Here is a 288,358-nt window from a genome sequence, read left to right as displayed (position 1 = left end):
AGCTAAAATTGCTAAATCTTTTCTCTATGCCAAGCAAAAATATTTTGAGTTTGGTGACAAACCACACAAATTACTCGCCAGACAACTTCGAAAAATGTGAGTGACCGAATGATTCACAGGGTTAAATCTGCATCTGGGGAATTACTCTCTTCCCCCAAAGACATCAATGACAGATTCCGGCAGTTTTATGAGACTCTATATACATCTAAAGCGGATCCTAACCCCTTAATTATGCAAACATTTTTGGAGGACTGTAATCTTCCTGCCCTGAACCAGGAAGATTCTAACTTCCTGAATAAGGAAATATCTCTTGATGAAATCCGAGAAACAATTAAATCTCTAAAGAGTGGCAAGACCCCGGGCCCAGATGGATACCCTGGTGAATTCTATAAAACATTCAGCAACATGCTCTCCCCCTATCTGCACAAAATGTTGATTCAGGCCAATGAGGATGGAGCTCTCCCTTCTACTTTGGACGAAGCGTTCATTACAGTTATACATAAGAAGGGTAAAGATCCAGAAGAGGTAGGGTCATACAGACCAATATCTCTCCTTAATACAGACCAAAATATTTTAGCAAAAACTCTGGCTAACAGGCTTAGCACTTTAATTGGCAAATTGGTCCATTCGGATCAGACCGGCTTTATCCCTAACAGAAACTCATTCTTCAATCTCAGGCGCCTCTTCAATATTATGTATTCTCAGAGGCTACCCAACGTGGACCTTGCCGTCATATCTCTTGACGCCGAAAAGGCCTTTGACCAAGTTGAGTGGCCCTATCTATTCAAGGTCCTACAGAAATGTAATATTGGAGATAGGTTCATAAATTGGATCCAGCTTTTATATAGGAACCCCTGTGCCAGAATACTCACTAACCGGGATCATCATCCCGATTTAACCTCAACAGGGGGACAAGGCAGGGTTGTGCGCTGTCGCCTATGCTATTCGCCCTAATTATCGAACCGCTCACTCAGACGATTAGATCTCATGCAGCAATACACGGCTATAATACTAAAGATACTCTAAATAAGATCTCCCTATACGCAGATGACATCCTCCTCTATGTAACAGAACCCCAGGCTAGTATCCCAGCTATTCTTGATGTGATCAATTTGTTTGGTACCTTCTCGGGATACAGAATAAATTGGTACAAGAGTGAATTAATGCCCATACGGTCGCAAAATACCTCCTGGCTAGAACATCTCCCATTTAAGTTATCTTCAGAAAAATTTACCTACCTAGGAATTGTAGCTACCAAACAATACTCCTTACTATTTAAAGAGAATTTCCCCTCTCTGATACAAAAACTCAAAGCAAACATACTATTTTGGAGAACTCTCCCAATTTCTCTGCTCGGAAGAATTAATGCCATTAAAATGGTCTTCCTCCCACAACTGCTCTACCTATATCAGAACATCCCAGTATTCATACCTAAATCCTTTCATAAACAACTGGACTCAATTATCAATCCTTTCATCTGGGATTATAAAACACACAGGATAAGTAAAAAACACCTCTGTAAATCCAAGATGGAAGGAGGATTGTCTCTCCCAAATTTTATATTTTATTACTGGGCCGCTAACCTCCGCATTGTTACGTTTCTGTTGGATGACGTACTCCCGGCACTCAGCTGGCTTAGTATGAAGCGTGAGGAGTGTCACCCCTTCTCTATTGGCGCTGTGATTTTGTCGCCTGTCAATCTGGAGATGTCACTTTATTGTAACAATCCTATAATACATAGCACAGTCCGAATCTGGAAGCAAATTAAAGTCCACTTTGAGCTCAGACCAATGTCATTCATGCTCCCTGTCGCCAGGAATCCCTCCTTTGCCCCTTCTAACCTTGATAACACCTTTGAGCGATGGGGAGAGTTGGGGATAAGTACCATAGGGGATTTATACATAGAAGGGACCTTTGCTTCCTTTGAGCTGCTGAGGGAAACTTATAATCTTCCCAGAAGTATTTTTTTCAGATACCTACAAATTAGAGACTACGTTAGAAAACACCTCCCAACATTTGGGAATGCTAAACCTTCCTTGTTTGACGGATGCATAAAAATATGCCCCACCTCAGATAAACTGATATCGCGTCTATATGATGCTTTTCAATCTGTTAGCACACCTTCTACTGATGCCATCAAGGCAAAATGGGAGGAAGAACTAGGGACTGACATCTCAGTGGCAGACTGGGAAGAGAGCTTGGAGTATATCCACACATGCTCCATTAATTCCAGACATCGTCTCATACAATTCAAGGTATTACACAGATTACACTATTCCAAAACTAAACTGCATAGGATATTTCCTGACACATCCCCTACATGTGATAAATGTCATCTTCCCTCTTTCTTTCTATGTGTCCTTGTTTTGTATGTCGTGTTTTGTATTATTTGTTCTGCACCCAGAACTCTGGGTCTTGTTGTTCCTGTATGCTCTTTTATGTTTAGATAAGAATCGTATACCTGTCATGTATACCTACACACCATTCTTGTGTGTGTTTAATAAAAATATTTGAAACAAAAAGCCTTAGAGAGATCAATAAAAAGTGAGACAGACACAGTGCTGTTTTTTGTCAAGGGCTTCAGTGATATCATTTACAACCTTCATGGCTGCTGTAATTGTGCTATGCTTCTTCCTGAAGCCCGATTGGTACATTAATAAAATAGAGTGAGTAAATAAAAACTAATTTAGCTGTTCAGTCACAAGGGTTTCAAGTATTTTCACCAGGGGTGACAGCTTTGAGATTGGCCTATAATTATTTAAAAGAGTTGGATCTCCCCCTTTTAAAAGTGGTAGGACAAATGCTGATTTCCAGATCTTTGGAATTTCATTACATTCCAGGGTTAGATTGAACAGATATGTAAGTGGTTCAGCTATGAAATCAGCTGCCAGATTTAAAAAGCAGGGATCCAAAAGATCAGGACCTGCAGGCTTTCTCTGATCTAAGGATTTCAGGGCGTTATGTACCACCTGCACTGAGAATGGCAAAAAGCTAAAAGCTTGACCAGCTCTCACTGGTTCATCCACACAGGGTTGTACAGAGACAGAGGACACTGAATCAAACAGCCTACCAGATGATACAAAGTGCTCATTGAAACAATTCAGTTGTCATATACAGCAACAGAGTCCTTCAAAACACATGACGGTAATTCATTAACATTACTGTTACCAGACATAGACTTAATAGCCTTCCAAAACATTCTAGGGTCTGTAACGATTGTCATCGGGAGAAGGAGAAGAGGACCAAGGTGCAGCGTGGTAAGTATTCATAATACTTTTAATAAATACGAATACTTGAACAAAAAACAACAACACGACAAACGAACAGTTCTGCAAGGTGCAATACACACAAAACAGAAAGCAACTACCCACAACCCATAGTGGGAAAACAGGCTGCATAAGTATGGTTCTCAATCAGAGACAACGATTGACAGCTGCCTCTGATTGGGAACCATACCAGGCCAAACACATAGAAATCTAACACACAGAACAAAACATAGAATGCCCACCCCAACTCACGCCCTGACCAAACTAAAATAGAGACATAAAAAAGGAACTAAGGTCAGGACATGACAGGGTCATTCAGGTTATCAGTGGTAACAGACATAAAATCTTCAGACTTGGCCTTGGTCTAAAAATAAGCCAATCAGCATCAGAACATGATTTCCTTGCTTTAGCCCAGGCTAGATTACGGTTGTGAATAATACAAGACAGCTCAGAAGAAAACCATGGACTATTTGGAAAAACCATCATGAAAGAATTTCCAGGCAGTTTCCACATCAGGGATAAACTCAATCTGCTCCAGACAAAATAAAACAAATCATGAAAGAAAGCCTGCTCATTAAAACACTTCAAATTCCTCTTACAAATAAAACGTGGGTTTGTTTTAGGAACCTTAGTATTTCTAACAGCAAAAACAGCACAATGGTCACTTAAATTATTACAAAAAACACCAACCGCAGAATATTTATGTGGAACATTTGTCAATATCAAATAAATCATGGTAGAATGATCTGGGCATTTAAGATTTGGGCGAGTGTGTGAGTTAATCAACTGGGTAAGATTACAAAACATTTTATAGAATTACAAAACATTTTTAAATCATCAGACACCGGCTTTAATACAATAACATGAAATGTTCCCCTCATTCATTTGTTATTAAGTACAGCTGTTCCCTATGTACTTGTGGAGATCTGAGAGGATGTGATTGGTACAAGAAACACGACTAAACTTCCACCTCCGGAGGGGTCAAAAAATGTATTTTTCATCGTCGGCAGGATTCGAACCTGCGCAGAAAGATTCACTCGGCCACAACAACGTCGACAGAAAAAAACAGGCTTGTTAGGAGTGAATGGGCCGTCAGGCATAGCCTACAGAAAGTGATAATTTAACAACTGAAAGCTAATGCAGTAACTCATTATAATGCAATAACATGAAATGTTCCCCTCATTCATGTTATTAAGTACAGCTGTTTCCTTTTCCCCTTGATCTTTGATCAGCTCCAGAAGGTTTGCATTTGAGAGTGTTTATTATAAATGGTTATTTCACTGTGTGAAGTTGTTATTTCATAATCTTTTTATTACTGCTAAGCAGCATGACTCCTGAGAGGCACAAAATAACTGTCAGAAGTGGGATTTGAACCCACGCCTCCATTGGCAACTGCGACCTGAACGCAGCGGCTTAGACCGCTCAGCCATCCTGACTACAGCACAGTACCTGGGTATCGGGTTAAAGAGTATGGGGTAAAAGTAGAAATAGGCACAGACTTCTAAAATCACCACAGAGACCAGTAAATTTATGCACTTTCAATAGTAATTTGTTTTTATCAATTAAAAACTCCAGTCATTGATTTAACCTCAATATGGCCTTCAATTGGAAAAGAGTAGTACATCTTCATTGAATGAGCGCTAAACTGGCCTCAGAAAATGGCCATTCTGATATAAATGATAAAATTCCTCAGATAAGACCGAAAAAGTGTCTGGAAATATCAGCAACCATCAGGGTAAGAGTGACAACAGGTCCACATGGGGGAAATCTTAACAAATGGCTTAATGGGTATTTTCAACACAATCGTGTTTTTATTTATTTTTAGGGTTTAACAAGGCAGCTCACCTGTGACCTGTGGCTTGACATTAGATGCGGCGACTTCAATTACCCTGCAGACGATATTTTTGTTCTTCCCGCCAATACAATCCACTGACAACGACCGACGAGTTGTGCGTTCCGAGATGCTTTTTGTTATTTGCCTGTTTGTGGCCCGCCTGTGAAATTGCGCGATTCTTGTAATTCTCTTTCAGCCTCTCATCAACTAGATGTTTTTGCAGAATATTAAAAATACAATAGTTATTCACTACTCATATTAACTAGGTGTCATTTACATGACCTTAAGTCATTTATTTTTCAACTGGATTTTACAAAAGTGCATGACATGCAGGCGCTAAAAAGTTGTCAGGAGTGGGTTTCAAACCATGCCTATAGGGGAGTCTGCGACCTGAATGACTTAATGGTTATTTTCAATGCAATCGTGTTTTTTCTTTTTCTTTTAGGGTTTGACAAGGTTTCTCACCTATGACCTGTGGCTTGACTTAGATGTGGCCAGTTCGATGACCCTGCAGACTTTAAGAGTGTCTTCAGAATATGGCCATTTTGACATGAATTTAAAAATGCCTCAGATAGGACCAAAAACAGGTTTCCACATGTCAAAATGGGGGAAATCTTAGCAAATGGCTTAATGGTTATTCATGAGAATCATGTTGTTGTATTGTTGAGTGTATCATGGGATCTCACCTGAAATCTGTGGCTTGACTACAAACCTGTAACCTATGCTACTGTGGCCTATAGAGTTAGAAGGATGGATAACCAGGTGTGTAAAGGTGTGAGGTGGGATAGATGGCCTGCAGTCCTATCCCAAATGGACAACTAATCCCAATGTACTTGTGGAGATCTGAGAGGATGTGATTGGTATAAGAAACACGACTAAACTTCCACCTTCAGAGGGGTCAAAAAATAAATAATTCTTTGTTGGCAGGATTCAAACCTGCACAGGAAGATCCTAATGGATTTCTGGTCCATCGCCTTAACCACTCGGCCACAACAACTTTGGCAGAAGAAAACAGTTTTGTTAGGAGTGAATGGGCCACCAGGCATAGCCTACAGAAAGTGATAATTTTACAACTGAAAGATAATGCAGTAACTCATTATAATGCAGTAACTCATTATAATGCAATAACACAAAATGTTCCCCTCATTCAGTTGTTATTAAGTACAGCTGTTTTCTTATTTTCCTTGATCTCTGCTCAGTTCCAGAAGGTTTGCATTTGAGAGTGTTTATTATAAATTGTTATTTCACTGTGTGAAGTTGTTATTTCATCATCTTATTATTACTGCTAATGCGAGCCATACAAGCTAGAACCGCCACTGGGGAAATCAATGATAAAAAATATATATTTATATATATTTTTATTTTCATGAAATAAACACACACAGTGATTTATTAGCCATATGGTGATGATTTAAAAATGTTATTAAAAAGACTGAATGGGTTTTTTAACTAGTTCATGTCTGATTCATGTCAATCAAAATATGATAACTTTCTTTACTTTACCTGCGTTTGGCAATCCTCTATCATCCTGATGAACTCCACCCTGGCCAGGAAGCAGAGATTAAACATTAATGACATAGTAACCAGGCTAACAGAGTAATATGCAAATGTTTAAGCGGACTTCAGTATAATAAAGGTTCTGCAAAGTCTATTTTTTTGTTCAATAAATGCATGAAATTTATAACACAATTTCAACAGTGTTGAATCCTTTCAGTCATCTTCAGGACAGTGGGGTGACAAGATAAATCAGAGAAATCTACACTAGTTGTTTGGTCTTGAATAGGCAAATGATACATCATGATCATGAACAGTTTCAATGTGCATGCCGACCCCGAGTCTCAAGCCAAATTAGTAACACTGTCACACTTCAAAATGTTGGTTTGAAACTTAAATTGCAACTCATTAACTTATTGGGCAAAGTTCCTTCCACAGTACAAACACAGTGCAAATGTACAGGTTGTTCATAAAACTTAGGGACACATAATATATGTTAAAAATAAGGTGCTTTAATAGCTTATTGATCTATATAATATATAACTTCCCCTTTATATACTGTTTACTTTTGCTCCATATCTTCCCAATAATCAAGTTAATGGCATAGTCATATAGCCTCGGCACCTACATAAAGCTGAGTGACTCACTCATTCATGGCTTTAGATCTAAATAAATAAGTAACAACATTCTTTCTGATAGTCTTTAATAAAGTTTTAGTTATCCTGACCTGGACACTATGTACAGTATTATAATAGCCACTTATGGGCTATTAGCAGAACAATATACGCTTACCAACACCTCTCTGTATTTTGACACTTTGTGCAAGGCAATTGATCAGCATTCAAAACTTTCTGGATGGGGCCTCCCGAGTGGTGCAGTGGTCTAAGACACGGCATTGCAGTGAAAACTGCATTGCTACAGACGCTGGTTCGATACCCATCTCACCCCATGTTCAAAAAAGGCATTTTTCTCTCTCACTCTAGGCTCATAGCATAGTTTCCAGGCTGCGTCACATCCGGTCATGATTGGGAGTCCCATAGGGCGGCGCACAATTGGCCCAGCGTCATCCGGGGTAGGCTGTCATTGTAAATAAGAATTTGTTCTTAAATGACTTGCCTAGTTAAATAAAATAAAAAGACACCGAGTCGCAGGGCAAACTGGATCCCAACTTGCAAGCCATCGCAGCCCAAGTGATAGCGATGGATGCACAGCTACTTCCGGGGGTGAGAGACTGGCGATACCTCCATTTCCCTGATGGTACGTGGGAACTGTTTGTCAGCTGACCCACACCGACCTGTTGGGGGCGCACCTGGGAATGGAGAAGACCCGGGAACGGATCGCCACCTGGTTCCACTGGCCCGGGATGAGGAGGGCCGTGGAAGACTACTGTCGCAGCTGCCCGGAGTGTCAAATGACTGCCCCAAAGGCCCAATTCCAAAACCCACTGGTCCCCCTACCGATCATCAGGGTGCATTTTGAACGCATCGCCATGGACATAGTGGGACCCATGGTAAAAACAGCATGAGGACACCAGTACATCCTAGTAATAGTAGACTATGCCACCCAGTATTCCGAGGCCATTCCTCTATGGACGGCAGTATCCAAGGGAATCTGTTCCACCTCTTTAGCTGGGTGGGCATCCCGAACTAAATCCTGACAGGCCAAGGTACTGAGTTTATGTCCCGCCTAATGAAAGAGTTGTGTGCTCTCCTGCAGATCAAGCAGATCCGGACCTCTGTCTTTCACTAGCAGACAGATGGGCTCGTCGAGCGCTTCAATAAAACGCTCAAACAAATGCTGCGAAAGGTCATCGAGCAGGACGGGAAGAACTGGGACCAGCTACTACCCCACCTAATGTTCTCAATCTGAGAAGTACCCCAGTCCTCCACTGGGTTTTCCCCTTTTGAACTCCTCTACGGGAGGAGCCCACCCGGCCTACTGGACCTCGCCAAGGAGGTGTGGGAAGCCCAACCGGCCCCCTTATGCAGTGTGGTAGAGCACGTAGTGACGATGAGGGAGCATATGACAGCCATATGGCCAGTCATGAGGGAACATATGGAGAAGGCCCAACGCGCCCAAGCCCAGGTCTACATTCGGGGAGAATTCCTGAGAATTCCAGAATTCCTTGCAGATAACCATGGTTGACAGAGGAAGAACAATGATTCCAAGCACCACCCTCCTTTTGAAGCTTCCAGTCTGTTATTCGAACTCAATCAGCATGACAGAGTGATCTCCAGCCTTGTCCTCATCAAGACTCACACCTGTGTTAACGAGAGAATCACTGACATAATGTCAGCTGGTCCTTTTGTGGCAGGGCTGAAATGCAGTGTAAATGTTTTTGGGGGATTCAGTTCATTTGCATGGCAAAGAGGGACTTTGCAATTAATTGCAATTCATCTGATCACTCTTCATAACATTCTGGAGTATATGCAAATTGCCATCATACAAACTGAGGTAGCAGACTCAAATTAATATTTGTGTCATTCTCAAAACTTTTGGCCACGACTGTACAGTGTTTGTCAAGTATTGTATTGTCACTAAGCAACTATGAAACATTGGTTAGACTCTGTTGTGCATTTATGTTGCCTTTTAGTCTGAGCCGCTCCAATAAGAAACATTTTCTGTAGTGTTAGTTTTACACCGTTTCAACTATAAAACTGGAGGTTTATGAAAAGCCTATCCCTGACTCTGGTTCAGTTCTTGATTGGAGTTTGGCTGGCTGTCAAATTATGATTGCATACACCTTAAGGAGAACAGTACAAATGCATGTAATTTATTGTGTAATTTCAACAGCGTTGAACCCTTTCAGTCATCTTGAGGACACAGGATAAGTCAGAGAAATCTACATTTCAGGAAACTGAAATGTTTTGGGGATTTAACCCAAACCCTCTGAATCAGAGAGGTGCGGAGGGGTGCCATAACTGCCATCAGCGCCTGGGGAACAGTGGGTTAACTGCCTTGCTCATGGGCAGAACAACTGATTTTTACCTTGTCAGCTCGGGGATTTGATCCAGCAACCTTGCGATTACTGGCCCAACGCTCCTACCCGCCATGGTCTTGTTATGGTCTTGAGCAAGCAAAAGATACATGATGTCAATTGGCATGCCAACCCTCGGTGTCAACCCAAATTGGTAACACTGTCACACTTTAATATTTTGTTTTGAAACATGAACTGCAAATCACTCACTTATTGGGGGGCAAAGTTCCTTCCACAGTGCGAACACAGTGCAAATTCACACGTTGTTCATTGCTGTTGGCACCAACAGCAGGTTATTGTGGTCTGATACATAGGCTACACTTGTTGCTGACCATTGTATTTGGCTGGCTGGTATAAAGAGATTGTTTGCGTGACGATAGCTAGCCAATCTAGCGTTTGTAGTACCAAGTGTTGACTTGGTGTGTAAATCAAGTAACTTGAGGTAAAAACTCACAGCTACGCTTATTTTTTACAGGGGAATGTAAAAAGGATGGTACTTCAATGGTTGGGCAACCCACTTTAACACTAGAAAAGCCTGGCCTCGAGCCATCCCGTTCTGAACCAATTACATTTTAGAAGTTTAATAAATACATTTTTATGCTGTCGCAAAAATAATACTTTGGTTGTGTTTATGAAAGTCTTAGATAACATTAGGTTACAAAGCATATATATTTCAAAGAATACAATAGCATTTTCATTAGTTTATGTTACTCAGACTATATGTTAAAAACAAAAAACACCACCCTTCAAATGTTAAATCAATCACAAAGAAACCCATTATTGTTTTATTTTTGCAGTTCTTAAGAAACATTATGATAGATATTCACCAATACACATCAGTCCCCGTTCAGATTTTTAAAATACGAGTGCATCGGTCTGTGGGACCTCAAACCGATTCAAATGTAGTATGCATTGCTCAGGAAATCGATTCTAACGTAACGAATCGCCAATTCACTAAAATGTTTTGCTTAAATGACTTGTGTACTCTCCTACATTATCTAACTAATCATGTAACCTGTTGACAGTCATCGATCTCAATTCCGAACAACCCCAGCAATATCAGCAGCCTGGACAAACTGCACGCGGTGCACAGCTTGGCGCACAGATCTGGCACATCAGCGCGTTACCTCCAGCATTCAAATGTTTGTAAAATGGCTTGCGCAATATTAGGCTTTATTAGTTGAGTGACAAGCAACTTAATTTCCTAGGTTATTTTTAAAATCAAATGTGCTGTTGAAAATGGCGTTTTACTGGAATAAATGTTACCTAAGCTACCTCCAGGAGAAACAACTCTCATCTGGCTATAGTCTACATGCTGATTGGGATTTACATTACATTTTGGTTGTTTAGGTTCACCATCAGCAATAGTTTTAGTAGTTTTGATTGAAACAATCAGTTAGTCATTTTTAATTATAAACTTGGTGGTTAGAGCCCTAAATGCTGATTGGCTGACAGCCGTGGTAAATCAGACCGTATACCACGGATATGTCAAAATATTTATTTTTCCTGCTTTAATTACATTGATAACCAGTTTATAATAGCAATAAGGCACCTCGGGGGTTTGTGCTATATGCCCTATATACCACGGCTAAGGGCTGTGTCCAGGCACTCTCTGCGATGCGTCTTGCATAAGAACAGCCCTTAGCTGTGGTATATTGGCCATATACATAGGTGGCCATATATACAGTGGGGCAAAAAAGTATTTAGTCAGCCACCAATTGTGCAAGTTCTCCCACTTAAAAAGATGAGAGAGGCCTGTAATTTTCATCATAGGTACACTTCAACTATGACAGACAAAATCCAGAAAATCACATTGTAGGATTTTTAATGAATTTATTTGCAAATTATGGTGGAAAATAAGTATTTGGTCAATAACAAAAGTTTATCTCAATACTTTGTTATATACCCTTTGTTGGCAATGACAGAGGTCAAACGTTTTCTGTAAGTCTTCACAAGGTTTTCACACACTGTTGCTGGTATTTTGGCCCATTCCTCCATGCAGATCTCCTCTAGAGCAGTGATGTTTTGGGGCTGTTGCTGGGCAACACGGACTTTCAACTCCCTCCGCACAATGCAGCTGTTGCAAGAACACATTTTTCACTAGCTGTCCACTGGTTTCAAAAACAATGATTGATAGGCAGTTTGAACTTCTTGAATTCAACCATATTATTGGGTTCAAATACAGATTTAGATTTGTGAACAGCCATCTACAACAACCACAAATCCGTAAGGTGCAAATATCTAAATGAGAGCAGCAGTGTGATTCACATCAATGCAATGTAGATATCAATAATAAGTGATAGCCGTATCGCCACAGACTACACCACTGCTGTCATCCTTACCTCCAAGCGTTTATTAAAATTGGATCATCTTTGGAATTTCCGACAGCAGTCGTACCATTGGAAGACATACCTTGGATTGTAGCCTACAAAAGCTTATTCCTGCTCTTTTCCGGCGATCCATCAAATCCATTTGCTCTGTCATAAAAGTTGTCTCTGACTTGTGACCAGACTCACTCGGGTGAACCAAACTTAAATTTGCGCCTTTTTTCAATGCTGCTTTGAATGTATCACTGAGAAAACAGGTGTCAAAATATTTTTTCCCGCAAACATCCTTTCTGAATTTCAAAGTAATCCTTGAAGTAATCATCTACTTTTTCAAAAGTATCTGTAATCTAATTACAATATTTTTGCTGGTAATGTAACGGATTACAGATACAGTTGTTTTGTAATACCTTACATGTTATCCGTTACTTCCCAACCCTGTATACAAGTTAAAGTTCATAATTACATAACGAGGACAGCAATCACTTTTTCTACCTGCACTGCATGGTCGAAGCAGGAGAAGAAGAGAAGCTCACTCCAAGGATGTCAAAACTTCCAAATGGTTGGTTATGAGATGGGGTGATATACAAAGTTGTGCTATATTTTTATTGGCTATGTCATGGCACATTTTTCAAGATAACTAATAATACATTACTATCTCTAACACTTTTAATCTGCAAAAACGGCAAATGAACTAGTCGGTAGTGGTGACATCAGATCAAAAGTGTAGGCGGTGGGGCTCAACTCAGATGCCTACACAGGCCTACACCATATACATAATTTACACACACACGCACATACACACACACGTCAGCACAGACAGATCCAGCTCAGATAGGCCCAGCTCATGAGCTCGACCAGCAGCAGGTTTTCATTTGGAATGGAAAATGAATGTGTTTATTCAATAGATGTCTCTTCATTCACAGTTGAACCATTTTAAATATTGCCACCCATCAGACTATTGTCAATTTAATATTGTTTTTAGGCTACATCTATTATTACATGTGTGAAATTTGTTTCGATATTCACTGTGTACTAAACATTAGTAGCACCTTCCTGATATTGAGTTGCACCCCCTTTTGTCCTCAGAACAGCCTCAATTCAACAGGGAATAGACTCTACAAAGTGTTAAAAGTGTTTCACAGGGATGCTTGGCCAATGTTGACTCCAATGCTTTCCATAGTTTGGGTGGTGCACCATTCTTGATACACACAGGAAACTGTTGAGCATGAAAAACCCAGCATCGTTGCAGTTTTTGACACACTCAAACCGGTGCCCCAGGTACCTACTACCATACCCTGTTCAAATATTTTCTTGCCAATTCGCCCTTTGAATGCACACAATCCATGTCTCTAATGTCTTAAGGCTTAACAATCTTTCTTTAACCTATCTCCTCCCGTTCATCTACACTGATTGTAGTGGATTTAACAGGTGACATCAATTAGGGATCATATCTTTCACCTGGTCAGTCTATGTCATGGAAAGAGCAGGTGTTCCTAATGTTTTGTATACTCAGTGTAGTTATATGTAGTTTCAATTGGCCATTATCAGATGGGCAGCCAGCTGTCGGGTGAAGGAAGGGCAGGGGGGGTGACATGTCCTGTTTATCAAACAAAAAATGTTAACATCAGTGTGTTAAATATACTTTAGGAAAAGTCAGGGACATGACACTTAAAGTGGCAAAGATATTACAATTTTAAATTAATATATTCTATCTGCAGTGTTAAAGAAACAGCACCTCTCGTGTTAGCCAAACATACCGAATGGGGGGGTTAGACCAAAGGTTGCTATCTATAACCATGTGTGGTGACGTTAGCTAACTAGGACACTCAACAGTTCAGCTAGCCAACTCTGAAAGGTGGGAACCGACAGAGCTAGAGCCCACTAGTAGAAGTTGCTAAAACTAGTGGAAAACTGTTATTAGCGGGATATTAAAGCAGTGGAACTAGCAAGCTAGCAGCACTAATTGCGTGAAAGCTAGGCTACAGAGGTACTGTAGCTAGCTGACAACAAACAATACTGCTATCAAGCTATCTTAGGTAACTTCACTCTGTGTAGGTGAAGTGGTAACCCATACCAAATGGAACAGTTAAGCTTGAGAGCTAGGTTTTCTTTAAAAAGCTCTTAAACAGGTTCAGATTCAACAGAGGCGAAAAATGAGGGGAACCAGGGCAATGCATGGTGTTATATAGACTGGTGGGGCTTAACTCACAATGCCCTAATTGGCCTGTTAGAGGCGTGATTGAATAAGACTTCAGCGAATGACCTGCACGAGGGTATGTCCCATAGTGAGATGTTGAACCCAGGCCACTGGAAGAGAACCCAGAAGTAGCATATCCTCCTCACTTACTACAGATCCAGTGGTAGGGTGGTGACACAACGAGAGTTCCAGTATATTCTGAATAGCGAACACCAAGTTAGAGATCAGTGGATACTACAGGACAAAAAAAGAGAATGAATGTGGAGACTCAGGAAGGGAAGAGGGAACAGTGGAGCTCTAAAACAGAGTTCCTCCTCACAGTTTGTGGTAACGTGGTCGGCCTGGGAAATGTATGGAGGTTCCCCTATCTCTGCTATAAGAACGGTGGAGGTGAGTTATATTTGGGGAATCCCCCATATGGGTCGTTCTATAAATTAGGGTGGAGGTGAGGATTTATTGTAGTGGACATCTTTTTAGGGCTGTTACAAAGTAATTGATCAAAATCTGTAACTTGTTTAATGTTACAACATTAAGATTTAAAGAGGGAACATAGTTTAACCAAAACCTATGTTTACACCCTTTCTCACGGTTGGAGTTTTCACAGATTTGGCAAAAATCATGTGACATAAAACACTACCTTTCTTTCCTTACATTTTTGACAGTGTTATTTGTCGTTTTATACATTAAGTTGCTCCAGCATCTGTGTTAGAGATGTCGACAATGACTATGGTGTTTCTCCTCTCTAATGGCTAGGAAGCTCAGATTCAAACTCCCATTAGACAGCTCTGCAAGCGTTATAATGTCAAAATACGTTCCTTACTCACCAAATATGGAGCTTCACTGAGCAATTTAGGAATATTTTCAGGCTTTTATTAAGACCTTTTTTGGAGGTACATACCAGCCATAACTGGAGTAAATGAAGATAGTGAGTAACAGTAATATTTGGTGAGGAACAAACGTATTTTGACATTATAACGCTTGCAGAGCTGTCTAATGGAAGTTTGAATTGGAGCTTTGTGGGCATTAGAAAGGAAACACGTCACACTCATCGTCGACAAATCTCTAACACACAGATACTAGGGCAATGTTGAGCATTTAACAATTGACTTAGACATTTAACTTCAACCCTGAATGAACCATGGACCTTGCTGTCTGACAGTTTTTTAAATTCAAATTCAAATTTATTTATAAAGCCCTTCTACAATCAGCTGATGTCACAAGGTGCTGTACAGAAACCCAGCCTAAAACCCCAAACAGCAAGCAATGCAGGTGTAGAAGCACGGTGGCTAGGAAAAACTCCCTAGAAAGGCCAGAACCTAGGAAGAAACCTAGAGAGGAACCAAGCTATGAGGAGTGGCCAGTCCTCTTCTGGATGTGCCGGGTGGAGATTATAACGGAACATGGCCAAGATGTTCAAATGTTCATAGATGACCAGCAGGGTCAAATAATAATAATCACAGTGGTTGTCGAGGGTGCAACAGGTCAGCACCTCAGGAGTAAATGTCAGTGGGCATTTCATAGTCGATCATTCAGAGTATCTCTACCGCTCCTGCTGTCTCTAGAGAGTTGAAAACAGCAGGTCTGGGACAGGTAGCACGTCTGGTGAACAGGTCACGGTCCCATAGCCGCAGGCAGAACAGTTGAAACTGGAGCAGCAGCACAGCCAGGTGGACTGGGGACAGCAAGGAGTCATTAGGCCAGGTAGTCCTGAAGCATGGTCCTAGGGCTCAGGTCCTCCGAGAGAGAGAAAGAGAGAGAGAGAATTAGAGAGAGTATACTTGAATTCACAAAGGACACCAGATAAGACAGGAGAAATACTCCAGATATAACAGACTGATCCTAGCCCCCCGACACATAAACTACTGCAGCATAAATACTGGAGGCTGAGACAGGAGGGGTCGGGAGACACTGTGACCCCATCCGACGATACCCCCGGACAGGGCCAAACAGGCAGGATATAACCCCACCCACTTTGCCAAAGCACAGTCCCCCACACCACTAGAGGGATATCTTCAACCACCAACTTACCATCCTGAGAGAAGGCAGAGAATAGCCCACAAAGCTCTCCGCCACGGCAATCCCAAGGGGGGGGGCGCCAACCCGGACAGGAAGATCATGTCGGTGACTCAACCCACTCAAGTGGGGCAGCATGGAAGAGCACCAGTAAGCCAGTGACTCAGCCCCTGTAATAGGGTTAGAGGCAGAGAATCCCAGTGGAGAGCGGGGAACCGACCAAGCAGAGACAGCAAGGGCGGTTCGTTGCTCCAGTGCCTTTCCGTTCACCTTCACACTCTTGGGCCAGACGACACTCAATCATAGGACCTACTGAAGACATGAGTCTTCAATAAAGACTTAAAGGTTGAGACCGAGTCTGCGTCTCTCACATGGGTAGGCAGACCATTCCATAAAAATGGAGATATATAGGAGAAAGCCCTGCCTCCAGCTGTTTGCTTAGAAATTCTAGGGACATAAAGGAGGCCTACGTCTTGTGACCATAGCGTACGTGTAGGTATGTACGGCAGGAGCAAATCGGAAAGATAGGTAGGAGCAAGCCTATGTAATGCTTTGTAGGTTAGCAGTAAAACCTTGAGCATTGCAGTAGTCTAACCTAGAAGTGACAAAAGCATGGATTAATTTTTCTGCATCATTTTTGGACAGAAAGTTTCTGATTTTGTTGGATCAGATCAATGTTGGAAAAAAGCTGTCCTTGAAACAGTCTTGATATGTTCGTCAAAAGAGAGATCAGCGTCCAGAGTAACGCCGAGGTCCTTCACAGTTTTATTTAAGACGACTGTACAACCATCAAAATTAATTGTCAGATTCAACAGAAGATCTCTTTGTTTCTTGGGACCTAGAACAAGCATCTCCGTTTTGTCCGAGTTTAAAGGTAGAACATTTGCAGCCATCCACTTCCTTATGTCTGAAACACAGACTTCCAGGGAAGGCAATTTGGGGGCTTCACCATGTTTCATCGAAATGTATAGCTGTGTGTCATCCACATAGCAGTGAAGGTTAACATTATGTTTCCGAATGACATCACCAAGACGTAGAATATATAGTGAAAACAATAGTGGTCCTAAAACGGAACCTTGAGGAACACCTGAAATTTACAGTTGATTTGTCAGTTGACAAACCATCCACAGAGAAAAACTGATATCTTTCATCGCAACTCCTCCTCCATGCTTCACGGTGGGAATCTCATGTGGGGATCATCTATTCACCTACTCTGCGTCTCACAAAGACACGGTGGTTGGAAACAAAAATCTAAAATTTGGACTCATCAGACCAAAGGACAGATTTACATTGGTCTAATGTTCATAGCTCATGTTTCTTGGCCCAAGCAAGTCTCTTCTTATTATTGGTGTCCTTTAGTAGTGCTTTTTTTTGCAGCAATTCGACCATGAAAGTCTGATTCATGCAGTTGATGTTCAGATGTGTCTGTTACTTGAACAATGTGAAACATATATTTGGGCTGCAATTTCTGAGGCTGGTAACTCTAATGAACTTATCCTCTGTAGCAGAGGTAACTCTGGGTCTTCCTTTCCAGTGGCAGTCCTCATGAGTGCCAGATTGATCATAGCGCTTGAAAAGTTTTTGCAACTGCACTTGAAGAAACATTCAAAGTTCTTGACATTTTCTGGATTGACTGACCTTCATGTCTTAAAGTAATGATGGACTGTCCATTTCTCTTTGATTATTTGAGCTGTTCTTGCCATAATATGAACTTGGTATTTTACCAAATAGGGCTATCTTCTGTATACCACCCCTACCTTGTCACAACACAACTGATTGGCTCAAACGCATTAAGAAGGAAATAAATTCTACAAATGAACTTTTAACAAGGCACACCTGTTTAATTGAAATGCCTTCAAGGTGACTACCTCATGAAGCTGGTTGAGAGAATGACAAGAGTGTGCAAAGCTGTCATCAATGCAAAGGGTGGCTACTTTGAAGAATCTCAAATATAAAATATTTGTTGATTTGTGTAACACTTTTGGGTTACTACATGAGTCCATAGTTTAGATGTCTTCACTATTATTCTACAATGTAGAAAATAGTAAAAATAAAGAAAAACCCTTGAATGAGTAGGTGTCTCCAAACTTTTGACTGGTACTGTACTTTTCAACTTTCGTTTACAACCGAAAATGAATGCGAGTTTAACCTCCGTAAAATACGTATGTTCAACGTAATTTTGTTCATTGAAGTTGATCATTTGCTATTGTCTGGGGGGTCTAGAAAGATTTTTTACAGAGAAAGCATAAAGGTAATGAGGTAATGTTTTCATGTTTCTATGAGTCGGCTTGGACACAGAGTCTAGCTGTGTGCAATTGTGTAGGACGCAGGTTAACGTTTATTGTCATGAGTCTTGTCCGGGAGGCAGAACTGAGCGGCGAGCTGCAAAGTCAAAATGGTCTATATCGTAAAAATGTCTGAAAACCAAAATGAGCTTATTGGTCTTAATTTAAGGTTTGGCATTGGAGTTAGCAGTGTGTTTAAGGTTAAGGTAACTGTTAGGTTTAAAATCAGTTTTTATGACTGGCTGTGCCAGCTAGTTACCAAGCTTCCTCAAGATCAAAGATTCATGATGAGAAACGCTAACCTGTGTGCAAACATACCCAACGCCTTTTGCTTCCATTATTCAGGATATTTAGAATGACAACCCAGGACACAGTAGCTTAGTACGCTTATTCACAAATTATCTTGTGATCAGGCAATGAAATGACAGGACAAATACATTTGTGTCCATGTTACACCTGGAATGTTAAAGGACACAATGCCTTCAGAAAGTATTCATACAACTTGACTTATTCCATATTTTATTTGGATTGTACAGTCTTTGCACATTATTCTTGAAAAAATTATTCAAGCTCTGTCATGTTGGTTGTTGATGTTTGCAAGACAGCCATGTTCAAGTCTTGCCATAGATTTTCAAGCCGATTTATGTCAAAACTGTAACTAGGCCACTCAGGAACAGTCAATGCTGTCTTGGTAAGAAACTCCAGTATATATTTCACCATATGTTTTAGGTTATTGGCCTGCTGAAAGGTGAATTTGTCTGCCAGTGTCTGTTGGAAAGCAGACTGAACCAGGTTTTCCTCTGGGAATTTGCCTGTACTTAGCACAATTCTGTTTCTTTTTATCCCCCAAAAAATCCCTAGTCCTTGCTTATCACAAGCATACCCATTACATGATGCCACCACCACCATGCTTGAAAATATGAAGTGGTACTCAGTGATGTGTTGTGCTGGATTTGCCCCAAACATAACGCTTCGTATTCTGGACATAAAGTTCATTAAAAAAAAAATGTGTTGCAGTTTTACTTTAGTGCCTTATTGCAAACAGAATGCATGTTATGGAATATTTTTATTCTGTACATGCTTCCTTCTTTTCACTCTGTCATTTGAATCAATGTTGTTGATTCATCCTCAGTTTTCTCCTGTCACAGCAATTGAACACTGTAACTGTTTTAAAGTCACCATTGGCCTCATGGTGAAATCCCAGATAATTGTTTTACCCAACTACCAATAGGTTTCCTTCATTGCGAGGCATTGGAAAACCTCCCTGGTCTTTGTGTTTGAAATTCACTACTCGACTAAGGGACCTGACAGATATCTGTATGTGTGGCGCACAGAGATGAGGCAGTCATTCACAAAGCATGTTAAACACTATTATTGCACACAGAGGCCATGCAACTTATGTGACTTGTTAAGCAAATGTCTACTCCTGAACATATTTAGGCTTGCCGTAACAAAGGGGTTGAATACTTATTGACTCAAGACATTTTAGCCTTTCTGTTTTAATTACTTTGTAAAAATGTATAGAAACATGATTCCACTTTGACATTATGGCGCATTGTGTGTAGGCCAGTGACACAAAATCTAAATTTAATACATTTCTAATTCATGCTGTATCACAACAAAATGTGGAAAAGGTCAAGGGGTGTGAATATTTTTTGAAGGCACTGTATAGTTCTAGGCCTTTGTCGTTGTTAGGAGTTATTGACCAATTTGCCATATTTTTCATTTTATTCCTGTAAGCACACTCTTGAAACTACATAAAAAGTTTTTTATTTTCGTTTAAACCATTTTGAAATGTTTATCCCATATCACACATTGGCCCTTTAATTAATAGAAAGATCTATATTGCTTTAAAAAGTGGGTTAAGTAAAGATACCAGTTACCAGTATGAATATAAGTTAAAAAGGGAGCTTGATTAGGGTCTGTAGGGCACAAAATCACTAGTAGCCTGCCTATATTGCGAGTTCACAACATACATATTTATATATGTCTGTTCTTAGGTGCCTTCCTTGTGCCCTACCTGCTGTACGTTGGGCTATGTGGTCTTCCTCTGTTCCTTCTCGAGACATCAATTGGTCAGTACACCCAACAGGGCATTGTCACATGCTGGAGGAGCTTATGTCCGCTTGCTGAAGGTGAGATGTTGCTATACTCCTTCATTCTACTACAGGCAAAAAGGTTAAAGGGATAATTCACCCAAATTACCAAATTACACATTGTTATCAATACCCTGTAAGCAATCCATACTTTTTCCTGGTCCAAAGACTTATGCAGAGAAAATAAACCAATATTTAATTTTGTAATTTGAGTGAACAATCCCTTTAATGTCCCACCTCATATTACCTGTTAATTCTCCACAGGTGTTGGCAGGGCAGAGCTTCTCATCCTGACCTATGACTCTATCATTTACCTCGTGATCCTGGCCTGGACTCTCTTCTACCTGGTGTTCTCTTTCAGTTCTCAGCTACCCTGGGCCAGCTGTGGTAACACCTGGAACACAGGTTGGTAGGCCTACATTCTCTGCATGGGGGTAAAACAGGTTATATTTTACCAGAAAACAATGATACATACACAAAGTTACTGTATATATGTTTTTGGGAGAGAATTCCATTTGACTTTAATTACTTTTTGATTAGATCAATGTGTGGATTTCACTTCACTAAACCATACTGCCAACTGTACCTCCAACATCACCACTACTTCTGCTGCCACTGAGTTCTGGGAGTAAGTAGCCTGCCCCACACAACACAAAGCAGCATAAGATAAATACTGTATATGAAAACTCTGCAAGACCTCCCTTTAATAATTATCTTACACTAAAATGATGTACAGTATCTGAAATGGCACCTATTCCCTAGAATAAAAAATAGTGCACAACTTTTGTCCAGTGCCCGTATGTCAAATGTATTGCATGATATAGAGAATAGGGTAACATTTCAGATGCAACTTAAATGTAGCTTGAACTGAAAGTCTCCCTCTATCCCTGTTTATACCTGGTGCTAACATGTGTCCTTTGTCCTCATCTTGTCCATAGGCTGATTGTGCCCACATTTTTAGACAGATTAAGATGATTAAAAGACGCATTGATCTTTCTGACCACCTCCGGAGGAAGTCAGGCATTGTGTCTGGATTTCTTACAAGATGGATATGGACAGTGAAACCATTTAAATCATCATTATCCCGACCTCTAAAATCATTGTCAGGTGACACCATTTATGAAATCAATATAGGCCTATGTCCTAAAATAAAATAAACAATTTCAAGTAATATCTGGCAAATAATTTGCATACAGGGAGAGACCAGGAAATCTGTTCACAATTTGGACACAGTGGACAGCATACCATGTATAGACCCATGTCTAAAAATGTGGGCACAATCAGAATGTGGATAAGATCAGAACAAAGGACGCATGTTCGCCGGTAACCAGAATCCCGATATTTCCCAATTCCCAAGAAAAAATAATAATATGAGAACTCGGACAAGTAATAACAATTTATATGCTGCAGTAATGGAAAAACACAAAATAAGCAGGTGAAAATAGCTGTATAAAACAAACATTAACTCTCTGGCTTCATTCATACATTAGACCAGGCATCACAATGCTAGCAGTCTACCATATTGACTCAACATAAAGTCCCCAATAGAAAACATCTCTTACTTGCATGGCTTCTATGAATTGTATTGCTGACTATCATGTGTAGGCGACCTCTCGACGCAGTTACGAATCTCCAACCTAACTGTGTGGCACTGGCAAAGGCTTCAAAATAAAAACTGTGGCTAGGCTACTCACTGTTTCCAAAATGGCTGATAGATTGTGTCCACAAAAGTATCTAGGAAACAAACATTTGCAACATTGTTCCATGTAACACTAACAAAAGTGAGAGCACGGGCTTGACTAGTCACCAGGTATAAACGGGGCTTCTGTTGCCCTCCCCCAGGCGTCGTGTGTTGGCTATCTCTGGAGGCATTGAAGAGGTAGGCAGTGTAAGATGGGAGCTGATGCTCTGTCTCCTCGCCTGTTGGGCTGTCTGCTACTTCTGTGTCTGGAAAGGAATCAGGTACTCAGGAAAGGTCTGTATAAGAGTTTATGTATATCTTACTACTACACATGATTACACCAGTAAATGTTAAATTACTTCACACATCCATGGAACTACCATAAATCTGATTGTTTAGGTACAGGTGGTAATTGTGCTATGGTGGTAAGTTTTGTTTTTGTCCATACTGGTCCATTTCATTAGGTGGTGTATTTCACTGCCACATTTCCCTATCTGATGCTCTTCGTGTTGCTGGTGAGAGGGTTGACTTTACCTGGAGCTTGGGAGGGGATTCAGTTTTACCTGTATCCAGACCCAGTCCGCCTTGCAGACCCCCAAGTAAACATTTGCACCTTTTCATTTGCACATTCATTGAAGGACAAGTTCCAAGCTAAATATGATCAAGTCTTTGCATTCCACTTCTCAATTTCGTGCTGTCGAATTTCTACATGCACTAATGAATCTCTCGCCAACCAGGTCTGGATGGAAGCAGGAACGCAGGTGTTCTTCTCCTACTGTATTGGACGGGGAAGTCAAACTGTTTTGGGAAGCTTCAACAAATACAACAATAACTGCTACATGTAAGACTGTTCAGTTTTAACAATACATTTTGTTTCTTAAAACATCTATACTTCAATGGATATGTAGAATTTAATAAAGAACAACTTATTCCAATTTTATTAGTTTGAGCACAGTTATAATTAGCATATTTTATTTTATGTCCATTCAGGGACAGCTTTTGGCTGTGTCTGCTGAATGGTTGTACCAGTTTTGTGGCTGGATTTGCAGTCTTCTCGGTGCTGGGATTCATGGCACAGAAACAGGGTGTTTCTGTCGCGATGGTGGCAGAGTCAGGTATGGTGTGGCCGTCACAGTGGCCTTCTGTTACAGCTTTGTGCTTGTTAAAAACGTGTCAATTTTCTTTACGGATGCAGTCAGTTCAGCATGTCACAGCATTATTTAGGGTTATAATTAGTGTCTTAAATGCAATGCTTAAATGCTCAATATGAATGTGAAAATGATAAATGCATTTACCATTTTCACATTCCAATTGAGCATTTAAAACATTTACATTTATCATTTTCACATTCCAATTGAGGATACATGCACTGCATTTCTACTTTTTACATTCCAATTCTTCATTGCATTTTAGAATTGGCACTGATAACAATCCATAATGTTGTAGCATACTGTGCCATGACATGCACACAAAAAACTGCATCTGTATCATATGCTAAGAGCATAGTTATTAAGTTATTTTCCTCCAATTCTTGTTTACTGTTGCTCCTAGGTCCTGGTTTGGCATTCATCGCCTTCCCCCAGGCAGCAGCCATGATGCCCTTGCCACAGCTCTGGACGGTCTGCTTCTTCATTATGCTTCTTCTGCTGGGAATTGACACACAGGTTATTTACCATACCTAAAGACCATGCCCAGCCAACACAGAATGTTCTTGTAACATTCCCTTAAGGTTCTCTTTTGGTTATTTGACAAATAACTTTCCCACAACGTCCTGGGAACCAAACTTTGTTAGCTGGATGTGGTCTACATGCAAGGGTTGATAAAAAAAAATGGGTTGTGTTGATCCCACAATGTATTGTATCTTGATGTCACTTTTATCTTCCTTTTCTATTTTAGTTTGTCATAATGGAGGGAGTGATAACATCTTTCACAGACTTATTTCCTGTTACACTGCGAAGGCCCCGATATCGAGAGGGCTTTGTGCTCCTCTTCTGTCTCTCCTGCTTCCTTATACAGCTGACTCTGATCACAGAGGTGAGACATTGAATTAGCTCCTAATCAACTGTTTTAGACAATGTCCAGAATGATAATGAGTTTATTTTAACTGTACATAATAGAGTGTAAGGAAAAGGTCAAAGAAAAAAATAGAACTTCTGTGCAGGTGAGGTAAATGATAAAGTCCTGCCCTCCGCACACAGGCGTGCACACTAGGCCCAGACCAAGGTAAAGAATGTTTCATAACAGCAGGTCGTCATTGTAAATAAGAATTTGTTCTTAACTGACTTGCCTAGTTAAATAAAGGTTAAATAAAAAAATAAAAAATCTGGAAGTGTTGCAATGACCACAGTGTTGATTTACTGACTTCATTAATCTAGCTATCTTCAGTGATATTGTGTATGATTGCTTCCATGTGCTCGATCTCTGATTCTACACTTCACATATGAATATCAATAGGATCAGCTTTAATATTGCAGACAGATTGTGGCTTCCATAAATGTAATTGTCTGCAACATTTCCAATCCCTCATATATTTTTGGGGTATATATACACTTCCGTTCAAAAGTTTGGGGTCACTGAGAAATGTCCTTGTTTTTTAAAGAAAAGCACATTTTTTGTCCATTAAAATAACATCAAATTGATCAGAAATACAGTGTAGACATTGTTAATGTTGTAAATGACTATTGTAGCTGGAAACGGCAGATGTTTTATGGAATATCTACATAGGTGTACAAAGGCCCATTATCAGCAACCATCACTCATGTGTTCCAATGGCATGTTGTGTTAGCTAATCCAAGTTTATCATTTTTAAAGGCTAATTGATCATTGGAAAACCCTTTTGAAATTATGTTAGCACAGCTGAAAACTGTTGTTCTTATTAAAGAAGCAATAAAACTGGCCTTCTTTAGACTAGTTGAGTATCTGGAGCGTTAGCATTTGTGGGTTCGATTACAAGCTCAAAATGGCCAGAAACAAAGTACTTTCTTTTATAACTCGTCTATTCTTGGTCTGAGAAATGAAGACTATTCCATGCGAGAACTTTCCAAGACACTTAGGACACTAAAGAGGCCTTTCTACTGACTCTGAAAAACAACGAAAGAAAGATGCCCAGGGTACCTGCTCATCTGCATGAACGTGCCTTAATCATGCTGCAAGGAGGCATGAGGACTGCAGATGTGGCCAGGGAAATAAATTGCAATATTCGTACTGTCAGACTCCTAAGAAAGCACGACAGGGAGACAAGACGGACAGCTGATTGTCCTCGCAGTGGCAGACCACGTGTAACAACACCTGCACAGGATCGGTACATCCTAACATCACACCTGCGGGACAGGTACAGGATGGCAACAACAACTGCCCGAGTTACACCAAGAACACACAATCCCCCCATCAGTGCTCAGACTGTCCGCAATAGGCTGAGAGAGGCTGGACTGAGTGCTTGTAGGCCTGTTGTAAGGCAGGTCCTCACCAGACATCACCGACAAAAACGTCGCCTATGTGCACAAACCCACCGTCACTGGACCAGACAGGACTGGCAAAAAGTGCTCATCACTGACGAGTCTCGGTTTTTTCTCACCAGGGGTGATGGTCGAATTCGCGTTTATCGTCGAAGGAATGCGTGCTCCACCGAGGCCTGTACTCTGGAGCGGGATTGATTTGGAGGTGGTGAGTCCGTCATGGTCTGGGGCTGTGTGTCACAGCATCACCGGAGTTTGTTGTCATTGCAGGCAATCTCAACGCTGTGCGTTACAGGGAAGACATCCTCCTCCGTCATGTGGTACCCTTCCTGCAGGCTTATCCTGACCAGACCCTCCAGCATTACAATGCCACCAGCCATACTGCTCGTTCTGTGTCTGATTTCCTGCAAGACAGGAATGTCAGTGTTCTGCCATGGCCAGAAAAGAGCCCGGATCTCAATCCCGTTGAGCACGTCTGGGACCTGTTGGATTGGAGGGTGAGGGCTAGGGCCATTCCCCGCAGAAATGTCCGGGAACTTGCAGGTGCCTTGTTGAAAGAGTGGGGTAACATCTCACAGCAAAAACTGGCAAATCTGGTGCAGTCCATGAGGAAGAGATGCACTGCAGTACTAAATGCAGCTGGTGGCCACACCAGATACTGACTGTTACTTTTGATTTTGACCTCCCCTTTGTTCAGGGACACATTATTCCATTTCTGTTTGTCACATGTTTGTGGAACTTGTTCAGTTTATGTCTCAGTTGTTGAATCTTATGTTCATACAAATATTTACACATGTTAAATTAGGCGTCTACTTCCAGCTTACACATATATACAATGGGGCAAAAAAGTATTTAGTCAGCCACCAATTGTGCAATTTCTCCCACTTAAAAATATGAGAGGCCTGTAATTGTCATCATAGGTACACTTCAACTATGACAGACAAAGTGAGATAAAAAATCCAGAAAATCACATTGTAGGATTTTTAATGAATTTATTTGCAAATTATGGTGGAAGTATTTGGTCTTTTGTTTGTTTTTAGTCCCATCCTTCAGCTTCCCTCAACTTCTCCCATCTATCTCTGAACACCATCCAGTCTTGATTTCTGAAGGACATTTTTTGTTCTTCTAATCTACAGGGTGGGATCTTTGTGTTCCAGCTCATTGATTACTACGGCTGCAGCGGAGCGTGTGTTCTCTTTGTGGCTGTGTTTGAGTCACTGGCAGTGGGATGGATCTTTGGTAAGTGTAAATCCACTGTGACTGCAGCCTTTTTTTCACCCCGGCCACGATGGTGGAAAAACATGAGTCTTAGCCTTCATCTCAAGCACTAGAGTTGTAGTGGTGAAAAAGCCCCATTATACTATACACAACCACTCAGTTTTTGTAATCATTTGGTTTGTAAACTGCCTTTCTCTCATTGTCTCCTGGACTTGCGTTTATAGCCGTGGGGAAGAAAATCTGAATAAAAAATGTCTCTCTAGCACTGGGCCTTTACTAGTATTAGTGGACCGATATAGATGTCTGTACATAGGCTGGTCATCCAGGTTTGTACCTGTAGTAGATGGTCCATCACCATGAAGAACAGCAATGCACAATACAGCAATTGAGTACATTGAAACATCAAGTGGTTTATGATGTGATGTGGCTCGGTTGGTCGAGCATGGTACTTGCTTTGCTAGGATTGCGTGTTCGATTCCCACAGGGGACCAGAATGAAAATGTATGCATTCACTAAGTTGCTCTGGATATGAGCGGCTACTAAAAAGGACTGCAAGCACCCCCACCCCTAAACTACTTCCCGTGGCTATGCGTGAGTTGTCAATAAATCTGTTTTAAAATCCTCAGGGGCAGATCACATGGAGGATGCCATTAAGGACATGACTGCACAGAGACCGTGTGTCCTCTTCAGACTGTGCTGGCGTTACTTCACCCCACTTGTGTCTCTGGTGAGTTAGATTGGTGCTTGTGGTAAATATTTAAAGCTGTACATCTTATAAAAGTAGACATATGCTAGACATTTAAGGTAATTTCTGATTGAACCAACATTACTGTATACAGCCTCCACCCACGCTGGAACGTTGCCTTTACATGTAAATTGCGTGGATCGTCTGTGCTATGGCTTGAGTCTAGGTCTTACTCATTGGGTGCTTCGCTTTTAATCCATATCATACCAGACTTCCTTTATTTTACACATGGTGGACTATAAACCTCTCAAGTTTAACCGCTGGTACATGTACCCAGACTGGGCCTATGCACTGGGCTGGGCCATGGCCCTCTCCTCCATCCTCCTGGTGCCACTGTGGGGGATTGGCAAGATCTGCGTTGGCACAGGCAGCCTCAGACAGGTTCGTACTTAGTGAAATACACATGCTCTTATCCAGAGTGATTTACAGTAGCAATTAGGGCCAAGTGCCTTGTCCAATAGCACAGATTTACCAAGTCAGCTCTGGGATTCAAACCAGCAACTTTTCAGGCTACCTGCCACATATATAGAATGCTGAGCATTACTCTTAAAGGGACAACAATGGCATTTTAGCCCTTGTTCTACTTCCCCAGTTTTGGGTAACATTGCCCTAATACTAGCGCTGGCTTGTGAAAATTCATGTGTGAATGCAACTACACATTTACTAAATGGTATGATGCAAGTGTGAAACAAGGCTGCATTTGTAAAAGTAAAGTTGTGAACATGTTTGATCTATTCAATCTTTCTTTACTAGCGCTTGGCTGTCCTTTGTCACCCCGATGACGACCTCCCTCTAAGCCGGCAGGGGAAATGCCAAAACTCAGAAATGGAGACATTGCAAGATATTAACAAGCACATATGAGCTTCATTTTGCTTACCAAGGAGACAGCTAAGCGCTGGGCATTAAGCAGTGATATTGTTTGACATCTTGTTTATTAAAACTATATCTCACGCAGTGGCAGTCCTTGTATTTAACTAACCAATTTTATGTTTCCATAGGCCAGGTGACAATGGCCTTATTGGGCCTTTTTGGCTTTGGTTAGGCACACAAAGATAATTTACCAACATGACTTATTAGTCACTTAATGCAAAGCAATTGGTACCACATAAAAAAAAAATTGGCCAGGTATGAATGGGTGCAGGACCTCAAGACATCTTTACACTGGTCTAGCAGCTGGAAGTTTGTGGGAAGCCACAAGCAAGATTGAACTTTGTCACGACAATATTCACCAAAATATGGCCCTTCCTAACATCTTCCCTTATCCAAAGTAGTGTAAAGGACCCAAACATTTAGAAGGTGGAAGGTCACAGTACATTTTATTTTGTCCTAAAGGCATTGTGACAAAGGCAGATGACAACTGAGAAAATACACATGTGAAATTTGACAGCTTAGTTGTGCTAACAGAAAATTACTGTTCCCTGTTGTGTAGCAAACAAAGTTGAAAAATATGTGATCCCTCAACCTTTTTCAAATTTCACTCCTTGACAAGTCATGAGACTCAGACACAAGAGGGTAGAACACATTTCAAACTTTGCTTGTTAGGGGGAGGTAGTTTCAGAAACAATGGAATGTTTAGTCGACTTCCTCAATGGTTGGTCCAGATGATCCACCACCTCCAGGAGCAGCACCACCAGCTCCAGGGAATCCGCCAGCCATGCCCTCAGGCATACCGCCGGGCATCCCACCAGCACCCTGGTATAGCTTGGTGATGATGGGGTTGCACACCTTCTCCAGCTCCTTCTGGTGGTGCTCATACTCTTCCTTCTCAGCAGTCTGAGAAATGCAAAAAATTAGCAAAACATACAACTTTAAAATACCAATATATTTCACTTTAAGTCGCTCAGACATCCAAGGAAGGTATTGGGCCATCTTTGGTCTTTCAACCTCTGGTGGAAACTACGAATGGCAGGAGTAAACTTCATCACAGCAAGTGGTCCAAGAAAGTACAAGTCACCCCAATTAAATTCTTACCTGGTTCTTGTCCAGCCACCCGATGACCTCGTTGCACTTCTCCAGAATCTTAGTCTTGTCCTCGTCACTGATCTTCCCCTGCAGTTTCTCATCTTCCACAGTAGACTTCATGTTGAAAGCGTAGGACTCTAGGGAGTTCTTAGATGAGACCTTGTCACGCTGCACATCATCCTCACACTTGTACTTCTCAGCCTCCTGGACCATGCGCTCAATGTCCTCCTTGCTCAAGCGACCTAATGGAAAATAATCAAATCAACCAATGTTTGACCTAAACTACAATCACCTGTACTATATCTGTCGCTCAGACATCCAAGGAAGGTATTGGGCCATCTTTGGTCTTTCAACCTCTGGTGGAAACTACGAATGGCAGGATCAAACTTCATCACAGCAAAACTATTGGGGCTAGTAACCATTCCCCCTTTCCAGTGTTAAACTACAATGAAATCCAACATTACCCTTGTCATTGGTGATGGTGATCTTGTTCTCCTTCCCAGTGCTCTTGTCTGCAGCAGACACGTTCATGATGCCGTTAGCATCGATGTCAAATGTGACCTCAATCTGAGGAACACCACGAGGTGCAGGGGGGATTCCAGTCAGCTCAAACTTGCCCAACAGGTTGTTATCCTTGGTCATGGCCCTCTCACCCTCATACACCTGGAGGATACAGTCAATATTAGCAAAACATACAGGTCTTCAAATGAGAAGTACATTTCACTAAAAGCCGATCAAGACATCCAAGGAATGTATTGGGCAATTTGTCTTTCAGCCGCTGGTGGAAACTACAAATGGCAGGAGTAAACAGCATCACAGATAGTGCCCAAAGGAATTAGGAAACATTGCTCTGAAATTGACATTTCTTGAAGGCCCCCGCTCACCTGAATGAGCACACCAGGCTGGTTGTCTGAGTAGGTGGTGAAGGTCTGAGTCTGCTTGGTTGGGATGGTGGTGTTACGTTTGATCAGGACGGTCATGACACCTCCAGCGGTCTCAATACCCAGGGACAGGGGTGTGACGTCCAGCAAAAGCAGGTCCTGGACATTCTCAGACTTGTCACCCGAGAGTATGGCTGCCTGGACAGCTGAAAATGAGATTGGGAGGTTAGACACATTGAGAAACATGACTGTAGATGCACTGTGCCATTGTCGCTCAGACATCCAAGGAAGGTATTGGGCCATCTTTGGTCTTTCAACCTCTGGTGGAAACTACGAATGGCAGGAGTAAACTTCATCACAGCGAAACTATTGATTTAAGGCTCATAATTGAAGCCCATTGGCAACAGCGCAAACATGATCAGTGATTTACCTGCGCCATAGGCCACAGCTTCATCGGGATTGATGCTTTTGTTGAGCTCTTTGCCGTTGAAGAAATCTTGGAGCAGTTTCTGGATCTTGGGGATACGAGTGGAGCCTCCGACCAGGACGATGTCGTGGACCTGGGCTTTATCCATCTTGGCGTCGCGGAGGGATTTCTCCACTGGGTCAAGGGTGCCACGGAAAAGGTCTGCATTGAGCTCCTCAAAGCGAGCCCTGGTGATGGAGGTGTAGAAGTCGATTCCCTCGTACAAAGAGTCGATCTCGATGCTGGCCTGGGTGCTGGAGGACAGGGTGCGCTTTGCCCTCTCACATGCGGTGCGGAGACGGCGAACAGCCCTCTTGTTGTCGCTGATGTCTTTCTTGTACTTGCGCTTGAACTCCGCGATGAAGTGGTTGACCATGCGGTTGTCAAAGTCTTCTCCACCCAGATGAGTGTCTCCAGCAGTGGACTTGACCTCAAAGATACCATCCTCGATGGTCAGGATGGACACGTCAAAGGTGCCGCCACCCAGATCAAAGATAAGGACATTCCTTTCAGCACCGACCTGAAACAGAAGAGAAATTCAGTATTTGCAACGAGTACAAGCAAGCCCTGATCTATGACATGGCTAAATATTCGCTCAGACATCCAAGGAAGGTATTGGGCCATCTTTGGTCTTTCAACCTCTGGTGGAAACTACGAATGGCAGGAGTAAACTTCATCACAGCAAATAAGCACTGCATTGCAGTCCTTTTCAACAGAAAAAATATAATGTAATGGAGTTAACCTTCTTGTCCAAGCCGTAGGCAATGGCAGCAGCAGTTGGCTCATTGATGATACGCAGCACATTCAGCCCCGAGATGGTACCAGCATCTTTGGTTGCCTGGCGCTGGGAGTCATTGAAGTAGGCAGGTACAGTAACAACAGCATTGTTGACAGTCTAGGGAGAAAAAAAATGTCCATGCATTTGAATAATCCAATAGACCAGTCATGGTAAACTCACAACACCTCCTGTTACAGAACCAGCCACACAACACTTACTTTCCCAAGGTACGCCTCAGCAATCTCCTTCATCTTGACCAGAACCATAGATGAAATTTCTTCTGGGTAGAAGGACTTAGTCTCTCCTTTGTATTCAACTTGGAGCTTAGGCCGAGTAGAATCATTGATAACTTCAAAGGGCCAATGCTTCATGTCCGATTGAACAACTCCATCATCAAACCTGCGGCCAATCAGTCTCTTAGCATCTGCAACAAGACAACCAGTTAATTTAGCATTTTCTACAGAGATATGGAGTCAAGCGAGTTAAATGGCGTGTCACTCAGACATCCAAGGAAGGTTTTGGGCCATCTCTGGTCTTTCAACCTCTGGTGGAAACTACGAATGGCAGGAGTAAACTTCATCACAGTGAACAAGCGTTTGAACAAGCGTTGCCACAAAGTCAAAAACTATAAATCACCAATCTTATTTTAGGAGACATTACCAGAACGTAAAAACGTACCGAATACTGTGTTGCAGGGGTTCATGGCAACCTGATTCTTGGCAGCATCACCGATGAGCCTCTCAGAGTCAGTGAAGGCAACATAGCTTGGCGTTGTCCTGTTGCCCTGGTCGTTGGCAATGATTTCAACCTTGCCATGCTGGAACACACCCACGCAGGAGTAGGTGGTCCCGAGATCGATGCCGACTGCTGGTCCCTTAGACATGTTACCTGGACAACGAAGAACAGCATGGTGTCAGGTAACAAATGACACTATGCGAGAATACAACAAACGCAGTAAACAAATCAGCAGTCACTAGAAACCAATGTGGTCATCAAAATACATAGGTCATTTGTAAACATTAGTTACCCCTGTAGGCCAGACTCAAGTACCATCCTAGGAATGCTCCAATGTGGGACGGGACAGGTCTTTGAAAACTGCTAATTTCGTGTTCACATTTGCAATGGTATTCCTCAACCTAACCGAGTAAGATTGATGAGACATTGTATTGTCAAGTAGTGTGGCAGAGTCCTGATTGTGACTCATGGTCATCTTCACTGAAAGCGAAACACCTCCACTCCTGTCATTGTTGTGAGAAAGGAAATAATTGTACCAAGTTGCGCCTTGTAGCTACATTGAAGTTGGTTGTCAGGGATAGTTCAAGATTAACATTTTTGGCACCTCAGACACTACCTAGTGCCATTTGCCTCTTAGGGGCAGGCATGAAAGTAGATGCGCAATTAGTCATTGTAGTTAATTACCACATGTTCTCAAATGTGCAGGAAATGGACCCATCTGAAGTTACAAACTATTTCAGGCTGTATCTGATTTAACTCAAGAAACGGCAACGAGCGCACTGAGTTCACAGGGGAAATATTATATAAATAATTCAACCAATTAGTAGTTTGAAACACTAACAATATGACCACCCCAACTTAAGATGGACTAACATGTTAAATTTAAAGCCACTAAGCATAAACCGCAGCCATTTCCTGGTTGCCAAAACTGAGATTTTCCCCAAATAGTTTAGTCAACAACTATAGGGTAGAGAATGATCGCACCATCGAAACTACTAAATTATTTTCCAAAGCCAAAAATACTTTCAGCTGGGGTACAAAAGAAAGTAGAAGCAGAAAGGAAACTTCAGACCTGGAAGCATAGAAATGGCGCACCCATATCAGATCTACCGCTTTTAAGATATCAATTAGAGCTCTATAACTCGCATGTGAATTACGGTCAGGTCGCCCAAAAAGTTAAGTGTATTTGATACCATTGACTAGAGAAACAACAAAATTCATTTATTTTAAGTCCTACGCTCAAAATAGAGATCGATATAAAGAGATCATACGGTATAACACAATAACCAAAGTCATATTTGTCCCCCGAAATGCCTATGAGAGTAAGGTAAGCAAAACTAAAGTATCGACTAACCAATAAAACGTTTAATTCAAGATAATGTGCTCATGTCTACACCAAGTTAAGCAACAGATACCGGTATGTACCGGTATTACACTTCAGTAAGAACTATGGACGTCCATATGTGCGTCACATCACGCGGGGTGCCGAGTCTCTAGAACGTTCTAGAACTAGGCCGACCACGAGGGTGGACGCGCGCCATATCCTGGTATACCGCATACAAACGTTGTTACCTAGTGCAGTGACAACTGTTTGAAACTGTCGATCGAATATCAATCAAATAATTATTAGCTGTGATGTGTTAACCACGACATTAAAGGTTGACCGATTAATTAACAAATAAAGGCCAACTAAAAGCTAACTAGTTACCCAACGTTAACAGTTAAATGATACCAAATGATTGAAAAATGTAAATATATTGCAGTAATTCCGAGTTACAGCTAGATCAGTTAGGTAAGTTTTACAAGGTTTAATTGGTCGACTAGGTGATAATGAAAACTACAAGGCCAAGTAGTTAATTTACGTTAGCCAGCCTTGTCTTCCGGATATAAAATGTACCTGCTTGTGGTCAGCAAAATAAATTACGGTGAACTAAAAAACGCTTTCATTATTACATTACTATTAAATTAAACCATTTCTTACTTACCGAATTAATTATTTGACCGAAGGTGATGCTGATGTTGATCGGAGTTGAACAATGGCGAAGCCTCCCTTTCTTCGCCTTGTGTGTTGTGAGAGAAAGAAGGAAGGATAAGTCTACCATTACTATATAAACGGCAAGGCAACCAATCATAGCTCAGGATTCAACTTGACATTCCAAAATACCAATAAAAACACAGGCTGTTGCTCCCTCCCACTGCCCATGAAGACGTCGGGTTGCGTTCGCACCGGATACACTTTTTAATTTTTATTTTTTTATTTAACCTTTATTTAACCTTTCTTTAACCAGGTAGGTTAGTTGAGAACACGTTCTCATTTGCAACTGCGACCTGGCCAAGGTAAAGCATAGCAGTTCGACATATACAACAACACAGAGTTACACATGGAATAAACAAAATATACAGTCAATAATAAAGTAGAAAAAGAATGCACAGTGAGTGCAAATGAGGTAAGATAAGAGAGTTAAGGCAATAAATACGCCATGGTGGCGAAGTAATTACAATATAGCAATTAAACACTGGAATGTTAGATGTGCAGAAGATGAATGTGCAAGGAGAGATACTGAGGTGCAAAGGAGCAAGATAAATAAATAAATACAGTATGGGGATGAGGTAATGCAATCAGTCGATATACTCGACAACTATCTTCAGAAATCATGCGATTTAAATCAGACAGTGGGCCCCGCCTGATTCACAAGTGAGTCAGAAGGTTCAAATCAACGTTTCATATCGTGGTGTAGATGTACTGTATTGACAATGGCACAATAACGCGAGATCACATTTCCAGCATGGCCGACAACCAGACCTCCCTTGCCCGCCATAGGAAGCAAAATTGTAATTATTAAATTATAAGTGATCATTGCATTTGCAGTTCTTAAATTATTTAAAAAATATTTTTAAACTCTGAAACACTGAACGAGCTTCGGCAACTCGTGGTCCAGGTGACTAGCTTTACTGGCATTGCTAGCCCTTGGTTGCGTTGCTAGCCCTCGGGCGCGTTCCAGGTTGCAAGTTGACAAGGATACGTTCCTTGCCAGGCTGCGGTTGCGTTGCTAGGCCGCAACCGCGTCGCAGGTCTGCATGGGTGCGTCCAGATGGTCTTCATGGCTTCATAATTTCTGGATATATTATAACCGATATTTGACATAACAGATTAACATAATTGGTTCAGATTATTTGATGATTTATTGGCCTCTACTTTTATTTTATTTTTTACAAATCCCAAATAACTATTGCAGGGCTGACCAACTCTGTTCCTGGAGAGCGACCATCCTGTAGGTTTTCGCTCCAAACCCAGCAGTAACTAACGTGATTAAACTTATCAACCAGTTAGTTAGGTGCGCTAGATAAGGGTCTAAACAAAAACCTACACTCCCATTCCAACCCAGAATCCTTACTGGATTTCTATTGACTTCCAAGACAAGATTTGGAAGGATGGCCACACGAGGCTAGCGTTGAACATATCACCTAACCACATATTGGTGGTGTTCCTGCCTGATTATGTTGAAGACTTTGCGTTGCATAAACCAATGTTTGTGCGCCACGTCATCAAGTGTCGTGAAGTACATTCCTATATCATATGATGTTAGTTAGCTGATATGTTAAACACCTATCCAAGCTTTGCGTGATCTGGCAGGCATCTGCAATGTAGTCAGGCAGGAATGCCACCCATATGATATAGCGGAGTAGTATAGCAATCTATTGGTTGATGCAATACATTATCTGCAATTTGCAATTCATAATCCAAGATGGCGTAGCAGTCAGGCGTCTTTGTCCTGTCGTGTACCTTGTATATATCGTTTTACATATTTTTCGTCGCATATCCTTTAAAATATTTTGCTAAACCTCATCATCTAAATGCTTTCCTGCAAACCCGCCTCACCCAATGTGGTGTGGATCTGTTTTTTTTTCCTAAAGTATTTATATTTACTTCGGATCTGGAATCCCTCAACTGAAGCTAGCCAGCTAACCACCAGACTCACATCTCCCTCACTAGCTTTAAGCACCAGCTGTCAGAGCAGTTTACAGATCACTGCACCTGTACTTAGCCTATCTGTAAACAGCTAATCTATCTACCTACCTCATCCCCATACTGGTATTTATTTATTTTGCTCCTTTGCACCCCAGTATCTCTACCTGCACATTCATCTTCTGCCGATCTACCATTCCAGTGTTTAATTGCTATATTGTAATTACTTCGCCACCATGGTCTTATTTATTTCCGTAACTTACCTCATTTGCACTCACTGTATATAGACTTTTTGTTTTCTTTTGTTCTACTGTATTATTAACTGTATGTTTTGTTTATTCCATGTGTAACTCTGTGTTGTTGTATGTGTCGAATTGCTACGCTTTATCTTGGCCAGGTCGCAGTTGCAAATGAGAACTTGTTCTCAACTAGCCTACCTGGTTAAATAAAGGTGAAATAAATCAAATAAAATAAACATTTGGTCAGGGCCTGGAACATGACCCTCAACTAGCTGAATCAGGTATGTTAGGTTAGGGTTGGACTGAATACCCACAGGATGGTAGATCTCCAGGAAGAGAGATAGGTAGATCTGTTGTGACCTATGTAAGTACTAGGTCATATTTATTGGTGCAGACCGTAGCAGAATTCCCTTTTTCAATGGAAAACAAAAAAACAGTTTCTTATAGGACAAGTTCAGGTAGGCAGATTCAGTCCATCTTTGTTCTGTTTGGTGCCTATTGAATACGACCCTGTACTGCCGCCTCCAATCAAGTCCCAGGCTTTTATGGGCACACTGCCCATCATTTGCTCTTCTATAGTTTTGTGTTTGTGTAGAGAGGAGTCTCACGCATTGGTCGTTGACCGATGGCCGACACAGATTCTACTTTATGAATTCAGAAAGACTGCCTCTGCTCATGGGAAAGATAAAAAGGCATTCGGTGAAGGACCGGTCGTGGTCTCATGTTTCATCTGTGTGTAGTGACATTAGATTGGTCTGTTACACTGGTCGCAGCAAAACTCTTTATTGCCACACAATCAGAGTTGGTGGTAATTGCTTTTGGTACAGCATGATAGGCAAAAATTCTCACAAGGTTTTAATTTGAATGTATTAGTCGATAAGTACAACATTTTAAGGCACAGTGTGAATTGCATTGACTCTTAAATGGCAAGAGACAAAATAATATAGACCAGCAAAAAATACATGAAAAAAAATCCCAGACATTATACAGCTGTGCCAGGGGAAAAAAACCTCTCCCCCAACGTCAACAAAACAAAAGAGCTGATCATGGACTTGGAGACAGCAGAGGGAACACGCTCCCATCCACATCGACGGGAGCGCAGTGGAGAAGGTGAAAAGCTTCAAGTTCCTCGCCATACACATCACTGACAATCTGATGATCCACCCTCATAGACAGTGTGGTGAGGCGCAACAGCTCCTCTTCAACCTCAGGAGCCTGAAGAAATTTGTCTTGGCCCTTAAGACCCTCACAATCTTTTACAGATGCACCTCTTGAGAGCATCTTGTTGGACTGTATCACCGCCTGGCACGGCAACTGCACCGCCCGCAACTGCAGGGCTCTCCAGAGGGTGGTGCGGTCTGCCAAATGCATCACAGGGGGCAAACTACCTGCCCTCCAGGACACCTACAGGACCCAAAGTCATAGGAAGGCCAAAAAGATCATTAAGGACACCAACCACCCGAGCCACGGCCTGTTCATCCGCTATCATCCAGAAGGCGAGCTCAGTACAGGTGCATCAAAGCAGGGAACGAGAGACTGGAAAACAGCTTCTATCTCAAGGCCATCAGATTTTTAAATAGCTGTCACTAGCCAGCACCCTGCCCTGAACTTAGTCACTTTCACTAGTCGAGTACCACCCGGTTACTCAACCATGCACCTTAGAGGCTGCTGCCCTATGCACATAGACATGGAATCACTGGTCACTTTCATAATGGAACACTGGTCACTTTAATAATGTTTACACACCGTTTTACTCATTTCATATGCATATACTGTATTCTAGTCAATGTCACTCTGACATTGCTCATCCTAATATTTATATATTTCTTAATTCCATTCTTTTACTTTTAGATTTGTGTGTATTGTTGTGAATTGTTAGATACTACTGCACTGTTTGGAGCTAGGAACACAAGCATTTCGCTACACTTGCAATAACATCTGCTAAATATGTGATTTAAAAAAATATATATATTTCACCTTTATTTAACCAGGTAGGCAAGTTGAGAACATGTTCTCATTTACAATTGCGACCTGGCCAAGATAAAGCAAAGCTGTTCGACACATACAACAACACAGAGTTACACATGGAGTAAAACAAACATACAGTAGAAAAATAAGTCTATATACAACGTGAGCCAATGAGGTGAGATAAGGGAGGTAAAGGCAAAAAAGGCCATGGTGGCGAAGTAAATACAATTTAGCAAGTAAAACACTGGAATGGTAGATTTGCAGTGGAAGAATGTGCAAAGTAGAGATAGAAATTGTGGCTACCAATCTACATTCCGTTAAAGTGTCCATCCATGGCCAAAAACGTGAGGGTAGAGCTGGGGAGCAGGGTGGCAAAATATAGCCATCTGCATTGTACTGGCTCAAGCTCCTTCTCTGGCTCTTTGGTGCAACTGACAAGCTGAACATCACCATACTCCAGCACAACATCCTTGAATACATGAGCCCTTGTAATATTATTATAATATTCGTATAACCCATCTACTGTATATCAGCACCATGTCACCAGGTCAAATTCCTGGCACGTGTAAATGTTCTTGGTGAAGCTTGTTCTGATTTTACGGCCCGTTGTTACAAAGTTATTTACAAACAGAAGCAAAATCACCATGTCAATAGCAACACGGTAACATAACAATAGTGTACCACATCAGCCAACATATCATGGAAACAACCTTACTAGTAAGTCCTAGCAATAGTCAGTAGAGTAGATTTTTAGTGTGTTAATGGCTAAGGGCACAAAGCTTATACTGAAACATGCCTTGTTGCATCGTACAGTACCTATGGCTGGATGTGAATAATATGAAGTCAGTATTATCTGCCATGGGGCTTACCTTGTGTGTAATCTTGTATTATGCCTTAGTGATTTCTTAGCTGATTATGGCCCACTTCTCATATGAAATCTGTGATAAGTATACTGATCCATATATAGCACTGGATTAGGATATGTCTTAACAAGTGTCATTCTATTCTTAGGTCAAAGAAGATCGTACATTTTCCTGATCAAATAGGGGTATTGAAGGCCTTTTTTGACCAGGGAATGACCAGGAGACGGTTGCCTCTGCTAGCTGAGGCATCCACCAGAACTGGCCTGTCAGAGAGTATGGTGAAGGTGAGGGTCATTAATGTTCTGTATTCTGTGAACATAAGAAAAGGTTTTGTCTTTTTGTAATTTCTCCCTGGATTCTGGGCAAAACATTTGGTTTAGGATTACTTAGGAAACTTCCTATGCCCTTACTGATGATTCACCTTTTATTTACGACATTAATTGAAAGCATCTTAACCTTCTGCTTCCTTGGGTGTTATGGTTTGACAGTGTCAAGTCTCAAAGCATCCCATCACTCTACAAATCAAGAACCATCCATAAATCCAGACAATTTTACTTAGACACACCTACTATATGACCAGTACCAACAGCTTCTGTCAGGTCGAAAGTTCAAAACCCCACACTGTAGAACAAACAGGGCACACAAGTCATTCATATCAACCAGCATCAGGTTCCTAAATCCAGGAAGACTAAACCGTAACTCACCACCTACAGTATACCTCTATGTATTTGTTTGTCTGACCTTGTCTTGTGAAGTATGTCCTGTGATATTTTATGTTGTATTTAAGTGAAGAGTTGAATGTTCTGTGATGTGTTATCGTACACGTTTGCCATTATTCCCAAACAAATTCCGCTATGGAACAATGAAGGGTTAAATCCTGGATCTTATCCTTTGCTGTTGTCATAATTTTAATGTTTTTTAAACTTTTTCCAGCACATATGTGTTTTGCCTTTAGTTTCATATTTCCTGGTAAAACCTAGATTCAAAACACCCCTCACTTACCCTCTGGTTGTGACACAACGCAGATAATTCATGTTATATAAGGGCTCTGTAACGCATTCATAGGAAGAAGGTGAGGACCAAGGTACAGCGTGGTACGTGTTCATATTATTTATTCGAAACTGAACACTAAAATGAAAACCAACAAAGAGAACAACCATAACAGTTCTGTCTGGTGCAGACACAAAAACAGAAAGCAACTACCCACAAAAACCCAGTGGGAAAAGGCTACCTAAGTATGGTTCTCAATCAGAGACAACGAAAGAGAGCTGCCTCTGATTGAGAACCACATGGCCAAACAACAAAGAAATATAAAACATAGAAAATGAACATAGAATGCCCACCCTAGTCACACCCTGGCCTAACCAAAATAGAGAATAAAAGCCTCTCTATGGCCAGGGCGTGACAGGCTCCTTTTTCAATCATCTGCAAGATAAAAAGCTGAGTTTCTGGGGCAATATTTTTGTGTTTACTCTTTTAAAAAACTATTATGTACAATTACTCTGATTTGAAAATGTGATGCAATATTATTTACTATTGTGTTGTCTTCCTATTGTTTCCTCTAGAACTGGTTAGGGAATGAAAGAGTAAAGCTGGCCCAGAGTAAAGCTGTCTCTCAACACAAAACTAAGCTCTACAAATGTAATGTGTCAGCTTACAACCTGTTTATGAGGGACCACCTTAAAGCTAAAGGTTTGTGCCTTTTTGGCTTGAATTACCTGTTTGCAATTACAAGAGCAAGGAGAGCATTCAAGTATTGTGGACTGCACGCATTTCTCAATTGGTGTGTCTTTGATGTAGGTTAATTATTATACTATTTTACATGAATGATCAGAGGTGTTTCTCTTCAGAACTTTATGGGTCTAACAACAAATTCTAAAGTCAACTGACTCCATCTGACACATATTTCTACTTTGTTTCAGCAAGTAAATGTTTTGTCGTAGTAATGCCTTGATAGAATAGATTGATAAAACAATGTCACTGACATTGTCATGTTTTCTGTTGTATGTCAGGAGTTATGGCAGGTACACTGGGCAAATGGCAGGCATTTACCACCTGCCACAAAAGCCCATTACAGTGAGGAGGCAGACAAGCTACGGTCAGGAGTTGAAGGGGAACCTGAAGGCATTAAAAGTAAAAGATCATTTAAGATGGCTGAAATCAATTGTGGGAATGTATACAATAAGGTCACAATAGTAAATCATGACATTTTGAAACATTTACTTTAAAAAAGTAATGTGTTTGTATTTGATAGTTAGAGAGAAGGAACGGGCATTTTTCTTACAGAAGGATTTCATTTTTTTCGCCAACTCTTTTTCTATAAGCATTTTTAGGTATTGTCTTTTTTTACATCTAATTTCATAACGGACCTGCTCCGCTTTAAAGCAAGCTTAAAAAATGTAACCACTAAAAGTCCACTAAACCACTAAAAAGGGCTGACGTTTGATTTATAAAAACATATGGGGTAGCTGTGCCTTGTTGCTTTACATTGTTGATATTCAAGTAAGCAGATTTCTGGATCACTGGTAGAAGCTTGGAATAATGTGTGTACTTGATCTTCCTTCACTAAAGCCTTCTTTCGGTTTCTGTTTAGATGAAGCAGATGGACAGGGCAGAGTTCCATGTATGACTGTGGCTGCCAAGCAGGTGGTCATTGAAATAGAGGGCATGCCAGCTGGGATAAAGTTGAAAAAGCCCTCCCACTATGGCATGGACCAACTATCTTCCATTTTGGAGGCAGGCCGTGGCATCAAGTTCGCAATAAGTAAGATTGCAATGAATGCTCTCTACAGTGTTTCAATGCAGAATTGTAATGTCTTGGTCATTGATATGAACAACATTGACATATACAGTACAGGCAGTGACTTGGTCCATTACTTTAGACAATCAGGACATTCCCTTTGAACAGATACCCACTGTGGTCACTGCTCTCACTAAAGGGCAATGGTGGGCTTTACTATATATGGCCATCCACCACTTGTTATTGTTTATTTCTGGGTCAATGTGTCTGCTGATTAAGAAAATATAGAGTAAATGTTTTATTTTAGAATATATTTTTGCAGCTAGGGGTGGTGCTGGGCCTAGAGCTGGAGATGGGAGTGGAGCTGGGCCTTGAGATGGGAGTGGAGATAGATATGGGCCTGGAGCTGGAACAGTGCCTGTAGTTGGTGCTGGGCCTGGGCCTTTAACTGGAGGTTAGGCTGAGGCTGGAGCTGAAGGTTGGACTGCACCAGGACCTGTGTCTAATTCCCTGGAGGTTGGTAATAATATATACATGTACGCAGAGTATTCAAAACATTAAGGACACCTGCTCTTTCCACAACATAGACTGACCAGGGAAAAGCTATGATCCCTTATTGATGTCACTTGTTTAATCCACTTCAATCAGCGTAGATGAAGGGGAGGAGACAGGTTAAAGAAGGATTTTTACACCTTGAGACAGTTGAGACATGGATTGTGTATCTGTGGCATGCAGAGGGTGAATGGACAAGACACATTTTTTAAGTGCCTTTAAATGGGGTATGGTTTTAGGTTCCCGGCTCACTGGTTTGTGTCAGGAACTGCAACGCGCTCAAATGCTTCCCGTGTGTATCAAGAATAGTCAAACACCCAAAGGACATCCAGCCAACTTGACACAACTGTGGGAAGCATTGGAGTTACAATAGGCCAGCATCCCTGTGGAACGCTTTCGACACCTTGTAGAGTCCATGCCGGCGAATTGAGGCTGTTCTGAGGGTAAAGGGAGGGGGGGTGAGCAACTCAATATTAGGAAGTTGTTCTTAATGTTTTGGAAACTAGATGTAATTAGATGTTATGTAGTTACAGTATGTATGTTTTGGATGTATACTGCATGATAAAAGAGTAAATATAAAAGAGTAATTGTAGTCAATGACCAGAATCTTTGCTGGCATAGAAAGAGTCAGTTCAGAATTAGATTTTGGGTACATATGTGGAAACTCATTTACCACACTACGTAATGAATGAGGTGTTTCAGTGCAGACACTATACTAAAAACACATATGTTTGATGGTATTTTTTCAAAATGTACTGTGAATGTAGCCAACAAGTCAACCTGTATTTTGTCTTCGATTATAAAGAACATACCTTACAATTTATCACTTTGTAATTGTGCCTCTGTATTTCTTTTCTCCCAGACATCCTTGCAGTTGCAATGAACTCCATTATTACTTAGCCACAATGAATTGTTTTTTAATAAAAAATGTTATTCCACGTTGTGTTGGGTGTAATTACATTGATATATCTAGTGAAAACTGGATAAGCAACACTGAACTGCACTGTCACGACTTCCACCGAAGTCGGTTCCTCTCCTTGTTCGGGCGACGTTCGATGTTTGGCATCATGGTCTTCTAGCCATCGTCGATCCACTTTTCATTTTCCATTTGTTTCATCTTGTTTTCCTACACACCTGGTTTTCATTTCCCTCATTAATTGTTGTGTATTTAACCCTCTGTTCCCCCCCATGCCTTGTGTTGACTTGTTTGTTGTAAGTGCTTGTGCACATGTTTACTGGTGCACGTCAGGTTTTGTTTCGATGTTGGTTATTTCTTTATGCCGTTGGTTTTGCAATTAAACTGCTCCGGCTATTACCTAGTTCTGCTCTCCTGCGTCTGACTTCCCTGCCACCAGTTACGCACCCCTGACGGAGAGAAGTTGTCACTACAAGCTTTACATCAAAGTTGCCTGGAGCTGAATGGAAAGGCTATGCCCTTTCCAGTTATTCAGAAGAAAATCCTTGTCTAATTTACAGTTGAAGTCGGAAGTTTACATACACTTAGGTTGGAGTCATTAAAACAAGTTTTTCAACCACTCCACAAATTAATTGATAACAAACTATAGTTTTGGCAAGTCTACTTTGAGCATAACACAAGTAATTTTTCCAACAATTGTTTACAGGTTTACATACACTAAGTTGACTGTGCCTTTAAACAGCTTGGAAAATTCCAGAAAATGATGTCATGGCTTTAGAAGCTTCTGATAGGCTAATTGATATAATTTGAATCAAGGGGAGGTGTACCTGTGGATGTATTTCAAGGCCTACCTTCCAACTCAGTGCCTCTTTGCTTGACATCATGGGAAAATCTAAAGAAATCAGCCAAGACCTCAGAAAAAAAATTGTAGACCTCCACAAGTCTGGTTCATCCTTGGGAGCAATTTCCAAACGCCTGAGGGTATCATGTCCGTCTGTACAAACAATAGTACGGAAGTATAAACACCATGGGATCATACCGCTCTGGAAGGAGACACGTTCTGTCTCCTTGAGATTAATGTATTTTGGTGCAAAAAGTGCAAATCAACCCCAGAACAATAGCAAAGGACCTTGTGAAGATGCTGGAGGAAACCGGTACAAAAGTATATATCGACATAACTTGAAGGCTACTCAGCAAGGAAGAAGCCACTACTCCAAAACCGCCATAAAAAAGCCAGACTACAGTTTGCAACTGCACATGGGAACAAAGATCGTACTTTTTGGAGAAATGTCCTCTGGTCTGATGAAAAAAATATAACTGTTTGGCCATAATGACCATCATTATGTTTGGAGGAAAAAGGGGAGGCTTGCAAGCCAAAGAACACCATCCCAACAGTGAAGAACGTGGGTGGCAGCATCATGTTGTGGGAGCTTAAAATGGCTTAAGGGCAACAAATTCAAGGTATTTTAGTGGCCATCACAAAGCCCTGACCTCAATCCCATAGAAAATGTGTGGGCAGAACTGAAAAGGCGTGTGTGAGCAAGGAGGCCTACCAACCTGACTCAGTTACACCAGCTCTGTCAGGAGGAATGGGCCAAAATTCACCCAACTTATTGTGGGAACCTTGTGGGAGGCTGCCTGAAACATTTGACCCAAGTTAAACAATTTAAAGGCAATGCTACCAAATACTAATTGAGTGTATGTAAACTTCTGACCAACTGGGAATGTGATGAAAGAAACAAAAGCTGAAATAAGTAATTCTCTCTACTATTATTCTGACATTTCTGTTAGGGTTTTCTTCCGGTGAAGGAGAGGCGGACCAAAATAATAAAGAAAACACAAAATACTTAGACCAGGGCGTGACAATTTCACATTCTTAAAATAAAGTGGTGATCCTAACTGACCTAAAACAGGAAATTTTACTAGGATTAAATGTCAGGAATTGTGAAAAACTGAGTTTAAATGTATTTGGCTAAGGTGTTTGTAAACTTCCAACTTCAACTGTATATAAGGTTGGTTAACTTACCAGCCTGGACCCAAAACCAACACATTCTACACATTTATATACTACCCTTTTAAAGTTTTATTGCAACCATGGTGTTCATTTTCACTGAAGCATATGCAGTATATCAAATAACATGACAATGATTATCATCATATGGGTCAGACTGTCCTATACTACTTTGCCCAACACGTTATACCCCAGAGGTTGTAAATAAACCTTTAAAGGTTGGTATGACTTGCATTATTGTGATAGGGCTTTGAAACCCATAGCCGAATGCCTTCAGACTGAGCATTTCACACAAAATGGCTGCCGACAGTGAACTCAAGTTAGGGTTAGGGGTTATATTTAATGTCAGACTATCCTATACCACTATGCCCAACATGTTATACCCCAGAGGTTGTAATTAAACCTTTAAATGTTGATATGACTTGTATTATTATGATACGGTAATAAAAGCTATTAACCGAATGGCTTGAAACCATGCTTGAAACGGAACAGGCCATTCGGCTATATGGCAAAAGCCACAGCTATAAGGAACGTGCCACAATTGAAAGTTATGGTGTAGTTTACAATGCACTGCTGGAATGGGTTAATTAAGTGTATATTCGATTCATTAAATTATTTTCATCGATACACTAGTTCACATTTATTTGGATAGTCTGGATTTTCCATCTGTAGATGCTCTGCAGACAGTCATACTATCAAGAAATGATGTGTTGATAAGCAACTGCTTGCTACGGTTAGAGTTATGTTTAGAATAAGGGTTGGGGTTCGAGTTAGTAGATTAGTAGTTGAAATGTTACCATACACTGTAAATGTATTAATTTAGGCAAACAGAGAGAAGTTATACTGTAGTAGGATGTCAATGGGATTGAGTAACATACAAAAGCATGCTCCTGGTCTCCCAGGGTGTTTTATTACATTTTTTTCAATCACTGGTGCAATATTTTACAAGTATGTGGTTCATTTTCACAACTATTAGCACATAAATCAACAGATCATCAAAAAGGGGTATAACACTGACTTGGCTGCAGTACCTGCATTCTTTCTGACCAGGCCACAATAGAAAGAGCGCTCCAGGACAAGTCTATGGATTGTGGCCAGCAGACAGCGAGTCTTCTTAGTCTGCAGACTTTCCAAAATTGCTGCACAGTGTTGAAGAGACCAGCGTACAATCCGGTTTCTCTTCTCCATGCCCTTCAACCTTTTCTCCAGGCTGAAATGTGAATATTTATGTTAAAATGTTTAAAACCTATATTGACTAGCACCAATATAGTGGTACAAATAAACTCAGCAGAAAAAGACACGTCCCTTTTTCAGGACCCTGTCTTAAAAATCCAAATAACTAAACAGATCTTCATTGTAATGGGTTTAAACACTGTTTCCCATGCTTGATCAATGAACCATAAACAATTCATGAACATGCACCTGTGGAACGGTCGTTAAGACACTAACAGCTTACAGACGGTAGGCAACGGGTCACAGTTATGAAAACTTAGGACACTAAAGAGGCCTTTCTACTGACTCTGAAAAACAACAAAAGAAAGATCCCTGCTCATCTGTGTGAACGTGCCTTAGGCATGCTGCAAGGAGGCATGAGAACTGCAGATGTGGCCAGGGCAATCAATTGCAATGTCCGTACTGTGAGACTCCTAAGACAGCACTACAGGCAGACAGGATGGACAGCTGATTGTCCTCGCAGTGGCAGACCACGTCTAACAACACCTGCACATGATCGGTACATCCGAACATCACACCTGCGGGACAGGTACAGGATGGCAACAACAACTGCCCGAGTTACACCAGGAATGCACAATCCCTCCATCAGTGCTCAGACTGTCTGCAATAGGCTGTGAGAGGCTGGACTGAGGGCTTGTAAGCCTGTTGTAAGGCAGGTCGTCACCAGACATCACCGGCAACAACGTTGCCTATGGGCACAAACCCACCGTCGCTGGACCAGACAGGGCTGGCAAAAAGATCTCTTCACTGACGAGTCTCGTTTTTTTTCTCACCAGGGGTGGTGGTCGGATTCGCGTTTATCGTTGAAGGAATGAGCGTTACACCGAGGCCTGTACTCTGGAGCGGGATCGATTTGGAGGTGGAGGGTCCATCATGGTCTGGGCATCATCGGACTGAGCTTGTTGTCATTGCAGGCAATCTCAACACTGTGCATTACAGGGAAGACATCCTCCTTCCTCATGTGGTACCCTTCCTGCAGGCTCATCCTGACCAGACCCTCCAGCATGACAATGCCACCAGCCATACTGCTCGTTCTGTGCGTGATTTCCTGCAAGACAGGAATGTCAGTGTTCTGCCATGGCCAGCAAAGAGCCTAGGACACAGAACACGGGAACGTGGCAGTCATGACTGGTAGGGCTAAGCCAGACAGAAAGGGGTGTTTAGAGATGGAATAAAACCTTAGGTCAGAGATGTAGCAACTACTTATGCGACTCAATGTTGCTCTGCGAGAGTCCACGTATCTCTCCTGCCAGGTAAGGAACAACGTCCTTTTGTCTGTGAGGGTCTCCGTTATCTGACGGGTCCAAACTTCCACGTCTGACTGTGTGCTGCCCTCAACATAATCAAGGGCCTAATTAAATCTATTGCAGAACAAAATAAACCACACTGGCATTCGTGCTGAATTATACATATACAATGCTCACAAGTTATTGAAAAATATCTTATGGACAATGTTTGGAATTTAACTAAAATATCAAATTGTTAGTGAAACCACAGCAAGGATTTCATCATCAAATCAATTAAATGTATTTTATAAAGCCCTTTTTACATCAGCAGTTGTAAAACAGCATCACAAAGTGCTTTACAGATACCCTGCCTAAAACCCCAAAAGAAAAAGCAATACAGAAGCACAATCCAAGCAGTTCATGGTGTGCATGCTTGTCAGACTGATCGATATTCAGAACAGGATAGAGCACACAAAAAAACATAGACCTTCCCATTCACCTTCCCACCCATGGGCCAGACTACACTCAATCATAGGACTGACAGAAGAGAAAAGTCTTGAGTCTAGACTAGAAGGTTGACACTGAGTCTGATTCTACTGAATAGTAGCCCTGCTTCCAATTAATCTGATTGAATTAGCAGAAAAGGATCATTGTAATGCAGCAATGGTATTGCTGCATTACATTACTACTGTTTGGCAAAGCAACGATAGAAGATATATGAGAAAGACAACTGAGGTTGGATATATTTCCCCTCATCAATTATGAACAACACTCAATGCAAATAAGAATCCTAGCTTACTGAGACGTTATAGTTGTTCCTTAATTGTTATCATTGACATACCTGTGGACAGAGAGGACACTTTGTTCCGTCCGAGGTCAGTGGCACCAACTTTCTGACAGTCTCTCATTCAAACTGCCAGTGTTTGAACTGCTCAAATGACTCATTTATGAGCTTCTGGTAGAGCTCAACTGTCTGTACATAGAAAAAAATAAAACTACTCATCATAGTAAAAAATGTATGATTTTATTTCCAATTGAAAATACAATAACTACCTTCCAGCATGCATTGGATTTATGGAAAGCCAAGGTAATCCCCCTCAAAGACACCCCACACTCCAGTTGCAGGGGTGCAAACTGGCGCAGGAGGTCCACTGAAATTGCTGTTTGTGGCAGATGGGGGTTGGCACGCCCGCGATATGCTGTCAGTGGATACTGAGACAATTAATTCAAACTTCTACAGCCACTTATCAGTATCTGCTTCCCAAAGAGAGGAACTGTGTGCATTGTTTGCCTTTGTTGATATTGAGTGGCGTGAAATTCTGCAACATAATTGCACACGATGACTCTCTCTTCATCCAGCTGTCGATCGTCTCCTGCAAAGCTGGCCAACTCTTACTTCATACTTCAGGTCCCTTGGGGAGACCTGTCCTGTGCAGCGTTGCCAACTAATTTTCAGGGTAAGTTGCTAGAGTCAGGTTGAATTGTTGCTAAATTACGCTGTGACGTCTTGCGTGATAACGCAAAACTGCGTCATTAAGTAGAATACACAATAACATTACTCAAATTGACTGGCCATCTCGACAAAAAATATGATTTCACATTTGTTCAGGTACAGACTCCCACTCTTTTCTGTACTTCTGGCTGTACAATTTTGATTGGGACATGTTGATTGATGTTGTAAGATAAAATATTCGTGACCAACTATATTCATTGGGTTTGGCTTGTCGAACCCGTACTACTGCTGCTGCAGTCAGCCAACAATGATTAGCATTTTGCTGAAATTGCTGCTGGCCTGCTACTGCCTCTGCACGAGCTGAGCGCCTGCTGCTGACGTCACCACTCACGTTGCACTATTGCAGCCAGGCACGTGTGTTGTGACTGAGTAAATCGTTTTTGTGTTATTTAGAGGGAAAATGCGTGCATTTTAGCGTTTGAGTCACTGTGTTTTTGACCAACTCGTAAAACAGCTGGAGGAAACAATGCTCTACATCACATGTTTACGAGGAAGTCCAAAAGTTCAAAATTAAGATACTTCAGCAGAAACAGGAGAGCTTTTTGGGATACCAGACCAAGCATCTGATGGACAAACAATTGTCAGCACAACGGTCCAAGCAGCAACAGGACTTTGTGAAGTTCTATGACACTGTCATTACATACATTGACAAGTGGTTTGATTTTTCGCCAGAAAATGAAACCGATCGGCCTCTATGAGGAGCTCTCCTTCACTGACCTGGAGCAGGTGGTGGTTGCCCTCAAAATGACAGTCGGTATGGACCAACTCTAATGAAGAGTTTTGTGCTAGCCTGGAGGAAATACAGAAAGCCAGACAGGATACCACAAAATCCACCAGTGAGAACTAGGTGACAGTTTTCCAAAACCTAGGGAAAGCCAATTTGACCAACATGTTCAGGATTGTCTCATTTGTCCTCAGTCCTCATCAGATCAAAAATGAACTTCAAATATCTGTGAACTGTGACTTGTCGTGTAATGACTTCTCTCTGGTTATTCAAAGGGACAAAGGACTGCTTTGAATCAGTCAAGAGCAGCAAAATATAAGTAGACTTAGTGAGTGACTCATGCCCCTCTTTTCCTCTTTTGCATTTCAAATGTTTTTTTATTTTTATTATTACTGTAAAGGTCCAAATGGTGATTTCTTTTATCTTTTTTTTTTTTTAGGTTTATTCACATACGTTTACATAATGATACCGTTTTAGTAAAGCTATAGACTAAATATACAAATGTTTTGCCTTTCCAATTGAATAAGAATATGAATATACACTGTATATTCATTCACACAACACGCCCACACCGCCGTGGCACCGTGCACTGGCGCGCCACCTTTTGTCCCTTATTTGGCAGTGAGAAAGTTGGCGCAACCCTACCCTCATATTCATTTTAAAATGTAGGTATATCATATGAAATTAGTCTTTCTAAGTACCCACTTTGGATATTGGTTCATGGTTATATGAATGGTGTAAGTTTAAATCCATGCGAGAAAATGTACTATTTCACACTTCGGGAAAAATATGTAGATTTAAGGCATGAGACAAGATACGCAACCAAATAAATTAGACGCAGCCTTGCACCGAAATCAGGAAATGTCACCATGCTATGGTTCCCGGGAAATGTAAGTCGAAAAGACTGCTAATGCAAAATTGCAAATCCTTTTAAAATGTATTATATATTCAGATCGAATTGCACTCAAGAAATGTTCTTCCCTATTATGGGTCATATTAGCGGGCTATCCCGGGATAAAAACGCTTTAAAAAATCTATTTACATTAGCTTTGTAAATCACAGTTTAAAAATAATGTGATTATGTACCTTTGACGAAATGAAAGGACGTCAGAAGATCGTCTTCTAGGTTCATATCAACGTTTCATATCGTAAATTCAGAGTAATCAATAAGCATCAACCACGGCTGTTATTACACCCCGTATACATTGGTGATTACTTTATTGTGCTGTTATTAAAACTTTCTCACCTATCCAAGTTCATGGCAGGGGTGTACGTGCTATCACGCCTCTAGTCATGTCTCTATAAACTAGAGGGGCTCTTTTTCTTCTAAAATATGGCATCTGTAACAAAAAACAAGAACATGACAACTGAGTTTGATGTATTCTATATAAATTACATGTTAGTTTGCCTTGTGATCTGATATACAGTACAGTAGCTACAGCAGCCAACGTTGACATTGATTGTGGGCTAACCAAGTTATTGAGGAGTAGCCTGCTTCAAATTTGCATTAGCTAAATATCGTTATTTTTCACAATCATTTAGCTGGCTAGGTAAACACCATTTGCCTGACAGCAAAGTTATTTGAGACAAATCAGATGAAACTTGGTCACAAATGACGTGGGTGGGGGGGTTCTCTTCAAATGGGTATAGAATAGGCTATCACCTTTTATTGTCAATTAAGGACCTCTTACACTAGCAGATTGCGGTCTTGTCATTATTTTGTTATTGGGACACTGTACCTGTAGTGGTAACCATTGCACTGTCTGTTTAATTTGTCACCAGGGATGTTGGCCTTTGGAGCATGGGGCTGATGACAATGCTCAGGAAAAAAATGAGGCCTCATCTCCCTGCACAACTCAGCCTCATACGGGGTGAGTCATTACAAAGATTACATCAGGCCTTTGAAGACGTTTTACATGCTGTACGGTTTTGACATAGACAATGCATACAAAACATACGCTGTGACATTGTGGCCTATGTAACAGCTTGGCTGTCATCAGACTTTAGAAGACATTGTATGTGTGACCGATGTGAAATGGCTAGCTAGTTAGCGGTGGTGCGCGCTAATAGCGTTTCGATCTGTGACGTCACTCGCTTTGAGACCTTGAAGTAGTGGTTCCCCATGCTCTGCAAGGGCCGCGGCTTTTGTGGAGCGATGGGTAACGATGCTTCGTGAGTGACTGTGGTTGATGTGTGCAGAGGGTCCCTGGTTCGAGCCCAGTTTGGGGCGAGGAGAGGGATGGAAGCTATACTGTTACATATGCATTGTTCAGTTTACAAAACCTTATAGAAAACCATGACATAAAATAACACAAGCATTTCGCTACATCTGCAATGACATCTGCTAAACAGGTGTATGTGACCAATAAAAATGTATTTAATTTGACTTCACCCATACTGTGATGAAAGGGACCTAGTGGAAAGTCTACATATGTATTAGCATAGATGTCATCAGTCTTTGGGCAAGTCATGAGGATGTTAAATCTTGTCCTCTGTGTCTCGCTCCTCTCCTCTCTGTCACTCCTCTCCTGTCTTTTCTGTCCTCTCTTCTCGGTCACTTCTCTCCTCTGTGTCTCCTCTACAGCACATGCATATTGCGGCCTTCCTGATCAAGTTCAATACCCAAGTGAACGAAACAGACAAGTGAGCCTTCAACCCTCTCCACAAGGTAGCTCAGAAGGTTAACATAGTGAATGTGCAACTAGAGAGAACACATGCATACAAGTGTTTAACTTACAATAATGTAGTCTGGTCACAATTCCCATCCAATATACTGTATTTGTGTAGAACAAGAACTTAAACAAGTAGGCGGCCAGTACAAACATAACTTTAGTGAACTATTTACAGATAACATACAGTGCCTTTGGAAATCATTCAGACCCCTTGACTTCTTCCACATTTTGTTATGTTACAGCCTTATTCTAAAATTGATTACCGTAATTTCCGGACTATAAGCCGCTACTTTATTCCCACGCTTTGAACCTCGCGATTTATACAATGACGCGGCTAATTGGATTTTTCCCGCTTTCACAAGATTCATGCCGCCAAAAAACTGAGCACCGTCACATAATGTGACGTAAATCGAGCGTGCTCAAACTTCCCATCATTCTGATTACAGTAGTCATTTTGTCACCCTCATCATGGCAAAGACACGGAGAAATGCATATGATGCAGCTTTCAAGTTGAAGGCGATCGATCTGGCTGTTGGAAAAGGAAATAGAGCTGCTGCACGGGAGCTTGGCCTTAATGAGTCGATGATAAGACGTTGGAAACAGCAGCGCGAGGAACTGACTCAGTGCAAAAAGACAACAAAAGCTTTCAGAGGGAAGAAAAGCAGATGGCCCGACATCAGTGTAAATCGTGCATTTAAGGTGGCGCTCCGTGTTCAGTGGGAGGCTTGGATGACAAGTGGGGAGAAATCCTTCACTAAAATGGCTGCATGCGAAGAGAAACTTATGGTCAAGTCTGCCAGTGTGTCCTGACAGCGTGGAGCGAGAGCGACAATGAAAACGATCCAACATCGGATGAAGCAATTCTGAGGCTATTCAACTCCGACACCGAAGGAGATGACTTCAGTGGTTTCAGTGCACAGGAGGAGGAAGATAGTGACCAATGACTTTCTTGGTAGGCTACTGTTTACTGCTATTTTTAAATTTTTTGTTACAAGCCGTGTTTCGTTAAAGCCTATTTATTTTTGTTACAAGCCGTGTTTCGTTTAAAGGCTGTGTAAAGTTATTTTGTTTCAATGTACCGGTAGGCACCTGCGGCTTATAGACATTATGTACAAAATACATATTTTTTAATAATTCAGTGGGTGCGGCTTATATTCAGGTGCGCTTAATAGTCCAGAAATTACGGTAAATCGTCCCCCCCCCCATCAATCCCAATAGTAACAAAGCAAAAAATATATATATATATCACATTTAACCTCTTGCAGCTCCCCCCTACTTTGTGCAATTTCCGCCTGAAGACATACCCAAATCTAACAGCCTGTAGCTCAGGCACAGAACCAAGGATATGCATATTCTTGGTACCATTTGAAAGAAAACACTCTGAAGTTTGTGTAAATGTGAATTGAATGTAGGAGAATAACACACAATAGATCTGGTTTAGATAAAACAATGAAAAAAAACATACGTTTTTTTCTATCATCATCTTTTGTAACAGTATTTTTATTGGAATTTCACAATTTTCACCCATATTAAGAGATACAACAATAGAGACAAAGCACACAGAAAAAAAACAAGAAAAACAGCACCCACTTACACATATCTACGCGTATATATATATACACATATACATACACATACATACATACACCCATGCTTATATACACATACAGTGCCTTGCGAAAGTATTCGGCCCCCTTGAACTTTGCGACCTTTTGCCACATTTCAGGCTTCAAACATAAAGATATAAAACTGTATTTTTTTGTGAAGAATCAACAACAAGTGGGACACAATCATGAAGTGGAACGACATTTATTGGATATTTCAAACTTTTTTAATAAATCAAAAACTGAAAAATTGGGCGTGCAAAATTATTCAGCCCCTTTTACTTTCAGTGCAGCAAACTCTCTCCAGAAGTTCAGTGAGGATCTCTGAATGATCCAATGTTGACCTAAATGACTAATGATGATAAATACAATCCACCTGTGTGTAATCAAGTCTCCGTATAAATGCACTTGCACTGTGATAGTCTCAGAGGTCATTTGATTCCTCGTGTTACTATTTTAGCATTTCACAGTAAAGTCTTCACCAGTTGTATTTGGCAAATGTGACAAATCATATGTATTATTATACAGGAATCAATGGGATGCAACGTTAGGTAGCTACATTGCTAAGCAGGCCAGGTTGAGTAGTTTATGGAGTAACGTTAGATAAACTATGCCTAATGCATGTATTATACATTAGCAGCGTAGCAGTTTCCCAAAGTTTGGTGTTGACTATGAACTTTACTTAGCTAGCTAGCTAGCTGTGCTTTGTGGAAGAATGTGGGAGATATTGTCAGCTTCTGAAAGTACCATTCAAGTGAGAAAATAAACGCACTAATACACCAGAGTATATATCTGTAATATCTGCATAAAGTTGTCACTAGTTGTTACACAGGGTTTAGCTATTTAAAGTGAAGTGTATAACTTTATAGTTACCTATGAGCAATTTCTATATAATTACCCATTACCAAGCGAAAATAATATACCTACAAACAAAAGATGCAACATGTAAAAATACAGTACATTTCTTGCAAAATAATAAAGATTTCTATTGTTAAGATTAATTAATTTTATTAAACAAAGATATAGACCTACTCAATAACACAAAAATAACTATTCTAGTGGTGACTAATCTGTAGCCTATAGTAGGACTAGCCTAGGTAGCTAATTTAGTAAAATGGGATTATCTATTTCTTCCCCTTTTAACAATACAAGTAACAAGGGAAATTGACAACTCTGACTTTGTTCATATGTTTCCCATCCTGAGACCTTGTGGGAATCTGTAGCTCGTTGTTGTGTTATCCAGCTAGCATTAATAGTACTTGCTAACACTAAGTTAGCAAGTGTTTAGCTACATTGAAAAGGAACTACGTTATTCAGTGTATTGACACACGTAGCTAGCTAGCTCACGTTAACATAATGGGTGCGTTTTACGTAATTACACTTGGGTAACAGATACCCTGAGAACAAGGTTCAGGGAAGATAAGACCATCGAGCCCAGCTAACGTTAGCTAGCGAGTAGCAACCATAGCATATTTGCCACCAAACTTGGTAGCTGAACAGATTGCATAGAAAGTATATTCTGTAGACAGTAACTAGCTAGCTCGCTAGCCTAGATTGTAGCCCAACAATAATGCCAGCTAGCATTTGCTAGCTAACCAGCTACAGTTATCTGTCTAGCCAACACTAGGCTAGCTAGCCCAATATTGGACTAAATCTTACTTTCTCTCATTTGCAGATGTTTTTGACCTACAACACCTTTTTTCTTTCGTGGCAATCATTTGTGGTAGACAAATTATGACAATCTTATTAATTGTTTAGCCCTGGCTATATGATTGTGTCTATTGGTTGCTATAATGCAATACATATTTGCTATATGACATGTTTTATAATTAATTTTATAATTCCATATATAATTACTGTAACTAATGACCCCTTAAAATGAAGTGTTACTAAACTTTCCATAGCAAAATATAGCTAGCTTCCTTTGCTTGTAACTTGCCTCATCTGACTGGTGTTCGCTAGCTACTAGTGCTGTGGCTCTTGTTTTAGAACTCTTAAGATTCAGCTGAAAATATGTCAACATTGTCAAAAATGCTACAACTAGGTAGCACATAATTGGTTCTCAATGGACAGAATGAGTACGTGAGAGCTATAAATGTAATCAAAACTGTTGCCCCTACAAACTTATTCAGCTCGAAAGATAGCAATTCTAATGGTCACTTTATGGACACTGTAGTCTTGTTTTTATCCAACGCCTAGATATTGAGCTTAGGTCGGGGCAAGAAATTGTATTTTCTTCCTAATGCTAACGACCCTGTTAAAATTCTGGTATTTGGTTCTCGGTAATGGCTGGATAGCTCATGACAAGAGAAAGGGGAGTGTTGTGTACCACTGATCAAGTTGATTTGCACATTTTCATCGACATTGGTGTCAAATTGACTTAGTTATGATAGTAGGGAGATTTGAATTTAACATTGAGCTTCAACCAATGCATATACTATTGTGGGGTTGATACAATAAATACAACAATCTTTGATTTTGCATGAAATGGATCAGTTGCAAACAGTTGAAACAGCTTGTGTTGTCATTCTGTGACTATTGTTCCAACAAGTTGACTATTTGTTACACATACCACCACAGTGTAGCGCACCATTTTCCAGTCAATTTATTTGTGAAGTACAAAACGGTTTCCCTCGGTAGCTTACAACAGTATTTCTCTTGAACTCATTTTTAGGGGACCCCCAGGAGGGTGCATGTTTTGTTCTAGCCGAGCATTCAACTGGCAGGAGACAGTTCATGGTATTTGTTATTCAAAGCAATGTGGCCCAATAGAGAAATCACCAAAACAAAGACAGTTTGTGATAAGATAGTGTGTAAATACAATACATTTATACAATATTTCCAGAGAAAAATCCATATCCTTATGTTGTATATTCTTCATTGTTTTTCAGTATAAAAATAAACTTTGATAAAACAATGAAATCATACATAATAATCCACCATATCAAAGTACATGTTTTAAAACAACATTCCTTCCCAAAATATGGTGTAACATCTTTGTGCTTATGATGACTTAGAATTCAATGTGAATTCTCTATATGATAACACTGTAAAATGTTACAGTTCCCTCTCCTTGTTCTGAGGGCTATGGGTTGCTCCATTTTTCTGTGGGATGACTTGAATTTCAGGATCCTCTTCTGTTTTGATGTTTGTTGTTGTCATCGTCTCTGTTGCCATGGGTTCCTCAACGACATACTTTGTGAATCTGATGTTAAACAGTCCTAGAAAAACAGGCATTTTTACCATGTGGAACATATAAAATGTCCTACCATTTGAGCACATATTAGACATAGGCCTTATAATTGGTCTTTTTTGTCATTGTGTTGTTTCATTGGCTGCAGTCTTTATTTTATATGGCATGTCCAAGAAATCACACATTGTACGATGCAAATTATTACCATTGCCCCTTCTTCCTCGAGATTGTTTCTCTTCATTGCTTGATTTTGATCTGTTGCTTTCCACAGATTGATCCGAGTCGTCATTTTCTGTAATGATCAAAACTATGATAATTTCAGAATAATTACTTAGTTTAAGATTAAGAATAATTAAAAGTTTAAGATTTAGTGGCAGGCATACATATAAACCATAAATCAGGGGCGCACAACTCAAGTCCTTGAGGGCAGCAGGTCTATGTGTTTGGTTAATATCAACTGATCCAAGTGCCAGGGAGAAAGGACAACCAACAGGAGCAAAATTCCAGTTGAGGACTAGAGTTATGCACACCTGCCATAAACCAAAGATGATAGGTAAAGATGACCAAACATGATAAGTCATGAGGAGATCCTAAACAGTGAGGTGTCCTGGTCTCTAGTTACCTTTCTTCCAGAGTATGTGAGCCCTCCTCAGCTTGATCACGAAGAGCGAAACAACCACGAGCAGACCAAGGATGAGGCCTGTTACAAGTAAGATGAGCAACAGCGCACTTCCTCCAGTTCCTTTCTGCGTCTCCGTATCATTGAAGAAGCTTCCTGTGAATGTGACCATCAGTGCAACTTTAGCCTCTTCTACTGTAGCCTTACATCCATGTCTGGCTTATACAGCACCTGAACATGACTCACTTAACCGGATCTGTATGCACTTAGAAAAATAGTAAGACTGTCTTACCTTTAGCATTGCTGGAGTTGTGTCCTGTGCCATTATGAGGTGTGTTCTCTGTTGTCTGGGACACTGACAACCAATCTACAGGGAATTGCAGGGGAATGAATGGCAGCTGATCTAGACAGTACAGTCACTTTATTCGGGAGGATATGGAGTGTATTTGTGGATAAAATGTGTGATTGAATTGAATTGGAACTAATAAAATACTATTGGATGCTGGTATGATGCCCATCTGTAGTGATAGAGAGTCACCACTAGGTGGAGAAGCAGCCTACTGAGTAACTATTAAGCCTAGCTGTCAAGGATACTTAAATTAATTCCCATACAATGCTAGCTATGATTTGTCCTGTTCTTAGCAGCAGTGTTGCTGCTGCCGCTGCTGTCATTAGCAAGTGTGTACCCTGTAGCTTCGAACACTGGCTGACCTGAATGAGGAAATATATTTATTGTACATTTTACATGCCGCCCCATTACAGTGTATTTAATTTTCACTCACTGATTGTACCACAGATGAAAATGTTCTAATTCAAGTCAATATGTATAACAACAACCTTAAATTAACTACAAATAAAAGCACAAGCCGAAGTTCTGCCTGAAACTTTTACTGAGATTCACTATTGAGGACCTACAGTGCATTCGGGAAAGTATTCAGACACCTTGACCGTTTCCACATTTTGTTACATTAAAGTTTTGTTCTAAAATTGATTTAAATATTTTCCCCTCATCTATCTGAACACAATACCCCATAATGACAAAGTGAAAACAGGTTTTTATACATTATTGCAAATGTATAAAACCTGTCAAAACAGAATAACCTTATTTACATAAGTAAAAGGTAATATACATAAGACCCTTTGCTATGAGACTTGAAATTGAGCTCAGGTGTATCCTTTTTCCATTGATCATCCTTGAGATGTTTCTTCAACTTGATTGGAGTCCACCTGTGGTAAATTCAATCGATTGGACATTATTTGGAAAGGCACACACCTGCCTATATAAGGTCCCACAGTTGAAGGTCCCACAGTTGACAGCGCACGTCAGAGCAAAAACCAAGCCATGAGGTCGAAGGAATTGTCCGTAGAGCTCTGAGACAGGATTTTGTCGAGGCACAGATCTGGGGAGGTGTACCAAACAATTTTTGCAGAATTGAAGGTCCCCAAGAACACAGTGGCCTCCACCATTCTTAAATGGAAGAAGTTTGGAACCACCAAGAACCCGATGGTCACTCTGACAGAGCTCTAGAGTTCCTCTGTGGAGATGGGAGAACCTTCATCAGGCCAAAGGACAGATTTCCTCCGTCTAATGTCAATTGCTCTTGTTTCTTGGCTCAAGCAAGTCTCTTCTTCATATTGGTGTCCTTTAGTAGTGGTTTCTTTGCAGCAATTTGACCATGAAAGCCTGATTCACAAAGTCTCCTCTGAACAGTTGATGTTCAGATGTGTCTGTTACTTGAACTTTGAAGCATTTATTTGGGCTGCAATCTGAGGCTGGTAACTCGAATGAACTTATCCTCTGCAGCAGAGGTAACTGGGTTTTCCTTGCCAATGCTGCCCCTCATGAAGCTGGTTGATAGAATGCTAAGAGTGTGCAAAGCTGTCATCAAGGCAAAGGGTGGCTACTTTGAAGAATCTAAGATATAAAATATATTTTGATTTGTTTAACACTTTTTTTTGTTACTACATGATTCCATATGTGTTATTTCATAGTTTTGATGTCTTCATCTTCAAATAGTAAAAATAAAGAAAAACCCTGGAATAAGAAGGTATGTCCAAACTTTTGACTGGTACTGCATGTAAATATAATATCAGTTAATTTTGTATAAATTAGCAACAATTTCTTATAACCTGTTTTTGCTTTGTCATTATGGGGTATTGTGTGTACATTGATATGGGAAAAATGCGATTTAATCAATTTTAGAATAAGGATATAACATAACAAAATATGGAAGAAGTCTGAATACTTTCCAAATGGACTGTATATTGTTAATATTGCTATTGACTCCCGTTTCAGGAAACAGACTGCTGTGGTTTTGCACCTAACCAGTGTTCACAAAACATGTGTAGATTCAACCTCAAGGCACCATAGCTGTTCTGTTCTTCCGTATATGCATTGTCTGTCTTGTCATGTCAAAACGATCAGTAAGTCGAATAGTTTGTTTTTAAAAATGACTATTAATATTTTTTACTTACTGTGAGTGCTGAGTTGTAAGTCAGGTGTTGATGCTGGTGATCCTTCTGTATTGGGCCAATTTAAGGCTGTAGCTGTTGGTGTTTCTGTTGACACCTGTGTACTATGCCAACGGGAGACTGTTGTTGTTACCTCTGTTAGACCTGTACTGAGCCAATGAGAGGCTCTCGTAGTGGAGTGTGATTCCTCAGTGGCTATAAGATAAAAGGGAATTTCAGTTGTTGTACAATTCAAACCATGTTCACAAATGACAATTGTATCTTGCTAAGACTTTTGGTCGCTATTATGAAGTGCTTGTGTGTGTGTGTATATATATATATATTAGTTATAGTGCAGTTCAAATAACTTGAAGTGAATAATACGATCTATCTGAATATTTTTGTAGAAATGTGACTTTGGGATGCTAGTGTATTCCTCCCTACAGAGAGAGTAAATCACATGATGTTTGTGTTGTCAAGATACCCTAGTGTGGCGTTCTCATGGCATATTTTAAAGTGAGGAAAGTACCAACAGTGTGACTGCACTGAAACCACAAGTAAACACTTTCCTTTCAATGTTCCTCAAATAGACCATTGCAAGCAGAACTACATTTAAAAATAAGGTAGACTTGCTTTTTATTCTTTGTTGGATATTTCCACCTTACTCTCAAGGAGGTAATCTGAGCTTTATGTATTGTCATTGATTGTACCCTTATAAATTCAATCTCCCATCGTGTGGATGCCATCTCGACAACTAATCAAATAAAGTGGTGTGGGGGCTGTGCTTTGGCAAAGTGGGTGGGGTTATATCCTTCCTGTTTGGCCCTGTCCGGGGGTGTCCTCGGATGGGGCCACAGTGTCTCCTGACCCCTCCTGTCTCAGCCTCCAGTATTTATGCTGCAGTAGTTTGTGTCGGGGGGCTAGGGTCAGTTTGTTATATCTGGAGTACTTCTCCTGTCCTATTCGGTGTCCTGTGTGAATCTAAGTGTGCGTTCTCTAATTCTCTCCTTCTCTCTTTCTTTCTCTCTCTCGGAGGACCTGAGCCCTAGGACCATGCCCCAGGACTACCTGACATGATGACTCCTTGCTGTCCCCAGTCCACCTGGCCATGCTGCTGCTCCAGTTTCAACTGTTCTGCCTTACTATTATTCAACCATGCTGGTCATTTATGAACATTTGAACATCTTGGCCACGTTCTGTTATAATCTCTACCCGGCACAGCCAGAAGAGGACTGGCCACCCCACATATGCTCTCTCTAATTCTCTCTTTCTTTCTCTCTCTCGGAGGACCTGAGCCCTAGGACCGTGCCCCAGGACTACCTGACATGATGACTCCTTGCTGTCCCCAGTCCACCTGACTGTGCTGCTGCTCCAGTTTCAACTGTTCTGCCTTATTATTATTCGACCATGCTGGTCATTTATGAACATTTGAACATCTTGGTCATGTTCTGTTATAATCTCTACCCGGCACAGCCAGAAGAGGACTGGCCACCCCACATAGCCTGGTTCCTCTCTAGGTTTCTTCCTAGGTTTTGGCCTTTCTAGGGAGTTTTTCCTAGCCACCGTGCTTTTACACCTGCATTGTTTGCTGTTTGGGGTTTTAGGCTGGGTTTCTGTACAGCACTTTGAGATATCAGCTGATGTACGAAGGGCTATATAAATAAATTTGATTTGATTTGATAAAAGGTCGAAAGTGGGAACAAAAAAAATGTAGTACTTACGATTCTGTCCAATCTTCACAAAATTCATCAGGGATGAATTGTGTAAGGCTGGATGGCGAACAATGCATTTCAATGTGACTCTCCTCTTGTAGGACTGAACATGCAAGATATCCAGGGAGGAATATGTGTTTTTGTCCAACAGATACTGAGGCTGAGCTAAATAACAGCAGAGAGGTTCAATTAACTTTTGACTGAAAGTGTAAAAATTGAATATGTAAAAGAACATTAACAACCATCATCCTTATAATAGCTGACCTGCACTTTACAGGGAAAATACAGACATTTCACTTCTCTTTATTTTGGAAGAGATAAAGGGGAATGTGTGTGGGATTTGGTTTCACAGGGGAAGTCTAAACCATTTTAAGGCATTTCATTTTTTATATTTTCTATATCTCATCACACAATTCTCAGTCTCCTACTCCAAGTATTTTCCTATTCTATTTTTCACTTGTTTTATATTTATAATTCCCACAAGCCACGACAATGGCTGTTATTATTTGTCAAATACGGTAGTGAATGACAGGGCAGGGAAGCGAACCCAGGTTAGTGGCATGAGAGGCAAACACCCTACACATCGTGCCAATATGGTTAATCCACTTGGTGGGAAATTGTAATGTGGCTCATATAGCAAGGATTGCTACTCTGCCCCCTCTGAACGGAAAGGTACATCTTTGTGTTTCAACCTACCGCTAACCCTTCATACGTCCGGCCGTGTGTTACGATAGCCTCACAGCCGTCATTGCACTTCTGACACCAATGTAGGGAAACGTGACTCATATAGCTAGGATCGCCACAATACTAATATGGGACTACACAATTCAGTTTGACTCTTCACTCTTCCTAATGGTTATGGAATAGGTTAGGTAGTTTAGTTCTTAGGAGCACAATTAGACACCACTACCCCTTCCACACTCCATCCCCAGGTGGCAGTAGCAACTGGGTCAGGGGGTGTGCTCTGATAGGAAGTCTTAAGTGTTGGTTGTGCACAGGTGTGCACAGTAATCGATTCTAAACAATCTGATAGCTGCATAGATTTTTTTATGAACTGGCGATAGTTCGAGTTTAAAGTGGAGGGAGTGCAGGGTTTAGCAGGTCTCTCAAGTAAGCTAAAAAGAGGTTTCGGATTGGAAAAGTTAAATATTTTCAGAAGAAGTCGGTAATTGGTTAAGGCAGGAGGATTTGGAGGGAAAGAGAGGAGGTTGAAAAGACTGAGGGAGGCAGAGGATGGGTTTATATTTGTTGAAGCTAGCAATAACAAGGGAGAGGGTATGTTGAGGAAGATTTGTGTCAAGATCAAACAGTGAGCCAGATGCCAGTTTTGAGTTCTGGAGGAAAAATGGAAGGGGTAGAAGGTGTTGTAAGACATGGTGATGATAAAGACAAGGGATAGGCCAATGAGTGATCTATGTTTCAGTAAGGTTGGCTTCTTAGCGTTCATAGCAATGGTTATCAACTGTACCGCAGAGATGAAACGTAAGTCACAGATGCAGAGAAGTACTTGGGGCTGCGTGATTTGACTTCAGACTGCGTGGCAGGTTGACCAGCTGTTACTCATAATCGGTCGACCTCTAGTCGGTAATGCAACATATTGGATGCCAACTGTCGTTGAACTCCACCAAAGAAGAAGGTGTGGCAGCTGGCAGAGCCATGAGGCTGCTGGAGTTTAGTGCCCATGTGAACCTTTGGTTTGGTTTGAGTCTTTATGTTTTCGGCATGCCATGTTTTTTCATTTTTTGTGTGTATACAATTATTTGTTGGTCATGCACCGTTTTTGTTTACATAAATCACTTGGGCTGGCCGAGCAAGGAGTCAAGACAGAGCTGGCCCTGAACTTTAAGTTTGCCGTCTCCTGGAGCACATGCATTCAACACCTTTTCACATGAATTTTGGCGTCATAAAACCTATGAAATAAATCTAGAATGAAGGACACTTACCATATATTTCTAACCCACTCTCCAACAGCCATGAGATTTTGGGAGGATGGCCATTTCCCACTGCAGAACATTTTATGGCAGTCTTTCCATTGTGTTCTGTTATCTCCAATTTTGGCTTACCTTGACAATGACAAAAAGAGTGATGTTATGATTTTTGGTTTCAACTTAATTTGTTGGAAGTGGGAACAAGCCAAGCACTCTACCTCCTGTGCCAATATGAATATTCTACTAAATTAAGGGGAAGGCTGTGTGCTTTCTTAATCCCTATAAAACAGTGCTATTACAATATGTTACACTTACCCAAAACTGTCACATTAACCCACTTCACTACAGGTACTTTGTGAATGTAATGTAAACATGTGTAGAGGCCTCCATCTTTGAAGGTGACATCAGACACACTGACTGAAAAAACGGAGTCAGACAAGTTTATTATCTTGTAGCGCTTGTCCTTCAGGGCTGTTAGTGAAGATGGGGGAGAGAGGAGGCATGTCACAATATAACTCAACTACTTAAGATCCGAACAAAGATGTTACAATATGAGTAGGAACAAACATATTTACTTGTATCATGTACAACTATTATCATTCTAGACAGCATTTCATGGTAAAGTCTACACCCGTTGTGACAAATACAATTTAATTTGAATTTTAATCAGCTTTCGACATGAATAAAATCAACTCCTGTATGTCTAATTTACTGGGCATCCAGTCTACTTTCAAATTAAGATACTGCTTTGTTTTAGTATATAAAATACATCTTAATAAATATCTATAGGTGGTATTATAAGATCCTCACCCTTCTGGTTATTAAAAAACATAACATGCCCATCAGGATTCTTCCATTCCACGTGGCTCCCTTCGGCATTTCTAATGCGACACTTCATGGTTAGTGTCTCACCCTCCATCACAGTCAAATGTTCCACTGCAATGGATCCTGCAATGGTAAATTCCAAGGATTTAGTATAGGACATACTTTGATTGACATGATGGAAGGTTCCAACATGTGTGAGAGCAAAATTACAAGATTATGTTATAAATACTGTTATTCCATCAAATGGTTGTTTTATGCAACAGGGGGTTCTTAGAACTTAATTGTGTCTGTGTGAACTGAGATTGGGCCTCTGGGGGCTTAATGCTGACAGAAGATGTACAATGCCTTAGGTGATAAAGCAAACAATTCCATAGCATGAGTTGGTGTTTGTGTGCTGGGAGGTACCAGGGTAGAGATGACTCCAGTATGGATAATTATGAGAGGAACCTTGTTTTGGGAGCCAGGCCCTGGTTTCTATACAATGAGAACAGTCTTAACTGCAGGTGCTGTCTGTGAATTATTAGTATCTTTCATAGGAATCCCAACCTTGTGACCCATTCCACACTTCTTTTGTTTGTCATGTAGACTAAGGGGGTGTATCTTTGCTATAAAAAGGTGTTGTATTCTTTGTGTCGGGGCTCTCAATGAATCATCTAAGAGTGATTCGTCGACCAGCCATCGTTATTGTAGAGCACTCACATCATTCACTTGTGGGTGTGGTGTGACATGCTTTCCTTATAAATACGTGAATAAAGATTTAGTTTAAGTATAACTCTGACTTGTGTGATAAGTTTGTCTCTCCTCATTTGATAATAGTAAAATTAACCACCACACATGATTTCAAGTTCACCTTACCTTTCAACAGCCCTTTCCTCCTTCTTACACATGCACAGTATGCCATGAACATAATATGATCATGGATGGACTGTATTGAAAAGCAATCATAAAGAGGAGATTTAGGGGTCGAAGACAGATGAATAAGTGGGCAGTGTAAATGAACTGGTTAAGACCTGAGTCAGACCCTTCATTTCTCATAGCTCTCACTCACAGCACTGTCCTACTTCTCGGTCTTCCCCTGGTCTTCTACCATTGGGGGCTACAGGGGAAACTGAAGGAGGTCGAGCTACCATTGTCAGGCTTGAGGTAATGGGAGGTGTGACAAACAACAACTTGAGGGGGGTGCATTTCCGCTGCACGTACACCTACAGATTATGCAGTCAACCTTCTCTACTGCAACTGACAGGAAATCAAATATAGTGTGGAGAGTCACCGAAAACATGGGGGGTGTAAAAGAGAAAGCAAGGGGTTTGTGGTTTTCTTCACACTGTCTGTGTGAGCGTCATGTGTTCCTTTTTCCTATGCTACTGGTATGATGACTAGTGATAGGCCTACTTTATTTGGAAACATTAACTGTGGGGGCAAATTTACACTGATGTTGTTGGTGGGCTTGTAATGTTTTAAAGGTTAACTGTTTTCATACATTGTGTGGGCTAGCAGAATATCACCTTATGATGGGGTCATGCTGTATATAGCACTGACTGAACAAAATAAATTCCATGTGGGTGGTCTATGGGGGTCCATGGAATTAGTGTATTTTATAATTAACCATAATGATTTTTAGACTTGTCTGCAATGATTGAATTCAAGGTTAATTATTTATTAGGTATTTGAATCCCAATGAGAGCTGATGACCACCTAATGGTTGAAACGTTGTGATAATAAACACTCTTAGAGCATAATCATATAGGATGGTTTTCAAATTGATAGCATTTGTCTAGTCATTCAAAGACAATAATTTCAATGTCAGCCGCCAAACATATTTAAACAAGACCACAACAAAGCAATAAGTACACATTTTCACTGTGATACAATCCTCAGAGCATTTGATTATGTCTATTATTTTTGTGTTGTCATAACTTTCAGTCTGTTTACAAGATGGTTATTTTAGCCATAAGACGTCAGGGGGTGTGGTATATGGTCAATATACCACGGCAAAGGGCTATTCTTATGAACTTTACCCAGTACCAGGACATTTTAGCCAAAAACCTGGTTGCCTTTGCCAGGAAGAGGAAACTTGGCCGAAAGTGGATCTTCCAGCAAGACAATAATCCCCAAGCACTCATCAAAAAACACAAAGAAATGGTTAATTGGCCACAAAATCAACATTTTACATTGGCCATCTCAGTCTCTGGACTTGTAACCCATTGAGCATACGATATAGCTCAGTATAGCAAGGGTGTCAATCATTTCGGACCCCACTGTAAATGCATCACAGCATCCGTCAAGAAAAAAGCAGTTCCATTCTAATTGATCTCACACACAGATGTAAAGAATTAGTAAGGAAACGTATTAAATGTAAAACATATATACAAATATGAATACAGCAAACATTAATTTGTGATATCTTACAACAAAAACATTGAATGTCATTTCAACGTTGTGATCAAAACAGATCAGGCATATAACTCTGTCAAGCTGTATTGTATACATGTACCCTGCCTGGGTACTTCGTACTTCATTGTCACAGAAACAATTACTTTCAGAGAAGTAGCCTACTCACCCCTTACAAACAAGACTAGGAAGCAAAGCTGCAGCATTAGTGCCATCTTGACTCTGTCAGATTCAGATGTGGACTCTCAGAGCCACTTCCTCTCGTGTCTTTATATGCTACATACACTACACTGGCTACAGTAAGGGGCCTTCCGTGACATCACAGCACAATTCATGGGGTTTCCACGCAACACTGAATACATTTAGTTTCAAGGGCATCCCGGGTCATATATCTATAGGTTGTTGATATCATGGGAAGAAAAATAATACAATGTTGATTGGATCATGAATTGACACATTTTTAGGAATGTCTATTTCCTTTTCAATATGACATCTCTCTTGAAAGACATCACCATGCACCAATGTTGTAGCCTGGTGGAACTGTTTATTATTTTATTTTGTATTTACTTTTATTTAACCTTTATTTAATTAGGCAAGCAGTTAAGAACAAATTATTCTGCACTGAGCTAAAGTGTAGAGCTGCCTCTTTCAAGGAGCGGGACTCTAACTCGGAAGCTTATAAGAAATCCCGCTATGCCCTGGACTTCCTGACGGGCCGCCCCCAAGGGGTAAGGGTGGGTAACAACACATCCGCCACGCTGATCCTCAACACGGGGGCCCCTCAGGATTGCGTGCTCAGTCCTCTCCTGTACTCCCTGTTCACTCACGACTGCATGGCCTGGCTTGACTCACCACCTGGGGTCAGTCCGTCAGGAAGTCCAGGATCCAGTTACAGAGGGAGGTGTTCAATCCTGGGGTCCTAAGCTTGGTGATGAGCATGGAGGGGACAATGGTGTTGAAAGCTGAGCTGTAGTCAATAAACAACATTCTCATGTAGGCATTCCTCTTATCTTGGTGGGTGAGGGCAGTATGGAGTGCAATTGAGATTGCGTCGTTTATGGATCTGTTGGGGCAGTATGAAAAGTAGGTCTAGGGGTGTCTGTGATGATGGACTTGTGTGCTATAACCAGCCTCTCAAAGCACTTCATGATTACAGATGTAAGTGCTACAGGGCGTTAGTCATTGTGGCATGAATGCTTAGAGTTCTTGGGAACAGAATTGATGTTGGTTTTCTTAAAACGTGGGGATTACCGACTGGGACAAGGAGAGGTTGAAAATTACAGTGATGTCCAAATTACTTTATGTCCAAATTACTGCCAGCTGTTCTGCGCATGCTCTGAGAACGCTCCATGGAATACCTTCGGGTCCGCAGCCTTACAGGTGTTGACCTGATTAATCTCTCTGGGATATGTGGGACGGTAGCGTCCCACCTCGCCAACAGCCAGTGAAAGTGCAGGGCACCAAATTCAAAACAACAAAAATCTCATGATTAAAATTCCTCAAGCATACAAGTATTTCACACTTTTAAAGATACAATTCTCATTAATCCAGCCACAGTGTGTGATTTCGGAAAATGTTTTACAGCGAAAGCACCACAAACGATTATGTTAGGTCACCACCAACTCACAGAAAAACACAGCCATTTTTCCAGCCAAAGAGAGGAGTCACAAAAAGCACAAATAGAGATAAAATGAATCACTAACCTTTGATGATCTTCATCGGATGACACTCATAGGACTTCATGTTACACAATACATGTATGTTTTGTTCGATAAAATGCATATTTATATCAAAAAAATTGAATTTTACATTGGCCCGTTACGTTCAGTAGTTCTAGAACATGCGGTGATTGTGCAGAGAGCCACATCAATTCACAGAAATACTAATCATAAATGTTGATAAATACAAGTGTTATACATGGAATTAGAGATATACTTCTCCTTAATGCAACCGCTGTGCCAGATTTTAAAAAAACTTTACAGAAAAAGCAAACCATGCAATAATGAGAGTACAGCGTTCAGACAACAAAGCAGCCAAAAATATATCCGTCATATTGTGTAGTCAACATTAGTCATAAATAGCATTATAAATATTCACTTACCTTTGATGATCTTCATCAGAATGCACTCCCACGAATCCCAGTTCCACGATAAATGTTTGATTTGTTCGATAATGTCTGTAGAAAAGCAATGGAACGAGAGCTAACTCTCTCGTGACCGTGCCTCAGAGCCTGTGGCACCCTGCCAGACACCTGGCTCAATCAGCTCTCATTCGCCCCCACTTCACAGTAGAAGCCTCAAACAAAGTTCTAAAGACTGTTGGCATCTAGTGGAAGCCTTAGGAAGTGCAATATGTCCCCATTTACACTGTATATTGGAATGGCAAAGAGTTGAAAAACTACAAACCTCAGATTTCCCACTTCCGGGTTGGATTTCTCTCAGGTTTTCGCCTGCCATATGAGTTCTGTTATACTCAAAGACATCATTCAAACAGTTTTAGAAACATCAGAGTGTTTTCTATCCAATACTACTACTAATATGCATACATTAAAATCTGGGACAGAGTAGCAGGCAGTTTACTCTGGGCACCTTATTCATCCAAGCTACTCAATCACCAAGAAGTTTTAAAGACCTTACTTATTCGGAGAGCAAGATCACCCAATCCTCTGGGTCAGGAGAGTAGTGGGTTATGTAACGCTAGCCAGGGGTACCCTAGTATAAGGAGGTTCTTGGGAGCTGTGATCAAAAGAAAACTAAGTGCCTGAGTGATTCACATCAACCTGCAGTAGAATGGGATTGGTCTGATATTCCACCTGGCCAGAGCATCCATCGAGGGCTTGAATCTGCAGAGGGATGGGACATTTCACGTAGGGGATTTGTAATTCTCTGGCGAAGTCTTGATCAATTAAATGATCTGCGGCCCAGAGTCCACAAAGGCTTGAATCTGGTGCTGATGGTTGTCCCAGTGGAGGGTTGCGGATAGTGACAGACGGTGACAGGGTAGCCGGGGGGTAACTGCACAGCTCGTCAGGATCTCCCCTTGTCCTGGTGAGCCCTGGCGTTTCCCGTCAGCTGTGGGCATGTAGCATGGAGATGACAGAGACCTCTGCAGTAGAGGCAGCAGCCTTTGTGCATGCCCGTGTCACGCTCCTGTGGTCTCAGACGTGTGCATCCCACCTGCATGGGCTCCTCAATGCTGGGTTTGGGGGGCTTGGGGTGCTCAGGAAACCAGGATGGTGTCAGAAAAATCGCTGTCTCACGTTCTCGGAGACAGTTGTCAATCCTGATTACCAGCGTTATCAGGGACTCGAGGTCCTCTCCCAGTTCCCGAGAGGCCAGTTCATCCTTGATGAAGTTAGACAACCCCTGGTGGAAAGCGGTGATCAGTGCCTCTGTATTCCACTCACTCTCGGCCGTGAGGGTGCGGAAGTCAATGGCGAAGCCAGCCACTAGTCTGGCCCATTGGCGGATGTTGAACAGTCGGCTGGCCACTTCCCCTTCCACCGACAGGGTGGTCAAAGTCTCGTTGCAACTCGGTAGTGAAGGCTTATATGGAGCTGCAGGATGGTGGCTGCTGTTCCCACACCGCCGTTGCCCACACCAGGGCCTTGTCCGAGAGTAGAGAAATTATGTAGGCGAGCATGGCCCGATCGGTGTGGAATGAGGAGGACTGTAGCTCGAACACCAGACAGCACTGTGTGAGGAACTCCTTGCCTCCTCCCGGGTGGCCGTCTGATAAGGGGATTATATGCTTAAAGGTAATGATTAAAATATTCCACTCTGAAACCATATAATTGTATGAAATTTTTAAAAAACTATAATCTGATGATGGGTGTAGTTTTAGTCAGAATTAGAACAAGGACCTTTTGCTCCTTGTTCGTATGTAAGCAGGCTGCAAGTGTGAAACAAATGATAAGAGGAGCTATCGACAGACAAGTTGTACTACTGTGTTCCTTATAGGACATTCTGTCTCCACCCGTGGAGGGGAGAGACTGTTAGGCTTGCAGAAGATTATGAAACATTTTGCAGATTAAAGAAACAATGTAACTGTGTAGTGGAAAAACACTGACTGTCTGAGCAAGGCATGGCTTAAGATTTGAACTTGTTTGTTTGTGTGTTATAAAGACTGTGTTTGCATTCTTGACTTTAGAGCGCTCTCGTGAATAAACTGTACTAACCTTTTGCATAAACTGAGTCTTTGCCGAATTATTATTAAACCCAGGGTCTTACAAATCTTGGGGATTGGGCAAAGTTTGATTGTTAGTTATTATCATTGTGATTGAAAATTCTCGTGACTGCTTGGTCCTCCGAAGCCGGATTCCTGTTTTCTGTTTAATGTATTCTGGGTGTTAGACGCTAAAATATCCGGAGGAGTTTATATCTGGTGACCTGTCTTTAGAATTTTGTGTGGAGAAAATTGTTTTAAAGGGAACCAAGTATTCTGTGCATATGGAAGATAGGAATCGGGTATAAATTCAAATAGGAGGAGGGGGGTCCAGAATGATTCCAAGATATCTGTGGCCACTACCAATATAAATTAGCTAAATGTTAAACGTAAAATTGGTTGAAAGGCGAAATATAATAATAGAATTATGAGAGAGGAGGCATAATTATATTAATATAGGTCGCCTGTCTAAATACGCTTAGGAGGGGATGGTCAGATCTTTAGGAGGCGCCCATCTAGGTCTGATTATCCATTGAAGAAGGGAAGCCTAATATAGCGGGGTGAGGTGCGAGATATTAACGTGTCAAAATCACAAGGAACAACAAAAAAATAGGCTGTTAACTAGGACTTTACAAACCCTGGGATATAGCTTATAAGTTGTATACGTCTGAGACCTAATGTCGATCGAAAGAGAGCTGTATAGATAAAGTTTCAAGAAAGGAAAAAGCACACACATAGGAGGGACATACATACAGATCAATTGTGAGACACATAGATTGTGAGAAGAGATCAGAGTTTTAAAAGCACACACATAGAATAAGAAGATAATTATTTGCGTGTGAGATAGATATATTGATCAGTCAAAAGTCACAAGGAACAACAAGGAATAAGTAGAACTGTGAGATGTAAATAATATATCAGGATTCATACAAAAAATGATTCTAAAATTCTAGGAAAGATTAACGGGAGGTATTTATCAACATAGGTTAAGGATAATAACGGTAGAAAGCACACACACATAGAAGGTAAAAAGCACATACACATAGATCGTGAGAAGAAGCAGAATAAGAAGGAAAGGTAATTGAATAACATGGGTGGTAAATCCTCAAAGGAGGTACAAGAATTAACTGGGGATGAGAGGTACATCTAATGCCCAAAATGGAGAAAGAAGTACGACTTTGAGAGACGTCTAGATGTAGAAAAATTTGAATGAATGATAAAGTAGATACATAGGACATGTGTAGATAGTCAAGGGAAACAGCGGGTTTACCTGGCTGTCTGAAGCCCGGAAAAAAGAAGGTAAGAAGGCAAGTGTAGAGAAAGGGTGTATTGAGAATAGGAGACGTATTTAAATAACTGAATCACAGAAGAGACAGTTTACCTATCTGCATTAGATTTAGGTATGGCGATAGAGTTGTGTCCACCGAAATGTTTTTATTCTAAAGGGTTGACTGAAGTATGTTATACATTTGGCGATTTACATGTTACTTTTAAGTCTTGGACATTTCATAAGTGTGAAGCCGAAAGAGAAGAGAAAGTTGAAAAGTTTGGTTTTACTCTTACGATAGAGGTAAGGCAGAACGTTGTTTGAGTAGCGGTTATATTTTCGCCTACTGGTAAGAATAGGTGAGTTAGTTGTGTTTGCTGGGCTATATTTAGCTGTAAGGGATTCAGGTCTGAATAGTTGAATCGTAAAAGTTTTGTGATAGTTTCTGATTATGAGTTAATTTTATTTTACAGGGACAGTGCACATTAATCACAGTTGTGTGTGTCTAATGGCAGGGGATCCCTATCAAGCACTTTGTGAGCCTGTTTGAAGACAGACAATGGGTTTTAATGTTGTAAAGCAAGCTTGGGCCAAATTAGTCAAGTAATATGTAAATGAGGGGAATTTCATAGATTTGAAGTACAGTATTGTATCCAAGGGTAGCGAATGTTCAATTAAGTACATATAACCATTGAGGAAGTTTAAAACTAATGATTGGAGGGAGTACTATGCAATTATTATTATTATTAGGTTTTTTGTTTGTAGTCAATGTTTGGGTTTCTGAATTGATGTAGTATAATGAAATGCTGACCAAGTGGTTGTGGGTTTTTTTCTGGGAAAAGGAGTGCTTCATTGTCTCTCTTTGGAATGCTTTCTGGGGCTGTAATCTTGGAGGGAGCGAGTGAGATAGAGGCATATTTCTACCAAATTGAAGAAACCTGGAAATGTTTGTTGTTTTTAACCTAGGGGTTGCAAATACCCACACGCAACAAATAGTGTATTACTATTAGTTGATATTTAAAAAAACAAATACTGTGTTTGGATTGGTATGTTCTAATTCCTTTGGGTTTGAGGAGTTTTCCATTTTTCCTAGAACCACGATATCTTAAAGGGGTACACACACATGGAATTTTAGAAGTTTTATTTTCTGAGTTTTAATTAAACACGTGAATTCTTTTAATAAAGGAATGTTCTGGGAACCTGGGATACAACATGTAGAACATTTTTGACAGTTTTTCTTTAATTTGTCTAATATAGTAAGAAACATTTCTTTGAAGGGGTGGTATGACTTTTGACCTCTATAATGGCTTTCCTTTGTGGTCTGATCAGCCTCATGGGAGGGCCATTTGGATAATGAATTTAAGGTAATTTGTAATACTGATTTTAAAGTAATTTGTGTAATTGATAATTATGATAGAGTTTATAGTTCTTTGACATATTTGTAATTTGAACCAATGAGAAGAAAGAAAGGGAATAGCCTTTGACTAAGGGTAGACTTCCTTAAGTCTCTCTTCCTATGGGCATAAGGGTAAAATAATTCCTCTTCGTGGAGGGTTTCAGAGTAGTGATTTGGATCTGATTATGTTATTTGAAACTTTGTTTTATCTTTTGACCAGTAGTAGTATTTTTTATACAATACTCTCATGGAGAATTATGGGTTAAAAATGGGGCGAAGGGTTGTTTATAAAAAAAACTATCATAAGGTTATTTTGAAACTCCCACTATTTTGGCTTAAGTAATGTTTAGTAACCTAGAAAAGTTTTATTTTCCCTTAGGTAGTCAGCTGTTGTTGTATGCAGTGTAATACATTTAACACAACAAGGCTGTGAAATTGATATAATAGTATTATTATATTTTGTTGTTGAATAAGGTTATAAAGTTAGTAAGAATAAGTTTTAATAATGGTAGACATATGTTAAGTATTTAGGACATATTCTAAGCCAAGAAGACAGGGAAATATGACATCTGTGGTGATTCTGGATCATTGAGAGTATCGAGATAAACTTGATCAACTAGGTAATAATCTTAGAGATTACTACCATAGACATGTTGATTTTTCTAAAAATCCATCATTGCAGACAGGGAGACAGTGAGACATTTAGTCAATATTTGGAAACAGAACCCATATTTGATACTGACTGTTATAAGAAAGAGTCAAATCAAATTTTATTTGTCACATACACATGGTTAGCAATGTTAATGTGAGTGTAGCGAAATGCTTGTGCTTCTAGTTCCGACAATGCAGTAATAACCAACAAGTAATCTAACTAATAATTCCAAAACTACTGCCTTATACACACAAGTGTAGGGGGATAAAGAATATGTACATAAAGATATATGAATGAGTGATGGTACAGAGCGGCATAGGCAAGATACAGTAGATGGTATCGAGTACAGTATATACATATGAGATGAGTATGTAAACAAAGTGGCATAGTTAAAGTGGCTAGTGATACATGTATTACATAAAGATGCAGTAGATGATATAGAGTACAGTATATACGTATACATATGAGATGAATAATGTAGGGTATGTAAACATTATATTAGGTAGCATTGTTTAAAGTGGCTAGTGATATATTTTACATAATTTCCTATCAATTCCCATTATTAAAGTGGCTAGAGATGAGTCAATGTGTTGGCAGCAGCCACTCAATGTTAGTGGTGGCTGTTTAACAGTCTGATGGCCTTGAGATAGAAGCTGTTTTTCAGTCTCTCGGTCCCAGCTTTGATGCACCTGTACTGACCTCGCCTTCTGGATGATAGCGGGGTGAACAGGCAGTGGCTCGGGTGGTTGTTGTCCTTGATGATCTTTATGGCCTTCCTGTAACATCGGGTGGTGTAGGTGTCCTGGAGGGCAGGTAGTTTGCCCCCGGTGATGCGTTGTGCAGACCTCACTACCCTCTGGAGAGCCTTACGGTTGTGGGCGGAGCAGTTGCCGTACCAGGCGGTGATACAGCCCGCCAGGATGCTCTCGATTGTGCATCTGTAGAAGTTTGTGAGTGCTTTTGGTGACAAGCCGAATTTCTTCAGCCTCCTGACGTTGAAGATGCGCTGCTGCGCCTTCACGATGCTGTCTGTGTGGGTGGACCAATTCAGTTTGTCTGTGATGTGTATGCCAAGGAACTTAAAACTTGCTACCCTCTCCACTACTGTTCCATCGATGTGGATAGGGTGGTGTTCCCTCTGCTGTTTCCTGAAGTCCACAATCATCTCCTTAGTTTTGTTGACGTTGAGTGTGAGGTTATTTTCCTGACACCACACTCCGAGGGCCCTCACCTCCTCCCTGTAGGCCGTCTCGTCGTTGTTGGTAATCAAGCCTACCACTGTTGTGTCGTCCGCAAACTTGATGATTGAGTTGGAGGCGTGCGTGGCCACGCAGTCGTGGGTGAACAGGGAGTACAGGAGAGGGCTCAGAACGCACCCTTGTGGGGCCCCAGTGTTGAGGATCAGCGGGGTGGAGATGTTGTTGCCTACCCTCACCACCTGGGGGCGGCCCGTCAAGAAGTCCAGTACCCAGTTGCACAGGGCGGGGTCGAGACCCAGGGTCTCATTTACATTACATTTACATTTAAGTCATTTAGCAGACGCTCTTATCCAGAGCGACTTACAAATTGGTGCTTTCACCTTATGACATCCAGTGGAACAGCCACGTTACAATAGTGCATCTAGGTCTTTTAAGGGGGGGGGGAGGGGGTGAGAAGGATTACTTTATCCTATCCTAGGTATTCCTTAAAGAGGTGGGGTTTCAGGTGTCTCCGGAAGGTGGTGATTGACTCCGCTGTCCTGGCGTCGTGAGGGAGTTTGTTCCACCATTGGGGGGCCAGAGCAGCGAACAGTTTTGACTGGGCTGAGCGGGAACTGTACTTCCTCAGTGGTAGGGAGGCGAGCAGGCCAGAGGTGGATGAACGCAGTGCCCTTGTTTGGGTGTAGGGCCTGATCAGAGCCTGGAGGTACTGAGGTGCCGTTCCCCTCACAGCTCCGTAGGCAAGCACCATGGTCTTGTAGCGGATGCGAGCTTCAACTGGAAGCCAGTGGAGAGAGCGGAGGAGCGGGGTGACGTGAGAGAACTTGGGAAGGTTGAACACCAGACGGGGTTTAATGGCACAGGCAGGGAGCCCAGCCAACAGCGAGTTGCAGTAATCCAGACGGGAGATGACAAGTGCCTGGATTAGGACCTGCGCCGCTTCCTGTGTGAGGCAGGGTCGTACTCTGCGGATGTTGTAGAGCATGAACCTACAGGAACGGGCCACCGCCTTGATGTTAGTTGAGAACGACAGGGTGTTGTCCAGGATCACGCCAAGGTTCTTAGCGCTCTGGGAGGAGGACATGATGGAGTTGTCAACCGTGATGGCGAGATCATGGAACGGGCAGTCCTTCCCCGGGAGGAAGAGCAGCTCCGTCTTGCCGAGGTTCAGCTTGAGGTGGTGATCCGTCATCCACACTGATATGTCTGCCAGACATGCAGAGATGCGATTCGCCACCTGGTCATCAGAGGGGGGAAAGGAGAAGATTAATTGTGTGTCGTCTGCATAGCAATGATAGGAGAGACCATGTGAGGTTATGACAGAGCCAAGTGACTTGGTGTATAGCGAGAATAGGAGAGGGCCTAGAACAGAGCCCTGGGGGACACCAGTGGTGAGAGCGCGTGGTGAGGAGACAGATTCTCGCCACGCCACCTGGTAGGAGCGACCTGTCAGGTAGGACGCAATCCAAGCATGGGCCGCGCCGGAGATGCCCAACTCGGAGTGGGTGGAGAGGAGGATCTGATGGTTCACAGTATCGAAGGCAGCCGATAGGTCTAGAAGGATGAGAGCAGAGGAGAGAGAGTTAGCTTTAGCAGTGCGGAGTGCCTCCGTGATACAGAGAAGAGCAGTCTCAGTTGAATGACTAGTCTTGAAACCTGACTGATTTGGATCAAGAAGGTCATTCTGAGAGAGATAGCGGGAGAGCTGGCTAAGGACGGCACGTTCAAGAGTTTTGGAGAGAAAAGAAAGAAGGGATACTGGTCTGTAGTTGTTGACATCGGAGGGATCGAGTGTAGGTTTTTTCAGAAGGGGTGCAACTCTCGCTCTCTTGAAGACGGGAGGGACGTAGCCAGCGGTCAGGGATGAGTTGATGAGCGAGGTGAGGTAAGGGAGAAGGTCACCGGAGATGGTCTGGAGAAGAGAGGAGGGGATAGGGTCAAGCGGGCAGGTTGTTGGGCGGCCGGCCGTCACAAGACGCGAGATGTCATCTGGAGAGAGAGGGGAGAAAGAGGTCAGAGCACAGGGTAGAGCAGTGTGAGCAGAACCAGCGGTGTCGTTTGACTTAGCAAACGAGGATCGGATGTCGTCGACCTTCTTTTCAAAATGGTTGACGAAGTCATCTGCAGAGAGGGAGGAGGGGGGGGAGGGGGAGGAGGATTCAAGAGGGAGGAGAAGGTGGCAAAGAGCTTCCTAGGGTTAGAGGCAGATGCTTGGAATTTAGAGTGGTAGAAAGTGGCTTTAGCAGCAGAGACAGAGGAGGAAAATGTAGAGAGGAGGGAGTGAAAGGATGCCAGGTCCGCAGGGAGGCGAGTTTTCCTCCATTTCCGCTCGGCTGCCCGGAGCCCTGTTCTGTGAGCTCGCAATGAGTCGTCGAGCCACGGAGCGGGAGGGGAGGACCGAGCCGGCCTGGAGGATAGGGGACATAGAGAGTCAAAGGATGCAGAAAGGGAGGAGAGGAGGGTTGAGGAGGCAGAATCAGGAGATAGGTTGGAGAAGGTTTGAGCAGAGGGAAGAGATGATAGGATGGAAGAGGAGAGAGTAGCGGGGGAGAGAGAGCGAAGGTTGGGACGGCGCGATACCATCCGAGTAGGGGCAGTGTGGGAAGTGTTGGATGAGAGCGAGAGGGAAAAGGATACAAGGTAGTGGTCGGAGACTTGGAGGGGAGTTGCAATGAGGTTAGTGGAAGAACAACATCTAGTAAAGATGAGGTCGAGCGTATTGCCTGCCTTGTGAGTAGGGGGGAAGGTGAGAGGGTGAGGTCAAAAGAGGAGAGGAGTGGAAAGAAGGAGGCAGAGAGGAATGAGTCAAAGGTAGACGTGGGGAGGTTAAAGTCGCCCAGAACTGTGAGAGGTGAGCCGTCCTCAGGAAAGGAGCTTATCAAGGCATCAAGCTCATTGATGAACTCTCCGAGGAACCTGGAGGGCGATAAATGATAAGGATGTTAAGCTTGAAAGGGCTGGTAACTGTGACAGCATGGAATTCAAAGGAGGCGATAGACAGATGGGTAAGGGGAGAAAGAGAGAATGACCACTTGGGAGAGATGAGGATCCCGGTGCCACCACCCCGCTGACCAGAAGCTCTCGGGGTGTGCGAGAGCACGTGGGCGGACGAAGAGAGAGCAGTAGGAGTAGCGGTGTTGTCTGTGGTGATCCATGTTTCCGTCAGTGCCAAGAAGTCGAGGGACCGGAGGGAGGCATAGGCTGAGATGAACTCTGCCTTGTTGGCCGCAGATCGGCAGTTCCAGAGGCTACCGGAGACCTGGAACTCCACGTGGGTCGTGCGCGCTGGGACCACCAGATTAGGGTGGCCGCGGCCATGCGGTGTGGAGCGTTTGTATGGTCTGTGCAGAGAGGAGAGAACAGGGATAGACAGACACATAGTTGACAGGCTAGAGAAGAGGCTACGCTAATGCAGAGGAGTTTGGAATGACAAGTGGACTACACGTCTCGAATGTTCAGAAAGTTAAGCTTACGTAGCAAGAATCTAATTGACTAAAATGATTAAAATGATACAGTACTGCTGAGGTAGGCTAGCTGCGTTGTTGACACTACCCTAATCAAGTCGTTCCGTTGAGTGTGAAGTTTCTACAATGCTGCTATTCGGGGGCTAGCTGGCTAGCTAGCAGTGTTGGTTACGTTACGTTGCGTTAGGAGAACGACAATAGCTGGCTAGCTAACCTAGAAAATTGCTCTAGACTACACAATTATCTTTGAAACAAAGACGGCTATGTAGCTAGATATGTAGCTAGCTACGATCAAACAAATCACACCGTTGGGACTGTAATGAAATGAAATGAAAATGTGATACTACCTGTGGAGCGAAGCGGAATGCGACCGGAATGCGAAAGTTCTATTCTCGAGCTCGATGATGAGTTTGGAGGGTACTATGGTGTTAAATGCTGAGCTGTAGTCGATGAACAGCATTCTCACATAGGTATTCCTCTTGTCCAGATGGGTTAGGGCAGTGTGCAGTGTGGTTGAGATTGCATCGTCTGTGGACCTATTTGGGCGGTAAGCAAATTGGAGTGGGTCTAGGGTGTCAGGTAGGGTGGAGGTGATATGGTCCTTGACTAGTCTCTCAAAGCACTTCATGATGACGGAAGTCGTTTAGCTCAGTTACCTTAGCTTTCTTGGGTACAGGAACAATGGTGGCCCTCTTGAAGCATGTGGGAACAGCCGACTGGGATAGGGATTGATTGAATATGTCCGTAAACACACCAGCCAGCTGGTCTGCGCATGCTCTGAGGGCGCGGCTCGGGATGCCGTCTGGGCCTGCAGCCTTGCGAGGGTTAACACGTTTAAATGTTTTACTCACCTCGGCTGCAGTGAAGGAGAGGCCGCATGTTTTGGTTGCAGGCCGTGTCAGTGGCACTGTATTGTCCTCAAAGCGGGCAAAAAAGTTATTTAGTCTGTCTGGGAGCAAGACATCCTGGTCCGTGACGGGGCTGGTTTTCTTTTTGTAATCCGTGATTGACTGTAGACCCTGCCACATACCTCTTGTGTCTGAGCTGTTGAATTGAGATTCTACTTTGTCTCTATACTGACGCTTAGCTTGTTTGATTGCCTTGCGGAGGGAATAGCTACACTGTTTGTATTCGGTCATGTTACCGGTCACCTTACCCTGATTAAAAGCAGTGGTTCGCACTTTCAGTTTCACACGAATGCTGCCATCAATCCACGGTTTCTGGTTTGGGAATGTTTTAATCATCGCTATGGGAACGACATCTTCAACGGACGTTCTAATGAACTCGCACACCGAATCAGCGTATTCGTCAATGTTGTTGTCTGACGCAATACGAAACATATCCCAGTCCACGTGATGGAAGCGGTCTTGGAGTGTGGAATCAGATTGGTCGGACCAGCGTTGGACAGACCTCAGCGTGGGAGCTTCTTGTTTTAGTTTCTGTCTGTAGGCAGGGATCAACAAAACGGAGTCCTGGTCAGCTTTTCCGAAAGGAGGGCGGGGCAGGGCCTTATATGCGTCGCGGAAGTTAGAATAGCAATGATCCAAGGTTTTGCTAGCCTTGGTTGCGCAATCGATATGCTGATACAATTTAGGGAGTCTTGTTTTCAGATTAGCCTTGTTAAAATCCCCAGCTACAATGAATGCAGCCTCAGGATGTATGGATTTCAGTTTGCAAAGAGTCAAATAAAGTTCGTTCAGAGCCATCGATGTGTCTGCTTGGGGGGGAATATATACGGCTGTGATTATAATCAAAGAGAATTCCCTTGGTAGATAATGCGGTCGACATTTGATTGTGAGGAATTCTAAATCAGGTGAACAGAAGGACTTAAGTTCCTGTATGTTTTTGTGACTACACCACGTCTCGTTAGCCATAAGAGTGACAGTAGCATGAGGAGAGAAGATAGAAGGGACACAGAATGGGTAGATAACAATTACTGAGTGGAGACCAGCATAGTTCAATTATAAACAGGATTAGATGGCAGGGTGTAAGGCTCTCCCGAGAAATGGGGGACATAAATAATACCGTGACAGACAGAAAAGACAGAATAAGAATAAAAGGGGAAGAGAATTTGGTTCACTTAGCTTTAGGATATTAATTTGTGGAAAGACTTTCTGCTCCATTTGTTTTAAAAATATGACAAGTTAACAGGGCAGGCAGGTATTTTATTTTTTATTTTAAGTGTATGTTTAGTAAATTCGCTAGGAAGAGATATGATGATTTTGTTGAAAGTAGTTGTTACCCTAACTAAAAGAGAAAACTTAGTTGGTTTCAGGAACGAAGGTGTCAAAGGCAATTATAGTCAATGAACTAATCACTGATCATAATCTTGATGTGATTGGCCTGACTGAAACATGGCTTAAGCCTGATGAATTTACTGTGTTAAATGAGGCCTCACCTCCTGGCTACACTAGTGACCATATCCCCCGTGCATCCCGCAAAGGCGGAGGTGTTGCTAACATTTACAATAGCAAATTTAAATTTACACAAAAAAAATGACGTTTTCGTCTTTTGAGTTTCTAGTCATGAAATCTATGCAGCCTACTCAATCACTTTTTATAGCTACTGTTTACAGGCCTCCTGGGCCATATACAGCGTTCCTCACTGAGTTCCCTGAATTCCTATCGGACCTTGTAGTCATAGCAGATAATATTCTAATCTTTGGTAACTTTAATATTCACATGGAAAAGTCCACAGACCCACTCCAAAAGGCTGTCGGAGCCATCATCGACTCAGTGGGTTTTGTCCAACATGTCTCTGAACCCACTCACTGTCACAGTCATACGCTGGACCTAGTTTTGTCCCATGGAATAAATGTTGTGGATCTTAATGTTTTTCCTCATAATCCTGGACTATCAGACCACTATTTTATTACGTTTGCAATTGCAACAAATAATCTGCTCAGACCCCAACCAAGGAACATCAAAAGTCGTATTATAAATTCACAGACAACACAAAGATTCCTTGATGTCCTTCCAGATTCCCTCTGTCTACCCAAGGACAGCAGAGGACAAAAATCAGTTAACCACCTAACTGAGGAACTCAATTTAACCTTGCGCAATACCCTAGATGCAGTTGCACCCCTAAAAACTAAAAACATTTCTCATAAGAAACTAGCTCCCTGGTACACAGAAAATACCCGAGCTCTGAAGCAAGCTTCCAGAAAATTGGAACGGAAATGGCGCCACACCAAACTGGAAGTCTTCCGACTAGCTTGGAAAGACAGTACCGAAGAGCCCTTACTGCTGCTCGATCATCCTATTTTTCTAACTTAATTGAGGAAAATAAGAACAATCCGAAATTCCTTTTTGATACTGTCGCAAAGCTAACTAAAAAGCAGCATTCCCCAAGAGAGGATGACTTTCACTTTAGCAGTGATAAATTCATGAACTTCTTTGAGGAAAAGATTATGATTATTAGAAAGCAAATTACGGACTCCTCTTTAAATCTGTGTATTCCTTCAAAGCTCAGTTGTCCTGAGTCTGCACAACTCTCCCAGGACCTAGGATCAAGAGAGACGCTCAAGTGTTTTAGTACTATATCTCTTGACACAATGATGAAAATAATCATGGCCTCTAAACCTTCAAGCTGCATACTGGACCCTATTCCAACTAAACTACTGAAAGAGCTGCTTCCCGTGCTTGGCCCTCCTATGTTGAACATAATAAATGGCTCTCTATCCACCGGATGTGTACCAAACTCACTAAAAGTGGCAGTAATAAAGCCTCTCTTGAAAAAGCCAAACCTTGACCCAGAAAATATAAAAAACTATCGGCCTATATCGACTCTTCCATTCCTCTCAAAAATGTTAGAAAAGGCTGTTGCGCAGCAACTTACTGCCTTCCTGAAGACAAACAATGTATACGAAATGCTTCAGTCTGGTTTTAGACCCCATCATAGCACTGAGACGGCACTTGTGAAGGTGGTAAATTACATTTTAATGGCATCGGACCGAGGCTCTGCATCTGTCCTCGTGCTCCTAGACCTTAGTGCTGCTTTTGATACCATCGATCACCACATTCTTTTGGAGAGATTGGAAACGCAAATTGGTCTACACGGACAAGTTCTGGCCTGGTTTAGATCTTATCTGTCGGAAAGATATCAGTTTGTCTCTGTGAATGGTTTGTCCTCTGACAAATCAACTGTAAATTTCGGTGTTCCTCAAGGTTCCGTTTTAGGACCACTATTGTTTTCACTATATATTTGACCTCTTGGGGATGTTATTCGAAAACATAATGTTAACTTTCACTGCTATGCGGATGACACACAGCTGTACATTTCAATGAAACATGGTGAAGCCCCAAAATTGCCCTTGCTAGAAGCATGTGTTTCAGACATAAGGAAGTGGATGGCTGCAAACTTTCTACTTTTAAACTCGGACAAAACAGAGATGCTTGTTCTAGGTCCCAAGAAACAAAGAGATCTTCTGTTGAATCTGACAATTAATCTTAATGGTTGTACAGTCGTCTCAAATAAAACTGTGAAGGACCTCGGCGTTACTGTGGACCCTGATCTCTCTTTTGACGAACATATCAAGACTGTTTCAAGGACAACTTTTTTAAATCTACGTAACATTGCAAAAATCAGAAACTTTCTGTCCAAAAACTATGCAGAAAATGTATCAATGCTTTTGTTACTTCTAGGTTAGACTACTGCAATGCTCTACTTTCCGGCTACCCGGATAAAGCACTAAATAAACTTCAGTTAGTGCTAAATACGGCTGCTAGAATCCTGACTAGAACCAAAAAATGTGATCATATTACTCCAGTGCTAGCCTCCCTACACTGGCTTCCTGTTAAGGCAATGGCTGATTTCAATGTTTTACTGCTAACCTACAAAGCATTACATGGGCTTACTCCTACCTATCTCTCTGATTTGGTCCTGCCGTACATACCTACACGTACGCTACGGTCACAAAACGCAGGCCTCCTAATTGTCCTTAGAATTTCTAAGCAAACAGCTGGAGGCAGGGCGTTCTCCTATAGATCTCCATTTTTATGGAACGGTCTGCCTACCCATGTCAGAGACGCAAACTCGGTTTCAACCTTTAAGTCTTTACTGAAGACTCATCTCTTCAGTGGGTCATATGATTGAGTGTAGTCTGGCCCAGGAGTGGGAAGGTGAACGGAAAGGCTCTGGAGCAACGAACCGCCCTTGCTATCTCTGCCTGGCCGGTTCCCCTCTTTCCACTGGGATTCTCTGCCTCTAACCCTATTACAGGGGCTGAGTCACTGGCTTACTGGGGCCCTCTCATGCCGTCCCTGGAAGGGGTGCGTCACCTGAGTGGGTTGATTCACTGATGTGGTCATCTTGTCTGGGTTGGCGCCCCCCCTTGGGTTGTGCCATGGCGGAGATCTTTGTGGGCTATACTCAGCCTTGTCTCGGGATGGTAAGTTGGTGGTTGAAGATATCCCTCTAGTGGTGTGGGGGCTGTGCTTTGGCAAAGTAGGTGGGGTTATATCCTTCCTGTTTGGCCCTGTCCGGGGGTGTCCTCGGATGGGGTCACAGTGTCTCCTGACCCCTCCTGTCTCAGCCTCCAGTATTTATGCTGCAGTAGTTTATGTGTCGGGGGGCTAGGGTCAGTTTGTTATATCTGGAGTACTTCTCCTGTCCTATTCGGTGTCCTGTGTGAATCTAAGTGTGCGTTCTCTAATTCTCTCCTTCTCTCTTTCTTTCTCTCTCTCGGAGGACCTGAGCCCTAGGACCATGCCCCAGGACTACCTGACATGATGACTCCTTGCTGTCCCCAGTCCACCTGGCCGTGCTGCTGCTCCAGTTTAAACTGTTCTGCCTTATTATTATTCGACCATGCTGGTAATTTATGAACATTTTAACATCTTGGCCATGTTCTGTTATAATCTCCACCCGACACAGCCAGAAGAGGAATGGCCACCCCACATATGCTCTCTCTAATTCTCTCTTTCTTTCTCTCTCTCGGAGGACCTGAGCCCTAGGACCATACCCCAGGACTACCTGACTGGATGACTCCTTGCTTTCCCCAGTCCACCTGACTGTGCTGCTGCTCCAGTTTCAACTGTTCTGCCTTATTATTATACGACCATGCTGGTCATTTATGAACATTTGAACATCTTGGCCATGTTCTGTTATAATCTCCACCCGGCACAGCCAGAAGAGGACTGGCCACCCCACATAGCCTGGTTCCTCTCTAGGTTTCTTCCTAGGGTTTGGCCCTTCTAGGGAGTTTTTCCTAGCCACCGTGCTTCTACACCTGCATTGCTTGCTGTTTGGGGTTTTAGGCTGGGTTTCTGTACAGCACTTTGAGATATCAGCTGATGTACGAAGGGCTATATAAATAAATTTGATTTGATTTGAGTTAGACACTGAACCATTGCCTGGAAATTATTCTGCACAACGGGCCGAAATAGTAGCATTGACTAGAGCCTGCGAAATAAGAAAGGAGAGAAAGGTTACTATTTACACAGACAACACATATGCATTTAAAACCATACAAAGCAGCACAGATAAATTGAAAAAGTAGATAAGACACTTGACAGAGAATTGTTACAGGATAGCCAAGAACGAACGCCCCAGGGAGAATTGGACATGTGGAAAATTAAAGGGGCGATCCTACAAGATAATGTCAGACATAAGGATAATTTACTAATCTTACCTAAGTCATTGTTTAGATATGCAGCAATATTGACACATGGGCAGAGTCATGTGCCAACAGGGAGAAAGGATTGTAGAGCAGGTTAGGAAACACCAGGTGGTAGAGCAGGTTAGGAAACACCATGTGGTAGAGCAGGTTAGGAAACACTGCAGGTTAGGAAACACCATGTGGTAGAGCAGGTTAGGAAACACTGCAGGTTAGGAAACACCATGTGGTAGAGCAGGTTAGGAAACACCATGTGGTAGAGCAGGTTAGGAAACACCATGTGGTAGAGCAGGTTAGGAAACACCATGTGGTAGAGCAGGTTAGGAAACACCATGTGGTAGAGCAGGTTAGGAAACACTGCAGGTTAGGAAAGACTTAGTGGCCTAGAAGATAACTACTTAAAAAAAACATGTAGAATATCCATTCCAACATTTGGAAATGGACTTCATTGAACTATTCTCGAAGTGAAGGGAAGAAGGGGTGTTTAACAATAATAGGTAAGTATAGCACATGGGTAGAAGCGTTCCGAACTTACTTGGCGGACACGATTATGGTAGCTAAAATATTAGGTCAAGATATTATCCCTAGAGTTGGTTTACTAGGATCTATTTCTTTAAATAATGGATGACATTTTAGCTAATCAGGTAGAACAAATAGAATGCCAGAGTTAGGGACCAGAACAGGACAGGTAGACATAGAAGTTGAAGATATACTAGCAGAACACATGAGAAGACTGTTTGTTAACCAAACCCGTATGTCCAAGATTTTGTGTCCAACAGGTGAATTACAGGAGAAGGTGATTCACTCAATCCAACCAGGAGACTGGGTGTGGATCCAGTCCCTGAGGAGAAAAGACTGGAAGCAGCCCCGTTGGTAAGGCCCATAGCAGGTTCTGTTAAACCACCAGCTTTGCCATTAGAATAGCTGAGAGAGTCACTTGGGTCCACGTTACCCACTGCAAAAGGGTATGTACACATACAAGCACTGCTGCTCACACACAAGAGTTAGGAGAAGAACCGAGTACCAACAGGGTCCAGGGGTCACCTCCTTAACGTTTTTTATTTATTTTTTTATTTCACCTTTATTTAACCAGGTAGGCTAGTTGAGAACAAGTTCTCATTTGCAACTGCGACCTGGCCAAGATAAAGCATAGCAGTGTGAACAGACAACACAGAGTTACACATGGAGTAAACAATTAACAAGTCAATAACACAGTAGAAAAAATGGGCAGTCTATATACAATGTGTGCAAAAGGCATGAGGAGGTAGGCGAATAATACAATTTTGCAGATTAACACTGGAGTGATAAATGATCAGATGGTCATGTACAGGTAGAGATATTGGTGTGCAAAAGAGCAGAAAAGTAAATAAATAAAAAAAACAGTATAAAAACAGTATGGGAATGAGGTAGGTGAAAATGGGTGGGCTATTTACCAATAGACTATGTACAGCTGCAGCGATCGGTTAGCTGCTCGGATAGCTGATGTTTGAAGTTGGTGAGGGAGATAAAAGTCTCCAACTTCAGCGATTTTTGCAGTTCGTTCCAGTCACAGGCAGCAGAGTACTGGAACGAAAGGCGGCCAAATGAGGTGTTGGCTTTAGGGATGATCAGTGAGATACACCTGCTGGAGCGCGTGCTACGGATGGGTGTTGCCATCGTGACCAGTGAACTGAGATAAGGCGGAGCTTTACCTAGCATGGACTTGTAGATGACCTGGAGCCAGTGGGTCTGGCGACGAATATGTAGCGAGGGCCAGCCGACTAGAGCATACAAGTCGCAGTGGTGGGTGGTATAAGGTGCTTTGGTGACAAAACGGATGGCACTGTGATAGACTGCATCCAGTTTGCTGAGTAGAGTGTTGGAAGCCATTTTGTAGATGACATCGCCGAAGTCGAGGATCGGTAGGATAGTCAGTTTTACTAGGGTAAGCTTGGCGGCGTGAGTGAAGGAGGCTTTGTTGCGGAATAGAAAGCCGACTCTTGATTTGATTTTCGATTGGAGATGTTTGATGTGAGTCTGGAAGGAGAGTTTGCAGTCTAGCCAGACACCTAGGTACTTATAGATGTCCACATATTCAAGGTCGGAACCATCCAGGGTGGTGATGCTAGTCGGGCATGCGGGTGCAGGCAGCGATCGGTTGAAAAGCATGCATTTGGTTTTACTCGCGTTTAAGAGCAGTTGGAGGCCACGGAAGGAGTGCTGTATGGCATTGAAGCTCGTTTGGAGGTTAGATAGCACAGTGTCCAATGACGGGCCGAAAGTATATAGAATGGTGTCGTCTGCGTAGAGGTGGATCAGGGAATCGCCCGCAGCAAGAGCAACATCATTGATATACACAGAGAAAAGAGTCGGCCCGAGAATTGAACCCTGTGGCACCCCCATAGAGACTGCCAGAGGACCGGACAGCATGCCCTCCGATTTGACACACTGAACTGTCTGCAAAGTAATTGGTGAACCAGGCAAGGCAGTCATCCGAGAAACCGAGGCTATTGAGTCTGCCGATAAGAATATGGTGATTGACAGAGTCGAAAGCCTTGGCGAGGTCGATGAAGACGGCTGCACAGTACTGTCTTTTATCGATGGCGGTTATGATATCGTTTAGTACCTTGAGCGTGGCTGAGGTGCACCCGTGACCGGCTCGGAAACCAGATTGCACAGCGGAGAAGGTACGGTGGGATTCGAGATGGTCAGTGACCTGTTTGTTGACTTGGCTTTGGAAGACCTTAGATAGGCAGGGCAGGATGGATATAGGTCTATAGCAGTTTGGGTCCAGGGTGTCTCCCCCTTTGAAGAGGGGGATGACTGCGGCAGCTTTCCAATCCTTGGGGATCTCAGACGATATGAAAGAGAGGTTGAACAGGCTGGTAATAGGGGTTGCGACAATGGCGGCGGATAGTTTCAGAAATAGAGGGTCCAGATTGTCAAGCCCAGCTGATTTGTACGGGTCTAGGTTTTGCAGCTCTTTCAGAACATCTGCTATCTGGATTTGGGTAAAGGAGAACCTGGAGAGGCTTGGGCGAGGAGCTGCGGGGGCGGAGCTGTTGGCCGAGGTTGGAGTAGCCAGGCGGAAGGCATGGCCAGCCGTTGAGAAGTGCTTATTGAAGCTTTCGATAATCGTGGATTTATCGGTGGAGACCGTGTTACCTAGCCTCAGTGCAGTGGGCAGCTGGGAGGAGGTGCTCTTGTTCTCCATGGACTTCACAGTGTCCCAGAACTTTTTGGAGTTGGAGCTACAGGATGCAAACTTCTGCCTGAAGAAGCTGGCCTTAGCTTTCCTGACTGACTGCGTGTATTGGTTCCTGACTTCCCTGAACAGTTGCATATCACGGGGCTATTCGATGCTATTGCAGTCCGCCACAGGATGTTTTTGTGCTGGTCGAGGGCAGTCAGGTCTGGAGTGAACCAAGGGCTGTATCTGTTCTTGGTTCTGCATTTTTGAACGGAGCATGCTTATCTAAAATGGCGAGGAAGTTACTTTTAAAGAATGACCAGGCATCCTCAACTGACGGGATGAGGTCAATGTCCTTCCAGGATACCCGGGCCAGGTCGATTAGAAAGGCCTGCTCACAGAAGTGTTTTAGGGAGCGTTTGACAGTGATGAGGGGTGGTCGTTTGACTGCGGCTCCGTGGCGGATACAGGCAATGAGGCAGTGATCGCTGAGATCCTGGTTGAAGACAGCGGAGGTGTATTTGGAGGGCCAGTTGGTCAGGATGACGTCTATGAGGGTGCCCTTGTTTACAGAGTTAGGGTTGTACCTGGTGGGTTCCTTGATGATTTGAGTGAGATTGAGGGCATCTAGCTTACATTGTAGGACTGCCGGGGTGTTAAGCATATGAAGCTAGATGGGGGGCGATCAATTCACAAATGGTGTCCAGGGCACAGCTGGGAGCTGAGGGTGGTCGGTAGCAGGCGGCAACAGTGAGAGACTTATTTCTGGAGAGGGTAATCTTTGGCGTTGTCGCAGCGGAAAAGCCTGTTGAAACCCCCTCGGACGATTATGTCGGCGGACCAGTCGTGATGGATCGGCGGGGCTCCGTGTCGGCAGTAGAGGGTCCAGGCCAATTGGCAAAATAGGTATTGTTGGACCTCTTCGGCTAGTCGGGAGATGGGCTTAGCTCGAGGCTAGCTCCAGGCTAACTGGTGCTTGCTCTGGGACAGAGACGTTAGCCAGGAGTAGCCACTCGGATTGCAGCTAGCTAGTTGCGATGATCCGGTGTAAAGGTTCAGAGCTTGCGGTAGGAATCCGGAGATGTGGTAGAGAAAAAGCAGTCTGATATGCTTTGGGTAGATGTCGCGCTGGTGTCCTAGTTAGCGTTGAAGACCGCTAGCAGTGGCTAGCTACTAGCTAGTAGCTAGTTAGCTGGCTAGCTTCTGATGAGGGTTCCGATTCTAAAGTATAGAAAAAGCAGATCCGTACCACATTGGGTGATGCGGGTTGCAGGAGAGTATATTCAGCCTGTAGTTGGAAAGTGAGATTAAAATATGTACGAAATATATACAGAAAAAAACGAGGAAAAAACTATATTTACACTATACAGGACAAGACAAAACACACGTCCGACTGCTACGCCATCTTGGAGATGCAACGTAGATTCCCTATCCCGACCTTTCATCACTGTGTGTGCTCCTAGAGGCGTGAGTAAGGGGTGGTACCTAGCAGATCGACTAAGGGCAGGATAGGGTTGGCGGTTTTTGGGAAGACTAGGAACTCTGAGCTGCATCATAGTCTTGGTAACCTTTCTGATACATCCAGATCCACCACCTTCCGGTACTAATTATATGACGCCGTTGTCATTGATAAGAAGTAAAAGATAAACTATATAATACACTGATGAGTGACTTACAGAATAAGGAGTCAAAGAAGATCAAGAAGGTAAACATTAAACAATTCCCTAGGAAAGCAAATAACTTTACAGGGATTGGGTTGGCCAGATTGAAGTACTCGGCCAACCCACCTCGGTTCACTTTAACTCCTGATGAGTACCAGTGTTATAGATACAAGAATGGCACCGAAATTTTAATGGCTGAAAGTTAATCGTTAATGTGACTGACTTAGGTTTGGAAGTACAGGAGAAAATTCTTAACTTCTCTGAACAATTATCCGCCACCTCCCTCATGACCTGGTAAAATAGACTGACTCTCGATATGTTATTGGCAGAAAAGAGCGGGGTATGTAGAATGATTGGGGTTCATTGCTGTACGTTTATTTTTTAATAACACAGCTCCAGACGGATCAGTGATCAAGGCCCTGGCAAGTTTGACCACATTAGCTCATGAGTTAGCAGAGAACTCTGGGGTGGATACTTCCCTGACAGGGTGGTTCGATAGCATGTTTGGGAAATGGAAAAATATCGTAAGTGCTGTATTGTGGGCTGCTATCACCTGTATGAGTGTGTTGGTGTTGTGTGGATGCTGTTTGGTCCCATGTGTGAGAGGTTTAACCCTTTCACACGTACCATCACACGGGTGTGATCGTTCTACAGTGGTCCCTGAAGCGTATGATCACACCCGTGTGTTTAGAACACTCATTTAGAATGCTCGTTTAGAACGGCAGTTTCGAATGACGCAACAATCAGCGTTTGAGCTGGCCACACTTTTTTCAGAAACTATTTACACAAACACAGTCCTTACAAAGTTATGTCCAGAATGTCAGCAGTTTATTTTTGGATGGATTGTTCAGATATTCACAGAAGATATAGCATAACACAATCATCCTAACCGGAAAAATGTAGGCTACATTTGTCCTAGCACTGAGGAAAGATTGACCCAACACAAGCAGTCATATTTTCTAACTCTCGGCTGACGTAAACTACAATATGAATTAGCTAATAGCAATTACTGTATATAATTAATCACATCACGGGTGAGTGAGCTCACCATTGATCGAAATAACTAGGTAAAACACTTTATAGAAATCGAAAGTAATCCGACATTAGTTTCAGCGCGCAGCCATGCATTTTTTCCTCACAGAAACCGAAGATAATAAGAGAAGACGAGATGAGTTTGGTCTGTTTGTAGTATGCATGTTGAAGGGGTGTGTCATCTACCGTCGTTCACATTCCACCATGAATTTCCGGAAGTCCTCAAAAAATTAGTGAACTCTTACTCACCTCATTTTGTTATAACATCTTTGGTCAAACAGACGTGAATCCCAGAATGCATTGTATGTCAACAAACATGGATACACAGCTGGAATTAGCTTAGCTCATCATAATCAGTACAACCTTACATACATACGTACATACATACGTACAGCCCAGTCAAAACTGTTCGCTGCTCTGGCCCCCCAATGGTGGAACAAACTCCCTCACGACGCCAGGACAGCGGAGTCAATCACCACCTTCCGGAGACACCTGAAACCCCACCTCTTTCAGGAATACCTAGGATAGGATAAAGTAATCCTTCTCACCCCCCCCTTAAAAGATTTAGATGCACTATTGTAAAGTAGCTGTTCCACTGGATGTCTTAAGGTGAACGCACCAATTTGTAAGTCGCTCTGGATAAGAGCGTCTGCTAAATGACTTAAATGTAAATGTAAATCTTCAAAAAGGTATTTTACACACATAATATGTGCCCATTACAATCTGTGCAAGAAACGGAATGCATGATTTGTCACCTAGAATTGAAAACATGTGAATAAAATCGTAAATACACAAATAATTACCACACAAAACATTTTCTGATAGTCAACCACGTAACCTCCCACTCTGCGCCATTCAGTGTTGTTGCAGCCATGATACTATGCCTTAGAGATGGGGGTGGAAATGCAGTTGTTGTTCAGTCACTGCATGGATATTAAATATGGGTTATGTATATTCAGTTTTTTGTCCTCTAGTAAAACAAGTTGTTGAACCAACTACCAGTACTGCAATAAAATAGATTAATATTACATATTGGCATATGTGTTTTCTTGCTGTGTTTTCATCCAGTACAACTGTTAAGGAGTGTACGTTAGCATACAAAAGCTGTCCTCATTCTTCAGCTCCAAAGATGTCCAGCTCCAGTTATGATATTGACAAATAATGTTTCTGGTTTCTGAAAGTACAGAATAAAGAGGAATTATTCATTAGAATACAATATAAGTATATAGCAATAAAACAATACTACAAAGAAGTAACATAATAAACACTGCTATAAAAAAAATAGTTTATTGCATTGACAAAATCACAGATTTGAGTTATAACAGTAAGAAATTAACTTTTGAGCTCCACAAGGGGGCAAGGCAGGGCAGAACAGAGCTATGCTGAATAGACCAAATAAACAAACCATGGTCATATCTTTTATTTATTTAACTAGGCAAGTAATTTAAGAACAAATTAGTATTTACAATGATGGCCTACACCGGCCAAACTCGGACAACGCTGGGCCAATTGTGCGCTGCAATATGGGACGCCCAATCACAGCCAGTTGTGATACAGCCTGGATTTGAACCAGGGTGTCTGTAGTGCCATAGACCGCTGCGCCACTTGGAAGTCATAAGGCCAGGGTAGCTTCAAAATACAACACAAGCTAATAGTTTTCTGACGCAACTAGCATCGTTTTACAGAGCTAATAGAATAATGTAGCTAGGTAAGCATGATTGACAATAACACCATAAAGGTTATAACATGTGTAACGTTACCTCACGTGTCCGCAGTTATAAGGAATATATTATGATCTACAGCTACAGCAGAAACGGCATACGGAAACTATTATTATAACTATTATAACGTAATAAGGCACTTACTTTGATGGAAACGCAGCCTGGATTTGAACCAGGGAGTCTGTAGTGACGCCTCTAGTACTGATGTGCTGTGCCTTTGACCGCTGCACCACTTGAGAGTCATAAGGCCATGGTAGCTTCAAAATGCAACACAAGATAATACTTCTCTGACGCATTTAGCATTGTTTTACAGAGCTAATAGAAGAATGTGGCTACGTAAGCACGATTGACTATAACACCATAAAGGTTATAAAATGAGTAACGTTACCTCACGTGTCCGCGGTGATAAAGAATATACACAAATATATTATGCTCCATACATACAGTACGCTACAATAGAAATGTGGAATAGAAAATGTGAACACGTGTGCAGATCCTGTTCTGACGGGAGATGAGCAAATGTCTGCAGACGTGAACTGCACAAACAATTGGGTAGTGCTTGGGGAATTTTGTCCGTGTCAGAAATGTCCCAAAAATGTAATTATCCGCAAAAGTAAAAATGACTATTTTTATGTGAATGAATGAGGAGGCGTAACACACCTAAATTCAAACTGTTTTTAGAAAATAAAAACTTGTTTGAAAATCATTTGAAATTGAAGTTAAAACAACCTATAAATATAAACAGGCTGCGTGCTTTAGTTTGAGGGCAGCGCGGATAAAATGTACTGTTACGTATCAATCACATTCTGGAATGGAGAGAACATTCTAACATCACGTGCATAAAAAAACTCACGCTGGGGCGACCGTTAGAGATATTTGGAACTCACGCATGAAAGGGTTAATCACCAGAACTCTAGAGAGATCGATGACGCAACAGATGGTGAGATATGGACCGATTCCGAGCTCCGACCAGTGGGATGACAAATACAGGCGTCCAGGTCTAGGAGATGGCTCCGTTTCTTTTAACCACGAGGAGCCAATGTTAGATGAGACTATCTTCAATGTTTAGACAGACTGTTCCTTTAATGAAGATTATAATACAAATCCTAAAAAGAAGAGTTATAATTGGATATAGGCCTAGAGCAGTCGATGATAAGAATCTGTTGTAAATACATGTATTCGTTTTGTTTGATTTTGTGTAACATTTTTTATTCCATATGACGGTGGATGTATCAGTGTGTATTATTTAGTCATTAAGGGTGGATTGATAAGGGAATTAATATGCTTAAAGGTAATGATTAATATTCAGCAAAGAACAACAGAAAACACTTATTTTTACAGGGAAATCATAATTAGTAAATAGGACACACCTGACTGTCATTAATGTCTCTAGGACAGTCTCTGCCGCCCTCTGGTGACAGGTGGAACCATGACAGGTTTACAAATGCTGTTTTGAAATGCTGAAGAAAATTGTACCTATACACTGAAGAAAGTCTGTGTACGCTATCCCTGATGCAGTAAAAAAAAAAAAAATTGAGGTGAGCTTTATGCGACATATTTGTATTGCGAACCCATTACACTTCTTTGTTTGTCTAATTAATAACTTCACCATGCTCAAAGGGATATTCATTGTCTGCTTTTTTTATTCTTACCCATATAGGAATATTTGACTTTCTTTGCGAGGCATTGGAAAATATGCCTGGTCTTTGTGGTTGAATCTGTGTTTGAAATTTACTGCTGGACTGAGGGACCTTACAGATAATTGTATATGCGGGGTACAGAGATGAGGTAGTCATTCAAAAATCATGTTAAATACTATTATTGCACACCAAGTGAATCCATGCAACGTATTATGTGACTTGTTAAGCAAATGTTTACTACTGAGCTTATTTAGCCTTGCCATAACAAAATGCAAGAGTTGAATAGCTATTGACTCAAGACATTTTAGCTTTTCATTTTAAATTGATTTACAAAAATGTCGAAAAACATCATTCCACTTTGACATTATGGGTTATTGTGTGTAGGCCAGTGATCCAAAAATCTAAATGTAATCCATTTTAAATTCAGGCTGTAACACAACAAAATGTGGAATAGTCAAGGGGTGTGAATACTTTTTGAAGGCACTGTATGTTAATATACAGTATGTTAATTGCATGCAAATAAAGGTTGCTTCTCTACCACACCCATAACAGAAGCACAATCATGGCCTCGGTTATGTAGGTGGAGGACTTCTGTGAGAGGTCGCTGTCACGCCTGAATTCGACCCTACGATGAAGTCTGCTGCAGTGTTGAGCAGTTGTATAAAATCGATCGGTATGTCAAGCAAAGCTCTTAAATCTTAACCATGCCAGCCCGCTATCAATTTCTATTCAGTTCAACTCTCCATAAATTCGCCGTCTGAACTGTGTATTAGACAGGTAAATTGCTGAACCTGGTGCAAGGGGTGGAAGATGCCAGAGAGACAGTTTTTACAAGCTGAAATTGCTAACTGAAGTGTTTCACAATAGCCCCGCCCTAGCACGAAACTAGCAGAAAATTGACATGTTTATGACACAAACTTAGAGGCGAAACTACGGCAGTACCTGGCTGGGCAGGGTGCCTGCTAGATTGATCAAGATGGCACCGACAGACAGCTCTACTTATGGCTCCACAAGCATTTCTTTACACCAGCAATAACATCTGCTAAATATGTGTGTGACCAATAAAACTACACATTTTATTTTATCTGATTGAACATTGACCACCCTGGCTTAAAATAAAATAAAAAATTAATTAAATTATTTTCATTTGTTTTTGTATTGTCTCCTGACTAATCAGAAATGTAGTTGCTGGGATCTAATTGGTTATATCACAATCATATGGTAACACCCCCCTTTTTGAATATGTTGGTAACCCGTTATACTGTATAAAAGTAACACAACTCCCCCCCCCCCCCCTCCCATTTGAATTGATGAAATTGCTTGGTCAAAGGTTGACATGCAGAGCCACCATTACCATGTGACACTAGCTATGTTTCTATTAACTTCTCCAGTGATATATTTTGTAGACGTTTTGAAAGTTTGCATTGAAAATAGATATATATCCACAATATCGACAATATCCTACTGCGGTGTGTTTTCATTTGAGTGATTAGGCCCAAGAAGCCAGTGTTCGGAGGATATATTGGCACAGCTGTTAGTTAGTCAAGGGCCAGAAAACCGTGCCAATATATCCTCCAAACACTGGATTCGAGGGCATTATCATTTCAATGGAGACGCACTGCATTTTCTATGCAAACTTTCTATACACGTACAAAATAAATCCCTGGACACGTTAATGGAAACTGGTGGCTCTGCATGTCAACCTTTGACCAACCTATTTCATCAATTCAAATGGGGGGGGGGGGGGGGGGGTAGTGTTACTTTTGTACAACGGGTTACCAACGTATTCAAATGATGATTGACATATTTTAATTAAAATGTTATTTCATCCTTCCACAAAATAATGTCCCAACACAAATCTAGGGTTGCTACCCAAGCCAGCTGATCGTTCATTCTATTGATAAGGTTGCCAGAGATGCGATCCAGTCATGAAGTCTTTTTGTTCTATATCTGAGGACACAACCTAGAAGTTTGTTCTAAATATTCCGTTGCCAAATCAAATCAAATCAAATCAAATTTTATTTGTCACATACACATGGTTAGCAGATGTTAATGCGAGTGTAGCGAAATGCTTGTGCTTCTAGTTCCGACAATGCAGTGATAACCAACAAGTAATCTAACTAACAATTCCAAAACTACTGTCTTATACACAGTGTAAGGGGATAAGGAATATGTACATAAGGATATATGAATGAGTGATGGTACAGAGCAGCATACAGTAGATGGTATCGAGTACAGTATATACATATGAGATGAGTATGTAGACAAAGTAAACAAAGTGGCATAGTTAAAGTGGCTAGTGACATAAGAATGCAGTCGATGATCTAGAGTACAGTATATACATATGCATATGAGATGAATAATGTAGGGTAAGTAACATTATACAAGGTAGCATTGTTTAAAGTGGCTAGTGATATATTTACATAATTTCCCATTATTAAAGTGGCTGGAGTTGGGTCAGTGTCAATGACAGTGTGTTGGCAGCAGCCACTCAATGTTAGTGGTGGCTGTTTAACAGTCTGATGGCCTTGAGATAGAAGCTGTTTTTCAGTCTCTCGGTCCCAGCTTTGATGCACCTGTACTGACCTCGCCTTCTGGATGATAGCGGGGTGAACAGGCAGTGGTTCGGGTGGTTGATGTCCTTGATGATCTTTATGGCCTTCCTGTAACATCGGGTGGTGTAGGTGTCCTGGAGGGCAGGTAGTTTGCCCCCGGTGATGCGTTGTGCAGACCTCACTACCCTCTGGAGAGCCTTACGGTTGAGGGCGGAGCAGTTGCCGTACCAGGCGGTGATACAGCCCGCCAGGATGCTCTCGATTGTGCATCTGTAGAAGTTTGTGAGTGCTTTTGGTGACAAGCCGAATTTCTTCAGCCTCCTGAGGTTGAAGAGGCGCTGCTGCGCCTTCTTCACGACGCTGTCAGTGTGAGTGGACCAATTCAGTTTGTCTGTGATGTGTATGCCGAGGAACTTAAAACTTGCTATCCTCTCCACTACTGATCCATCGATGTGGATAGGGGGGTGTTCCCTCTGCTGTTTCCTGAAGTCCACAATCATCTCCTTAGTTTTGTTGACGTTGAGTGTGAGGTTATTTTCCTGACACCACACTCCGAGGGCCCTCACCTCCTCCCTGTAGGCCGTCTCGTCGTTGTTGGTAATCAAGCCTACCACTGTTGTGTCGTCCGCAAACTTGATGATTGAGTTGGAGGCGTGCATGGCCACGCAGTCGTGGGTGAACAGGGAGTACAGGAGAGGGCTCAGAACGCACCCTTGTGGGGCCCCCGTGTTGAGGATCAGCGGGGAGGAGATGTTGTTGCCTACCCTCACCACCTGGGGGCGGCCCGTCAGGAAGTCCAGAACCCAGTTGCACAGGGAGGGGTCGAGACCCAGGGTCTCGAGCTTGATGACGAGCTTGGAGGGTACTATGGTGTTGAATGCCGAGCTGTAGTCGATGAACAGCATTCTCACATAGGTATTCCTCTGCCATGCTGGCTGGCAATGTTCTTATCCCTTGCTTGCTAGCTAGCCAACTATGTCTAACACAGTCACATCAAACAGTGCAGCCAGAATAACAGCAAAGTAGCTGCATTTTGAGAATGGCGCTGCAATGTATAGAAGCTGTTTTACAGGCTCCTAACCAATTTTACTATACAGTGCCTTGCGAAAGTATTCGGCCCCCTTGAACTTTGCGACCTTTTGCCACGTTTCAGGCTTCAAACATAAAGATATAAAACTGTATTTTTTTTGTGAAGAATCAACAACAAGTGGGACACAATCATGAAGTGGAACGACATTTATTGGATATTTCAAACTTTTTTAACAAATCAAAAACTGAAAAATTGGGCGTGCAAAATTATTCAGCCCCCTTAAGTTAATACTTTGTAGCACCACCTTTTGCTGCGATTACAGCTGTAAGTCGCTTGGGGTATGTCTATCAGTTTTGCACATCGAGAGACTGAATTTTTTTTCCCATTCCTCCTTGCAAAACAGCTCGAGCTCAGTGAGGTTGGATGGAGAGCATTTGTGAACAGCAGTTTTCAGTTCTTTCCACAGATTCTCGATTGGATTCAGGTCTGGACTTTGACTTGGCCATTCTAACACCTGGATATGTTTATTTTTGAACCATTCCATTGTAGATTTTGCTTTATGTTTTGGATCATTGTCTTGTTGGAAGACAAATCTCCGTCCCAGTCTCAGGTCTTTTGCAGACTCCATCAGGTTTTCTTCCAGAATGGTCCTGTATTTGGCTCCATCCATCTTCCCATCAATTTTAACCATCTTCCCTGTCCCTGCTGAAGAAAAGCAGGCCCAAACCATGATGCTGCCACCACCATGTTTGACAGTGGGGATGGTGTGTTCAGGGTGATGAGCTGTGTTGCTTTTACGCCAAACATAACGTTTTGCATTGTTGCCAAAAAGTTCCATTTTGGTTTCATCTGACCAGAGCACCTTCTTCCACATGTTTGGTGTGTCTCCCATGTGGCTTGTGGCAAACTTTAAACTACACTTTTTATGGATATCTTTAAGAAATGGCTTTCTTCTTGCCACTCTTCCATAAAGGCCAGATTTGATCTGCATCTCTGATCAGTCTTCTCCTTGTATGAGCTGAAAGTTTAGAGGGACGGCCAGGTCTTGGTAGATTTGCAGTGGTCTGATACTCCTTCCATTTCAATATTATCGCTTGCACAGTGCTCCTTGGGATGTTTAAAGCTTGGGAAATCTTTTTGTATCCAAATCCGGCTTTAAACTTCTTCACAACAGTATCTCGGACCTGCCTGGTGTGTTCCTTGTTCTTCATGATGCTCTCTGCGCTTTTAACGGACCTCTGAGACTATCACAGTGCAGGTGCATTTATACGGAGACTTGATTACACACAGGTGGATTGTATTTATCATCATTAGTCATTTAGGTCAACATTGGATCATTCAGAGATCCTCACTGAACTTCTGGAGAGAGTTTGCTGCACTGAAAGTAAAGGGGCTGAATAATTTTGCACGCCCAATTTTTCAGTTTTTGATTTGTTAAAAAAGTTTGAAATATCCAATAAATGTCGTTCCACTTCATGATTGTGTCCCACTTGTTGTTGATTCTTCACAAAAAAATACAGTTTTATATCTTTATGTTTGAAGCCTGAAATGTGGCAAAAGGTCGCAAAGTTCAAGGGGGCCGAATACTTTCGCAAGGCACTGTATATACACTACCGTTCAAAAGATTGGGGTCACTTAGAAATATCCTTGTTTTTGAAAGAAGGGCGAGGGGCCTTCAGTATCTTGTGGAGTGTGAGGGGTACAGTCCAGATGAAAGGTGCTGGGTTCCGGTCGAGGACGTGTTGGACCCTTCAATGCTGCAGGAGTTCCACCGTCTTCGTCCGGATCGCCCCGCGCTTCGCCCTCCTGGTCGTCCCCGAGGCCGGTGTCGGTGCGCTGCTGGAGCCGCATCAAGGGGGGGTACTGTCACAACTTCCGCAGAAGTTTTTATTATTAAACTGTGCCGTTGTAACACAGTTTTTGCTCTCCTGCGCCTGACTTCTCTGCCGACAGTACACACCCCTTACACTAATCCAAGTTTATAATTTTAAAAGGCTAATTGATCATTGGAAAACCCTTTTGCAATTATGTTAGTACAGCTGAAAAGTGTTGTGCCTATTAAAGAAGCAATAAAACTGGCCTTCTTTAGACTAGTTGAGTATCTGGAGCGTTAGCATCTGTGGGTTCGATTACAGGCTCAAAATGAAACTCGTCAGTCTATTCTTGTTCTGAGAAATGGAGGCTTTCCATGCGAGAAATTGTCAAGAAACTGAAGATCTCGTACTACGCTGTGTACTACTCCCTTCACAGAACAGCGCAAATTGGCTCTAACCAGAATAGAAAGACGAGTGGGAGGCCCCAGTGCACAACTGAGCAAGAGGACAAGTACATTTGACAAGTCTAGTTTGATAAACAGACGCCTCACAAGTCCTAATAATAACAACCGCAAAACACCAGTCTCAACGTCAACAGTCAAGAGGCGATTCCGGGATGCTGGCCTTCTAGGCAGAGTTCCTCTGTCTAGTGTCTATGTTTTTTTGACGATCTTAATCTTTTCTTTTTATTGGCCAATATGAGATATGGCTTTTTCTTTGCATCTCTGCCTAGAAGGCCAGAATCCCGGAGTCGCCTCTTCCCTGTTGATGTTGAGACTGGTGTTTTGCTTAGAAGCAAAATCTCAAACAGGAAGTACCATTGACGCGCTCAACACAAAAGTGATATGTTGAAGCAGTTGCTAAGCTACAGGACTGTTTCGCTAGCACAGACTGGAATATGTTCCATTATTCATCTGATGGCATCAAGGAGTTTACCACATCAGTCACTGACTTCATTAATAGGTGCATCGATGATGTCTTCCCCACAGTGACCTTACGTACATATCCCATGGATCCCATGGATTACAGGCAACATCTGTACTGAGCTAAAGGCTAGAGCTGCCACTTTCGAGGAGTGGAACGCTAATCCGGACCGCAAAAACAGCTACCTGGATATATGCCTCACCCACTAGTAACTTATGCTGATTCACTAAGATCTGCCCACTATAGTGTTGTGCTGTCTGAACTTGATGTTGAAGCCCAATACTATACACTTTGTCATCACCACACACACACACGGACACATCTGATTCCAAATGTAGATGTTATGTTCAATGGACGCACAACATTTCAAGATAGAAAACCAGCATGTGAGAGCCATGGAGATGGTCAATAACTTAAAATTCCTTGGGGTACACATCTCAGAGAAGCTGAAATGGTCTAATCACAAGGACACCATAGTGAAGAAGGGATGACAGTGACTCCTCAACCTCAGGATGGTGAAGAAATTTGGCCTGTCCCCAAGGGCACTCACAGAACTCTGGAGCTCTGTCAGAATGACCATCGGGTTCCTGGTCACCTCCTTGACCAAGGCCCTTCTCCCCCGATTGCTCAGTTTGGCCAGGCGGCCTGCTCTAGGAAGAGTCTTGGTGGTTCCAAACTTCTTCCATTTAAGAATGAAGGAGGCCACTGTGTTCTTGGGGACAATTCAATACTATAGAAATTTCCACAGATCTGTGCCTCGACACAATCCTGTCTCGGAGCTCTATGGTCAATTCCTTTGACCTAATGGCTTGGTTTTTGCTCTGACATGCACTGTCAACTGTGGGACAGGTGTGTGCCTTTCCAAATAATGTCCAATCAATTGAATTTATCACAGGTGACTCCAATCAAGTTGTATAGCAAAGGGTCTGAATACTTATGTAAATAAGGTATTTCTGTTTTACTTTATTTTATCCATTTTAGAATAAGGCTGTAATATAATAAAATTAGGAAAAAGTCAAGGGGTCTGAATATTTTCCGAATGCACTTTTGTTCAGTGTAGTTGCCTACACCTGTTTTAGACAAACCCCAACTGTTGCAAACCAAATGCTATTCTATAGATGGGTTGGCTGTAAATGTTACGAAAATTATGTGCAAGCATCGACTTGGCCAGAAGGTGTGCATTGTTATGATTCTGGTCAGATAGCTGGCAACAATGACAAGAAGCTGCCTTGTGGGGAATCGTAGGTGGCTCGTTTCGACAGTTGTAGCTTCTTATTAATACCATGTCTTGTTTTGAGGTGTTTTGACTGATGTCATGTCTATGCTATTATGGTTCAAATTCGCTAGCCAGCTCACTAACAACTGTAATGATGTATTTGAGAGACAACATGTGCTCTTTTTGCAAATGTATTTATGTTTTCAATAAACATTTGGAGACTAATTATAGTTCACATGTTGTCCATAGTCTAAGCCAACCCCATAGTTGTGTACACTTCAGTTTTGTTGCTAAATAACCAACCAGTCTATTAGCATGGGGAAATATTGTCTAGACATTTTTTTCCAGGGGGGATTAAGTTCATAAATTGACAGGCTGGGTTGTGGGACAGTGGATGCGCATTGATACATCTAATGGAACTGTTAACGAGCATTACCTGGAGAATGTGGGGATTGTGGCACTATAACTCCCTGCTATCAACCAATTAGCATCCAGGATCCAAACAACCCATTTTATAATTAACTATATATATATTTTATTTAACCCCTTTTTCTCCCCAATTTCGTGGTATCCAATTGTTAGTAGCTACTATCTTGTCTCATCGCTACAACTCACATACGGGCTCGGGAGAGACGAAGGTTGAAAGTCATGCGTCCTCCGATACACAACCCAACCAAGTCGCACTGCTTCTTAACACAGCGCGCATCCAACCCGGAAGCCAGCTGCACCAATGTGTCGTAGGAAACACCGTGCACCTGACAACCTTGGTTAGCGTGCACTGTGCCCAGCCCGCCACAGGACTCGCTGGTGCGCAATGAGACAAGGATATCCCTACCGGCCAAACCCTCCCTAACCCGGACGACGCTAGGCCAATTGTGCATTGCCCCACGGACCTCCCGGTCGCGGCCGGTTACGACAGAGCCTGGGCGCGAACCCAGAGTCTCTGGTTTAGGGGAGGGTTTGGTCTGGGTTGACCGTCATTGTAAAATAATATTTTTTTCTTAACTGACTTGCCTAGTTAAATAAAGGTTAAATACAATTTTAAAAGTGTTTCCATTACCCATTTAGGCAAAAAAAGCTGGTATGCCTTTCCACCTAGGCATTTAGAATTAAAAATTCTGAACTCCTGAACTCATTGGATCTAATTATTTTGATTCCATGCAATTCATTCTTTGAGGACTGCAACCATAGAAACATAATTTATTTATGCCTATTAAATAAGCCTTTGTCAACTTCTCGCCTAGTTATTTTGCTCACAGCTCACTGTCAATTGCTCACTATCGCCCTATGTTTACATATTAGGTTATGGATTTCTTACAGAAACTGGGGCCGTGACATCCCATTAAGCGTTTACCGATGGCGACGTCTTTTGGACATCTTTTTTTTGGTGCTGTCCAGACCAGCTGTCTTTTTTTGGTGCAGTCTGGACTGGCCTTGGTTTCAACGTCCAAGGACGTAGATTTTTGATTCGGTCCGGACTAACTCTAAAATGCACTTATATTTCAACGTCCGCAAAATACATATTTTTGACATGTGGGAAAGGCACCTATGATTCAGCACCTAAAATGCATAGGATGTCCATGTCTGGGAAAATATGCCTAAAATGGGTCATTTTGTTTACTGGGAAACGTAATTTATTATAAAAAAGTTTCCAAAATTTGACAAACGAAAAATCCACCCATGTAAAACAAAGAAATATGTTGTTGATCTTTCAAAAATGTATCCTATATCTGCCATTTCCATTATATTTGTTCTTTTTTTAATACATTGCTTTTGTGGAATAAACCTGGGTCAGTGGTAACCTGCATATTGTTATATTTCCTTCCTCAAACATTTTAGAATTGATGTTATTTTGATTTTATTCAATAAATGCACAGTTCAAACTCAATTTCAGGGACTCAATTTTGCTATTTAAATATAGGCCTACAGTTCAGTGGGTCAGACTATTTTGACACCGTGCCAGTACATTGATTAGGACAGCTCTGGAATATTCTCTTGCTATTTCCGGGATTATATCATCCTCAACCGACCTTCGTCTTTTTTCAAGTGATTTATGCAACACACGAGCTAGATTTCAACCAATCAATGCGTTGAGGGGTATATATTTTTTTACAACTGATCCTAGTGCTGGTTGATTCCTTACATGTGGCCATATAACGCATTCCGCATTGAACAAAAGTGGTTAAATTCTGATTGTAGATCATTTTGACTGCTAGAACGTACTAGAAGTGCAGAATTTTACAGACAGGTGAGAGAGGAGTTCTTGGAAGCTGATTGGTTCACAAGTTATCCGGAAAATACATGAACGCTTTCGCCGGCATCTTCTTTTCTCATTCATCGGGTAGCGGAGACTGAACAGTTTTCATACAGAATTGCCTACATCACATCCAGGTAATACAAGGAAACATATTTTAATCTGTTATAGCCTACGTCATTGCCAGTTATAGGCATATGTAACGTGATGTATTTTTCCTACAATTGTTTATATAATTCGCATCGGTATCAGTGTGTCCTTATTAGATGTAATATACCTATTTGTCGATTAAGATCATTTATGTTAATATTGTTATGTTCACTGTAGGTCTATTCAACAATTCTACGAGACGACAGCCTTTGATGCCAGATTAGTCTGTAGAAAATGTTATAGCCTACCAGTGAAATGGCCGCAATTTTAATGCGCTTGGCTGCGGAGCCAGCTGTACTGCAGCACTCAGCGTTGTCCTTCAGGAGCCGGGTTGGGGAGGGTGTAAAGCACGTGCCTCCCCCTTCCCAGATGGTCAGGGATCATCCTAGATTAATCGCGTTGACGAACTATGCCAACCTGGGTGAAAGGGGAATGATGCCAAGGCAAGACATTCCAAATAACAGATAATAATATTAGGCTGAATGTTGTTGTGTTCACTGGTATTGTGAAGTTTTTCTATTAAATGGAGAATTGTACGTGCGCCATTAGTCTTTACCTACGGGCTTGTACGCCATTGGATATTACTCTTCCAACTGCCATCACAATTATATGAACCTCATGCTACATGGCGAATTCCTCCATGGAACTGCAGTAGCGGAGCTCTCGCAAACCTTTCTCTCCATAGGGTTTTCGGCGCCAGCTGCTGGCCACTTGTGAAGTACAATGCCGATGCTGTGTTTTAACGTTTAGGAAAGTCAATCATCGCTTGCTAAAGTTTTTTTGAAACGGCTGGTCCTTCTTTAATATCAGCAAAAAATAATATATCCTCCAGCAGACGAACTACACTTCCGCTACACTTCCTCCTAGTTACCCATATACACAGGTGTTTGAGCATGCTAGATGGTTAAATAGCTGTGTGTCGTCTTGTCTTCCGTAAACAATCGCTGTATCATGGAGATATGGCTGTGTGGGAACACAGCCTATGAAGTTGTAGTAATTACAAAAACAATATTGAAGTCATTTGTTTTATGAAAATGATTGCTGATATGAAATATATTTTCCGCAATTGACGCATGTTCATGTTTAGAGCAAGCGTCAGGACTCTTAACAAAAGTCCTCCAGGTTGAAGATGCCTTCATCAATAGGCACTAACGGTAGTTAGTATCTATGAATAGGCTAACGGTTGCCTAGCCTTTACAATGGTCCGTTGGGAATCCCAAACCACCCCCTCGCTCGGAAGGTGTGGCTGATGAAACTGAGGGTGACTTCCAACGAGTGGCGATTGGATCAAGAAACCCATCAAATTTGGGACACAATCCTGACTTGAATGATGCAGTTAATGTTCCACTTTTCAATAATAAAACCAGCATGAAATTCAAATGAACAAATCCCCCCTGTCATTTTACAAGCTATAAACTTCAGTAACATTTAATTTGGGAAGTATTTAATCTAGATAAATCAGTTAATTACAAATCCTTTTTTACAATGACGACCTACCCGGCCATACCCGAACGACGCTGGGCCAATTGTGCACCGCCCTATGGGACTCCCAATCACGGCTGGATGTGATGCAGCCTGGATTCAAACCAGGTACTGCAGTGATACTTCTTGCACTGAGATGCAGTGTCTTAGACCACTGCGCCACTCGGGAGCATCATTCATCAGTTACATGTGTCATGTCTCGAAATCAGACATGAACAAATGTACGTGACATAATTAGGCACGTCTCTCCGTTCTTTTTTATGAAACTCCAAATATATTGCAGTGCCTGTCGGGAGAGCACTGAAGCACGCAGCCTTGCTGCCTCTGATCGAATTGGCCAACTAAGTGTCTAATTAGCCCCTACACCCTCGATAATTTTCACTCTAACTTTTGGACGCTTGTGCAAATGGCAGCGGTGAACGCGCAGATGGGGAGGCGAAGTGGGTGAATTGTGATTCAGCCTGGCAGGGCACCATGCATATGCCTTTTGCCCTGCCTTAGATGTCTGTCTGGCCCATCCAATGCCAGCGCAGGTATGACACTGAATGCCGATTACTTTTCCTCGAACGGTCGGAGTCACCATTCTTAGGAATTGAATGAGTCAGCATATTTCCCCATATAGGAAGTTGCTCTATGATCTTTGTGACTCATAATCCACAGTCCAAGTCTCTTACTTTACCTTGAGTGATCATGACTGCCACCTATTGATAAGACTTCTCAGCATTACATATTTATTTATCTCTTGTCACAGTAACCATGTCTAAGGGAACAGCGGTCGGCATCGATCTCGGGACCACCTACTCCTGCGTGGGTGTGTTCCAGCATGGCAAGGTTGAAATCATTGCCAACGACCAGGGCAACAGGACCACTCCAAGCTACGTTGCCTTCACTGACTCTGAGAGGCTCATTGGTGATGCTGCTAAGAATCAGGTTGCCATGAACCCCTGCAACACAGTTTTTGGTAAGTTTGTTCTGCTAGATGTCATTGAAGGTGTGTGTTTTTAATGATGGTTAATTTTGACGATATAACTTGGTTCACTTAGATTCAGTTGATTCTTGACATTTGTTGTTTCCACTAGAGGTTTTATAACCAAACATGGTAAGTGATAAAAAAAAGGTCAGTTGGTATGATTGGAGTATGTCTATAATGCAATCATTAAGACTTTTATTTGTGTATTCCAGATGCTAAGCGTTTGATTGGCAGAAGGTTTGAGGATACAGTGGTTCAATCCGACATGAAGCACTGGCCTTTCAACGTCATCAGTGACAGCGGACGCCCCAAAGTGGAGGTTGAATACAAAGGCGAGACCAAGAGCTTCTACCCTGAGGAAATCTCCTCCATGGTGTTGGTCAAGATGAAGGAGATTGCAGAGGCCTACCTCGGGAAGGTGAGTTTAAAAATGCGTTTCCCACTGGGCACAAACTGGTTGAATCAACATTGTTTCTATGTAATTTGTCAATGTATTGTGATGTGGCATCTGTGGAAACTTCAAATCCAATGTATTAAGTCATCAACTGTTTTGATGGTGAAATTTCAACCACAGGATTATGGTAACCAATTTTCAAATAGACAAACCTTGTAAAAAATAGGTTGCATTTGTACCTTTGAGAAAATGGCGCCGGTAGAGAGGGCAGCCATGCTTCTAGCCCCTAGGCAACTTTGCAGTATAATTTTTGATTTGAAACAATCTCAGATTTTCTACATTTTATTCACAATCAGAAAAAAACAGGCTGGGCAGCACCTCCTACTGGCGAGTTAATCTATCTACAGCTATCCATTTGGTCTCCCATCTAGGGTTTTAACCAAGCAACACTTTGATAATTGTCACAGACAATTACTACCAATGTGCTATCGTGAGTTTTGGAGATCCCTTAACTAAATGGATGTACTGTTGCTGTCCAAGTCATTCTAAACGGTAGATTTAACAAAGCAAATGAAATGTAACGTAACCATACTTTCATTAATGATATGTATACTATTTAGGTCTATATAGCATTTGCAAAGTCATCAACAGCTACTGATTTTAAATTCAACCCAGGGTTCAACAAAAAATAGACAATACATATTAGGGCTGGCAATTGCCAGGGACCTCTCATTACAATATTATCACGATGCGTAAGTGCTGATACAATATGTATTGACTCTCAGTTCTATATGCATTACGATTCGATACTGATTTTATTGCGATTCGACGTTCTGAACATATTGCTCACCATATGTCTTCTGCAGAGGGACGAGCGCGTCATGAGTTTTGATGGAAATAAGTGCTGAAATCATGCTCCCAGTTAACCTTGATTGAGAACAAGTTATGAAGGGAACTACTGGAGTTTGTCTAGCCGAACCTAGCGTATCATTAGTACAATACTATCTCTTAAAGAATATGCTGATATGTAACTGTGTATATATCTATGTGTGTATATATATATATATATATATATAGATCTATCTCTCAGCAAAAAAATAAATGTCCCCTTTTCAGGACTCTCTTTCAAAGATCATTATTAAAAATCCATAACTTCATTGTAAAGGGTTTAAACACTGTTTCCCATGCTTGGTCAATGAACCATAAACGATTAATGAACATGCACCTGTGGAATGGTCGTTAAGACACTAACAGCTTACAGACAGTAGGCAATTAAGGTCACAGTTATGAAAACTGAGAGGCCTTTCTACTGACGCTGGGGGGGAGATGCCCAGGGTCCCTGCTCATCTGCGTGAAAGTCCTTTAGGCATGCCGCAAGGAGGCATGAGGACTGCATATGTGGCCAGGGCAATAAATGGCAATGTCCGTTCTGTGAGACGACGGCGCTACAGGATGGACTGCTCATTCTCCTCGCAGTGGCAGACCACGTAACATCTGCACAGGACCGGTACATCCGAACATCACACCTGCGGGACAGGTACAGGATGGCAACTGCCCGAGTTACACCTGGAACGCACAATCCCTCATCAGTGCTCAGACTGTCCGCAATAGGCTGAGAGAGGCTGGACTGAGGGCTTGTAGGCCTGTTGTAAAGGCAGGTCCTCACCAGACCTCACCGGCAACAACGTCACCTATGGGCACAAATCCACCGTTGCTGGACCAGACAGGACTGGCAAAAAGTGCTCTTCACTGACGAGTCGCGGTTTTGTCTCACCAGGGGTGATTGTCGGATTCGCGTTTATCATTGAAAGAATGAGCATTACACTGATGCCTGTACTCTGGAGCGGGATTGATTGAGGTGGAGGGTCCGTCATAGTCTGGGGCGGTGTGTCACGGCATCACCCGGGCTGAGCTTGTTGTCATTGCAGGCAATCCCAATGCTGTGCATTACAGGGAAGACTTCCTCATGTGGTACCCTTCCTGCAGGCTCATCCTGACCAGACCCTCCAGCATGACAATGCCACCAGCCATACTGCTCGCTCTGCCTGATTTCCTGCAAGACCCGGAATGTCAGTGTCCTGCCATGGCCAGTGACGAGCCCGGCTCTCAACGTCTGAGACTTGTTGGCTTGGAGGGTTAGAGTTAAGGCCATTCTCCCCCCCAGAAGTATCCGGGAACCTGCAGGTGCCTTTGTGGAAGGGTGGGGGGGTGACATCTCACAGAAATGAATGGCAAATCTGGTGCATTTTGGCACATTCCTCCTGACCGAGCTGGTGTAACTGAGTCAGGTTTGTAGGCCTCCTTGCTCTCACTTTTTTTTTCTCCCAGTTCTGCCCCCAAATGTTCTATAGGATCTTCAAGGTCCTTTGCTGTTGTTCTGGGATTGATTCGCACTAAAGTATTTTCATCTTTAGGAGTGGTATGACAGCTGCGTGGTCCCATGGTGTTTATACTTGCTTTCTATTGTTTGTACAGATGAGTGGTACCTTCAGGTGTTTGTAAATTGCTCCCAAGGATGAACCAGACTTGTGGAGGTCTACAAAAAAATATTCTGATGTCTTGGCTGATTTCTTTAGATTTTCTTTCCCCATGCTGTCAAGCAAAGAGGCACTGAGTTTGTATGTAGGCCTTGAAATACATCCACAGGTACACCTCCAATAGGTTAATTGACATCACTTGAGTCAATCAGAAGCTTCTAAACTTTAGAATCTAAAGCCATGACATTTTCTGGAATTTTCCAAGCTGTAAAGGCACAGTCAACTTGGTGTATGTAAACTTCTGACCCACTGGAATTGGTGATACAGTGAAATGATCTGTCTAAACAATTGTTGGAAAAATTACCTTTCATGCACAAGGTAGATGTCCTAACAGACTTGCCAAAACTATAGTTTGTTAACAAGAGATTTGTGGAGCGGTTAAACAAGTTTTAATGACTCCAACCTAGGTGTATGTAAACATCCGACTTCAACCGTGTGTATATATTTTCACTAATGCTTATCGTCCTAGGGTTTGAAGCGTTGGTTAATTTCTAATTTAGTCATGGTAACTTGTTGGATTCTCGTCTCCATCTCAACCAAAAAGATAAAGAATATGACTAAATCAACCTTTAAATGCACTTCAAATACAGTAGTTTGATTTAGTCCTATTCCTTATTTTTGATTGAGACGTGAATCCAACATCTCAATTATACATTTGTTGACAAACTGGAATTAAGCCAGACTGTCAGTGGCACAAAAGACACATCTCCTTCAAATGTTTATTTTTTGCTTTGACAACCCAACTCAATTTAATATCACTTTTGAATCCAGTAAAGGGCCTATTAACAGAAGTTAAGGCTATTTTACGAACTAATATAACAGTATTTATTCAACCTTAAACGAGTAACCCATCCATGGCCACATTTTGAGGCTACTAACTATACATGTCTTGTGTAATCATTAAGTGTGCAAAGGTTGCAGGTCGGTGAATCTTCACAATCGCTAAAATAATCTGCGCAGAATCTAGATCAGCATTGATGACTCGTAATCTCAACTGCAATCCAGCTCATTTGGTTGTGCCATTATATGAAGCACATTTTATTCCCATTTGAACTTTTAAATGGTTGAATGTGCAGTGATGACACGTTTGGATGACAACTTAACCAGAAATTAGACACTGTTTTTGTTGCAATTTGGTTATGCTTTAAGACCTTACACATGGTTAGATGGTTGAAAGCATAGTGATAACACATTGGGAATTCAAACTTCTGGCTGTCCTTTTTGAGTGGGTGAAAAGGTTGACATCAAATTGATCTCATCCAAAAATGTTCCACTTTGAAATTGTGGTGGGTTCAGTCTATTTCAGGGTATTGACAATCTATTAATTCCCACCCTTTCTCCCCCCCCCCCCCCCCCCCCCATCTTTCTTTGTAGACTGTATCAAACGCGGTTGTAACAGTTCCAGCTTACTTCAATGACTCTCAGCGCCAAGCAACCAAAGATGCTGGAACAATCTCTGGTCTGAACGTTTTGCGAATCATCAATGAGCCAACTGCTGCCGCTATTGCTTATGGCTTGGACAAGAAGGTGAGACTCATATCTTTTAGAGGTTAAGGTCTAGTTATGTTTTATTGAAATTGTAATGAACCTTTAAAGATAATTTGTTCATTTCAATTAGTTGATAGCACATTAAATCTAGTTTGTCCCTATGGTTAAGTTTATGCCTGCCATTCATAGTTTCCACCGGAGGTTGTAAAACCAAAGATGGCCCAACACCTTCCTGGATGTCGGAGTGAATACACCAGCTAGGGTCGATTTTGATGGAGGTTAATTCAGGAAGTGATTTTAAAAAAATTAAAAGAACGTAATTGTTTAAACTCAATTGAATAACTTTTGAAATATATAGATTCTACTCAGTTTTTTTGAGAAATCAAATGAAAATAGATGCCTTTTTTGTGTTAAATTTCAGTTTTAATTGACCCTGGAATGCATAGCCATTTGGTTTGTAGTTTGTGTGCAAATACTGAATTTTCTCTTCTGTTTCAGGTCGGTGCTGAAAGGAATGTCCTTATCTTTGATCTGGGTGGCGGCACCTTTGACGTGTCCATCCTGACCATCGAGGATGGTATCTTTGAGGTCAAGTCCACTGCTGGAGACACTCATCTGGGTGGAGAAGACTTTGACAACCGCATGGTCAACCACTTCATCGCGGAGTTCAAGCGCAAGTACAAGAAAGACATCAGCGACAACAAGAGGGCTGTTCGCCGTCTCCGCACCGCATGTGAGAGGGCAAAGCGCACCCTGTCCTCCAGCACCCAGGCCAGCATCGAGATTGATTCTTTGTACGAGGGAATCGACTTCTACACCTCCATCACCAGGGCTCGTTTTGAGGAGCTCAATGCAGACCTTTTCCGTGGCACCCTTGACCCAGTGGAGAAATCCCTCCGCGACGCCAAGATGGACAAAGCCCAGGTCCACGACATCGTCCTGGTCGGAGGCTCCACTCGTATCCCCAAGATCCAGAAACTGCTCCAAGATTTCTTCAACGGCAAAGAGCTCAACAAAAGCATCAATCCCGACGAAGCTGTGGCCTATGGCGCAGGTAAATCACTGATCATGTTTGCGCTGTGGCCAATGGGCTTCAATTATGAGCCTTAAATCAATAGTTTCGCTGTGATGAAGTTTACTCCTGCCATTCGTAGTTTCCACCAGAGGTTGAAAGACCAAAGATGGCCCAATACCTTCCTTGGATGTCTGAGCGACAATGGCACAGTGCATCTACAGTCATGTTTCTCCATGTGTCTAACCTCCCAATCTCATTTTCAGCTGTCCAGGCAGCCATACTCTCGGGTGACAAGTCTGAGAATGTCCAGGACCTGCTTTTGCTGGACGTCACACCCCTGTCCCTGGGTATTGAGACCGCTGGCGGTGTCATGACAGTCTTGATCAAACGTAACACCACCATCCCAACCAAGCAGACCCAGACCTTCACCACTTACTCAGACAACCAGCCTGGTGTGCTCATTCAGGTGAGCAGGGGCCTGCAAGAAAGGTCCATTTCAGGACAATGTTTCCTCATTCCTTTGGCCACAATCTATGATGCCGTTTACTCCTGCTATTTGTAGTTTCCACCAGCGGTTGAAAGACCAGATTGCCCAATACATTCCTTGGATGTCTTGAGCGGCTTTTAGTGAAATGTACTTCTCTTTTGAAGACCTGTATGTTTTGCTAATATTGACTGTATCCTCCAGGTGTATGAGGGTGAGAGGGCCATGACCAAGGATAACAACCTGTTGGGCAAGTTTGAGCTGACTGGAATCCCCCCTGCACCTCGCGGTGTTCCTCAGATTGAGGTCACCTTCGACATTGACGCTAATGGCATCCTCAATGTCTCTGCCGTTGATAAGAGCACTGGCAAGGAGAATAAGATCACCATCACCAACGACAAAGGTAAACAACAGCATATGTGACCAAAGTGAAATTTGATTACAATATGCACACTTGGATAGTGTATGATCCTTAACTTAACCCTTCAAAAAATGTCTAACCAGGTCGCCTGAGCAAGGAGGACATTGAGCGCATGGTCCAGGAGGCTGAGAAGTACAAGTGTGAGGATGATGTGCAGCGTGACAAGGTCTCGTCTAAGAACTCACTAGAGTCTTACTCTTTCAACATGAAATCCACCGTGGAGGATGAGAAACTGCAGGGCAAGATCAGTGACGAGGACAAGACCAAGATTCTGGACAAGTGCAATGAGATCATTGCCTGGCTGGATAAGAACCAGGTACAGTATATTGATGTGCCCATTATTTTAAAACCAAGAAGGGAAATCAATTAATCTTAACCTGTGTCTTTGTTTCAGACTGCGGAGAAGGAAGAGTATGAGCACCAGCAACAGGAGCTGGAGAAGGTGTGCAACCCCATCATCACCAAGCTGTATCAGAGTGCTGGTGGTATGACAGGCGGTATGCCCGGAGGAATGCCTGGAGGCTTCCCAGGTGCTGGCGGTGCCGGTGCTGCTCCTGGAGGTGGTGGATCCTCAGGCCCCACCATTGAGGAAGTCGATTAAACCCAATGTCATTACCCTGTAAACACAAAGCACATAACCCCAGTGGCCCAATCTGTAAAGCCAAGGCTGGTCAGTAATTTGAACTGATAATAGCTGCTATGTATGTTTTAGATACTTGAAGATGTACACTGTCCAAGACAGTGAGATTTTAAGGAACAAAAGTTTGTCTACATTTTGAGTCCTGGAGAATAAATGATTTGTCATTGGCCTTGACTTTTCTTAAAAATGTGTTTTCACACCCAATTCCTCAATTCAATGAAGGGAAATTAAGTAGGCTTCCCTTATACACAGATTGAGAAGGACAGTTATTTTATTTTTTTGTGAGGGGAATTATCTAAATAAGAGTGCGCCTGATAATGGAATCCGGTGACTCATCGAAGTCTCATATATCGTAGCTAACACTCCGATGACCCACTGACAATGTTTTGAGGCCCAAATCTCACAAAATAACTGCTTTGATTAGTTTACCATATGAACAGTTTCTATTAAATAAAGATTCAGTGAGTAGACCATTTGGTTATATTCTTGTTTGAGGTCTGCCAGAAATAAGTATGGTTTTGGCATGGAGGTTTGGTACAGACCAAACCTCCATGCCACATACCCACTTCCATACCTCACTCTCCCCCATATTGCAAGCAAAACATTTTAGTGGACTCACTTTTGCTACTGGAGAGACCTTTTTAGAGTTAATGTTGTGCAATTCTCCACATTTTGTCATGGGGTGTAGAGAAAATGTTTCAGTTTTAAAGCAAATTTGCTTCAATTTTACACATTTTGCCAAGGGGCAGAGGATTTTGCAATTGTATTACTAATTACCTGCATTCTACACATTTTGCCATAGGTTGGAGAGAAATGTTTTGAATATAATATGAGTGAGACTGCCTAACAAAATCAATGGGGCCAGTAGTTAGATTTTGATAACACGTTTAGATAGTGGTCAGCTAATTTAGCAATCTAAACTATTTGCTGACATGGGCTAATTGACTATCAGTGACTGACAAGGAATACTGCTGATGCACAACCACATTTTTCAATGGAACCTTGTTTATTCTAACTCGCCACAATTGAGACTAAGACTAAGTGGGAGATTTGATCCGAGGGCCTTCAAAAGGCCTGAAATGTGCATAATCTGCCTACCTGGGGTATCAGGTTATGCTAAATGTATTTTCCCTAGTTCTTGATATACCATAGAGCTAGAGGACTCTACTGCCAAAAAGTTTGCTTTCGCATGGGCAACACAATTGAGGACTTTCACAATTTTTAAGTAGTCAACTGGGTGGAACTCCCTATGGGTTAAGGATCCCATAATTCCATCCAGGGTTCTGTTCAAAATTGAGATGGCCTCAATGGCACTGTCCATGTTCTCACATACACCATCATGGGACAGATACAATGTGTCTAACTATTTCTATGGGATATTCTCTGTGAAAGAGATGTCAGAAGCAAGTGAGACATCCTACTCGATTATTCTTACTGGTTCATATCGAATCAATTAACTAAGCAGACCAGACCCAGCTGCTATCACATTGGTGCCTATGGGACAGCCACCCCATTAAGCAGACAGACGTTAAAAAAAAAAGGGTTAACAGCCTGAGTGAGACATCTTAATTGATTCCATTTTTCGTTAAGACATCTTCCACTTTACTTCCGGGTCATGTCCCCTAATCTTTTGAATGTGCTTGACGATTATATCATTACATTCGTGAAAAAGTGGTCATTCAAGATATAAAAAATTATATTTGTGAATTAATTTACTTCTGTCTGGGGCCTTTTATGGCGTTTTTGGCTTGATGACCATTGCGCTACATTTTTGCCCATTATTCATATTCTTTTTAAATTGACACAAACAATTCAATGAATAAAACGACTTTCTGAACAATCCATGACCATTACAGTATGGGCTCCCGAGTGGTGCAGCGGTCTAAGGCACTGCATCTCAGTGCAAAAGGCGTCACTACTATGGTTCGAATCCAGGCTGTATCACATCCGCGTCGCTCTCCATCCAACCCGACAGAGCCTGAGCAGATCTGCAGAGACAAATGGGAGAAACTCCCCAAACTCGTAATTTGGAGTCCCATAGGGCAGTGCACATTTGACTTGGTGGGGTGTCAATTGTAAATAAGAATTTGATGTCAACTGACTTGCCTAGTTAAAGAAAGGTTAAATAAGTAAATAACATTTAAAAAATGGGACGTTCTAAGGATCCCGTTTAGACGCTTTAAATAACTAACAAGGCCACTTCCTGCAAAATGACGAAACATTCATTGACGCATGCGCGCATAACATGTGACATTTTCCACCAAAGAAGTAGATGTATTTCACGTTTATTTCTGGGGCAAGGAGAAACGCAGAGTTGAAACGTGCGTTTTGAACCGCACCTTCGGTTGTAATAGAAAGTTCCAGAAACAGTGGACGGCATATACAAAATAACAGTTCATTTGTTATCGACAACTTTCGTGAAGTGAAATAATGTCGGTCATCGCAGAGGAAAATGTCCGTGGCGGTAGTGTTTTCAAGGAGATCAATGCTGATGATGAAGACAGTCAACCCACCGAAATCGAGAGTCTGTGCATGAATTGTTACCAAAATGTAAGTAGCTAGCTAGGTAACGTTAACGAGCTAGCTAACACACAGACCAGTTAAGTAAACATTGAATTGTCTAATTCTGTATGATTGACTGTCATCCAACATGTTTTCTCTCACTTTGTAGGGAATGACACGTATTCTTCTTACGAAGATTCCTTTCTTCAAAGAAATTATCGTCAGTTCTTTCACCTGCCCCAACTGCAGTTGGTCAAACACTGAAATCCAATCAGCTGGTCGCATACAGGATCAAGGCATCACCTACACACTCAATGTCAAGTCAAAACAGGTAGCCTATCTAACTAGGGAGGGGAAATTAACGAACTGCTACACGGTCACTCACTATATATATGGGAAGTAGCTAGCAGATTGTAATGGGCTATTGTGATGCTCCATTTTAGCCGTTACATGATCGGTACTGTTTGGCGTAGAACAGAATTTGACTATCTTGTAACAGCTAATGGAGCATTACATTAGCCCGTTACAATCAACTAGTTATGTATGGAAACTCTTTCTAGGGCCAGTAAAATTTTGCATTAAAACATAAAAATAAAAAAATGGTTAAACTAGTGAAATATACAATGCCTTCAAAGTATTCATACCCCTTGGCTTATTCCACATCTTGTTGTTACAACCTGAATTCAAAATTGATTCAATAATTTCTCAGCCATTTACACACAATACCCCATAATGACACATTTTTGGAAATACATTAGAAATATCTAATTTGCGTAACTATTCACAGCCCTGAGTCAATATCACCTTTGGCAGTGAAAACGGCTGTCTTTCTGGGTCTCTAAGAGCTTTCCACACCTGAGTTATGCAAAATGATAACCCTGTTCAATGAGCATTGTGTCTCCTTTGGCGTGGTGGCCGGAGACTTTAATTGTACCCTTAACCCAACCCTAGACAAATCATCTCAAGTCCCCACCACAAATCCTAGATCTGCAAGATGTTGAACTCTCTTACTAAAGAGATGGGACTGATAGATATCTGGAGAGAGACTAATAGCTCATCTATGGACTATGCATACTACTCTTAATGTCCATAACACCTACTCCTGTATAGATTACATTTTTATCCCAAAGAGTTTCATAAATTCAGCTACATGTACAATTGGACCTATAGCAGTTTCAGATCACGCCTTTTTTACACCTCCACTTTGACCTCTGCAAAAACATCCCGAGGTCAAAGAGCTGGAAATTCAACACCACCAAGCTTTTTGGCCCCAGCTCCGCCCTATCTTCATGCCAATGCTGGAGGATTTTTGCAAAAACAGAGTTCTCCCAGACTCAATGCACACAGCCCGCATTAGTGTTGCTAAAAAAGGACAAGGACCCCCTATCCTGCTCGTCCTTCCGGCCCATAAGCTTGTTGGATTTCGACTATTAAATAATTACCAAATTGCTCGCCAAAAGACTAAACACTCTTCCCAAAATAATAAAAGCGGACCAAACTGGATTTATTAGAGACAGATACTCTTCTGATAACATTCGCCGTCTTTTTGATATTATTGATCAAGTCAACGCACAGAAGACCCCTGTCCTGCTGGCTTCACTGGATGCTGAGAAGGCGTTTGACAGGATGGAGTGGAGCTTTCTGTTTTCAGTCTTAGAAAAGTTCAATATGGGCCCAAATTTTATTAAATGGATCAAATCACTATACTCCCATCCAAATGCCATGGTGACTACTAATGGACTGAACTCTGACAGATTCCCTCTGGAACGGGGCACAAGAAAAGGGTGCTCGCTGTCCCCCCTGCTCTACTTGTTGGGGGCGGAGCCTCTGGCAGAGCTGATAAGGAGCAATCCAAGTATTATGGGTGTTTCTGCAGGCGGCCTGCAGCACAAGATTTCGCTTTACGCGGATGATGTCTTGCTCTACATACCCAACCCTGAGAAATCCCTCCCTCTCATTTTAGACACAATTGCTCAGTATGGCAAGTTTTCAGGTTATAAGATCAATTTGAACAAATCCACTGTCTGCCCTCTCAATATTACACTCACCAGCTCTATGAAGACACTATGTCCTTTCCAATGGAAAACACAGGGGTTTCAATACCTCGGGATCTTCATAACACCAGATCTGAATAGCCTTTTTAAAGAAAATGATCTTCCACTCCTGGATCTCCCTCCCAATTAGCTTAGTAGGAAGAATTAATGTCATCCGTATGAACGTCCTCCCTAGACTGAACTACTTATTTCAGATGCTCCCATGCTATCTCCCAGTTTCCTTCTTCAAAACAACTAACCAAAGCATCACCAAATATATGGGGCAATAAAAAACCTAGGAGCAAGTTTTCCACTCTATCGAAACCTGAATCTAAGGGTGGTCTAGCCCTTCCCTCCCTTCAATTGTACTACTGGTCTGCCCAAATCCGCAACATGCTAACATGGATCATAAACAGACGAGTCAACGTGGATTCAGATAGAAGCCCAATCAGGACCTTTCAGACCTATTTCATCAGAAAACCACTACACTGAAATCCTTTCAAGAGCTCTGCAGTGAATTCGATGTGCCAAGATCCATTAAAAAAAAAAAAATCTTCAAATTAGACATGTCATTTCCTCATTTACCTCCAAGAGGAGGTTTAGAACTCAGTTGAATGAAGTTGAAACCCTTGTCACAGCACAATCCATTAAAGGCTAAATATCTTACATCTATAGACTCCTTTCTGAGAAAGGAGGCTCCTCCTTTACTCCTTTGAAAATAATCTGGGAAAAGGACCTTGGTCTGACTATCAGCGATGAATTATGGGCGGAGGTTTGCGACAGGGTATACTGCTCCTCTACCAATGTAAAAATGAAAATCTAATTACATTTTTTTTTTACAAATTGTATTATACTCCTTTGAGACTCCATAGAATGAAAACAGGTATGTCTCCTAACTGTAAAAGATGTACCTCTGAAAGTGGAACCTGTATGCATGTATTTTGGGGTTGTAGGGAGATTGCCAGAATCTGCCAATCTATACATACTGCTGCACAGAAAATACAAGAGGTACAGTTTGATATGACTTCATGTATCTATCTTCTTAATGCCCAGCAAGACTTTGTTCTTTATCCTGACAGAGAGAAAATTAGCTTATGACTATTACATACTTTGCTAAGAAATGTATTCTTCTATTGTGGGCCTCTAATACCCCTCCTACATTTAAAATGTGGATTGACCAGATTGTTGACTTTCTCCCTCTTGAAAAGCTCACTTATGACCTCCACAAGAGACAGCCCAAGTTTGATAGACTCTGGTCTCCACTACTCAACTATATTTCAAACTGGACAGGGTGAACGGGGTGACTAGGGAAATGCGCAGATACAGGTTGTGTAAGGTACTGTAAAACCTAAAAACGAATTATTTGCCCGTCGACTCAGCGAATGCTAGAAATAGCTGATAAGAAACTTGATAGTGCTGCTGCAAGTGTTATGTTTTTTTTTAATGTTATTTTATTTTTTTATTTTTTTGAGTACGTGTGTGTATATATATATATATATATATATATATATATATATATATATATATATAGTCAAATAAAAACACTTTCTTAATCTTTCATTTTAATTTTATTTTAATTTTTTCAAATGTAATTTTATATTTTGACTTTTTTTTTAAAGCCTGTCACATCTGAATGTGGAATGTGTTTTGTTGGTTGATTGAAAAACAAGAGAACTTCATAAAACTTTAAATTGAAAAAAAAGAAATGCAATGGAATGCAGCTACCTCTCACGTGAGCAGCTCATGCCAGACACCTGGTTGAAACAGCTCTCATTCTCTCGCCCTTCAAACAAGGTTCTAAAGACTTGACATCTAGTGGAAGCCTTAGGAAGTGCAATATGACCCCATAGACACTGTATATTCGATTGACAATGACTTAACTACAAACCTCAGATTTCCCACTTCCTGGTTGGATTCTTTTCTCAGGTTTTTGCCTGCCATATGAGTTCTGTTATACTCAGACATCATTCAAACAGTTTTAGAAACGTCAGTGTTTTCTATCCAAATCTACTAATTATATGCATATTCTAGCTTTTAGGCCTGATTAGCAGGCAGTTTACTCTGGGCATCTTTTTATCCAAGCTACTCAATACTGCCCCCCCCAGTCCCAAAGAAGTTAACCCCTTCCACTGTTAACACCTCGCAAAGCAACTATGGTGATAATGTAGAGGTGGTTGATTCTGTTCATCACAAGTATTGTCACTGACACACACAATTCCTCCAAAAATAACACTAGAGCCAACATTAACATAATCACTGGTGCTGTAATGGAAAAACCGTTCAACAGTGGCTGTGTGGGTTTTGTGTAAAAAAAGAAAATAAGGTTTAGATTAATTTGACCTTTTGTTTTTCGACAATTATTTATTGATGATAGGAAGCCTTTGGAATGTTACTTTCATATCTAAAACTAAAACTATCACAAGTGAGAATTGTTAACGTTTAGACAGATTGTCGGGACTGTTGTACATATTGTTTGTGCCGTCGTCAATGTTTCCCATGAGAACCCAAGAGGGTTCACTTAGGACCAGGCTAGATGCAGCACACTGTTGATTTTATATAGATTCATACTGTTTTCTTAGTTGGATAACTTTATTTGATGATCTTTTATTGTATATTTAGTCTGTTTTGTTATCGTGTTTTGTAGGATATGAATCGAGAAGTTGTCAAAGCAGACAGTGCAACCACCAGAATCCCTGAACTGGATTTTGAAATACCCCCATACACACAAAAGGGCTGTAAGTACTCCCTCAACTTTTTGTTGATTTGGATAACAATTTTCACTTTTCAGGCATACATACGTACCACTGTCAGGTTGCCACTGATTCCAGAAATTAGGGTCACCTGTTGTCGGCCTTAGAATTGCTAGCTTGGTCTCAGATCTAGAGAATTTCCTCGTCTCTTCATCCAATAACTGTATTTTACTGTTGAGATTCCTCTTAGCTATATTACTAGAATCAGTTATCCTTTTTGTATATACAGTAGGAATGTAACAATTTACCAATATGTATTGGTCTGCTGTTCAAATGTTTAAGATATGAGTGCGTCAGTCTGGGCATCCAAAACGATCCAATTGTAGCATGCATCGGTCAAAGTCGGTTCAAAATCTGATTCACTAAAACAATTGGCTCCAATTACTTTCTACCTTCCGAAAATACCTAATTTTGTGACAACTGCATCCTCTCCTTCAGTGTGGAACTAAGCATGTAATCATGTTGATAGTCATTGATCTCCAAGTAATTTTGCACGCATAACAACCCCAGGCAATATCAGTAGCCTAGTCAAACTGCGCAGGGTAGGTTTTTTTCTGATCTGGCACATCTGTGCATCACCTTCACCATTCAAATATATGTTAAATGGCTTGTGCTTAATTAGTTGAGTGACAGCCAATGTCATTTGCCGACAACCAATGTCATTTGCTATGTCATTTTTTAAATCAAATGTACTGTTAAATTGTGTTTTACCGGAATAAAAGTAGCCTATGATACCCCTGGAGAGACAACTCATCTGGCTATACTGTAGCCTACATGCTGATCGGGGCTTACATTGTATTTTATTTTGATTGTTCCGGTTCACCATAAGCAATAGTTTTGGTAGTTTTGCTTGAAACAATCAGTATATATGGTAATTTTTATGTAAGCAATTTCATGAGGACAGCAATCACTTTTGCTACCGGCATTCAATGTTGCCTCCATTTTTTCGGCACTGAGCAAATTTCAGGTCAGTTGCGCACACTTCAATGTTGTCAAAATTCTACTGTGAACACTGAGGCTGTACCCGTTTAAGATCGTTATAACAGTCGCCAATTGATCAGTGGCCTACCATTTAATTCTTTAAAAAAATAATTAAAGGACAAAATGCATCCCATCAAATTTGAACATTGAAATAGAACCGCTATCATTCAGCCAATGTGTGCTGTTCAATGTAGGCCTACATTCATAAGAATTCCAAAAAACCTGTAGGGATTGACATTAACCTGTTTTTCCACTGGTCATTCAGAGAAGGTGACTGAAAATGTTATGGTGGTTGATGCAAGAAACCTTTTTACATTATTTTCATACCATTTATTATTAAGAATCAGACAAATGATGCTACCACCTGCCTATTGGCTACTTGGTTTATTCAAGCCTGTCTCAACTTGTAACACTGCCCCTTTAAGACTTTTTACCTGACTTGCTTTTCAAAGGATAGAAATGCACACGTTTTGTGCTCTTGTAGGAAGCAACCACTCAACCATTGCTGACAAGCAATTAGCTATAACTGGGCTAATAGCTCACTTACTCGCAAAGAATATGAACTGTGTGCACACGTGACTACATGCAGCTCTCGCTTTGATCTTAAAACAAGCGCATCTACACTTATGCTGTAAAGACAGTCCAGATCAAAGTGAATGGCACAGATCCATGTATGGCAATGGTTTATTTGCGTATAGGGATACTGCAGCTCTGATTGGTTAACTTTGTATGGCTGAAATCCCACTAACAGGATCGATATGACAGCCAGTGAAAGTGCAAGGCGCCAAATTCAAACAAATCTCATAATTAAAGTTCCTCAAACATACAAGTATTTTACACCATTTTAAAGATATACTTGTTGTTAATCCCACCACAGTGTCTGATTTTCTAAAAGGCTTTACGACGAAAGCACACCAAACGATTGTTAGGTCAGTACCTAGTCACAGAAAAACAGTCATTTTTCCAGCCAAAGAGAGGAGTCACAAAGCAGAGAGAGAATTAATCACTAACCTTTGATCATCATCAGATGACACTTATAGGACTTCATGTTACGCAATATGTACAGTATATCACAAAAGTGACAAAACTGAAGAAATGACACTTTGCTACAATGTAAAGTAGTGTGTACAGCTTGTATAACAGTGTAAATCTGCTGTCCCCTCAAAATAACTCAACACAGCCATTAATGTCTAAACCGCTGGCAACAAAAGTGAGTACACCCCTAAGTGAAAATGTCCAAATTGGGCCCAAAGTGTCAATATTGTGTGGCCACCATTTTCCAGCACTCCCTTAACCCTCTTGGGCATGGAGTTCACCAGAGCTTCACATGTTGCCACTGGAGTCCTCTTCCACTCCTCCATGACGACATCACGGAGCTGTTGATGTTAAAGACCTTGCATTCCTTCACCATCCATTTGAGGATGCCCCACAGATGCTCAATTAGGGTTTAGGTCTGGAGACATGCTTGACCAGTCCATCACATTTACCCTCAGCTTATTTAGCAATCAGTGGTCGTCTTGGAGGTGTGTTTAGGGTCGTTATCATGTTGGAATACTGCCCTGCGGCCCAGTCTCCGAAGGGAGGGGTTCATGCTCTGCTTCAGTATGTCACAGTACATGTTGGCATTCATGGTTCCCTCAATGAACTGTAGCTCCCCAGTGCTGGCAGCACTGATGCAGCCCCAGACCATGACACTCCCACCACCATGCTTGACTGTAGGCAAGACACACTTGTCTTTGTACTCCTCACCTGGTTGCCACCACACACGCTTGACACCATCTGAACCAAATACGTTTCTTGGTCTCATCAGACCACAGGACATAGTTCCAGTAATCCATGTCCTTAGTCAGCCTACAAACAGTTTGCTGAAGACAAGCATTCTTGTGCATCATCTATAGAAGAGGCTTCCTTCTGGGACGACAGCCATGCAGACCAATTTGATGCAGTGTACGGCGTATGGTCTGAGCACTGACAGGCTGACCCCCCCCTCACCCCTTCAACGTCTGCAGCAATGCTGGCAGCACTCATATGTCTATTTCCCAAAGACAACCTCTGGATATGACGCTGAGCACGTGCACTCAACTTCTTTGGTCGACCATGGCGAGGCCTGTTCTGAGTGGAACCTGTCCAATTAAACCGCTGTATGGTCTTGGCCACCGTGCTGCAGCTCAGTTTCAGGGTCTTGGCAATCTTCTTACAGCCCAGGCCATCTTTATGTAGAGAAACAATTTTTTTTTTTTCAGATCCTCAAGAGTTCCTTGCCATGAGGTGCCATGTTGAACTTCCAGTGACCAGTCAGTATGAGGGAGTGTGAGAGCGATGACACCAAATTTAACACACCTGCTCCCCATTCACACCTGAGACCTTGTAACACTAACGAGTCACATGACACCGGGGAGGGAAAATGGCCAATTAGGCCCAATTTGGACATTTTCACTTAGGGGTGTACTCACTTTTGTTGCCAGTGGTTTAGACATTAATGGCAGTGTGTTGAGGTATTTTGAGGGGACAGCAAATTTACACTGTTATACAAGCTGTACACTCACTACTTTACATTGTAGCAAAGTGTCAATTCTTCAGTGTTGTCACATGAAAATATATATACTCAAATCTTTACAAAAATGTGAGGGGTGTACTCACTTTTGTGATGTACTGTATGTTTGGTTCGATGAAGTTCATAGTTATATCTAAAAATCTCAGTTTACATTAGTGCGTTATGTTCAGTAATGTTTTGCTTCCAAAACATCCGGTGATTTTGCTGAGAGCCACATCAATTTACAGAAATACTCATAATAAACATTGATAAAAGATACAAGTGATATACATGGAATTACAGATCCACTTCTCCTTAATGCAACCGCTGCGTCAGATTTCAAAAGAACTTTACGGAAAAAGCACACAATGCAATAATCTGAGTACGGCGCTCAGACACACAAACAAGCCATACAGGTACCCGCCATGTTGTGGATTCAAGAGAAGTCAGAAATGGCATTATAAATATTCACTTACCTTTGATCATCAGAATGGAATCCCAGTTCAACAAATGTTTGTTTTGTTCGATAAAGTCCATTTATGTCCAAATAACTCCTTTTTGTTTGCGCGTTTAGTTCACAAATCCAAATTCACGACGCGCAGGCCAGACGAAAAGTCAAAAGTTCCGTTGCAGTTCGTAGAAACATGTCAAATGATGTATAAAATCAATCTTTAGGATGTTTATAACCTAAATCTTTAATAATGTTTCAACCGGAGAATTCCTTTGTCTTTAGAAATGCAATGGAACACAGCTACCTCTCACGGGCGTGCGCCTGATTGAGCTTATGGCCTTCTGGCAGACTCCTTAGTCAAACAGCTCTTATTCTCTCCCCCTTCACAGTAGAAGCCTGAAACAAGGTTCTGTTGACAGCTAGTGGAAGCCTTAGGAAGTGCATTCGGGCCAAATTTACACTCTTGGATATAAACTACAAACCTCAGATTTCCCACTTCCTGGTTGGATTTTTTTCTCAGGTTTTTGCCTGCCATATGAGTTCTGTTATACTCAGACATCATTCAAACAGTTTTAGAAACTTCATTTTTTTTTATCCAAATCTACTAATAATATGCATATCTTAGCTTCTGGGCCTGAGTAGCAGGCAGTTTACTCTGGGCACCGTATTCATCCAAGCTACTCAATACGGCCCCCCAGCCATAAGAAGTTAAAGCACACGGGTCTGTGTAGTGTATGGGCCTTAGTCGCGCCTGTCAATGCAATAGAATCCTACTCCAATGCGCTCTGCGTACAAGAACATCTCTTACATAGTTATTTTATTTTTTCTGTATGTTGCATTGAAAGTGGCTGATATTGCATTGACTCGATCACAGTTCCCACAGTAAAGGGAAACGTTGATAGTGATAACTATAAAGTTCTCTTGCTATTTCTTCTGTGCTTGCAGTCCCAGAGGGAGAGGGAACATTGCACGCTGCATGGTCTAATCTGAGAAGAAAAGGTCACTCGAAGTCTGTCAACTTCCAAACGGTCTAAACCATTTGAGACGGGGGTGAAATCCAAAGTTGTGCTATATATTCATTGGCTATGTCATAGCTAGTTTACTAAGATAAATATTGATACATTATTAGCGCTAACAATTTTTTTGTGGTAGTTCCCTAATGGCTTCTCTCAGGTGCCTACATAAACCAAAGACCTAGACAGTACATAATACACACACACACAGATCCAGCACAGAGAGGCCCAGCTCCTGAGCTCCATCAGCATCAGATTTTAAAATGGGAAAATTAATGTTTATGCAACAAAAGTTGCATCGGTTCGTTCCTCTAATCAAACCAAATTCCACTGAATCGTTTCAAACTAAAAACCCATCTTTCCTGTATCGGAGAATTGTCTGGAAAGAGAAAGATGCATATCCCTATTATACAGGTATTTTCCGAAGGCAGCACAGTGTTGTAGGCTAAACTTGACTTCATTAATCCAACTGTTGTAGTAAATTAATCTTCATGCGTTTAGGAGAAGAAGAACAGTTGTACAGTAGCCATTAACTTTTCCTCTTGCTCCCTAGCACTCTCTACCATCGAAGGCCTCTTAGACCGTGCAGTTGCAGGGTTGGAGCAAGACCAGCCACTAAGAAATGTACAAGCTTTGTTTACTTTGATTTGACTAAATTCCATACGTACACTACCGTTCATGAGTTTGGGATCACTTAGAAATATCCTTGTTTTTTAAAGAAAAGCACGTCTGTCCATTAAAATAACATCAAATTGATCAGAAATACAGTGTAGACATTGTTAATGTTGAAAATGACTATTGTAGCTGGAAACAGCATATTTTTAATGGAATATCTACATAGGCGTACAGAGGCCCATTATCAGCAACCATCACTCCTGTGTTCCAACGGCACGTTGTGTTAGCTAATCCAAGTTTAGACTTTTTAAAGGCTAATAGATTCTTAGAAAACACTTTTGCAATTATGTTAGCACAGCTGAAAACTGTTGTCCTGCTTAAAGAAGCAATAAAAATGGCCTTTAGACTAGTTGAGTATCTGGAGCATCAGCATTTGTGGGTTCGATTACAGGCTCAAAATGACCAAAAACAAAGCCCTTTCTTCTGAAAATCGTCAGTCTATTCTTGTTCTGAGAAATGAAGGCTATTCCATGCAAGAAACTGAAGATCTCGTACAACGCTGTATAATACTCCCTTCACAGAACAACGCAAATTGGCTCTAACCAGGCTTTGTTTTTGGCCATTTTGAGCCTGTAATCGAACCCACAAATGCTGATGCTCCAGATACTCAACTAGTCTAAAGGCCCGTTTTTGTTTCTTTAATCAGAACAACAGTTTTCATCTATGCTAGCATAATTGCAAAAGGGTTTTCCAATGATCAATTAGCCTTTAAAAATGATAATCTTGGATTAGCTAAAACAACATGCCATTGGAACACAGGAGTGATGGTTGCTGATAATGGGCCTCTGTACCCCTATGTAGATATTCAATTTTTAAAAATCAACTGTTTCCAGCTACAATAGTATTTTACAACATTAACAATGTCTAATAATTTGATATTTTAATGGACAAAAATTGCTTTTCAAAGACGAGGACATTTCTAAGTGACCCCAAACTTTTGAACAGTAGTGTACTTTACTGCGTGTTGTTGACTAAATCATGTTTATGCTTGAAGGAAACTGCACCAGAAGTTGCTGTGAAAATCAGTGAGTTCATTGATAAATTGAAGAAGTTGAAAGAAGGTGAAAGTGGATTCACACTGGTATGTCCAATCGTATCGCTCAAGCCTCTCATCTGTGTACAAGATTGAAGTTACATGCAATTAAACATTTCTAGCAATACAATCAAGGCACAGGTTTAATAAAAGTACAATGTTCTTTCTTTACTCTGGATTTCTTATAGAATGATCTTCTGTTTAAGATACATGAGTATGTGTGTTATTGTAGGTCATTGATGATCCATCTGGGAACAGTTTTGTGGAGAACCCCTTTGCTCCGCAGAAGGATGAGGCTCTCTCAGTCTGCAACTACACAAGAACTCCGCAACAGGATGCCCAGTTAGGAATAAAGGCGAGTAGTTTGACTTGACACATCACTACTCCTGTAAGGGGACATATCTGTGTTAGAAAGGCCTCGGTTGCTGTCCTCATGTCTTGTGCCAATGCGTGTGGAATCCTCACAGGGTAGAAGAAAACAAGACTGCAGATGCCATTTTGTAATTTGGCACATGTTCACCAATAAACTTTCATCTAGCATAAGAATAATGCGACTTACATTTTATTTTTTATTTTTTTATTCAGGCTGAAGAAGAGGAGGAAGAGGAAAAGCCCATTAATGACATTGACAGTATGAGAAATGAGGTGTGATTTCCAGACTTTATGCCTCAATTTAGGTTGAGTTTTTCCTCAATTTACCCTTGAGTAATATATCTAATTTCTCCCTCAGGTGTTGACATTTAATACGAACTGTCCAGAGTGCAATGCCCCAGCCTCGACAAACATGAAGCTTGTCCGTATCCTTTCCAGTTTCTTTGGTTGTCCCGAGCAGTGGTGTAGTGGAGGGTTAACGCTAGTGTTGCACGCTACACTGAAACTTCTGTACCTTTGACTACTAGAACATGAAAAACAGTTTGGTATGAGAATTGTTTCTTTCGGTACTTCTGTCAAATGTGCCTCACGTCTTATACGGATTGAGAGGATCGAGTCTGTCTAGTAATTTGTGTGAATCTTCTCAAGGGGGCAGTAGTCAAATCAAACAAAACTTTATTTGTCACGTGTGCCGAATACAACCGGTGTAGACCTTACAGTGAAATGCTTACTTACAAGCCCTAACCAACAGTGCAATTTATAAGGAAAGAATAGGTATTAGGTAAAAGATAAGTAAAGAGGAGAGAAAAAAAGACGTAAAATAACAGTAGCGAGGCTATATACAGGTGGTACCGGCACAGTCAATGTGCGGGGCACCGGTCAGTCAGGCTAATTGAGGTAATATGTACATGTAGGTATAGTTGTGACTATGCATAGATGATAAACGGAGAGTAGCAGCAGCTTAAAAGAGGGGGTGGCGGGACACAATGCAAATAGTCCGGGTAGCCGTTTTGATCACCTGTTCAGGAGTCTTATTGCTTGTGGGTAAAAGCTGTTGAAAAGCCTTTTGGTCCTAGACATGGCGCTCCGGTACTGCTTGCCATGCGGTAGCAGAGAGAACAGTCTGACTGGGGTGGCTGGAGTCTTTGACTCTTTTCAGGGCCTTCCGCTGACACTGCCTGGTATAGAGGTCCTGGATGGCAGGTAGCTTAGCCCCAGTGATGTACTGGGCCGTACCCACCTACCCTCTGTAGTGCCTTGAGGCCGAGCAGTTGCCGTACCATGCAGTGATGCAACCAGTACCCACTACCCTCTGGTAGTGGCTTCGGTGGTGAAGCTGTTGAACCTTTTGAGGATCTAAGGACCCATGCCAAATCTTTTGTCTCCTGAGGGGGAATAGGTTTTGTCATGCCTTCATGATTGTCTTGGTGTGTTTGGACAATGATAGTTTGTTGATGTGTACACCAAGGAACTTGCACCTCTCAACTTGCTCCACTACAGCCCCGTTGATGAGAATGGGGGCTTGCTCGGTCCTCCTTTTCCTGTAGTCCACAATCATCTCCTTTGTCTTGAGTCTGTTCAGGGATAAGTTGTTCTTCTGGCACCACCCAGCCAGGTCTCTGACCTCCTCCCTATAGGCTGTCTTGTCGGTGATCAGGCCTACCACTGTTGCAAACTTAATGATGGTGTTTGAGTCGTGCCTGTTGCAGTCGTGGGTAAACAGGGGACTGGGCACGCACCCCTGAGGGGCTTCGGTGTTGAGGATCAGCATGGCAGATGTTGCTGCCTACCCTCACCACCTGGGGGTGGCCCGTCAGGAAGTCCGGGTTCCAATTGCAGAGGGAGGTGTTTAGTCCCATGATCCTTAACTTAGTGATGAGCTTTGAGGGCACTATGGTGTTGAATGCTGAGCTTTTTATTTCACCTTTTGTCTGCGTAGAGGTGGATCAGAGAATCACCAGCCGCAAGAGCGACATCATTGATGTATACAGAGAAGAGTCAGCCTGAGAATTGAACCCTGTGGCACCCCCATAGAATGAATAGTGTTCTCACGTAGGGGTTCCTTTTGTCCAGGTGGGAAAGGGCAGTGTGGAGTCCAATAGAGATTGCATAATCTGTTTGGGCGGAATGCAAATTGGAGTGGGTCTTGGGTTTCTGTGATAATGGTGTTAATGTGAGCCATTACCAGCCTTTTTCAAAGTACTTCATGGCTACGGATGTGAGCGCTACGGGTCTGTAGTTATTTAGGCAAGTTACCTTTGTTTTCTTGGGCACAGGGACTATGGTGGTCTGCTTGAAATATGTTGGTATTACAGACTATCAGGGGCATGTTGAAAATGTCAGTGAAAACAGTTGCCAGTTGGTCAGCACATGCCCGGCGCACACGTCCTGGTAATCCGTCTGGCCCAGCGGCCTTGTGAATGTTTAAAGGTCTTACTCACGTAGACTACGGACAGCTTGATCACACAGTCGTTCGGGAACAGCTGATGCTCTCATGCATGCCTCAGTGTTGCTTACCTCGAAGCGAGCATAGAAGGGATTTAGCTTGTCACTGGGCAGCTCGCGGCTGTGCTTCCCTTTGTAGTCAGTAATAGTTTGTAGGCCCTGCCACATCTGACGAGCGTCAGAGCCGGTGTAGTACGATTCAATCTTAGTCCTGTATTGGCCCTTTGCCTATTTGATGGTTTGTTGGCGGTGATAGCAGGATTTCTTATAAGCTTCTGGGTTCGAGTACCGCACCTTAAAAGCGGCAGCTCTACCCTTTAGCTCAATGAGAATGTTGCCTGTAATCCATGGCTTCTGTTTGGTGTATGTACAAACAGTCACTGTGGGGACAACGTCCTCGATGCACTTATTGATAAAGCCAGTGACTGATGTGGTGTACTCCTCAATGCCATCGGAAGAATCCATGAACTTATTCCAGTATGTGCTAGCAAAACAGTCCTGTAGTTTAGCATCTGCTTCATCTGACCACTTTTTTTATAGACCGAGTCACTGGTGCTTCCTGCTTTTAATTTTTGCTTCTAAGCAGGAATCAGGAGGATAGAATTATGGGCAGATTTGCCAAATGGAGGGCGATGGAGAGCTTTGTACACGTCTGTGGAGTAAATGTGATCTAGAATTGTTTTACCCCCTTTGGTTGCGCATTTAACATGCTGATAGAAATTAAGTAAAACTGATTTAAGTTTGCATTAAATCCCCGGCCACTAGGCGCACCGCCTCAGGGTGAGTGGTTTCCTGTTTGCTTATTTCCTTATACAGCTGACTGAGTGCGGTCTTAGTGCCAGCATCTGTCTGTGGTGGTAAATAAACAGCCATGAAAAAATTGAACTTTCTCAGGAAAGTGTGGTTTACAGCTTATGAGATACTCTACTTCAGGTGAGCAAAATCTAGAGACTTCCTTAGATTTTGTGCAACAGCTGTTTGCAAGTATACACAGACCGCCCCCCCTTGTCTTACCGGAGTGTGCTGTTCTATCTAGCTGATGCAGCGTATATCCCTCCAGCTGAATGTTTTCTATGTCGTCATTCAGCCCCGATTCGGTGAAACATAAGATATTAGTTTTTGATGTCCCGTTGGGAGGATATTCGTGATCGTACCATGTCTAATTTATTTTCCAATGATTGTACGTTGGCAAGTAATATTGTTGGAAATCTGCCCTTACCATCAGCGGATCCTTACGAGGCACCATGATGTGGATTTTGGCCTTGTTGGGTGTCTGAAGTAAATTCTGTGCGTCCTGCTTGTTGAAGAAAACATCTTAGTCTAATCTGAGGTTGAGTGATCGCTGTCCTGATATTCAGAAGCAATTTTTTGCCATAAAATACGGTGGCAGAAACATTATGTACAAAATAAGTTACAAATAACGTGAAGAAGAAAAAACCCTGCATAATAGCACAATTGGTTAGGCGCCCGTAAAACGGCTGCCATTTCTTCCGGCGCCGTCTTTCCAAGCTAGCCAGGCTACTTGTGCTTGCGGATGCAGCTGCCACAGCGCAAGCCACTTTTGAGAAGCAAATGAGGCGAGTGATAATGCCGACAGCATGGCTACTGACTAAATAAAATCATACCTTTGTGTCCACAGCTCGCTTACAAAATTGGCTCCAGAAGCGAACTAGGGGAATTCTTTGCTTATAAAGCAGATGAGGGCCAGCACACTGAAACAACTAAGCAAAAGGTGTTACAAAGCAGTGCAGTGAAAGGGAGGTTTAGGTCCCAAATGACATATCAGAACTATTTTACACATTTTAACATTATTCTACTAGCAATTCAAATGATTTTTAAGTGACAATGACATCAACATATATTCAGCATGACAATGTGAGCTTTATAATATGATTACAACCCAAAGGTAATGTGAAATGCACCTATGACAGGAATACATTTAGACTAAACCCACTTCGTGTTTGTCTGAGCTTGCTAGCAGTAGCCAGCCAGCAGGCCCGGGCGGAGCATTCTACCTTCAGAGTTGAAATGCATTCTGGGAATCGTGGTATGCTGTGTAAAGTCCATTGTAGAGACTTGCACTATAGAAGCTTAATGTTTTATGTCGATTTGGAAATAAAATATTCTTTAATACATCAAATTATTTAGTTGTAATTAATCATAGGTCTAATAAATGTAATTTGACCCAATATTATGGCCAATAGACAAGCAAATTAACCCTATGTATCAAATACATTTTACAATAGTTTAGATGTATTGTACAAATATTTTGTATGCTCAGAATCTAATATGGTTTTGCATAAGGAAAATGTTAAGATATTCTTCTGTTATTTAATATTATTTTTTAAGGAAATTAAATATAGAATATATTTTGGCTTTCTACTGTTTATCAATATTTTGGTTCAATGTTTATTTTGTGACTAGCTTAATACCCTTTCTTTTTTTGATGTGGTATCATTTCGGTATTGAGTATCATGATGCTTAACCTGGTAGGTAGGGGTATCGAAGTCAAAATGTAGGTATCGCGACAACTCTAGTTCACTCAAAAGCCATTTACACACCTTTTTCATTTTGCGCAAGTGTTCTTCTCCTTTTGTAGAAAAATACATTGAAAGTATAGGGACCGTTACTTTAATCAATGCGAATGGCGATCAGTGTTTACCATCTATTTTTACCACTAAACCACTGGTCCCCAGTAGTGTCCTATGATAAAGGTAGTGTATAAAGTTTCAATTTGTAAGGTGTAGGTATCCTCCTTTACAATAACTCAGAAATCCCCCATTTCAAAGAAGTCATTATCATGGCAACAAACTGTGATGACTGTGGACATCGAACCAACGAAGTAAATTTCCTCCTTTTTTTCCTTTTATTTAATCATTAATTCATTGTTAGGCACATTTTATTTTCAAGGCATATTCATAGATTGCAAATTTGCTAATATGACTGCATGACTCTATTCTGTGGTTAAGGTGAAATCTGGTGGAGCCACAGAAGAGCTGGGCACAAAGATAACCCTTCACCTCACTGACGTGTCTGACATGTCCAGAGATCTTCTCAAGGTAGCCGCCTCCATTGTACTGCCTGTTTATCTGGCATTCACTAGTTTCCTTTTATTGTGTCATTGCATTAACTTGGTCCCAGGTCTGTTTGTGCTTTTTCCAACTCCGTTGCTGCCATTGTCATGCCAAACAATACATACACCAGGGATTATCAACTAGATTCAGCCGCGGGCCACTTTTCTTTTCTTGAGTGGATGGTCAGGGGGACAGAACATAATTAGAAATAATTTGTTGGCAAAAAATTGACCGTAAGAAACCCAAACAGATATATTTGACAAAAAACAATCATTTCAAACCTTGCTTACATTTGTATACGATCACATATACAGTATCGCTCTATTATGCAGGGGAATACTTTGGAACAGATTTCCAAACTGTCAAGTCACTTGGAGCTGATTTGCTGGTGTTTTTCCAGTCTTATTTACAACAATAAAAAAACATGTTTTTTTATTTGGACCCCCTTGACCCAAATTTGGCTCGCCAGTTGGGGAACCCTGACATACACTCCATAACTGTGGAGGATATAAACATAATAAAGTCAAAGGACTTGTTTCCATTGTGGTCCTCGAATAAAGCATACAAAGGAACATGGAACTTTTTCACAGGAGAGCAATCATATTCCTGAATCATGTTGGAGTTGACTCAACCATGCCAGTTTTGTCATGTTGTGGTTGTTTGTGCAGTCGGAGACGTGTAGCATCCTCATACCTGAGCTGGAATTTGAGTTGGGGATGGCGGCTGTCGGTGGCAAATTCACCACCTTGGAGGGACTCCTCAAAGACATTAAAGATCTGGTAAACCCTTTTAATGCTTTATTCAATCGGTTGAGAATTATAGGGGGAACTGGATGAAGGGAAGATGCATTATGAACAGTGATCACAGGGATTGAACTCCAGTCTCCACTGGAGAGTTGTATATGTTTTAACGCCGCTTGTGTTAGCTCTAGTCCACTGGCTCTGCACTAGGTGCACTTTTGGCTTGGTGGATACTTTTGCCAAGGCTGCTGTGCTGTAATTCTAAGGCAGTGGTACACAACTCCAGTCTGTGAGGGATGCTGTGTCTGCTGATTTCATTTTCACCTTTTTAATTAGTGACTGATTTAGACCTGTGAAGCCAGGTGTGGCCAATCATTTACATTCATTTATTAGTTAACTTCTATGTAGAAACCAAAACCAGCAGGCCTGCTTCAAGGATTTGAGTTGTGCACCCCTGGTCTGCGTTCTTTCACTGTTATTTTTAATTCATGTTTCTCCTCCACTTTGTTTTCCTCCAGATTGTTTCTAAAAATCCCTTCACTTGTGGAGACAGCTCCACTTCAGATCGAACAGAGAAACTTAAGCTTTTTGGCCAGAAGATTGACAAGGTTAGAGGCATAACATTATTGAATAAGTCTATCACTACTGTTTTGTCTGGATCTAGTTTTGGTTCCACTACATCTATAGCTTGAGTGTACTTACAACTGTTAGTGATGTGTGGAATTAAATGTTTTTACATTTATTTTCATTTGATTATCGTAACTTACTCAGGTGAACTCATTGGCGTATTGTCTCACTTTGTAATTGTTGTTTAAGATCCATTCCATCAATTTTGAGCTTATTGCAATTTTTTTAAACGGAATGTTACCAATTGGCATAACAGTTGTAAATACTAACAATGTGTATCTACACTGTAAATGCATTGTAACTACCATGTAAATAGGGCTTTTTGGACATTTCATGTATTGGGAAACTAGTTTTTATAGTTTGTAAATAGGAGGCATTTATTCACTTTTATACAGTAAGTGTATTCTGGCCCTCAATCATCAAATAACTGTTAGTATGACATTTGTGTACATTTCAGTAATTTAGCAGACACACTTATGCAGTGCAACTTACACTGCAATTAGGGTTAAGTGCCTTGCTCAAGGGCATATCAACAGATTTAGTCAGCTCGGGATTCGAACCAGTGACCTTTCTGTTACTAGACCAACGCTCTCAATCGCTAGGCTACCTGCCCTGCAGATATTTTATTTAGACTTCAGAAAATCTCATGCAAGAATTTCACATTTGATTGATCAAACTTGAGTGAACTGCTTATTAGGGTACATATGCTGTATCTAAGTATGTTTGGCTAGACAATAAAGCAGTTGTTAAATGCAGAACAGTGGCGGCACCCATGCTGAAACTGTATCTAAAAGTGAAATGGAGGCTGGAGTGGGACTTTAAAATGCCTCTTCTTTTGAAAAATACTGTAGATCATGGCGGGAGACATGGATGTTCACATTGTTCTCGATGACCCTGCAGGGAACAGCTATCTCCAGGTACTAGGGCACTTCTCTTTCTCAGGTCTTTAAAGGGATAATTTGGGGTTTGGGCAATGCATCCAGGATGAAGGAAGTAAGATGTTTTGCAATCCAATGTTAACTTGTGTTAGCACTGAATGTCTACAGGAACAGCTAGCATGCTGTGCCCATAGACTTCCAGTCATTGCGCTAATGCTAGTTAGAAACAGTCTTCATACTGGACAGATATGGTATCCACATCTGCTTCGGGGGAAGTAGATAAAGGGCCTCATTGCCCAAATCCAGGACTATCCCTTTAAGGTTCAAACACGAAGTCTCCTCCCACTGGATAAATTTGTCATTTTTCATGAATCACATTTTCATTTCCTGCCCTTGTTCATTGATGTACTGTCTGAATGTATCGAATTAGAATGCATTTGTCTCATGTTTGTCTGCAGAACATCTATGCGCCTGACCCAGACCCAGAGATGACAACTGAGAAGTACACCAGGACCTTTGAGCAGAACGAAGACCTTGGTCTGAATGACATGAAGACAGAGGGCTATCAGAAGTAAGGACTTCTGCAGCAGAAGGGTTGATCTTACATAAACAATGCATTCTTTGGAAATTAATTTGAGACATTTGCCCTCACTGAAGTTCACAAGGACAGATGTCTTGCAGTTTTGATATTTGAGCACAATATGGTTGAAAAGTGAGATCTTATTTAAAATAAAGCAATCAATATGTTTATAATTTGATTAGTAAAGTATGCATTTTTTTGTTGAGAAATGCACTAATATAATCATGCAATTGAAATATTGTGTTTTTGCATCTGGTTGTTAATGTGATTCTGATTCAGTGGAATAGACTGGTTGAATTGGCCTTCTTCATTTATATTGATGTGTCCTGTTCAATGGGAGTAAATAAAGAATATACACTGGCTGCTGTATACAAATGATTGTCGGCTTTTGTTTGTGTACCTTGCCTTGTATAAATACCTTATCTATAATAAAACACTGCACTGCATAATTGCCCACAGCTCTTCAAAGAACCAATTCTATATTCATTTCAATGCGCTGTGTCCTTTGTTCATGAGCTCCCTGATGGAAAGTTCCCGGATTGTGAAAACAACAGACTGGTGATGACGTTTGTGCGCGTTCCCAGTATCAGTACAGAACATTTATTGAAATCAACAATTTCTGTCAAATAGACATGACATCACTTTGTTAAGCACAAAATGTGTTGATACAGCACTACTAAATAAAAACAATGAGATCTCTGCGTTAATTCACCCCACCCTCAAATGAACCACCATTTATAGCTCATATCCAAGAGACCGTGTCAAATGTGGTTTATGATCTAAGAAAATGTCCATACATGTATATGAATAGTCCAATGACGGTGCCTGCGCATCGTGGAAACCAATAACATGAAGCATTGTCCTTCTGCAAGCATCCAGTATCGGGTTGCGCTGTCATTAATTTGAAAAGGAGGCTCTTTATACAGAAGTGGGTGTCTCTTAACGGAGCTCAGGTTTTGTTTTGTGATCTGTATCTAGTTGGTTACTTGCTCTTTGCTGGTTTTTCAGTCTTCTTGGGTAGGAGGACCGCCTGAATGTTAGGCAATACTCCTCCTTGCGCGATGGTGACACCACCTAAAAGCTTGTTGAGTTCCTCGTCGTTGCGGACAGCCAGCTGAAGGTGGCGAGGGATGATCCTGGTCTTCTTATTATCCCTTGCAGCGTTGCCAGCCAACTCGAGGATCTCAGCCGTTAGGTATTCCAGCACAGCAGCCAAATAGACAGGAGCTCCGGCACCGACACGCTCGGCATAGTTGCCTTTGCGCAGTAACCTGTGGACACGTCCTACGGGGAACTGAAGGCCGGCGCGGGATGAACGGGACTTTGCCTTCGCTCTGGCCTTTCCTCCAGTTTTGCCTCTACCAGACATGTTAATTATTCTATTGTCACCTATCAATCCAAATACCAACCAGCTATACAGCGAATTTTCTGTCTGCCTTTACGTAATGCAGTTGAGGATTATTGTACTAATATACCTCAAGTGTCCCTATGATTGGACGGATAGGATGGAAACGCTTTAACCAATGGTGATGAACTACACCATTCAAGTGTCCAATAGCAAGAGCGCCGCTCTCCACACAGCTCTGCATTGCGATATTATATATAGAAGACAGGCGTATAACGTGTCGTGTTCTATTCACAGTAAGTGAGTGGAGCGAGGAGCGGAGCGTGCCCAATTTGACTGGAGCGTGGAGCGAGATTCCGAAAGGCTGGAGCAGTGACGGTTCTAGCTTGTATGGCTCCCTGTGTGCGAACCCCCCCTTTCAGCCCCCCCCCCCAACAAAACTGTCATTTTTATTCAGACATTTGGAACAACACAAATAAATAATCCTAACATTTAAAAATATAAATATAAAAATATATACAGTCATGGCCAAAAGTTTTGAGAATGACACAAATATTAATTTTCACAAAGTCTGCTGAAGTTGATGCAAAGAGTCTATATTTGCAGTGTTGACCCTTCTTTTTCAAGACTTCTGCAATCCACCCTGGCATGCTGTCAATTAACTTCTGGGCCACATCCTGACTGATGGCTGCCCATTCTTGTATAATCAATGCTTGGAGTTTGTCAGAATTTGTGGGTTTTTGTTTGTCCACCCAAGTTCTCAATGGGATTAAGGTCTGGGGAGTTTCCCGGCCATGAACCCAAAATATCTATGTTTTGTTCCCGAGCCACTTAGTTATCACTTTTGCCTTATGGCAAGGTGCTCCGTCATGCTGGAAAAGGCATTGTTCGTCACCAAACTGTTCCTGGATGGTTGTGAGAAGTTACATTCGGAGGACGTGTTGGTACCATTCTTTATTCATGGCTGTGTTCTTAGGCAAAATTGTGAGTGAGCCCACTCCCTTGGCTGAGAAGCAACCCCACACATGAATGGTCTCAGGATGCTTTACTATTGGCATGACACAGGAATGATGGTAGCGCTCACCTTGTCTTCTCCGGAAAATATTTTTTCCGGATGCCCCAAACAATCGTAAAGGGGATTCATCAGAGAAAATTACTTACCCCAGTCCTCAGCAGTCCAATCCCTGTACCCTTTGCAAAATATCAGTCTTTCCCTGATGTTTTTCCTGGAGAGAAGTGGCTTCTTTGCTGCCCTTCTTGACACCAGGCCATCCTCCAAAAGTCTTCGCCTCACTGTGCGTGCAGATGCACTCACATCTGCCTGCTGCAATTCCTGAGCAAGCTCTGTAGTGGTGGTGCACCGATCCCGCAGCTGAATCAACTTTAGGAGACGGTCCTGGCGCTTGCTGGACTTTCTTGGGTGCCCTGAAGCCTTCTTCACAACAATTGAACCGCTCTCCTTGAAGTTCTTGATGATCCAATAAATGGTTGATTTAGGTGCAATCTTACTGGCAGCAATATCCTTGCCTGTGAAGCCCTTTTTGTGCAAAGTAATGATGACGGCACATTTTTCCTTGCAGGTAACCATGGTAGACAGAGGAAGAACAATGATTCCAAGCACCGCCCTCCCTTTGAAGCTTCCAGTCTGTTATTCAAACTCAATCAGCATGACATAGAGTGATCTCCAGCTTTGTCCTCATCAACACTCACACCTGTGTTAACAAGAGAATCACTGACATGATGTCAGCTGGTCCTTTTGTGGCAGGGCTGAAATGCAGTGTTACTGTTTTTGGGGGACTCAGTTCATTTGCATGGCAAAGAGGGACTTTGCAATTAATTATTACATTTAAAATCAAATCAAACTGTATTTGTCACGTGCTGAAAACAACAGGTGTAGACCTTACCGTAAAATGCTTACGTACAAACTCTTATGGATCCGCCCCTTTAAAAAATATTGGGCCTAAAATGACACCCAAATCTAACTGCCTGTAGCTCAGGACCTGAAGCAAGGATCTGCATATTCTTGATACCGTTTGAAAGGAAACACTTTGAAGTTTGTGAAATGTGAAATTCATGTAGGAGAATAAAATACATTAGATCTGGTAAAAGATAATACAAAGAAAAAAACGTGTTTCTTTTTTTTTTTCATGGGTGTGTGCTTGATTTTATTTTATCTGTCTGCAACTGGAGTGGCTGAAATAGCAGAATCCACTCATTTGAAGGGGTGTCCACATACTTTTGTATATAAAGTGTATGTTAGATAGATGTCAAAAGACATTACAGAAGACAGAAATGCAAAAAGTGTCCTGCTTTTTATGAATTCACCTTACACGTGATATGTTCAAAGTACATATGATGAAAATGTTTGTAGTGTTGCAACACTGTCTCCTTTTATATGTGGTCTCTCTTCATCAGGTGCTTCTGCCTGATGGATTTAAAAGTGGTGGAAACCCTTTCCAGCCAATGCTCTTCCCAATCCAATGCTTTTAAATCCATGAGATGGAGTGTGCAAGTGACCACTTTGGGAGAAGTGTGTAGAATTGTGATGCAGTCCAATAGTCCCAAATATCTTCCTCTCCTCACCTCCTTTCATTCAGTACATAACCGCTAATCTGGAGGAAGTAGAACACTAAAAGCAACATGTTGAAAAAACCTCTTCTGCCCTTTAATCTATCTGGGATAATAATGAGGGAAAAGAGTTGAGGAAAGAAAGCCACTTAATAATATTAGGAACCATATTATATGCAATCCAAAGAAGGCACTCATGTCCATTTGAATACAATAAGATAATCAATGTATGATATCATTTTATGAACTCAAATATCCATGAAATTAGGACAAAGTCACATCTAAGACAGTACAAGTCTGTGATTTAATTCAGATCCTGTTACTACAGCATACAATGGAAGGACAAGACTTAATCGTGTATTAGCTGCATAATAAGGGTGTCTGCCCGCAGGTGGTGATAATGAAACCAAATGGAAATTCATAAAATTGTGGACATGGAATACTATAAACTCAGATTTTGTGGACTGTTTTGACAGAATAGGGAGGGAACGTTATTTATAAAAGGGGTTACATGAAGAAAATCGGACCTATCTTTAATGAAAACGGATGGCCCTCCCTTCAGCAAAATATATTTGACCTAAACCCTCCCTGAATGCTTGAAAAAGTGACCATCCCCTATACCCAAAATAATAATTCAAACAAAGTGGATAGCAGAGAACATGTCTACTATTTACCCTCACTTCTTGGACAGACCAGAGCCTTAGATTTGCAGTTTTATAAACTGTTCTTCGTCCTGTAAGCATTACACGGCAACGAAGGAATTTTGATAGCGCACAGGGCTGCGGGCCAGAAGGTTGTGGGTTCGCAGATCACTGTGGACAAGAGTAGGGGTAGAAAGATCTCTTTTATAGTATAAGCACTGCATGAATCTATCAACGTATTTGCAGGTCCGAGAAAAAATGCAATGCAATTCTACGTCATCTTACATATTAGCAGAATCTTTTTTAATACCACACAAATTACCAAAATTACAGGCTAAGAATGAACAGAGATATGCAGTGCCTTCAGAAAGTATTCACACCCCTTGACTTTTTTCAATTTTTTTGTGTTACAGCCTGAATTTAAAATGGATTAAATTGAGATTTTTTTGTCACTAGCCTACACACCATAACCCATCATGATGTCAAAGTGGAATACTGTTGTTAGACATTTTTACTAATTAATTAAACATGTAAGCTTAAATGTCTTGAGTCAACAAGTATTCAACCCCTTTGTTATGGCAATCCTTAACAAACCTTTGCTTAACAAGTCACATAATAAGTTGCATGGATTGACTCTGTGTTCAATAATAGAGTTTCACCAAGTAGTGAATTTCAAAAACGGATTCAACCAAAAAGACCAGGGAGGTTTCCAATGCCTCGCAAAGAAGGGCACCTATTGGTAGATGGGTAAAAATGAGAAAAAACAGACATTGAATATTCCTTTGAGCATGTCACTACAGTGACATGGGTGTATTGTTAGACCATCCAATGTGTAATTAATAACTTTATCATCCTTCCTAACTCAGTTGCCGGAGAGGAAGGAAGCAGCTCATGGATTGGTGACAATTGCCGAGTTTACTGGCAGTGATAGAAGAAAACTGAGGATGGATCAACAACATTGTTGTATTATTATTGTATTATTGTATTATTGACTGTATGTTTGTTTTACTCCATGTGTAACTCTGTGTCATTGTATGTGTCGAACTGCTTTGCTTTATCTTGGCCAGGTCGCAATTGTAAATGAGAACTTGTTCTCAACTTGCCTACCTGTTTAAATAAAGGTGAAATAAAATAAATAAATACAATTGTAGTTACTCCACAATACTAACCTAAATGACAGAGTGAAAAGAAGAAAGCCTGTACAGAATAAAAAATATTCCAAAACATGCATCCTGTTTGCAATAAGACACAAAAGCAAGACTGCAAAGAATGTGGTAAAGAAATTAACTTTTTGTCCTGAATACAAAACATTATGTTTGGGGCAAATCCAACACAACACATCACTGAGTGCCACTCTTCATATTTCAAAGCATTGTGGTGGCTGGATCATGTTATGGGTATACTTGGCATCGGCAAGGGAGTTTTTTAGGATAAAAATAAACGGAATAGAGCTAAGCATAGGCAAAATCATAGAGGAATACCTGGTTCAGTCTGCTTTCCAACAGACACTGGGAGACAAATTTACCTTTTAGCAGGACAATAACCTAAAACAAAAGTTCAAATATATAAAGGAGTTGCTTACCAATAGTTGCTTACCAATAGTTGCTTACCCATAGTTGCTTACCCATAGGGCGGTGCACAATTGGCCCAGCGTCGTTCAGGTTTGGCTGGGGCAGGCCGTCATTGTAAATAAGAATTTGTTCTTCACTGACTTGCCTAGTTAAATAAAAGTTAAATAAAAAAATATAAAACCAAGACGACATTGAATGTTGCTGAGTAGCCTAGTTACAGCCTTGACTTAAATCGCCTTGAAAATCTATGGCAAGACTTGAAAATGGTTGTCTAGTAATGATCATAAACCAACTTGACAGAGTTTGAATTATAAAAAATATTGTACAATCCAGCTGTGCAAAGCTCTTAGAGACTTACCCAAAAAGACTCCCATCTGTAATTGCTGCCAAAGGCGCTTCTACAAAGTTTTGAGTCAGGTGTGTGCATACTTACGTCAATTAGATATTTCTGTTTCAATTTTTTTATACATTTGCTAAATTTTCTAAAAACATGTTTTCACTTTATCATTATGGGGTATTGTGTGTAGATGGGTGAGAAAAATGTATATTTAATCTATTTTGAATTCAGGCTGTAACACAAATAAATATGGAATCATTTAAGGCTTATGGATACTTTCTGAAGGCACTGTAGGCCTGTTTGTTTATGTTATCATATTTCTCCAATGCCAAATCTATGTGTGTTGTTTGCAACTAAACTGTCCCTGTTTGCAAATAATTAATTCTGAGATGTCATTAGGAATCTGAGGATGGTACTTTCAAAAGTTAGGCCTACCTTTCTACCCCAGACAGTGTAAGGTCTACCTTTCTACCCCAGAAAGTGTAGGCCTACCTTTCTACCCCAGACAGTGTAGGCCTACCTTTCTACCCCAGACAGTGTAGGCCTACCGACGCAGAAAAATGGAACCATTAACTGCTGGCTACTTTTCTTCCGTGGCTTAAACTAACGAGTGGTCACAAGTGCTTCCCTAAAAGCTGTCTGGGTTTAAACATCTATTGTAGAGAAAGTTAATAGCTTAATCAATTGATAGTGACAGAATTAGACTACTTCCGAAGCAAAGTCTATATCTTGTCTCCTCGGCTGTAGATCAGCCTCTGAATCTCAAAGAAACAAAACAATGATATCCTCATATGCATCGTCATTTTCCCCTGGTATTTAACATATTTTTTCTAGCATAAAGCATCGCTGACCAAAACGCTGTTATATATTACTGTATATAATCAGTCGATCAGTTTTATTTTCTTCAATATCTTAAGCTAACAAGGGTAGGCCTATGCTTTTTGCAATTTTCTTTCATTAAAAGTAGGCCAAAGTTAACCTCTGGTCCATCTTCGCACTCTCTTTCTTAACCTGAACAGAACATAGGCTATATGCTAGTCCGCCTATCGCCTATTATTTTTGGAAGAATCCTTTGACTTTCCCCCTGAACTGCCACCACAGGCCTACACTGCACATCCATTGTTTTTTGATCAGCAAGAGCAGAGCAGGCCCGGGGCTCAGGGTTGGAATATCCATTGCAGTGTGTAATGCGGCGGTGCGCGCTAATAGCGTTTCAATCGGTGACGTCACTCGCGCTGAGCCATTGAAGTAGTGGTTCCCCTTGCTATTTCGTTTTTTTCTGTGAGTTCAATGGGCATATTGCACAGTTGCTCTAGCGATAAATCAGGTCAAGCCCGAACTGTGCGATGTATTGGGGAGTTGTAGTTGACAATACTATACATAGTTTAGCGCAGAAAACGCGGCAATTAACTAAAATGACCATAATCCATTGAGTGCCAATTTGTCCAGCCTCAGTAGAATAGACAGAAGAATATGCAATCGAGAGAGCAGTTGCTTCGCGGTGTATCTCTATCTGAAAATACACGGCCAAAGGGTTGTGCCAATCTCGTCATACTCGTAACCGTTTTATTACACTTGATACTCGTAATGGGATTTACTCGTGATAGGAGGCTATACCTCAAGTGCTTTTACCTCAAGTGCGCATTAATGTGCTATCACTCAAGGTGCATCTCAGAGTGCATGGTTATGCGCAACTCATTCACACACATTGAAAAAACGACCCCGACTGATGACAATGCACATGATTTACTTACTTAGTCCTATTCAATTATCAACTAAATAGACGAATAACTATCCTAATGCATGACTGGCTACTACTGCTTGTATTTATTCCAGACGCAGATTTCGATGACGGCTAATTCGCCTGCCCCAAGTAATGTTTCACTTTCGAAAGGAGCAAAACTTCTCTCCTGTAATTTATGCCATAACATCTGTACAATCAAATTAAACTATCAACATATATTTATTGTCTAATGATCTGTTGCTTGGTAAACATGTATGGACGAGAATAAATAATAGCAAGCATAGCCTTGGATCAGGACATAACAACAGAAGTCAGCAATGTAATAATTATACGGACCAAGTAGGTATACGAAACAATGCAAAGTAGACAAACAAAAACAACCATATGACCTCAGCAAAGTCGACAGGAAATAACTAGATTGAAAAACAATGACTAGCTACGGATTCTGATTCATACACGATGTTTGCAGTGGCGTGTATTCATGGATGCCAAGGGAAACCAGGCTTAACCAAATATTTGACCAATCCCAAAATAAAAATGATAAAAGACTCCAAATAAGTGTCATGATGTTGGAAAAATTGCGCACAACATTGTACAGGTCTTATTTTCACGATTTGGACATTAATTCTTTGCATTTTGTATTCCTAGTTGAATTAGTTAGGGAGCGAAAACAAAGTACAAGCCTGAGTACAATAGTTCATTGGTCATGTGACCTACTGACTTCAAACAAGTTTCATAATGTCCACTGAGTTGGCCTACACATTTCACACCCTTTAGTTTGTCAATTTTCATCTCACAAGATTTTACGTGTATTTTTCAAAATGTAAAATTTCAATAGCTCCTTGATCATGTGACCTACTGACTTTTAACAAGGTTCAGAATGTCCACTGACTACCCTTCTATATTGCACATCCTATAGTTTGTCCATATTCATCTCACGCGTTTTTACATGAATTTGTCTACATTTAACATTTCAATAGCTCCTTGGTCATGTGACCTAGTGACTTCAAATGAGGTTCAGAATGTCCACTCAGTGGGCCTACACATTGCACACCCTGTAGTTTGTTCATTTTCATCTCACACGTTTTACAGTCATTTTTTTGTCTTCACTATTATTCTACAGTGTAGAAAATAGTACAAATAAAGACAAACACTGGAATGAGTAGGTGTGTCAAAACTTTTGACTGGTACTGTATATATATATATATATAATATATATATATATATATATATATATATATATATATATATTTCCTGAGCTTTCTTATCTCCTAGACTTATGATTTATTTTAAGACTGTCTTTTTGTCCTTTTATGAATGTGTTATTCAATTTCTCTCATCTATGATAGTAAAGGCCAAATTCATTATTTGATCAATTAATTTTTGCATACGTTTAACACAGCTTAGACTTTATCACAGCTTAGACTTGTAAGAATTAACACGTTTCATCAATAAGGGATCATAGCTAGCTTTCACCTGGATTCACCTAGTCAGTCTATTCATGGAATGAGCAGGTGTTCCTACTGTTTTGTACACTCAGTGTAGATCGCTTTATATAATCAGTTCCATAGTTTTTTTTATACAGGGGTAGGCCGAAGCTTTTAGCAATTTCTTTTGACAAAAACAACAAGACCTCACATACCCCCTCAATTCGAGCCCTGGTTTTAACTTAACACATCAAGCTTTTCACTGACACTGCGATATTTAAGGAGTGCATGCTGACTGAAGGACCTGGCTGACAAAATCTATGGATAGTAGACTATAGTTTCGTCTGTCAGACAGAGTGTACCTCTTATTGTTTTAATAGAAAGAAATAGGCACCAACACAAAGCCCTCTTGTTGTTAGTAGCCTAAAGTCAAATTTAAATGAGGACTGTTTAAATGAATTAGGTCTTCTCAAATTACTCTACTTTCAGCACACATGCGCTGTCCATCTCAACGGCTGCCGCTTCATATTAATGCAAGTTATGTAAATTACTGTAATATGGCTATTGTTAGGTCAATAACTCGGAGAAATAGCTTAACCTTGGGCAACGAAACATATTGTTTTTTTTACTAAAATCAATTATAGCAGGAGGAAGCTTACCTCTGGTCCTACTTCTCATCGCCGCGCTCTCCCTTTCAAACTGAACAGGACATCAGTAGTCGTAGTCCGCACGCACATACACTGAATTTTATGGACAAACACATTTTTAAAATCCAGAAGAAGCCTTTGACTTGTCTCCTGAAGTGCCACGTACACATCACAGTCATTGGTTAGGCAGCACAAAAGGGTTTATGTCAGCAAGAGCAGGGCAGGCAGGGGCTCCTGATTAGGAACACCTATCCATTACAGTGTGTAATACAGTGTTAGTTTTACATAAACCATCCCAGCAGCACAAAAACTCAGGAAGTACATTTTCTTAGAAATATACTGTAACTTTGACCTGTGCTTCTCCGAGCATGCTCTTCGTATAGCCTAGGCCTATAACCTATAGAATAGGCTATGGGTCATTTGATTGAGACCACACTAGATGTACATGATATTGCGAGCCCATCAGAGAATCAGGGATGAGGGGCATCATCAAGCACACTGAGATATCATGATAAGCAACTAATTCTCGAACCCTAAGCGATATGACATTTAATCAATTACACTGGACAAAAAAACGACTAAAAACTATACCCTACCCCTGACTGAAATTGAAAAAACATTGCCCTCCCCCATTTTCCTCCGGGTAACAATTGTGTAAATTTCGACTGCTCCCCTTAGCACAACTATAGCAGTTTCCAAATAGACCTGGAGGGAATAACAGGTGCATGCAACATTTGACTTATTATTCCCTCCCTTTACTTTCAGATTTCCTCAAGTATTTCTGGTATGAATGTTCATCATTTCATTAAACTCTATTCAAATGACAGTCCTCCCCGTCTTGTTCTGATTCTGAGGCTGAAGAAATTTGGCCTGTCACCTAAAACACTCACAAACTTTTACAGATGCACAATTGAGAGCATCCGGTCTGGCTGTATCACAGCCTGGTACAGCAATTGCTACGCCCACAACCGCAAGGCTCTCCAGAGGGTGGTGCAGTCTGCACAATGCATCACAGGGGGCAAACGAGCTGCCCTCCAGGACACCTACACCACCCGATGTCACAGGAAGGCCAAAAAGATCATCAAGGACAACAACCACCCGAGCCACTGCCTGTTCACCCCGCTAGCACCCAGAAGGAGAGGTCAGTACAGGTGCATCAAAGCAGGGACCGAGAGACTGAAAAAAGCTTCTCTCTCAAGGCCATCAGACTGTTAAACAGTCTTCACTAACATAGAGTGGCTGCTGCCAACATAGACTCAAATCTCTAGCCACTTTAATATATTTAATAAATGGATTTAATAAAGGTATCACTAGTCACTTTAAATAACGCCACTTTTATAATGTCTACATAGCATACATTACTCATCCCATATGTATATACTGTATTTTATACCATCTATTGCATCTTGCCTATGCCGCACGGCAATCGCTCATCCATATTTTTTATGTACATATTCTGCATGTTATCAATAAAATTTGATTTGATTGATCTGTATTCCCAGTTATGTCACATCCATAGATTCAGTCCTAATGAATTTATTTCAATTGACAGATTTCCTTATATGAACTGTAATTTGAAACTGTTGCCTGTTGCGTTGAGGATGAGGAATAGACTAGAAACTCAGCTGCAGCTACATTATAGTTATTGATTCATTATCAAGTTATTGATCACATCGTTTCTTACTTGACATTACTTACCGCATTGCTTCTCTCAGGTGTAACCGGAACGGCCAGAGAGTGTTGGGTGTGAACGGGCAACAGCAGGAAACTCGTTTCTCGTTCAAGGTCTTCCACTTTGTCAAGCACAAGAACAGGACGCTGTCCACCTACCACCTGCACTGCTCTACCAGAATCTGCGAGAGGACTGTCTGCACCTCCCTGCTCCATGTCAGTTGCTGCTTCCTTGACCTTTTCCACAGACTTATTTTGGAATGGATTAAATTGTTTTTTTTTCTCCTCATCTATCTACCCACAATACGTCACAATGACAAAGCAAAAACTGTTTTGATTGCTCAGTTTGGCCGGGCGGCCAGCTCTAGGAAGAGTCTTGGTGGTTCCAAAGTTCTTCCATTTAAGAATGATGGAGGCCATTATGTTCTTCTGGACCTTCAATTTTGCAGAAATGTTTTGGTACCCTTCCCCAGATCTGTTCCTCGACAAATTCCTGTCTTCGAGCTATATGGACAATTCCTTCGACCTCATGGCTTGATTTTTACTCTGACATCAACTGTGGGACCTTACATAGACAGGTGTCTGCCTTTCCAAATCATCTCCAATCAAGTTAATTTACCACAGGTGGACACCAAGTTGAAGAAACATCTCAAGGATGATCATTGGACACAGGATGCACCTGAGCTCAATTTCAAGTGTTAGGGTCTGAATACTTATGTAAATGTTACATTTTTTTTATAAATTTGCAAACATTTCTAAAAACCTGTTTTTGCTTTGTCATTATCGGGTATTGTGTGTAGATTGATGAGGAACATTTAAAAAAAAACATTTTAGAAAGGGCTTTAACTTGTGGAAAATGTGGAAAAGGTCAAAGGGTCTGAATACTTTCCAAAGGCACTGTATATGATGCTAGTTATTGCCTATGACCTTGTGTAAGGAAGCTGTTCCAACCACCCCTATTCTTCCCAGAACTGAACGGACAACATGATCTGCTCAAGAAGGAGGCGGGAGGTCCAGTACACGGCTGTGACCAACACAGCCACAGTCAGCTTCGGACCCATCCGCACCCAAGTGGACTATGGTGAGCAAAAACCACTGATCATTCATGATCATCATTCGCGTCAGCATTCAATGGCCCATCAGCAAAATATTGCCGACACAGTAACAATTTATGGATCACTTTTACTTACTGCACGTTCATATACCAGTAATGCCTTTTTGGTTAAGGGGGTTTTGATGTTATGAACACAGAATTTCCTTATTATTTTACGCAGGTGATCCTGTCAGAATCTTATCTGAAGGTAATCATCTTTTTTAAAATCATAATCATTGATATGATATCTACATGAAATGCACATACAGTATTATACATTAAATTGAGTGCCTTCAGAAAGTATTCACACTCCTTGACACTACATTTTGTTGTTACAGCCGGAATTCAAAATGAATTAAATAGATCTTTCCCCCCTCACCCATCTACACACAATACCTCATAACGACAAAGTAAAAACATGTTTGAAAGCTTTTTCAAATGTATTGAAAATTAAATACAGACATTTCTCATTTATACGTATTTACACCCTAGTCAATACTTTGTATAAACACCTTTGGCGGCGATTACAGCTTTTAGTAATCTTGGTTGTCTGTATCAGCTTTGCACATCTGGATTTGGGGATTTTCTCCCATTCTTCCTTGCAGATTTTCTCAAGCTCTGTTAATTTAGATAGGGAGCGGTGGTGGACAGCAATCTTCAAGTCTTTCCACAGATTTTCAATGGGATTCATATTTTTGTTCTGAAGCCATTCCAGCGTTGCTTTGGCTGTATGCTTAGGGTCATTGTCCAGTTGGAACGCAAACCTTTGCTCCAGTCTAAGGTCGTTTGCACTCTGAAGCAGGTTCTCATCAATGATCTGCCTGTGTTTGCATCCATTCATTGTTCCCTCTAACCTTACCAGTCTCCCAGTCCCTGCTGCTGAAAAGCATCCCCAAAGCATGCTGCCACACCCATGCCTCATGGTAGGGATGGTGTTAGACAGGTGATGAGCTGTGCCTGTTTTTTTTCTCCAGACATAGCACTTTGCATTCTGGCCAAGGAGTTAAATTTGTCTAACCAGACAACAGAATCTTATGCATTATGCTCAGTCTTTCACCTGCTGTCATGTGCCATTTTCTCAGGAGTGGCTTCCTTCTGGCCACTCCCCCATAAAGCCTGGATTAGTGAGGTGCTATAAAGACAGTTGTCCTTCTGACTGGTTCTCCCATCTCAGCCAAGGAACAATTTAGTTCTGCCAGAGTGGTCATTTTGTTCTTGGTCACCTCCCAGACCAAGGTCCTTCTTGCACTGTTGCTTAGTTTGTCAGATGGCCAGGTGGACTCCAATCAAGTTGTAGTGATAACTGAAGGATGTTCAAAGGATTTGGATGCACCTGAGCTCAATTTGCAGTGTCATAGCAAACGGGTGTGAATATTTATGTAAATGAAATAGTTCCGCATTTCATTTTCAATATTATTGCAAAAATGTAAAAAAAAAATGTTTTCACTTCGTCGTTATGGGGTAGTGTAGATGGTTGAGAAAAGTAATCAATTTTTAATTCAGGCTGTAACACAAAATGTGGATTAAGTCAAGGTGTATGAATACTTTCTGAAGGCAATGCATGCTGTAAATAGATACTGCAACCTTTTCCCAATATTGAGTATTTCATATTTTAATTTCAACGGATATAATATTACTGAAATTGTGTCGAAAAACAAATCTTAGTGATGTCTTTTCTCTGAACCTGCAGTCGCGGAAAACATGAATCTGTGCAGGAGGTTGCCATAGCAGCAGGGGTCATTGGTGCACTCTGTATCTCTATGGTAGCCTTTATGTCATACTGGATCGTTGAGCCAAGGACCATGTCGAAGACGACACTACACAAGTGACACTTGTTGGATACGTGGTTTCTTTCCCTAAGTCCTAGTTTTTATGCTCACTGACCTAAACGACTAGGTGGGTCAGTACAATCTGGCATAAATTAGCATACCAGTTGACTATATTGCTTTCATCCACACAGCTTATTCAAGGAAATAGCACATGGGCAAGGATTTCACTTTCAGTTTTGGGACATGGCTGGCTGGTCTTAACACGTCTAGGCTACTAGCCCTTGAGGTAGGAAGGTTTTTAAGTCCAAAAGATGACTGGCAAATGTCAGGCTGAAATAAACACTTTTCCATGTGAATATACAGTGCCTTGCGAAAGTATTCGGCCCCCTTGAACTTTGCGACCTTTTGCCACATTTCAGGCTTCAAACATAAAGATATAAAACTGTATTTTTTTGTGAAGAATCAACAACAAGTGGGACACAATCATGAAGTGGAACGACATTTATTTGATATTTCAAACTTTTTTAACAAATCAAAAACTGAAAAATTGGGCGTACAAAATTATTCAGCCCCTTTACTTTCAGTGCAGCAAACTCTCTCCAGAAGTTCAGTGAGGATCTCTGAATGATCCAATGTTGACCTAAATGACTAATGATGATAAATACAATCCACCTGTGTGTAATCAAGTCTCCGTATAAATGCACCTGCACTGTGATAGTCTCAGAGGTCCGTTAAAAGCGCAGAGAGCATCATGAAGAACAAGGAACACACCAGGCACGTCCGAGATACTGTTGTGAAGAAGTTTAAAGCCGGATTTGGATACAAAAAGATTTCCCAAGCTTTAAACATCCCAAGGAGCACTGTGCAAGCGATAATATTGAAATGGAAGGAGTATCAGACCACTGCAAATCTACCAAGAACTGGCCGTCCTTCTAAACTTTCAGCTCATACAAGGAGAAGACTGATCAGAGATGCAGCCAAGAGGCCCATGATCACTCTGGATGAACTGCAGAGATCTACAGCTGAGGTGGGAGACTCTGTCCATAGGACAACAATCAGTCGTATATTGCACAAATCTGGTCTTTATGGAAGAGTGGCAAGAAGAAAGCCATTTCTTAAAGATATCCATAAAGTGTCGTTTAAAGTTTGCCACAAGCCACCTGGGAGACACACCAAACATGTGGAAGAAGGTGCTCTGGTCAGATGAAACCAAAATTGAACTTTTTGGCAACAATGCAAAACGTTATGTTTGGCGTAAAAGCAACACAGCTCATCACCCTGAACACACCATCCCCACTGTCAAACATGGTGGTGGCAGCATCATGGTTTGGGCCTGCTTTTCTTCAGCAGGGACAGGGAAGATGGTTAAAATTGATGGGAAGATGGATGGAGCCAAATACAGGACCATTCTGGAAGAAAACCTGATGGAGTCTGCAAAAGACCTGAGACTAGGACGGAGATTTGTCTTCCAACAAGACAATGATCCAAAACATAAAGCAAAATCTACAATGGAATGGTTCAAAAATAAACATATCCAGGTGTTAGAATGGCCAAGTCAAAGTCCAGACCTGAATCCAATCGAGAATCTGTGGAAAGAACTGAAAACTGCTGTTCACAAATGCTCTCCATCCAACCTCACTGAGCTCGAGCTGTTTTGCAAGGAGGAATGGGAAAAAATGTCAGTCTCTCGATGTGCAAAACTGATAGAGACATACCCCAAGCGACTTACAGCTGTAATCGCAGCAAAAGGTGGCGCTACAAAGTATTAACTTAAGGGGGCTGAATAATTTTGCATGCCCAATTTTTCAGTTTTTGATTTGTTAAAAAAGTATGAAATATCCAATAAATGTCATTCCACTTCATGATTGTGTCCCACTTGTTGATTCTTCACAAAAAAAATAGTTTTATATCTTTATGTTTGAAGCCTGAAATGTGGCAAAAGGTCGCAAAGTTCAAGGGGGCCGAATAATTTCGCAAGGCACTGTATCTGTGTAACCTGCACATATAGCATTGCATGTTTAAATAGTGTATTTCCTTTTTAAGCAATGAAAGTCTAGTATTGTTATTGGAATTAAGGGTTCTCTTTGTTTAGGGACAAGTGTCAATGGATGCTATGCAATATAACCAAATGTCACAATTCAAAATGACTACATGTGTATTAGGGTTTCAAAGACTCCTTTTTGATGCGGTCCATCAAATCATATTTAAATGTTATAGTTGTCTTTTCCTTAAATGTCCCAGTCTTTAGATACCGGTGTATAAAACCATACTCGGGCCGACTCTTTTCTCTGTATATATCAATGATGTTGCTCTTGCTGCGGGCGATTCCCTGATCCACCTCTACGCAGACGACACCATTCTATATACTTTCGGCCCGTCATTGGACACTGTGCTATCTAACCTCCAAACGAGCTTCAATGCCATACAGCACTCCTTCCGTGGCCTCCAACTGCTCTTAAACGCGAGTAAAACCAAATGCATGCTTTTCAACCGATCGCTGCCTGCACCCGCATGCCCGACTAGCATCACCACCCTGGATGGTTCCGACCTTGAATATGTGGACATCTATAAGTACCTAGGTGTCTGGCTAGACTGCAAACTCTCCTTCCAGACTCACATCAAACATCTCCAATCGAAAATCAAATCAAGAGTCGGCTTTCTATTCCGCAACAAAGCCTCCTTCACTCACGCCGCCAAGCTTACCCTAGTAAAACTGACTATCCTACCGATCCTCGATTTCGGCGATGTCATCTACAAAATGGCTTCCAACACTCTACTCAGCAAACTGGATGCAGTCTATCATAGTGCCATCCGTTTTGTCACCAAAGCACCTTATACCACCCACCACTGCGACTTGTATGCTCTAGTCGGCTGGCCCTCGCTACATATTTGTCGCCAGACCCACTAGCTCCAGGTCATCTACAAGTCCATGCTAGGTAAAGCTCCGCCTTATCTCAGTTCTCTGGTCACGATGGCAACACCCATCCGTAGCACACGCTCCAGCAGGTGTATCTCACTGATCATCCCTAAAGCCAACACCTCATTTGGCCGCCTTTCGTTCCAGTACTCTGCTGCCTGTGACTGGAACGAACTGCAAAAATCGCTGAAGTTGGAGACTTTTATCTCCCTCACCAACTTCAAACATCAGCTATCCGAGCAGCTAACCGATCGCTGCAGCTGTACATAGTCTATTGGTAAATAGCCCACCCATTTTCACCTACCTCATCCCCATACTGTTTTTTTTATTATTTTATTTATTTACTTTTCTGCTCTTTTGCACACCAATATCTCTACCTGTACATGACCATCTGATCTTTTATCACCCCAGTGTTAATCTGCAAAATTGTATTATTCGCCTACCTCCTCATGCCTTTTGCACACATTGTATATAGACTGCCCATTTTTTTTCTACTGTGTTATTGACTTGTTAATTGCTTACTCCATGTGTAACTCTGTGTTGTCTGTTCACACTGCTATGCTTTATCTTGGCCAGGTCGCAGTTGCAAATGAGAACTTGTTCTCAACTAGCCTACCTGGTTAAATAAAGGTGAAAAAAAAAAAAAAAAAAAAAACTCAAACACTTGACATCTTTTATACAAATAAAATAGAAATTGTCACATTTTTCTTCATAATCTGTCCTGCTGCTCTTCAAGTTGGTCAGTTACACATTCACACAGACCAAGCTGGAATTGAAACGCAATGAAACCATTACTTAGATTTGAGTTACAGAATCAACCCTAGCCCAGAGTTACAATGGTACATTTGTATTTGTTAGATGACATGGGTCTTCAAATACACATCTTATTTTTAGACACGGATTAAAAAAAATAAAATAATAATTCCACTATTCATCACCATATAAAAAAAAAAAAAATACTATTAACAGTTTAGAAACAAAAGCATTGGCATCCCCCAATCCCGTTAGTTTATTCCCCCTCAAACCATCTGAGGTGATGCAAAGAACAGGAACCACACTCCTTTGGTAGAGATTCAAGCAGCTTGAGACATGGATAATATCTACTTATTCTTCTTCAGTCAGTGCAACAGTTGAGCAGCCCTGAAATTCATACTTGCAGCCTTACAAAGACCAGGGTTGTGTTCAGCAGGGCACAGCATAACAAAACGATAATCAATGCCATTTTATTTTGATCACCTACTGAACACAACCAATGGCAAGCCCAAAATTACACCTTGGTAATTGAAGTTTATTTCACTTTATGTATTGGAGTACAATTTAAAGAAACTAGAAATCAAGATAGATGTACTTCAGTGAAAAATGTTTCCCTCAAGCTAATTCATTGATGAATTGTCAGAAGACCATGGCGAGAAGGTTCTGAAAAGCATGAAATAGATTTTACACCTATAAACACATTTAACGACTGGTCATCAGTAATATTTGGATGACAAATCAATTCCCCCTTTGTAGGATATTGTATATACACACAATCACAGATTGTTTATGTGCCACAATACAAGGTATTAAAGGCATTCAATATTCAAATACAACTAAAACCCATTCCATTTCCCAAGAGGAGCATACATTAGCTCCAGCCCATTTGATATATTTCTCAACAACCAGTGCAAACGCACAAAAAATAAAATAAAAGCAAAACTTCCTACGTGAAAACAAGCCTGCTTGAGAGGTCAAATCACAACTACCCTTCCTGATCTCAGAAAGCGACAAACAATGCAATGCAACAGAGTTCCAGTGGAGGAAACATTGAGTCCTGTTATCATTAGTCCTACCAAAACTAAACACTTCTTTGTTCAATGCAGGGCAAATATACAGTTGTCCAAGTAGTTGTTTGCATGTGGGAAAGTATGCCTAAACCTGTAGGGCAGGATGGTAGAATACAAACTTGAAGTCTTGTGTCAGTTCATTCGCTGGTTATTCCAGGCTTAGTCAGCGCTCCTTGCTCATGTCAGTAAGAGGGGAAAGATGTTCGGCCGCAGAGGGGGATGAAGGTGAACAGAAAGTGAGAACGAGAGGTAGGTAGTGGGAATAAGACAGTTCAAGAAGTCTGAGCTGATCCAATGACTTTACAGTTTTCAAAATAAAAGGCTGGAAAAACAAAACCCCCAAAATATGTAGGAAACAATTAAACAGTCAACAAATACAATGATATCTCGTTCCAGCTGTTAAAACTCATCCCCTTTGTGGTTTTCTGACTGTTTTTTCTCTGTTGGTTCTGAAAATTGGAAGGAGGAATACAATATTATACTCAAATATGTAGCAGCACAGTATTACAAATATGACCAGGTATAAAACCAAAATAAAGACTAAAGGACAAGAAAACTAAAATGCCCTTCCTTTTCATAGTTGCAGACAGTTGCTCTAGCTTGAATGCTATGTTCAATTCTTTTCCATCAGATGCCCACTTATGTAGCGAGAAATTGTAAAGGCAACTGGGTGCCAATTCACACACGCAAAAAGGTAGTTTCTATGGCAGACACTGTTCCTATGACAGACGTACCTGTCCTTGTAGTTTTATCTGTAGGCTGTGATTGGCTGAGTGAGTCTGTGTTCTGTCCAGTGGGCTCTTTGATGGGCGGTTCCTCTTGCTGCACCTCCTCAGTGCCCTCTTGAATGAAAACAAATGTTGCCAATGAAAAGAGAACTGATCGGTGATTAGAATTGTTTAAAAGGGATCATTGACAAGTTCCCATGTCATGTGAACAAGTCTGCAGAAACACTTCCTTTGCAAATGACATTCATTACAGATGAAACTCATTGCTGAGGAACCCCCTTAATTACGTACCAAACAGAAGAAAAATGGTCAAACAGGGAGGGACTACCTGGATTTGTCCAATAAATGCTCCATAACCTTTTTCTACGGTGTGCCAAACTGAACATGACCATATTACATACATTCTATGACAGACGCACCTGTACTTGCAGTTTTATCTGTAGGCTGTGATTGGCTGAGTGAGTCTGTGTTCTGTCCAGTGGGCTCTTTGATGGGCGGTTCCTCTTGCTGCACCTCCTCAGTGCCCTCTTGAATGAAAACAAATGCCGCCAATGAAAAGTGGACTATAATTACATTTGTCCAAGGGATCACTGATAAGATATCACACGTCATATGAACAAGTCTGCAAAAGCACTTCCTTTGCAAATGACAGTAATTACAGCTGAGGAACCCCCTTCATTACATAGCTAACGGAGGAAATGTACTTAAACAGGGAGGGACTACCTACAGTCCATACACTCAAATTAGTTTCAAAATGTTTTGCTACACTGTGCCCTACTGAACATGACCTCTAGATATAAAGCACATGTTCCATAACAGAAATGTGTTGGTTTTCCCCGCTTTCCCACCTTCGTCTTTGGTCTCCTCCTTGGGAAGTATGACTTTCTCTTCCATTTTGCTGCTGTTGGCCTTGCTGCTGCTGCTCTCTGTGGTGCTGTTGTTATTGGGCTTGGCGGCCTTGGGCTTGGCAGGCCTTGGGCTTGGCTGCCTTGGGCTTGTTCAGCAAGTAGTTGACCTCGCGGTCCAGCAAAGCCCACTTGGACTCTATGTCTTTGGACAGCAGCACAGGCCGCTCCGTGGGAGAACTCTTCTCCTGTTCAGCTACTGTGTTGTTCTTCCACGTCTGTGGAAGAGGGGGAGGTATTGGTGGTTAAAATGAAAAATAATCAAAGATTACAAACGATGGCACTCAAAGTGAATCACTTCCATATAGATTGTTTTGAACCACATTATCTCAAATTTGAGTAATAATGGTCAATCAAAATAATATAATTGACAAATGAGCTGAGTAAAACAAATAGGACATTATTAAACATCATTACATACAGAGGTCTCGTTGATGACTTTTTCCAACGTCTTCAGCTCCACGTCAGTGAAGATTCGGTCATCCTCTGGTACAAGTTTGGAGCTCCTTAAGGAAAAACCACAGAAGACCCATGTCAAATGGATGCATTGTACATCTCATGATTCACCTCTAAAATGTTAAACTATGAAGCTAAGCAGGGTCGGTCCTGGCCGGTCGTTGGATGGGAAACCAGATGCTGCCGAAAGTAGTGTTACAGGGCCAGTAGGGGTCCCTCTTTCCTCTGGTCAAAGGAAAGAGATCCCAAATTCCCCAATCTGGCCCTTATACCATTATGGCCACCTAATCACCCCCAGCTTCCAATTTGTTAATTCATCTCCTCCCCAGGTCATTGCTGTAAAATATTGTTTTCAGGCAAGGCACTGCACCACAGTGCTAGAGGCGTCACTACAGACCCTGGTTCAATCTGGGGCTGTATCACAACCGGCCGTGATTGAGCAGAGCACAATTTGCCCAGCATCGTCCGGGTAAGGGGAGGGTTTGGCCAGGGTAGGCCGTCAATGTAAAATAAGAATGTTCTTAACTGACTTGCCTAGTTAAATAAATAAAAATGACCTGGTAAAATAAGGGTAAATAAACAGATCTTGGGTCAGTTTTTCCATTTTCCATTCCAGGTTATGAATGGTGAAGGGGAAGCCGATCCTAGAGCTCTAACATTGCTGCTTTGACCCACCTGAGGAAGAAGCTGGAGCGGTTGAGCTTGCTCTCCAGGGTGGCCAGGTGGCCAGGCCACTTCCTACGCTCTTCCACGCGGAAGAACATGGCCCTGCACAGCTTTCTGAGATGCTGCAGCTTCTCCCGCAACTCCTTGGTGGACGCAGAGTAGCCATCCTCGTCCATCCAGGTCGACACTTGACTCAGCTTGGCCAGGATGGCTTCCTTCTCTTCCTCCAACACCACTGCCTGGTACTCCTCCTGGTACATTTTGTCCTAATGGAGGGGGGGGGAGAAGGCTTTATATACACACACACACGTGTGAGAGCGCCAGACAGAATATACTGATGTCGTACTGTAAAGGTACTGTTCTAACCTGGGTATCAAAAAGGAATGCCTCAAGGCTGTTCAGTGTCTTCTCCCTCTCCTGTTTCTTCAGGTCTCTATCAGTCAGGTCTTGGAGCCTAACAGGAAGAAAACAAACATTATTGCAGCAAATTTGGAGGTAGCCGGGACTCAAACCTCGGTCTATGAGTCTGTCAAACAACTTAGCCATTACACCAACAGATTCAAAGCCTCTGAAGTCACTAGGTGTTTGACAAGTCACAACACTACATCAATATCAGCATTATTACAGCTTGAAAAATGTATTTTCAACTTCCCCACCCTGCACATTTGAGCCCAACTAAAATGTCATAAGGAAAGAGCAACACACTTCTTGTTTGAGGAGGTGATGGCGTCTAAATGAGGGTTAAGGATGTCTTTCACTTGGAGCTCCACTGTGACATCCTCATAGATCTCGTTTTTCTTCTGATGCTTGACTTTCTTCTCGGCCTCAGTCTTTGCCGCTTCCTCTGTCGTTTTCTCCTCTTCTCCAGATTTGGCTCCCTCCTTTTCATCCTGCTCAGAAAAATAAAATATTTAATAGTTCATGGAATCTTGGTTTATTCAAGAGAGCCTCATTTACATTACGGTAATGAGTTATTTAATGTTGAATTCAAAAAGAGAATGAGTTAAAACTCATTCATGTGAGGTTAGTATACACCCCCCCCCCCACTCTTGACAACATTCTCTTACCAAACATTCCATTCAACATTGTTAACATTTTTGAAAGTTCATTAAACACAAAATGACTGAATACACCCCAGGGCTGAGCTAAACAAACCAGGGACACGTTTAGAAGGCAAACATTGTGGAATGTTGCAGTTAGAAATGTCACGAATAGAGCTGTCCGGATTCCTTAAACATGCCAGAGGCATTTTTGTTCTACATATTTCCATCTAAATATTCCACAATGTGGAACAAGGAGAACTGAGCTAGGCCCAGCGACATCCCAGGCATTTATGTGGAATCCAACTGAGCCAAGCTCTTACCTGAAGGTCAGCCTTACTGTCTACTCCCTCAGTCTTCTCGTGGGTTGGGGCCACCTCCTCCTGCTGCTGTTGTTGTTGTTCCTCCCCAGGCTCCTGCTTCTCTTCCTGGGGCGCAGCCTCCTCTTGCTCCTTCACAGACTCCGGATGAACCTTCTCATCCTGGATTCAGAGACAATAGGGGAGCGGCAGAGAGAGTTAGACAGCCATGAACTAGTGTTAAGGAGGAACTCTGGTGCTTGTTACATTAGAATGGTAACTTAGTAGAGGGTTACCTGAACTGGTTCAGTCACATTTGTGTTGGGTTCCGAGGATCCCCCTCCAAACAGGCTGGAAAATGTATTTCCCAGTTCTGACAGGTCAAAAGAGACAGAATTAAGACATGGAAGAGACTGATTTAGAGCTGGGACAATAACCTGAAAATTATCGACATTACCATACAGATCCTTATCGCAGGCATTTTGCTGATATAGTTCATTAGTTCATGGCCTATACTAGAGAAATGTGAAGCTTGAAATTAAATAAGTATGCTAATATGGGCGATTGTTAATTTGACAATTGATGGCTACAACCAAACTAGTAACTCAAAAGGCACTCGCACATCTGAGCAAACTTTTTGCAGGTTCATGGCAACAGTTGATGAATGAAAAAGGAAACCGCACACTGCTCTTGATAGTATCACTGAGCTTTAATAAGCTTACATATCGGTCGCACGGCCTTCGTCAGAAGAGAGGCCGATACGTAAGCTTTTAAAAATCAGTGATACTATCAAGAGCAGTGTGCAGTTTCCTTTTTCATACAACCAAACTAGTAACAATATTTTAAAAGATCATTTAAAAAGTGATGCACATTAATGTTATAAACGTAGTTCTTGCATCAATTCAGGCAATTTTGTCTGTCGCCCACCTCTACTATGATTATGACTAAAGGGGTGATCAGATGTCAAATGATTACGATGTTAGCATAAAACCTACTTGTCAGAGTAGACTCCTCCTCCACAACGGTCTCAAAGACAGACACCACCTGAAGAAAGCAACTTAGTTCAAGTGATAAGGTCAATGTCGATTACCCCAAAACAGAGTTCAATAGTGTCTAAATCAACTCAAAATAACTTCAAACTAAGCCAATTTTAATTGGGTTTATGTGGGTAGATTAAGGCATTACAAACCTCAGATGCAAACGCGATGAGAATGTATATTTACATTTTATTTATTTTTTTGCATCAAACCTTAACGTAAATATAAAATATTATTTGGATGTATTTTGCAACCATCTTGAAAGTGTAAAAAGCCTGATGTGTTTTGTATTTGAGGTTTAGTTGTACTTCCAGAGAGGAGCTCCATAAGCATTAGAGGATTGCACTGACCATAGAGTTCATATAATTCACATTCGATAAGTAATTATATGGTACTGACCCAGTCAAGGAGGAGCACGCCACTCTCGTTCATGTTGAAGCTGGCATTGATGCCCTTGTACTCAGCATCTGTGTGCTTCTGGAAGCTGCTGCCCACCCCAGACAGCTGCACTGTGGTCAGGTTGAGAGAGCCAAAGACACTGGTGGAAGAAAGAAATTACACTTTTTATTTACAATTCAAATCAGACCCCTCCAAGTTAATGCATCTGATGATAATTGAAAGTTAATGCAACAGGTAAGTTAGCTGTAAGTCACTTCCATTCCAATTCAATTCTAAACAGATTTGTCCCCCTAGTGTCTATAGCCCTAATATAAATGGCCGAACAAACGCTGCTATAGCATATCCTTAATTTTCCAGGCGGTCTACATAAAACCTTTTCAGACTTTGCCGTTTAGTCGTGTTGGCTCACAGAGTGGGGTAAATCTATGGGCCGATTTCCTGGACACAGACAATCAAATCCTAGGCAAAAAACAAAAAAACAATGTATTCTCCATTGGACCACTTTACACACATATATATAACCTTCCTTTTGTCTTATCTCAAACTACTATATTTGCAGATTATCCTACAATTTATACAGCAAGACAACTGGTTCAACGGGTACAGCAGGCTCAACAAGTAGATCCAGGAAATAATGGAGTGGGTTTCCCAGAACAAACTCGTTTTGAACACCAGGAAAACCAAGGTTATGTTGGTCTGTTCCATCAGCAAAAGGCCAACAAAGCATGGGATACAATTAAGTATTGGGGGGGAACCACAAATTGAGGAAGTGTCAGAAACCAAACTACTACGGGTGCAGCAAGACAACTGCTTATCATGGTTCTCAAACTCATGTAAAGAAATATATTCAAACTGCATGCATGATCAGAAGTATAGCCAAATATTTACCGGGAAATGTTCTTTAGCAAACAACCCAAGCATTAATTGGTAGTCAGGTGACCTACTGTTCTGTGGTCATGCATCAGCAAGTGACATTAGGAGGCTGCAGATCGCACAGAACAAAGCAACAAGGATGGTTTAAATGTGGATATGGTTCTTCTGTTGTCGTCATGCTCAATGAGTTGTTGGTCCTCAATCAAGATCATAAAAAACATGCTTATTTTATTTCACAATGTACACCATTTAAAAAACAGCCAAACTCTATTCACAACAGTATTCAGTTGGTAAGAGACAGACTTTCAGTAAATACTAGGAATAGATTGTCCACCAGCTATGTTTTATCCAGACAGAAGACAAAATAACATTATGATTTAGAGCCATAAAGAAATGGAATAACTTCTGAGCAAACCAGAAACCTTCCAATATAAATTCAAACAATACTTTAGAACCATTTTAAATTGGAAGGTTGTGCAGGACTATTGGTAGATGAAGGAATCAAACTATAATTTCAGACTTTATCTGGTCAATATGTCAGTGTTATGTCTGTTACAGTGTGTTGTATGTGAAAATGTGATCTTATGATGAGTTGTATTTTAATGTTTGAGGACTCGTGGAAGATTAGTCCAAATTCCGACTAAAAGAGATCGTAATAACATCCATTCAGCATGCTTTAGTCCATGCCTAGGCTTAATCTGTCTCCAGGAAACTGGACCTAAATTCCGACCAATTAAATCCAACTTTATTTTGGGTGGTGTTCACCTGAGGTCTTCCTGGCCCAGGAAACTGAGATCGCCGTAGTTGATGTTGAAGGCAAAGTCATCAGTGTGGTTGAAGGTGAGGACCTTGCTCTGGGGGTAGGGGGCCATCCTCTGGAACAGAATATGCTTGTTGTGCTTCAGGATCCTGGAACCATCCTCCTCCATCTCACTTGTGAACTCCACCTGGAGAGTGAGAGAAACAAACACAGCTGTATGCTACAATCCAAAATAAATGTAAAAGATGAGCACCATATGACATGCAGTTGTGTGGTGCTTAGCTTTTACTTTCATTTTGGATTGAGGCAATTCAATTATTATTATTTATTTTTTAAGGGGTGGGTTTCAATGTTAAAGAATGGGCTGTGTTACCTGAATGGGGAAAACGGTTGCCTCTCTAACCAGGAAAGGTTGGACTTTGAAGGCCTTGCTGAGGGCAGCGGCCTGGTACACAGCCCCCATGGCTGCAGCCTCATCTGCGTTGAGGTTCTTCCCTAGCTCCTCTCTACACACAGTCAGGTCAAAGTGAAATATCACTTCAAAAACAAGGTTGGCCAGATAATTTTTCAGACCTCAAAAGTAGTCAAATGGTTAGGTATATGAAACTACATGCCTCAACCAATGTTCACTCGAAGCTGCGGTGTAGCCCGAGACGGCCGTGCAGCTCCCCGGGACTGCCGCAGAACGGAGAGGTGCACGAGACAACTTCACTCAACTTTCTAGAGTTTAACCAGTTGGTGTTAACTATCATTTCCCTTCACTGTGGCAATTGTGATCAAAGCAATAGCCACTTTCAATGCAACATAATGTAACAAAAATTATAAGAGATTTTTCTGTAGGCAGACCGCGTTGGAGTAGGATGCTATTGCGCCCGTACTCTACACAGACCGGTGCAGCATAACCAATCAGAGCTGCAGTAGGCCTATATGCAAATAGACCATTGCCATATACAGATGTGTCATTTTTTTGAAGTGGACTGTTTACAGGCTTAGATGTGCTTGTTTTGAGATCAAAGCAAGAGCTGCATGTAGCCACGTGTGCACATTTTATTAATATCCTTTGCTAGTTAGTGAATTATTAGCCCAGTTAAAAGCTAATTTCTAGTCAGCAATAGGGGTGTCATTGCTTCATACAAGAGCACAAAACATGTACATTTCTAGACATCGTTGAAAAGCAAGTCCGGTATAGAGCTATTTTTGGTCTTAAAAAAGGGTCTGCTGTATTTTGAGGTTAGCTTGACTAAGCCAAGTAGCCAATAGGCAGATGTTAGCACCATTTGTCTGATTCATTATAATAAATGGTTTGGGAACAATAACGTAAAGTGGTTTCTTGCAACCACCACATTCAGTAACCTTGTTTGAAGGACTAGATAACAGGTCAATGTCAATCCCTGCATGTTTCTTTCAAAAGTCTTATGGAATGTAGGCCTACATTGACCACCACACATTGGCTGCTACTGTAGGCTGAATGATAGAACAGCTATTTCCATGTTAAAATGTTATGGGATGCATTTTCACCATTGTTTCATGGCAGGCCACTCTTGTACAGTGGCTTGCGAAAGAGTTCAGCAATGGTTAAGTCATACCACATATATTCAATTGGATTGAGGTCTGGGCTTTGACTAGGCCATTCCAAGACATTTAAATGCGTTTCCCCCTTAACACACTCAAGTTTTGCTTAAGCAGTATGCTTAGGGTCATTGTCCTGCTGGAAGGTGAACCTCTGTCCCAGTCTCAAATCTCTGGGAGACGGAAACAGGTTTCCCTCAAGAATTTTCCTGTATTTAGCGACATCCATCATTTCTTCAATTCTGAACAGTTTCCCAGTCCCTGCCAATGAAAAAGATGGTGTTCTCAGGGTGATGGTGTTAAACAAAAAAAGCCCCATTTTAGTCTCATCTGACCAGAGTACCTTCTTCCATATGTTTGGGGAGTCTCCTATATGCTTTTGGCAAAAACCAAATGTGTTTGCTAATTTTTTTCCTTTAAGCAATGGCTTTTTCTGGCCACTCTCCAATATATCCCAGCTCTGTGGAATGTACGGCTTAAAGTGGTCCTACGGACAGATACTCCAATCTCCGCTGTGGAGCTTTGCAGCTCCTTCATGGTCTCTTTGTTGCCTCTGAGTAATTCCCTCCTTGTCTGGTTTGAGTTTGGTGGTAGGCCCTTTCTTGGCAGGTTTCTTGTGGTGCCATTTTCTTTTCATTTAATGTGAGACATTCAAAGTTTGATATTTTTTTATAACCCAACCCTGATCTGTACTTCACTACTTAGTCCCTGACCTGTTTGGACAGCTCCTTGGTCTTCATGGTGCCGCATGCTTGGTGGTGCCCCAGACTCAGGGGCTTTTCAGAACAGGTGCATGCATGCATGCATGCATGCATGCATATATGCATATATACACATACTCAGATCATGTGACACTTAAATAAAGTCCACCTGTGGGCAATCTAACTAATGTGACTTCTGAAGGTAATTGGTTTCACCAGATCTTATTTAGGGGGATTCATAGCAAAGGGGGTGAATACATATGCACAACTCTTTTCATTTTGTAGAATTTTTGTAAACAAGTTAATTTTTCCCCCACTTCACCATTTGACTATTTTGTGTATGTCCATTCCATGAAATCCAAATAAAAATCAATTACAGGTTGTAATGCAACAAAAATAGGAAATACGCCAAGGGGGAATACTGAATATTTTTGCAAGGCACTGTAGGCCTAATACATTAGGATCAAAAAGCCATCGTAGTCTACTTGGCAACTTAAAATAGGCACAGCCGGAAGTTGCACAGAATTTTCACAACTTTCAAGTTCACGCTCAGACCTACAATTTGCTCAGTGCCCAAATTTAAGAGAACATTGGCCTATTTTCATATTAATTTGTAATTAAGGCATATCTAGCTGATCTTCACAACAAATGGTGTGCACCCTAGTCTAATTTCCATTTTTCAGGTCCAAAAACACCTGGCAAAGTTTGATTTTGGGTCTAACTATCCCTTTAAGCCTTTTCATCCCAGATGGAGCATTTCCAACATGTGAGTTACATACCATCACTCTAGTAGATACTACCTATGACACTTTCAGGTAAAGCACTTACTCTATTCTATTCTATTGTGTTCCATTGTCTAGGGAGGTTTGTTGTGAAAATGACATCTTACAGCCAAAACCCTGGACAATATGTCCCTCATGTAGTGTAGAGCCCCAAGTATTGACAGTGTCAAGTGAAACTGTTGACATACTTCCCAACGGCTTTGAGCAGCACTTCTTGCACCTTAGGCACTCGGGTGGAGCCACCCACAAGGATCACCTGCTCGATCTCATCCTGTTGGAAAAAAATGTTGGAAGATATACTTACAGTACTTGCAAATAAACAAACATGTGTTGGTTCAATCTCTGAAGGCTTGACATGCTGAAACATGTCATGGTTAACCCCGTAAGGTCAATGTCCACACCCTCGTGGAAATCTAATTAGCAGAATCCAACAATCCCATAAAAATCTGTTCAGTTTAAGCAAGATATGTTTTTGTTTTGCATTGGATGCGTCTCAATCCACCACATCTGCCTGTCGGACTTCCACATCTGCAGTGTGTCAGACGATGAGACATCCTGCAAATCAGTCTTACAAAATAGTCTGTGGCGTCCAAACGGGTTGGCCTACAAACTACTGAAAAATATGTAAAGCATTGGTCGCATATTTCATGAGCTGTAATAAAAAAAGATCCCAAAATTGTGCCAAAGCTTATTTCTCTCAAATGTGGTGCAAAAATGTGTTTATATCCCTGTTTGTCACAAAACACAATGCCACAGATGTCTCAAATTTTGAGGGAGCGTGCAATTTGCATGCTGATTGCAGGAATGTCCACAGGAGCAGTCGCCAGAGAATTGAATGTTAATTTCTCGACCGTAAGCCGCCTCTGTCATTTTAGAGAAATTGGCAGTATGTCCAACCAGCCTCAACTGCCAACCGTGTATAACCACGTCAGCTCAGGACCTCCACATCCGGCTTCACCTGCGGGATCGTTGGAGACCAGCCACACGGACAGCTGATGAAATGTGTACAGCATTGTGTGGGCGAGCGGTTTGCCCCATGGTGGCGGTGGGGTTTTGGTATGGGCAGGCATAAGCTCCGGACAAACACAATTGCATTTTAAATCTACAGCAATGTGAATGCAGAGATACCGTGACGAGATCCTGAGGCCCATTGTCGTGCCCTTCATTCAGCACCATCGCCTCATTTTCAGCATGATAATACACAGCCCCATGTCGCAACAATCTGTACACAATTCCGGAAAGCTGAAAATGTCCCAGTTCTTCAGTGGACTGCATATGGTCCTTCCATGATCTGCATGTTTGGGACGCTCTGGATCGACCTGTACGACAGCATACTCCAGTTCCCGCCAATATCCAGCATCTACAGGCCACAATCAAGAGCCTGATCAACTCTACACAAAGGAGATGTGTCGCACTGCATGAGGCAAATGGTCACACCATGTACAGACTTTTTTTTTGGGGGTGGGGGTCTGACAAAGAGATGCATATCTGTATTCCTAGTCATGAGAAATAGTCATGAGAAATCCACAGAATAGGGCCCAATACATTTATTTCAATTGACTGATTTCCTTATATGAACTAACTAAATAGTTGCGTTTATATTTTTGTTCGGTATATTATGACCCCTCTATGGAAAGTTAAGACTTTTTCTCGTCGACCCCCACAAATCAAATCAAATTTATTTATATAGCCCTTCGTACATCAGCTGATATCTCAAAGTGCTGTACAGAAACCCAGCCTAAAACCCCAAACAGCAAGCAATGCAGGTGTAGAAGCACGGTGGTTAGGAAAAACTCCCTAGAAAGGCCAAAACCTAGGAAGAAACCTAGAGAGGAACCAGGCTATGTGGGGTGGCCAGTCCTCTTCTGGCTGTGCCGGGTGGAGATTATAACAGAACATGGCCAAGATGTTCAAATGTTCATAAATGACCAGCATGGTCGAATAATAATAAGGCAGAACAGTTGAAACTGGAGCAGCAGCACAGTCAGGTGGAAGTTGAAACTGGAACAGCAGCATGGCCAGGTGGACTGGGGACAGCAAGGAGTCATCATGTCAGGTAGTCCTGGGGCATGGTCCTAGGGCTCAGGTCAGTTGAAACTGGAACAGCAGCATGGCCAGGTGGACACAAGCATCTTGGGACTCGTCTGATGTCGGTACAGCCGATCTGCCAAGTTCGGTCTGTAGCGTCAAAACAGTTTGGGCTACACACTAATATGAACCCTCTTTGCAAAGGTGAGACTCAAACACGTTGGTTGTTTTGCTCTAGGACGCCCACAGGCCTCACAAGACTCGCCTGAAGGTCCCCCGGTACCAGTTGAAAAAAAATGAATGGAAGTCTATAGAGACTTCAGTGCCAAAATTAAGGGGCAAAAAAAAAAATCTGTCTCCCAATCTGTCATCTCAGATCGAAGACACTTCAGAACAAATATCCTTTAGTTTTCTTTTTGATAATGCTGGTTTTCCTGTGACTTTTGATGCTTTTGTCTGTCGTTCATAAAAAGTCCCAAGTCTACCCAAAATGTAAAATAAAGTTGGCCACTGCTTTACTAAAATATCAATGGACAAACAAGTGTAATGTTCATTAAGGCACTCAATGGGAAATGTTTTAAGGTTTTCAATGGAAAACCAAAAATCTAGTTATTGGACAAATCCAGGGAGTCCCTTCCTGATTAAGTCCATTTGGTGCCTAATGAATGCACTCACCAGGTGCCTAATGACTCACCAGGGACATCTCTGCAGAGCTGAGGGCATCCTGTACAGGGCCAGGCACTCTCTCAAAAAGGTCAGCACACAGGGTCTCAAACTCCACACGGGTCACCTTGGCCTTGAAATCCATGTCATCCAGCAGCCCTTCCACCTGAACAACAAAGAGTGCGAGTATATTTGGTTTACATGTACTGTAATACACATCTACAGTAGAACAATATGGGTAACTGTAAAAGTGCAGCTAAAAACATTTCCCCAAATGAATGGGTGCTTACTTTTAGATCTAACACACACCTGACAGAACATCAATACATAAGAAACGTTACAAAAAAATACCATATTTCTCTAAATACGCAGAACAGTGCAAGACTGGAAGTGACAGGGAATGGAGGGATAAAGAAGCAATGCGATGGCTTCACCTGTGTAATTATTTTACAAGGTTACACATCTACAGTAGAACACTACGGGTGACATGGGAGTAACTGGTAACTACTCTCAACTGCAGCAAAGGTAAGGAGAATGGTGTAAGACTGGGGTTAGCGAAGTTCCCGTCACCTGTGCCATGAATTCGGCATTAGCGCTCAGCACAGTCTTGAGTCTCTGGGCCTCCTTGAGGAGCTTGGCCATGGCCCGGTGGTTCTCCCTCACGTCCTTCTTGGTCTTCTTCTGCTCGTTGAATAGCTTGGCCAGGTGGTCCTGCAGCCGCAGCTCCATCTCAAAGCCCCCCAGAGATCGGTCAAACCTGGTCAAAGACAGAACATTGTTAGGTTAGGAACATTTGAGAAATGTGCTTGTCATCGATCCACAATAAGACATTGAAAATATAAATACTTAGTGAGCTCTGAAAGAATTGGGACAGTGACACATTGTTTTGAAAAGATTCAATGACTATGCGGTTAAAGTGCAGACTAAACTTTAATATGAGGGTATATTCAGCCATATCGGATGAACCGTTTAGAGAACACCTTTTTGTACATAATCCCCCCCCCCTATTATTAGGGGAGCAATGGTATAGGGACAAATTCACTTATATGGTATATTATAAAGTTAAGAATAGGAGCACAAATAGCAAACACCCAAGACATGCTAACCTCACCATTACAATAACAGGAGAGGTTAGCATGTTTGGGGGGGATATAATATTTTTGTAATAATACTCGACGCATTCAGGATTATCCGTAATCGTTAAAATGAAATTACAATACATTATTTACAATTAATTTCTATTGGTCACAAAATAATCTGAAACAACCTAAACAAACAGTAAATGCATCCAACAAATGTTGAGTCAAACTTGATGTGGTCATAGCGTACCATGAATATGAGAGAAAATACTTAACTACAGCGGAATTAGTCCCAATTCCTTTGGTCCCCTAAAAAGGGGGGACTACGTACAAAAAGTGTTGTGATTTCAAAACAGTTCACCCCATATGGATGAAAAGCCTGAAATGCAAGTGGACAGTCCGCACCTTAACCTCATACTCATTCTATCGTTCCAAAGTGCTTGAGTAGAGAGCCAAAACTTATTTTTTAAATCACCGTCCCAATACATTTGGAGCTCACTGTATATGGAATGAAAACAAAACTAGTACTTATTTCATAATGATTAGAGCAGAGTGCAAGGCGTGTGCTTTCCCCAACATCCTGTGTTGCAGTGTGTGTGTGTGTAAAAGTGGGTATACAGGTCCTTTTGTCTTACCCCACTCCTCGTATCTGGAGCTGTGGCTGGGAACCCGACTCTTCGGTTTTGACTGTCTGGTATGTGACGATGGTTGCCGTTGTGCTGCCTGAACCCATGTCATAGAACATTATGTTCTGTAGCGAGAGACAACGGGAATATAAGTCTAGGGTTACACAAAGCAACTTTTCTGACCCACGAAACAACTTATGAAGCGCTCAAAAACTAAAAAAGACTGAACCCAGTTAAAAAAACGCTTGTAAAAGCAGCCTAGTTAGCGCACCTGTGCTGTGCTGTTGATGACTTTTCTCCTGAAGACGCCGTAGTTGAGTGCCACCGCCGTGTTGTCGTTGATGAGCTGAAGGACTTTAACACCTGCCATCTGTGCGGCCTGCAGGACTGCTCTGCGCTCTGCCTGATTGAAAAAGACTGGGACGGTGATCACTGCATCTTTGATGGGCTGCTCTGGAAGCGAGAGTAAAATACATTCAAGGGGGGCTTCAAAATAATTGCGCAACAATGTTGAGAGAAAACCTTTTCCCCGTACTACTAGTGAACAGACAAACCTGCAAAGTCCTGAGCAAGTCCACGTGAATAGTTCAAAACCATGCCCAGGAGCTCCTCTGGAGAGTACTGCATTTCTCTGCAGGAAAACAGAGTAGACATTACAGCAAAGCACTTTTCATATTTTTATAAAATATATATTATTTTTTGTAACCCCTTTCTCCACCCCAATTTCATGATATCCAGTTTGTCTTGTCCCATCACCACAACTCCTGTACAGACTCGGGAGAGGCGAAGGTTGAGAGCCATGCATCCTCCCAAACACGACCCAACCAAGCCGCACTGCTTCTTGACACTGCTCGCTTAACCCGGAAGCCAGCCGCACCAATGTGTCGGAGGAAGCGCCGTACAGCTGGTGACTGAAGTCAGCATGTATTTACCCAGCCGCCACAAGGCGTCGCTAGAGCGTGATGGGACAAGGACATCCCAGGCGGCCAAACCCACCCCTAACCTGGACGCTGGGCCAATTGTGCACCGCCTCATGGGTCTCCCGGTTGCGGCCAGCTGCGACACAGCCTGGGATCAAACCTGGATCTGTAGTGATGCCTCCAGCACTGCAATGCAGTGCCTTAGACCGCTGTGCCACAATGCCTTAGAGAAACGAGGCCCCAGAACCAATCACTCTTATCCACAACTACAGCATAGGACATACTGGATCAATTACATTGTCACAGGCGGTTTAAAATTTGCTATTTGGGCAGTACACAAAGGAACGTTGTACACTGACAAACAATAAGTTAATGGGTCAGCATTTTTCCCCATATCGTCCATAGAATTCCGTATTATTAGTACTCGTCAACAAATCACTTGGCTCAATCATCTCCTGCTAAACAAAGGAAAAGGGAACCAATGAGATGAAATAAAAACGACTTACTCCGAGTTGCTAAAGAGAACTGTGCCCCGACTCTCATCTATCACCAGATGGTGCTCGGGGAAGCGTTTCTGATAGACCGCCACCTGTGAGTTGTCATGCTTCTTGCCAAGGAGGCTCTGAAGATGCCTATAGACAAATTTGGGGTTCTTCACAGACTGCGGGAGAAAGAAAAACAAATCAATGTCAGTGTAGATATTAATTCATGAACTTCATTGATTCACGTGGGGGAGTACAGAGCACTAACTGTATGATAGACATTTTAAAACATGTGACCTGGTAGGTTATCTATGACAAAGTGCCTTACCACTCCCAATGCACTGTCTCCAAAAAGTCTCTCGTTTTCTTTTAAACACACAGCTATTGGCGTTTTCCTCCTGGACTCCCTGTGCAACACAAAGAAGGATAAGACAGACTATTTGAAACAAGTTAAAGCTTTGAGAATGCTTTAAAAAAAATCTTTATCATAAACTGACCCCTAGTTCAGCCAATTTTCGTTCACTATTCAATACGGGCCCATTTAGGTATTGCCATGTTTACATGCATTGTAAACACTAAAGAACAGCTAGCGTACTCACACATGAATACTTATCAAACATGAAATAGAATAGGGATTTTGGTCTAAAAGCACAAAGTCCTAAACCCATTGCGATGACATGGCTAGAGAATGAAAATAGCAATACTCACTTGTTTAGAGCAATCTCCATTGGCACGCCAGGTTTTACTATCGCTACTTTCATCCACTCACTGCCCAGGTCAACTGACATGACTGCAACAGAGGCTGTATGGACAAAATAATGGGTATGATTATTCCATTACCTGTACTTTTGTAATAACAAAGTGATGATTACAGACTAGAGGTCGACCGATTAATCGGAATGGCCGATTAATTAGGGCCGATTTCCACTTCTGATAATTTTTTACACATTTATTTAATTTTTATTTAACTAGGAAAGTCAGTTAAAGAACACATTCTTATTTTCAATGACAGCCTAGGAACGGTGGGTTAACTGCCTTGTTCAGGGGCAGAACGACAGCTTTTTACCTTGTCAGCTCAGGGATTCAATCTTGCAACCTTACGGTTAACTAGTCCAACGCTCTAACCACCTGCCTCATGAGGAGCCCGCCTGTTACGTGAATGCAGTAAGAAGCCAAGGTAAGTTGCTAGCTAGCATTAAACTTAATCATAATCACTAGTTATAACTACACATGGTTGATGATATTACTAGTTTATCTAGCGTGTCCTGCGTTGCATATAATCGATGCAGTGCGCATTCGCGAAAAAGGACTGTCGTTGCTCCAACGTGTACCTAACCTTAAACATCAATGCCTTAAAATCAATACACTGAAGTATATATTTTTAAACCTGCATATTTAGCTAAAACAAAATCCTGGTTAGCTGGCAATATTAACCAGATGAAATTGTGTCACTTCACTTTTGTGTTCATTGCACGCTGAGTCAGGAATATGCAACAGTTTGGGCCGTTGGCTCATTGCGAACTAATTTGCGAGAATTGTACATAATTATGACATAACATATAAGGTTGTGCAATGTAACAGGAATATTTAGACTGATGGATGCCACCCGTTAGATAAAATACAGAATGGTTCCGTATTTCACTGAAATAATAGATATTTTGTTTTTGAGATTATAGTTTCCTGATTCTACCATATTAATGAACTAAGGCTCGTATTTCTGTGTGTTATGTTATAATTAAGTGTATGATTTGATAGAGCAATCTGACTGAGCGATGGTGGGCACCAGCAGGCTCATAAGCATTCATTCAAACAGCACTTTTGTGCGTTTTGCCAGCAGCTCTGCTGTTTATGAATTCAAGCCTATCAACTCCCGAGATTAGGCTGGTGTAACGATGTGATGTGAAATGGCTAACTAGTTAGCAGGGTGCGCGCTAATAGCGTTTCAAACGTCACTCGCTCTGAGACTTGGAGTAGTTGTCCCCCTTGCTCTGCATGCGTAACGCTGCTTCGAGGGTGGCTGTTGTCGATGTGTTCCTGGTTCGAGCCCAGGTAGGAACGAGGAGAGGGACGGAAGCTATACTGTTACACTGGAAATACTTAAGTGCCTATAAGAACATCCAATAGTCAAAGGTTAATGAAATACAAATGGTATATGGTATAATGACTACAACCTAAAACTTCTTACCTGGGAATATTGAAGAATCATGTTAAAAGGAACCACCAGCTTTCATATGTTCTCATACTCTGAGCAAGGAACTGAAACGTTAGCTTTCTTACATGGCACATATTCCACTTTCTTCTCCAACACTGTTTCATTATTTATTTGAGGCTAAATTGATTTTATTGATGTATTATATTAAGTTAAATTAAGTTTTCATTCAGTATTGTTGTAATTGTCATTGCAAATAGATTTTTATTTTTTTTAATCATCCAATTAAATCGGTAGCGGCTTTTTTGTCCTCCAATAAATCGGTATTTAAAAATCATAATCGGTCGACCTCTATTACAGACTAAGTGAGACAATACTAAAGGAGATTAGCTTCAATGATTTCTCACTGGCTACAGTGGTATGGTGGCAATGTGAGTGATTAATCAGTCTTTTGCATCAGTTGACATCGAACTTAATCAATGTTCATCCGTGCATCAGTAAATTAATGTGTAAATAGGTACAAATACAAACAATGCATCATAGTAATGTGACAGATTAACTATAACCTCTGCACGTGTCCATTTCCTTCTCGCACTCAAAATGGAGGCATTCAGATTTACGTTGAAATTAGAATTTGGTGTTAAGCGAATCTGCCGGTGCTTGATGCGGGCAGGTGTCTTGGATGGAATAACCATGTGGTGTTAGTACCTGTTTGTGAAGGCAGCAGAGCCAAGACGAGACAGAAGCGAGCCCATAAAGTCAGCTTCCTCCTCATGGTGACCTGTACACACAAAGCAGAACCAAAACAGATATTCAAATGCTAACAGCAGCCTTCCTAGTGACATGGTAAGTGTGCTGAAGAAATAATTGGTTCAATATTTTGAGACCTCATAAAAATTCATTATCCTCGACTCGGTTTTATCATCCTGTACAAATCCATTAGCTACAAATGTTGTCATTTGTTTTAGAAGTATTTTGGGGGGATCAAATATCAATTTGGCAGGTGCTTAAAAAAAACAAATGCACAAGAACATCAATTTCTCTATACAATGCATATCAGCAAATAGTAAAAAGTAATGTTTCAGAAAGGAAATAGAGTGAGCACATCCCCCGGTAGTACATTTTGGTTTTTGCCCTAGCACTACACAGCTGATTAAAATAACCAACACATCAAGCTTTATTTGAATCAGTGCACCCAGGGGGGCCCTAAGACTGATTTTGGGGAAACCCTGCTCTAGAGTGTTTCCACTCAGCCCCCCCTTCCAGAATTGGGGAACATCACACAACACACACCACCCCACCGCACACCATGTCTTTCTATCTTTCTATGGGCACAAGTCCTGTACGTGACACATTGTTCACACCCCTCTTGTTGGCAGAGAGAACATTTAGCAAATTTAAAGCTTATTCCCTGCAGTTCTACACATTGTCATGCCTAATGTTTATTTATGTGATATTTGAGTGACTCAAACATTCCAACAAAATCTATAGGCAAAAAAACATTGCTAAAAAACATTAACTGACATGGGCTAGTTGAGCTGGAAATTTCTAACAAGTTATAAATAGCTCTACGGTATGCAATGACTGGCATGAGAAGAGGAACACTGATGCACTACCCAATTTCGAAATAGCACCTTGTGAATTCTACTATTACAACTTGAAAGCAGTGTTGAGCTCCAAAAAAAACCTGGTGCCGCAGTTTGGGAACCACTGCTCTAGAGCAGCAAGTAAGGTAAAAGGAACATCTCAAAGATGACTCCTGTTCTTGTGTGTCCATTCCGTCACCTGCACTGTTGAACAGGAGGAGCGGTGAAAGCCAAAGCCTGGTGGTCATACACCACATTGCTTTCACCTATACAAAACTTTTCATACCAGTGCAGATGTATGAAGTCCACAAGAATACTTAGATAATGCTCTGCCATTCTTCAGCACGAAACCAAACCGGCTGCATGCGTGCGCCATCGTGCATAAATGTATTTTGTCCCCCCCACACCAAACACGATCACGACACGCAGGTTAAAATATCAAAACAAACTCTGAACCAATTACGTTCATTTGGGAACTGGTCAAAAAGCATTAACTTGTTAGGGATAGGGTCTAATTTCGTGAATTTCCGCCTGACTGACGTGCCCAAAGTCAACTGCCTGTTACTCAGGCCCAGTTTCTAAAACTTAAAATAATGTCTCAGACTATAACAGAATTGATATGGCAGGCAAAAAAATGAAGAAAAACCAAGCAGAATTTTTTTAATGAGGTCCAGGCTCTATTGTTCCTATGTAAATCCATCTCCCAGATTGCAATTCCTAATTTGTCCCGGAATATAAACATTGAGTTGTTATTTTACCTGAAATGCACAAGGTCCTCCAATTAATCCACACATAAAACGGTCAAACGCATAATTTCTAGTCATCTCTCCTCCTTCCAAGCCTTCTCTTCTCTGGACTTTATATTGTGATTGGCAACTTTCATAAAATAGGTGCATTACTGCCACTGACCTCGTTCGTCTTTCAGTCACCCAAGTGGGTATAACCAATGAGGAGCTGGCACGTGAGTACCTGCTTCTATAAACTAATGAGGAGATGGGAGAGGAAGGACTTGCAGTGCGATCCTCATCACAAATAGCACCGACTTCTATTTTAGACCTTGGCAATACAGACGCTCGTTGGCGCGCGCGAGCAGTGTGGGTGCAATAATTTAATATAAATGTCTAAATATATTTTGCAACTCACACGAGCTGTGTAGTCAGCCTGTAACGGTTCTTCAGACTTCCAAACTCTAGTTGGGGACAACATTTATTTCCCTCACCAACTTTAAACGTCTGCTATCTGAGCAGCTAACCGATTGCTGCAGCTGTACATAGTCCATCTGTAAATTGCCCACCCAATTTACCTACCTCATCCCCATACTGCTTTTATTTATTTACTTTTATGCTCTTTTGCACACCAGTATCTCTACTTGCACATGATCATCTGGTCATTTATCACTCCAGTGTTAATCTGCTAAATTGTATTATTCGCCTAGCTCCTCATGACTTTTGCACACAATGTATATAGACTATTTTATTCCTACTGCGTTATTGACTCGTTTATTGTTTACTCCATGTGTAACTGTGTTGTTGTCTGTTCACACTGCTATGCTTTATCTTGGCCAGGTCGCAGTTGTAAATGAGAACTTGTTCTCAACAAGACTACCTGGTTAAATAAAGGTGAAATAAAAATAAAATATGCCACCTTCACTGTCCAGGTGCATTCAGGCAGTGGTGTAAAGAACTTCAGTAAAAATGCTTAAAGTACTACTTAGGTAGTTTTTTTGAATATCTGTACTTCACTATTAATATTTGACAACTTTTACTTCACTACATTCCTGAAGAACAGTGTAATTTTTACTCCATACATTTTCCCTGACACCCAAAACTACTAGTTACATTTTGAATGCTTAGCAGGACAGAAATAGTGAAATAGTGTAATTCACACACTTGTCAAGAGAACGTCCCTGGTCATCCCTACTGCCTCTGATCTGGCAGACACAAAAAAACACATGCTTCGTAAGTAAATTATGTCTGAGTGGGAGCCTGCCTCTGGCTATCCGTAAATAAATATTAAGTGGCCATCTGCTTTGCGTAATATAAGTAATTTGAAACGATTTTTGCTACTTTAACTTGATACTTAAGTACATTGCAGCAATTACATTAAGTTTCCAAGTAAAGTATATTTTAAACAAAATACTTTGACTTTCACTCAAGTAGTATATCACTGGGTGACTTTCACTGGAGTATAAGTAAAGATACCTTAATAGAAAATGACTCAAGTATGATTTTGGGTACTTTTTCTACCACTGTTCAGATAAGTGGATGTTCTGTGACTCAGTTTAGTTCTGTGACTTAATTCAAGTGCTGATGAAAAGTCAGGAAGCATGATGAAACCGTGAGGCAATTATTTTTCTATCTACGGACTAGGGCACGTTTCGCGAAATAAAGGATTTAGGCTAGCTAATGTCTATATCAAGTAGAAAACAATAGGCAATCAGCAAGCATGTAGTTATTCATATTCAAATACATGATCGTAGAAACTTCTAGCCCCATCATGGAGCACTGGCGTACAGTATGAATGCCATGGACGCCCAGCGCAGGTGATGCCTTGACCATTCATTCAAAAAAAAAAGAGAAGTCTTGGGTTCTGTAAACGGGTTCCGTCAGTTAGGTAGCTTCCTACAATACAAATAATGCTTTTTAAAAACACAGCTAGCTAAAAATTCACCATTAAAAATCACTCAACCATTTCATTTGAAATGAGAGACTATGTTAGCAAATAACCGGTAGCTAGGACTGCGTCAATGGACCCCATTGCTGGTAATTAGAATATAATGGAAAAACAATTACTTAACTAGCTAGGCACATTGCTGACAGAGCAGAACCTTACCTTCTCCACTCCAGCAGTTCAGTTATTTGAAGCAGACTAGTTTAAACAACAATATAAACAAAATGAAAGCGCACGCCTTTACATGCAGCAAGCTAAACTGTATTATTTTAGGTGATACTTCTTAATGTTGGCTTGATCTATTAACTAAAAACCTCTTCGTAGGCACTCTAATAAAGATTTCTTGATTTTTCCCTTGCTATCACCTGCTTGTTCTCGCCATAGGGCCCATAACGCGGCGTGATCTCATTGGATCCACTCGAGTCGGTCGTCAGTAGTTACCACAGACACAAAGTCATAAACCCCGCCTATTTCTACAATGTATATTCTTTAAACCTGACCTTAACCAAACGGTTAGCCTTATGCATAACCTTAAATTTACACCAAAAAGTTCATTTTTACTTTCACGATATATTCGATTTTGACTTTGTGGTTGCGCTATCTAGTTAGTGGAAACCACTAGAGTCGTGTTCCGCGAGGACAGCGCTGACCCTGTTGGTGCTTTCAAGACTATTGGGGACTCGGAAATAAACAAGGCGGAATCATGACGTCAGTGATCTTCAGGTCGGAAAGAAATACCCGAGTTGCGGATTTAGGATTCCGTTTGATTTATTTATTTAACTAGGTAAGTCAGTTAAGAACAAATTGTTCTTTTCAATGGGTTAAACTGTCTGTTTATGGGCAGAACGACAGATTTGTACCTTGTCAGCTCGGGGATTTGAACTTGCAACCTTCCGGTTACTAACGCGCTAACCACTAGGCTACCCTGCCGCACATGATGACGATTATAAACGATTTTCCCCGAGGTTGTTTTGAACGCACTGATGTCGGAAGTCAGAGATTTCCGATTTCCCAGTTCAGTTGTTATGATAGCGGCAAGAGCCCGTCGTCCACATTCCAAATAATACAGAGTGATAGGTAATTTCGGTGATGGCTGTGGAGAACAACATTTTTGTCAATATGTGATTGGTCCACGTTCAATTAATGGGCGTAAATTATATGACATCGTATTAAGGGGACCTAATTGAGTCGTCGAGTACTAGTTGTTGTAGTCAAAACAATGTGGAAGTCAATGTTCTTTTTTAAATTATTACTGATTGATTGATCTGTTACTTACTGGTACCTGTTTTTCTTGATTTGAGCGAGTTCTTAGCTTTACTTTATGTAAGTAATGTTTGTGACGCTACATATATTTTTAATATGTAACCCAGGGACTACAGATGAAAATTAGCAAACGGGCTAAATCTGGCACATTTCTAGAAATGTTAATTGATGTGAATTGTCCCTGTCAAATACATAAAATAAATAAGTGCGGGGAAAACACTATTGAATGGGTGATATTTCAAAATGAACATGATCAACAGTTAACCACTTTATTTTGTGACCCTCACCCTTATTGCTTGCCACCTACATTGATAAACATATTCATTTCGTGTGTTGATTGACATTTTATTAAAAAAATATATATAATTTACAATTCTCTTCTTCCTCCTCCCCTTCTCTCACATGACTTGTGATGTGTATCACATGATTTCTTCCCTGAGGATACAGACAGTGCAAAGAAAATGGCTGCGTTCTTACAGTGGAGACGATTTGTGTTTTTTGATAAAGAGACCGTGAAGGACGCTGGAGATAATGGGAAGAACTTTGTCCTCCCGGTTGGCATATCTGCATGTGACTCGGGCCGGGGCCACATCGTTCTTGGAGATATCCTTTCGGTGGTTTCCATGATGTTAACATAGCATGGTTAATTTAGTTGGTCAATTCTAGCTAACGAACTTGCTAACCAGACATCCCTCTCAAGCAGTCTTAACATTTTAAGCAAGTTAACTAAGAACGTTAATGAAATTGAGTTTATATGCCCAAATTATGCTCTTTGGATGGCTGCAAGTAAGGAAAATATTATTGCTATACATGATAGCTATACATACATCCTTCCGGAGACACCTGAAACCCCACCTCTTTCAGGAATACCTAGGATAGGATAAAGTAATCCTTCTCACCCCCTTAAAAGATTTAGATGCACTATTGTAAAGTGGCTGTTCCACTGGATGTCTTAAGGTGAACGCACCAATTTGTAAGTCGCTCTGGATAAGAGCGTCTGCTAAATGACTTAAATGTAAATGTAAATGTAAATGCTAGCCGTACGACTAAGAAGAGTACATATTTACATTGCTTGTATTCATTACACTTCTTATTCCTATGGCTAATTTATATAAATTTTAAGAGTATTCGAACATGGCCCTGCCTTTGTAATTGTCTCCTCTATCCCTAACCATGCAAATGACAATTTGTCTCTCTTGATCTAAAATGATTATGCTTCCTTGAACCAGAATAAATTACATATGGACGGTCAGATCTGGTTTTTGACACGCTCCCTACAGTTGTCCTCCTTTCAGGCTTACAAGCTGAGAGTGACCCACCTGTACCAGCTCAAACAACACAGCATTTTGGTCACTGTTGGACAGGATGAGCAAGGAATTAACCCCCTGGTAAGACATTTAGTAGGATATATTTAATACTGACTATCAAAAAACAGTATTTTAGTTTCCTTGGTAGTTGTTTGTGGACTGTTACTAGAAACCCAGCTGTGTTACTGTTTGCCAGGTGAAGGTATGGAATCCGGACAAGCGTGACAGCGGGAATCCTCTGTGTACCAGAATATTCCCAGCAATTCCTGGGAACAAACCAACAGAGGTGTCTTGCCTCAGTGTACACGAGAACCTAAACTTTATGGCTATTGGTAAGTGGCAGTTCTTCAGTACTACCTATGTCGCCTATAGTTGAGATTTGGTTTTGACATTTGTGTTTGCTCCCTGTTATAAATTGATAATACCCATGTCATTGCAGGCTTCACAGATGGCAGTGTGGTGTTGACAAAGGGTGACATAACCCGGGACAGGCACAGTAAAACCCTGACACTGCATGAGGGCACCTGTCCAATCACGGGCCTCGCTTTCCGTCAGCAGAGCAAAGTCACTCACTTATTTGTTGCCACTCTGGAAAAAGTCCATGTAAGTCATTTGAGCTTTTCAAATGTCACTCTGATAAGTGAAATCCATAGAAACAAGTTTAAGATCAATTCAGGTTATTCATGTACAATTCAATATTTGACAGTGTCATATTTTCAAGGAGGATTTGAATTGATAGATTTGAAATGGCATTGACCCCATGCCTGTCGCCATACTACTTTTCCCTTGGAGCATGAGCACTAACTAACTTCTGTTTCATTTGGTGTTGTTTCCACCCCATGACTAGTGCTACACTTTGTCGGTGAAGGAGTACCCTAAACTGGAACTGGACACCCACGGCTGTGCGCTGCGTTGCTCTGCACTCACAGACCCCTCCCAGGACTCCCAGTTTATTGTCGCGGGGGATGAGTGTGTGTACCTTTACCAGCCTGATGAACGGGGGCCCTGTTTCGCTTTCGATGGGCACAAGCTACTGGCCCACTGGCACCGGGGCTACCTCCTGCTGCTCACCAGGGACACCAAGTCTCCCAACAAGTAAGAACAACTCTCTGAGGGTGGCACAGCAGCCATTTCTATTGAACGGGTCCCCTAAGGTTCAAGGCCAGGGTCAGTATGAGTCCTTATAAAGGTCAAAGGTTAGCCAGGTGTCATTTCCTTTTTTTATTGAAATGAAACGCAAGTCATTTTATACTAAATCAATTTATGTTGACTGTAAGTAGAAAGAAAAAAACAGTAATTTTTTGTTGTTGTGAAGAACACCCCTTAAAGATTCAACCAAACATGCATATTTTTAGGTGATATATTATCTCCTATGACAATGTATTGAATACAAGTTCTCTACTCAGGTCTGAATTTGGGAGTAGAGAGACATCTCCTTCGGAGAAACAAATCTTGACAATCTACGACCTGGACAACAAGTTCATTGCCTACAGCGCTTCCTTTGATGACATCATTGACGTTCTGGCTGAATGGGGCTCCTTCTACATCCTGACTCGGGATGGAAAAATGTTTGTGCTGCAGGAGAAAGACACTCAGACCAAGCTAGAGGTTAGCCAAAAATACACTGACTGACATCATGCCTTCTTTTCCCCTCCAATGTATTATGTTCAACTCCGCACCAGATTGAACTAGAAACTACAGGTTTCAGATCCCAAGTATTGTTTACTACCATTGTTCCCTGAACAAGGCACTTAACGCTTCAATCTGTCTTTAGATGCTCTTCAAGAAGAATCTGTTTGTGATGGCCATCAACCTGGCTAAGAGCCAGCACTTGGACAGTGACGGGCTGTCTGAGATTTTCAGGCAGTACGGTGACCACCTCTACGTGAAGGGTGACCACGATGGAGCCATCCAACAGTACATCCGGTATGATCTCATCCAGGGGTTGATGTATCTAACTTCAACTTCATAATACATAGATAATAATAATAATAATAATAATACTACATACAGTACCAGTAAACATTTTGGACACATTCAAGGGTTTTTCTTTATTTTTACTATTTTCTACATTTTCTTCACTATTATTCTACGAACTATGAAATAACACATATGAAATTATGTAGTAACCAAAAAAGTGTTAAACAAATCCAAATATATTTGAGATTCTTCAAAGTAGGCACCCTTTGACTTAATGACAGCTTTTGCACACTCTTGGCATTCTTTCAACCAGCTTCATGAGGAATGCTTTTCCAACAGTCTTGAAGGAGTTCCCACATATGCTGAGCACTTGTTGGCTGCTTTTCCTTCACTCTGCGGTTCAACTCATCCCAAACCATCTCAATTGGGTTGAGGTCGGGTGATTGTGGAGGCCAGGTCATCTGATGCAGCACTCCATCACTCTACTTCTCTGTCAAATAGCCCTTACACAGCCTGGAGATGTGTTTTGGGTCATTGTCCTGTTGAAAAATATATGAATGTCCCACTAAGCGCAAACCAGATAGGCTGGCGTATTGCTGTGGTAGCCATGCTGGTTAAGTTTGCCTTGAATTCTTAAGTAAATCACTGACAGTGTCACCAGCAAAGCACCCCCACACCATCTCCTTCATGCTTCACTGTAGGAACCACACATGCAGAGATCATCCGTTCACCTACTCTGCGTCTCACAAAGACAAGGTGTTTGGAACCAAAAATCTCAAATTTGGACTCATCCGGCCATGTGTTTCTTGGCCCAGCAAGTCTCTTCTTATTGGTATCCCTTAGTAGTGGTTTCTTTGCAGCTATGTTTACGAACTTGGATGTACTGAAAGCTACCCACCCTCGTCTTATTCAATCAAGTCCTGTTAACATGATCAACAAGTTGCTTTTTTGCTAATCCTTAAGCATTTAGATTGTCAGTTGGATTCTTGGTGGGGATTTGTGAGAGGTCAGTGTTCCCACTACCGTTGTATAGGCAAGGTGGGCTCTCCCAACTCAATTGCTTTAAATCGAACATGTTGGTATCAGAGAAAAACAATGAAATGGAAAATCTACTGGTGTTTAATTAAAAGAGAAAATGGGTTTTGTGCTCCAACAATGGGAGTAGACTGGCTGCCTGAAGTAAACACTGAATGCAGACAGAAGGCAGCACCAAAAGCCTCTGCTGTTGTGTTCCATAAAATGTATATTGAAAACGCAACCTTTTTCCACTTCCTCCCTCAGCACAATCAGGAAGCTGGAGCCTTCTTACGTAATCCGGAAGTTTCTGGATGCTCAGAGGATCCACAACCTGACGGCCTACCTCCAGGCCCTGCACCGGCAGTCGCTGGCCAATGCCGACCACACCACCCTGCTGCTCAACTGCTACACCAAGCTCAAGGACAGCTCTAAGCTTGAAGAGTTCATCAAGGTTAGCATTTAAACTGTAAGCCAAGGGTTAGTTAACTGTGTGTGCAGGGGAGTTAACTGTGTGTGCAGGCTTTCATTCCGGGGGTTCAGATAATCATGGTTCCGACTTAGAGGTCGACCGACTATGATTTTTCACTAGCGATACCGATTATTGGAGGACCCAAAAAAAGCAGATACTGAATAATTGGACAATTTATATATACATATACAGTTGAAGTCGGAAGTTTACATACACTTATGTTGGAGTCATTAAAACTACTTTTTCAACCACTCCACAAATTTCTTGTTAACCAATTATAGTTTTGACAAGTCGGTTAGGACATCTACTTTGTGCATGACACAAGTAATTTTTCCAACAATTGTTTACTGACCGATCATTTCACTTATAATTCACTGTATCACAATTCCAGTGGGTCATAAGTTTACATACACTACATACACTGTGGATGTATTTCAAGGCCTACCTTCAAACTCAGTGCCTCTTTGCTTGACATCATGGGAAAATCAAAAGAAATCAGCCAAGACCTCAGAAAAAGAATTGTAGACCTCCACAAGTCTGGTTCATGCTTGGGAGCAATTTCCAAATGCCTGAAGGTACCACGTTCATCTGTACAAACAATAGTACGCAAGAATAAACACCATGGGACCACGCAGCCGTCATACAGCTCAGGAAGGAGACGCGTTCTGTCTCCTAGAGATGAATGTACTTTGGTGCGAAAAGTGAAAATCAATCCCAGAACAACAGCAAAGGACCTGTTTTATCCACAGTAAAAACGAGTCCTATATTGACATAACCTGAAAGGCCGCTCGGCAAGGAAGAAGACACTGCTTCAAAACCAGCCAGACTATGGTTTGGAACTGCACATGGGGAAAAAGATCGTACTTTTTGGAGAAATTTCCTCTGGTCTGATGAAACAAAATTAGAACTGTTTGGCCATAATGACCATTGTTATGTTTGGAGGAAAAAGGGGGATGCTTGCAAGCCGAAGAACATCATCCCAACCATGAAGCACGGGGGTGGCAGCATCATGTTGTTGGGGTGCTTTGCTGCAGGAGGGACTGGTGCGCTTCACAAAATGAGGTAGGAAAATTATAAGGCTATATTGAAGCAACATCTTGAGATCAGTCAGGAAGTTAAAAGCTTGGTCGCAAATGGGTCTTCCAAATGGACAATGACCCCAAGCATACTTCCAAAGCTGTGGCAAGATGGCTCAAGCACAACAAAGTCAAGGTATTGGAGTGGCCATCATAAGCCTTGATCTAAAATGGCCCCGGGAGAAATGGCAGCAGTTTTACAGGCGCCCAACTAATTGTGCTATTATGTGTTCGTGTTATTTTTAATTTATTTTGTACATAATATTTCTGCAACCTTCTCTTAGGGCAAAAAAAGAGCTTCTGGATATCAGGACAGCGATCACTTACCTTGGATTAGACAAAGATTTTTTTCTTCAACAAGCAGGATGCACAGGACATTCTCCAAACACCCGACAAGGCCAACATCCCAGTTATTTGCAAGAGGAAGAGACGCAGGTACAGAGGACACAGAGCGGGATGCCTCGCAAGGATCTGCAGAAGGCGAGTGGGAAGGCTGCAGTTAATGTCAATATTACTCGCCAACGTGCAATCATTGGACAATAACGAATATCCTAAAAACGGGACATCAACTGTAATATCTTATGTTTCACAGAATTGCGGCTGAAGGATTAAATGGATATTAAGCTAGCGGGATATATGCTGCACCGGCAACATAGAACAGCAGGACAAGGGGGGGTGGTCTGGAGGACGAGGGGGGCGGTCTGTGCATATTTGTAAATAACAGCTGGTGCACGAAATCTAAGGAAGTCTTTAGATTTTGCTCGCCTGAGGTAAAGTATCTCGTGATAAATAGCAGACCACACTACTTTCCTAGGGTGGTATCATCGCTGTTTATTTACCACCACAGATGATGCTGGCACTAAAACCGCACTCAGTCAGCTGTATAAGGAAATAAGCCAACAGGAAACCACTCACCCAGAGGTGGCGCCTCTAGTGGCCAGAGACTTTAATGCAGGGAAACTTAGAACTGATTTATCTAATTTCCACCAACGTGTTAAATGTGTAACCAGAGGGGAGAAAACATTATAGATCACCTGTACTCCACACACAGGGATGTGTACAAAGCTGTCCCTCGCCCTCCGTTTGGAAAATCCAACCACAATTCTATCCTCCTGATTCCTGCTTTCATACAAAAATTAAAGCAGGAAGCACCAGTGACTCGATCTATAAAAAAGTGTTCAGATGAAGTAGATGCTAAACTACAGGACTGTTTTGCTGTCACAGACTGGAACATGTTCCGGCATTCTTCCAATGGAATTAAGGAGTGCACCACATCAGTCACTGGCTTTATCAATAAGTGCATTGAGGACGTCGTCCCCACAGTGACTGTACGTACATACCCCAACCAGAAGCCATGGATTACAGGCAACATTCGCACTGAGCTAAAGGGTAGAGTTGCCCATTTTAAGGTGCTGTACTCTAACCCGGAAGCTTACAAGAAATCCTGCTATGCCCTGTGAGGAAAAACCATCAAACAGGCAAAGCGTCAATACAGGGTAAGATTGAATCATACTACACCGGCTCCGACGCTCGTCTTATGTGGCAGGGCTTGTAAACTATTACAGACTACATTTACATTTACATTTAAGTCATTTAGCAGACGCTCTTATCCAGAGCGACTTACAAATTGGTGCATTCACCTTATGACCTCCAGTGGAACAGTAGTGCATCTAAATCTTTTCAGGGGGAGGGGGGGTGAGAGGGATTACTTTATCCTATCCTAGGTATTCCTTAAAGAGGTGGGGTTTCAGGTGTCTCCGGAAGGTGGTGATTGACTCCGCTGTCCTGGCGTCGTGAGGGAGTTTGTTCCACCATTGGGGGCCAGAGCAGCGAACAGTTTTGACTGGGCTGAGCGGGAACTGTACTTCCTCAGTGGTAGGGAGGCGAGCAGGCCAGAGGTGGATGAACGCAGTGCCCTTGTTTGGGTGTAGGGCCTGATCAGAGCCTGGAGGTACTGAGGTGCCGTTCCCCTCACAGCTCCGTAGGCAAGCACCATGGTCTTGTAGCGGATGCGAGCTTCAACTGGAAGCCAGTGGAGGGAGCGGAGGAGCGGGGTGACGTGAGAGAACTTGGGAAGGTTGAACACCAGACGGGCTGCGGCGTTCTGGATGAGTTGTAGGGGTTTAATGGCACAGGCAGGGAGCCCAGCCAACAGCGAGTTGCAGTAATCCAGACGGGAGATGACAAGTGCCTGGATTAGGACCTGCGCCGCTTCCTGTGTGAGGCAGGGTCGTACTCTGCGGATGTTGTAGAGCATGAACCTACAGGAACGGGCCACCGCCTTGATGTTAGTTGAGAACGACAGGGTGTTGTCCAGGATCACGCCAAGGTTCTTAGCGCTCTGGGAGGAGGACACAATGGAGTTGTCAACCGTGATGGCGAGATCATGGAACGGGCAGTCCTTCCCGGGAGGAAGAGCAGCTCCGTCTTGCCGAGGTTCAGCTTGAGGTGGTGATCCGTCATCCACACGGATATGTCTGCCAGACATGCAGAGATGCGATTCGCCACCTGGTCATCAGAAGGGGAAAGGAGAAGATTAATTGTGTGTCTGCATAGCAATGATAGGAGAGACCATGTGAGGTTATGACAGAGCCAAGTGACTTGGTGTATAGCGAGAATAGGAGAGGGCCTAGAACAGAGCCCTGGGGGACACCAGTGGTGAGAGCACGTGGTGTGGAGACGGATTCTCGCCACGCCACCTGGTAGGAGCGACCTGTCAGGTAGGACGCAATCCAAGCGTGGGCCGCGCCGGGAGATGCCCAACTCGGAGAGGGTGGAGAGGAGGATCTGATGGTTCACAGTATCGAAGGCAGCCGATAGGTCTAGAAGGATGAGAGCAGAGGAGAGAGAGTTAGCTTTAGCAGTGCGGAGCGCCTCCGTGATACAGAGAAGAGCAGTCTCAGTTGAATGACTAGTCTTGAAACCTGACTGATTTGGATCAAGAAGGTCATTCTGAGAGAGATAGCGGGAGAGCTGGCCAAGGACGGCACGTTCAAGAGTTTTGGAGAGAAAAGAAAGAAGGGATACTGGTCTGTAGTTGTTGACATCGGAGGGATCGAGTGTAGGTTTTTCAGAAGGGTGCAACTCTCGCTCTCTTGAAGACGGAAGGGACGTAGCCAGCGGTCAGGGATGAGTTGATGAGCGAGGTGAGGTAAGGGAGGAGGTCTCCGGAAATGGTCTGGAGAAGAGAGGAGGGGATAGGGTCAAGCGGGCAGGTTGTAGGGCGGCCGGCCGTCACAAGACGCGAGATTTCATCTGGAGAGAGAGGGAGAAAGAGGTCAGAGCACAGGGTAGGGCAGTGTGAGCAGAACCAGCGGTGTCGTTTGACTTAGCAAACGAGGATCGGATGTCGTCGACCTTCTTTTCAAAATGGTTGACGAAGTCATCTGCAGAGAGGGAGGAGGGGGGGAGGGGGAGGAGGATTCAGGAGGGAGGAGAAGGTTGCAAAGAGCTTCCTAGGGTTAGAGGCAGATGCTTGGAATTTAGAGTGGTAGAAAGTGGCTTTAGCAGCAGAGAGAGAAGAGGAAAATGTAGAGAGGAGGGAGTGAAAGGATGTCAGGTCCGCAGGGAGGCGAGTTTTCCTCCATTTCCGCTCGGCTGCCCGGAGCCCTGTTCTGTGAGCTCGCAATGAGTCGTCGAGCCACGGAGCGGGAGGGGAGGACCGAGCCGGCCTGGAGGATAGGGGACATAGAGAGTCAAAGGATGCAGAAAGGGAGGAGAGGAGGGTTGAGGAGGCAGAATCAGGAGATAGGTTGGAGAAGGTTTGAGCAGAGGGAAGAGATGATAGGATGGAAGAGGAGAGAGTAGCGGGGGAGAGAGAGCGAAGGTTGGGACGGCGCGATACCATCCGAGTAGGGGCAGTGTGGGAAGTGTTGGACTACAAAAGGGAAGCACAGTCACGAGCTGCCCAATGACACACTCTCTGTTTATCATATATGCACAGTCACTTTAACTATACATTCATGTACATACTACCTCAATTGGCCCCACCAACCAGTGACCCCGCACATTTGGCTAACCGGGTTCTCTGCATTGTCCCACCACCCTCCAACCCCTCTTTTACGCTACCGCTACTCTCTGTTTATCATGTATGCATAGTCACTTTAACCATATCTACATGTACATACTACCTCAATCAGCCCGACTAACCGGTGCCTGTATGTAGCCTCGCCACTGTTATAGCCTCACTACTGTTATAGCCTCACTACTGTATATAGCCTCGCTACTGTTATTTTTCACTGTCTTTTTACTGTTTTTTAGTTCTTACCTATTGTTCACCTAATACCTTTTTGCACTGTTGGTTAGAGCCTCTAAGTAAGCGTTTCACTGTTGTATTCGGTGCACATGACAAATAAACTTGGATTTGACCTCAATCCTAAAGAAATTGTGGGTAGAACTGAAAAAATGTGTGCAAGCAAGGGGGCCTACCAACCTGACTCAGTTACACCAGCTCTGTCAGGAGGAGTGGGCCAAAATTCACCCAACTTATTGTGGGAAGCTTGTGGAAGGCTACCTGAAACGTTTGACCCAAGTTAAACGATTTAAAGGCAATGCTACCAAATACTAATTGAGTGTATGTAAACTTCTAACCCACTGGGAATGTGATGAAAGAAATATAAGCTGAAATATACGGGCCGTTTTAGTGGCACTGTATTGTCCTCAAAGCGAGCAAAGAAGTTGTTTAGTCTGTCTGGGAGCAAGACGTCCTGGTCCAAGACTGTAGACGTCTGGGAGCAAGACTGTAGACCCTGCCACATACCTCTCGTGTCTGAGCTGTTGAATTGTGACTCTACTTTGTCTCTATACTGACGCTTAGCTTGTTTGATTGCCTTGCGGAGGGAATAGCTGCACTGTTTGTATTCGGTCATGTTTCCGGTCACCTTGCCCTGATTTAAAAGCAGTGGTTTGCGCTTTCAGTTTTGCGCAAATGCTGCCATCAATCCACAGTTTCTAGTTTGGGAATGTTTTAATAGACGCTGTCGGTACGACATCGCCGATGCACTTGCTAATAAACCCGCTCACCGACTCAGCGTATTCGTCAATGTTCGCCGCAATGCGGAACATATCCCAGTCCACGTGATCGAAGCAGTCTTGAAGCGTGCAATTCGATTGGTCGGACTACCATTTGACTAATGGATGTTCTTATAGGCACTTTAGTTTTGCCAGCCTAATCTCGGGAGTCGATAGGCTTGAAATCATGAACAGCGCATTGCATCAAGCATTGCTAAGAGCTGCTGGCAAACACAGGAAAGTGCTGTTTGAATGAATGCTTACGAGCCTGTTGCCTACCACTGCTCAGTCAGACAGCTTTATCACACAGAAATGCGAGCCTTTGGTCATTAATATGGTCAATTCCGGAAACTATAATTTTCGAAAACAAAACGTTTATTCTTTCAGTGAAATACAGAAACGTTACGTATTTTATCTAATGGATGGCAACCCCAAGTTTAATATTGCTGTTACATTGCACTACCTTCAATGTTTATGTCATAATTATGTGAAATTCTGGCAAATGAATTAGTCTTTGTTAGGAAGAAATGGTCTTCACAGTTTTTCGCGGCCCAAACTGCTGCATATATCCTGTCTCTGCTTGCACTGAACGCAAGAGAAGTGACACAATTTCCCTAGTTAATATTGCCTGCTAACATTAATATCTTAACTAAATATGCAGGTTTAAAAAAAATATATAGTTCTGTGTATTGATTTTAAGAAAGGCATTGATGTTTATGGTTAGGTACATTTGTGCAACGGTTGTGCTTTTTTTTCCTGAATGCGCTTTTGTTAAATCATCACCCGTTTGGCGAAATAGGCTGTAGGAAGTAGGCTGTGATTAGATGAGAAATTAACAGGCACCACATTGATTATATGCTACGCAGGACAAGCTAGTTAACCTAGTAATATCATCAACCATTTGTTTTTAACTAGTGATTATGTGAAGATTGTTAAAAAATAACAAAAAGTTTAATGATAGCTAGCAACTTACCTTGCCTTCTTGCAGCCACAAGGTCCTTTTGATGCTGCATTCGCGTAACAGGTGGTCAGCCTGCCACGCAATCTCCTCGTGGATTGCCATGCCAATTAATATGTCGATCTCTAGTCCAGACTTAAGTCTGGGAGTAGTCGAAGCAGATGTTTTAGTGATGGCCTGGAACAAAAGCATACACACCGAGTAGCTTTCCAGGATCATAATCATTGACCTGAGAAGGATTCCAGGGTTTCAGAATACTATTTTGGATTAGAAAATGATGATAGAAAACCTATTGCTGTGTATGGATATGGACAAGGAATGGACAGATACTGTATGTATGACATCATGCACAGAAGGTCTCAACGCTCTGACATCTCCTTTCCCATTCAACCCCCTTCAGAGCAGCGAGAGCGAGGTCCACTTCGACGTGGAGATTGCAATCAAGGTGCTGCGCCAGGCAGGCTACCACAGTCACGCAGTCTTCCTGGCTGAGAGGCACCAGCACCACAAGTGGTACTTGAAGATCCAGCTTGAGGACCTGAAGGTGAAAGAGACTAGAAAGTAATAGTGGATGTAGTAGTGTTAAGATTAGCTGTCTGAGCTAGATAAATGGACACCGGGTCCCCCCTGCTTACATGGCCTAACTGCCAGATCTCTTAATTTTGTCCCTGATAAAATAAGATAGAAGAGCTTTGAGTCTGTTTCAGGCTGTTGGACAATGTTGAAATGCGCAGCAATGTCATTTGACTGTGTTTAGATTACTGAGTCAAAATCTACATTTAAAGATAGTTGAAATATTTATCACATTGAGGGAATAAACACATTTTACAATTGATGATTATAATTGGACAAAGAACCTCTAATACCCTTGGGTAAAGTCTACCTGATTCGAACGAGCCTTTACTGAAATTCAAACCCCTTTGTTTCCCTCTATGTTCCATACAGAACTACCAGGAGGCTTTACGTTACATTGGACGACTTCCTTTCGACCAGGCAGAGAGCAACATGAAACGCTACGGCAAGACCCTGATGCACCACGTCCCCGACGGCACCACACTGCTTCTCAAGGGCCTGTGTACCGACTACCAGCCCAGCCGGGATGCCATGGAAAGAGACAGCCTGGACAGAGGCCCGGCGGTGGCCAAGAAGGTACGCCGTAAGCGGTTAACCTTAACAGGCGGCCTCACCTCCCGGGCAGCTGAGCACATTAGTCCTAGCGTTACTAGTCTAGCAGCATTAGCACTTTGGACTTGAAATCCTTTCTCTAATTAAATTGGCTTTATCAATTACGTGTAAGTAATACAGCTTATATTGATAAGGATGGTACTACTTCTAATGGTAATGATGATACAATGATGATAAAATGCATGTATCATGGATAATAATGGTGGTAATAGTACCAGCACTCACTGTACTTAACTTTATCTCCCAGGCAAATTCAGAGGAGTTCATCTCTGTGTTTGCTAATAACCCGCGGGAGCTAAGGGCCTTCCTGGAGCACATGATTGAGGTGGAGCCCTTCTCCTCTCAGGGGGTGTATGACACACTGCTAGAACTACGGCTGCAGGACTGGGCACATGAACAAGACTCTGAGGTGATGGGAACACAGACAATAATTTGTATGGAAAACTGCCACGTGTTCACTCAAACAACCTAAATTCACGTAGATATACATTTACCAAATGTTTCATATTAGATGACATACCTGCAGCCTAAATGATTTGTTATTACATTTTCTGAACAAACACCTTTCCTTACCTTTTTGTCTGGAGTATCAAATGTTTGGTTTTGTCTGGTCTTTCTGACTGTCCTCTTTCTATTTTGTCTGGCAGAGGAAGAAGGTCCTGCAGGGGGCAGCACTGTCCTTGCTGAGGAGCGACAACACCGTATTTGACAAGGCCCTCGTCCTGTGCCAGATGCACAACTTCAAAGAAGGGGTCCTATACCTCTATGAGAAGGGCAAACTGTGAGTATTCCTGTGTCTAAACCTCTCCAGTCTGAAACACAAGATCCCAATTCCAATATTTCTGCTTCTCCCTGAAGTCTACACTCGTTCAATAGAAAATGACTGAAGTGAAATTCACCAAGTGAAGTACTGCTAGAGTAAAGGTATTTGGTTTTAAATATACTTAAGTATCAAAAGTGCAAGTATAAATAATTTCAAATTCCTTTATATTAAACAAACAAGACGGCACCATTTTCTTGTTTTTTTTAATATGCATGTACGTATAGCTATCAGTACACTCCAACATAATTTACAAACCAAGCATGTGTGTTTAATCAGTCTGCCAGATCAGAGGCAGTAGGGATGATCTCTTGATAAGTGCGTGAACTGGACAATTTTCCTGTCGACTAAGCATTCAAAATGCAATAAGTTATTTTGGGTGTCAGGGAAAATGTATGAAGTAAAAAGCACGTTATTTTCTATAGGAATATTGTAAAGTAAAAGTTGTCAAATATAAATACTAAAGTACAGATACCCCAAAAAACTACTTAAGTGGTACTTTAAAGTATTTTTACACAAGTACTTTACACCACTGGACTTCTTGGACTTTATTGGTGTACTGATATTGTCAATGATGTAATTTGATTGATATAGTTGCTGATGTCCCTCTTTCTCTAGGTACCAACAGATCATGCACTACCACATGCAGAATGAGGAGTATGGCAAAGTGGTGGAGGCCTGCAAGCGCTACGGCGACCAGGAAGTATGCTTGTGGGAGCAGGCGCTGGGATACTTTGCCCGCAAAGAGGAGGACTGCAAGGCCTACATCAGCCAAGTCCTGGAGCACATCGATCAGAACAACCTGATGCCTCCCCTATTGGGTGAGCGTGAGCCAGTGGCTATATTTGCAGTTTTTCTCTGTATCTCTCCTTCTCTATAGATGAAGACTCTGGGGCTTTCTGTAGAGATTTGCCTACTAATCACTGCCTGAATTATATCAGACCTCACCAACTTAAAAGAAACTCAAACTTTCTTTGGGATATTTTTCCTCCACTTCCTGTCATTGAATGTCTCACTGGCTAGTGTTCAGTTCTATTTTGACGTCACATGCGCACATCCATGATGAACTTTCCAGGTTAAGTGAACCTTAACCCGGAAGTGCCTTCAGAAAGTATTTGCACCCCTCGACTTTTCCCACATTTTGTTGTTATAGTCTGAATTTAAAATGGGTTCAATTTAGATTTTGTCACTGGCATACATGCAATTCCTGAATTAATGTAAAAATTGAATTGTTCATTTTTCTTTTGGAACAAATTCATTACAAATGAAAAGCTGAAGTGTCTTAAGTCGATAAGTATTCAACCCCTTTGTTAAGTCACATATGTTGCATGGACTCACTCTGTGTGCAATAAGTGTTTTTCCAGATTTTTGAATGACTACCTCAACTCTATACCCTGCACGTACAATTATCCGTGAAGTTCCTCAGTTGAGCACTGAATTTCAAACACAGATTTAACCAGAGAGGTTTTCCAAATGAGAACAATGTTGTTGAGCCAGCCTCTGTTAAGTTACTCCACAATACTAACCTAATTGACAGTGAAAGAAGGAAGCCTGTACAGAATAAAAATATTCCAAAACATGCATCCTGTTTGCAACATGGCACTAAAGTAATACTGCAAAAAACTTTTGGTCCTGAATACAAAGTGTTATGATTTGGGAAAATCCAATACAACACATTACTGGGTACCACACTCCATATTTTCAAGCACAGTGGTGGCGGCATCATGTTATGGGTATGCTTGTAATTGTTAAGGATTGGGGAGTTTGTCAGGATAAAAAAAGAAACAGAATTGAGCTAAGCACAGGCAAAATCCTACAGGAAAACCTGGTTCAGTCTGCTTTCTACCAGACACTGTGAGATGAAATCACCTTTCAGCAGGACAATAACCTAAAACACAAGGCCAAATCTACACTGAAGTTTCTTACCAAAAAGACAGTGAATGTGGCAGAGTTCGTTTTGACTTAAATCTGCTTAAATCTATGGCAAGACTTAAAGGGTTGTCTAGCAATGATCAACAAGCAATTTGATAGACCTGGAATAATTTTGAAAAGAGTAATGGGCAAATGTTCCCAATCCAGGTGTGCAAAGCTCTTAGACTTACCCAGAAAGACTCACGGCTGTAATCGTTGCCAAAGGTGATTCTAACATGTATTGATTTGGGTGAGAATACTGATGTAAATTAGATATTTCTGTATTTAATTTTCAATAAATTAGCAAAAATGTCTAACATTTGTTTACACTTTGTCATTGTGTGTAGATGGATGAGGAACAAAAATATTTAGAATTCAGGCTGTAACACAACAAAATGTAGAACAAGTCTTTGGGGGTGTAAATACTTTCTGAAGGTACTGTATATGCTCATAGGAAAAGTACTTGCCACATTATTATAGCAGAGTGGGATCATTTTATTGGGCACTGTTGCTAAATTTGTGTGTGTGCACGCATGTCTATGCACGTGTTGGTCCACAGTGGTGCAGACCCTGGCACACAACTCCACAGCCACGCTGTCGGTCATCAAGGACTACCTGATCAACAAGCTGCAGAGGGAGAGCCAGCAGATTGAGGACGATGAGCGCAAGATCCGCCAGTACCGCGAGGAGACGGCCCACCTCCGCGCCGAGATCCAGGAACTCAGAAGCAGGTGAGGGACAGGACCATCCTAACCAAAGTCCAGTCCTAAAACAACACCTATCCCCTAGAGCTGGGTCTTGTTCAGTTTCCTCCATGTTCCATCCATCCAGTTCATCTGACATGTATAAGGGGTGAGAAGTGTCTAAGAAACACAATCTCAATTTGTTTGGTGGCTGCACTTCGATGCAAATTGTTACTGTACAAGGCTCCACATTAACGCTTGCCCGGCGCATGAAAAACGTTTTTTGGACAAGCAGATTATAGATTTAAGTTGTCTGAATGGACAAAAAGACACTCAAATCACAATGACAAACAATTAGGTTCCTCCAATCACAATTGGATCAAAGTGTCCTCTGGATGCGATGTGTTGCGCACTGTCCTCGCAATCTCTGCAGAGCGCATCGGAGTAGAATTATTGTAGGCCTGCATTGACCTGCACGAGCGGTATTTTTTTTTTTTAGACCAACGTGAGTTGATCATTGCTAGTTAGTGAGTTATTTGCCCAGTTATAGCACATTTTATGTTACACAGAAAACCCTGGAAAAGTCATGGTGTTTGTATCACCTGTGTGTGCGAGTGGGCCATTGCCAGAGAAAGAGAAATTGCAGCAGCAGGTAAAATATTGGTATACAACAGACTAACTAGATAACCAGCCAAACTACACAATAAGCTTTGAATTGGCTGTTTCGCTAGTTAACTATTTAGCTATTTGCATATATTAATGTAATTGTCATGTCCGGTGTCCTAAAACTTTCCACCGGTACTTGTGTATAACTGAAAATGACCGACACGCAGTTGAAACCAATGTTGCATACTCCGATTTGTAAAACTCCCTCAAGCCCTCAAAATTGGGTGTTGAAAATGTGTTCTGACATTGTTGGAAAGATGGCATTCTTCTCTATTCAATACGGGCCATTTACTTGTGCCAATGTAAAAAAAATATATTCTTAGAATAGCCTAATTGGCTTTCCAAGTGGCACAGCGGTCTAACGCTAAGAACACACCGACGGCGTCATTGCATTTTTGTACACCAGAATTACATTCATTTCCAATGAAACGCTGCGTTTGCCAAATCTCAAATCTCTTGCAGTATTGCGTTGCAGAGGCAGTTGCAGTGCCTTCGGTGTGGTGCATACATTGGGTTTATCGAACGTATGCGTCAAACTGTATGCATAGACAGCTTGACAGAAATGGTAGAAGTTGAAAATAAAGGAGAGCCGCACACTAAGAGCTCAGATGCAAAAAAATGTATTTCCAACTTTTCGACAGGCAAGCTGTCTTCATCAGGGTATAATCAAACACTGCAGGGTTACTCGTTTATATAGTGTCAAAAGACACACACAGAGGTGTCTAATCATGGCCAAGTATGGCCTAATATCATTGGTTAATTCTCAAATATTAAAATGACATGCAAAGAACATACAAAAAACAAATGAATAGCATACGATCATAGAATCAATTTAGACTACATAAGCCTACAAACAATTACAATGGCAAAGTCACAATAATCACAAGAATGGGTTCAGATCAAAGTCGACGTTGAGACCGAAGGGAGCAAGGGTCTTTAAATGAACAAATGAACATTTTAACAATAAGTTATCGAGGTCACACCCTCTCCTAGGGAGGGTGACATGTTCGATGCCAATATAACGCAGAGACGATATCGAGTGGTTTGCTTCAAAAAAGTGGGTCGTAACTGGGTAAGTCGAGTTTTTGCACCTAATGGTGCTACGATGCTCTGAAATACGTACTTTTAATTTGCGCTTTGTTTTACCCACATAATTTTTACCACAAAGGGCAAGTTATAAGATAAATAACTGCCTTGTGGAGAACGTAATAACACCTTTGATTGGGATCTGTTTCCCTGTTTGGGGGTGTTTGAAGGATCTTCATTTGTAAGTGCCATTGCATTGAGCACAGCCATTACACTTGTAGTTTCCATCCAGTAGGGGCGCAAATACACATTGTGCAGGGATATGTTGGGGTGGTAAATCAGTGTACCAATTGGTCTCTGAGATTTCTGCCCCGTGAGAATACGACCAAGGGAAGGTCAGAAAACACATTACCGAGACGATCGGATTTAAGAATGTGCCAGTGTTTGAACAATTCCCTTAATTTGTTCAGAGCACTTAGAATAGCGGGTAGTTAGAACGCAAGAATACTTATTATTGACTGACCTTGAAAAAACTCAAAACAAAACATGACCTTTCTCAATGGCAGTATTAATCTGATCATTTTTGTACCTCCTCTCCTTGAATTTTCTTTGCGTCTCAGCTTTGTTTTTGTTTTTTGCAAATTCTTTTGATTTGACAGAATTGGCTGTAAGGCAAACTATTTTTCAAGGGAAGTGGGTGACAACTGTCAGCCCTCGACAAACTGTTACGATCAGTAGGTTTCCTGTAAAGATTAGTGTATGGAACATTATTTTCACACAAGATCAGAAGATCAAGAAAACTGATTTGACGTGTATCAGATTGCATTGTAAATCTCAAATTTGAATGTTGAACTTTTGTTGCATGCATATCCAGATGACGATGCGTACTATTTTGCGCAGTGACACTGTCTGTGTGTTCAAAGTGTAAGGCAGCTTGAGGTGTCACTACAGCCCCAGGTTCAATCCCAGGCTGTATCATAGCCGGCCGTGACCGGGAGACCAATGAGGTGGTGCACAATTTGCCCAGCGTCGTCTGGGTTAAGGGAGGGTTTGGCCGGCCGGGATTTCCTTGTCCCGTCGTGCTGTAGCGACTCCTTGTTGCGGGCCAGGCGCCGACATCGGTCGCCAGTTGGACAGTGTTTCCTCCGACACATTGGTGTAGCTGGCTTCCGGGTTAAGCTAGCAGTGCGGCTTGGCAGGGTCGTGTTTCGGACGAAGCATTGTTCTCGACCTTTGTCTCTCCCGATTTCCGTAGGGGAGTTGCAGTGATAGGACAAAACTCTTAACTACCAATTTCATATCCCGAAAAAGGGGTAAAAAGTACCTAAAAGAAAAACCTAATTGACAAGTAACTCCTATGCTGTCAAGGTCTCCCCTGAAAACGTAATATTCTAGACGTGTAAATATACTGAACAAAAATATAAATACAACAATTTCAATGTTTTTACAAAGTTACAGTTTTATATATAAGAAAATAAGTCAATTGAAATATATTAATTAGGCTCTAATCTATGGATTTCACATGACTGGGCAGGGGTGCAGCCATTGGTGGACCTGGGAGGGCATGTGCCTAGATCCCCAGTGGGTGGGGAGCCAGGCACTTGCCCTCCCAGGTCCAGCCAATCAGAATTATTTTTCCTGACCAGAAATACTTCTCAGTTTCATCAGCTCTCCGGGTGGCTGGTCTCAGCTAATCACGCAGGTGAAGCAGCTGGATGTGGAGATCCTGGGCTGAAGTTGTTACCTGTGGACTGTGGTTGTGAGTCCGGTTGGACGTACTGACATATTTGATAAAATGATGGAGGCAGCTTATGGTAAAGAAATGAACATTCAATTCTCTGGCAACAGCTCTGGTGGACTTTTCTGCAGTCAACATGCCAATTGCACACTCCCTCAACTTGAGACATCGTGGGCATTGTGTTGTGTGACAACTATTCATTTTAGAGTGGTATTTTATTGTCCCCAGCACAAGCCGCACCTTAGTATTGATCATACTGTTTAATCGGCTTCTTGATATACCACACCTGTCAGGTGGATGGATTATCTTGGCAAAGGAGAAATGCTCACTAACAGGGATATAAACAAATTTGTGCACTATTTGAGAGAAATAAGCTTTTTGTGCATATGGAAAATGTCTGTGATCTTTTACTTCAGTTCATGAAACATGGGACTAACACTACATGTTGCATTCATATTTTTGTTCAGTATAGATTAACTTGTTTTAGTTAGCTACTTTGCTTTGAAGTCGCCCACCTTAGCCATTTGATCCCTGGTTCATTAAATGAGGGAATTACTTTATAAAGACAAACAGTATTTGGTTATAATTGTAATGTTGCAAGGTGGATTGTTGGCCGGATGTGCAGGATTTTGCTCCAGCCCTGCTCTAACACACCAGATTGCACAAAAAATCAGCTGCTCAACAGGACCTTGATAAGCTGACTCGGGTATGTTTGAGCAGGGTTGGATCAAAGTCCTGCACACTCAGTAGCGCTTCAGATGGAGGGTTATATATAGTAGCCTATCAGTGCAGTATTTTACTTCATGGAGGGTTAAGTGCCTTGCTCAAGGCCACACCGGCAGGTGATATAATACATGGGATCAGAGACCAGCAGCTTTCTATTGTTAATACCAGTGATTAATAATTATTTTGATTTTGTGAAGTGGTTCCTTGCATCATACAACACAATTTTGTCACCTTTTTGGCCCATGTTCTTACAGACCTTTTTTGGGGGAATAAGTGACTTGAGCTTTCAGACAAGTAAATAATGTGTCCTACTTGTCCAAAGAATAAATGGCTAAAAAAATTAATGTCAAGCCCTGCTGTATTTCGAATGCTTGATTTGAACTCACGAAGACCATTAATGAAACTGTACTGATTTTTCTTTTTTCTCTCTCACAGCGCAAAGATTTTCCAGAAGACCAAGTGCAGCATGTGCAACAGCCCCCTCGAGCTGCCCTCTGTTCACTTCCTGTGCAGTCACTCCTTCCACCAGCACTGCTTTGAGAGCTACGCCGAGAGTGAGGCCGAGTGTCCCACCTGCACACCGGAAAACCGGAAGGTCATGGACATGCTGCGGGCCCAGGACCAGAAACGAGACCTGCACGACCACTTCACCAGACAGGTGACACACACTGACAGCCCTAGTCACTCCACTTTCATCTTTGTGTGTTTGTTGAGCTGCCCAGTGACACGAGCCTACCAGATGAGCTAAACTTCTTCTATGCTCACTTAGAGGCAAATAACACTGAAACAGGCATGAGAGCACCAGCTGTTCCGGAAGACTGTGTGATCACTCTCTCCGCAGCCGATGTGAGTAAGGCCTTTTAAACAGGTCAACATTCACAAGGCTGCACAACCAGATGGATTACCAGGACGTATACTGCGAGCATGCACTGACCAACTGGCAAGTGTCTTCACTGACATGTTCAACTTCTCCTTCTCCTTGTCTGTAGTACCAGTACATGTTTTAAGCAGACCACCATAGTGCCTGTGCCCAAGAACACTAAGGTAACCTGCCTAAACGACTACCGACCCGTAGCACTCACGTCTGTAGCCATGAATTGCTTGCGACACTCATCAATAAGTTAAGGACCCTGGGTCTAAACACCTCCCTCTGCAACTGGATCCTAGACTTCCTGACGGGCTGCCCCCAGGTAATAAGGGTAGGTAATAACACATCCACCATGCTGATCCTCAAAACAGGGGCCCCTCAGGAGTGCGTGCTCAGTCCCCTCCTGTACTCCCTATTCACTCATTACTGCACGGCCAGGCACAACTCCAACACCATCATTAAGTTTGCTGATGACACAACAGTGGTAGGACTGATCACCGACAATGACGAGACAGCCTATTGGTAGGAGGCCAGAGACCTGGTTGGGTGGTGCCAGGACAACAACCTCTGCCTCAACGTGATCAAGACAAAGGAGATGATTGTGGACAACAGGAAAAGGCGGACCGAGCACACCCATTCTCATCGACGAGGTTGCAGTGGAGTAGGTTGAGAGCTTCAAGTTCATTGGTGTCCACATCACCAACAAACTAACATGGTCCAAGCACACCAAGACAGTCGTGAAGAGGGCACGACAAAACCTATTCCCTCTCAGGAGACTGAAAAGATTTGGCATGGGTCCTCAGAGCCTCAAAGTTCTACAGCTGCACCATCGAGAGCATCCTGATTGGTTGCATCACTGCCTGATATGGCAACTGCTCGGCCTCTGACCGCAAAGTACTACAGAGGGTAGTTTCTAACAGCCCAGTACATCACTGGGGCCAAGCTTCCTGCCATCTAGGACCTCTACCAGGCGGTATCAGAGAAAGACCAATAGATTTGTCAGACTCCAGCCACCCTAGTCATAGACTGTTCTCTCTTCTACCGCACGGCAAATGGTACAGGAGCGCCAAGTCTAGGTCCAAGAGGCTTCTAAACTCCTGAACATCTAATCAAATGGCTACCCAGACTATTTGCATCCCCCCCTCTTTTATACCGCTGCTACTCTCTGTTATCATCTATGCATAGTCACTGTAATAACTCTACCTACATGTACATACTACCTCAACTAACTCGGTACTCTGTACCGGTACCCCCCTGTATATAGTCTCGCTATTGTAATTTTACTTCTGCTCTTTAATTACTTGTTACTTTTATTTATTTTTCTTATCTGTATTTGTTTAAACTGCATTGTTGGTTAGGGACTCGTAAGTATGCATTTCAATGTAAGGTCTACACCTGTTTTATTCGGCGCATGTGACTAATAACATTTGATTTGATATTTTGTGGTAACTGCTGAGGGGGGTGACTAAAGTGAAAATACCCTCTGCTTGTCTTTTCTTGTTCTCTCTCGCTCCCTCTTTTGTGTTCAAGTATGTTTTATTGGCACATGACTTGAAACTACATCAAAGTTTTATATACTGTAGTAGTCAATAGTCATTCAATAAGATGTAGTAATAGTGCAACACTTAATCTATCAAGTCCAAAGATCAATATATAAAGTTCACTACTATAAGAGGAAAGTAAATTTAACACTTTTTTTTTCAGAACTGATGTGTACACTATCATTTCTTTATCCTGGCTCACTTATTTCTATGCATTTCAGCTGCGGTGCTCCAATGATGGTTTCTCCGTGGTGGCGGACTACTTTGGCCGTGGGGTGTTCAACAAGCTGACCCTGGTCACCGACCCGCCGGGCAGCAAGGTGGGGGTGGGAAGCCTGGAGGCAGACCTGCAGAGGGACCTACTCATCCACACTAAGAGGAACACTTGAGGGCCACAGGGCACAATGGATACAACAGCTTGCAACTGTACACTATTACCCTTTTCACACTATCATGCTGACCTAAACCAAGCTGGGCTGGCTCTGATATTTTATTTTCAGATTGTCCTTTTTAGCACAGTTGGTTTGTGTGGCTCGGCTTGGTTCAACTCCATTGTGTGAAAAGCCCTTAGGTTCTGTGTTTTACTGTCTGCTGCTCAAGCTAAGAATAAACTACTATACCCAGCCGCAATGGGGTCCCTGACCCATCGTGCTTTGTTCTGTAGTACACGATGCCACAATATTTAGTCAAGATGAATCAGTCATGCTCTTGTCGCAACACCAGTAAGAGATGTGTTGATAGTTTCTGTTTCTGATGCATGTTACACGTCTGTGCATCTGGGTTGTGTTTATTAGGTGAAATTAACAGAAAACGTTTTTGCAACGTGCAATGAATATGAGCATTACTTATTGTACAGGTAGTTGCTGTTTTCTTCAATATGGCACCTAATAAACAACCCTGGTCCAAGCACAGAGGTTCAGAATGAAGGGTGGTTGGGTGGATTTTGTTTTTATGCACTTGATTTATGTGCATTGTGTAATGTCTTTGAGCACTCTGTTAGAATTTGTCTTTTTTAAAAGAAGGCTATCTCTTGAAATGTGGCTTATTGATACTGGGAGTGTACAGATGCATTTTATTCCTTGTTGTGCCTTCTTGAAATGCTGTGTGCATGTATTTCTTTCCATATGAGATGTGTCATGCCATCTCATATTTGGATTTTATACCATGGCCTTGTTGAATACTCGTTTCTGATTGGCTTGAAGGGCATTCTCAAGCGTGCATTATTTCCCTATGAAGCACGGTATATCAGCATGTAAAATTATATCGCTATAGTTCATGCTTACATGTTTTGTTTGAGCTGGTTTTGAAACCAAAACTCGAATTGAAAACATCATTGAATTTGATGTTCATAATAGTATTCTAGGACTGATGGTTTGGTTAGCTAAACTAACATGTCTGTTTGGTTAGTTACTAACATGTCTGTTTGGTTACCATAGAAACTACTGTGGCTATCGAGTAAACTTACTAGGTACTTCAGTGGATGTTGAACACATTTCTACCAACACATTTCTAGTGGAAGCTATGCTTAATTATAGCCATGGTTTAAAATGGATAATCAACTCCGGGCTCTATGCATCCTCTGTAAAATATTGCAACTCCATGGACGGTCAGTTCCACTCAGCTAGGGCATAGTGGAACACACCTTACATGTCGTTCATTATCTTCCATAGAACGCATAGCCCCTCGTTAATTATCCCTTCCTTATAAAAATGTAGTCCATCTCACACTTCACTTTTTAAAGTCTGAATTTGGCTAACCCTAAACATCATTAATGTCTTTAATACACTTCTCTTCAAGGTGACTTCCAGAAATGTACATGTTGTGGCTGGTGAAACATTTTGCCTAGATAGTGTGGTATCAACCAGTGATTCTGCAATGTCTTTGTATCAATCCACTAATGTTGTATATAGATTTGACCTGCACATTACCTGAATAATGAATGAACTAGCTACATGTCATATGCTTAGAATTCTAGTTCTATGCATTAGCATACTTGAAATGTGTCACAAATGATCTTGTTTAAAAATGTTTGTGCTTATCTAAATAAATGTGCACAGATACTCAAGTCAATGGTCTGTGTAATCATTGTGTGACCGTTTGTTTTATTAACCAATGTATGGTACATCTCAGTGGAGGCTGCTGAGGGGAGGACGGCTCATAATAGCTAGAATGGAGAGTATGGAATAGCATCAAACACATGGATCTATGTGTTTGATACCATTCCACTCATACTGCTCCAGCCATTACCACGAGCCACCAACCTCCTGTGGCAGTGCTAAGATTTGTATACAATTTGTGGTACCATTTCTAACCTCTCTCCAAGAGAGCCAACAAAGGGTGGCATCGCGAGACTTGGTATCCCTTGGTGACGGTATACTGGCTTTCATGGATAGAGCAGAGAAACAGAAGGTAACCAAAAACTCAGATTATCTTTCACAAATTCACGAAATAATTGTTCACACTACATTCTGTACATATTTGGTAGTTCATGCATTCCTCCTTTTATGCTAGTTTTGCTCATGTATCCAACTTTTATGGCAACGCTAGCTAGCCAACTTTAGCTAGCTAGCAGGGTTTCTTTAAATGTAATTCCTGTGGCCTTGTCAACAAGTACTGCCAACAACTCACATTAGCTAACTGGCTAGCTAGCTATCCAGCTACCCAACGTGCCCAGCTAGTTTGCATGTAGCCTACTACATTCCTTAACAGTAATGTTACATTCGGATAGTTTGCATGTAGCCTACTACATTCCTTAACAGTAATGTTACATTCGGATAGTTTGCATGCTGTTAAGTCATTAAGTGATTTGTCGCATCTTCAGACTAAGCTCATAACTAACCAGCCCTATGACGAGAGCCTGGAGGTGAACGACTACGAGGAAATCGCTAGTGTGTACACACCGACTCCACGAAGACCAGGTACTAAAAGTGTATTTCATGCAATTCAGAAGCAAATTGCGTGATGCTATTTATTAGACCCTATAGCAACCCTAACCCCGATATGAGTTCATTATGGCCTCTACCAATATATCTGGACCTTTTATTATGGCACAGTCAGGTGGTAGAGCACTCTCACCATAAGCACAGGGTTGCTGCTGGTTCAACCCCTGCGCCGACTGTACCCCCTCATCGCTAACAACATCTCAACTTTCTCCCCTTTACAAGTCTCAAGGAAAAAGAACAGACCGCTGTATGAAATGGCGAACAACAGCAGTGATGAATTTGACGACGATGTAAAGGTGATTATGTAAGGGACAATCAACAAGGGGCTACGCGTTCTATAGAAAATAATGGATGACGTGGAAGGTGTGTTCCATGACGCGCAAGCAGAGTGGAACTGACCTCCCACGCAGTAACATTATATTCTGGAGAACGCATAGAGCCCCGAGCTGATTATCCCATTTATGCTATGGCTATCATTTAACACATTTGATGCACGAAATGTCATCAACAGCCACTGAATTAGCTAGCAAGTTTACTAGATAGCTACAGTAGTTGCCATGGTAACCAAACAAACAGACGTGTTAGTTTAGCTAACCAAACCATAAAATAAAATGTTATTGGTTACATACACGTATTTAGCATATGTTATTGCAGGTGTAGCGAAATGCTTGTCTTCCTAGCTCCAACAGTGCAGTAGTATCTAACAATCCACAACAACACACACATCTAAAAGTAAATTAATGTAATTAAGAAATATATAAATATTAGGACAAGCAATGTTGGAGTGGCATTGACTAAAATACAGTAGAATATAATACAGTATATACATATAAAATGAGTAAAGCAGTATGTAAACATTATTAAAGTGACTAGTGTTCCATTATTAAGGTGACCAGTGATTCCATGTCTATGCATATGGGGCAGCAGCCTCTAAGGTGCAAGGTTGAGTAACCAGGTGGTAGCCGGCTAGTGATGGCTATTTAACAGTCTGATGACCTTGAGATAGAAGCAGTTTTTCAGTCTCTCGGTCCCAGGTTTGATGCACCTGTACTGACCTCTCCTTCTGGATGGTAGCAGGGTGAATAGGCCCATGGCTCGAGTGTTTTTTTTAAAAACATTTTTTATTTCACCTTTATTTATCAACCAGGTAGGCTAGTTGAGAACAATTTCTCATTTGCAACTGCGACCTGGCCAAGATAAAGCAAATCAGTTCAACACATACAACAACAGAGTTACACATGGAATAAAACAAACATACAATCAATAATACAGTAGAAAGATCTATATACAGCTTGTGCAAATGAGGTAGGATAAGAGAAGTAAGGCAATCAATTGGCCATGGTGGCAAAGTAATTACAATATAGCAATTAAACACTGGAAAGGTAGGGTGTGCAGAAGATGAATGTGCAAGTAGAGATACTGGGGTGCAAAGGAGCAAGATAAATAAATACAGTATGGGGATGATGTAGATTGGGTGGGCTATTTACAGATGAGCTATGTACAGGTGCAGTGATCTGTGAGCTGCTCTGACAGCTGATGCTTAAAGCTAGTGAGGGAGGTAAGAGTCTCCAGCTTCAGAGATTTTTGCAGTTCGTTCCAGTCATTGGCAGCAGAGAACTGGAAGGAGAGGCGGCCAAAGGAAGAATTGGCTTTGGGGGTGACCAGTGAGATATACCTGCTGGAGCGCGTGCTACGTGTGAGTGCTGCTATGGTGACCAGTGAGCTGAGATAAGGCGGAGCTTTACCTAGCAGAGACTTGTAGATGACCTGGAGCCAGTGGGTTTGGCGACGAGTATGAAGCGAGGGCCAGCCAATGAGAGCGTACAGGTCGCAGTGGTGACAAAACGGATGGCACTGTGATAGACTGCATCCAATTTGTTGAGTAGAGTGTTGGAGGGTATTTTGTAGATGACATCGCTGAAGTCGAGGATCGGTAGGATGGTCAGTTTTACGAGGGTATGTTTGGCAGCATGAGTGAAGGATGCTTTGTTCATGTCCTTGATGATCTTTTTGGCCTTCCTGTGACATCGGGTGATGTAGGTGTCCAGGAGGGCAGGCGGTGTGCCCCCGGTGATGCGTTGGGCAGACTGCACCACCTTCTGGAGAGCCCATTGGTCCTAGCTTGCTATTATGAAAATCAAATTCAACCATGTTTTCAATTTGACTTTTGCTTTCAAAGGCAGCTCAAACATACAGTACCAGTCAAAAGTTTGGACACACCTACTCATTCAAGGGTTTTTCTTTATTTTTACTATTTTCTACATTGTAAACTCAGCAAAAAAATAAACGTCCTCACTGTCAACTGTGTTTATTTTCATCAAACTTAACAGGTAAGAACATAAAAAGATTCAACAACTGAGATGTAAACTGAACATGTTCCACAGACATGTGACTAACAGACATTGAATAATATGTCCCTGAACAAAGGGGGGGTCAAAAGTAACAGTCAGCATCTGGTGTGGGCACCAGCTGCATTAAGTACTGCAGTGCATCTCCTCCTCATGGACTGCACCAGATTTGCCAGTTCTTGCTGTGAAATGTTAGCCCACTCTCCCACCAAGGCACTTGCAAGTTCCCAGACATTTCTGGGGGGAATGGCCCTAGCCCTCACCCTCCGATCCAACAGGTCCCAGACGTGCTCAATGGGATTGAGATCGGGGCTCTTCGCTGGCCATGGCAGAACACTGACATTCCTGTCTTGCATGAAATCACACACAGAATGAGCAGTATGGCTGGTGGCATTATAGGCTGGAGGGTCATGTCAGGATGAGCCTGCAGGAAAGGTACCACATGAGGGAGGAGGATGTCTTCCCTGTAACGCACAGCGTTGAGATTGCCTGCATTGACAACAAGTTCAGTCTGATGATGCTGTGACACACCGCCCCAGACCATGACAGAACCTCCACCTCCAAATCAATCCCGCTAAAGAGTACAGACCTCGGTGTAACGCTCATTCCTTCGATGATAAACGCGAATCCGACCATCACCCCTGGTGAGGCAAAACCGTGACTCGTCAGTGAAGAGCACTTTTTGACAGTCCTGTCTGGTCCAGCGACGGTGGGTTTGTGCTCATAGGCGATGTTGTTGCCGGGGATGTCTGGTGAGGACCTGCCTTACAAGCCTACAATCCCTCAGTCCAGCCTCTCTCAGCCTATTGCGGACAGTCTGAGCACTGATGGAGGGTTGGGCGTTCCTGGTGTAACTTGGGCAGTTGTTGTTGCCATCTTATACTTGTCCCGCAGGTGTAATGTTCAGATGTACCAATCCTGTGCAAGTGTTGTTACTCGTGGTCTGCCACTGCGAGGACGATCAGCTGTCCATCCTGTCTCCCTGTAGCGCTGTTTTAGGCATCTCACAGTACGGACATGGCAATTTATTGCCCTGGCCACATCTGCAGTCTTCATGCCTCCTTGCAGCATGCCTAAGGCACGTTCACGCAGATGAGCAGGGACCCTGGGCATCTTTCTTTTGGTGTTTTTCAGAGTTAATTGTTTATGGTTCACTGAACAAGCATGGAAAACAGTGTCTAAACCCTTTACAATGAAGATCTGTGAAGTTTTGGGATTTTTACGAATTCTTTGAAAGAAAGGGTCCTGAAAAAAGGATGTTTCTTTTTTTGCTGAATTTAGAATAATAGTGAAGACATCCAAACTATGAAATAACACAAATGGAATCATGTAGTAACCAAAAAACTGTTAAACAAATCCAAATATATTTGAGATTCATCAAAGTAGCCATCCTTTGCCTTGATGAGAGCTTTGCACACTCTTGGGATTCTCTCAACCAGCTTCACCTGTAATATTTTTCCAACAGTCTTGAAGGAGTTTCCACATATGCTGAGCACTTGTTGGCTGCTTTTCGTTCACTCTGCGGTTCAACTCATCCCAAACCATCTCAATTGGGTTGAGGTCGGTTGATTGTGGAGGCCAGATCATCTGATGCAGCACTCCATCACTCTCCTTCTTGTGCAAATAGCCCTTACACTGTCTAGAGGTGTGTTGGGTCATTGTCCTGTTGAAAAACAAATGATAGTCCCACTAAGCGTCGCTGCAGAAGGCTGTGGGCCTTCAATTATAAATAAATCACTGACAGTGCCACCAGAAAAGCACCACCACAACTCCTCCTCCATGCTTCACGGTGGGAACCACACTTGCGGAGATCATCCATTCACCTACTCTGCTTCTCGCAATGACACAGTGGTTGGAACCAAAAATCCCAAATTTGGATGAATCAGAACAAAGGACAGATTTCCACCGGTCTAATGTCCATTGCTCGTGTTTCTTGACCCATGCAAGTCTCTTCTTATTGGTGTCCTTTAATAGTTGTTTCTTTGCAGCAATTCGACAATGAAGACCTGATTCACGTAGTCTATTCTGAACAGTTGATGTTGAGATGTCTGTTACTTGATCTCTGTGAAGCATTTATTTGGGTTGTGATTTCTGAGGCTGGTAACTGTAATGAACTTATCCTCTGCAGCAGAGGTAACTCTGGGTCTTCCTTTCCTGTGGCGGTCCTCTTGAGAGCCAGTTTCATCATAGCGCTTGATGCATTTTGCGACTGCACTTGAAGAAACCTTCAAAGTTCTTGAAATTTCCCACATTGACTGACCTTCATATCTTGAAGTAATAATGGACTGTCATTTCTCTTTGTTTTTTTGAGCTATTCTTGCCATACTATGTACTTGGTCTTTTACCAAATACCCCTATCTTCTGTATACCACCCCTATCTTGTCAAATCAAATTGTATGTGTCACATATGCTTAATACAACAGTGAAATGCTTACTTACAAGCCCTTAACCACCAATGCAGTTTTAACAAAATACATTTTAAAAAGTAAGAGATAAAAACAAATGATTAAGGAGCAGCTGTAAATAACAATAGTGGGACTATATACAGGGGGTACCGGTTCAGAGTAAGGGTGCGGGGGGCACTGGTGTCGAGGTAATTATGTACATGCAGGTAGGGTTATTGAAGTGGCTATGCATAGATAATATCTGAGAGTAGCAGCGGGTGGTGCAAATAGTGTGGGTAGCCATTTGATTAGCTGTTTATGAGTCTTATGGTAGAAGCTGTTTAGAAGCCTCTATGACTAGGATGGCTGGAGTCTTTGACAATTTTTAGGGCCTTCTTCTGACACCGCCTGGTATAGAGGTCCTGGATGGCAGGAAGCTTTACCCCGGTGATGTACTGGGCCATACGCACTACCCAATGTAGTGCCTTGCGGACGGAGGCCAAGCAGTTGCCATATCAGGAAGTGATGCAACCATGCTCTCGATGGTGCAGCTGTAAAACCTTTTGTAGTCTGTAATATTTTGCAAGCCCTGGCAGATCCGACGAGCGTCTGAGCCGGTGTAGTACTATTCACAACACAACTGATTGGCTCAAATGCATTAAGAAGCAAGAAATTCCACAAATGACCTTTTACAGGCATACCTGATACTTGAAATGCATTCCAGGTGGCTACCTCATGAAGCTGATTGAGAGAATGCCAAGAGTGTGCAAGCTGTCATGAAGGTAAAGGGTGGCTACTTTGAAGAATATCAAATATAAAATGTATTTTGATTTGTTTAACACTCTTTTGGATACTACATAATAATTCCATGTGTTATTTCATAGTTTTGATTACTTCACTATTATTCTACAATTTAGAAAATAGTAAAAATAAAGAAAAACCCTGGAAAGAGTTGGTGTGTCAACTTTTGACTGGTACTGTAGAACATGTAAGACTGAACTATAGTCATTGAATTCTACCATGCTGATTATATACTGTGAGTGAGAGACAATGATGCATATGCTATAATGCCCTTCAAGCCAATCAGAAACGAGTATTCAACAATGCCATGGTATAAGAATTGTTATGAACTGGGTGGTTCGAGGCCTGAAAGCTGATTGGCTGAAAGCTGTGGTATATCCGACCGTATACCACAGGTATGACAAAAACATTTTTTTTACTGTTCTAATTATGTTGGTAACCAGTTTATTATAGCAATAAGGCACCTCTGGGGCTGATGGTATATGGCCAATATACCAAGGCTAAGGACTGTATCCAGGTACTCTGCGTTGCACATAAGAATAGCCCTTAGCTGTGATATATTGGCCATATACCACACCCGCTCGATCCTTACTGCTTAAATATATCATGAATTGGACTGGTGGTGACAGACCAAGTATATTAGCTAGCTAGAGGTATCTATTCCAACACATTCAGGTAGATATTTTATGACGATCTTTTGTGTTCTACCAACGACAGCCAAAAAAGGAGCAAAGGAACGGCCAGCCTGGCTTGAGTGAGAATGAGGAAGAAGAGGAGGAGGAAGATGATGATTCGGATGAGACAGAGTCTGATGAAGAGGAGGGTGAGCCGGGATCCGCCCCGGAAGGGTGAGTGCAGTCAAATCTCAGTGCACACACTGAGTAGGTTATAGACACATATACTGATATATGATCCCGTCATGAATAGTTATGTGCGCAGTTCCGAATCAGAATCTGGTTTGTTTACATGGAAGTGAGTATGATCACATTCAACTTTAGATGCAGCTCATGCAAGTCGGCAAACAAGTAATCAGATGGTTATCGTCTACTACAACATCACAGATTTCATCGGAGGATTGATTACCTAATAAGCTAGCAAGCCAGTGAGGCAAGGTAAATGATCACAAATAGAACCGGACAAATAATATATACTGAGCAAAAATATAAACGCAACATGTAAAGTGTTGGTTTCATGAGCTGAAATAAAATATCCCCGAAATGTTCCATATGCACAAAAAGCATACTTCTCTCAAATTGTGTTCACAGATTTGTTTACATCCCTTTTAGTGATAATTTCTCCTTTGCCAAGATAATCCATCCACCTGACATGACAGGTGTGGCATATTAAGAAGCTTATCAATGAAATTGTATTGGTCACATACACGTGATTAGCAGATGTTATTGCGGGTGTAGAAAAATGCTTGTGCTTCTAGCTCCAACAGTGCAGTAATATCTAACAAATTACACAACATATACCCAATACACACAAATCTAAGTAGGAATGAATGAAGATATATATATATATATATACACACATATATATATACACACATATATATAATACACGCACACAGTTGAAGTCGGAAGTTTACATACGCCTTAGCCAAATACATTTAAAGTCAGTTTTTCACAATTCCTGACATTTAATCCTAGTAAAAATGTCCTGTCTTGGGTCAGTTAGGATCACCACTTTATTTTAAGAATGTGAAATGTCAGAATAATAGTGGAGTGATTTATTTCAGCTTGTATTTTTTTCATCACATTCCCAGTGGGTCAGAGGTTTGCATACACTCAATTAGTATTTGGCAGCATTGCCTTTAAATTGTTTAACTTGAGTCAAACGTGTTTTCATGGTCACTCACTGCTAGGTTTGTCATGGTCCCAACATCAGTGTATACTGTAGCTAGTTATCTGCTACAAAGCTGTTTGTTGCGAGTATGCATGCGCATCACTCAAATGTGACATTTGCTAGTAGACAAAAAATGCCTCTATGTACAGAACTCTGTACACACACACACACCAGGGTTTCCATTAGGAAAATGTGGCACAGGACATTTGACTGGCAGCATTTACATTTTTTCCACGCATTTAAGAAATTTACCAGATCCATATGCATTGGTTGCGCAACCTGCTTAGGGCATCCAGCCAAGGTACTCAGAAGGCCAGAAATCACATTTAGTTTATGGTAATTAATCTTAACAAAACATGCAACACCAATGCAATGTCATTCTTGCCGATGAGCATTTTGAAGATGTTAGAATACAAAGGCTGTGCGTGCATTAGGTTAGGGGAAGCTAGTCTTTCCCTAAAGTAAATAGATTTAAATTGCCAAATGTATATAGCTTACTCCTGTCTATACTGAAATAAGTAAAATCATTCAAAATGGGTTACTACACCAAAAAGCTGTGGTTTGTTTTAAATCGCATAGCCTACAGTCGGAAGGGCCTGCAATTTGTGCAAGAGTGAGTGGCAAATATCAAATAAATGATTGTTTAGTTTCAACTATTAGTGAAAAGCAGAGACCCAGCCAGGCATATCGCAATAGTTTTTTAAAAATGTAAAAAAATATCACAGAAAAGCAGTTTGGAAAGCAAAATGACTATTGCTGTAGGCCTAAATGGAAGACAATGAAAAGACTTCAATCTGTCTTTTAATTATGACAATTCTCAACTTATTTGAGCGAAAGGCTATCTTATTGGCACCAGCGGAGAACACCAGCCATATCCACGGTGAGTGTGGATATTCACTGTCTTTATCATTGGGTCAGTGCCACTTTCGTGTGTTTTTGGACAATAATTCTTCTTCCTTCAGGTTAAATGGATGTCATTGTATTTGTTTCTCCCCTTTACGTAGGCCCAGAGTTGGCTACCTTGTCATTTTTGCAGTGGTGTAAAATACTTAGGTAAAAATAAAGTACTGCTTAAGTAGTTTTTTGGGGTAACTTTTACTTTTACTCCACTACATTCCTAAGGAAAATAATGTACTTTTTACTTCATACATTTTCCCTGACACCCAAAAGTAGTCATTACATTTTGAATGCTTAACAGGACATGAAAATTGTTAAATTCACAGACTTATCAAGAGAACATCCCTGGCCATCCCTACTACCTCTGATCTGGCGAACTCACTAAATATGTGCTTCATTTGTAAATTATGTCTTCATGTTGGAGTGTGCCCTTGATTATCAGTAAATCAACATTAAAAATAAATAAAAAGGAAATTGTCCTGCTTTGGATTGCCGAATAGAAGTCATTTGAAATTATTTATACTTTTACTTTTGATACTTAAGTATCAAAAGTAAATGTAATTTCAAAAATATACTTAAGTATATTTAAAACTAAATACTTTTAGACTTTTACTCTAGTAGTATTTTACTGGGTGACTTTCACTTCAGTCATTTTCTGTTAATGTATCTTTACTTTTACTGAAGTATGACAATTGCGTACTTTTTCCACCACTGAATTTTTGTCGTATTAAAAAAGGTTTCTGCTAATGTCTCCAGTCATAGAAAATGTAGTAGAATTGCATGAAATGTGTTTATGAAAGGCCCACATTTTCCTGTGAAATAGCCTAGGCCAACTCTACACCACTATGTGCCGCATTGAACAGTCTTTTTTGCGAACGGAGATTGAGTTATAGTAGAAAGTCTGCAAATGCGAGGATGCATGGAATGGTTTATTATAAAGGTGCATTTTGTTATGGTAAGAATAGCTTCCCCAAACTTGAAACTCAAGTGCCGCTTATGTTAGAATAACTGTCCACATTTACTTTTCCTCAGCCATCAAGGCGAGTAACGAACAGTAAATCACTAGCCTATGTCAATCTACTATCCCCCATAGTAGAAAAGTATGTTGTTCTGTGCGAGAATGAAATAGCCTATTTCATATAATAGCCTAGGCCTTTAGGCTACATGCAGAAAACGCTCTAAAAGCAATGAGGCTCATGCGACAGATCAGAATGTTTAGCTTAAAATGTTGATCAATGATATTTTTATTTTTTTTTTCACACACACCATTATACCATCTTAGTAAGTTGGACACATAGTGTTTTAAATCCTCAGCTCATTGGATCCAAAGTAGACGGACCCACAAAATGTTTTGATGCCAGGGTTTAGGGCCTCAAACTTGGCATGAACATCTTTGAGTTGTCAAATGAAGGTCTTATATGCTCATCATAACTGTGTTCATTTTGTGAGCAGGCAGCCAGAGTCAGAGATAGTTGAGTATCTTAAAACACATTGGAGGAGAAGGTCCGATTGGAGGGACTTTGGATCTTCTCCTCCTATGCGGGTTAAGAAGGAGGTGAGGAGAGAGGTCTTTGAGTTGTTACATGAAGGTCCTATATTTTTTTTTTGCTCATAATAATAACCATGTACATTTTGTGAGCAGACAGCCAGGGCCAGAAATGGTTAAGTATCTCGATAGGGAGAAGACAACAGAAGATGATCCGAGCTATACGTGCAGGTCAGTTTTAGAATTGAATAAGTGGCAGTTCTATTGAGGCCAGGTACAGGGAAAAGTCATACTTTCTAATAGGAACAAATCTGAATGGAGGATAATTTCACAAAATGCTTTATGCAGCTACAGTGTCTTCAGAAAGTATTCATACCCCTTGACTTAGTCCACATTTTGTTGTGTTACAGCCTGAATTAAACATTGATTAAATAGATTTGTTTTTCTCACCCATCTACACACAATGACAAATCTCATTTACATAAGTATTTACACCCCTGAGTCAATACTTTATAGAAGCAACTTTGGCAGCGTCTTTCTGGGTAGGTCTCTTAAGAGCTTTTCACACCTGGTTTGTGCAATATTTGCCCATTTATTATTTTCAAAGTTCTTCAAGCTCTGTCATATTGGTTGTCGATCATTGTTAGACAACCATTTTCAGGTCTTAGATTTAAGTCAAAACTGTAACTCTGCCACTCAGGAACATTCACTGTCTTCTTGGTAAGAAACTCCATTGTAGATTTGGCCTTGTGTTTTAGGGTATTGTCCTGCTGAAAGGTGAATTCATCTCAGTGTCTGGTGGAAATCAGACAACCAGGTTTTCCTCTAGGATTTTGCCATTGCTTTGTTCCATTCTGTGATTTTTTTTTTTATCCTGAAAAACTCCCTCAGTCCTGTGTTCAACATTTATCACAGAAAGATTGTTTCATCCCATACTCACTTACTGTGCTGTGAAAAAGTATCTGCCCCCTTAATGATTTTTTTCTATTTTTGTATATTTTTGACACTGAATGTTAACAGTTCTTCAACCTAAACCTAAAATTAGATCAAGGGAAACAGAGTGAATAAATATCAAATCATTTGTCATACTTATTTCACTTATTTAATAAACAAAGTTATGCAACACCTAATGCCCCTATCTGAAAAAAAGAATTGCGCCCTAACACTCAATAACTGGTTGTGCCACCTTTTTATCTGCAATGACAGCAACCAAACGCTTCCTGTAGTTTTTTGTTTTTCCAGTGTCACGTCGCTTTGAAGGAATTCTATCCCACTTTTCTATGCATAACTGCTTTAACTTAGTGACATTTGTGGGTTTTGGAGCATGAACTGCTTGTTTCAGGTCCCGCCACCTAAATTGGGTTTAGGTCTGGTTTTGACTAGGCCATTCGAAAACTTTACATTTGTTGCAGCCATTCTTTGTTTCAAACCTTCTGATGTGGGCAAAAAGGTGTGATGGGTCCGCACTAGACTTGTTTGTGTTTTGGATCATTGTCTTGCTGCATGAACCATCTGCGCTTCAACTTCAGCTCACGAACGGATGGCCTGACGGTTACATGCACACAATAATACGATTTTAATATAATAGTTTGTTTAAAACGTTTACATGCTTTGCAAGAAGAATGATTTCCCTAATAAGCCTGTTTACATGGACACATCTGAAATCAGTCTACCTTGCAGAAAATCGTCAATCAAAATTAACGTTCCACCACAGCGACCATGTTATTGTTGTGATGCCTATTTGATTCTGAGTTCGGACATTTGTAAGTTTGTATGGGAAAACAATTTTTAAGATGCATACTTTTAGTTTTTCCAAAACCAATTTTGACTTTGGCAAAAAAGGAAGCTTGAGCTGCTAGTGCTAGCACATGCACAGATCTAATACACCACTGTAATTCTAATTTAAGGCATTAACATGTCCTGATCATTTGAACGATTGCTCAGAAAACCTGTTGTTTTAATCGGCGTATGCTTACTTCGATTATGACCGTACACTGATTTAAGATAAGCAGAGTAAGGTGTTTACATGACTAATGCCGTATTCGGCTTAATGCCATAGTCCATTTAATATCGAATTATTAGTGTGCATGTAAACATACTAATAGAGGGCAGTATCCATAGTTCCTTCAATGATGGCAAGTGCTCTAGGTCCTAAGGCACCAAACACTGCATTCCACAGGAAGAACCTCATACCAACTGTTCAGCATGATGGTGGTAGTGTGACGGTTTGGGTATGTTTTGCTGCCTCAGGACCTGGATAACTTGCCATCTTTGAAGGAACCATAATTCTGCTCTGTATCAGATAATTCTACAGGAGAATGAAAGGCCATCTGTCTGAGCTGAAGCACAACTGGGTCATGCAGAAGGATGATAATAATCTAAAACACACAAGCAAGTCTACATCAGAATGGCTGAAAAGCAACAACAACAAAAATTGTTTACGACTGGCTTAGTCAAAGTCCAGACCTCAACCTGATTGAGATGTTGTGGTAGGACCTGAAACAAGGAGTTAATTCTCGAAAACCAACTATTGCCGCTGAGTTAAAGCATTTCTGCATGGAAAAGTGGGACAAAATTCCTTCAGTGACGTGAGAGACCAATCAACAACTACAGGAAGCGTTTGGTTGCGGTCGTTGCAGCTAAAGGTGACAGTCACTTTTTCACACAGGGGCATTGGGTTTTGAATAATGTTGTTAATTAAATAATTGAAATAAGTATCAACATTTTGTGTTATTTGTTCACTCAGGTTCCCTTGATCTAATATTAGGTTTTGGTTGATCTGATAACATTCAGTTTAAAAATATGCAAAAATAGAGAAAATCAGAAAAGGGACAAGTACTTTTTCACAGCACTGTAGTTAATTTGAATTGTAAACAGACGAACATCCCAAATCTGATGCTTTTCTTTGCAGGGCATATGACCCGGCAGACTACGACCACCTTCCTGTCACTGCAGAGATCAAAGAGCTGTTTCAGTACATTACCCGGTGAGTGGCGCCTGCAGCTCAGCTACAGAGCTGTGTGTGTTTATTTACAGCTGACCAAGCTGAATATGCAACTTATTGACATTTCTACACAGGCTGAAAACCAGCCCCTGCTCCAAGCCACAATTCCGCTGAATTATATATATATATATATATATATATATTTAAAAAAATATATATATATATATATAAAAATATATATATTTTTTTATATATATATATATCTATATATATATATATATATTTTTTAGTAACATTGTTTGTGAATCTGCAGGTATACTCCTCAGACCATTGAACTAGACCACAAGCTTAAACCCTTTATACCCGACTTCATCCCAGCAGTGGGAGACATTGATGCCTTCCTTAAAGTGAGCATTACCAAGCAAACACATTTTCTCTTAGCTTCACATTTATTTTATGGTGCCAATTATTTTCTTCCCTGCTTGATGGAATCACACTGGTGAAATGTCCAATTTTGTGTAAACTTAATAATAAGTTCTCCGAGCTGGGCTACTGTCAATGACTTTGTTCCATTGTAACCTCAGGTCCCACGTCCCGATGGCAAAGCAGACAACCTGGGGCTGTTGGTCCTGGATGAGCCCTGCACCAAGCAGTCAGACCCCACTGTCCTGTCACTGTGGCTCTCTGAGAACAGCAAGCAGCACAACATTGCTGTAAGTACAACAAGTATAACACAGTGCGGTTTATAAATCCCCCACAGTCGGGCACAATTTACATCAGACTGTGCACATAACTATGGGTACTGCTTTCAGACTGACAGACAGACACACACTGCAAATTCATTGATCCCTTCTCTCCGTGCGCTGCACAGGAGGTGAAAGTGAAAAGTGTGGAGAACCCGGAGAAGAACCCCAAAGCCATTGAGAATTGGATCGAGAGCATCAGTGAGCTCCATCGCTCCAAACCCCCAGCCACCGTCCACTACACCAGGCAAATGTTTACTTTACCTCACAGTACTGGTGCTGCCCTAGCCTGGTCCCAGATATGTTTGTGCTGTGTAGCCAACGACCATAAGAATTGGCTATACAGCACAAATAGATCTAGAACTGGTACTGATACTGTCACAGACTCTGACCATTATCTGATTCTAAGTCAGTTCTGTGATTTCTGTGAAGGTAAATAGACACTGGCTCTGTGCCAAACTCTGTGCCAAATGTGCATACTACTAAGAAGGAAGGAATGTATGTATGTGGTGTGCTAGTATGGACTTTGGAATGTATCCACTGATATGCATGAAAGGATGGGTGACATTCTATTTTTCCAGGTCCATGCCAGACATTGATACTCTAATGCAGGAGTGGCCACCTGAATTTGAAGAGATGCTTGGAAAGGTTAGTCACCAAACCTGAACTGAATCTGCTCATCTATCTATGGAACAATGGATATTTTAAACAGCAAGCAATTTGACCTGCTAGCTAGCTACTTCCTGTCTATCATTTCCTGTTTTGGCGTTGACTTGTCTAATTGCAGCCTTAATTGGACACATTGTGGCCACGGTTCATTTTCATACCCCACCTTGGATACTCAGATTTTATTTTATTGGTCGCGTACACATATTTTGCAGATGTTATCGCAGGTGCAGTGGAATGCTTATGTTTCTAGCGCCAACAGTGCAGTGTTACCGAACAATACTAAACAATACACACAAATCCAATAAATAAAAAATAAGGAAATTATGAAATCAGAACAAGCAATATCAAAGTCCGGAATATAGGGGTGGCAGGTAGTCTAGTGGTTTGAGCGTTGGACCAATAACCGAAAGGTTGCTGGATCGAATCCCCAAGCTGGCAAGGTGAAAATCTATCGTTCTGCCCCTGAACAAGGCAGTTAGCCCACTGTTCCCTGGTAGGCCGTCATTGTAAATAAGAATTTGTTCTTAAATGACTTGCTATATATATATATATGTATGTATATATGTGTGTGTATGTGTACTGAACAAAAATATAAACGCAACATGCAACAATTTCAATGAATTTACTAAGTTACAGCTCATATAAGGAAATCAATCAATTGAAATGAATTCAGTAAGCCCTAATCTATGGATTTCACATGACTGGGCAGGGGGGCAGCCATGGGTGGCATAGTCCCACCCACTTGGGTGCCAGGCTCACCCAATCAGAATGAGTTTTTCCCTACAAAAGGGCTTTATTACAGACAGAAATACTCCTCAGCTTCATCAGCTGTTTGGGTGGCTTGTCTTAGATGATCCCACAGGTAAAGAAGCCAGATGTGCAGGTCCTGGACTGGCGTGGTCTGCGGTTGTGAGGCCGGTTGGACGTACTGCCAAATTGTTGGCGAATTATGGTAGAGAAATTAACATTTAATCCTTTGGCATCAGCTCTGGTGGACATTCCGGCAGTCAGCATGCTAATTGCACTCTCCCTCAAAACATCTGTGGCATTGTGTGGTGTGATAAAAATGCACATTTTAGAGTGGCCATTTACGGTCCCCAGCACAAGGTGCACCTGTGTAATGATCATGCTGTTTAATCAGCTTCTTGATATGCCACACCTGTCAGGTGGATAGGTTATCTTGGCAAAGGAGAAATGCTCACTAACAGATGTAAAGAAATTGGTACGCAACATTTGAGAGAAATAAGCTTTTTGTAGGTATGGAACATTTCTGGGATGTTTTATTTCGGCTTATGAAACCAACACTACATGTTGCGTTTATATTTTTGTTCAGTATATATGTACACTGAGTGTACAAAACATTAGGAACCTTCCTAATATTGAGCTGCACCCCCCCTTTGACCTCAGAACAGCCATGGACTCGGCAAGGTGTCTAAAGCGTTCCCAATGGATGCTGGTCCATGTTGACTCCAATGCTTCCCACAGTTGTGTCGAGTTGTCTGGATGTCCTTTGGGAGGTGGACCATTCTTGATACACATGGGAAACTGTTGAGCATGGAAAAACCCAGCAGCGTTGCAGTTCTTGACACACTCAAACCGGTGTCCCTGGCACCTACTACCATACCACGTTCAAAGTCACTTAAATCTTTTGTCTTACCCATTCAACCTCTGAACACACATACACAATCCATGCTTCAAGTGTCTCGACTTAAAAATCCTTCTTTAACCTGTCTCCTCTTCTTCATCTACACTGATTTGAAGTGGATTTAACAAGTGACATCAATAAGGGATCATAGCTTCCACCTGGATTCACCTGGTCAGTCTATGTCTTGGAAAGTGCAGGTGTTCCTAATGTTTTGTACACACAGTGTATATGATGGTGTGTATAGACAGTATATGAAAAGAAAGGTGTGTACAGCAGTAGTTATATAGGATGAGCGTTGACTAGAATACAGTATATACATATGAAGTGGGTAAATCAGTGTTAACATTTTATTATTGTGACCAGCGTTCAATGGCTATGTATATAGGGCAGCAGTCTAACAATAAAGCTTTCTTATCAACTTCTGCTGTCCTTTATGAGTTGCTGTGTTCCCTTCCCTTTGCACAGAATGCAAAAGCCCAACCATTGTCAAAACTGTTTTCTGTTTTCTCCTCTACCGCAACCCTTTCTCGCCTTTTTCTAGGTTAGTCTACCAACGGCCGATATCAATTGTGATCTGACCGAGTATATTGAGGTCATATGTGGTGAGTTTTTCAAATTCTCTGCACACAATGCATTCAACAACGTCTGTCTGCTTGTGGAACACATTTGGATAAAATGGGGTGGGACAATCTGGACTCCTCTATGAAATGCCAATTTCAGTTTTTTTGTTATGCCTTACTGAGTACAACCCTTGTTTTTTCCACTCTCAAAGGTATCCTCGACATCCCCATCTATAAGAGCCGGATTCACTCACTCCATGTGCTGTTCACTCTTTACTCTGAGTTCAAAAACTCACAGGTACCACAGTATTTACTCGCCTAACTTTCAGTTAGGCAGGGACCATTGGGATGACATTGTCATCATCCTTGCTGTGATTGTCATGTTCTTTCAATAGTTTTATTCTGACAAAATGATTATAAAGCCAATTTTGCAGAACAGCGCCATAAACATAAACTATAAATAGCACAATTTGGTGAAATGTCCATAGTAATGTAACTTATTTAGCTATTTTTCAATGATAATGTTTAGTCCTCCCTTACTAAAAAACATCTCCTTGTTTCAGCATTTCAAAGCCTTAGCGGAGGGTCAGAAGTCAGGCACTCTGTCTGCTCCTCGCTCCGCCACTGGAGAGCCAGAGACACTGGCCTTCGACTGAGGACAGACAACTGACTCCTGTTGAGTCAAGGACATGTTGCCTTCATTGTCCACCATCTGATTACTGTACTTTGTGGAAAGGAGGACAGAAGGATGCATAGATGTATATAAATGTTTGTAAATATTTATACACTTAACTTTATACAAAGTGCTTTTCTAGGATAGACTTACTGTTATGTGGAAGAAATTGCATTGTTTTATATTTCAAGTAGTCTTTGGTGTGTTAAGTATTCAACCCCTTTGTTATGACAAGCCTAAATATGTTCAGGAATAAATGGACTTAACAAGTCCCATAAATTGCATGGATTCACTGTGTACAATAATAGTGTTTAACACTATTTTTAAATGACTACCTATCTCCGTACCACACACATACAATTATCTGTAAGGTCCCTCAGTCAAGCAGTATATTTAAAACAGTTTCAACAACAAAGTCCAGGGAGGTTTTCCAATACCTTGAAAAGAAGGGCACCTATTGGTTAAAAAAAAATGTAATTAAAAAAAAAGCAGACCTTGAATATCCCTTTGAGCATGGTGAAGTTATTAATTACACTTTTGATGGTGTATATACTGTAAATACACCCAGTCACTACAAAGACACAAGTGGCCTTCCTAACTCAGTTGCCGGAGAGGAAGGAAACCACAAAGAATTTTCACCATGAGGCCAGTTGTGACTTTATTACGTTTGCAATCGCAAACAAATAATCTGCTTAGACCCCAACCAAGAATCATCAAAAGTCGTGCTATAAATTCTCATACAACCCAAAGATTCCTAAATGCTCTTCCAGACTCCATCCACCTACCCAAGGACGTCAGAGTACAAAAATTGGTTAACCACCTGAGGAATTAAATGTAATACCCTAGATGCAGTCGTACTGCTAAAAAAAGAAAACATTTGTCATAAGAAACCAGCTCCCTGGTACACAGATAATACCCAAGCCCTGAAGCAAGCTTCCAGATAATTTGAATGGAAATGGTGCCATACCAAACAAAAAGTCTTCCGACTAGTTTGAAAAGACAGTACTGTGCAATACCGAAGAGCCCTCACTGCTGCTCGATTATCCAATTTTCCAATCATCCTATATCTCTTGACACATTCATGAAAATAATCATGGCCTCTAAACCTTCAAACTGCATACTGGACCATATTCCAACTAAACTACTGAAAGAGCTGCTTCCTGTGCTTGGCCCTCCTATGTTGAACATAATAAACGGCTCCCAATCCACCGGATGTGTACCAAACTCACTAAAAGTGGCAGGAATAAAGACTCTCTTGAAAAATACAAAAATATTGGCCAATATCGAATCTCCAATTCCTCTCAAAAAATGTAGAAAAGGCTGTTGTCACTGCCTTCCAAAATACAAACAATGTATATGAAAGGCTTCAGTTTGGTTTTAGACCCCATCATAGCACTGAGACTGTACTCGTGAAGGTGGTAAATGACCTTTTAATGGTGTCAGACCAAGGCTCTACATCTGTCCTCGTGCTCCTTGACCTTAGTGCTGCTTTTGACACTATCGATCACCACATTCTTTTGGAGAGATTGAAACCCTAATTGGCCTACATGGACAAGTTCTGGCCTGATTTAGATCTTATCTGTCGGAAAGATATCAGTTTGTCTCTGTAGATGGTTTTTCCTCTGACAAATCAATTGTACATTTGTGTTCCTCAGGGTTCTGTTTTAGGACCACTATTGTTTTCACTATATATTTGACCTCTTGGTGATGTCATTCGGAAGCATAATGTTTAACTTTCACTGCTATGCGGACGATACACAGCTGTACATTTCGATGGAACATGGTGAAGCCCCAAAATTGCCTACCCTGTGTTTCAGACAAGGAAGTGGATGTAGGCAAATATTTTAATTTTAAACTCAGACAAAACAGAGATGCTAGTTCTAGGTCCCAAGAAGCATAGAGATCTTCTGTTAGATATGACAATTAATATTGATGGTTGCACTCTCATCTCAAATAAAACTGTGAAGGACCTCAGCGTTACTCTGGACCCTGATCTCTCTTTTTACGAACAAATCAAGGATATTTCAAGGAGTTTCTCCCATTTTTCTCTGCAGATCCTCTCAAGCTCTGACAGGTTGGGAGGGGAGCATTGCTGCACAGCTGTTTTCAGTCCTCTCCAGAGATGTTTGATCGCGTTCAAGTCTGGGCTCTGGCTGGGCCGCTCAAGGACATTCAGAGATTGTCCTGAAGCCACTCCTGCATTGTCTTGGCTGTGTGCTTAGGACTGTTGTCCTGTTGGAAGGTGAACATTTGCCCCAGTCTGAGGTCCTGAGTTTTCTGGAGCAGGTTTTCATCAAAGATCTCTCTGTACTTTGCTCCGTTAATCTTTCCCTCAATTCTGACTAGTCTCCCATGCTGTCACCCATGCTTCACCATAGGGATGGTGCCAGGTTTCCTCCTGGCGTGACGCTTGGCATTCAGGCCAAAGAGTTCAATCTTGGTTTCATTACACCAGAGAATCTTGTTTTTCATGGTCTGAGAGTCCTTTAGGTGCCTTTTGGCAAACTCCAAGCCGGCTGTCATGTGCCTTTTACTGAGAAGGGGCTTCTGTCTGGCCACTCTACCATAAAGGCCTGATTGGTGGAGTGCTGCAGCGATGCTTGTCCTCCTGGAAGGTTCTCCCATCTCCGCAGTGCAACTCTGGAGCTCTGTCAGAGTGACCATCGAGATCTTGGTCACCTCCCTGACAAAGATCCTTCTCCCCCTATTGCTCAGTTTGGCCAGGTGGCCAGCTCTAGGAAGAGTCTTGGTGGTTCCAAACTTCTTCCTTTTAAGAATGATGGAGGCCATGGTGTTCTTGGGGACCTTCAATGCTGCAGAAATGTTTTGGTACCCTTTCCCAGATCTGTACCTGGACACAATCCTGTCTCGGAGCTCTACGGACAATCCCTTCGACCTCATGGCTTGGTTTTTGCTCTCTTCGATGGCTCCCCAAGCAGTCAAAGCTGAGCGATACGCTTTCAACGGGACATCCAGGTGCTCTGTACGGGATGTCTTCCTTATAGAGTTATCGCTCCCTCTCTCAAATTGGCCAATTAACAAACTAACTTCCAGGGAATAAACTAGATGGCTATATCCAAATATTGTTTGATTTGCTTGCAATCTATAGTGGTGATGACAACTTTACAACTTTACTAGAATGAGAACTTGTGAATGTCTTTCCAAAATCCTAATCTCTGATGAAGCAGCTAAATGACATGTCTGCTTAGCTAGCTAGCTGACTTACATGCCAAATAGTTGGCTACCTTCACATATCTGAAAGGACATGATCAATTTATGTTGATATGCCTCTGCCTGTAATATTAGATTTTTATTTCTAAAGGAAAGTGAAAGTGAAAGGGGACACCTAGTCAGTTGTACAACTGAATGCATTCAACTGAAATGTGTCTTCCGCATTTAACCCAACCCCTCTGAATCAGGCTGCCTTAATCGACATCCATGTCATTGGCATGGTCAAGGAAGTTTACTGTTGAAGCTGCTCAAATGTCTAAAAACATGTTTTCACTCTCATTGTGAGGTATTGTGTATAGATGGTTGAGAAAAAAAACTATTTAATCCATTTTGAATTCAAACTGTAACAACAAAATGTGGAATAAGTCTAGGGGTATGAATACTTTCTAAAGGCACACTCTTATAAAAAATAAAAAAGTTATTTGGCTGTCCCCATAGGAGGACCCTTCAAATAACCCATTTTGGTTCTAGGTAGAACCCCCCCTTTCCACAGAGGGTTCTACATGGAACCAAAAAGGGTTCTCTTATGGGGACAGCCACAGAACCCTTTTGTAACCCTTTTTTCTAAGAATGCACTGATATATATATAATTACATAGATACAGACAAAAAGGTTGTACTGTTCACACATTAACCAGCTTTTGACATTATTTTAAGAAGTGGTTATGGTTGGTATGGCTTTGAGTTTCTGTGGTAGTTTGTTCCACTCAACAGCGGGGTATACAGTGGGGCAAAAAAGTATTTAGTCAGCCACCAATTGTGCAAGTTCTCCCACTTAAAAAGATGAGAGAGGCCTGTAATTGTCATCATAGGTACACTTCAACTATGACAGACAATTTCAGAATCCAGAAAATCACATTGTAGGATTTTTAATGAATTTATTTGCAAATTATGGTGGAAAATAAGGATTTGGTCACCTAGAAACAAGCAAGATTTCTGGCTCTCACAGACCTGTAACTTCTTCTTTAAGAGGCTCCTCTGTCCTCCACTCGTTAGCTGTATTAATGGCACCTGTTTGAACTTGTTATCAGTATAAAAGACACCTGTCCACAACCTCAAACAGTCACACTCCAAACTCCACTATGGCCAAGACCAAAGAGCTGTCAAAGGACACCAGAAACAAAATTGTAGACCTGCACCAGGCTGGGAAGACTGAATCTGCAATAGGTAAGCAGCTTGGTTTGAAGAAATCAACTGTGGGAGCAATTATTAGGAAATGGAAGACATACAAGACCACTGATAATCTCCCTCGATCTGGGGCTCCACGCAAGATCTCACCCCGTGGGGTCAAAATGATCACAAGAACGGTGAGCAAAAGTCCCAGAACCACACGGGGGACCTAGTGAATGACCTGCAGAGAGGTGGGACCAGAGTAATAAAGCCTACCATCAGTAACACACTACGCCGCCAGGAATTCAAATCCTGCAGTGCCAGACGTGTCCCCCTGCTTAAGCCAGTACATGTCCAGGCCCGTCTGAAGTTTGCTAGAGAGCATTTGGATGATCCAGAAGATTGGGAGAATGTCATATGGTCAGATGAAACCAAAATATAACTTTTTGGTAAAAACTCAACTCGTCGTGTTTGGAGGACAAAGAATGCTGAGGTTGCATCCAAAGAACACCATACCTACTATGAAGCATGGGGGTGGAAACATCATGCTTTGGGGCTGTTTTTCTGCAAAGGGACCAGGACGACTGATCCGTGTAAAGGAAAGAATGAATGGGGCCATGTATTGTGAGATTTCGAGTGAAAACCTCCTTCCATCAGCAAGGGCATTGAAGATGAAACGTGGCTGGGTCTTTCAGCATGACAATGATCCAAAACACACCGCCCAGGCAATGAAGGAGTGGCTTTGTAAGAAGCATTTCAAGGTCCTGGAGTGGCCTAGCCAGTCTCCAGATCTCAACCCCATAGAAAATCTTTGGAGGGAGTTGAAAGTCCGTGTTGCCCAGCAACAGCCCCAAAACATCACTGCTCTAGAGGAGATCTGCATGGAGGAATGGGCCAAAATACCAGCAACAGTGTGTGAAAACCTTGTGAAGACTTACAGAAAACGTTTGACCTCTGTTATATACCCTTTGTGGCAATGACAAAGTATTGAGATAAACTTTTGTTATTGACCAAATACTTATTTTCCACCATATATAGCAAATAAATTCATTAAAAATCCTACAATGTGATTTTCTGGATTTTCATTTTGTCTGTCATAGTGGAAGTGTACCTATGATGAAAATTACAGGCCTCTCTCATATTTTTAAGTGGGAGAACTTGCACAATTGGTGGCTGACTAAATACTTTTTTGCCCCACTGTATCTGTGCTCATACAGTGCCTTGCGAAAGTATTCGGCCCCCTTGAACTTTGCGACCTTTTGCCACATTTCAGGCTTCAAACATAAAGATATAAAACAGTATTTTTTTGTGAAGAATCAACAACAAGTGGGACACAATCATGAAGTGGAACGACATTTATTGTATATTTCAAACTTTTTTAACAAATCAAAAACTGAAAAATTGGGCGTGCAAAATTATTCAGCCCCTTTACTTTCAGTGCAGCAAACTCTCTCCAGAAGTTCAGTGAGGATCTCTGAATGATCCAATGTTGACCTAAATGACTAATGATGATAAATACAATCTACCTGTGTGTAATCAAGTCTCCGTATAAATGCACCTGCACTGTGATAGTCTCAGAGGTCCGTTAAAAGCGCAGAGAGCATCATGAAGAACAAGGAACACACCAGGCAGGTCCGAGATACTGTTGTGAAGAAGTTTAAAGCCGGTTTGGATACAAAAAGATTTCCCAAGCTTTAAACATCCCAAGGAGCACTGTGCAAGCGATAATATTGAAATGGAAGGAGTATCAGACCACTGCAAATCTACCAAGACCTGGCCGTCCCTCTAAACTTTCAGCTCATACAAGGAGAAGACTGATCAGAGATGCAGCCAAGAGGCCCATGATCACTCTGGATGAACTGCAGAGATCTACAGCTGAGGTGGGAGACTCTGTCCATAGGACAACAATCAGTCGTATATTGCACAAATCTGGCCTTTATGGAAGAGTGGCAAGAAGAAAGCCATTTCTTAAAGATATCCATAAAAAGTGTCGTTTAAAGTTTGCCACAAGCCACCTGGGAGACACACCAAACATGTGGAAGAAGGTGCTCTGGTCAGATGAAACCAAAATTGAACTTTTTGGCAACAATGCAAAACGTTATGTTTGGCGTAAAAGCAACACAGCTCATCACCCTGAACACACCATCCCCACTGTCAAACATGGTGGTGGCAGCATCATGGTTTGGGCCTGCTTTTCTTCAGCAGGGACAGGGAAGATGGTTAAAATTGATGGGAAAATGGATGGAGCCAAATACAGGACCATTCTGGAAGAAAACCTGATGGAGTCTGCAAAAGACCTGAGACTGGGACGGAGATTTGTCTTCCAACAAGACAATGATCCAAAACATAAAGCAAAATCTACAATGGAATGGTTCAAAAATAAACATATCCAGGTGTTAGAATGGCCAAGTCAAAGTCCAGACCTGAATCCAATCGAGAATCTGTGGAAAGAACTGAAAACTGCTGTTCACAAATGCTCTTCATCCAACCTCACTGAGTTCGAGCTGTTTTGCAAGGAGGAATGGGAAAAAAATTCAGTCTCTCGATGTGCAAAACTGATAGAGACATACCCCAAGCGACTTACAGCTGTAATCGCAGCAAAAGGTGGCGCTACAAACTATTAACTTAAGGGGGCTGAATAATTTTGCACGCCCAATTTTTCAGTTTTTTATTTGTTAAAAACGTTTGAAATATCCAATAAATGTCGTTCCACTTCATGATTGTGTCCCACTTGTTGTTGATTCTTCACAAAAAAAATACAGTTTTATATCTTTATGTTTGAAGCCTGAAATGTGGCAAAAGGTCGCAAAGTTCAAGGGGGCCGAATACTTTCGCAAGGCACTGTAGGTGATTTGACATGAACACTACACAACCAGTTGGAAATGGCAAATTAAACAAGTGGTTTGGAAGGAATTACTGGCTAACTGAAAGCATTGCAAAGCCATCACTAGCCTGCTATTCAGTGGAGTGTATTTGTGGTTCCATGTCTGGGTTTAAGGGTATCTTTTCTAAGTTCAAAAGGATAAACATTCTACATTGGCCATGCTGTCAATCCAGCATAACTTCTGCCGTGCTCAAAATATCTGGAAACTCAGAACTGGGAAGTCTCAGACTTCAGTGAGTTCAAGACAACTGGGAAATCAGAATTGGAAGTCGGGAACTCAGGCTTCTTTCCAGAGCTCCAACCTGAAAATATCTGATGTCATAATGATTCGACCTTGTTTTCCGCCTTCCCAATTGTCTTGAAAGCACCATAAATCCAGAGCATGCCTGACTCTGATGACAAAGTTTGATCAAATTTTCCCAAGAAGGACTGCATTGCGCCACCTTCCTGTTCAAGTGAGCATAGCACAACAAGATGAGTCCAAAAATATATTGCATGCTGCTGCATAAATTATGTAAAATGCCAGGGAGATATGTATACTGTAGCTAAGAGAGTAATGCTAAGTGTATGTTGTGTAGTAAGCTGTTAGTAGCCCATGTGCCTCATCCTAATAATTTGGTCCCTTTTCCACCTCTTAATTTTGCCTTCTGTTCAGACTTGGTGGTGCACATATAGCCTATAGACTGTTTGCATTTCTCTAAATCATTGAATATTGTAAAAGCTACCATTATCTGCATAATACGCCCCCTTTATTTATTCTACGGTTCTGACTTGGTGTACAGGGAGAATACTGTAAGAACGGCCCATGTTCTCAATTCTGTAACTGTACATTTATTTCAAAAAGTGCTAAACAAATAGTTATATTGACTACGTCCGTCCTAGCTCGCTCAATGTCTTAATCGAAATTACAGATTGCCTCTTATCCGCTCTTCGTCCCCTTATGCCATGAGATATTTAAACTAATTGTCAGTAGAAACCACATTTGTTTAAAAGCAAGTCAGCCATATCAGCTATGTTTTTTTATAAGGCAGTAAATGAGGCTGAATGAACTGTTTCGCTGCCAGACAAGGCTCCGTTGATAGCCAGGTGTAGCAGTGTTAAGGTGCTGTTGGGAAAGCTTTATGTAGGCTCCAATAGTTTGTGGGCACTGTTTGTCAACGTTATAAAGCAATTAATGTATTGTTTGTGTTCTGTAGTAGCTTTGCTGGCATGCATATAAAACATTTTTTTTGGGGGGGGGGGGGGGGTTGCCCCACCAAGATTTACAGCTGAAATCGGAAGTTTACATACACTTAGGTTGGAGTCATTAAAAGTAGTTTTTCAACCACTCCACAAATTCCTTGTTAACAAACTATCATTTTGGCAAGTCGGTTAGGACATCTACTTTGTGCGTGACACAAACATTTTTCCAACAATTGTTTACAGACAGATTATTTAACTTATAATTCCCTGTATCACAATTGCAGTGGGTCAGACGTTTACATACACTAAGACTGTGTTTCTGAACAGCTTGGAAAATTCCAGAAAATGATGTAATGGCTTTAGAAGCTTCTGTTAGGCTAATGTAACCGATGTGAAATGGCTAGCTAGTTAGCGGTGGTGCGTGCTAATAGCGTTTCAATCGGTGACGTCACTCACTCCGAGGCCTTGAAGTAGTTGTTCCCCTTGCCCTGCAAGGGCCGCGGCTTTTGTGGAGCGATGGGTAACGATGCTTTGTGGGTGACTGTTGTCTGTGTGCAGAGGGTCCCTGGTTCTAGCCCGGCGAGGGGACGGATGAAAGCTATACTGTTACATTGATGCTGTTGACCCGGATCACTGGTTGCTGCGGAAAAGGAGGAGGTCAAAAGGGGGGTGAGTGTAACCGATGTGAAATGGCTAGCTAGTTAGCGGTTGTGCACGCTAATAACATTTCAATCGGTGACGTCACTCACTCTGAGGCCTTGAAGTAGTTGTTCCCCTTGCCCTGCAAGGGCCGCGGCTTTTGTGGAGCGATGGGTAACGATGCTTCGTGGGTGGCTGTTGTTGATGTGTGCAGAGGTTCCCTGGTTCGAGCCCAGGTTGAGGAGAGGGACGGAAGCTATACTGTTACACTAATTGACATAATTTGAGTTAAATGGAGCTGTACCTGTGGATGTATTTCAAGGCCTACCTTCAAACTCAGTGCCTCTTTGCTTGACATCATGGGAAAATCCAAAGAAATCAGCCAAGACCTCAGAAGAAAATTGTAGACTTCCACAAGTCTGATTAATCCTTTGGAGCAATTTCCAAACACCACGTTCATCTGTACAAACAATAGTACGCAAGTATAAACACCATGGGACCACACAGCCATCATTCTGCTCAGGAAGGAGATTTGTCTTGTCTCCTAGAGATTAACGTAATTTGATGCGAAAAGTGCAAATCAATCCCAGAACAACAGCAAAAGACCTTTGAAGATGCTGGAGGAAACCGATACAAAAGTATCTATATCCACAGTAAAACAAGTTCAATATCGACATAACCTGAAAGGCCGCTCAGCAAGGAAGAACTGCTCCAAAACTGCCATAGAAAAAGCCAGACTATGGTTTGCAACTGCACATGGGGACAAAGATCGTACTTTTTGGAGAAATATTCTCTGGTCTGATGAAACAAAAATAGAACTGTTTGGCCATAATGACCATCGTTATGTTTGGAGGAAATAGAGGGAGGCTTCCAAGCCAAAGAAAACCATCCCAACTGTGAAGCACGGGGGTGGCAGCATCATGTTGTGTGGGTGCTTTGCTGCAGGAGGGACTGGTGCACTTCAAAATAGATGGCATCATGAGGGAGGAGAATTATATGGATATATTGAAGCAACATCTCAAGACATCAGTCAGGAAGTCGCAAATGGGTCTTTCAAATGAACAATGACCCCAGGCATACTTCCAAAGTTGTGGAAAAATGGCTTAAGGACAACAAAGTGTAGGTATTGGAGTGGCCAACACAAAGCCCTGACCTCAATCCTATAGAAAATTTGTGGGCAGAACTGAAAAAGCATGTGCGAGCAAGGAGGCCTACAAACCTGACTCAGTTACACCAGCTATATCAGGAGGAATGGGCCAAAATTCACCCAACTTATTGTGGGAAGCTTGTGGAAGGCTACCTGAAACGTTTGACCCAAGTTAAACAATTTAAAGGCAATGCTACCAAATACTAATTGAGTATATGTAAACTTCTGACCCACTGGGAATGTGATGAAAGAAATACAAGCTGAAATAAAATCACTCTACTATTATTCTGACATTTCACATTCTTAAAATAAAGTGGAGATCCTAACTGACATAAAACAGGGAATTTTTACGAGGATTAAATGTCAGGAATTGTGAAACTGAGTTTAAATGTATTTGGCTAAGGTGTATGTAAACTTCTGACTTCAACTGTACATGCTAAAATTCCCACTGGTGTTATGCAACAAAACTGCACATTTTAGAGTGGCCTTTTATTTTCCCCAGCACAAGGTTCACCTGTGTAATGAAATGATCGTGCTGTTTAATCAGCTTCTTGATATGCCACACCCGTCAGGTGGATGTATTATCTTGGCAAAGGATAAATGCTCACTAATAGGGATGCAAAAAAATGTGCGCACAAAATGAAAAAATTTGCTTTGTGTGTATATGGAACATTTCTGGGATCTTTTATTTCAGCTCATGAAACATGGGACCAACATTTTACATGTCACAATTTATACAAATAACACTATGGTCCCATTTAATATATCACTGTCAGTCATTTGTAAGTACATCACATTATCCTTCTAATCCATTTTTGTCTGTCCCTGTCTTTCTACCCAACATTGCCTGCTGTGCTTCAGATTCAGTTTTTACTCATTCCGTAGATATCTTGACATCACTAACCGATAAATCCAGATGCTTTATAATGTGTTGTGTAATAGGAGCCACTCTCTCTTATAAATAGGCTTATAATGTGATGTCTCTATGCATCCACGTTCTCCAAATGCCTGTTTATTAGTCGGGTTCATGCATGCTTATGACAAGTTGTACAATGCATTATACCTGTAAAGTGTTATCCCTTGTTTTTGTACTTCTATGGACAAAAGTCCATCCCTTCTATTATTTTATTTTCCTGTCGATTTTAACAGGACTTTGCAACATTGAGCAGAACCCTGTCAGAAACAGGAAAGGTACTAACAGAGCATAATTTAAAGAAAGCATCTAAAGAGTCTGAAATGTAAAATGCAGGACCTAACGTTCCATTAAAAACAGATTGATTTTTAGGAAGGAGAAGAGACACCCCACCGTGACAGAGAATCATGCGTATGCTGAGATTGGAAATTAACTGGTAAAAAAACCCACAATGACAGTAACAAAGGGCCATTACTTTGTCACTCAATGAAGCAATGTGGGACATTGTTAATGCCTTAGCTCAGTGCATTGTGTGTCACCTCTAGGAGCAGCTTGAACAAGAGGTGAACCCATTGCCATACGTCTACACAGACTTCCTTCCAAACAGAAAACAACTGAGCCCCTGGAGGACTTTGGATACTCCACCATTGGGCCAGCCTAAGAGCCAATTTATGCTTGATCCGAAAAATGTGGTCGGAGGCACCGTTTGGATGGTGTGACACAATAGCGAAGCCTCCAGAGGCACGCATAGGCCAAATTAAGCTTCGTTCTGCATCACCATGCGCCTCCCAAATGTTGTTACAATGCGGAGGGCTCTGTATAGCTCTGCTTTGACATGATTGGTTGACGGTAGGTGATGGCGGGAGGTCCTGTTTAAACACAAACTCACTTCCTTCACAACAGTTCTGCCACAGATAGAACAATGAGACATATTTCACCGGATGTACTACCAAATAGCGAGAGGAAGCCAAGTGTCCAGCAGTGGGAGAAGATGAAACGAGATGGATTTTGGCCAACATACTGATCATTTTCTCATCGATGTAACATTTGATCTCAATAGAGTTATGTTCCCAAAACTAGAATATGTTACGAACAGAGTGGACTAAGTTTAGTAGACTTTACCCTTTGCCAAAGTAAATATTGTTTAGGATTGCAAAGGCGAACGGATTTATTGCACACGCGCACTTCAGAGTAGGCGTTCCCTAAAATATATATGCAAATGAAGCTAGAACGTGCCTATAGGGGGATGTCACTAGCTCATGCTTGGCTCTGCCCACCTCCTTGCTTGTTCTACCCACTAGGACTCATTTGCGCCCATTTGAAACAACAGGCTGTGGTCTATCTTGGTTTAGTTACACAAATCATTGGCTCTGTGCTGCTCGTCGAAGCGTTAGAAGTATGAATACCCGGACTTCTGCAGAGCCCAGATAATCGTAAATGCTGCACGGCCAATGCAGACGTCAGAATGACCATGCAGCAGCACCTTTAAGTGGCGTCACAGTGATCAGAGGAATCCAAAAATGTATCGGGGGTTTGGGATAAGGGTTAATCAAGTGGATATTCACATCCCAGAATGAGTAGAAGACGAAGAGAATTGTCACATACATTTATTCGAAACTGCATTAAAGTGCCCATTATGCTAGAGTTCCCCAATTTAGCCAGATCAAACAGTTGGAGCGTCGTGCTGCAACAGAATGCTTATGTTAAACAATTACCAGAGTAACGCAAATCTTAAACAGATTCCAGAAATCACACTTTGATGTCGAAGAAGAGACTGTGGTGAGATGAAAAGGTTTAATATAGGTTACTTTAATAGGTGTTCAAGGAATAATAGTTGCGTCGGCAGACAGTGTTATGACATGACTCAGTGAAAGGGGCTGAGGGCGATGGCTAAGGGATCCCTCACTAAGCAGGGGCTCCAGTAAGGCAAGGCTGCATTGAACAACTGGGCTGTAACAATCAAGTCCATACATGTCATGATACAGTACTATTAACATAAATAAGATTGAGCACACATTATACAAGCTATCAGAGGAAACTTAAGATCTGGCGTCATCTCTTCAGAAGAACAAAAGGGAAGCCGTGATCTACATTCCTGTAAAGGGAGAAAGTTTATTTATTTTTTTAAATCTGGGTGCATATTCAGTTTTTCTATTTTTGTAACTAAATGAACAGCTATAAAAAAAAGAAATTGTAATAAATAAGCTTGAATACAGAGGGTTTGGCAATTGTTCTTTGTAATTGCATGAGTGTCCCTGGTTTCACCCTTTCCTGAAGTGAGAGCCTCATTGAACTGCAGAGAAGAAACAAATAATTCCGTCCGGGTGACACGGTCCCTTACAAACAAACAAAATCTCTCTCATATATAACTTTAACAGACGTTGGCAGGTAAGTCACAATGACTTACAACTCCACACACCTCCACAGAGTTCCCAGCACAGCAGCTGAATCGTCATGAGGACCATAGGTTGTAACAAACTATTCACCTGTGGAAACAGTCCACCATCGCATACATACACAGTAGAGTCAAGACCTAAATTGAATTAGAAAAATACATGTACAAAATCGATTACATTCAAGAGACAGTACTAGCACAAAAGGATATAGTCTATAGTCATTTCAATAACTAATAATATAGGAATTTTATGGAGGCATTTTCTAAATAGAAAAGGTTGAGGGTGATATATTATGGCTGTTTTTGACGATGTGTGGGGTTGGTTACCGACTTGATTCTAAAATGCTCAAATTAGATCAAAATACTTCAATGCATAATGTCATAAGATGGACATAAATACCTGTGTAATCTTTTAATTTCACTTAATGATATTACATTTTTAAAGATCATCATGATATCATTTTGGTTTGGATCATAAGGTGCAAATATTGTCTATTAAAAGAGGCATTGAAAAGGTGCCAGTACAATGTACACCATTCCCACTTGGGGTTTAAGTCTTAGGAAACCCATCAGATATATAGGATTAGTTGTGCTGATATAATACATTTGTTACCTGAAGATCTATACACCAAGAAAATGCAGTGCAACTGCTATGCTAACCTTAGTTTTCAACATAATTTTCATTTAAAAGACAACTTTCCCTTTTCTTTGGCAAATGTCTCAGTTACAAGCATGTACATTGTCGCTCTTTTTGGGGAAGACAATTGCTTCATTTGTGTGAAAGAACAACACCGCTGTCTATCAGTGGAAGAACTGCGTAGTTTACTGCTTGGACGACTTTAGTCACCCTTCAATTTATTTTCTCTCAAACCTGGAAAATATATACAGTATATTTAAGTCTTAAATGTTTGTTTTAAAAGCTTTCCTTCAAGCTTGGGAGTTTGAAAGTCATGATTTAGGTCTGCTTGTTTACAGGTTATTTGCCTGCTTTTAGGGATAAATAAACTAATACAGCATTGCTCGTATCCCTACAAGTCAGTCCAATCCTGACTTGTAAGGATATATTTAATATAGTTTCAATATATTCTACTTTGTGGCATTATAATCCCTTGGCTAAAACTAAGTACCACCATTGGACAATAATAGGGTTGAGCTAATAGCCTTTTTAAATAGTTCATGTTGTGCCCGGACAGCACACATCATTCAGACGTAGCCCAGAAATGGCAATGCAGTTGCTTTAAGAATACAAACTCTGGAAACTACAGGTGGAAACTACCCTTCTAGAAGCAGTGCATCTCATCTCAGTGCTCATTTGCTTAACAGGTACAGTAAGCATTGATGCATTATTTTGTGTATGAGCTTTTTTGACAACAGTCTTAATCCAGTAAACTAGGCCTCAGGAAAATAAAACCGAGGTTGGGAACACAAGATAAAAGCAAAAAAAATACAAATCTAGTTCAACAGCATCATAATACACTTAAGTGAAGGAGAAGAATCTAATATAAAAAGAGCAATACACTTAAAGAAAAAGCAACAGCGAGAGAAGCATGGCTGAATGTAAGACCTAAGAAAAAGAGCATTGGTCAACTTAGAAACAAAAGAGTCATAATAATATAGCATAATGATAATTTCATGGAGGACATATCATTGGGGACTCTTCAACCTTGGAACTGGCTTGCACTACTTGTATAAGCCTGAGACAGCTTTTTCCATCTGATTAGCTTACACCCAGTGCATACGTCAAGAGTCCCCCAACCTTACTACAGCTCACACACTGTAAACAGAAGAATGGACACAAGGATCAGCTATTTGGATATGGAATGGATGCTAGCCTGTTCTACCTCGGTTAGAACATACAAAAAAACTACATTTTTAACAAAAATAAAAAAATAAACAAACAAAGCATTAAAAGCAATTGTCTTGTTACTGAAAAACAAATACGTTCAAAATCAAAACCTTAATTATTCTCATTGCCTAAGAGTGGACCGTTACTTGGCATAAGAAAATCTCAAAGGCTAGTAGGAAAAACAAAAAGAGACCAGGGAAAACACATTGCCCTACTGAGAAAAAGTTACATCTTAAAAGCGCCTCCTACGTTAGTGCAGTGTTCTTTGTTAAAAAACTATCTTAGGAAACTAGTAGCACACATTTGGATTAGCCTTGTAGATGCTACGCAGACTGCGATAAGATCAAGTATTGACACAAAATGCATTTTCATCATTCAAGTATATTCAAACGGATGTAAGATTCGTGTGAATGGTTGCGCGGTGGATGGGATGGCAGTGGTTGAGGTACAGCTAACGTCGTAATGAGAGAGTTAAGGCCATGGAAAACCGTCCATCCTGTCAGTAACTTTGCTTCTCATCAAATTGACCCCCACTGTAGGGGACCAACTGCCAGGTAAAACAGGCAGGTTCAGACTTACAACATGCTAACCAAAGGCCTCCCATCTAAGCTTAAACGTAAGCTTAAGTTCAAATGCAAGAGCCTCAATGTGTTGAGTTCAAACTGACAATGAAGGTTACACAGATCACTGTAGTAGCAGTTGCTAAGCTGGTGGGAAGGCAAGGGATGGAGTAATATGGAATACTTGACCATGGTGTGGAAGATTAAGAGGTCTGCTTTATCTCTAGACCACACTAAATAGGCAAATCAAAATGAGGGTACCACATGAAATAAATCACAAAGGACTATCTACCAAGCTGTGTCAATTTGTTCAAGCAGGAAGGTGTGCAGGAAGCCACAAGATTCGACTCATCCCTACATTGAGGTATGCTAGGTGGAGGGGACTTTGCAACAGTGTGTGAAAGGGGGAAGATGTTCTCTTACAAGTGGTCAAGCTGACCGTGTGTAGGTTTCCTTTCTTTTTTTGAAATGCAATTTTTGTTCGCAAAACTTGACCTTAAAATGGCGTAATATCGGACAAAGATTACACATTAACGTGAACACAACCTGCCTTCCTCAGGGTACTCTAAGTAGGTAGGACCGTACAGGAAGAGGAGGGAGGCGACATCCTACTGCCAAGGGAAGGGTTCAGGAGAATACTTAGAAGGTGAGTGGATGGGAGGGGGGTTCTTACCCCGCTTTCCCCCTCAGACCAGAGCTCTAGCTAATTCACCACAGAGGGATCCATCCACAAGTCACGTTCCATCTCCTTCCTTCCAGAACAGGATGAGGAGTCGGAGGTTAAAAGTTAAAACGCACACAACACGCAAGCGTCCATTTCGTTTTGCTGGAGGCAGGAGGGCGGCTGATCCACTTCATTGGTCAGCGCAGGAGATGAGGACAGGGGTCTGGGCCATTTCCTTCTGGCTGTCGCCAATCACACGCTGGCCTCTGGTACAGGAGGAAGAGAAGTTGGTAAAGGTCAACCAATCAAGGTATGCACTTCTTGTTCTTGGCATTTGTGTTCGGATGTTTTTTTGTCTGCTTAGTGAAGTAGTGTTTTGGCTCCTCCCTTGTACTTGATTGATAATTTAAGGTCATAGATTAGATGTGAAACTCCCTGGTTATCTAAGGACACAAATTGATAGAAAATAAAATATAGCGCATTCACGTTCAAAACGTACAGAGAAAAATGTAACAGTGTTTCAACAAAAGTTGAAAAGGAACAGCTTCCTTGAAGCAAAGGTGAGTCCCTCTTCCTATATTTCTGGCTGCCTACCTGTGAATGTTCTCCATGGCTGCCACCTCGGCAAGGGCAGACAGGCTAAAGAAGGCGGGCAGGACTTCGGGTGCACTGCTTCTATCTGCTTCCTCCTGCTTGGGTGCACTGTAGCACCCTGTTTCGTTGCATAAAGTCTCTCGGGGTAATGGCTTGTCGTCCTGCTCCGGGGTCAGGTCCCTGCCTTTGTCCTCTGTGATAAAACGGACCAAAGCAGATGCCATGAGGCTATGTCATTCAAAATGGCCTCTCAAAATGGCATGCACAGCTAATCCCTCATTTGGCGTTTTCCAGGTCACATACAGTATACAGAATAAACTATTGCCTGTTAGGAAAGACTTACCCTCTGCTGGGGACACCCTGCCGTCGGCCGAGCGCACCAGGTGGGTTATTTTGCTCTTCCTAGCCTTCCTCTTCTGGCTGCCCACCGGTATGCTAGCGCTAGTTCCCATGGCCTCTGGGGAAAGCATGGCGGTGGCACATGGGGCGGGGGTCTGCTTGGCCTTGGCAGCCGAGTCTGACATGGGGGAGTCACTATGCATCGCTATGTCTGAGAGGGGATAACATTTGAAAAGACCCACTCATTTTAGAATTATTGAACCAAAATTCTAACTTGAGATCTGGGCACCTAACTCCAAGATAATTCATGCGTAAATCATGAATTGACTGTAAAAAATGGATTTGGCCAAGACCCTTTTCTGCTAGATGGCTCACTATTTATTTACTCCTCACTTTGCAGTTTAAAACTTGTTCAACAACTAAAGAGAGAATATTTTACATGTGTCTAAATTCAATGTGAAATAAAAACGCTTGGTACTTACGTTGTCACTTTTTTACATTGAGTAATGTGTCCATTATCTCCAACTATGTGTAAATACCATGCCAAGAACATTCACAACTGGATTACAATCCACACACATTACATGATGCTCTAATTCACCTTTGTCCACAGTATTGGGTTTCTCCTTTTTCTGCTTGTACTTGCTAACAATCTTGTGGAATAAAGTCTTTTTCTGAGATGAAGATGGACCTGATATAACAAAAAAGAAAAACAAAAATAGAAAAAAAGCATTGCATGCCATGTTAAATGGTAACAATGTGGTCAAGTTCCTGAAAGCGAGGAGCAACAGGAGCGGTATGGGATGCGGAGGGATGGCTTCTGTCAAAACATATTGAAATGTTTGGTGAACATTCCAGTAACATTCTCTGCTTACCCTTGGCAGGTTTTGGGGTTGTTCCTCCGGTGCGGTGCTAACGTCTGTTTTTTTCTTCTTGGTGACGATGGTGCTTTTCTTGTCGAACGTCAGAGGGCTGTACTGCGGCAGGCTGTTGAACTTCTTCTCAAACTCCTCCTCCAGTTTCCCCAAACTGCAAAGGTATGTTGTTGATTAGATACGGGTGGGAACATGCTCAACTCCACTTTCTTCATGAAGGCTTTCATCATGCGGAAACGCGTTGTCATTTGTTTGTCACTGTTGTTTTTAATATTTTGATAGAAATGCCAACACAATATTACCTTTTCAAGTTCCCTCTTGCGTGTTTTAAGTGTGCCTTGATCGGATAACTAAGGCCCACTGTTGCTATGTTCCTCGATTACTGAGCTATAAACCGTTTTACGAAGTGGCTTATTATCCATGTCATTCAAGCAGAACATTGACCCATTAAACATTGACCCTTGAAAACCCCTAAAAATATGAATGGGACGAACCAACATTATTGTTAACGCTTATGGAGGTGCCCACATTAATATTTCAAACACGTAGGAGTGCCCATAACCTAACCTGGCCTATTTGCTCTCTTCAGGGATTCCTCAAAGTCGGATGTAAACTTGCACACAGAGGACCCCATTACACCGCAAAGAAAGCGGAGCGAGTTAAATAGACACTGAAAGAATAATGTATTTTCCACATCCAACAATTCACTAGTCTATAAACAAAACAGACTTGTGGCGTAAATGCAAAGAGCGTCAAGCCACGAACACACTTAGCCAATCTCCACTGCCATTAGTGCAAACTTGAATCCTCGCATGATGGACGTGCCCCTTGTCAAACGGTCTTATTGTTCGTTCGCTATATTCTGCTCCCACTAGTCATATTTCATTCAGTTTTCAGTTATAAAACCTAGCACTTTTTGGGGTAAAATGTTCTTGGACCGGGAACTCACCCTGGCGCCGTCTCGTCTTTGGATTTGGACTTCTTTAGCTTCTTGGGATTAGTGGGTCCCATCTGTGAGAAAGCCCAGGTCTCGTCAGTCCAACCCCCTTCATCAGATCCACTTCGAAAAGAGCCTCTTTTGCCTGATTAACACACACAGACATACAAAAACAGAGTTTAGAGGAGCCACCTGTAAAATTAAAATAAAAACACAGGAACTTGCTCAGAATGGGTGTAAAACAACAGTATATTGATAGTCATTGTGGAGATTGGGCAGGGGGGGGTTACTAATACATACCTCTGTCCACGTTGGCCCTCAGTGAGGTCAGCATCCCTTCCGACACCAGAGTCTTGTACAGCGCCCCCTTGCAGCTTCTCTCAGACTTCCTGGAGCCACACCCTTCAGCGTTGGCCTCCGCTTCCCTCTGCTTCTCCTCGACTTTGTGCGGGGGGCTGGGAGGGGCAGTGGGCTTCTCCGTGCTGCCCGGGGTGCTGCCGATGCTGGCCTCCTCAGCCTCGGTCTTGGGGCTTGCTAGATTCGCTGCCGTCTCCACTGTCGATGGCAGCTCTGTGCGACTTCCATCCTCTTTGTCCTCCTCCATCTCATCCTCTTCCTTAGCCTTCAGGGGCCTCTTGGCTTTGGACTTCTTTTTGGGTGAGCTGGGCTCTCTTGGAATGGTAACGACGGCGGTGCTAGCCTTCTTCTTGGGTATATCCTCCTCGGCGTCGCCCCAGGCACCTTTAGCCACTGCCTCGATAGTGTAGAGGAGGCTCTCCAACTCAGACTCAGACGATGGTCGCTTTTTGAGGGTCTTTTTGGGCGAGCCCGGACGAGGGATCTTGTCTTTGTCCACCGCTTTGGGTGGCTCTCTGGCAGTAGCTTCTTGCTTCTTCTTCTTCTTCTTCCTTTTGACGCTGGCCGCTTGGCCGCTGAGCAGCGGGGGACTGGCGTTGGTGGGCGTGGAGGAGGAAGAAGTGGAGGAAGATGGGGGAGAGGAAAGAGGAAAATCTGTGATGTTGCCCCCAGTGTCCTCCTTGACCACCGTCTCAGTTTTGTAGTGTTGGGCACAGGTATCGTCCTGTGTCTCCATCTTCCCTGCCTCGGAGGCCAAACACATCTATACCAAACACAACAGTGCACATAAATTAACATTTCAGTAGTCACATCATTGTGAAAGTGCTGGAGATAACTATTAGTCATTTCCACTATAGGGGTTTTGAAGATTTTAGTAATATCAAATGGGCTTAAATGGACCCTTAAAGGTTTTGTGATGGAGGGCCTGCAGTACCTCAGCGAGCTGGAAGAGAGCCGACTGGCTACACTGCTTTCCCTCCGGTGCAGTCGACTGGCTTGAATCAGAGGAGATCTGCTTTAATTGACAACAGAGGATAATTAGACAAAACATCACTTTGCATAGTAAAGACAATACTATAAAGCACATGTAGTTGTGCAGAGTGGCAGACTTGAGACAGTGTAATGACTGTACCTCTGCCAGTTGAAAAAAAGGGGCCTTGACGTTGATTTTGGGTACGTCAGATTTTCCCTGCTGTGAGGTGCCAGACCATGTCTGGGGAAAAATGGGAAGGGAGAATGGATACAGGTCCTGGGATTATGTACCGGTATGTTCATATTTGTGACTTGTGTATACTAAATATTATGGTAGGTATATACTGAATGCTTTCATTTGTGCCCTCCCTTAAGGCATGCCCACACATTAGGAAGAGCCAATAGTGGAAGTATTGGCAGATTTGAATTTTGTTGATGTGGATTTCAGTAAGCAGGAAGGAACCCCACTCGGTTTAAAAACCAACTACTTAATAGCACATTAAAATAGCATGTAGAATGATAAAATTACATACTCATGCAGTATGTAAGCATGCTGAGCAGTTGGCACCTCGCCTATGAATGTTACAGGTCAATAACATTGAGCTAAAAGATGTAGTCACAAATAGCCTTTTCCTGAGAATACCCACTTCTGCCTGGTCCCCCCGACTCAAGGGCTTCCCCTTGCCAGCGGTGTCCGTTAAACTGGGCTGAAGCGTGCTGGAGGAGAGCTGGAAAGGGAAACCACAAATTGATGGTTGGCTGACCCATTTCAATAGGAATGAGCCTCACTTCCTTTTCCCTATTGCAGCTTGATGTAAAGTCAGTGCAGGATAGGTCACAGAAAAGGCATAGTAGTGCCATCATTTTAGGGAATGTTATGATTGTGGCATATTTGGTGTGTTGGGTATGGTAGGGTTACTTTAAGAGCAAACTGAACCATTTCTATGCAAATAGATAATAAATGTAATGTAGGCTATTTTTTATACATCTATGCATATTGGCATAAAATCAACAAACTTGTGTCAGACTGCGGTTGCCGTGACAGGCCTACTAAATAGTGTTACAAGACGTTCAAGAGAACCATCCCATTCTATGTGGTCTTACCTCAGCAAGTTGGAATAGGGAGGAGTTCTCAGGGTGCTTAGTGACATCTGTGGCTCCAGACTTTGAAGAACTGGATGAAATCTGTAGAGGTTCAATTCACACTTAAATTCACACATTCACCACAAACATTTGAATAACGTGATCTTTGAATTTGCATCTCACAGTGCTTTTCCAACAAATGAGAGAATGACTTAAGTCCTTCAGATATATTTCCACTAAAACAATGATTTCTAGATTAAAGTTGTTGCACAACATAGATAAACTCAGTTTGACGAGTTGAAAATCACTAGACCGGGCCTTTACGTTATTTTATAAACCCATATAAATCTGACGTCCCCTGGTGGTGAATTGCTGCACTACAGCCCAGGACCTACACTGAAAAAAAAAATATGAACGCAACATGCAACAACTTCATTGATTTTACAGAAATACTGTTCATTTGGGGAAATCAGTCAATTAAATAAATAAATTAGGCCTTAATCTATGGATTTCACATGACTGGGTATACAGATATGCATCTATTGGTCACAGATACCTTAAAAAGAAATGGGCCTCAGGATCTCGTCACTGTATTTTTGTGCATTCAAATAACCATCGATAAAATGCAATTGTATTTGTTGTCCATAGCTTATGCCTGCCCCTCATGGTGCGGTGGGGTTATGGTATGGTAGATAAATTAACATTCAATTTTCTGGCAATAGCTCTGGTGGACATTCCTGCAGTCAACATGCCAATTGCACACTTCATCAAAACTTGAGACAAGACATCTGTGGCATTGTGTTGTGTGACAAAACTGCACATTTTAGAGTGGCCTTTTATAGTCCCCACTACACCTGTGTAATGATCATGCTGTTTAATCAATTTCTTGATATGCCACACCTGTCAGGTGGATGAATTATCTTGGCAAAGGAGAAAGGCTCACATTTGAGAGAAATAAGCTTTTTGTTCATGTGGAAAATTTCAGGGATCTTTTATATCAGCGCATGAAACATTGAACCAACACTTTACATGTTGCATTTATATTTTTGTTCAGTGCAGTATGTGACATACCTCTCTGGCAGTAAGGGCATGCTCCCCAGCCAACAGTAGCATGCTTAGGCCACCCATCTTTGTGGGATCTGGGAAGGCACAAAATGAAGGCAAGGTGGGATTAATCTTTACTAATTTGACATTAATTCAGTGGCAGCTATGCTGAGACATGACATTCATATTTTATAAGCTGTTTTACCCAGAAATGTATCACTTGACGCACCTGCCATGGCGAAATTAAGCTGTGGTGTGCTGTCAGTCTTGGGCACTTTCTTGGCAGTGGCACAGCCCTTAGGGGAGTTGGAAGGGAAAGACCACACTTTTTTGCGTGCGTTGCTGACAGTGTGGCAGGGGCTCTTGACTGGCTTGTTGGTGGTGGGGCACCACTTGTAGCCTGGGTTAGCCTTCATGAAGGCATCCTTGTACTGGAAGACGACACAAAGCCAGAATGGTTATCAGCAAAAGAAAGACTAAGCAATTAATACCTACTCTAGCAAAATGCAGAACATACTGAAGAGGTGTTGTCTAAGTATAGTCTTTCAAATGAGTTTGCTTGTGATCCTGTGTTGGAGCGCTTGATCTGCTCATTTGCTTGTCACATCGCACAAATCAGGGTTCATTCTCTCTGAACTCTGCCAGTCCACGAGGAAAAATAATCTCAATTTAAAGTACTCTCCTCAAATGACAAAATCAAATGGAATGGTCTGTTTAGAGAAACAGAAAGGGGCGAATCCTAACTTTAGTTAAATTTTAACTTAAGTCATACATTGATGTAAAAATGATACTTAAATGAAGTTAGGATTCGCCCCCGAAGAGAATAAGAAACGTTTGACAGTTCCAGAACAGGGTTTTGGTTGTGCTCACCTCCTTGGCCATGTCCGTGTACTTCTGTTTCTCTTTGGGCTCCAGCACAGCCCACCAGTCAGCCAGGATCTTGGTGGCACCACGGTTGTCCAGCCGAGGGTGCTCCTGCCTCACCAGTGAACGGTGGCGCTTGCAGAAAAGCAGGAAGGCGTTCATGGGTCGGCGGGCCCGCTGCTCTGAAGAGTCCTCCTCCACCTCCATGGGCCCCCCGCATGCCACCTCCGGCCCCCGGCTCTCCCTGACCAGCAATGGCTGTGGACAGATGCATCAGTGATAGATATTTCAATCTTTATCATCTCTACCCCCACCACTATCATCATCATCATAACAATGGTAAGGCTCGATTGTTTCAGTTGATATTTCTTTGGGAATAATTCAAAATGTCCTTTTTGAATTCAATCACTTTTTGACAGCATCCCTTTTGATTTTAACCAAACTTTCCATACCCGTTTGTCCATGGAAGTGGTCAGAAAGTGACTTTTTGGACCTAAATGACAAAATATTCAGGAGATAACAATTCTCAAAGTTGACCCATTTTGCATACCCCACCATACCATGAGACATCCATGTCTTCATCATTTGAAAAGGTAAATGGTTGACTTTGATATTTAAAAGCTTTCAAACAGGGTTCTCAAACTATTTAATTTCTTGGTTATATAAAAATGACTTAACTTTAAATGTAAATTATTTAAAAAAACATGTAAACTCAGATTTGTTTCATATTCGTATATGTTGTAGCTTAGACCCTACTTTACATCATCTGCTCTTGAATACAGGGTGGGTGTCATTTCAAATCTTAGAAATAGATTTCATAGAATGGACCTACCCCTTCAGACCACTGTAATTTAGTACACCATTGAAATTTAAATTGAATTGACATTTTGACTTCTAATTACTACCACAAAGATGACAACCAGTCCACCCACTGTCAAATGTCAACTTAAAATGGTCATGTCTATTGGATAATCTATATTTCTAGGATTGAGAGTATAATTTAAAACATATATTCCCATGCAAGTCAACATTCTCTAGTGTGGACCTCCATTGATCTTTGTTGTACTAATTTGCGAGTTGAAATGTCAATTTTATTCCCATTTTAGTAAATGTATTAGCCAAAACATAACACCCACACTGTATTCAGGAGCATCTCAAACTAAGGTGGGCACAACACAACCTCAGATCTAAAATAAGGGTCTAAGCTACAACATATGCAAATATGCATCATTATTTTAGTGTATTAAGGTAAAAAAAAAAGACAATTGGTTAAACTGTTTTTCAAAAAATTATAAAATAGTATGACAATAGTTTGAGATTTCTATAATTTAAAAGCTTAACTTTATTTTTTCCAGTGGTGAAGACATGGATGTCTCATATCATGTTTGAGTATGCAAAATAGGTCAACTTTGAGCACCCTTATCTCTTGAATGTTTTGCCATTCAGGTCCAAAAAGTCACTTTCTGAGCACTTCTACAATGGGCAAAGATTTGGGCAATGGTTTCATTTAAATCAAAATGGGGTGCTGTCAAAAAGCGATTGAATTCAAATGGATTTACCTTTTATTTTTTAAATATGACAAAATGAAAGTGAATACTTCTAGATTACATACAAACCTAGTTATCAAAAACACAGAAATCACATTTTAGACTCACTGGGGCTTTAAAAATGCTTGCCATTTCCTCATAGAACATGATGTGTTCAATCAGCGCTCTACTCGCATCAATATTTAGGTCATATTTCATAGAAATCTGGAAACACTGGACAGTTACATTAATGTTTCAATCATATTTTACACAAGGTATTTGGGTCATTCCACAAAATGAGTGCCTTATGTCCCTGTTTGATATTTTAAGTAGAAATTGTGCACAAATACTTTTAAAAAATAAGTAAAAATTAAAAATTAAAAAACTCACTCTCATTTTAAGGTCAACACTGTTATTTGAACTGAAATCTCGTTTTAATATGGTTGAAACTATTGCTTTTAAAATATATTTTTCGAAAGAAACATTGAACATCTTATAGTCAAATCATAGTGTAAAAGCAGTTTAGCTAGTTCTACTCTTTTTGGTGATTTTTCTGGTGTTGTGTGGTGGAAAGCTGAGCGGGTCGACCACATCAACCCTGTTATCCATAGATAGACATGCTAGAAGAAAATGTACTAACAATTACATTCTTGTCCCTCCCTGTTGCAAAGAACAAGCTTCCATTCCCCCAGTCACAAGGGGCTTCAATGGATGATTTAAGATGAAATCGTCAGCCCTGTTACTTTATTTGTCACTTAATATACTAATCTTTATATTTAACCTCTTGAGATGGGAAAACATGTTTTTTTTATTAAGTTCAACATGTGCTCTTTATGACAGAATGTAGAAATCAGGTGAAATAAAACTTTTTTCACCAAGTTACACTACTCAAAAGGCCCCTAAATTGGTGGAACAACCCATTTACTATACACAGTGTACAACACGTTAGGAACACCTTCCTAATATTGCGTTGCACCCTCTTTTGCCCTCAGAACAGCCTCAATTCGTCGGGACATGAACTTTACAATGTGTCAAGCGTTCCACAGGGATGCTGGCCCATGATGACTCCAATGCTTTCCACAGTTGTGTCAAGTTGGCTGGATGTCCTTTGGGTGGTGGACCATTCTTAATACACACGAGAAACTGTTGAGCGTGAAACTGCAGTTCTTGACAGACTCAAACCGATGCGCCTGGCACCTACTACCATACCCCGTTCAAAGACACTTAAATATTTTGTCTTGCCCATTCACCCTCTGAATGGCACACATACACAATCCATGTCTCAAGTCTTAAAACTCCTTTAACCTGTTCCCTCCCCTTAATCTACACGGATTGAAGTAGATTTAACAAGTGACTTCAAAAATGGATCATAGACTGACCAGGTGAATCCAGGTAAAAGCTATGTCATGGACCTTAATGTCCTGTATACTCAGTGTATATCAAATTGAATGGGAATTAATCAGCAATTCCCAATTCAGAATTGACCCCTAACCCAGAAACAAATTGTTTTAACATGATCAGAAACAATGAGGGACTTCAAATCCAATGGCTGCAGCAGCCTCGCACATCCTTTCAGACCAGCACTGTCTGTCTGCCCCCACATCCAGCCATGGAGAGATATTTCATATAGGGGGTTAAGTACTGACACTGGTGGTTCTATACTGGAGTCAAAGGTCACTGCATCATATACAGTGAACTAACAAATAGACTGTGTACATGTATCATGGAGCAATAGTCAAGTGGGACTACGGCAAGAGACTAAAGACTGGAAGTCCAGGGTCATGTTCAGTAGGTCTGAAATAGAGGTCGACCGATTATGATTTTTCAACGCCGATACCGATTATTGGAGGACCAAAAAAGTCGATACCGATTAATGGAGGATCAAAAAAGCCGATACTGATTAATGGAGGATCAAAAAAGCCGATACTGATTAAATCGGCCAATTTTTAAAATATTTTTTAAATTTGTAATAATGACAATTACAACAATGCTGAATGAACACTTATTTTAACTTAATACAATACATCAATAAAATCCATTTAGCCTCGAGTAAATAATGAAACATGTTCAATTTGGTTTGAATAATGCAAAAACAAAGTGTTGGAGAAGAAAGTAAAAGTGCAATATGTGCTATGTAAGAAAGCTAACGTTTCAGTTCCTTGCTCAGAACATGAGAACATATGAAAGCTGGTGGTTCCTTTTAACATGAGTCTTCAATATTCTCAGGTAAGAAGTTTTAGGTTGTAGTTATTATAGGAATTATAGGACTATTTCCCTCTATACCATTTGTATTTCATTAACCTTTGACTATTGGATGTTCTTATAGGCACTTTAGAATTGCCAGTGTCACAGTATAGCTTCCGTCCCTCTCCTCGCTCCTCCCTGGGCTCGAACCAGCAACACAACGACAACAGCCACCATCGAAGCAGCGTTACCCATGGAGAGCAAGGGGAACAACTACTAGAAGGCTCAGAGCGAGTGACGTTTGAAACGCTATTAGCGCGCGCTAACTAGCTAGCCATTTCACTTTGGTTACACCAGCCTCATCTCGGGAGTTGATGGGCTTGAAGTCATAAACAGTGCAATGCTTGACGCACAACGAAGAGCTGCTGGCAAAGCGCATGAAAGTGCTGTTTGAATGAATGTTTACGCGCCTGCTTCTGCCTACCACTGCTCAGTCAGATACTTAGATACTTGTATGCTCAGTCAGATTATATACAACGCAGGACACGCTAGATAATATCTAGTAATATCATCAACCATGTGTAGTGAACTAGTGATTATGATTGATAGTTTTTTATAAGATAAGTTTAATGCTAGCTAGCAACTTACCTTGGCTTACTGCATTCGCGTAACAAGTAGTCTCCTTGTGGAGTGCAACGAGAGAGAGGCAGGTCGTTATTGCATTGGACGAGTTAACTGTAAGGTTGCAAGATTGGATCCCCCGAGCTGACAAGGTGGAAATCTGTCGTTCTGCCCCTGAACAAGGCCACCGTTCCTAGGCCGTCTTTGAAAATAAGAATGTGTTCTTAACTGACTTGCCTAGTTAAATAAAGGTATTAATAATAATAATAATTAAAAAAGGCAAATCGGCACCCAAAAATACCGATTTCCGATTGTTATGAAAACTTGAAATCGTCCCTAAAAGAATGCAGAACTAAGAACAGATATAGCCCTTGGTTCACTCCAGACCTGACTGCCCTCGACCAGCACAAAAACATCCTGTGGCGGACTGCAATAGCATCGAATTGTCCCCGCGATATGAAACTGTTCAGGGAAGTCAGGAACCAATACACGCAGTCAGTCAGGAAAGCCTGCTTCTTCAGGCAGAAATTTGCATCCTGTAGCTCCAACTCCAAAAAGTTCTGGGACACTGTGAAGTCCAAGGAGAACAAGAGCACCTCCTCCCAGCTGCCCACTGCACTGAGGCTAGGTAACACGGTCACCACCGATAAATCCATGATTATCGAAAACTTCAACAAGCATTTCTCAATGGCTGGCCATGCCTTCCGCCTGGCTACTCCAACCTCAGCCAACAGCTCCGTCCCCCCCCCCCCCCCCGCAGCTACTCGCCCAAGCCTCTCCAGGTTCTCCTTTACCCAAATCCAGATAGCAGATGTTCTGAAAGAGTTGCAAAACCTGGACCCGTACAAATCAGCTGGGCTTGACAATCTGGACCCTCTATTTCTGAAACTATCCGCCGCCATTGTCGCAACCCCTATTACCAGCCTGTTCAACCTCTCTTTCATATCGTCTGAGATCCCCAAGGATTGAAAGCTGCCGCAGTCATCCCCTCTTCAAAGGGGAGGCACCCTGGACCCAAACTGTTACAGACCTATATCCATCCTGCCCTGCCTATCTAAGGTCTTCGAAAGCCAAGTCAACAAACAGGTCACTGACCATCTCGAATCCCACCGTACCTTCTCCGCTGTGCAATCTGGTTTCCGAGCCGGTCACGGGTGCACCTCAGCCACGCTTAAGGTACTAAACGATATCATAACCGCCATCGATAAAAGACAGTACTGTGCAGCCATCTCCATCGACCTTGCCAAGGCTTTCGACTCTGTCAATCACCATATTCTTATCGGCAGACTCAGTAGCCTCGGTTTTTCTGATGACTGCCTTGCCTGGTTCACCAACTACTTTGCAGACAGAGTTCAGTGTGTCAAATCGGAGGGCATGCTGTCCGGTCCTCTGGCAGTCTCTATGGGGGTGCCACAGGGTTAAATTCTCGGGCCGACTCTTTTCTCTGTATATATCAATGATGTTGCTCTTGCTGCGGGCGATTCCCTGATCCACCGCTCAGCAGATATAGAACACCATTCTATATACTTCCGGCCCGTTCTTGGACACTGTGCGATCTAACCTCCAAACGAGCTTCAATGCCATACAACTCTCCTTCCGTGGCCTCCAACTGCTCTTAAACACTAGTAAAACCAAATGCATGCTTTTCAACTGTTCGCTGCCTGCACCTGCACGCCTGACTAGCATCACCACCCTGGATGGTTCCGACCTTGAATATGTGGACATCTATAAGTACCTAGGTGTCTGGCTAGACTGTAAACTCTCCTTCCAGACTCATATCAAACATCTCCAATCGAAAATCAAATCTATTCCGCAACAAAGCCTCCTTCACTCACGCCGCCAAACTTACCCTAGTAAAACTGACTATCCTACCAATCCTACCAATCCTCGACTTCGGCGATGTCATCTACAAAATTGCTTCCAACACTCTACTCAGCAAACTGGATGCAGTTTATCACAGAGCCATCCGTTTTGTCACTAAAGCACCTTATACCACCCACCACTGCGACCTGTATGCTCTAGTCGGCTGGCCCTCGCTACATATTTGTCGCCAGACCCACTGGCTCCAGGTCATCTACAAGTCCATGCTAGGTAAAGCTCCGCCTTATCTCAGTTCACTGGTCACGATGGCAACACCCACCCGTAGCACGCGCTCCAGCAGGTGTATCTCACTGATCATCCCTAAAGCCAACACCTCATTTGGCCGCCTTTCGTTCCAGTTCTCTGCTGCCTGTGACTGGAACGAATTGCAAAAATCGCTGAAGTTGGAGACTTTTATCTCCCTCACCAACTTCAAACATCTGCTATCTGAGCAGCTAACCGATCGTTGCAGCTGTACATAGTCTATCGGTAAATAGCCCACCCATTTTTACCTACCTCATCCCCATACTGTTTTTATTTATTTACTTCTCTGCTCTTTTGCACACCAATATCTCTACCTGTACATGACGATCTGATCATTTATCACTCCAGTGTTAATATGCAAAATTGTAATTATTCGCCTACCTCATGCCTTTTGCACACAATGTATATAGACTTTTTTTTTGTACTGTGTTATTGACTTGTTAATTGTTTACTCCATGTGTAACTCTGTGTTGTCTGTTCACACTGCTATGCTTTATCTTGGCCAGGTCGCAGTTGCAAATGAGAACTTGTTCTCAACTAGCCTACCTGGTTAACTAAAAGTGAAATAAATAAATAAAATAATTGGCAATTCCGATTAATCGGTCGACCTCTAGTCTGAAACTATCTGTACTTGACCAATAACAAAATGTTTTTATCATTTCAAAACGTGCCTACTGAATGCATCCCAGATCTGCAAAAGAAGACTCCAACCTTCTCCAGTTCTTCTTCGTCCTCCTCCTCTTCCTCCTCCGAGAAGTCCAGGGCCTTCTTGGAGAGTAGCGGGTGCCATTGTAGACACTTGCGCTTGGGCCGCTTGCCGCTCACCTCCACCTCCACAGGAGGCTCCTTACCCCTTCCTCCACCTTTCATGGCGCTGCCAAGCCTGGAGGGGGGAGAAAGATAGTCAGAGTTCACTCACAACTTATTGTGGCATAGGATCAAGTTCCATTTAGACACTGATCTTGGGTCAGTTTTCCCCATTAATGCTTAAAGCATCTGCAAAACAGCGTCACTGGCCACTCCACCACAGTTATTGGTTTTGTTGCTGAGCTGAGCATCACGCAACATGCAAAAAAAATAAAAGGTGCAATACATACTGTGCTATCGCCCGTGCAACAGTATTTGTTGTTTGCAGTAACTTCTTTGTTGTTGTAATATCACAAATGGACACGCAGTTTCACCAATATGGATTGTCGTTTTAAGGTTAGGATTGGGGGAGGAGAAGCAGATGCCAGATCTTTACCTAGGGGAAATTCATGTCGGAGCATTTGGCGTTGGGTTTTGTTGAGCGCACTGATCAATGACTTTGTAAGTAGCACTATACAAATACATTGGATTGATTAATTGACTGAATTCTTTAGTCTCTTGAGCAACTGCTGGTGTTGGCCATAGTAGTAACAGAGACTAAAGGTCATGAAAAAGTGATCCCTTTAATTAGATACCCTGACGAGGGCTCAAACGCTGGTCCCTGTGACTGTCCTTCCAAAACCAATATATTATACCAAAAGGCCAAAATCGCTTGGTAAGGTCACTCGGTTTTGTACCAAGATACAGAATTGGCAGTAAATTGAGGCTGCCATTTCAAAAGTACTTTGAGACTGAACACCAGACCGCCCATGCCTCTAATTGGCTGATGGCATCATCACTGTGGCCAGGGTGTGGTCAATGGAGTGCACAATTCTATGTGTAGATATACGCTTGCAGAATAGTTTGGACTTCTTGCGTGTGTGGTGCAATGCCATCTAGCAGATGCTTTTATCCAAAGCAACTTAGTCATGTGGGCATACATTTTACATATGGGTTGTTGTGAAATTGTTAGGTATTACCGCATGGTCGGAACTAGAAGCACAAGCATTTCGCTACACTCGCATTAACATCTGCTAACCATGTGTATGTGACCAATAAAATATGATTTGACAACCATTAGATTCTACACTTCTATACTTGGGTATAGCAAGAAAACCTCAAATCTGACAAAAGAAGACAAGTCTGTGTTTTAGGGCAGGTTGTGATACCACAGCATTTGATCAGATTAACTCACATCTGTGTGTATTTACTCTACTGTAAAGAGTATGCAGTATCTATCCTTCAATTTCTGTAAATGAACTACTGTATTCAATACTTAGGAAAAATAAATGTAATTGATAGCTGGGTCCAATGCTTTTCTAATATTTTTTCACTGCCCTCAAATATTTTATTAATAGAAAAATATATTTTTTGTTAAAGGGCAATTCCGCCACTTTTCAACCTCATATTCATTATCTACAGCGCCATACCAGTGTCTACATGAAGGGAGGTCCAAAAGTATTTGGACAGTGACATGTTTGGCTCTGTATTCCAGCACTTTGGATTTGAAACGCTACAACGACTGAGGTTTAAGGTGCAGACTCTCAGTTGTGGAAAAAGTACTCAATTGTCATACTTGAGTAAAAGTAAAAGATAACTTAATAGACAATGACTCAAGTAAAAGTCACCCTGTAAAATTCTATTTGAGTAAAAGTCTAAAAGTATTTGGTTTGAAATATACTTAAGTATCAAAAGTAAAAGTATAAATTATTTCAAATTCTTTATATTAAGCAAATCAGATGGCATAATTTTCACATTTTAATTTATGGATAACCAGGGGCACGCTCCAACACTCATTTACAAACAAAGCATGCGTTTAGTGAGTCATCAGTGCAGAGGCATTATGGATGATCTCTTGATAAGTGTGTGAATTTGATCAATTTCCTGTCCTGCTAAGCTTTCAAAATGTAACAAGTACTTTTGGGTGTCAGGGAAAATGTATGGAGTAAAAAAGTATATGAGTTGTCAAAAATATAAATAGTAAAGTACAGATGTCTCCAAAAATGACTTAAGTAGTACTTTAAAGTATTTTTAAGCACTTTACACCACTGCAGACTCAGCTTTAAATTTGAGGGTATTTTCATCCACATCAGGTGAACTGTTTAGAAATTACAGCACTTTTTGTACATACTGTAGTTCTCGCCCCCACCCCCATTTCAGGGAAACAAATGTATTTGTTTCAAATCCAAAGTGCTGGAGTACAGAGCCAAAAACAAAACACGTGTCACTGTCCAAATACTTACGGTGACCGTATTACCACCACAACAACGGTCACGAGTATGGCAGTCTAATTCGATGTAACCGTTTAGTCACGGTATTTAGGCTTCTCCAAGCTCTGATGTGGCTGACGTCATTAGTAGCCTACCAAACTTGCTAACTACCTGGTACTCAGCACTCTATGGCCTCTCAAATCACCCTGATATCAATGCAAATGTAATCGAAAATCTAGCCAAACACTTCATAAGAGCCCATGAGCTCATGTTGGGCAACATTTCTATATGCCAGTGATTCTCAATTCTGGTCCTGGCTATCCAAAGGGGTACACATGTTTGCTTTTGCCCTAGCACTTCACAGCTGATTTAAAATGATCAACTTATCAAACTTTGACTTGAATCAGGTAGTGCTAGGGCAAAAAACAAAATGTGCACCCCTTTTGGGTCCCCAGGACCAGGATTGAGAACCACTGTCATAGACTATGCAATTGCGTTAGAAAACAGTGATGGGCCTCTATCAAAAAGAGGATCCCATCAGCTTTCTATAGGCTAGGCCTACTATATTCATTTCTCAACCTTCCTAATATTAAGCACATTGCTTCTCTTGAAAAGAGGAGTCTAGTATAACTGGTTGGCATGAAAATAAATCATGGGGAAAAGCGTCCTCCATTCGCTTTTTAAGTTATTGTACAATGTAGAAAATCGTAAAAATTAAGAAAAACCCTGGTTTGAGTAGGTGTGTCAACTTTTGACTGGAGAGAGAGAGAGAGAGAGAGATATATATAGGCTACCCTGTCGCCCTCATATATATATATATGAGGGCGACAGGGTAGCCTAGTGGTTAGAGCGTTGGACTAGTAACCGGAAGGTTGCAAGTTCAAATCCCCGAGCTGACAAGGTACAAATCTGTCGTTCTGAACAGGCAGTTAACCCACTGTTCCTAGGCCGTCATTGAAAATAAGAATTTGTTCTTAACTGACTTGCCTAGTTAAAAAAAAAAAAAAGAGACTCTCTTTATAGCTTACATTTTATTTGCTGTTAGTCAGCACCTCTACACTAAATAATTATCTCTGGGTGTGCGCCAACTCATGCTTTTGATGATGTCATCGGGTAGAACTTTTAAGCTTCATATTTCTTTGAAATGCACTGTTTTCACATATGTAGACACTGGTATTGTACTGTAAATAATGAAAATGAGGTTGAAAAGTGGTGGAATTGCCCTTATTCAATTACCCATCACACTAAACATTTAGCAATTACAGGATGCATTTCAAACTTCATGTGCAGTAAAAACTTTCGTATGACAAATCATTTTATCGATAGCAGTGGGAAAAAAGGTTGCTTTTTGATAAGGACACCAAAGACGTCAAGAGCGATACGCATAAATAAAAGGACAGCACTTCTAATAGCTTATTTGCAGGATAACTTTTCTTTCATATTGATTTAGAGATTTAAATGTGGCACTGACTTGTTCTTGGATTGCGGCTTCAGAATTGTCTCAATTAAGAGTTTGGTGTTCGACTCGTTGGGCTATGCACGTGCGGTTACAAACCTGGCTTGCGTTATTGGCAGGTACAATATCAATATCCACCTTCCTAAAATGGATGAAGCCTGTTGGAATGTGAATCTGAAGCTGGCTAGTTAAAAAAAATAATAATAATCCTGAATAGATCTAGCTAGCATCCGAGTATACACCTCAGGACTTTGATAGATACTTGCCTCTAAGTTCCTTAATAGGAGCAATCCACAGTTGAAACAATAAGAGAGCAGGCTTCCCACCAGTCTTTCAGTAAAAAGCTGAGGGACTGGGTGGGAGAAATGTAACCACTCAAATGCATGGATATAGATACAGATGCATTGACCAACCATCCATATCAACATGGATGGTCAGTCCATTTTGAGGCTTTACAGGGTTTGTTTACATTTACTTTGTTTACAAACATTGGCGTAAAACATGCTTATATTTTGGGTTCTGATGGGGGACGACAGTTTAACTAATCTCATGAGGCATTTGTTATATTCTTCAAGAATCAATGGGTACATTTCATTAATTAAAAGTCCTAAAATGAATGTAGCAACTGCAGATTGCCCCATTAATCCATCATTTAACATCTTGATATATTTCTCAGATATCTTGTGGAGTTAACAAGGTGATAAAATAAACAAAAAGACATGTGTCTTTTAACAACAATGATTAGAGTGCTGGTATATCAGACAGTTAATTGTCTTCATGTGCAATTCTATCCCTCATTACTACTATAATTGGCATCTTGTGCTATTTGCATGTGGAAATGTTACATGTACAGTCCCTTCAAAAAGTATTCACACCCCTTAACTTTTTCCACATTAAATGTTTCATTAAGTTACAGCCTTTTTGTTGTGTTTTGTGTTATTAAACATTAAATGCAACAATTTCAAAGACTTTACTTACAGTTCATATAAGAATCAGTTAATTGAAATAAATTAATTAAACCCTAATCTATGGATTTCACATGACTGGGAATACAGATATGCATCTGTTGGTCAACAGATACCTTAAAAAAGTAGGGGCGTGGATCAGAAAACCAGTCAGTATCTGGTGTGACCACGATTTGTCTCATGCAGCGCGACATCTTCTTTGCATAGAGTTGATCAGGCCGTTGATTGTGGCCTGTGGAATGTTGTACCACTCCTCTTCAATGGCTGTGCGAAGTTGCTGGATATTGGCGGGAACTGGAACACACTGTCGTACACGTCGATCCAGAGCATACCAAACATGCTCAATGGGTGACATGTCTGGTGAGTATGCAGGCCATGGAAGAACTGGGGCACTTTCAGCTTCTAGGAATTATGTACTAGGAATTATGTACAGATCCTTGTGAAATGGGGCCGTGCATTATCATGCTGAAACATGAGGTGATGGTGGCGGATGAATGGCACGGCAATGGGCCTCAGGATCTCGTCACAGTATTTCTATGCATTAAAATTGCCATCAATAAAATACCATTGTGCTCGTTGTTTATGTCTGCCAGTACCATAACCCCACCACGGGGCACTCTGTTCACAACGGTGACTTTTGTTTAATGATCATGCTGTTTAATCAGCTTCTTAATATGCTATGCCTGTCTGGTGGATGGATTATCTTGACAAAGGAGAAATGCTTACTAACAGGGATGTAAATAAATTTGTGCACAAAATTCAAAAGAAATAAGCTTTTGGGGAATATGGGACATTTTGGGGATCTTTTTTTTTCAGTTCATGAAACATGGGACCAACACTTTACATGTTGTGATTATATTTTTGTTCAGTGTAAATTCAGAAGTAAAAGTGTGCAATAATAGTGTTTACCATGATTTTTCAAATGGCTACCCCATACATACTATCATTTGTAAGGTCCCTCAGTCGAGCAGTGAATTTCACGCACAGATTCAACCGAAGACCAGGAGGGTTTTCCAATGGCTCACAAAGAAGGGCACCTACTGGTAGATGGGTAAAAAATAATAATAATCTGACATTGAATAACCCTGGTGTAGTTATTAATTACACTTTGGATGGTGTATAAATTCACCCAGTCACTACAAAGATACAGGCGTCCTTCCTATTTGCAATAAGGCACTAAAGTAATACTGAAGACACTGTTGCAAAGAAATCAACTTTTTTGCCCTGAGTGGCACAGCAGTCTAAGGCACTGCATCTCAATGCTAGAGGCGTCACTACAGACCCTGGTTCAATTCCAGGCTGTATCACACCCAGCCATGATTGGGCGGGTGTGATAGGGCGGCGCACAATTGGCCCAGCATTGTCCGGGTAAGGGTTTGGCCGGGGTAGGCCGTCATTGTAAATAAGGATTTGTTCTTAACTGACTTACCTAGTTGAATCAAGGTAATAAATAAAAAACAGTTTGGGGCAAATCCAACAACACATCACTGAGTACCACTTCATATTTTGAAACATGGTGGTGGCTGCATCATGTTATGGGTACGATTGTCATCAGCAAGGATTAGGTTTATTTTTTATTTTTTTAGAATAAAAAGAAAACCAAGCTAAGCATAGGCAAAATCCTAACGGAAAACCTTGTTCAGTCTGCTTTCCAATAGACACTGTAGTTGCTTACCAAGACAACATTAAATGTTCCTGAGTGGCCTAGTTACAGCTTTGACTTAAAATCGACTGTCTAACAATAATCAACATGACATTTTTTTGTTTTATATAATAATGGGCAAATATTGTACAAGTGAGGTGTGCAAAGCAGTTGAGTATTTTGTGTAGATCGTTGACCCACAAAAAAAGGTCCCACTTTGTACCAACAAAATGTGAAAAAGGTAAAGGGGTGTGGATACTTTTTGAAGGCATTGCATAACCTTTAACTTTGTTCAAACTGGTTTGCAGTCTCTTTTACCCAGTGAACATCTGAATCTTTGCATACTATTAAAGAAAAGCGTCAACTACAAATCATGTACTAGAATTGGGCACTGAGTTTTTCCTTACCATGTGACCTAACAAGGGCCCTGAGTTTTTCCTGGTCAGGTTGGTCAAGACAAGCTCAGAGCCCTATGAGGGTTGTGCTATGGGGGGAGGCATGCATAGTGTGCATACACACCTGAGACCGAGTCACACTGTTTCACCATTGTTGAATCAGCTCGTTAGTGTGCAGGTTATGCAACCACAGGATTGTAGGAATTACTCTTAAATAAAGTAATTATGTAATTTGGAAACATAAATCATCTTAATTAGAAGGCTATATCTCAATGACACTGCGCAATTATTGACATAACCATAGAAATGACTATTGTGCTTACACTCAAATCAGGTATGACAATCAATTATGTAATATTAATATGATGAGACACAGGCTATATTGTTAATATGAGGGTATAATAACATGAGGCATTACGGCATATCAATGAGTGGATACCATGGGCAATTGACAAATAGGTAAACAAAAGAGAAGAAACCTTGACCTGGAGGATATGGGATGGATTGCAGGCATACTTACTTAGGCACAGACTATGGAAAAGCTGTATCTGAAAGATGAAGATGAATCTGTCAGTCAGGCTTTGTCATGCGATGATGATGACCTATAAAATACAAGACACTGCTCTCAGTCAAGCGATACATTTGCAATGCTTGGTTAACGCACCAAAGAACCACAGAGGCTAGGATTCTAGTTTTATTCTTCAGTAGCCATAGTAAACATGTGTATTAATCATCACTGTGACAATAACTTAAAACGGGTGTGTAGTCTAGTCTTCAATATGTGATTAGGCATCGAACTATTGTGGGACATTATTTGTTGTTGTTGAAACACGGTGTCGATTCCAAATCTGTGCAGTCCATCGTACATGGGCGCTTTTCAGAAACCCAGGAACGTAGACAATAGAGCAGTTAACGCTCAGTACATAATCAAATACGCAATATCAGGTAAATACAGTTCAGTCGAAAAGATTGGCTATACCTTACTATTGTAGCGGTTATTTTCTGGTAAGACCGGTGCTGACTGTAAACCCGATTAGGCTGTCAAGGAATCAATAAAGTGAACCCACCGTAAACATTACATGAGCAACATTGTTCATAAATTAGTATAAACTAATATTTTGTTTACCTAACCCAAAGTCCTTAGTATGAAGCTCACATTAGCATCTATGCAAAATGTCGATCTAGGGTCTGAAAGGATAGACAAGCGAATGAGAGTCCATCTTGCTTTGGGGAAAATGAAGTATAAATCTCACTCCTGTCAAACTCGTATGCATTCATTGACAAAGGTATTCCACATGGACAAATCGGCACCTTTCATTACTTAAACTAGGTATTTTCCGTCCAGATATTTGCGGCAATACGTTTAATTGGCATCATAGTCACCATTTCCTACCAGTTACTAGGAATAAAAGTAGCTTGTTAGCTTGCTAGCTCTCAGACTCAAATTGCTCCAGCCCGCCTGCTGAACGTGTCGTATGCAAAACATGCAATGGTTCCAAAAGGCCACGAGCGACTACAAGTGACAAACATCCATGGAATTGTAACCAAACTTCACTAATTTGATTGTTTTCACGCAATCGAACGCTGCCATCATTCGTTTAGTAACAATGTAGCCGTGCATTTCATAGGGGTTGTGCTCCCGTTTCTCAGAGGAATGCAAATACTCTCGCTTTACCATGTCGTACATGTTGTCTCAGTCTTTTGCATGGTCGTTTTTTACCGAACAATGACTTAAAATGTACACCAAACGGCTTTGAGGGATGGAATTTACGATTATAACAACAAGTTTATAAATGAAAGCCCATTGAAGACATTAAATAATTCACGAAAAACAAAAAGCACCACGCTGACCACTTCGAGAGCGGCGATACACTGATACAAACCTCACACTGGATGACTGAGTGGTTTAGGTGAAAACGACACTGTGATTTTGATAAGGGCTAAAATACCAACAAGTTCTCTGTCATGACGGCATATAGCCTAGACTACATATTCAAACATACCTCTGATACCCAGCTCGAATGCCAGGGCCCTCTCATCCCCAGCTGCGTCCACCTTAAAACTTATTGACACATAACAGTTCGGCACTGGCTGTACAATAACACAAATATGAACTCTCTTCACCGGATGAACGCTACAGAGCAACACAACAATCTGAAATCACCAAACTAAATATGAAAATTCACGAATTATATCGAAATCAGATAAATGATCAGTTACATTAGGTCGCAGTGGCGTACTTTCGTTTTCCTCGAACAAATTTTGCATCTTCTCTAATCTACCCTCCCCCGTTCGAACTGTTCTAGGGCTATGGTCTTGTAAAGCCTTGTGCAGTATGATGTCTATAGCCAAGCACTGACTGGCCTAGCCGTGTCATCACCCATTCAGATTCTGGCCTTACAACACACATATTTTAAACAAACTTTCTCTATGCAACGTGCTTGAAAACGTCACTGAAAAGATGTGACTAGCGAGAAAAAAAAGACTGTTTTTAAGCAGAAAGTCACTGCCTGTGTCTCAGTCGTGTGTGACTACTTAATATAGCTTCCTGGGTGTTGCGTTACAGTGAGGGATCGGAGTGTTTGGAAAATAAAGTGTAACAGTCAAAGTATTCCAGCACTCACCTGCAACAGGCCACCCAGAATGTAAAGGTAACTAAAGCGTGGTGCTCCAACTGAGCCGTTGTCAACCTCATTCACCCTCGCTTAGTGTTCTTCTCTGACCAGAACCGTTTTTACAACATACAGAGAGTACTGTACATACAGAGTGAAAATAGCCTTATCATGTAAGGCTGATCGTGATTGGCGGATGGCTTGAACGACAGCCCGAATCAACCAAACAGAGAGAACATTACAGTTGTGTATTGTTCTGAGACAGCAAGATATAATGTCTTCATAATGTTCAGGACATGTACAGTTACACTGTACAACCAGGTAGGCTAGAACGAAGAAAATGCACACCAATTATTCAGAAGCCATACTCGCACATGGAATCTCATTGTAAATTAAATGTACACAGTATAGGCCTATACTGGCACATAGCCTACAAATTGACACTACCGGCAGCTATAATGTTTCAACGGAATAAGCGCTTCAAATGAAGTCATGTTTAAAGCTAGAATCGTTAGTTGCTACATCATTTTTGGACTTACAAATTAATGATATATAGGCCTAATAATTGATTCTTGAAGAATATAACTTGTCTCATAAGCATAGTTCAACTATCGTACCCCGTCATAACCCCAAATATACGCTTGTTTTACTCCAATGCTTGTAAACAACGTGCATGTAAACAAACACTGTATAGCCCCAAAACATGGTTAAAACTATTTGATATCATGGATGATCAGTCCTTGCATCCATAGGTTTGTCTATGAATTTGAGAATGGTTACATTTTTTTCAACTCCCATCCCTTAGCTTTTTAGAGAAATGGGGCGGAGAAACCGACGTCTGTGTGCATCTAACAGTAGGCTATATCTTCCTCCACTGTCCCCATACCGGGCTCAAACCATTGATCCTCTTTTTGCAAACACACGTGACCGTCTTTGAAACAAACCAACCTTATTGAGCTATAGAAAATGATCATATTTACTAGCTCCATTGGCAACATTTCTAGCTAGCTGTGGATTGAGTTTACGGCACTTGCTTAAGTCTATTACACTCACCCTTTTTAAAATAGCTACACAACGAGCGATGCCAGTGAAACCCACATACGTGTGCTGCTAACTGTCCGCATACAGTTAACTAATTTACTGCCTGGTGATTTACCACCAACACTCCATCCCACCTAAACAAGCTGAATTTCAGGCGGTCTTTTCAAACACTAAAAGGGCATTATAATTATGTTCTTAATTTGAACGTACTATTCCAACATAATAGTGTGGAAATATGTATAAAACACAGAAAAAATCAAGTTGTCGACTGCACTGGGCCTTTAAACATTTGATACATTTGGTATGGCCTATCTAAGCCTTGTCCAGCCAGAAAACAGGATCTCCTGTTTCTGTAGTATGAGCAGTGGTCATTTTTTGGGGGGGCCTGTTTTGGATGTTATTCTGGCATTAATATGTGTCACATATCAGTTTGCTAACAATGTAAAACAAATAATAATAATTAATTGAGTTAATAAAGCCTTATACAAACTTGGTCTCTTTATTACTTTCTTGAGTAAGGCAGCACCAAAATGCAGGTGTTTCAGCCATGCTCAGTGCTTTCTGTGCAGGTGGGACAGCCAGCAGAAAATACAGGAGCGTAGGGGTTGATAATGTTCTCTAGTAGCACCGTGATTGGCTCAATGTTCTGTCATTCATGGGGACACTATGTCACCGAAAAATCTATGGGTAGAGCTTGAATATTGAAGCCCCTTGCGTGTTGCCATAGGGTTACATTAGAAGTGCCCATCCAAGAAGGCTCAAGGTCATTGGCCACACATAAAATGACGTCAAATCACATTATATCTACAGTAACGTTGATTTGACATGTCAACATCATACTTTCAAAATCTTAGTTAGCAAGCTAGCAGTCATCAAATCAAAGTTTATTTGTCACGTGCGCCGAATACAACAGGTGCAGACCCTACAGTGAAATACTTACTTACAGGCTCTAACCAACAGCGCAAAAACGGTATTAGGTGAACAATAGGTAAGTAAAGAAATAAAAAAAACAGTAAAAAGACAGTGAAAAACAGTAGTGAGGCTATATACAGTAGCGAGGCTATGACAGTAGTGAGGCTATATACAGGCACCGGTTAGTCGGGCTGATTGAGGTAGTATGTACCTGTAGATCTGATTAAAGTGACTGTATATATGATAAACAAGAGAGTAGCAGTAGCGTAAAAGACGGGTTGGCAGGTGGTGGGTGGCGGGACACAATGCAGATAGCCCGGTTAGCCAATGTGTGGGGGCACTGGTTGGTCGGGTCAATTGAGGTAGTATGTACATGAATGTATAGTTAAAGTGACTATGCAAATATGATAAACAGAGAGTAGCAGCAGCGTAAAAGAGGGGTTGGGGGGGCACACAATACAAATAATCCGGGTAGCCATTTGATTACCTGTTCAGGAGTCTTATGGCTTGGGGGTAAAAACTGTTGAGAAGCCTTTTGGTCCTAGACTTGGCACTCCGGTACCGCTTGCCATGTGGTAGTAGAGAGAACAGTCTATGACTGGGGTAGCTGGGGTCTTTGACTATTTTCAGGGCCTTCCTCTGACACCGCCTGGTATAAAGGTCCTGAGTGGCAGGCAGCTTAGCCCCAGTGATGTACTGGGCCGTACGCACTACCCTCCGTAAGTGCCTTGCGGTCGGAGGCCGAGCAATTGCCGTACCAGGCAGTGATGCAACCAGTCAGGATACTCCCGATGTTGCAGCTGTAGAACCTTTTGAGGATCTGAGGACCCATGCCAAATCTTTTTAGTTTCCTGAGGGGGAATAGGCTTTGTCATGCCCTCTTCACGACTGTCTTGGTGTGTTTGGGCCATTCTAGTTTGTTGGTGATGTGGACACCAAGGAACTTGAAACTCTCAACCTACTCCACTACAGCCCCGTCGATGAGAATGGGGGCATGCTCAGTCCTCCTTTTCCTGTAGTCCACAATCATCTCCTTAGTCTTGATTACATTGAGGGATAGGTTGTTATTCTGGCACCACCTGGCCAGGTCTCTGACCTCCTTCCTTCAGGCTGTCTCGAATAAATACACACGAGCACAATAATTAACACATGGGACGAGACCCATAATCATCTGCGCAATTCACAATGGCATGAAAGCCAAAACACACAGCACAGGTACTCACACTCACCAACGGACATTGTAACAATAATCGACCCCCAATGGAAACCAAAGGGCACATATATACAAATAACTATCAGTGGGAATAGGGGACAGGTGTGCATGATGAAAGTTCCGGCGGGATCTGTGACAGTTCTAAATTCTGTCGCTGTACATTTCAAAAGAGCTGAACAAATAGTTATATTGACTACGTCCGTCCAAGGCCGCTCATTAATGTCTTAATCGAAATTACGGATTGCCTCTTATCCGCTCAACATCCCCTTATGCCATAGTTTGTCCATCTCAATTGTCAGTACAAACCACATTTGTTTAAAAGCAAGTCAGCCATATCAGCTATGTTTTTTTCAAAGGCAGTAAATGAGCCTGAATAATTCTTTTGGCTGCCAGACAAGGCTCTACTGACAGCCAGGTGTAGCAGTGGTAAGGTGTTGGGACTGCTGTTGGGACAGCTTTATGTAGGCCCTAACAGTTTATGGGCACTGTTTGTCACCGTTATAGTGCAATTCATGTATTGTTTTGTGTTGTGTAGTGTAGTGGGTTTACTGGGGGGGAGTTTGCTCTTTGCTTCACCAAGATTTACATGCTAAAATCGCCACTGAATATGAGGTATCTTTATGTACAAGTGTATCTCCTGGACAGGACGCTAGTTCATTGCACAGAGATGCATGAAAATGGATACGCATTCAGAATTGTTTGTTAAAAGTTCAACATTGCATACACTCAAAGGCCCACATATTGCACATTTTTTGACGGACAATCATCTCCATTCTCCATAATCTTTCAAATTGAAAACCCACTGGCTCAATCCATAATTTTTGGACACAAAATCTCTGTTTGGCCATAGCCTTACCCCCAATCTACAATTGACAAAAATATAAATGCAACATGCAACAATTTCAAAGATTTTGCTGATTTACAGTTCATATAAGGAAATCAGCCAATTGAAATAAATAAATTAGGCCCTAATCTATGGATTTCACATGACTGGGAATACAGATATGCATGTTGGTCACAGATACCTTAAGAAAAGGTAGGGGTGTGGATCAGGAAACCAGTCTATATCTGGTGTGACCATGATTTGCCTCATGCAGTGTGACATCACTTTTGCATAGAGTTGATCAGGCTGTTGATTGTGGCCTGTGGACTGTTGTCCCACTCCTCTTCAATGGCTGTGCAAAGTTGCTGGATATTGGCGGGAACTGGAACATGCTGTCGTACATGTTGATCCAGAGCATCCTAAACATGCTCAATGAGTGGCATGTCTGGTGAGTATGCAGGCCATGGAAGAATTGGGACATTTTCAGCTTCCAGGAATTGTGTACAGATCCTTGTGACATGGGGCCGTGCATTATCCTGCTGAAACGTTGGATGGATTACACTACAATGGACCTCAGGATTTCATCACGGTATCTCTGTGCATTAAAATTGCCATCGATAAAATACAATTGTGTTCGTTATCCGTAGCTTATGCCTGCCCATACCATAAGCCTACCATGGGGCACTCAGTTCACAATGTGGTCGTCAGCAAACCGCTCGCCCACACGATGTCGTACACATTGTCTGCCATCTGCCCAGTACAGTTGAAACCAAGATTCATCCGTGAAGAGCACACTTTTTCAGCGTGCCAGTGGCCATCGATGGTGAGCATTTGCCTACTGAAGACGGTTAACAACGCCGAACTGCAGTCAGGTCAAATTGTTTTCGAAATGAGCACGCAGGACAATGAGCACGCAGATGAGCTTCCCCGGGACTGCATCTGACAGTTTGTGCAGAAATTCTTCGGTTGTTTAAACCCACAGTTTCATCAGCTGTCCGGGTGGCTGGTCTCAGATGATCCAGCAGTTGAAGAAGCCGGATGTGGAGGTCCTTGGCTGGTTGGATGTACTGCCAAATTCTCTAAAACGATGTTGGAGGCAGGTTATGGTAAATAAATTAACATTCAAATCTCTGGCAACAGCTCTGGTGGACATTGCGGCCTGTCTCCTGGTAGCGCCTCCATGCTCTGGACACTACGCTGACAGACACAGCAAACCTTCTTGCCACAGCTCGCATTAATGTTCCATCCTGGATGAGCTGCACTACCTGAGCCACTTGTGTGGGTTGTAGACTCCGTCTCATGCTACCACTAGAGTGAAAGCACCGCCAGCATTCAAAAGTGACCAAAACATCAGCCAGGAAGCATAGGAACTGAGAAGTAGTCTGTTGTCCCCACCTGCAGAACCACTCCTTTATTGGGGGTGTCTTGCTAATTGCCTATAATTTCCACCTGTTGTCTATTCCTTTTGCACAACAGCAACATTGTGTTGTTTAAGTGTTCCCTTTATTTTTTTGAGAAGTGTATAATGCTGTGCCAAACAGAGAGGCTTTGGATCCCATTTTTAGAGTCTTTGGTATTCACAACCGGGGATTGAACCCCCAACCTTCTAATCTCAGGGCAGACACTAACAACACCAGTGGAGGCTGGTAGGTTGAGATATAGGAGGACAGGCTCATTGTAATGGCTGGAATGGAATTAATGGAACGGTGTCGAACAGATCAAACATATGAAAACCCCATTTGACTCTGTTCCATTGATTCCATTCTAGCCTCTACAATAAGTCCATACTCCTATTGCTCCTCCCACCAGCTTCCAATGAACCACACTTGCATTGAGATTCATAGACCCTGTCTACACTTGACAGTAACGCGAGCTGAGTCATCTGAGCACAGATTTGGCTTTTAAACGATATAGCAGCCACAAAATAGGCTATCAAAAGCATATACAGTGGGGGAGCTCATTACCATTCTACCTACAAGTGTCCAGAAAACCTGTATTTTGGGAGCGAGATACCTAGTCACTTGTACAAAGGAATCCCTTCAATTGAAATGTGTCTTCCGCATTTTACCGAACCATTCTGAATCCGAGAGGTGCGGGGGCTGCCTTAATCGACACCCACAACGCCCGGGGAACAGTGGGTTAACTGCCTTGCTCAGGGGCAGAACGACAGATTTGTACCTTGTCAGCTCGGGGATTCAATCCAGAAACCTTTCAGTTACTAGCCCAATGCTCTAACCACTAGGCTACCAGGCACATTTCCACAAATTTGAAGCCATATGTTTAAGCGTGAGGAAAGTGTTTGCATGGCCTCATCAATACTAGCTAGCTAATATTTCGAAAACAATTTGTTTGGTTAAAATGATATAGATGGTTATGCTAACCTGTTACCTTTAGCTTTGCTAGCTACCTTGCCGGCTAGCTACAGTATTTAGTTAGCTACTGTAAGTTGTGTCATTGTAATTGCCCTTTGCCACGGTTTGCAGAATGCATACTGGCATTTGAATATAGTCCGAGAAAGGAAATCCGATGACTTCATCCATGTATTCTTACTACTACCACTAAGCAGTCCCCCTAGGATTTTGTGATCACACATGAGATTTTTTACAAAATCAACAATTTCCCGCATATTATGCGAGGGCTTGAACATTTGACCAATCACTGCACTATTATCTCATAAAACAGTCAAATCATTGCCATATAACTGCCCGATCACTGTACTACAAAAATAGGTATTCTTCAATTGTAACCGATCACTACTACGAACCAAAAGCATCTGAAGCGTCTGAGGCATGTTGTCCAACAATGAGAGAAAGAGACTAGTAAGACTATTCTGGCTCTTTTCAGTGAGCCGGCTCGTTCGGCTCAGCTCACCAAAAAGAGCCGGGTCTTTTGGCTCCCAAACAACTCTTTAAAAAAAATGGTATATATTTTTTTGCGATAGTTTTACTATGATTTGTGTTAAAACAATTCTAATTAAATTATTAAATGAAATCATACTCTACATTAACCACAATGTATTTAACAATGCATTGGTTTATTATGAAAAATAATGCTATTAAACATTTGTATTTAAAGTCTAACTTTTTAATGCATATAAACAAAGTGCATATGAATCTAACCATTCAAAACGAATAGAATCTGAACAACATAATTATAGAATATTGCACCATATCAAAGAAAAATAAATAACAATGTGAAAAACTGCAGCATCCCACTTAAAACATTAAACTGGTCCCTCTTTTCTCTCTCTTCTTTATTTCCATGTTATAACCAGCAGCACACAGCAATGCTGACCATATTTTGCTTTTATGAGAGATTTGCATTCAGAAATGCAAGCAGCCTCACTTTCAAGGAGCTGATGCGGTTTCTTCTCTCAGTAATTATTTGTCCCGTTTTCGAGAAGGCCCTCTCAGAGGGAATGGATGTGGCCACTATGCAGAGTCTCCCTGGGTAGACAGAGGCCTTGTTCTTCCACCAGCTCAGAGGATCTGCAGATCTTTGGAGCAGGGGCTCTTCCAAATAGGATCGGACCTCCATTATGGCATCTGCTGAGGGATTCCTTCGTGCTGCATCCCCAGTTGCTCTCTCGGCAAACAGCAGACGTTTGTGGCACTACTGCTGGTGCTTCTCTCCATCTGATCCCTCTTCTTCCTGTTGCCCTGGTGCTTGAGCCAGCTGACTGCTGGGGCTGTCCCTCCCTGCTGCTGAGGTTATTCTTTGAAGAGCCTCATCAATTGCTCTGGCATCACTGAAGGCTAACTTCTTAAACCTGGGGTCAAGTGTAACAGTTTCTGATAGCACGTGATTATATTCCATTCCGTGGAACTTTCTGTGAACATAGGGTGTCCATCAACTCTGTCACATGTCTTGCGGTTACATTTGCTTCTCTGTGGCGGCTGGCTGTGATTCGCTGCAAACCCTTACACAGGATTATAATTTTTGAGGGTGTTACATAGCTAAAAAGAGAGATCAGTAACTTATTAGTTCAGGTTCATGTTTTGTCTACTGATACTACATTCTCATCCACTGCTCATATACGTACATAATACTGGATTAAATAATGATGTAGTAATAACTGCTTACTGTACCTCTCTCCACTGATCTCCACAGTGACCTGTGAAAGGGTTTCAGGACTCTGCACACCGCCTCCACCACCTCCCATTCCTCTTGGGTCAGAGCATCAACAGGTACATTGACAATGGCCAGGGTAGAGATGATGGCATCTTTTGACTCAAGAAACCGCTTCAACGTATAAAATGTTGAATTACACCTTGTAGTGCAGTCTTGTTTAGGCCTCAGCTCAGGCATCCTCATCTGGCGTTGTGTAGACTTTAGTTTTTCAGCACCTACTGTGCTCCTGTGGAAGTATTACACAGCTGTTTTCACTTTGTCCACAGTGGGCTTCATCACATTCAGAGCATCTCTTAAAATCAGGTTGATTATGTGGGCAAGATATAGATGATGGGTCCATTTAAACATTTTCATGGCTTTGGTTATGTTAGCTGCATTGTCGCTAACACAACAGACCATTTTTCCATCTACTTGCCATTCTCTGGCCACTCTCAACAGTTCCTCTGTCATGTTTTCTGAGGTGTGTCTGCCACTGAACTCAAAGCAGTCCAGAAGACAGCTAGACATCAAAAATCTTCAATGAAGTAACATGTAACTGACATGTAAGAAGTGTTTACCCTTGATGTCCAGCAGTCAGTGGTAAGGCAAACAGCAGTAGCTAGGATCTGGAAGACATGCTGCACCATAAGCTGGGCCGTCTCCTTGGCAGAAGGTAGTTTGGGGAGAAGGATGAAATGGGCAGCCTTGGAGAACCGGTCAACACCCGTTAGAATGACAGTGTTGCCATCAGATGAAGGGAGCCCAGTGACAAAATCCAGAGATATATGAGAACAGGGACGATGAGGAACCGGTTGTAGCTGCAGGAAGCCAGAATGAGTTTTCTGTGGAATCTTGTTTTGAGCACACACAGTGCATGCGGTGACGAAGGCAAAGACAGACGTCAGGGACCATTGTGGGCATGAGGTAGGGAGAATAGTTTCGGAAGTCAAGGGTGTGGCAGAGGAACTGTATAGGCGGGAGAGAGCATCAGGCTTCACATTTTTAGACCCAGGACGATAGGAAATGGTCAAGTTGAATCTGGTAAACAGGAGGACCCACCTGGCCTGCCTTGAATTGAGGCGCTTGGCTGAACGGGGATATTCCAAGTTTCAATGGTCGGTCCAGACCAGGAATAGCTGTTCTGCTCCTTCCAGCAAGTGCCTCCACTCCTCCAACGCCATCTTCACTGCCAGGAGTTCTTGGTTGCCAGCATCGTAGTTCCTCTCAGCAGGATTGAGACGATGGGACAGGAAGGCACAGGAATGAAGCTTTTGGTCCTGGGCAGATCGCTGGGACAGGATGGCTCTCACTTCACTCCAACATTTTAACGGGACCTTGGGGGAGGTGAATGCCGAGAGGGGGGCCACCAGGGTGCTGTATTCCCGAATGAAAGAACGGTAGGAGTTTGCAAACCCAAGAAACAGTTGCAACTTCACCCTGGACGTTAGTTGAGGCCAATCCGCCACTGCTTTCACCTTAACAGGATCCATCGGAAACTTACCCTCAGCAATGATATATCCCAGAAAGGTGATAGAAGAGCGGTGGAACTTACACTTCTCGGCTTTCACAAACAATTGATTCTCCAGGAGGCGCTGAAGGACCTGTCTGACCTGGAGTACATGTTCTTGGGCAGATCGGGAAAAAAACAGGATGTCGTCCAGGTAGACGAACACAAACCGGTTTTGCATGTCCCGAAGTACATCCTTGACCAAGGCAGCTTGGGGCGCTGGTGAGTCCAAAAGCATAATGTCCACTGGCTGTGTTGAAGGCTGTCTTCCACTCATCCCCCTCGCATATTCAAACCAGGTGGTAGGCATTTCCGAAGGTCCAACATGGTAGCCCCCTGGAGAGGTTCAAATGCAGAGGAGGAGAGGAGAGGTAGGGGGTAACAATTATTGACAGTGATATCGTTAAGTCCCCAGTAGTCAATGCATAGATGCAGGGTCTTGTCCTTCTTCTCCACAAAGAAAAACACCGCGCCGGCAGAAGATGCAGAAGGATGGGTGGCCCCAGTGGCCAGAGACTCCTCTATGTACTCCTCCATAGCTTTTGTCTCTGGTCCGGACAGAGAATACAACCGGCCCCGAGGTGGTGTAGTGCCTGGGAGAAGGTCAATGGCACAATCATAAGGATGGCACGCACGGGGGAAGGGAAGTAGCACGTGTCTTACTGAACACTTCCAGGAGGTCATGGTATTCAGTAGGAATAGCAGAGGCATCCACAGTCTTGCTAACATCCTGAGGAGGACGACTTGAGGAAGGCTGTGCTTCTTGAAGGCAGTGGGAATGGCAAAAAGGACTCCAACCTAGGATGGAGTTTGTGGTCCAGTCAATCACAGGATTGTGTTTTTGTAGCCAGGAAAATCCCAACACAACCGGAACATGGGGCGATGCAATGAGGAGGAACTGTATGGTCTCACTGTGGTTACCAGAAACCTGCAATTGAACGGGCACAGTACTATGGGTGACTTCCCCTATAGAGTGGCCGTCTAATGCCCTAGCATCCACGGGCACCGAGAGAGGCTGAATGGGAATACCAAGCTCTGAAGCTGTCGTGGCATCCATAAGACATTCATCAGCCCCAGAGTCAATGAGCACTTGGAGAGACTTCGATTGGTCTCCCCACAGCACAAGAGCAAAAAGGGGTGTGTGGGTGATGGGAATTAGGGAACTCCCAGTCTGACTCACCATAGTACTGGTACCCACTAGAGACAAGGGTTTCCTAATAGGGCAGTTAGCTATAAAATGTACTGCCCCTCCACAGTACAGACAACAGTTATTATTCATCCTCTGTGAGTGCTCCCAAACTGATAGACTAGTTCTTCCCAACTGCATAGGCTCAGGAGTATCCAACTCACCTGTCGTAGATTCACGAGAGAGCTCGGGTGACTTCGACTCCTCTCGGAAGAGCTGTCTTCGAAACTTCCAGATTTCATACGAGGTGAATGCGCCATATCGGGTACATGACATGCTGACCAGACCGGATATGTCGTGTGCGCCAGCATCGCAAAATAAATGTAGAAATCCATGTTATTCAATTATTGCAGCCATACTTCTCGCGCGCGCCAACGAGCGTCTGAGACGCCAAGGGCTAAAACAGAAGTAATTCCTATTTCTGATGCAGATCGCGCGCTGCAAGTCCTGCCTCTCCCATCTCCTCATTGGTTTATAGAACGCGGGGTCCATGGGTAGTCGTGATAGGCTTTACAAACTCACCACAGATAGGGAAAAAAATTATGGGTGATTGGGGTTTTTCAGAGGAAGCAGACAGTCTCTGAGTTTAACTCCCTGATTTGCTCCATGATAGCCTTTAACCCATGGTCGTGGCATTCCGTCAAATAACTGAGCCCTTCCAAAAGGCCCTGTAGCAACTTCTGATGTCTCCCAATGTTAGCTCCCTGCAGGGAGACAGCTTGGCGGAGCTGGTCCAAGTCTGCTGTGTCTGTCATGGCCAGTTCGTACTATCAAGGCACAAGACGAGACACAAATGCAGACACAGGAGGCAGATGGTTGGAGTCCTATAATGTTGGCACAGAGAGACAGGAAACACAAGGATAAATACACTGGTGAAAATAAGCGACACCTGGAGGGGGTGGAGACAATCACAAGGACAGGTGAAACAGATCAGGGTGTGACACCCAGCCTTCGCTGTGTTTTCACTTTTGACCAGCCTTCTCTGTGTTTTGGACACATAAACTTGGTCACCAGCAAAACTAGCATGAAGTCACATCATGCTTGCTTGCAAAGCAATGTTTAATCCCAATTGGAATCTAGAGGTCGACCGATTATGATTTTTCAACGCCGCTCTCGACCCAAAACCTGCCCCTCCACCTGCCCTGTCGGAAGTGTGTGGGGCCGTTCAAAGTCCTGAGGAGAATAAACGAGGTATGTTACAGGTTACAACTTCCTAGGTATTACCGTATTAACCCCTTGTTTCATGTGTCTCTCCTCAGGCCGGTGGTGGCTGGTCCCCTGCAAGAAGGTGAGGTGCCTGGGGTCCCTCCGCTCCCTTTTGGACATCGAGGGGTCCCCAGCGTACACAGTACGTGGCATTCTGTCATTCTGGACTCGAGACGCCGGGTGAGGGGCCTACAGTACCTCGTGGACTGGGAGGGGTACGGTCCGGAGGAGAGATGCTGGGTTCCGGTGGGGGACATTTTGGATCCTTCTCTCCTGAGAGACTTCCACCGCCTCCACCCGGATCGCCCGGCGCCTCGCCCTCCGGGTTGTCCTTGAGGCCGGTGGCGGCGCGCTGCGGGAGCCACGCGTTAGGGGGGGGGGGGTACTGTCACATTGGCTCCCCTTCCTGTTCGGAGTTGGCTCCCCTTCCTGTTCGGGCGGTGCTCGGCGGTCGTCGTCACCGTCCTACTAGCCGCCACCGATCCCTTTTTCGTTTGTCTGTTTGTTTTGTCTTATTAGTTTCACCTGTGTTTTTGTTTGGTTTAATTAGCTTCCCTATATTTAGTAGGTAGAGCCGCCCTTGTTTTGTGCAGGATTGTCTTTATGTTACGTGTGTGCATTTTAGGTAGTGGTGGATTTTCTTTTCTTTAAACTTGGCACCCTGTGGTTTTTGGGTTGTCTCGTTGTGTGTCCCGCGCCCTGTATTTGTTGGGCTTATTATTTTGTTGTGCCTGAGTAAAGCACTCAACCTCAGTGGAACTCTCTCTGCGTCTGATTCCTGCACCCACCTAGTCCCACCTGACACATAATTTAAGCCTGGAAGACCAAAGAGCTAACCATAATTATTAAATGGTCAAATGACACCCTCCTCTCTCATTGTATTCTTACAGATACACTTATTACGTGACCTCCCACCTATCCTACACCCAGTTTAGAGCTATTTTCATGGTGCCGAAACCCGGGAAGGTAACGCAATGGAGGGGGAAGGGAACTTCGGCCTACTGGCATTCCTATGGCAAACCAAGCTGCCAAAACGGTCTACCACGTGGCCACACGGGCCTACCAAGTGGCCTACTAAGTGACCTTCCAAGCGGCTACCCCGGCCAAACTAGCGTCTAACCATGCAAACCTGGTCAATCCAGCAGCTACCACCGGCCAACCTGACCAACCCCGTGGCTCCCCCTGCTAACATTCTATGCCCTCAAGTAGCCTCCAATCAGGCACTTTGTTTCAAGGGAAACATAATCACAGTAATTGATCTGGCCATAGTCATATTTGTTAATTGACAGTTGATATATTGGATTGGATGATACTCATAATCGAGTATCGTTTTAAAATGCCTAAAATGCTTTGCACATTTATAGACCACGAAAGCTGCAGATCAGAAGCAGCCGAGGTGCGTGTGTGTGGGTGTTCTCAAAACTTGAAGCAGGCAGTCAGAACACGTATCTGCGTTTCATATTTTTTACGTACTTTTGCTCCACTTGTTAGTTATTATACGTTGTCCTTGCCAAACTATTTATCATAACCAGCTGACAACGACAAACTAAATGATTGGAGCAAAACATGCGAGGAGAACTGACCAGAGAAATGGTCATACAATAAGGAGTCGATGAATGAAGAAACAGCTGCGCTCTATCCAATCATAGCAGCAGGTTCAACCTAGAGCCCGCCCATTACTTTACAGACAGCATAACTACCCAATTGAGTTATTTAGAGCAGTGATTCTCTGGTCCTCAATTACACCCAACAGTACACATTTTTGTTGTGGCCCTGGACAAACATATCTGAGTCAACTCATTGAGGGCTTGATGATCAGTTGACAAGTTGAATCAGATGTGCTTGTCCGGGGCTACAATAGAAAGGTGTACTGTTGGGGGTACTCGAGAACTGGAGATGGGAAACATGCAGCGCCTAGGACATCCATGGAATGAGTTTGACACCCCTGGCCTAGGACATGTTTGAGTGAGGGGGGAGGGCAGAGTTTGCACTGGGTTAAAAGTGATTGCATTCCTTTTGAAACCTGGTTCCCTCCCGGGTGTGAGCCGGGTGTCCCGTTCAATGCTGATGGCAAATTTGGCTAAAAACAAAGGGACCCCTTCCTCTGGTATTTTACATATAATGTGGTTAGCTAATATGTTATAGCAATCTGGTGACCAACGGCAATGTCAATGGCATGGCATGCAACGATTGGTTGATGGAGATAACGTCTGTGCAGGGGAACTTGACCATAGTGAAGTATTTCAACCACGTGGAGTAATGAATTAGAATCCCCAGTTTTCACAATAGGGTTTGCTCTCCTAATAAAAATGTATGTGCTCTATGTGCCTTTTCAAGTCAAATTAGTTTGAAAATTCAAACGTACACTGAGTGTAGAAAACATTAGGAACACCGACTCTTTCCATGACATGGACTACCCAGCTAAATTCAAGTGAAAACTATGATCCCTTATTGATGTAGTTTGTTCAATCCACTTCAATCAGTGTTGATGAATGGGAAGAGGCAGGTTAAAGGATTTTTAGGCCTTGAGACAATCGAGATATTTATTGTGCATGTGTGCCATTCAGAGGGTGAATGGACAAGACAAAATATTTAAGTGCCTTCGAACGGGGCATGGTAGTAGGTGCCAGGTGCACTGGTTTGAGTGTGTCAAGAACTGCAATCCAGCATACCCGTGGAAAGCTTTCGACACCTTGTAGAGCCCATGCCCTGACGAATTGAGGCTGTTCTGAGCGCAAAAGGGGAACGTGTTCCTAATGTTTTTTACACCCAGTGTATACTTTATGGAAAATACATGCTGTGTGTTTCTTAATGATGCACCCTGCTGCCTTGTGGACAATACGACCCTGCGGCGCAGATTACTGTTCGATTTGAGAAGGGCGCTTCTCCCTCACCGCTTTTGCCCAGCCACGTAACAGGCCACAGCCCGGTGCACCACTATTCAGCTTAATCAAACTCCGAGATGACATGAGATAACGTCACACCCAAGGAACACCTACATCAAACCCCACTGCCAACACACAAATATAGTCTTCTCATTCGCATTTCTTAATGAGGATAACCGAGGCGAAATCAGCCAGTTCAGCCCCCCTTTAATTTAGAAAATATAAACAAATGGCATTGACAACGTTTTTGGTGCCCCGGAGCTTGGTTGCACAGCCAAGATAACTGTCTGCAGACAAACACTTGTTGTTGTAGCCATCAGTGAGCTTGCCCCACTTTTCTACTGACAATTTTGCTTTCTCTTCTGCTGCAAACTGCTCCAATTGTTATGTTTGAGGGGTGCCTTCTACCAATTGCTGTTTTCAGATCTCGCCATAGATTTTCTGATCTGGACTCATTGCTGGCCACTCCAGAACATTCCAGTTTTTCTTCTTTAACCATTCCTGTGTACTTTTTGATTGTTTGCAGTTGTTGTCCTGCTGGATGACTCACAACCTTCAACGTAGACTCAGTTTTTGAACACTGGGTTGAACATTGCACTCCAAAACAACTTGATATTCTTCTGATTTCATGATGTCTTGCACACATTCAAGGCCCCCAGTACCAGAGGCAGCGAAGCAACCCCGCCGTATTATCTGGCCTCCTCTTCATTTGATTGGGTGTTCTTTTCTTTGAATGCTTCTTTGATTGGGTGTTCTTTTCATTTGATTGGGTGTTCTTTTCTTTGAATGCTTCATTTGATTGGGTGTTCTTTTCTTTGAATGCTTCATTTGGTCATTGGTAAAAATAGGAAGACCCCACTGCTAAAAATTACATGGAAAAGGTCCTGATTGAACTTTCCAAGCTTTTAATCCTTGGGAAATGTTCTGTGGACCGATGAAACAAAATTAGGGCTCTTTTGCAATGCAGATCAGCACTATGTGTACCGATGACCAAATTAAGCATTCCCATGTGGCACAGTGTGGTTCAGTGTGGCTCAGTTGGTAGAGCATGGTACTTGCAATGTCAGGGTTGTGGGTTCGATTCCCACGGGTGACCAGTTCAAATGAAAATATATGCACTCACTATACTGTAAGTCGCTTTGAGCCATTAACCCACTCACTTATTCGTCTTTGTTCCTATCTGGAACATAAAGCTTCCATGAGAGAGCTGCTGGTTTGGCGATGGTTTTCCATGACAGGCCACAATCCTTCATTCTCATGCCATTAACACCAGCACTATCAAAACATTGCCTTGGTATATGAACAAGTTGGAACCAGCCTGATTGCAGCCTTCACCATTCTGTTTCACTTCAAGTGTCAGTAAAACAGAATGGTGATCAGGCTATGGGGACACGTGAGTAAGAAAGTGAGTCCCCTTTGCAACATAAGAGTTTTTGCTGTGGATAACTGAAAGATGTGTGATGTGTTAAGTACTGTAATCATGAGGGACTGGTCAGTTAGGGTTGAGGAAAAATATCCTCTTACGAAAAAAGAGTGCAGTATAACTGGAGTTAGAACGCAGTATATCTGAAAATACTGCATCCAAAATAACAGTGCAGTACACTGCAGTTCTTCACAGCTTCCAAAATACCACCGTTAACTGCAGTTGCTACACTTTTACTGCAGTTTCTAAACGGCAACATATTTTGGTAAGGGTCCCCCTCCAATTTCAAAGTAAGTTCCGGTTGACAGTAAACATAGTAAAAACAGGACTAGTTTCTATACAGCTTGTGTAATTCTCTGTTCTCTGCTTTCCAGTCAATAAATAATTACATCTATTGACTGAAGAACAATAAGTCGTTAAATTAATACGGTATAAGTAAGTCTTAGCCCTTTTAACAGCATCCAAAATACTACAGTTGACGACAGTTACTGCACTTCCACTGCAGTTTCGAAACTGTAATCTGTTTTTGTAAGGGAAAGTGTGAAGTTGATTTAAAAGGCCACTAGGTGTCCTACTTGATCCACATATTTCTAAACACACAACAGCACCCTCACCCTGTAGTGTAGCATATGGGTATGTATACAGGCATTATACACACACATTTAAAAACCCATCAAATCTACAAAGCACAACACTTATGTGAGGAATAGTCAACGAGGCCTATGCGTTCTTTGGAAAATAATGAACGACTCGAAAGGGATGTTTCATGACACGCTATCGGAATGGAACTGACCTTCCACAGAGTTGCATTATTTTCCAGAGAACTCATAGAGACCCATGTTGATTATACCTTTTACACCATGGCTATAACTTAACACATTTGCCAATAGAAATGTGTTAATTTGCCTGTAGACATTTGTTCAACATCCACCGATTAGGTAGCAAGTTTACTAGATAGTTTGATTACCACGGCAACTAATAGCTATCAGTCCTAGCTTGCATTATGAAAATAAAACTCAACAATGCCAATAATGTTTTCAATTCGACTTTTGCTTTCAAAAGCAGGTCAAACATAGAATGAACTATAGAAACTCAATTCCACCATACAAATATACTCTGCATTATTTTAGTGATAATGTCAGACAAGCCAGTGTTTGGAAGATCGCCTCGGGCCGGCAACTGTGCCAATATATCCTTCAAACACCTGCTTCGAGGGGATTATTAAGTATTATAAATTATGTGGTTCGAGCCCTGGGTGCTGATTGGCTGACAGCCGTGGTATACCACGCGCATGCTCCAATTACATTGGTAAACAGTTTATAATAGCAATAAGGCACCTCGGGGGTTTGTGTATCCAGGCACTCCACATTGCGTTGTGCTTAAGAACAGCCCTTAGCCATGCTAAATTGGCCATATACCTCACATCCCGTGCCTTAAACTAGATATCAATGTAATTAGAGCAGTAAAAATAAATGTTTTGTGATGCCCGTGGTATACGGTCTGATATATCATGGCTGTCAGCCAATCAGCATTCAGGGCTCGAACAACACAGTTTATAAAGCATTGGGCCAGTAACCGAAAGGTTGCTGGATCGAATCCCCAAGCTGACAAGGCAAAAATGTGTTGTTCTGCCCCTGAACAAGGCAGTTAACCTACTGTTCAGTTTGCACTGCGATGCAGTGTTTCAGACCGCTGCGCCACTCGGGAAGTTCCATCCACAAAGTTTTGAATGCTTATCAACTGCCTTGCACAAAGTATCAAAATACTAAAATACTACACAGAACTCTCAATGTAATTAGAGCAGTAAAAAAAATGTTACCCGTGGTATACGGTCTGATATACACTGCTCAAAAAAATAAAGGGAACACTTAAACAACACAATGTAACTCCAAGTCAATCACACTTCTGTGAAATCAAACTGTCCACTTAGGAAGCAACACTGATTGACAATAAATTCCACATGCTGTTGTGCAAATGTAATAGACAACAGGTGGAAATTATAGGCAATTAGCAAGACACCCCCAATAAAGGAGTGGTTCTGCAGGTGGTGACCACAGACCACTTCTCAGTTCCTATGCTTCCTGGCTGATGTTTTGGTCACTTTTGAATGCTGGCGGTGCTTTCACTCTAGTGGTAGCATGAGACGGAGTCTACAACCCACACAAGTGGCTCAGGTAGTGCAGCTCATCCAGGATGGCACATCAATGCGAGCTGTGGCAAGAAGGTTTGCTGTGTCTGTCAGCGTAGTGTCCAGAGCATGGAGGCGCTACCAGGAGACAGGCCAGTACATCAGGAGACGTGGAGGAGGCCGTAGGAGGGCAACAACCCAGCAGCAGGACCGCTACCTCCGCCTTTGTGCAAGGAGGAGCAGGGGGAGCACTGCCAGAGCCCTGCAAAATGACCTCCAGCAGGCCACAAATGTGCATGTGTCTGCTCAAACGGTCAGAAACAGACTCCATGAGGGTGTATGAGGGCCCGACGTCCACAGGTGGGGGTTGCGCTTACAGCCCAACACTGTGCAGGACCTTTGACATTTGCCAGAGAACACCAAGATTGGCAAATTCGCCACTGGCGCCCTGTGCTCTTCACAGATGAAAGCAGGTTCACACTGAGCACATGTGACAGACGTGACAGAGTCTGGAGACGCCGTGGAGAACGTTCTGCTGCCTGCAACATCCTCCAGCATGACCGGTTTGGCGGTGGGTCAGTCATGGTGTGGGGTGGCATTTCTTTGGGGGGCCGCACAGCCCTCCATGTGCTCGCCAGAGGTAGCCTGACTGCCATTAGGTACCGAGATGAGATCCTCAGACCCCTTGTGAGACCATATGCTGGTGCGCTGGCCTTGGGTTCCTCCTAATGCAAGACAATGCTAGACCTCATGTGGCTGGAGTGTGTCAGCAGTTCCTGCAAGAGGAAAGCATTGATGTTATGGACTGGCCCGCCCGTTCCCCAGACCTGAATCCAATTGAGCACATCTGGGATATCATGTCTCGCTCCATCCACCAACGCCACGTTGCACCACAGACTGTCCAGGAGTTAGCGGATGCTTTAGTCCAGGTCTGGGAGGAGATCCCTCAGGAGACCATCCGCCACCTCAGGAGCACCAGGAGCATGCCCAGGCGTTGTAGGGAGGTCATACAGGCACGTGGCCACACACACTACTGAGCCTCATTTTGACTTGTTTTAAGGACATTACACCAAAGTTGGATCAGCCTGTAGTGTGGTTTTCCACTTTCATTTTGAGTGTCACTCCAAATCCAGACCTCCATATGGGTTGATAAATTTGATTTCCATTGATAATTTTTGTGTGATTTTGTTGTCAGCACATTCAACTATGTAAAGAAAAAAGTATTTAATAAGAATATTTCATTCATTCAGATCTAGGATGTGTTATTTTAGTGTTCCCTTTATTTTTTTGAGCAGTGTACCACGACTTTCAGCCAATCACCATTCAGGACTCCAACCACCCAGTTTATAATCACTTTCATACAACAGGTTACCAACATATTCAAATAATGGTTGACACATTTTCATAAAAAATGTTATTGTGATGAATTTGAATCATTCTATTTCATCCTTCCACAAGATATAGTCTCAACACAAATAAAGGGTTGTACCCAAACCGGCTGCTAAATCGGTTCGGTTGCTAGAGACACGACCCAGTCGTTCAGTATTTTTGTTCTGTATCTACCCAGTCGTTCATTCTAAATGTTCCATTGCCATACTGGTTGGCAACGGTCTTATCCCTTGCTTACTAGCTAGCCAACTACGGCTAACTTAGTCGGGTCAAACAGTGCAGCCACAATAACAACAGTAGCTGCATTTGTTTAAGCTGCTTTCTAGTGACATTTATTTGGATGCATCCATAACAATGAGCTAATGAGGAGTGATTTCTCCTGGCATAGAAAATGTGCTCTCTCGTCAGGCCACTGTTGTTCAGAGGAGCTACCCAACAACACAGCTAATACAAGTGCTCCACCAGTCCTGCCAAGACATAGACAAGAACATCTAGCAGAATTAGATGTTCTGCAAGATGTCACCGTAACTGACTTTATACCCCTTCCAATCCAAAATCAGCATGCATGGCAAGTATAGTAGATATCACAGCATTAATAAATAATGTTGTGAAACAGAGAAGGATGTGACATGTGGACTTAGTGCAAGAGAGATACAACAGGTGAATGATCTCTCCAGTGACTATTGCTAATGCAGTTGATCAGAGAGGAAGATTAATGAGTTAGCCAGCTAACTTTGATAATGAACCAGAAAATCAATAGTTATTTCGAGTTGTTTAAGAAAGCTTAACCTAAGTATGTGTTTTTGGTTGACGAGTCAATTAGACCATACCTATTTCAAGCTTAACTTTAAAAATATATATTTATTTCAGAATATTTAAGTTAGTTGGCTAACTCATTGATCCTGCTTTGTAATATACCCCTTTGGTCATCCTGACTTGAAAGTCTGGTTGTCTGTGTGGGTGGAATCAATTGAGGTCAGAATAGGTAATGAGTCAAGTGAGGTATCTTTTTATCCGAATGAAACAGTGTGGTGAAGAAAAGAGAGCTTTTTCATGGAGCTGATTTATTAGACATGTACCCATTATTGGTGTCCTATATCTTATCAACATTACAAATGTGGGGTGAGGAAAACCTTGTCCATGAGAACTGTAACTATATTGTCTGTTAGTCTCATTCACTTATGATGCCTAATGCATGCTTACTGAATCATTTAACATCCACATACATTTCAGGGGGGGTTTATGGTATGGGCAGACATAAGCTACGGACTGCGAACACAATTGCATTTTATCAATGTAAATTTGAATGAACAGAGCTACTATGACGAGGTCCAGATACCCATTGTCGTGCCATTCATCCACCACCATCACCTCATGTTTCAGCATCACAATGCACAGCCCCATGTCACAAGGATCTGTACACAATTCCTGTAAGCTGAAAGTGTCCCGTTTCTTCCAAGGCCTGCATACTCACCAAAATGTCCCCCATTGAGCATGTTTGGGATGCTCTGGATCGACGTGTACGACAGGGTGTTCCAGTTCCCACCAATATCAAGCAACTTCGCACAGCCATTAAAGAGGAGTGGGGCAACATTCCACAGGCCACAATCAACATATATGCGAAGGAGATGTGTCGCACTGCATGAGGCAAATGGTGGTCTTGCCAGATAGGGGCATGGATCAGAAAACCAGTCTACCTTTTAAGGTATCTGTAACCAACAGATGCATATCTGTATTCCCAGTAATGTGAAATCCATAGATTAGAGCCTCATTTATTTATTTCAATTGACTGATTTCCTTCTATGAACTGTAACTCAGTAAAATCTTTGAAATTGTTGCATGTTTTGTTCAGTGTACATTTCCTTTTTATGTCACTGTTTTGATTGACACTGAAACACTGTTGTCTCTGTGAACTTCGTTCATCTGTTGACAAGTTAGCCCACATGACCCCACCAAAACAAAAAGAGAAAGAAGGGTAGAAAAAGGAACACATTCAACAGATGATATTAGTTAACAGACACCATGGGTGAAACATATATTTTTGTTATCTTCTGCCTCTGTCTCTCTAAACTAAGTAAAGGTAAGTTTCAACAATATTTTTTTTATTGTATGCTATTCTGCACCTTCCGGTTGACATGCACTGGTAGATAATTACATTTAATTGAGTTTTTCAGAAGAAATAAGCAAATTGGTGACACTGTAATGTCTGAAAATATCAATAAAGCTTGTTCTGGATGGTAATGTTTAGGGAATATCTTACCAAAATGTGACAGAACCTAATGGAATGCTTTACTTAGGTCAGCAAGATATAATTGTGACTGCATATCAGCTTGCACATATCAGAGCTAGAATTGGAGCCGCTGTAACCTGACACTGCCAATTCACATACACTGGAAATGGAACTAAACTGATTTTTAAAAATTCTACACAGCACCACCCAGTAGGGATGTCAATGGAACTGGAGTTATGAACTGTTCAAATGCTATTTCACCAAAATACTTGTTAGTCTGTGCATACTCCCTTACCATTGAGGGCCACCGGCTCAACCAAGTGCATTATTGTCAAGTGAAATGCCAAATCCTGACCGGACAACCAGAATTCAAGGAAACGGAACCAAGGTTAAAGTAAGTAAAATAATAGAGTAGAAACCATTTTCCAATATAGAAAAGATAAATAATCATCAAGTATCATGTTATTTATAGTAATCAGTTTCTGTTTTGTTTCTCATGTCAAAGTGGAGCCCACCACTGTTCATATAAGACCAAAGAGCAAAGCTCCAAGAGTGATAGGGCAACTTGTCTGCACCACCACCAGGTTCTACGCCGGAGATGTACATCTTCTCTGGTCTTGTGGTCCTCACCATGTACCATTGAGTGCACTTGTATGGTGTCTCATCCACTCTGGCCAAATGAGAAAAGAGCAAGATACACAAATGGATCTGAGTCTATACCACAGAATATGTGACTCACTCCCACAATCGGAGTCTCCAGTAGCAACAATTTAAATTGAGATGTATGTGCAGTACTGATATCCTGCTAAAAGTAGCATCACACTGAATGTACAGTAATACTGTAGTCTGTCTTGCCATTGTAGATGGGCCCAGCACTGTGACTGTGAGGAACCGCTATGGGGCTGCGACACAGGACTCCCTGTGCGTGGCTGTTGGATCCTCCCTCTCAACTGTACTGCAGATGGAAGTCCCAGGCCACAGATGTGGTGGCAGCGGGAAGGCAGTAGCAGCCACAATATCAGCGAGACTCTCCACATCCCTGCAGCTCAGGTACAGTCCAACGGACAGTATGATCAAGTAGGCAGACAATAGTACATTACTATTGATATATTATTATATAAGAATAATATACTGTTATTATTATACTAATATGTTGAATTTCCACAAAGGACTTACCCCAGTGTTTTACCCAAAAGGCTCAGACTTTGGTGTTTTCACCTCCTTGACACCTCCAGTGTCTCACCGGACCATGGCCTCAGTGGACCTGCTCTGACTTGGGGCCAAGGTCAGGCAACTGGTACTATGCAGCTGGCATTTGGCTAACTGTGAACATGGGTTAACACCGTCCACGCTTAACACCTTCTCACAACTGTCTTTCTGATGCAGAGGTTGTTGATTCTGCTCTTCACGTCCCCAATGTCAGGAAACACAGATCTCAAATAATAACACTAGAGCTTACATGAGCATAATCATATGCCACATTCATGTGCTAGTCAGAAACAAGGAAACTCAGAAATGTAACATTTGTTAACTGGTTGAACGCAGCACGTGTATAACTATATACAACCAATTAGCAAGTCTGAAATTTCAGAGATTCCTAGTTCCGACTAGCATGTGAATGAGGAAAATATAATACTGATGATACCCACAAGTCTGTCATAGACCTAGCGCATAATGAGTCACTGGGCTCTATTTTCAGCTGGTGCTAAGTAGGCGCAAGTGTAATTTCACATTAGTTTAAAATATCGCACGGGCATTTTCCAGCCCTAACACCAGGTTTGGCCATTTAACTGTCTAACATCAGCACACTTGCACAAAGGTGGGAGGGGTGGCAATATTTGAGGTGTGTCCTTAAAAGCAAGTGACAATTTAATGCAGCTATAATGGGAAGTTTTAAGACCCACAAAAAGCAGTTCTTAACGGTAATTCAGTTGATAATGGCATGGATTTTCAGAGCCAAAGCACAGCCTATCCAGCCATGACACCCATGGCTGGATAGTAGGAGAAATCTCGTATTTAGAAACATTAAAAAAACAATTTGTTTCCTCACATTTAGTTTAATTAGTTTAATTGAATTAAACACCAAACATAGTGGAAATTTCCCCTTCTCTTTATATTGGATCTTTATCCAGCTGCTGTGAAAAGTTTGGATATGTGTAAAACCATCCATAGTCTAAGTTAACTTGCCTGTATTA

The 288,358-nt window shown here is 41.9% G+C and overlaps 11 protein-coding genes, 2 long non-coding RNA genes and 6 other non-coding genes across 36 annotated transcripts; 8 read left to right on the top strand and 11 right to left on the bottom strand.

Annotated features, from left to right (window-relative positions):
• The first annotated feature begins 14,201 nt into the window (after positions 1–14,201).
• Positions 14,202–29,025, top strand: LOC115105376 (sodium- and chloride-dependent GABA transporter 2-like). 4 transcript variants are annotated; one of them, XM_029627346.2, is made up of 14 exons: positions 14,204–14,485; positions 20,394–20,528; positions 20,754–20,894; positions 21,030–21,117; positions 22,332–22,464; positions 22,635–22,769; positions 22,908–23,011; positions 23,161–23,285; positions 23,722–23,834; positions 24,067–24,204; positions 26,762–26,864; positions 27,470–27,570; positions 27,866–27,969; positions 28,342–29,025. In XM_029627346.2, the coding sequence occupies exons 1-14, from the start codon at positions 14,350–14,352 to the stop codon at positions 28,382–28,384; spliced, it is 1,599 nt and encodes a 532-aa protein (XP_029483206.1). In that variant the 5' UTR covers positions 14,204–14,349; the 3' UTR covers positions 28,385–29,025. The 4 variants fall into 4 exon arrangements, with proteins under 4 accessions (XP_029483205.1, XP_029483206.1, XP_029483204.1 ...); XM_029627344.2 differs by having other exon boundaries at positions 27,841–27,969; XM_029627342.2 differs by having other exon boundaries at positions 27,799–27,969.
• On the bottom strand, positions 28,888–34,502 carry LOC115105375 (heat shock cognate 70 kDa protein). Its single transcript, XM_029627341.2, is given in 10 exon segments — positions 28,888–29,255; positions 29,257–29,361; positions 29,560–29,792; positions 30,015–30,213; positions 30,435–30,637; positions 30,862–31,417; positions 31,640–31,792; positions 31,894–32,099; positions 32,354–32,563; positions 34,396–34,502. Coding segments are annotated over 9 exon segments (1,989 nt in total). The 5' UTR covers positions 32,559–32,563; positions 34,396–34,502; the 3' UTR covers positions 28,888–29,126.
• LOC115106050 (small nucleolar RNA SNORD14) lies at positions 29,425–29,518 on the bottom strand. Its single transcript, XR_003859967.1, has one exon. It is a non-coding gene; the product is annotated as a small nucleolar RNA SNORD14 (small nucleolar RNA).
• On the bottom strand, positions 29,857–29,950 carry LOC115106051 (small nucleolar RNA SNORD14). The gene has a single exon (XR_003859968.1). It is a non-coding gene; the product is annotated as a small nucleolar RNA SNORD14 (small nucleolar RNA).
• LOC115106071 (small nucleolar RNA SNORD14) lies at positions 30,702–30,795 on the bottom strand. Its single transcript, XR_003859985.1, has one exon. It is a non-coding gene; the product is annotated as a small nucleolar RNA SNORD14 (small nucleolar RNA).
• Positions 31,489–31,582, bottom strand: LOC115108816 (small nucleolar RNA SNORD14). Its single transcript, XR_003860406.1, has one exon. It is a non-coding gene; the product is annotated as a small nucleolar RNA SNORD14 (small nucleolar RNA).
• On the bottom strand, positions 32,170–32,263 carry LOC115108812 (small nucleolar RNA SNORD14). The gene has a single exon (XR_003860402.1). It is a non-coding gene; the product is annotated as a small nucleolar RNA SNORD14 (small nucleolar RNA).
• Positions 34,503–34,946: 444 nt separating the features above from the next.
• Positions 34,947–43,677, top strand: zgc:113176 (uncharacterized protein LOC554708 homolog). Of its 3 annotated transcripts, none has more exons than XR_010460504.1 (6): positions 34,947–36,897; positions 39,596–39,731; positions 41,013–41,139; positions 42,041–42,211; positions 42,510–42,703; positions 43,602–43,677. XR_010460504.1 is itself a non-coding variant. In XM_065007262.1 (5 exons), exons 2-5 carry the CDS (start codon positions 39,660–39,662, stop codon positions 42,560–42,562), a joined length of 423 nt encoding a protein of 140 aa, XP_064863334.1. In that variant the 5' UTR covers positions 34,947–36,897; positions 39,596–39,659; the 3' UTR covers positions 42,563–43,677. The 3 variants fall into 3 exon arrangements, 1 of the variants encoding a protein (XP_064863334.1); XR_010460505.1 differs by adding an exon at positions 41,460–41,580 and having other exon boundaries at positions 42,510–43,677; XM_065007262.1 differs by having other exon boundaries at positions 42,510–43,677.
• A 5,657-nt stretch (positions 43,678–49,334) lies between these two features.
• LOC135563790 (uncharacterized) lies at positions 49,335–66,138 on the top strand. Of its 8 annotated transcripts, XR_010460509.1 has the most exons (5): positions 49,780–50,485; positions 50,638–50,690; positions 52,145–52,233; positions 52,947–53,030; positions 61,937–66,138. It is a non-coding gene; the product is annotated as an uncharacterized LOC135563790 (long non-coding RNA). The 8 variants fall into 8 exon arrangements; XR_010460510.1 differs by lacking the exons at positions 49,780–50,485; positions 50,638–50,690 and adding an exon at positions 49,335–49,582; XR_010460512.1 differs by lacking the exons at positions 49,780–50,485; positions 50,638–50,690 and adding an exon at positions 49,663–49,734.
• Positions 57,229–68,031, bottom strand: LOC115105373 (cytotoxic and regulatory T-cell molecule-like). Of its 3 annotated transcripts, none has more exons than XM_029627338.2 (10): positions 67,927–68,031; positions 65,352–65,489; positions 64,857–65,012; positions 64,557–64,676; positions 62,623–62,778; positions 60,926–61,117; positions 58,743–58,817; positions 58,454–58,606; positions 58,037–58,138; positions 57,229–57,859 (listed from the first exon to the last, which is right to left on the bottom strand). In XM_029627338.2, exons 1-10 carry the CDS (start codon positions 67,970–67,972, stop codon positions 57,696–57,698), a joined length of 1,302 nt encoding a protein of 433 aa, XP_029483198.1. In that variant the 5' UTR covers positions 67,973–68,031; the 3' UTR covers positions 57,229–57,695. The 3 variants fall into 3 exon arrangements, with proteins under 3 accessions (XP_029483198.1, XP_029483200.1, XP_029483199.1); XM_029627340.2 differs by having other exon boundaries at positions 64,857–64,958; XM_029627339.2 differs by having other exon boundaries at positions 58,037–58,123; positions 67,927–68,030.
• Positions 68,032–93,314: 25,283 nt separating this feature from the next.
• LOC135563788 (uncharacterized) lies at positions 93,315–94,991 on the bottom strand. The gene is made up of 3 exons (XR_010460502.1): positions 94,487–94,991; positions 94,243–94,355; positions 93,315–93,551 (listed from the first exon to the last, which is right to left on the bottom strand). It is a non-coding gene; the product is annotated as an uncharacterized LOC135563788 (long non-coding RNA).
• A 10,574-nt stretch (positions 94,992–105,565) lies between these two features.
• LOC115105372 (heat shock cognate 70 kDa protein-like) lies at positions 105,566–115,279 on the top strand. The gene is made up of 9 exons (XM_029627337.2): positions 105,566–105,668; positions 107,915–108,124; positions 108,346–108,551; positions 112,439–112,591; positions 113,051–113,606; positions 113,831–114,033; positions 114,256–114,454; positions 114,556–114,788; positions 114,867–115,279. Exons 2-9 carry the CDS (start codon positions 107,920–107,922, stop codon positions 115,071–115,073), a joined length of 1,962 nt encoding a protein of 653 aa, XP_029483197.1. The 5' UTR covers positions 105,566–105,668; positions 107,915–107,919; the 3' UTR covers positions 115,074–115,279.
• On the top strand, positions 113,673–113,766 carry LOC115106070 (small nucleolar RNA SNORD14). Its single transcript, XR_003859984.1, has one exon. It is a non-coding gene; the product is annotated as a small nucleolar RNA SNORD14 (small nucleolar RNA).
• Positions 115,280–117,358: 2,079 nt separating the features above from the next.
• On the top strand, positions 117,359–138,177 carry zpr1 (ZPR1 zinc finger). The gene is made up of 14 exons (XM_029627335.2): positions 117,359–117,662; positions 117,784–117,945; positions 122,292–122,382; positions 127,929–127,999; positions 129,045–129,131; positions 129,316–129,438; positions 129,669–129,728; positions 129,814–129,880; positions 134,672–134,742; positions 134,870–134,959; positions 135,643–135,753; positions 136,233–136,322; positions 137,193–137,258; positions 137,678–138,177. The coding sequence occupies exons 1-14, from the start codon at positions 117,543–117,545 to the stop codon at positions 137,792–137,794; spliced, it is 1,326 nt and encodes a 441-aa protein (XP_029483195.1). The 5' UTR covers positions 117,359–117,542; the 3' UTR covers positions 137,795–138,177.
• A 206-nt stretch (positions 138,178–138,383) lies between these two features.
• Positions 138,384–139,257, bottom strand: LOC115105371 (histone H2A). Its single transcript, XM_029627336.2, has one exon. It carries the CDS (start codon positions 139,166–139,168, stop codon positions 138,782–138,784), a length of 387 nt encoding a protein of 128 aa, XP_029483196.1. The 5' UTR covers positions 139,169–139,257; the 3' UTR covers positions 138,384–138,781.
• Positions 139,258–156,188: 16,931 nt separating this feature from the next.
• On the bottom strand, positions 156,189–180,368 carry LOC115105368 (hypoxia up-regulated protein 1-like). The gene is given in 26 exon segments (XM_029627330.2): positions 156,189–157,801; positions 158,087–158,194; positions 158,500–158,607; positions 158,929–159,050; positions 159,052–159,203; positions 159,407–159,491; positions 160,117–160,373; positions 160,474–160,561; positions 160,813–160,997; positions 161,471–161,629; positions 161,743–161,819; positions 162,442–162,490; positions 162,883–163,021; positions 164,521–164,702; positions 164,889–165,021; positions 167,756–167,838; positions 170,290–170,424; positions 170,829–171,015; positions 171,973–172,088; positions 172,235–172,416; positions 172,518–172,594; positions 173,390–173,544; positions 173,694–173,772; positions 174,074–174,167; positions 176,223–176,295; positions 179,933–180,368. Coding segments are annotated over 25 exon segments (3,069 nt in total). The 5' UTR covers positions 176,290–176,295; positions 179,933–180,368; the 3' UTR covers positions 156,189–157,751.
• On the top strand, positions 180,269–206,019 carry vps11 (VPS11 core subunit of CORVET and HOPS complexes). Of its 2 annotated transcripts, none has more exons than XM_065007263.1 (17): positions 180,269–180,554; positions 181,481–181,640; positions 182,277–182,421; positions 182,537–182,672; positions 182,780–182,943; positions 183,188–183,435; positions 183,747–183,948; positions 184,115–184,266; positions 185,542–185,728; positions 193,191–193,334; positions 193,736–193,939; positions 194,223–194,384; positions 194,623–194,756; positions 195,414–195,616; positions 197,266–197,437; positions 201,981–202,203; positions 204,176–206,019. In XM_065007263.1, the coding sequence occupies exons 2-17, from the start codon at positions 181,495–181,497 to the stop codon at positions 204,341–204,343; spliced, it is 2,790 nt and encodes a 929-aa protein (XP_064863335.1). In that variant the 5' UTR covers positions 180,269–180,554; positions 181,481–181,494; the 3' UTR covers positions 204,344–206,019. The 2 variants fall into 2 exon arrangements, with proteins under 2 accessions (XP_064863335.1, XP_064863336.1); XM_065007264.1 differs by having other exon boundaries at positions 180,270–180,554; positions 181,541–181,640.
• A 244-nt stretch (positions 206,020–206,263) lies between these two features.
• Positions 206,264–224,178, top strand: ift46 (intraflagellar transport 46 homolog (Chlamydomonas)). Of its 3 annotated transcripts, XM_029627327.2 has the most exons (12): positions 206,264–206,363; positions 206,776–206,872; positions 207,119–207,192; positions 213,147–213,277; positions 219,572–219,646; positions 219,918–220,011; positions 220,189–220,317; positions 220,476–220,594; positions 220,929–220,995; positions 223,203–223,263; positions 223,434–223,519; positions 223,785–224,178. In XM_029627327.2, exons 1-12 carry the CDS (start codon positions 206,340–206,342, stop codon positions 223,875–223,877), a joined length of 1,050 nt encoding a protein of 349 aa, XP_029483187.2. In that variant the 5' UTR covers positions 206,264–206,339; the 3' UTR covers positions 223,878–224,178. The 3 variants fall into 3 exon arrangements, with proteins under 3 accessions (XP_029483187.2, XP_029483188.2, XP_029483189.2); XM_029627328.2 differs by lacking the exon at positions 206,776–206,872 and having other exon boundaries at positions 206,321–206,363; XM_029627329.2 differs by lacking the exons at positions 206,264–206,363; positions 206,776–206,872; positions 207,119–207,192 and adding an exon at positions 212,353–212,410.
• A 12,614-nt stretch (positions 224,179–236,792) lies between these two features.
• On the bottom strand, positions 236,793–264,209 carry LOC115105366 (HMG box transcription factor BBX). Its single transcript, XM_029627322.2, is given in 18 exon segments — positions 236,793–240,730; positions 241,059–241,251; positions 241,402–241,608; positions 241,999–242,088; positions 242,273–242,290; positions 242,293–242,426; positions 243,222–243,354; positions 243,510–244,329; positions 244,501–244,581; positions 244,699–244,779; positions 245,186–245,266; positions 245,643–245,723; positions 246,693–246,760; positions 246,895–247,096; positions 247,536–247,787; positions 254,696–254,867; positions 262,019–262,100; positions 264,123–264,209. Coding segments are annotated over 16 exon segments (2,676 nt in total). The 5' UTR covers positions 254,855–254,867; positions 262,019–262,100; positions 264,123–264,209; the 3' UTR covers positions 236,793–240,654.
• Positions 264,210–288,358: the final 24,149 nt, after the last annotated feature.

Source organism: Oncorhynchus nerka, linkage group LG22 (genome assembly GCF_034236695.1).
Source record: "Oncorhynchus nerka isolate Pitt River linkage group LG22, Oner_Uvic_2.0, whole genome shotgun sequence".
NCBI classification, from domain to species: Eukaryota; Metazoa; Chordata; class Actinopteri; order Salmoniformes; family Salmonidae; genus Oncorhynchus; species Oncorhynchus nerka.
Note: the sequence above shows the minus strand (reverse complement) of the source record. Positions and strands in the feature narration are given on the sequence as shown.

Bases quoted from the DNA above. Each gene is read 5' to 3' on its own strand.
- LOC115105373 (XM_029627338.2), bottom strand. From the start codon at position 67,972: ATGGCACTAATGCTGCAGCTTTGCTTCCTAGTCTTGTTTGTAAGGG. The intron at 58,818-60,925 runs GTAAGTAAAAAA...AATTCCCTGTAG, and splicing joins CTTACAACTCAGCACTCACA to ATTGGTTGTCAGTGTCCCAG. The intron at 58,139-58,453 runs GTAACTAGAGAC...AAATTATCATAG, and splicing joins TCACATACTCTGGAAGAAAG to TTTTGATCATTACAGAAAAT.
- LOC115105376 (XM_029627342.2), top strand. From the start codon at position 14,350: ATGAATGTGGAGACTCAGGAAGGGAAGAGGGAACAGTGGAGCTCTAAA. The intron at 20,895-21,029 runs GTTGGTAGGCCT...CTTTTTGATTAG, and splicing joins TGGTAACACCTGGAACACAG to ATCAATGTGTGGATTTCACT. The intron at 23,286-23,721 runs GTATGGTGTGGC...TGTTGCTCCTAG, and splicing joins CGCGATGGTGGCAGAGTCAG to GTCCTGGTTTGGCATTCATC.
- LOC115105371 (XM_029627336.2), bottom strand. From the start codon at position 139,168: ATGTCTGGTAGAGGCAAAACTGGAGGAAAGGCCAGAGCGAAGGCAAAG.
- vps11 (XM_065007263.1), top strand. From the start codon at position 181,495: ATGGCTGCGTTCTTACAGTGGAGACGATTTGTGTTTTTTGATAAAGAG. The intron at 183,436-183,746 runs GTAAGAACAACT...TTCTCTACTCAG, and splicing joins GACACCAAGTCTCCCAACAA to GTCTGAATTTGGGAGTAGAG. The intron at 197,438-201,980 runs GTGAGGGACAGG...TCTCTCTCACAG, and splicing joins ATCCAGGAACTCAGAAGCAG to CGCAAAGATTTTCCAGAAGA.
- ift46 (XM_029627327.2), top strand. From the start codon at position 206,340: ATGGATAGAGCAGAGAAACAGAAG. The intron at 213,278-219,571 runs GTGAGTGCAGTC...TTTTCTTTGCAG, and splicing joins CCGGGATCCGCCCCGGAAGG to GGCATATGACCCGGCAGACT. The intron at 223,520-223,784 runs GTACCACAGTAT...TCCTTGTTTCAG, and splicing joins CTGAGTTCAAAAACTCACAG to CATTTCAAAGCCTTAGCGGA.
- zgc:113176 (XM_065007262.1), top strand. From the start codon at position 39,660: ATGACCAGGAGACGGTTGCCTCTGCTAGCTGAGGCATCCACCAGAACT. The intron at 41,140-42,040 runs GTTTGTGCCTTT...GTTTCTGTTTAG, and splicing joins GGACCACCTTAAAGCTAAAG to ATGAAGCAGATGGACAGGGC. The intron at 42,212-42,509 runs GTAAGATTGCAA...ATATTTTTGCAG, and splicing joins TGGCATCAAGTTCGCAATAA to CTAGGGGTGGTGCTGGGCCT.
- LOC115105372 (XM_029627337.2), top strand. From the start codon at position 107,920: ATGTCTAAGGGAACAGCGGTCGGCATCGATCTCGGGACCACCTACTCC. The intron at 108,125-108,345 runs GTAAGTTTGTTC...TGTGTATTCCAG, and splicing joins CCCCTGCAACACAGTTTTTG to ATGCTAAGCGTTTGATTGGC. The intron at 113,607-113,830 runs GTAAATCACTGA...TCTCATTTTCAG, and splicing joins AGCTGTGGCCTATGGCGCAG to CTGTCCAGGCAGCCATACTC.
- zpr1 (XM_029627335.2), top strand. From the start codon at position 117,543: ATGTCGGTCATCGCAGAGGAAAATGTCCGTGGCGGTAGTGTTTTCAAG. The intron at 129,439-129,668 runs GCGAGTAGTTTG...TTTTTTATTCAG, and splicing joins ATGCCCAGTTAGGAATAAAG to GCTGAAGAAGAGGAGGAAGA. The intron at 135,754-136,232 runs GTAAACCCTTTT...GTTTTCCTCCAG, and splicing joins TCAAAGACATTAAAGATCTG to ATTGTTTCTAAAAATCCCTT.